Source organism: Podarcis raffonei, chromosome 13 (genome assembly GCF_027172205.1).
Source record: "Podarcis raffonei isolate rPodRaf1 chromosome 13, rPodRaf1.pri, whole genome shotgun sequence".
In the NCBI taxonomy this organism is placed as follows: Eukaryota; Metazoa; Chordata; class Lepidosauria; order Squamata; family Lacertidae; genus Podarcis; species Podarcis raffonei.
Window position 1 is genome coordinate 38949488 of NC_070614.1, and position 259425 is coordinate 39208912.

The 259425-nt window shown below is 47.5% G+C and overlaps 20 protein-coding genes and 1 long non-coding RNA gene across 50 annotated transcripts in view; 9 read left to right on the forward strand and 12 right to left on the reverse strand.

Annotated features, from left to right (window-relative positions):
* Window positions 1–8456: 8456 nt before the first annotated feature.
* On the forward strand, window positions 8457–13013 carry LOC128400501 (mpv17-like protein). The gene is made up of 4 exons (XM_053362715.1): window positions 8457–8883; window positions 9191–9261; window positions 10742–10771; window positions 12209–13013. The coding sequence occupies exons 1-4, from the start codon at window positions 8562–8564 to the stop codon at window positions 12413–12415; spliced, it is 630 nt and encodes a 209-aa protein (XP_053218690.1). The 5' UTR covers window positions 8457–8561; the 3' UTR covers window positions 12416–13013.
* Window positions 13014–13374: 361 nt separating this feature from the next.
* On the forward strand, window positions 13375–20905 carry IZUMO2 (IZUMO family member 2). 3 transcript variants are annotated; one of them, XM_053362430.1, is made up of 7 exons: window positions 13378–13655; window positions 15323–15397; window positions 15559–15645; window positions 16001–16021; window positions 17839–17919; window positions 20372–20495; window positions 20652–20905. In XM_053362430.1, the coding sequence occupies exons 1-7, from the start codon at window positions 13418–13420 to the stop codon at window positions 20692–20694; spliced, it is 669 nt and encodes a 222-aa protein (XP_053218405.1). In that variant the 5' UTR covers window positions 13378–13417; the 3' UTR covers window positions 20695–20905. The 3 variants fall into 3 exon arrangements, with proteins under 3 accessions (XP_053218407.1, XP_053218406.1, XP_053218405.1); XM_053362431.1 differs by lacking the exon at window positions 17839–17919 and having other exon boundaries at window positions 13377–13655; XM_053362432.1 differs by lacking the exons at window positions 20372–20495; window positions 20652–20905 and having other exon boundaries at window positions 13375–13655; window positions 15886–16021; window positions 17839–17917.
* Window positions 20906–22625: 1720 nt separating this feature from the next.
* IZUMO3 (IZUMO family member 3) lies at window positions 22626–27890 on the reverse strand. The gene is made up of 7 exons (XM_053362042.1): window positions 27642–27890; window positions 27470–27547; window positions 25532–25621; window positions 24789–24806; window positions 24577–24657; window positions 24240–24330; window positions 22626–22812 (listed from the first exon to the last, which is right to left on the reverse strand). Exons 1-7 carry the CDS (start codon window positions 27865–27867, stop codon window positions 22755–22757), a joined length of 642 nt encoding a protein of 213 aa, XP_053218017.1. The 5' UTR covers window positions 27868–27890; the 3' UTR covers window positions 22626–22754.
* TEX51 (testis expressed 51) lies at window positions 25418–33647 on the forward strand. 3 transcript variants are annotated; one of them, XM_053362040.1, is made up of 8 exons: window positions 25418–25645; window positions 27280–27363; window positions 30205–30279; window positions 30527–30616; window positions 30811–30828; window positions 31796–31885; window positions 32657–32723; window positions 33385–33647. In XM_053362040.1, exons 3-8 carry the CDS (start codon window positions 30216–30218, stop codon window positions 33623–33625), a joined length of 570 nt encoding a protein of 189 aa, XP_053218015.1. In that variant the 5' UTR covers window positions 25418–25645; window positions 27280–27363; window positions 30205–30215; the 3' UTR covers window positions 33626–33647. The 3 variants fall into 3 exon arrangements, with proteins under 3 accessions (XP_053218015.1, XP_053218016.1, XP_053218013.1); XM_053362041.1 differs by lacking the exons at window positions 25418–25645; window positions 27280–27363 and adding an exon at window positions 27970–28041; XM_053362038.1 differs by lacking the exons at window positions 25418–25645; window positions 27280–27363 and adding an exon at window positions 28052–28317.
* A 3122-nt stretch (window positions 33648–36769) lies between these two features.
* On the reverse strand, window positions 36770–38395 carry LOC128399277 (uncharacterized). The gene is made up of 2 exons (XM_053360561.1): window positions 38310–38395; window positions 36770–38279 (listed from the first exon to the last, which is right to left on the reverse strand). The coding sequence occupies exons 1-2, from the start codon at window positions 38350–38352 to the stop codon at window positions 37354–37356; spliced, it is 969 nt and encodes a 322-aa protein (XP_053216536.1). The 5' UTR covers window positions 38353–38395; the 3' UTR covers window positions 36770–37353.
* On the reverse strand, window positions 36770–69899 carry EPN1 (epsin 1). 18 transcript variants are annotated; one of them, XM_053360544.1, is made up of 13 exons: window positions 69098–69898; window positions 57327–57791; window positions 56197–56446; window positions 49467–49594; window positions 48929–49036; window positions 46167–46268; window positions 45126–45197; window positions 43742–43843; window positions 42842–43100; window positions 41497–41664; window positions 41169–41270; window positions 40440–40682; window positions 36770–39328 (listed from the first exon to the last, which is right to left on the reverse strand). In XM_053360544.1, the coding sequence occupies exons 2-13, from the start codon at window positions 57552–57554 to the stop codon at window positions 38979–38981; spliced, it is 2112 nt and encodes a 703-aa protein (XP_053216519.1). In that variant the 5' UTR covers window positions 57555–57791; window positions 69098–69898; the 3' UTR covers window positions 36770–38978. The 18 variants fall into 18 exon arrangements, with proteins under 18 accessions (XP_053216519.1, XP_053216520.1, XP_053216517.1 ...); XM_053360545.1 differs by having other exon boundaries at window positions 43757–43843; window positions 49455–49594; XM_053360542.1 differs by having other exon boundaries at window positions 49455–49594.
* Window positions 69900–74076: 4177 nt separating this feature from the next.
* Window positions 74077–93389, reverse strand: U2AF2 (U2 small nuclear RNA auxiliary factor 2). Its single transcript, XM_053360947.1, has 12 exons — window positions 93014–93389; window positions 86952–87087; window positions 85241–85270; window positions 84158–84261; window positions 83072–83223; window positions 81593–81709; window positions 80981–81119; window positions 80732–80811; window positions 80410–80532; window positions 76792–76878; window positions 75625–75873; window positions 74077–74622 (listed from the first exon to the last, which is right to left on the reverse strand). The coding sequence occupies exons 1-12, from the start codon at window positions 93060–93062 to the stop codon at window positions 74488–74490; spliced, it is 1401 nt and encodes a 466-aa protein (XP_053216922.1). The 5' UTR covers window positions 93063–93389; the 3' UTR covers window positions 74077–74487.
* A 4321-nt stretch (window positions 93390–97710) lies between these two features.
* CCDC106 (coiled-coil domain containing 106) lies at window positions 97711–106105 on the reverse strand. 2 transcript variants are annotated; one of them, XM_053361590.1, is made up of 7 exons: window positions 105768–106105; window positions 103119–103194; window positions 102262–102364; window positions 101835–101957; window positions 100805–100981; window positions 100035–100235; window positions 97711–98280 (listed from the first exon to the last, which is right to left on the reverse strand). In XM_053361590.1, exons 3-7 carry the CDS (start codon window positions 102326–102328, stop codon window positions 97868–97870), a joined length of 981 nt encoding a protein of 326 aa, XP_053217565.1. In that variant the 5' UTR covers window positions 102329–102364; window positions 103119–103194; window positions 105768–106105; the 3' UTR covers window positions 97711–97867. The 2 variants fall into 2 exon arrangements, with proteins under 2 accessions (XP_053217565.1, XP_053217566.1); XM_053361591.1 differs by lacking the exon at window positions 105768–106105 and adding an exon at window positions 105154–105477.
* Window positions 106106–112378: 6273 nt separating this feature from the next.
* On the forward strand, window positions 112379–118155 carry LOC128400781 (zinc finger protein 581-like). Its single transcript, XM_053363270.1, has 2 exons — window positions 112379–112549; window positions 115255–118155. The coding sequence occupies exon 2, from the start codon at window positions 115298–115300 to the stop codon at window positions 116054–116056; it is 759 nt and encodes a 252-aa protein (XP_053219245.1). The 5' UTR covers window positions 112379–112549; window positions 115255–115297; the 3' UTR covers window positions 116057–118155.
* Window positions 118156–119758: 1603 nt separating this feature from the next.
* On the forward strand, window positions 119759–126059 carry LOC128400780 (zinc finger protein 420-like). 3 transcript variants are annotated; one of them, XM_053363267.1, is made up of 2 exons: window positions 119759–119905; window positions 122441–126059. In XM_053363267.1, exon 2 carries the CDS (start codon window positions 122486–122488, stop codon window positions 124466–124468), a length of 1983 nt encoding a protein of 660 aa, XP_053219242.1. In that variant the 5' UTR covers window positions 119759–119905; window positions 122441–122485; the 3' UTR covers window positions 124469–126059. The 3 variants fall into 3 exon arrangements, with proteins under 3 accessions (XP_053219242.1, XP_053219243.1, XP_053219244.1); XM_053363268.1 differs by having other exon boundaries at window positions 119759–119899; XM_053363269.1 differs by lacking the exon at window positions 119759–119905 and adding an exon at window positions 121144–122332.
* A 1999-nt stretch (window positions 126060–128058) lies between these two features.
* Window positions 128059–153597, reverse strand: ZNF865 (zinc finger protein 865). 2 transcript variants are annotated; one of them, XM_053363272.1, is made up of 2 exons: window positions 153497–153597; window positions 128059–135481 (listed from the first exon to the last, which is right to left on the reverse strand). In XM_053363272.1, exon 2 carries the CDS (start codon window positions 135456–135458, stop codon window positions 132516–132518), a length of 2943 nt encoding a protein of 980 aa, XP_053219247.1. In that variant the 5' UTR covers window positions 135459–135481; window positions 153497–153597; the 3' UTR covers window positions 128059–132515. The 2 variants fall into 2 exon arrangements, with proteins under 2 accessions (XP_053219247.1, XP_053219246.1); XM_053363271.1 differs by lacking the exon at window positions 153497–153597 and adding an exon at window positions 142726–143005.
* On the reverse strand, window positions 149051–153607 carry LOC128400783 (zinc finger protein 524-like). Of its 3 annotated transcripts, XM_053363275.1 has the most exons (3): window positions 153497–153573; window positions 152094–152243; window positions 149051–150777 (listed from the first exon to the last, which is right to left on the reverse strand). In XM_053363275.1, the coding sequence occupies exon 3, from the start codon at window positions 150733–150735 to the stop codon at window positions 149611–149613; it is 1125 nt and encodes a 374-aa protein (XP_053219250.1). In that variant the 5' UTR covers window positions 150736–150777; window positions 152094–152243; window positions 153497–153573; the 3' UTR covers window positions 149051–149610. The 3 variants fall into 3 exon arrangements, with proteins under 3 accessions (XP_053219250.1, XP_053219248.1, XP_053219249.1); XM_053363273.1 differs by lacking the exon at window positions 152094–152243 and having other exon boundaries at window positions 153497–153607; XM_053363274.1 differs by lacking the exons at window positions 152094–152243; window positions 153497–153573 and adding an exon at window positions 153312–153481.
* A 1414-nt stretch (window positions 153608–155021) lies between these two features.
* LOC128398630 (uncharacterized) lies at window positions 155022–177365 on the reverse strand. 2 transcript variants are annotated; one of them, XR_008327181.1, is made up of 4 exons: window positions 176118–177365; window positions 169682–169804; window positions 157332–157401; window positions 155022–155903 (listed from the first exon to the last, which is right to left on the reverse strand). It is a non-coding gene; the product is annotated as an uncharacterized LOC128398630 (long non-coding RNA). The 2 variants fall into 2 exon arrangements; XR_008327180.1 differs by lacking the exon at window positions 176118–177365 and having other exon boundaries at window positions 169682–170442.
* On the forward strand, window positions 162112–188301 carry LOC128398628 (sacsin-like). Of its 2 annotated transcripts, XM_053359863.1 has the most exons (8): window positions 162112–162334; window positions 167397–167427; window positions 171110–171197; window positions 171739–171850; window positions 173656–173802; window positions 174216–175650; window positions 176146–176234; window positions 177243–188301. In XM_053359863.1, exons 2-8 carry the CDS (start codon window positions 167405–167407, stop codon window positions 188033–188035), a joined length of 12687 nt encoding a protein of 4228 aa, XP_053215838.1. In that variant the 5' UTR covers window positions 162112–162334; window positions 167397–167404; the 3' UTR covers window positions 188036–188301. The 2 variants fall into 2 exon arrangements, with proteins under 2 accessions (XP_053215838.1, XP_053215839.1); XM_053359864.1 differs by lacking the exon at window positions 162112–162334 and having other exon boundaries at window positions 167370–167427.
* Window positions 188302–192270: 3969 nt separating this feature from the next.
* FIZ1 (FLT3 interacting zinc finger 1) lies at window positions 192271–198477 on the forward strand. Its single transcript, XM_053359865.1, has 2 exons — window positions 192271–192455; window positions 195742–198477. Exon 2 carries the CDS (start codon window positions 195758–195760, stop codon window positions 197198–197200), a length of 1443 nt encoding a protein of 480 aa, XP_053215840.1. The 5' UTR covers window positions 192271–192455; window positions 195742–195757; the 3' UTR covers window positions 197201–198477.
* A 14706-nt stretch (window positions 198478–213183) lies between these two features.
* Window positions 213184–214072, forward strand: LOC128399536 (histone H1.4-like). Its single transcript, XM_053361096.1, has one exon. It carries the CDS (start codon window positions 213280–213282, stop codon window positions 213958–213960), a length of 681 nt encoding a protein of 226 aa, XP_053217071.1. The 5' UTR covers window positions 213184–213279; the 3' UTR covers window positions 213961–214072.
* An 844-nt stretch (window positions 214073–214916) lies between these two features.
* Window positions 214917–215450, reverse strand: LOC128399537 (histone H3). The gene has a single exon (XM_053361097.1). The coding sequence runs from the start codon at window positions 215410–215412 to the stop codon at window positions 215002–215004; it is 411 nt and encodes a 136-aa protein (XP_053217072.1). The 5' UTR covers window positions 215413–215450; the 3' UTR covers window positions 214917–215001.
* A 13767-nt stretch (window positions 215451–229217) lies between these two features.
* LOC128399538 (histone H4) lies at window positions 229218–229736 on the reverse strand. Its single transcript, XM_053361098.1, has one exon. The coding sequence runs from the start codon at window positions 229628–229630 to the stop codon at window positions 229319–229321; it is 312 nt and encodes a 103-aa protein (XP_053217073.1). The 5' UTR covers window positions 229631–229736; the 3' UTR covers window positions 229218–229318.
* A 2488-nt stretch (window positions 229737–232224) lies between these two features.
* Window positions 232225–233089, reverse strand: LOC128399534 (histone H1.4-like). The gene has a single exon (XM_053361095.1). The coding sequence runs from the start codon at window positions 232991–232993 to the stop codon at window positions 232313–232315; it is 681 nt and encodes a 226-aa protein (XP_053217070.1). The 5' UTR covers window positions 232994–233089; the 3' UTR covers window positions 232225–232312.
* Window positions 233090–236707: 3618 nt separating this feature from the next.
* C13H19orf85 (chromosome 13 C19orf85 homolog) lies at window positions 236708–239401 on the reverse strand. Its single transcript, XM_053362423.1, has 2 exons — window positions 239017–239401; window positions 236708–237221 (listed from the first exon to the last, which is right to left on the reverse strand). The coding sequence occupies exons 1-2, from the start codon at window positions 239214–239216 to the stop codon at window positions 236708–236710; spliced, it is 714 nt and encodes a 237-aa protein (XP_053218398.1). The 5' UTR covers window positions 239217–239401.
* A 16595-nt stretch (window positions 239402–255996) lies between these two features.
* LOC128400222 (urotensin-2 receptor-like) overlaps window positions 255997–259425 on the forward strand; it is a 6469-nt gene continuing 3040 nt past the window's right edge. The window contains exon 1 of the mRNA XM_053362333.1: window positions 255997–257550. Within this exon, the coding sequence (XP_053218308.1) occupies window positions 256485–257540 (1056 nt within the window). The 5' untranslated portion in view covers window positions 255997–256484 and the 3' untranslated portion in view covers window positions 257541–257550. The remainder of the gene's footprint in view (window positions 257551–259425) is intronic.

The following is a 259425-nucleotide window of genomic DNA, read 5'->3' on the forward strand; positions in this document are numbered from 1 at the left end:
AACATATTTATAGCTTTTGCTGCCTCTTAGTTCTGAAAAATGTTCATTAATTGTATTTTATATGAATCCCCCTTTTTTTAAGCTTTTCGTATACTGCCCTGGAATCCACTGGGCGAAGGGCGGTTTGGAAACTTTTTAAAAACCAAATTCCAGTAATAAGTAGAGTTTAAGATGCAAACTTAACACCCTGATCCTTGCTGTTGGGTGGATTTAGGATGTAACAGATACGCCCATGCTCTGGGTTGTATCAGCCTCTGAGCCAGGGTTAGGGACATAGCTGTCAACCTTCCCTTTTTTTGCAGGAAATTCCCTTAATTCCAGCGTCGTTTCCCGCTGCTATCCTGGATTGTTAGATATCCCGTAGACGGTCCCCGGGACAGGTGAGGCTGCTGATCCCTTATTTTTGACGCTGCTGATCCCTTATTTTCAAATCTGAAAGTTGACAGCTAGGGTCAGGGAGCCCCTCCACCGACATTCCCACTGGTGTTGGCTAGTGGAAGGCTGTGAAACTAGATGTTATGTGGTGGAGCATAGCCAGCCATGTATCTGCTGGATCCTAAGGTGCTTCATCCCTGGAGAGGGGTCCATCTCAGACCTCTCAGCTTCTTCTAGCTTGGAGCTGGCATAGCAGAAAATTAGAAAAACACAACACCCTCTTTTTTGTCCTGGTCATCCTGCGCTAGCAAGACTTTTGATGGCAGTGGTTGTTGTGTTTCCGTTCCCAGTCAGGGCTTGGGATTGCTCTGTTCCCCAGCAACAATCCTATACACAGGTTGCTGGGAGTAAGTCCCATTCAAGCCAGTGCACATTACTTCTGGGCACTGGTGCGGTGGTGCATTTTGAAGTATAACGAAGACTGGACAAAGCTGGACCCATTTCAATCCGGCACTGAAATATATCCTCAGCAACTCTGATCCATGACATTTCGCTGCGTTAACCCCTTGCTCAGAGCTTAATTCAAATAACCAGGGGAGCGCATAGCAGCCACATCTGCCAGCACATGTAGGATCCCACTTTCAGCACACTACAGTGCACGTCCGTTTGAGAGAAATTTGCTGAGGACATCATGCACTGCAAAAATGGCAGTGTGAACAGGCCTCCTCACACCTAATCCAGTTTGCAGGGAAAGGCCGTTGTAGCAGACCCTCCAAGGGTCCCTATTTTCCAGTCCTGGATTTACAGAAGCCTTCCCAGTTTCTGATTTGATCCTGGAATGTCGCATTTCTCCTTCGGGTGTTCCTGTTTTCGTCAGAGAAACGTCAGAGGGTGTAGAGTTATGAGCCAAGGAGATAAGTAACTATACAACCTTTAGAAGACATCTGAAGGCAGCCCAGTATAGGGAAGTTCTGAAATGTTTCATTACGTTTTTATATACTGGAAGCCGCTCAGAGTGGCTGGGGCAACCCAGTCAGGTGGGCAGGGTATAAATATAAGAACAACAATTTGTTATGGAATACGTCACAGGAGTCAGCAAACTTTTTCAGCAGGGGGCCAGTCCACTGACCCTCAGACCTTGTGGGGGGCTGGACTATATTTTGGGGAAAAAATAATGAACTAATTCCTATGCCCCACAAATAACCCAGAGATGCACGTTAAATAAAAGGACATATTCTACTCATGTAAAAAACACGCTGATTCCCGGACCGTCCAAGGGCCGGATTTAGAAGGCGATTGGGCCGGATCTAGCCCCCGGGCCTTAGTTTACATACCCATGAAATTGGATGTCCCTTTTTCATTGGGGACGCAGGTGGCGCTGTGGTCTAAACCACAGAGCCTAGGGCTTGCCGATCAGAAGGTTGGCGGTTCAAATCCCCACGACGGGGTGAGCTCCCGTTGCTTGGTCCCAGCTCCTACCAACCTAGCAGTTCGAAAGCACCTCAAAGTGCAAGTAGATAAATAGGTACCACTCCAGTGGGAAGGTAAACGGCGTTTCCGTGCAGTGCTCTGGTTTGCCAGAAGCTGCTTAGTCATGACCCGGAAGCCGTCTACGGACAAAGGCCAGCACCCTCAGCCTATAGAGCAAGATGAGCACGCAACTCCAGAGTCGTCTACAACTGGACCTAATGCTCAGGGGTCCCTTTACCTTTACCTATTTTCATTGGAGAGATGTTAGAGGGTATGTTGTAGCTCTAATCTAATTTGCTTTCAGGAGGTCCCACAATCAATACCAGGCATCTCCATTTAAGGCTGTGATTGTCCCCTCTCTGAAATTTTGGAGAGCTGCTGTCCATCACCGTAGACAATACTGTACTGAGCTAGATGGAGCCAATAAAGGAGTCCAACTTTCAGCTTTCTACACAGCGCTGTGATTATTGAAGCCCACAGCTCTTGCTGTGTCTTGCCAAAGCTACTCTGCCCCCTTGTGGGGTAAAGGTGCATGTCTCCATTTCTGATTTCTAGGCCTGGGTCAGGTTGCCAGTGTGACACAGCAAAAACTCCATGGGAGGCAGCGAAAGGAATCGCAGTTAATGAGGTTATCTGGGGCAGGGCCTAAAGGAAAGGTTCCCCGGACTACTTTTAGAGGTAGAAGTGACTCAACAAAGTCCTCCATCCACAGCGATGATGCACTTAAATGTGTGAGACGCTATATTTATCTGTGTGACGCTCAAGGCAGATTCTTGCCACCTGCAAAACTCATGAGCAAAAAATGGAAAGCGGAAACTTCATCGGAACCCAAATAGGTGCATGTGCTCAGCATGGCTTAAGAAAGATGGTGAGACACAGCTTTAAAAAATGCCCAAGACCTGCTACTCTAGATAGAAGGATGCCACTTTTTTTATGTCACACAGAATTATTGGTGGAGCTGGTGGAGTCTGGCTTTCTGTGTGTGGATAAATGATACGTTATGCACGATATAAATGTGATAAAGGATCTTCTTAGTTATCCTTTCGCTATTATTTCTTTCTCTTTTTCTTTTCTGTGCAGTTGTGGTTTGTCTTTTCTTATAAATGAGTTTGAATTTTACTGGTTAATGTAGTTTTAAAACTTACAATAAAATTGTTCTTAAAAAGAATAATTGTTTGTGGAGCAGTTCGCTGTCAGCTGGAAGTTACAAAGAATTCTTCATCCAGAATGTGGCAGCTAGACTGGTGACTGGCAGTGGCCGCCAAGACCACGTAACACCGATCTTCAAAGACCTACATTGGCTCCCAGTACGTTTCCGAGCACAATTCAAAGACTTGGTGCTGACCTTTAAAGCCCTAAACGGCCTCAGCCCAGTATACCTGAAGGAGAGTCTCCACCCCCATCGTTCAGCCCGGACACTGAAGTCTAGCTCTGAGGGCCTTCTGGCGGTTCCCTCCCTGTGAGAAGTGAGGTTACAGGGAACCAGACAGAGGGCCTTCTTGGTAGTGGCGCCCACCCTGTGGAACGCCCTCCCATCAGATGCCAAAGAAATAAACAACTATCTGACGTTTAGAAGACATCTGTTTAGGGAATTTTTTAATGACTGATGTTTTAATGTATTTTTAATCTTTTGTTGGAAGGTGCCCAGAGTGGCTGGGGAAACCCAGCCAGATGGGGGGGGGGTATAAATATTATCATCATCATCATCATCATCTAGCAGTTAAATCAGGTGGACAAACTGCAAAGGGCCTTTGGATTTGACCACATAGTGTAGTCACAGCCACCTGGGACTTGCAGTTCAATTACAAAGTGAAATACGGCATGTGCACATATGAACCATTGTCCCAAACGTCATGAGGATTGACTATGTATCAGCATACAGTGGTACCTCAGGTTAAGTACTTAATTTGTTCCGGAGGTCCGTTCTTAACCTGAAACTGTTCTTAACCTGAAGCACCACTTTAGCTAATGGGGCCTCCTGCTGCTGCTGCGCCGCTGGAGCATGATTTCTGTTCTCATCCTGAAGCAAAGTTCTTAACCTGAAGCACTATTTCTGGGTTAGCGGAGTCTGTAACCTGAAGCGTATGTAACCCAAGGTACCACTGTACAGTCAAACCGGCTAAAATCTCTTCTTCAGCGCTGATAACACATGGGAAGCTAGCACAGCAGCTTTGAATGCGTCTCTTTGAATCGCCTCTGGTTTTGGAAAGATTGCCAGCTAGATAAGAACCATTGTGTCTGTTGTGTGTGCTTGTTTTAGAAAGGCAGGATATAAATGTTTAAATAAAGAAATATATAAATAGCTATAAAAGTAGAAGACCCCACCCTCCCACCCAAACCATTCAAGAGAGTCAGTCCCTCCTACCAAGTACCCAAGAGGTGCCCAGCAGCAGAGATGAGGCTAACAGATAGGAACGAGAAAGAATTAGCACAATCTACCACTGGGCCTATTTTTGCGCAAGCCCTTCAGAAAGGAACAGGAGATTGCATCGGCTCTGCATTCTGGAGCACCGGCTCATTCATTTCTATGGGGATTGCGCAAGAGAAAACCTGTTCCCTGCACATGTGATAAAACAGCGCCCCCTGGTGCCGGAACAAAGAGGCTCATGGTTTTCTTTTCCCAGTACAGTACGTACACAGCGCAGTACTAGTTACAGAAAGGTAGCCGTGTTGGTCTGCCATAGCCAAAACAAAAAAAAATTTCCCTTCCAGTAGCACCTTAAAGACCAACTAAGTTAGTTCTTGGTATGAGCTTTCGTGTATCTGAAGAAGTGTGCATGCACACGAAAGCTCATACCAAGAACTAACTTAGTTGGTCTTTAAGGTGCTACTGGAAGGGAAAAATTTTTTTGTTACAGCACAGTACTGTAACTCCCAGAGGCTGAGATCGTAGCAAATAGCACTCAGGAGGAAAGAAAGGCACCAAAGACAGGTTGTGAGAGGTTAAGATATGTCGAACCTGTTTCAGACCGAGCCCCAGGACATGGGTACCTTAAAATAACAACCACCAGTGCTTTTTTTCTTCAAAAATTGTTTAGGGGTACTCTCATTTTCCTACTCATATTGAAATACTGCCCCTCAATCAGGCCAAACTTAGATTCACAAAATGTTTAGGGGTATGCACACCCCTGCGTGCCCCCAGAAAAAAGCAGTGACAACAACAAATATAATAATAAATGTTAACAACAACACCCCATTCAGATGGGCAGATAATCTGCCCATCTGACTCCAGTGTTTTTATTGAAATTACTGGTGTGGTTTTAATAATATATATATATAATTCTATCAGTGTTTAATTGTTTTTAAATGATCGTTTCTTCTATATTTTTAGCAGTTCCTATTTTTAGCTGTAAACTACATTGATTCCCGTGAGGGGGAAAAAGTGGTGTATAACTAACTAACTTTAACTAACTATAATCCTTTAAAAAATATAATAATGCAGTTGTTCACTACAAAGAATTAGGGGTGATATTCAATCTTAGTCTTGTTCAGAGAGTAGAGTCCATTGATTTCAGTCCGCTGATTTCTGAGATGACTATAATTGAATATCACCCATAACTCCTTGTGGTGAACAACTACACTTTTATCTGATTTGTCTATTGGTTTCAGTGGGTGTACTATTCTGAGTAGGACTTAGGCTGCATATACAGCCCATTCTTTCCCTCAAAGAATTCTGGGCTCCGTAGTTTGTTGAGGGCTGCTGGGAATTGTAACTCTGTGAGGGGTAAACTACAAAGCCCATAATTCTTTGAGGGAAAGAAAGTGATTTGAATACACTTTTACAGGTATTTTTTACAGAGCTGAGATACCACCCTACGTAAGCAATTAGGAAATGGTATGACACAGAAACATACAAATAAATAAATCCCATGCATCTCAGAAAATTGTAAGTATTAAGATTAAAAAGGAAAGGGGGAGAGTTTAGGTAAATAAGGTTTGTGTTTTTGTGTGATTTATTGATTCAGCCAGCCCTTTCCCAGGTCTTTCTCCCAATTAACTGTCTTCCCCAGACATGTCTGCTTGCAATTTGGGACTGGGTCTGGTATTCTATTTGGTTCTCAAATGGGCTGCCAATTTCCTCCCTCCACAGCTGCTTTGCTTTCTCCCCACAACTATACTTTCTTAGTATGCAGCAAGGATTGGCTATTCAGTGGGTCTCTCCCACCCCCCCTTCCCTGCTGTCCTCCCTGTCTGCACCCTTACCATGTGTCCAGATATTTATAGTTCTGTGGAGCAGACAAGCGTGGCTGACCCGTCCCTTACTGCTTCTTCTAGCCCTAGAAGAAAAGAAGACAGAGCATTCGGGGTAATAATGGCTGCAACGCAATGGGGGAGGAAAGCGGGTGGGCTTGAGAGAGACAAAGAGAAGGGGTATGTGTGTGAGAGAGAGACAGAATATTGACTGAGATGAATTTCTTTACCCACCTGTGCTGTGGTTTGTGGCCCTGCACTGCTGTGCGAGAAATGCACTTTGTACATGCTCCAAGGCACACTTTGCTTTCTGATTACAGTGGTATCTCGGTTTAAGAACAGTCCGGTTTAAGAACGATTTGGTTTACAAACTCCGCAAAACTGGAAATAGTGTCCCGGTTTGAGAACTTTACCTCGGTCTAAGAACGGAATCCAAATGGTGGAAGGGCACCGGCGGTAGGAGGCCTCATTAGGAAAAGTGCACCTCAGTTTAAGAACAGTTTCGGTTTAAGAACAGACTTCTGGAACAGATTAAGTTCGTAAACTGAGGTACCACTGTATTTGATATGTCCCAGCATTGGGTGTCTCTGCTAAAAACAAGTGCAGGCTGTGTCTTGATCGATATGTTATATATGTCAGATTTTCTGCAAGAGGACAGAACTTTGGTTAAAACTGAGTAATGGTTAGAGTGACCGATGAGGACAGTTTCAAATCTTCAGTCTGCCACCACAAAGCTCACAGTCTGGCCTTGGGCCCATCACCTTCTCTCAGCCTAAGCTACCTCACGGGATTGTTGTGAAGAGAAAAGAGCGGGAGAAGAGAAGACAGAATAGAAATGTAATAATTAAACAAATGCTCTAACATATGGCGCCGACAAACAAGCTCCTAAATTCCTATTTGATCCTGCTCACAGATGTCTCTCCCTAACCTTTCAACTAAAATGATGTGGATTCCTGTTTCATTCAGATCCAATCTTTCCCACCTGTATTTATGATGGCAGGGGGGATTTTTAACATTATCCTTTTGTCCTGCATTAAAGGCTGTGGCAGAAGAGGCTCTGTGGGAGGTGTGCGCACACATCATGCCCATAAAGGATAGCGCTGCTTCGTCACAGGGGCCCAGAGAGAGCAGAGGCGGCTGCAGTCTGCAGAACTGTGCATTGCCGTGCATGTGGAATATAGAAGATTGTCTTACCATAGGAGAAGTGTGTTATTAGAGAGAGGTCTGAAGAGGATGTTGGCATATTGTGGTTGGGCAGCACATAGAATTGGGGGCTGCAGTGCGTACAGAGCACATACCCCAAAAAAGAATCCTGGGAACTGTAGTTTATTAAGGAGGCTGGGGATTGTAGCTCTGTGAGGGGGCAAACTACAGTTCCCATGTGCTTTAAATGTGGTGTGTGCGCCTGCTGCCTGTGTTTGAGGTGCGTGGTGAGTGTCGAGGTCTTCTCACTGTATGTGGGTGAAAGTGCATAATCCAGTGGTGCAGAGATGGTGCACACAAGTGACACAGGTGTGTGAACAGCCGGGTATTAAAATGTGGAGATGACATGATCCTGTTTGTGTAAAGGGCGGGCAGCATTAAGCAGGTGCAGAAATACCCCTGTGTAGGTAAGTATTTATACTGTGGTCCAACAGGTATCTGGACAAGGATGTTGCATACACAGATTTGTGTTTATATAAACAGCTTTACGACAGAGTTTATTCCTGTTTCTTTTGTAAACCTAAACTAGTTTCAAACCGATTTAACTAGAAAGATCAGTTATTTGGTGAGGGCACTGGTCATTTCCTCCCCTCTCATCCTTATAGATTTATAACTACCAGGGTTATTATTTAAAGGGGAAATTCAGGCCACTTTAGAGCATCTCGTCTAGGCATGTCTTCAGAAAACACTTGTCACTTGCCACAGACTTTATGGGAGGGGATGTTGTCTGTGAGAGAAGTTGTTAGTTGCCTTTCGAATGCACCCATCTCAAGGCAACGTACAGGAGACAACTGAAACAGCTAAAAACACTTAAAAACAACACAGAAAATGGTAGATGTGTTTTTAAAAACAATACAAAATAAACACCAGCGGCAGAGATCTTTTCATCCAGCTGGAAAAGCCTGTTGGAGCAAGAATGTCTTCAATTGTTTCCAGAAAGTTCAGAGAGTGGGCGCTTGTCGTATCTTGACAGGAATGCTATTCCACAGAACAGGGGCAGCCCCACTGGAAGCCCTGCTCTGAGTAACTGTGGAGTAATAAATAAATGCAATTTTTAAAAAAGCATATGGAAGAAAGTGATCCTTAAGATCCCCAGAACCTAAGCTCTTTAAGGATTAAGCCGCATCCCAAGTTTTTCACACAATTGACCAACACAACTGCAGCCTTCTGGCCTTGGAAGATAATAGCCACATGCCTTTCTGTGTGCATTTGCAGATATATACCAGCAGGAGGCGACATTGCAACCCACCTGAACAGAGGACGCCGCCAATTAGTGGCCATCTTGGGGAACTGCACTTCCGCCACACCAGCTCTGTATTCAAATGCACCCCTTGCTTGGTCTGGTGCATCGCCATCCTTGGTTGGCGAATGTTGTTGCCTACGGCACACTGTTTTCAGCCGCAGATGCAGCCCAGCAGAGGTTGGCTAAGCCGAGCCAGGATCCCTGCAGACACGACGCGTTGGATCTGAAGCAGACGGCAAAAGTGGCGCTGGTCGGGTTCACATTCCACGCCAACTTCAATTACGTCTGGTTCCGGAGCCTGGAGCGCCTTCTTCCAGGAGTGAAGGTGACCACGGTGATAGCAAAGGTCGCTTGCGACCAGGTCATCGCTGCGCCAATCACCATTGGGGCTTTTTACACTGGTGAGAGACAACAGGGGGCTGGAGGGGGCTGGAGAGCTCTTTGGAGAGCTCCCTTTCTCTTTATTTTTTATATTCAAAATTAAAACAAGACATATTATCCAAAAACATATCATCCTTGTTTCCCCCCCATTTTTCCTCCCTCCCCCCCCAAACCCACCCGCCCCCCAACTTCCCTCAGTTCCAGTCTTTGGTTTCTCTGAGACTGCTGTTTTCTGCATGTTACAAAGTTGTATAGATCCTCAAACTATTTAGCTGATTATTATCAATAAAAAGTTTGTGAATGTTTATGCTTCCCTCCCTTTCTCAGGTCTCTCTCTCCTGGATGGTGAAAGCAACATATTTGGGAAGCTGCAGGAGAAGTTTTGGCCAACGTACAAGGTAATAATAACAGCTCTGTAGATTCTGTGCTAGGCTGTTACAGCAAAGAAACACGCAAACAGAAAAAAGAGGGCATTGTGGCACCATAAAGACTAGTTTTTCAGAATCCCAGGCCGGGCTGGGACCTGGAGGGTGGGTCACTGATTTCTACTCCAGTGGGGAGTTTCCGTTCGACAAAGTGTAGGATCATGGCAATGAAAATAATAAATAGAGTTGGGGAAACCCTGTTTAACACCTGATCCCACTGAGAATGGTTCACTTTGAGAGCCATTGTTATCTGAAATTGTTGCTGTCATATTATCATGGAGGAACCGAATGATGTTTAAAAATTTATCTGGGCAGCCAATTTTCAGAATGACAGTCCACAGGGCATTACGATTTACAGTGTCAAAAGCCTTAAAAGGTAAAGGGTAAAGGGACCCCTGACCATTAGGTCCAGTCACAGACGACTCTGGGGTTGCGGCACTCATCTCGCTTTATTGGCCCAGGGAGCCGGCGTACAGCTGGTCATGTGGCCAGCATGACTAAGCCGCTTCTGGCGAACCAGAGCAGCACACAGAAACGCCGTTTACCTTCCTGCCTGAGCGGTACCTATTTATCTACTTGCACTTTGAGGTGCTTTCGAACTGCTAGGTTGGCAGGAGCACGGACTGAACAACGGGAGGTCACCCCATCGCGGGGATTCGAACCGCCAACCTTCTGCTCAGCAAGTCCTAGGCTCTGTGGTTTAACCCACAGCGCCACCTGTGTCCCTGTCGAAAGCCTTATTCAGGTCAATAAACGCCATATACAGGGGTTGGTTTTGCTCTCTGCATTTTTCTTGAAGATGTCAAGCGGTGAAAATCATGTCCACTGTCCCCCTAGAAGGCCGGAAACCATTTTGGGATTCAGGAAGGGTCACCTCGGATATTGTTAAGGACAGTTTACTAAGATCCTTGCAAGAATTTTGCCGGCCGCAGCTAATACAGAGATGCCTCGATAGTTTCCACAATCAGTTCTGTCACCTTTTTTAAACAGATTGATAATTTTGGCATCCCTAAAGTCTGCTGGGATCTCTTCTCTTTCCCAGATTTTTCGATAGTAGCAGGGGCCCATTATCTGAATTTCCCAGAAACAACTGAAGATATTTTTTTTCCTCCTGTCAAGATTTCTCAGCTGGTTAGACAGGTCTCTGTTGAGGTGTGTGTGTCCATTTTGTATCATTCTTAAACTAATCTTCAGTTATTTTTGTGACTTTTCCGTTATATTTTATGCCTCACCTTGGGACAGATGTGGAAGCCGATTAATAAATAACTTTGGTGCACAGTCTGTCAGCCATTTTGTTACGGTAGCTTCTGATCCTTGGTGCCTCAGGAGTAGCTGCTGTGGACTCCGCAGCAAAGTCCTGCAACTCCTTAGTGTGAAATCCAAGAACTATTGAGGAACTTCAACTTTAACCCTTATGTTAAATTTGTTATTTATTTATTTTCCCCCAATTTAGGCTGGTGTGCTGTGTTGGACCTTGTTCCAGGTATGTATTGTGGTCCGTGCTTTCCTTCTCTGAATGAGCTGGAAGCCTTGCCAGCTTCCCCACCCCCACCCCCAAACAAAGCTCCTGTGCCAATAGACAACTGTAAGAGAGACAAGCAGGTTTTTCCTGCCATAAAGGGATAAAGCATTCGGAAAAACATTCCCCTGCTTCATTTCTGCTAGTCAGGGAGCTGCTGAAAAGCAAACCTCAAATATTTGAAATGCATCACTTCCTTCCCAGTTGCCCTAGGAATACACTGGACTTTTGAAAGCCTGCTGGGAATGAAATTGTTTATTTGTTCCAACAATCTGTACACCGCTTAATCATAGCTGTCTCTCAGGAGACCCAAAACAATAAGATTACATACGAATTAAAACTATAAAAACAGAATTCAGTTAGAAAGCCTGCTGGAGGGTGGTTTGGGTTTGGGGTTGTTTTATTTTGTTTTGGGCTTCAGAAAGTGCCAGAAGTTTAACAGAGTGGTTGTATTTTGGGGCCTGCCATCAAGAAAGCAGCCTTGTACCCAGTCATACCATTGGTCCCCCTAGCTCAGTATAGTCTATGCTGATTGGCAGGAGCTGTCCAGGGTTTCAGACAAGGATCTCTCCCAGGCCAGGGACCTTCTGAACGCAAAGCAGATGCTCTACCACTGAGCCCATGGACTTTGAGAAGGATTGCCCTAAAAGAGACTGACTGGAGATCCAGGTGATCTCAAGGATGGCCTTCACCCTATAACCTTCATATATGCTAATATATGCTTTGGAGGTCCTGCTCACATGCCCGTTAGTAAGGCCAGTTAGGCTAGCAGGGACTTTCCCGTGGTGGCCCCACAGTTATGAAACTTGTGATTGGCTTATGCTTGGCCGCTTCAGCACAGACTTTTAAGAGGGCCTTGAACATCTCTCTCTCCCTTCACTACTGCCTTTTCTTTAGACTGGTAATGACTCAGAGCAGTTTCCCCGAAATAATCATACGCCTACTTTGTGTGCCTAGCGCATACAGGAGCACTCTTTTTATGTACTTCTTTTTGTGAGGGTTTGGCCACAAAGAGCAGTTTATAAGATATTTGAAAGAACAACAAACAAGTATGCGATAAGCACAAGAGGTATCACCGCTAGTCTAAGAGGCACACACAGAGCTACCTTCCCCAAGACCAGGCACAGGCAAACTCTGGCCCTCCAGATATTTGAGACTACAATTCCCATCATCCCTAGCTAACAGGACCAGTGGTCAGGGATGATGGGAACAACCACCGCCTTGTACAGCACCCTGAGCTCCTTGGGAATTGTATACTCAATCAGTCAATAAAATAATACCAGGAACAATCAGAGCATGTGCTTCTGTCCAAGAACCATTGGCGGTTTATGTTCCTCCCTCCTCATCTCTCTCTCTCTCTCTCTCTCTCTCTCTCTCTCTCTCTCTCTCTCCCTCCACCAGGCAGTGAATTTTGCTCTTGTGCCACCCCTGTTGCGCACAGCCTACGTGGGGGCCTGCTCCTTCCTTTGGACGGCATTTCTCTGCTACCTGCGCCAAACTGATGCCCACGACACCACCTCCCAGCTCTTCCAGGCGGTGCCAGGCTTGGCCGGGCTGTTTCCACCCAGGGCAGGAGAGAATCAAGTAAAGCTGCCGTCTGAGAAGTGACCAAAGGGCCGTGCTGTGGTTTTCTCGGCACCCCATCTCCATTTCTAGTTCTTGGTCTCTGCAAACTTTGCCCAGGGAATGGAGGGAGATTTGTCTCCTTATATTAACCCCCTCACGCCCACCTGCTTCAAAACACAGCCTGCTCCTCATGCTGCACCAGTATAGGAACATACAACTGCAAATGTGAGAAGCAGGGCCTTTACAACAATGGCCCCAAGGCTAAGGGAATGCTTTTCCCCTTGAGGCCTTCATGCCTTCTGAAAGACATACCATGAGCCATCTTTTAGGGATGCTGTAAAGATTGCAGCAAGATTAAGAGGAAGAGGAATGCTTTGAACACTCTAAAACGCTTTATAAATTCTGGCTGCACCCTGGACAAACACTGGGCAGTTGAACAAAAGATCATTATTCCCCTATCTCTTTCCCCTCTCTTTCCCCCCAACCACATAATGTCTACAACGTCAACAGTGTCTCGTACCAAATGTAAACAAACTGCAAAAAAGAATATATGAACTGAAAGTAGAGACGCTGTATGTATTTTCTTCCTTGTTTTGTTACGCAAGAAAATCTTCAGTAAGAACAAACTTAAAACAACTGAATAAATGAATGCTGGCTGCATGCACACCACATATTTAAAGAACATTTTTCCCTCCGAAAAATCCCGGGAACTGTAGTTTGTCAAGGGTGCTGGGAAATGTAGCTCTGTGAGGGTAAACTACAGCAGCCAGGATTCTAGATGTGGGGTTTGTGCTTTAAATATATGATGGCCTCCACGGTTGGAGTCAGTAGGCTTCTGAATATTATTTGATGGAAAGCACAGGATGTGAGAGGGCTCTAACCTTGGGGAGGAAAAACCGCCCCCCACCCCGGACTGAGGTGTCCCCATCTGTCCTCTCCCTATGCAAACCTAACCCTTGTCAGATGCCCCTTCCATAACTCGCCCCCACTGTGATGTCACTTCCTGCGGAACCCTGAGGCGATCTCATTCCGCTTGGCTCCAGCATGCCTCCCCTAGGACCGCTTTTGTGGCTTCTGCTTCTGGCCTGGTTTCCCATAAGCCTCCGGGGCTGCCTGCAGTGCGACCAAAAGTTCAAGGAGAATGTGGCCAAGCTCCGGACAGAGATTGTCCCGAGCAAGATCCAGGACAGCCGCCTCAAGGAGCGGGCCGAAGTGCTCCTCAGCGGTCTAGAGGGGAATTTCTTCCTGCACTATGCCACCAGCCAGTTTTCTGGCTTGGCAGGTATACAAGTTCCAGCTCTGCTTAGCTCAGGGTCCACACTAGACAATCAGGGGGCCTGAATTTCATGCTGATCATCTGACTGGGTGGTGACTGCATGGTTCTTACCCGGGCAGCATGAGTCATCCAAGGCTATTTCTTTATCTAGTAGGGATGGAGGAGAGAGCAGCTTCCATTTGAATTTAATGCCAGATGACCCTATTTCCACTTCCTGAAACAATGCGTGAACCAAAGTGCAGCTTTCCATCAAAATTCACACTTCTCCAAATGTTGTGATACAGTTAAAAAAAACAACAACTGCACAAATGTGGGCAAACAGCATAAAAGTGCATATAATCCTAAAAGTAACTTTTTAAAAAATGCATTATGTTAGCAAGAATAATCTTAACGGGGACTTAAATAAAAATTACAAACTGACACAGAAACATTGCAAAAATAAGAATCCAAAATGGTCGCAGCCGTGCATCCCTACCAGCTATAGCCGTTGGTGGATTGCAGTGTGAAATGTAGCTGTCCAAGGATGACAGACTGGCTACCGCCCATCACATTTCTGATAACGAGCAACGTCTTTCTTCCCTCACTGTGTCCACACCATTTAATGAACTTTTCAAAAAAGACTTTCTTTGTGCATTTTTGTTCACCTGCATCACCTGAGAACTCTCCCTCTTCTTGGTGCACAAGGAATGTGGAGCAATAGTGGGGTTCTCATGCTGGCATTCACCAGGAAAAGATGGGTAAGGAGGTGGCAAGCTTTTTTGGGGGGAGAAGAGTTTGGGATTGGCAGCTGTTCCCCCAGGTCTGCTGGGTTGGTGGCAAGGTCAAAGGAGCTCCTGCAGGTCTGGCGCCAACCAAGAGTTCCCCCAGTGCCCTGACTCCCAGCACCAATCTTTGCTGCCCCTTTGCTTCACCACATTCCCTTGGGCAGCAAAGACACAGAAATTAGAGGGAGCTGGAGACCTGAGAGTGGCAGAGCTGGGTTCTGTGCTTGAGAACAGGACCTGCTTCTTCAACCTGCCGTGTAACACTGGCTGTGCACACACTCCTGTTTCCCTCCACCCAAAGTGCTCCCAGCGCTGGTTTGGGAAGCGGTGTACGCATAGCCACAATCCATATCTATCCTGTTGTTCAAAGTGTTTTTCCACCAGCCAGCTTTAATCCGAATTGGAGAAAAAGAATGACTTGGCTGCGTCTTAATCCGGTAATGTGTACACAGCCTGTATGGGTGTTTAAACCCAAGTTTTTATCTGGAAAGATGCACAATGCAGCTCTGCCTGGCCTCCCAGACTCTTTACAGCTGCCTGGTATTCTTGAAATCCCTCTGCCCTTTTCCCCTCCCAATTGTTGCTCTCTGCATATTCAGGCTCCAACAGTCTACACAGCATGGGTAGACAAACTAAGGCCCGGGGGCCGGATCCGGCCCAATCGCCTTCTCAATCCGGCCCTCAGGCAGTCCGGGAATCAGCGTGTTTTTACATGAGTAGAATGTGTGCTTCTGTTTAAAATGCATCTCTGGGTTATTTGTGGGGCATAGGAATTTGTTCATTTTCTTTTTTCCTGCAAAATATAGTCCGGCCCCCCACAAGGTCTGAGGGACAGTGGACCGCCCCCCTGCTGAAAAAGTTTGCTGACCCCTGGTCTACAGCCACCCTTTTACTCCCCTTTCCCCCCAGTTAAGAGCAAAGTTGACGCCCTGATCCACGAGGCGAGGTTCAGCACGGAAAGTCTGCTTCAAACCCACCTGACAGGTGAGAATCCCGACTCCTCTCTCCCTCAGGTGCCCTTTTGCTGGGATTGAAGGTCCCGGGGCCTCATTTGCCAGAAAAAGGCCTCTTGGTCATTTACAGAATGAATTTGTAGGGGGCTCCCAATGTTACACACATCCCATGTATCTCGATCTACCCCCAAGACCAGGCTCTGTTGGATGAATTGGTTGAATTCCGGAGGAAAATGACTATGAAGCTCAAGGAAGCTTTAAAGGAACACCAAATGAAAGGTATCAAGTCTCCCCCAATTCTATGTATTATTTTATGTATTTTGTGTTTTTATGTTGCGATGTTATCCTGTGAGATGCCCTGAGACCTGTGGGTATATGGCGGTATGCAAATAATAATAATAATAATAATAATAATAATAATAATAATAATAATAATAATAATAATGTATTATAGATTTGAATGCTGTGCCAGGAAAAACTCCCTGCTTTATTGCAGGGTTCTGTTGATTGTATCGACAGGAATATTTCTGCCCTGCGGTAACGCTTTGGATGTGGAAAGAAATAAATCTGGGGATAATAGAATATTTGGGGCATGTACACTCATTCTCGGACTCTGCTTTTCTTCCCCTCACAGCTTGCGACAAATCTGCCTGCGGTGAGTTCATCTTGTTGCCTAGCTGGGTATTAAGAGGAGGGGAACCCGGCAATTGAAAGCAAATGAGAACTGTTGTGGTTATGTGGCGGGGACACATAGCATGCGGCGTGGGAGCAGCTCAAGGAAGCCAGAGTCTCTCGCACGCACATGGGCCAGGGACGCTGAGGAGGATTTCTCCAGTTCTGCTGTTAGCCGTGTTTGGGCCTCAGGAGAAGAGGAAAGGATGGAGAAAATAGAGGGAGGGTTGCTAGGAGGCCATCTGTACAGCAGGAGTAGGGAAACTTTGTGATTCCAGGGGCCGCATTCCAAAGTGGACGACCTTCCGTGGGCCACACACAATGTGATTCTCAACTTTGCTCAGCCGCACACAAACCAGAGGTCTCCACATGTACCTCTCCACATCCAGGGAAGCAAGAGGCGTTACTGCAGTTTAAGGACACATTCGAGCAAAGTAAACAAAAAAGAATCCCTGGAAATGTTAGAGGAGGTGTGGAGCAGTCCAGTGATGGGTTTGGCCTTGGGAGATTTCTAAGGGTTAGACAGAGGCGTGGATAGAGGGCTGCATTTGCCCCCTGGCACCCCGCGGCGGGATGCGCTCCCATTGCTTGGTCCCAGCGCCTGCCAACCTAGCAGTTCGAAAGCACCCCCAGGTGCAAGTAGATAAATAGGGACCGCTTACTGGCGGGAAGGTAAACGGCGTTTCCGTGTGCTGCGCTGGCTCGCCAGATGCAGCTTTGTCACGCTGGCCACATGACCCGGAAGTGTCTCCAGACAGCGCTGGCCCCTGGCCTCTTAAGTGAGATGAGCGCACAACCCCAGAGTCTGTCAAGACTGGCCCGTACGGGCAGAGGTACCTTTACCTTTACCTTACTGACGTTGCCAACCCCTGCTGTAAAGACATTTATGAAAGCAATGGATATATTGTCAGGGCTGGATTTAGGAGAAAGACAACCAAAAGGACCGGCTTACAGGGAAGGATTAGGGGGCATTTGACTCAGGGGGTGGGGGGCATCTATCAGAGGCAATTGATTCAACTACCCACCCAGCAACTAAAAAAAATTAGTGCCAGCAGTTCATCTTCATCTGTAAAACAGACCCAAGTTTTGCGTTAATTTTTGTGGGTGTTTTTAATTTGACGGAATAGTAACCTAATCAGTGCCATGACTGAACAAAGAGATGCCCAAGATTCTCTTCACATTCACACCCTACGTGGCTTCCCTCAAACAATTATGGGAGCTGCAGTTTGTTAAGAGCCTCCTTACAGAGCTTCAGTTCTCAAAGTGGTTTTCAAAAAACCCAGTCTCTCTTCCTAAGGCGCTCTAGGAACTGTGGCTCTGTGAGGGGAATAGGGGAACAAATTGCCGCTCCCAGAATTCCTTGGGGAGGGAGGTCATGACTGTTATCCTTGTGCTTTAAACGTATGGTTTCAAAGCGGCCGGGCCTAGACTGGCTTGGCTCCATATGTAGGGTTGCCATAAAAGAGAGGACAATATGACGACCATTCAAAGCAAAGAAAGGCCATATGTCTCAATTTTTACCCCTGAAAAAGAGGAAGTGTCCTGGAAAATGAGGACACATGGCAACCCTATGCAGCCACGCACTGCCCAAGACACATAGGAAGATCCTGCCCCCATCTTGGGAATTTTGCAAATTCCTGGACTGCAGAGTGTTGGGATTGGATGTAGTGGGCCTTGCTAGAAGATTAACATCCTGGGTTCTGTAGGCGTACGTTGATACCATCCATATTACTCTCTGGCTGGTGTTTCTTCACACTTTCTCTTTCTCTTCCTCCGTTTCCCGGACTCCTGATACCTCAGGCTGGCTGAGCTATAAAGTGCTCAATTGCAAAGGATGCCAAGAGACCAGCGCCGTTTGCTTGTCGCTAAGCCAGTGCTTTGGTAGGTAGAAAGAGGAACGATTCGTTGGCCTGGGCAGTGTGTCCACGCAGGAGTTTCCGTGATATGTGGCAGAGAAAGTGGGGTCTGGGTTTGCGTGTGAGTCAGACCCACTGATGTGTTTTGGGCGGGGCCAGGATTAGGTCCCACCGACAGCAGGGTCCCAAGGCAGTCTGCACAAGCAGATCGCGACAGCCCAAGCAAAAGCAAGAACCCAAAGGTTACTCACCAGGATCCAGCAGAGGAAATCCAAAGATAAGGTAGACACGGCCCAGCACTAATATGAAGACATCATTCCAGCAGATTTCTCAGCTTGGATTTAAGCAGGAGGGGCCAGAATCCCACCCACAACGTAGCTGTAGATTCGTAGAACCAGGCAGAGGGTCTTCTTGGTAGTGGCGCCCGCCCTGTGGAACGCCTTCCCATCAGATGTCAAGGAAATAAACAACTATCTGACTTTTAGAAGACATCTGAAGGCAGTCCTGTTTAGGGAAGTTTTTAATGTTTGATGTTTTATTGTGCTTTTAATTCTGCCCAGAGTGACGGGGGAAACCCAGCCAAATGAGCGAGGTATAAATGACAAATTGTTGTTGTTGTTAAATTTCTGGAAGAAGTCCTCCTTGGGAGGAGAGTCTTGCTCACAAGGAGTCCATTTTTGAAGGTGAAGATGCTGACCTGCCTCTTCAGGTGGCCAGCGGTCCTGAGGGCTGGGGAGGCATTCTGCCTCTGAAGCAGAGCTCCCCTCCTGTGGGGTGGGACCCCTTACAGGCTTCCCTAAGAGGTCCAGGCTTCTAGATGGCACTGGGTGGGGGGCTCCAGATCCTGACCTGAGGAGGAATCCTCTAGCAAGGCATGACACCCGCTTCTGGCCATTATCTCCATCCTGCAAGGAGGAGAAGGTGAGACATAAGATGAATTTGCCCCGTCATGTAGGAACAGCAGCAACGAACTCTTCCTGTTCAGCCCAATTCGCTTCAGATGGCCTGACACGGAAGTTGTAAGAAGCTGCCTTGATGGTCCAGTTTGTTTTGCTCTGCTTCCCTTCCTTGGCCAAAGTGAAGTGGTGGAAACACAAATCCCGACTCTAGGCCCAAATGCTGGCAGGAGCCCAGATTAGGATACAGGTTTCGCTTCTGGGAGAATTCATCGGAAAGGTGTTACTCTGGGTGGTGCCATGTGATACCATCTCCAGAAAAGGGCAGCACTTACTGGGTGGCCCATGGGCATTCCTACACAAATATGAAGCAGGGAGTTTTTGCAGGCCTGACTGAAGAAAAGTCAGAACTGAAGGACAAAGGGCCTAATCTGAATTTGACATGGAAGGATGATGAAATCAGTATTTAAATGGGACACCTGTGGCCTTCTGGATGCTCCCCCCATAACTGCTGACCAGGGCTGATGGGAGTTGGAGTCCTGACTTATAAGCGCTCCACAATATATTGTCTCAGAAAGCTTTACCACAGTCTTATAAGGTAGGCCGCTGTTCTTAGCCCATGTTGCAAGCGGTGGCCTGAGAGGCCTATAAACAATGAATTACGAATTCCCAGGTATCAAAAAAGGTTATTTATGTATCCCACTACTGCAGCTCGTGTTTTCTTAGCCCCCAAAGTGAAAAACAAGCGAAGTCCCAGCTAAAGAAGATTGGCAACTTAAACTGATGGAATATGCACAGCTTGTGGACCTAACATATAGACTAGGAGAACAAGAAGAACATACGTTTAAAGAAGACTGGAAAATGTTTATCAAATACATGGAGGAAAATTGTGTCCACTTGAAAATGTTGGCAGCACTGTTGATAAATTCAACAGTGTAAATCAGTTTTGATGGATGTAATAGTGGAATACTGAATAGTTTAGTTTATATATAACATGCAGGTATTTATGTTGTGCAAAATGAACCATGGAAAGAGGGGAAGGGAAGTCATTGATATTTTAAGGCTGTCTAAGTGAATATTCTAAAATGTAAAACAGAAATTAAATAAAAATTATTTAAACACCCCCCAAACCCCACAATGGATTACATTAAGGCTGCCTAACAAATTCATGGCAGATTATATATATATATATATATATATATATATATATATATATATAAAAGCCTCCTAATCTACAACCCAGTCTCTTATGCAGTATATCATGATATATATTTTTCTGTGTGGGACTAAACACGAACTGCATTCTTTTATGGAGGTCTCCTGTTTCAAGACTCATGACTGTGTATGGGAAGAAAGAGATACCTTTAAAGCATATCAAAAACACACAGAGACCCCAATTCCTGGGAACTGCAGTTTACCACACACACCCCACAAAAAAACCCCTACCATTCCTGCCTCCTAAACCATCTACAGTTCCCAGGTTTCTTGGTGTATGTGTGTGTGATGTACTTTTTTCAGTGTGCTTTGAATGTATGACGTGTGCTCAGCCTAAAACACTGAATCTGGGGTCTCTGCATGCAGTGGATGCCCAGGAACGCCTCTCCCTTCGCTTTGGAAAGCCCATAAAGGACCCCGATATCGCCAAAAATGGAGTCGCCGTTGTCCTGTGTATGGGTGGACTGTTCTTCGTGGTGATGATAGGCGTGTGAGTATAAGCAATAGACCTTCGTGTAGCTCAGAGTCAGCTGCACTGCTCTCCCTCTCCCAGAAAGGGACCTTGAGGCGGGTTGGGGGAGCCCCAGAGGCTCCTCAAAGGGTTAGGGAGGGTTTTGGGGGGGCTCTAACTCTCTCTTTTCCCCAGGATTATCAGGTACTGGAAAAACCGGCTCTTCTTGTACATTTAGCAGAGATCTGCCCCTTTTCTCACCCGTAAGGAAAAGGTCCTATCGAGCTTCCCAGTTGTGAAGTCTGAAATGTGGTCTGCATATCTTCATTGTAACAACCTCCAGAAATCCTTTTTTTGCCTGCAAAATTAGTGTTTTTTCTGGTTTACACCTCTTGCCCTCCAATCCTCTTCTTATCCCTCATATTCACAAAATAAATACACACAGACACACCCTGATAGTTGTCTGTTTCTGTCCTCTCTTTTTGGACTGCAAATATCTGGCTTTAATAAAGTCTTCCTCATTCCCTCCAGCCCACAGACCAAGGTGTTTAGTGGGCATGAAGGTGGAATTCAATTTTTTTTCATTTTAATGAGAAGCTACCCAGTTAATACTTCCTGAACCAATACGTGAACTGGAACAGACACCTGCCCTTTGAAATTTGAACTTCACCAAATTTGCAGCCAAACGATATGTAAAAAAAATACATTATATTAAGGGGAAATGTTAGTGGAAACAAACAAACACAAATGCATCATATGCTTTTGATGCTTACAAAAATATGTGCATTAGTCAAAACTGCATACAAGAAAGTTTTTACCAGGGGAAATTTAAACTAAGACACTGATGAATTTTCAAGAGTTTTGGGGTTTTTTTTGTTAAGTTGCAAATTGCCGTGGAAATATGGAGAACTGAATTTAAGACTGGAGAAGTGAGAAGCTTGATTGATCCATCCTTACTGTCTAGACCAGAGCTTTCCAAACTGTATTATGATGCGTTAATGTGTCGACTGCAGTGCGTAAGTGTGTCGTGCAAATGCTACCCGTGCTCTTCATGGGGCTGGAAGGGGGTTAGTTTAACCTCCACTTTCCTAGTAAAACTGAATTACCATATTTTGTTCATGTATAAGACGGTGCTTTTTGCTAAAAAAAAAAGGCAAACATTGGGTGTTGTCTTATACATGGATAGTGAATGTAGAGGGGGGGATGTGTGATTAATGGCAGCGGCAAGCAGCAGATTGGCAGCGGCGATTGGGCAGGTGATTGGTGGCTGCTGCAAGGCCTGCTAGTGATTGGCTGTGGGTGTGGCAATTGGACAGGCAATTGGCAGTTGTGGCGAGGTGGGCAGGTGATTGGTGGCTGTGGCAAGTGGGCGGGTGGGTTGGTGGTGGCATCGAGCGGGCAGACAACTGACGGCTGCCGCGAGGTGTGCGATCGGCAGTGGCTGTGGCAAGTGATTGGCAGTGGCAGGCAGGCAGGTGAGTGACTGGTGGAAGTGACCTTTCCCACCCCCAAAAAGCTAAACAACATTTCTTAAATTTGGGTTAAAAAAAAAATAGGGGTCGTCTTATACATGGGGACTGTACATCTTTTACAGTCTTATACACTGAAAAATACGGTATTGTGTTGCAAAATGATGCATGTCTAAAAAGTGTGTCACAGCAACATGAAAAGTTTGGAAAGCTCTGGTCTAGACAGTCTGCCTGCCCTCCCAGATCTTCCTAAAATCCACCACAGGGCTCCCAACTCTCTATTCTCTGTCCCCTGTGCAGAGGAAGGTGACTGAGATGATCAAGGGCCTGGAAACCAAGCCTTATGAGAAACAGTTGAGGGAGCTGGGTATGTTTAACCTGAAAAAGAGGAGACTGAGAGGAGATATTGTAGCCATCTTCAAATATCTAAAGAGCCGTCACTCACATGGAAGATGGAGCAAACTTGTTTCTTCCTGCTCTGGAGGCTAGGGCCCAAACCAGTGGATTAAAGTTACAAGAAAGGAAATTTCGACTAAACATCAGGAAGAACTTTCTGACAGTAAGAGGTGGAACAGACTCCCACAAGAGATGGTGGACTCTCCTTCCTTGGAGGTTTTTAAGCAGAGGGACGGCCATCTGTCATAGATGCTTTAGCTGAGATCACAGCATTGCAGGGGGTTTGACTAGATGACCCTCGGGGTCCCTTCCAACTCTATGAAATAAGAAGCAAAGATGTTCTTTTATTCCAAGTGTAAAATTTGTATTTGTTCTAACCAGCAGAAGCTCACAGATGAGGGGGTCCTGGAAGGGTCCAGCAGCCTCTAGCACCCTAAAGGCGCAGTGCTTTTCGCAGCATCTGTTTCTTGTGCTTGATGCACACCCAGTACCTGGAAGTGTGGGAAGTGTGGTTAGTGGAGGCGAAGAAACTCCTGGGTCTTCTGGGTCCGGAATGGGGCCTGGTCTACACTTGGAGGCAGAATGAGGTGGCAGAATGCTGAGATGGTGGAGCAAACTATATCACTTCAGACTGCAGGTGGGAGATGCCATTTCTCTTTTTGAGGGTGTGCACATTTAAATCTCATGACTTCTTCCCCCACCCAAAAAAATCCAACAAAATGTAGGTTAAGGATGCTGGGAATTGTAGTTCTGTGAAGGGTAAACTACACTTCTCAATATATTGGGGGGGGGGGAGTCAAGTGCTTTAAATGCATGGTCTGTTCACAGCCTTAAACGCTCCTCTGCATTTGAACTCCCTGCAACACAAATCACACATCAGAGAGAAAGGCTAAAGACTTGCCCCCCCTTTTGCTGCTTCTTGCTACAATTTCAACATTCTCCAATCTCACATGGCTGCATATTTTATTTTGAGAACTGCCCCCTCCTCCATCTCTGGACATGAATTTAAACTCAGGTCTACTTTCTGGAATCCTCTATATATGCAAATACCTGCACACACGGGGGGGGGGGGGGACGGACAACCCCAGTCAACTAACTTTCCTAGATAAACAGAAAGCAGAAATTAAGCATGTATTAACTCTGCTTGGATTTGAATGTCATCCTGTGTTCTTCAATCAAGTTTTCAAAATCTTTTGGAAATCTGGTGGCAAGAAAGGAGGGGTAATAGAAATGGGTAGGAGATTTACTCTGGAACCTTGAGGTCCAGAAACTACCGTATTTTTTGCTCTATAAGACACACTTTTCCCCTCGTAAAAAGTAAGGGGAAATGTGTGTGCGTCTTATGGAGCGAATGCAGGCTGCACAGCTATCGCTGAAGCCAGAACAGCAAGAGGGAGAGCTGTGCAGCAATCCCTCTTGCTGTTCTGGCTTCAGGAATAGCCGTGCAAAGCCTCTTCAACAACATTTGATTCAGCATATTTTTTTCCTTGTTTTCCTCCTCTAAAAACTATGTGCGTCTTATGGTCAGGTGCGTCTTATAGAGCGAAAAATACGGTAGATTTATGGGAAAAAAAGGCAGCCAATGTTCTCAGAAATCTAAATTCCACACCACATTCTATGCTTGCACTCCTTTGAAGGGCCACAGTTCAGTAGTAGCTTCAGTAAGCTCTATGGGTTGCAGGCAGTCCCAGGTTCAATCGACAGAGTCGACAGAGGTGGGTCAAGTGAATGGGAGCAGCTGGCAGCAAGAACTCCTGGGTTCCTTAGGATGCGAGAATGATGGTCCTGTGTACCACAATAGGGTTGGTGCCCAGTGGCTTCTTTGCGAAGGAAGGCGAATGCCGGTCAGGAAACCTGAAAGTTTGGACTCTCGGATTCTACGGGAAAGGGAGGGAACTCTGCAGAGCCATTTACTCACACAAGAACAACTGAGGTCACCAACACAGACTCGCAAACAAAGAAGAGGTAAAGAACAACTTCATTATATTCTGCAAGGCGTCTGTCTTCCACTAGGGGGCAACAGAAACATCCTTTTAGCCTCTTGCGTTGGCTGGGATGAGCAACCCTCTCTTATCTTGCTCCCTGGTCCAGCCACCCAAATGGTGGCTTTCAAATGGGAGCAGGAAACGAGAGTTACAACACGTGTTGGGAACCAATTCGTAACAGCCAAGAGTGGAGGTAGCAATGGCCACTTTGTGCACAAGTTTGGGAACAGAAGGCAGAAGCTGGAAGCCCCCCACCCGCCTCGGTCTTACCTCCACAGAGCTCTCCATCAAAACATTGGGTGGCGATACGTAAGCAGGTCCAGCAGTCCAGGACAGGGCCCTCAGTCACCGCTGCAGAGGGAGGAACAAGGCAGGGATCTGGGGGGCCTCGCTGGTGCATCCGGTTCCAGTCCAGGAGGCTGTGTGGGCAACTTGGGGGGGCGGAGGAAGGGCTCTGATGGGGGAGGGAGTCTGATACTTACTGCAATCCTCAGAACAAGCTGAAGGGTGAGGGTGGAAGAAAAGAGAGAGGCCTGGTTTAGAGACCTAAAACCCAGGCAGAGGGAGTCTCACTTAGCTGGCATGCAATTAACAATTACGTGCAAGCAATCAACTCGAAGTTTGGCACGTCATAACCCACCTCTGCCTACCAGTGCCACAGCAATTCAGTTCCCCCTTTTATAACGAAGTTCTTCCTCCAAGTGAGCACGTTCTGCCCAAAATACAAATATGTATATTTTAAATCTACGTCTGGCGCAGCAAGTCACCTGCTCTTTTCTTGCTCCCCCATCTGCAGACCTCACTGAACTGATGATGTTTAATGCAGGAATTTGTTACACAGTAATTATTCTTGCGTTTGTTATCGCTCTGTATTTAGCCGTTTACAGTGGTACCTCAGGTTACATACCCTTCAGGTTACATACTCCGCTAACCCAGAAATAGTGCTTCAGGTTAAGAACTTTGCTTCAGATTGAGAACAGAAATCGTGCTCTGGCGGCGCAGCAGCAGCAGGAGGCCCCATTAGCTAAAGTGGTGCTTCAGGTTAAGAACAAGACTGCCAGTAGCGGTATTTTATACATAGGGAGAGGGCACCCCTGGCCCACCCTGAGCCCCAACCCTGACCCCAGGATTCCCGGATAAAGGGGGAAGTGAAGGTCAGGGCAGTGGGTTAGAATAAGAGGTGCTGGTGCCTTTAACTGCCCTGGTTTCCCTTCCCGACTGGTACCGAGGTCGGCAAATTTCTCCAGCGACTGCTGCAGGCGCCTTCGCAGAGATACCCGGAGCTGATACAGGGAGAGTTGCCACAGGAAGACGCCTGAGGAAGGAAACCGAGCTTAAGGTTTGTTAGAGGGAGATAATTCCTAAGATGCTGGGTTAGAATTTTAGCCTGGCAAAGCTGCACAGCACATAAAAACCTGACCTCTCACATGTTATATTTGGGATTAGGGTTAGGAATATACTTGGAATTAATTCTGCCACTAAAATATCAATCCTGGCTTTGTGGACTTCCATCAGTGGCTTATCTGGGTTTCAGGCAAGAGTCTCTCCCCCCCAAGCCCTTCCTGGAGAAGCGGGGGACTGAGCCCGGGATCTTTCACCTGCAAAAATGGATCTCTGCCATTGAGCTGCAGACCTGCTTTAGGTCTGGGATCAAATCAGGGGTCCCCAACCTTTTTGGACCCATTTCCTTTGGAAATGGAAGGAGCAGTTGGGGCACCAAAAATAACCATTTCACACACAAAAACTGGCAATGTTCAGAATCCCTCCCCCACAAAGTAAAACACGTACACCCTAAACAGCAATAAATAGATAAAATTAGGGGGCAGGGGCCTTAGCAAACACAAAGAGGAGTTACCGTATTGTTGCAAAATTAGTGAGTGTTAAAATGTCATGGGTAAAGCATAGCAGATTTGCAGCGATAAATGATTGGACAAGAGGAAAGAAAAGGGTTAAAGAAAGGAATTTATAAGTAATTTAGATCAGGGGTTGCTGAAAAAGTTTAAAACTGGGATGCAGAAAAGGGAGGCATGGGGAAGTCGTTGAAATTGGGTATAAGAAAAAAAGACTATGAAATTATACATGTTTATATGTTTGTTTGTTTGTGTATTGTTGTTTGTAATGTCTTATATTATATGTTGAAAAACCAATAAAAATTTTATATATATAAAAAAGAGGAGTTACCATATTTTTCGCTCTATAACACGCACCCGACCATAACATGCACGTAGTTTTTAGAGGAGGAAAATCCGTAGGCATGCCACCCGTAGGCATTCCCTCCATAACACGCACAGACATTTCCCCTTACTTTTTAGGAGGAAAAAAATGAGTGTTATGGTGCAAAAAATACGGTATATGAGGACCCATAGTGCCAGGCTTGGGACTTGAGTTAGACCGTGAGCTTAGGAGAACCACCTAAATATTTGGGTGGTCTCCCCACCCCACTCCCTATGGTGATGGAATAGCTTTATGAGATTCAGCGTTTACCGTAAGTAGGACTGGGGAAATTTGTCCATTTTAGTTTCTCTCAGTTTCTCATTTTTCCACATTTCCATATCAGTTTGCTTTTTTTTTTTAAAGTCCTCCAGAAAATTTCTCAGCATTTTAGTGTGATTCCCACCTCCTCAGCATACACCCATTTTTGTGTGCTGTTTTGCCTCACATAAACATTTTGGCAAAGCAATTTCCCCATATAGAATGCATTTCGGTATGCTATTTTCACTAATATATGCATTCACGAGGAACACCCTCCCATCAGATGTCAAGGAAATAAACAACTATCTGACTTTTAGAAGACATCTGAAGGCAGCTCTGTTTAGGAAAGTTTTTAATGTTTGATGTTTTATTGTGCTTTTAATTTTCTGTTGGGAGCCACCCAGAGTGGCTGGGGAAACCCAGCCAGATGGGTGGGGTATAAATTTATTATTATTATTATTAACAGGCAAAATTAACCCTAGCCTATGTGTCTTCCCACAGATTATTTGGCTGGCGAGCTGCTTTTCAAGATTTGGAGAAGTGCGAATTTGGGGGGACAGCTGTGTTTTCGTAGGCGTAAAATAGGTTAAGTACACATTTCGGCAGAAACTGCACCAAATTTCTAACCTACAACCCAATCCCAAATGCAATCCCATCCCCACAGCTCCTTCTCTCCTTTCCCCCAGCTCACCTTTCCAGGTTTTGCTGCTCTTGATGTCCCTCAACTGACTAATAACATCTGATTTGATAGACATCACTCCTCGGACATCTGCAAGAGAGACATTTGTGGCTGTAACCTCAACCCTTTTCCACCCCGCCCCAGATGTTACAGCCCTGCCGACACTTCTCTGCTCAGTTCGCACCCAGCACTCGCTCGTGCATCTTTCGGAGGAAGGTGCCGTGCAGGTCAGCAAAGGCCTGGATGTGCCGTTGTATGAGGGCGTCTCGGTCAGGAAGGTCTGCTGGGAGCATTTCCAGCAGCAAGGTTGCCACAGAATCCAAGAAGCGGCGGTCACACTGAAGGCAACCAGCCACCGCTTGGAGAGAGAAGAGCAAAAGGGGGAACACCAGCAGGAACTGGGGTGCCATTGCCTCTTCCCCTACACTGCAGCTGGTGAAAACTCTTCCGTGAAGTCAGGAACCACTGGAAAGGCAACCATCTCCATGACACACGGAAACGTTGCCAAGGAGAGAGAGAGTAAATAGACGGTGCTTTGGCGCTAGTCTCTGTGATGCTACAACAGGAAGTGATGTAAGAAGCAGGTGAGGATCTTGGCTCGGAACAAGCACTACCCTAAGCAGGAAGGGGCTCCTTTGTCCTGGTTCCTATGGCCAGGATATCGCTGCTCGGCTGGCTGGCCTGGTCCCTGCCTGTGCAGCTGGCAGGCACATGCCTCCGTTGCTGGCCAGATGCCATTGTCTACTTTGGCTACGACTCCTATTTGCTGCTTGGGCAGGACTCAGAGGCCACCAAAAACTTGGGGAAGCTTTTCATAGGCAGCGCTGAAGACCTCGCCGCCTATGGCAGACACTATTTGGGTACAGAATTAAGAGAAGGCGCAAGCAATGTCCATGAGATACTAGGGAGGAGCTTCTCCATGGAGATGCAAAAGGTCCCCGTTTCTGAACCTCCAAATGGCACATTATCCAGCTCCCCATTTTATTTTATTTTACAATCTTGAGTGGGTGGAAAGCCTTTAATTACAGTACAGTGGTACCTCGGGTTACATACGCTTCAGGTTACATACGCTTCAGGTTACAGACTCCGCTAACCCAGAAATAGTACCTCAGGTTAAGAACTTTGCTTCAGGATGAGAACAGAAATCGCGCAGTGGCGGCGTGGCAGGAGCGGGAGACCCCATTAGCTAAAGTGGTGCTTCAGGTTAAGAACAGTTTCAGGTTAAGAACGGACCTCCGGAACGAATTAAGTACGTAACCAGAGGTACCACTGTATTGCATTTATTTTCTCCAAGGAGCTCAAGGTGGAGTACATGGTTCTCTCGCTCCGTGTTTAACCCCCTACAACTCCCCCGGCGAAGTAGGCTAGGCTTCTGACCAGTCAGAAATCCAAGACAGAGGCCATTCTGGGTCTGAAGAAGCACAGCTGCAGTGTAATAATACCCTGAAAAGTACAAAGTTTTGCTGATTTTGCTAATGACTCAAATGGCTGAAGAGAACAGGTGTCACCTCTGCTTGCCATAGGGAATCTGTGGCCCTCTAGATGTTATTGGGCTCCAACCAACTCGCATCATCATCCCCAGCCTGTGTTGCCAATGGTTATGATCGCTGGGAGTTGTAGCCCATCAGTGTTGTGGGGGAGGGGTTACAGGTTTCCCCATCCCTGGTCCAAGGAACCAAAGAGCCCATGGTCTTGTTGAGCATAATTATATGCAACTCTGCTCCGATTAAATTCACCCACATAGATTTCTTGGTTGTCACTGGCTGCAGTGAGCAGGAAGAGTTGGGCAGCAGAATATCATCTGGCGAGGGGAGAGGAGGCTGAAGTTATAGCAGTGGGTGGAATGGATTATGAAGACAAGTTGAAGCCATCTGCTCCATTTTGTAAAGCGCCCCTATACAACACCCTGTGTGCAGCAATCTATTTCATTATTTTCATTTGGGTAATTCATACACGGCTTAACATTTTTTACAACACCTAGAAGTGGCTTACGAAATGCCATCAGATGCTACAAATATACAGTAAGAGCCATTATTAAAGCCCATCCTTTAAAACAGCACAGTCCGACAGGATTTTCTTATTGGAAGCATGTTTGTGGTTGGAGTTTTGGGGGTGCAAACTTCCATATGGAACCCATACACCATTGCAGACTTGGCACCCACTTTCCCTCCCACAAGCTGTAAGAATGCGCATGGGCCTCCTGCGTGCAGCAACTCCATGTGGTGTCATTTACAGCACATGAAAACAGTGTCCTTAAGAACTGTCGGGGTTGCTCAGGGGCCTCCCCGGGGCTCCTCAACAAGATTGGGAATGGCAGATGAGCTACCATTGCCGCTTTCCCATTGGAACCTGCACCCTTGGGGAAATATTTTAACATATTCCAGGGTGCCGTCTCAGCAGGAGGCAAAGCCAACACCTACCTGGCCTGGTGGCTTCCCTGATTAAACTGGGAGTGTCACAGAAGCAGCCCCAAAATATTCAGGGATGCTCAGGGATCCCAGGCACACACACAGGTCCTTAGCAGACAGCATGCATGTAGAAAGGGTTCCTGCAGTTAGGGGTATGTTTCTTCCTCAACTGCCTCACCTGCACGCCCGGTTGCCCTCACCCTTTCTCAGTCCTAAAGGCCAGGATGGCTGAAGCATTCAAAGAACACCAACTTAGGTTCCACCGTGTGGGACGGTGTGTTCAAAATGGAGAATTAGGAAAGATTCAGGCATCATTGTTTTGGTTTGTTTCCTCTGCAGAACGGGAACATATGGAGCGTGAGGCTGGAACTCTCTTTCTCCACCTTGAACAGATTATCAAGAGGAGTGGGAAAGGTAGTTGTTGTTAGCTTGTCGTCCTCTTCCTTCCAGACTTGCCTGCAGCACAACTATGTCAGGGAGCCATTGATTGCCATTGCAGTAGCTCCTAACCCACACACGCAAACACAAAATACCCCCAAACCCTCCTTCTCTCATTCCACCCCTTGGTGGCCCCAATTAACCAGGCAATTGATCAGGCACTATCCCTTCTGCTGCACTCAAAAGCCTTGGCTTCGATCGACCCATTTCTCTTTCCCTACAGATCATGGCAGCCTTATGAGGGAGGCAGAGGAGGAAAAGAAGAATTTTGTCAAGCGATTGGAAGAGGCATCTAAGGCCTTTGTGAAGGAAGGTAAGTACTTGAGGGCAGAACCTCTGGTCGGAGGCAGACAGCTGAGGAGAACGTGGCCCACACATCATGGAGGTGACAGGGTTTTGGAGGTGACCTGTTGGGTAGGGCAAGATAGGGCCATGGAGTCCTGTGAGTGGGGAGGGATCACCTTTCTCTAGTGCTCATGCCTTTGTTTTTCTCTTTTATATCCACAGTCTGCAGCCTTTCCTGTGGTGAGTCCGTCTGTCCAAACTAGAGGGGCATCTGTCTGGCCATATGGTGTCTGCTGCTTTTTTTTAAAAGTGTCCATTATATCTGTGTGTGTGTGTTTGTGTGTGATGCCAGTTATAAATGGTGGATATCCATTCCTCACAGCCCCAGGAAAAAGAAGGCAGTAACCAGATCAGGAATAAATGAAAATCTCACCCAAGGATTGTGTGTGTAAATGCAGGTTGGCACTCTTACCTGTGTTAGTGCTTGTGAAGTCAAAGAGGAGACTTTACTGGTATTTAAATTCATTGCCAGTTTTGTGCCCTTGAGTTGGTTCAGGCATATCACCAAACCATGATTTTCACTAACCACACACTTAGATTTGAAACCACCATGTCCACACGTGCAGGGAAAGAAAGAAAGAAAGAAAGAAAATAATTATTTTATACCTCACCCATCTGGTTGGGTTTCCCCAGCCACTTTGGGCGGCTTCCAACACAATATTAAAATACAGTAATGCCTCAAACATGAAAAGCTTCCCTAAACAGGGCTGCCTTCAGATGTCGTCTAAAAGTCTGGTAGTAGTTGTTCTCTTTGACCTCCTTTGGGAGGGTGTTCCACAGGGTGGGTGCCACTACCGAGAAGGCCCTCTGCCTGGAATAATTCCAAATAATGGAAACCATTATTTGGGTAGTTTCTTGCTGTCCCCTGAAGAACACCTAGGCGCTATCTGAAGTAGCAGCTTCCAGGACTGGATCAACATTCCAAACCATGGTTTGTTGGTTCATATGTGACACCAAACCTTAGGTTTCATACGTTTCAGCTCCTGGTTTGATGGTCATTCTCAAATCATAATCTGCTGACTTGATTTGGTCCAGACATCACAACAAACCATAGCTTGGCATGACATCTGAATCAACAAGAGATTGGCACAATGTTCAGAAGATGTTATTGTCTAATGGAATCCCCTTTTCCCTGATATTTCCACAGCTAAGTCCCGGTTCCGACCCTACGAAGTGGCACAGTGTTCAAACTGCCAGCTTATCAAAGTTTCCTGCCTTGACCCCTTTGTATGTGCAGGTAACTTGTCTTTCTATACCTCTCTCCCTTAACGTCTCCCTCCAGTCACACTACTCTCTGTACATGTCAGTACAAAAGGAGAGCCAAGGTGGCCTGGGGCGCTTCAGCTGGAGCCTTGAACACCCCAATTGGGGCCCATCTCCTTTACTCTTTTGTCTAATTTGCTCTGTAGCTATCATGTAGACATCGGGGTATGTATCAATATTAATAATCCTTAAAGGGTAAAGGGACCCCTGACCATTAGGTCCAGTCGTGGCCGACTCTGGGGTTGCGGCGCTCATCTTGCTTTATTGGCTGAGGGAGCCGGCGTACAGCTTCCGGGTCATGTGGCCAGCATGACTAAGCCGCTTCTGGTGAACCAGAGCAGCGCACAGAAACGCCGTTTACCTTCTTGCCGGAGCAGTACCTATTTATCTACTTGCACTTTGACATGCTTTTGAACTGCTAGGTTGGCAGGAGCAGGGACCGAGCAACGGGAGCTCACCCCATCGCGGGGATTCAAACCGCCAACCTTCTGATCGGCAAGTCCTAGGCTCTGTGGTTTAACCCACAGTGCCACCCGCATCTCTTCATGCAATAATCCTTACCTTCATGCAAAAACGGTACTTGCCGGTTTTCTGGTGGTTTTCTTTGTCCAAGCGCAGTCAGTGAACCTGTTTTTGGCTACAAACGCCCTTAGGATGCTGTTGATGCAGAGCTTCACCATGGTCCCACCTTGGTCTCTCAAGACTTCTGCCTTCTCAAAAATGTTATCCTGTTCCTTTTGTACAGGGCCCAATGTTATTGCAGCAGTGCTGGTGCCACTTCTGCTCTTGCTTGGTATAGGAGCAGCATGGTGGTAAGTCCATGAATATTTAGTCTTTGTGGATACGTATAATTTATTTATTTTTATTTTTGCAAAACCGTAGCTCAACTCCAGGGCAGGGAGAACTGGGCTACACTGCAGAGTCTTAGCATAGCATCAAAAGTATGGATGGGTAAATGTGGCCCTCCAAATATTTTGGATCTTGGTTACTCCCATCAGCTGCATCCAGCATCACTGAGAGCCCAGAGGAATGTTGGGAATTGTTGTCCACAGGTTCTCCACCCCTGGCTTAGGGGAATGAGCCAAGGACTCAAAAAAGCCCTTGTTCAAACCTATTCCATACCATGAAGGTCACATCCATGCCGTTCCTTTCAAGCACATGCCTTCCCCCAAAGGGTTCTGGGAACTTTGGTTTACCCCTCACACAGCTTGTTGCCAGGATTCTCTGGGGGAAGCCATGTGCTTGAAATGTGTGGGATGGATCAAGCTGAAGTCACCTGGCAAGACAGCTTGAGCCTCTTTCCTCAGGAGATAATGTATGCAAAACCCTTTGAACGTTGGAAGCACTTATTAATTAATTAAAATTAATATTATTATTATTCCATCAGCTTTTGCTGGCTGCCTGGGAACGAGCAGCAAAGCTAAAACAGATGTCTTGCCATGCTCTTAAGGGAGTTCCTCTCTTTAACCACAGGTATCGCCGTCGCAAACAGAAGGAGCAAGGAAAAGACAAGTCTTCAGGAGATGAGGACAGCTCAGAGAGTTCTGAGTGGAGCTCTGATAGTTCAGAGAAGGCGGATGCCAATCCAATATATGCAGAAGTTCCAAGCACCCCCATATATGCTAATGTCCCAGCACATGCTGATGTCCCAGCATATGCTAATGTTCCAAACCCTCCAGAATTCACCATCCCAAGCCCTCCACCCTTTGATTAAATAGTTTCTGATGGTGATTTTCCATCAGGTCTGTGCTTGCAACATCACTTCCTCTTAGGGCATGAAGCGATGACCACAGCACCAAAGACAGCCATGCATGTGCAAATGAGGGATTAAACAGAACCACCAGTCAAAACAGATCTTCCAATGTCCACCCCAGATTTCAATGGGGACAGCTCACACATCCAGCTACCGAGGAGAAGTCCAGCAAGGAACATGTACATGTGAACCAAACCTTAAATCGCATGTGTACACTTGGCCCAAAGCAAACCCCACGTATCCTGTCTAGTCTTGAGGCCCCACCTCCAAGGTCTTTCCATCAAGAAGTGGGGGCTGGTTGGATACCTAAGGTTGATTATTCAAGGCTATCAACCATCTTTGGGGCAGTACTGATATAGCCCATTTTTTCCTAAACCAACCCAACCCAAAACTGATTACAAACTCAGCTTGCTTATACATTCACTGGGTTAAGTCAAAAGGCAGGAGCGGAAACAAGCAAGTTATGGCACAGAGTGGATGGAGGGGTGTGCAGAGTTAACGGCAGACTTGCTCTCTGGTGAGTGGAAGCCATGGTTATAGATACAAGATACACAATGACTTGTGAATGATTCAACGTTCCAAGCATTGGGTGTAGCTTGAGTGATGCGGACTTCCTCTTCCTGCAGCCAGCAAGTTTATATCCGAGAACTGCTGTAAAGTAGCTGTTAAGGATTTGTGAGCCATAAGGTTGCAAGTTCATACCTCAAAATCCACCAGCCCCTCTGTGACTCAGATAGGCTAATAATATGTGGTCTGACCTTATTAAAGGTAAAGGGACTCCTGACCGTTCGGTCCAGTCACAGACTCATCTGGGGTTGTGGCGCTCATCTCGCTTTACTGGCCAAGGGAACTAGAGTACAACCTCCGGGTCATGTGGCCAGCATGACTAAGCTGATTCTGGTGAACCAGAGCAGCACACAGAAACACCATTTACCTTCCCACCAGAGTGGTACCTCTTTATCTATTTGCACTTCGTGCCTTTGAACTGCTAGGTTGGCAGGAGTAGGGACCGAGCAATGGGAGCTCACCCCGTCACGGGGATTCGAACTGCTGACCTTCTGATCGGCAAACCCTGGGCTCTGTGGTTTAACCCACAGCGCCACCTGCATCCCTTGTAACCTGACCTTATTAGGTTGCTGCAAATACTTAGGGTAGGAGTGGGTAACCTGGGGCCCTTCAAGGTGTTCCCAGACTCCAGTTCCCATGAGCCCCAACTAGCAAGGCCACGTTTCAGGGATGATGGGAGTGTTGTCCAACAATATCTGGATGGCATGAGTTTGGGGCAAGTGTCACTGTATTGTATCCTCTTTGTATTGCAAAGGAGTGGCTAAGGGGCAAATCCAGGATATGAGAAAGAACAAACTTGAGAGAGGGACCAGCAGCTTGGTGCCCTTGATCTTGAGGCCTTATTTACATAGGTGACAGAATGAGGTAGCAGAATGGGATGTACCACTTTGAATTACAGGTATGCGGGATGGAGGTTGCTAGGGGGGAAAAATATTCCCACATGTAAACAGAATACAGTACTAGCAAGTAGGAATGGCTAGATGCTCTCCAGCTAGCTTGATTTGCAGGGACCTTTATGGATTTTAAAGGGGGGAAGATATAAAAATATCACCCACCTGACGTAGAGTATGAGTTGGTTAAGCCCAGGCTAGCACTTCAGTTTGGTTTCATAGGTAGGCCAAGGCCCTTCTAACAGATGGCAAATGAGCATGGCTGAAGCATCTATATGGAAGCTGAGGAAGGCATCCTGCATCACTCCCAGGTTGAGAATGCTAGCCAGGCTGCCAATTGTGGTGAGGGGAAAAGGTGTGGAAAGGGAATAGCCTTTCCTCTAGCTGGGTCCAAAGGGACTTGCTGCCCACACATGAGGCATCATCCCTTCCCTGGTTACATAAGACATGCTCGCACGTTATTTCAAGCCACTGCCCCTTTAAGGTGCCAGTATGAATTGCTCCCACATCACAGACTGCATAATCATTCAGCCCCCAAGCCCACCTTGCGCCTTAGCGTATGCAGAGGAACCTGATCTGCTAACAGAACCAGCCTGCAGCACAGACAGGGCCATAAACCACTCACGGAGCAATCCAATGGCCCATTTTGCCTACAACAACCAGTGCTATTTGAACCCAAAGCACCCTCTCAAGGTCCCAAGTAATACTGGGAGGAAATAGCAAACCCTTGTAAGACTGTGAGCAAGCACATCCAATCTCAAGTCTTTTGTCTGTATACACTTCCAATGCACACTGGACAAAATTAAATCAGCATTTTCCTGGGGGTGGGTGGGTAGAGTGGGGTTGAAGTCTGGAAGGAGCTTGCCCACTCAGATCTCCGACACCTGGAGGGCCCACATTTGTTACCCCCATCTTAGCCAGTCCTAAGAGTTATTATTGGAAGTCATTGTTCTGCTGCCTAGGTATGACTTACTGCTGTGGGTGGAGGAGGAGGGCGACTTCATGTTCTCATATTCCTGTGGTTCTAATCCTAACTTACCTCGACATTTCCACCTTCAAAGCCCTCTGGCCTCTGATTTTGTACAAGGGGAGCTCAAAACAAAGGGGTTTGTCATCTCAGGAGAGGCTCAGTCTCGTAGGAATTCACTGCATAGGGAATTGATGGCCTAAGTCAGGGATGGAGACCCTGCCACCCTCCAGATTTTCTAAGGTGCCATTTCCAGTCGCTCTGAGCCAGCACGGCCAGTAGTGAGAGATGTCTAGAGTTGTAGCCCAGCAACAATCACGGGGAAGGGCAGCACACAGGCTCCACATTCAAGGTTGAAATGATGCACATCGCCCTCATCTTCCTCCCACCCGAGCCCAGCTCTGCCCTTCTCCCTCAAAAGCAAACCCAGGGGCCAAAGCCTTTGGGTGCCATAGAAGAATTTCCATTTATTTCATTTCATTAATAGCATTTTTCTGATGCATACCAGGGTAGGCTTGGGGGTCGGGGTGGGGAAGATAACGGAAGGGATGGGGTAGAGCCAAGAGGGGGAGGGTCACATACAGCCACTCTTCCCCACCCCAACCCCTTGACCAATGACACAATGATTCTGCAAATATACTGACTGGTGTCGGGAGAAAATTATCCCCTGGCATGATTGGGGGGGGGGGTTGGGGGGGTGGCGGCAGCAGCAGCAGGGAGATGTAGGATGTCCCACCCACTTTAGAAACACAATTGCAAGAGATTTGGGGTGGCAGAGGGTGGGGGAAGAATGAGGGATTTAGCAGATTGTCCTGGGTGCTAATGAGTAAGCGCCCCACCCCCCGTAGCATAAAATAAGAATCGACAATCACTTACAGCAGCAACACATATACACATACACGCACGCACGCACACAAACACGCACACGCAGCCTCGGACCCTCCCTTTCCCCACAAGCTGTTGGCTCCCAAAGGGCCAGAATCAGGCCACCTACCCATCTCCCCCCTCCCTCCCTCCCTCCCTCCCTCAACGAGTCTTGAAGAACGGTGGGGGCTTCTTTGCTATGCTGTCGGAACGGACGGAGGACTCCGCTGTTTTACAAGTCAAAGATGGCACGTCCTCTCTGGGGTCTTGAGTGGGTCAGCAGTGGGAGCAACACCCCCACCCCCAAAAACCCCCCACATGCACACAAAGGAGGAGGTTGCAGCAGGAGAGGGAGAAAAGTAGGTCACGTGTGGAGAGTGGACGGCTCAGACTGCATTTGATCACCCCCTGTGCGAAGAGTGCTGCAAAGTGGGGTCCCTGGGTTGTGGGTGTGGCTGCGTGTCCTCTCCTCTCCTCTCCCCCCCCCCCGGCTCCCTTTTCAAGCAATGCGCACTTTTGGCATAAGAGAAAGAGAGGGAGAGGGAGAATTTCCTCCTCCGCAGGGACGTTGTTGCTTTGTCCACACTCATCATCCGAGTCCTCACCCTGGCCTGCTGCAGTCCAGAAACGGAGAAGGGCGGCTGGGCTTTACAGATCCCCTGCCGTTCCACATCTGGCAGGGGGCCTTTGGCTGTTTCTGGGCTTCCACAAAGCAGGCCAAGAGAGAGAGAGAGAGACTCAACTTCTGCAATAGTCCCCCCCTCCCTCCCCGGACACGTTGCTGTTGGAAAACTTTTTCTTTTTTTAAGATTCTCAAGAGTATCGATCCTCCGATGGCTTCCAGGTTCCTTCTTCACAGCAGGCTGTGTTGGCTGCTTCAAGTCCCCGCCCCCCGAGGTGTGATGCGCCAATAGGGCTCCACGATCCTTGCAAAACGAAACAAAAATGGTGGCTCCCTTCGGCCCGGGAGTCTGCAGAGGGCAGGCGGCAAAGTGTAGCGGTGGCCTCGTCGCCCTGTGAGGAATGATGGTCCAGCCCCCCTTTCCAGATCCATCTTTTGGTCTCTGACCGCAGATTAGTGGTATCCCGCCTGGCCCCGGAGACGGAAGAGACAAGTATTCCCAGGGTCTCAACCGTTCCCAGGTGTAGTGAAGGGGATTCACTGACGTCACCCCCTTAGTGGAAAAAAAAAAGAAGAGGCAGAGAAGGGCTGGTCCCAGCAGAGGGGTGGGGCAGGAGGGGATGGAGATGTAACCAAACATCTGGAAGGGAAGTGGGGGAGTGCCTACCAAAATAAAATCATAATTTAAAAGGACAGTGTCCATCTGTCTCTCCCCACCCCCCCACTACCCACAAGGAAACTTTGTTTGGAAGGGCCTGGGAGGGAGGTAGAGGCACATGGCCAATTCTCTTCCTCCATCCCTTCTGCAAAAGGGAAGAGAGAGAGAAAGAGACACATGAAGGAAGGTGTGGGAGGGGTTGACCAAAATATGATAATCCCCCCTCGCCTTTCAACATGGGAAGGGTTTCTGTGGCCAATACAGGAGAGGGCACAAAGAACAGCAACAACAACCACCTGCCTTTGGAGAAGACCAACACACACACCCCTCAACACCCCCCACAACTCTAGATCTGTTGTTGGTTCATAGTTCCCTCCCCTCAAATGTGACGCTGAAACCTCAACTTGAGTTAGAGAAGGGAGCTGCCCCTGACGCCGACAGAGGACAGCAGAAATGGGGTCTCCCAGCTGCCCCGAAGAGCAGCGGGGGAGGGGGGAAGGAGGAGCTCTTCAATTAAGCCCCCAAACCAAAACCAAAAAGAGAAAAAATTAAGTCCCCCCTACCCCCAACATGGGGGTGGAGGAGCTCGCAATAAGGACTTAAGTCTCTTCCCTTCCTTCTCTCTCCCCCCGCCTTCCCGGCTGCCCCGTTTTGTGGGTGGAAACTAAGGGCCCCCCCTTGCAAACTGGGAATGTGGGGGGGTGACAAGGGGGTGTCATCCCCACAGGGCTAAAAGATCCCCCTGATTATAGCAAGAAGGGGTTGGTGCTGCCCATGGAGGCGGCTGAGGTGCTGCTGGGGACGACGCCAGTGGGCGGCAGGCTCTGAGGGGGCAGGCCCATGGCAGGGAGCCCCATAGTCGGGACAGCGCCCAAAGGCTGCACCCCCACCATGGGGGAAACGGAGGCCAGGGGCATCCCGGGGGCCATGGGGGAGACAGAGACCATAGGAGCTGCGGCAGGGAAGGCAGGGGGCGCCGGCTGAGACAAAGGGAGGACCGGACTGACGCGGAGCTGGTTGAGTGAAAGCGGGGCAGCGGCCGTCGCCTGGAAGGGGTTTGTAGTTGAGGCAGACGCGGCTGGGGCTGGGGCTGAACCTGCAGCGGATGACAGAGGAGAGAGAGAGGAGGAGGAAGAAAAACAAGTTAAAAGGAACCCAGAAGTCCTGGGTCGATGCCTCCCACCCTCAACTCTCAGGAGCCTTGGTTTCCTCTGCAGCCCCATAAAACATCATCAAGCTCTGCAGGATCAGGCCAGTAGCCCATCTAGTCCAGCATCCTGTTCTCACAGTGGCTTGAGATTCCCAGAAGCCATTGTGGCTAGCAGCCATTGATAGCCTTGTCTTCCATGAATATCTCTAATCCTCTTTTAAAACCATCCCAGTTGGCGGCCATCACTGCCTTCTGTGGGAGCAGTGTTTAACTACGCGCTGAAGCACGGAGAAGTATGTCCTTTTATCTGTCCTGAATCTTCCTGCTCAAGCCCATCCTGGAAGTTACTGTGTATCAACCCTGCTCTGCTTTCACCCACCAGACTCAAGCTCAAGGAAGGCCTGGCTTAAAGCAAAGAGGACTTGTCTCATTTGCACCTTATAAACAAGGCCGGCAATACTGAACTGACCTGTGGCTCCTACATCCAAATCTACTGCATGAGCCTCCAAGGAGCCAGAAGTTGTGTTTCCCAACCTCCCCGCTCCAAGCTCAAACCTCAGGCTGGGAGCAGGACAGGGTGGTATGGAGTAGTAGAGGAGGTTTGCACATGCTTGTGAAGCAAGTTTCTAGGCCTCATGGCTGTGATGTTATGCATGAAGGTGCTGAGCAGAAGATTTCTGGTGGGTAAGGTGGGGTCTCTGCCTTGCATAACCCCTCATTGCAACAATGAGACTCAATGTGGCGACATTACACAAAATAAGCCGCACAAACCAACTTCATCTGCGTATTTCTCCCTGGTTTACCCTGAAAGAGATTTTTAAGCCCGTCAAGAGGTCTGCTTTTAATCCTGCTTTAACAGGAAGCCCCATAAATAGGGGGCCAGACAAGAGAGTCCTGGCAAGAGTTTCCTGCCCAACGAGAGTCATGCAGATATAAGAAGACGTGGTTCTTTCCCTCCCCGTTCTGACTTGTATGACTCAACTAAACAGAACTAAGGAGATATCCTTCTCTCTGCCCTGCTTGAACCCCCAGAGTGCCCTGGCCCCAGAGCACTTACCAGGGGCTAAGAAGGGGTTGGAGGCCTTTGCAATGCTAGAGGCAGTAGAAGGCTTGCTGACCAGGGAGTCCAGGTCGACGAGGGCAGCGTTGGGGCCCAGAAATGACTCTGGGGTCTTCCGCGTTGGCTTGGAGATCTCGGGCAGCGACCCGCCCATGGAGGCCATGTCAAAAGTGTTGGGGCTGTCAGTGCCACTGCCAGGTCGGCAAATGGGCACCTCCCCGGCTAAGAGGGACAGCTCACCTAAAGAAAGAGGGAGAGAGAGAGATTGGTGGGGCCAGACAGGAAAGAGTGGCGAGAGAAGGGAATGGAAGATGCAGAAGAGCACAGATCAAACATGGAGGGAAAAGACAAAGGCCAGCGGAGATACACCCTTCGGGTTTTGCAACAGTCATAGGCACACGCTCCCAATGCGAATCATGCAAGGGTCAGACAAGCCCTGGGTTAAAGAAGCCGGAAAGAGGGTGGGTGGGGGGTGAGAAGGGGAGAAAGAATGAAAGAAAAAGACCCCTCTTCAAAGTACATGCAGGAACAAAACTGGTCCGTGGGGTGTCACTTCTGAGCTGAGTTTAGCTGACCCAAGAGAAGGCAGAGGGCAATGCCAGGAAACGCTGCCACCCAGTCCCGGGGGTCGAGAGTAAGCAAGTGGCAGGCAAGAGACAGGGACATGCAGGGCAAAGTGGAGGTGCAGAGGTGAGAAGGCGGAGCCATGCAGGGAGCAGGGCTCACCTGTGCTGCTCCCAGATTTGGGCAGTGCCGGGCGCAGGCTGTCGAAATCAGAGAACTCGTCCCCATCCCCGGGGCTGCCAAACTGCTCAAAGCCTCCGCCAGCTGGAGGGGAGGGACAAGGCAGAAGGGGGTGGGCCAGCAGGGTTAACAGGAGAGCAAGGGCGGAAGGGACCCATTCCCCACAGACTCACACAATCCTGCGCTGGGGGTCCGTTCCCTGCATCTCGTTCGTGGGGATAAGGCGCCCAGGAGCCCCAGTTCCCAGCCGGCCTGACCCAAGCCTCCCTCCGCCAGGCCGAGGGGCTCAGGAGCCCTCGCTGTCCCTCACCTGCTGTGCCATTCGTGCTGGGCTTGGAAGGGGAGCCGCCCCAGGGATCAGAAAACGTGGATGCCGGGGCCCAAGGATCGGGCGCTGGTTTCCCTTGGGACGTGGGAGCTGGTCCAGATGACCATGGATCTGTGGGTGGCGCTGCCGTGGTCCCAGAGGAACCTCCGCCTGGGGAAACATCAAGCGGGTCAGACTATCAACGTCTGGGGAAACAGCCTGTCCGTTGTGCATCAGGACGGACGTGTATGCATTTGTGTTACACCTAGGAGTCCCAGGTTGACACAGACAGAACGGTAATTTACCGTATTTTTCGCCCTATAGGACGCACTTTCCCCCTCCAAAATGAAGGGGAAATGTGTGTGCGTCCTATGGGGCGAACGCAGGCTTTCGCTGAAGCCTGGAGAGCGAGAGGGGTCAGTGCTCACCGACCCCTCTCGCTCTCCAGGCTTCAGGAAGATATCCGCATGCCTTGGGAGCCCGGTGGGAGTTCCCGCCGGGCTCCCAAGGCTTGCGGATAGCAGTCTGTTCTGGGGGCTGGGGTCGGGGGAAGCTCAGGCTTCCCCCGCCCCAGCCCCGCGCCTGGGGGGGAAATAATTTTTTCCCCTTTATTTCCCCCCAAAAAACTAGCTGCACCCTATAGGGCGAAAAATATGGTAGTTCTCTGTGGCCAGTGGGCAGCCTGCCTGAGATAGTGAGAAAGCTCTGCGACAAGAGATCGCTGCATCTTTGCGAGGTTTGAACACACATAGGGAGCTGCTGCCTTATACCGAATCGGACTGCTAGTCTTTCTAGGCCAATGATGCCTGCTCTGGTTGGCAGCAGGACTCAGGCGGGAGTTGTGTTCCCATCATCTGATAGTTTTAGCTGGGGTGGTGGGGGGTCGGCCCAAGGAAGGAACCCGGGACCTTCTAAGCGCAAAGCAAATGTTCTTACCATGGAGCCACAGCTCCTCTCTGGCAAATAAAATAACACCACCCATCAAACAGGGTCAAATGATGAATTGCCTACTAGTAAAAAAAAGGAAGGGAAGGGAGAGTCTTGAAAGGAAAATTGCTGCAGAGCTGAAGCACCAGAGCTACTATTTAAATGTATATCCTGCCTGTCTTCCACCACACAGCAGAAGGGGGTAGACAGAGAGCTAGTTGAAGTGGTGTCTCCCACCTTGGAAGGCAGAGGAACCCATAAATGCCCCCAAAGTATCTTTTTTCCTGCTGGGGGCAGGAGAGAAATGAGCAAGTGAGGAAGGTCGCCTAAGCCCTTTCAGTTAACCTGATTTTAAACAAAAGGCCAAATGCTGAATCATGTTTATCGTATCCTGATCTGTTCCGTCACTTCTCGCTCTTACCTTCAGGTTTCCACGGGTCGCTGCTTGCAGCCGGGGCCCCTCCCCACGGGTCTGGGGGGGCTGCAGGAGGCGCCGCAGAGGCCCCCCATGGGTCTCCTGTAGGGGCTGCTCTGGCAGCAGATGGTCCCCATGGGTCAGTGGGAGCTGCGGATACAACTGGGGCAGAGCCACCCCAGGGGTCAGCGGGAGCAGGAGGGCCGCCCCAGGGGTCCGCAGTGGGAGGGGCGGTGAAGACCTCCGCAAGATCCATGAGGGATGACTGCATGTGGGGCAGGTGGGGAAGGAATGTGGGAGACAGGCAGAGAAACGGGTCAGGGAATTAATCACGTCTCTATTGTCCCATTTGGAAAACAGTGACAACCCCCCCAATACCGCCACACCCTCCGCTTTATAATACCCCAAGAGCAAGAATGGCATCGTGGTTAGAGTATCAGCCTTGTCTACCTCATAGATTACTATGGATGAGTAAACACTGTACCCCCATTTTGAGCTCATTGAAAGGAAAGTTGGGGTATCTCTCTATCTCAAAGGAATAAATAGTGCAGGTCAGTGGTTAGAGTGCCAGATTAGGCCTGGGGAGGTCAAGGTTCAAATCTCCACTCAGTCCCTGGGTGGTCCTGGACTAGTCTCTCTCTCTCTCAGCCTAGCAAAAAGGGGTAGGGAAATCTACGTACATGGGAGGAGAAAATAGACAACTGTCACATGGTTACTACCCAGAGCACCTCCTTGGCAGGAAAAATAAAAATAAAAGTTTCAGATGGACATTAAAGTGCTGCCTTGCAGGATCGAACCAAGGCCTGTGTACCTGGCAATTCTGCCTCCAACAATGGCCCCCCTTACTATTCTCCTCTCCCCTCCCTGCCCCAGGTACCCATCCAGAACCACCTGCCCGGACCCTGCCTGCTCCACCCTCACCTCCTCCTTGGCAGGCACCGTCTCCTTTTTGCTCTCCTCAATGGCCATCTGGAGTCGTAGGTCATCCCCACGCCGGATCCGCTCTTCCTGCAAGGGGATTGTGGGAGGGACAAGAGGGCATCAACAGCGATCGCAGGCCAGGGGCAAAGCAGTTCACTCACCTTCAGGAGAGGCAGGCAGCGCGGAGGTTTCATGGCCCAGCCTTCGCCCAGCCTGGCGCCCGCCTGGCACTTAGGGCCAAAGCCACCCTCCCTAGCTAGGAAGGGTTGTGCTGGCTGGGGCTGGTGGTTTTGGTGCAGGGCAACTGGCTGGGCGAGGGCCTGCTGCAGGCCGTGTGCCAGATGATGCTTCAAGCAGCCGCCACTATGATTCTGTCCGACTCAGGTGGGCAATCCGGAGAGCCGAGGAAGGAGCCAAGGGCTGCCCAGCTCCTCCCACCCCCACCCCTTCATGGGAGCCCTGATTCGTTCCCCCCTGCAACCCCCCTTGAAAATGCAGGTGCCCAAGCGAACAGCACCTCATCTACATTTGCCTCCCTTCTTGGCATTCTGGCTCCAAGACCACCCGCCCCCCCCCCCCCCAATGCTGAAGTGGCTTGGCCAGCCTTGGCCTTTCTGTTCTGGTGTTTCCCCTTAACTTCTCCCTTCCTCCACGCTGCTGGTTGAAGCTAGTAAGCTCCACTCGCAAAGGGAGAAAGCGGAAGTCTTCCTCTCTCCTTACCCTCAAGCTCTAACCAGGCCTTTGCCAACCTGGTGTTTTGGACTACAACTCCCATCTGCCCGGTTGGGGCTGATGGGAGTTGTAGTCTGAAACATCTCAGGGCTCCAGCTTGGCAAAGCTGCTCCAATCTGTTAACTACCACCTTCCTCATCCTCCGCTAAATATCCACCCACCCCAAAAATCCCTTACTCCAAGGGATGGCCTCCCCTTTCCAGCCAGCACTCCTGGCCCCCATTTCCTCATGGCTCAGGAAGCTCCTCCTCCTCCTGTCCATTGCCTCCGTTCTGCAGAAGACGCACGCAAGACCCGCCTCAGCAGGCACCAGCGACCCATCGCCTCTCGAAGCAGCAGGACACGCGGACTGACCTGTCCTACCTTCCGGGCCTCCCTCGGAAGGGGAAAGGCACCTCGGGAAATCTTGACTCTACACAGCGGGACAATTAAAGAGGTCTAAAAGTGAAAAATGGAGACACGGCACCCCTGTTGCCATCGCTCTGCTTCGGGACGTGGAGAGAGAGAGAGAACGCTGAGTTAGTGGGGAAAGTGTGAGGCTGGGGCCTGCTCTGGGGCCGGGGGTGGAAAGTGGTTTAGTTGATTATTTCGAGAGGAGGAGCTGCTGCGGGTGGGGGGCAGAAGGTGTGCGTCTAACCTTGTCGTGTTCCTCTTTGCTCAAGCTAAGGGCTAGCTGGAGCTGTAGGTCCTCGTCGGCCACTGCAGGGGGCTGGGGGGGAAGAAACACAACGTAAGAGGCATGGAATGGAGCTCGACACAGCGGAGGGAGGGAGGGAGTGGCGGAAGGAAGGAAGGAGAAGTTGGGCGGACTGCAGGCACCTCCATTTCACACAACCCAATATCGCCAGGTTCTGCGGCAAATGCCCATTCGATTAGCGGTCCCCTTACCACCCGGATTCTCAGCTTTCTCCATCCATTGTGCTTCCCCTCTGCTCAGCTAAAGTATTCTTCAGTGTGGATGGGGGAACTACCTTCCCTCCCAGGGACACTTGTGCTATTCGGGGAAGCCCTTGAACCACAGCCCCTTATGCACTCCAATTCCCCCGAGTTGTCTATGCAAGCTGCTTGAGGGGTGTGATCTAGGAGCGATTCAAGGAGGAGCAAGCTTCACAAGTTTGTAGAGGCCAATCCCAGAATCTTTCTCTCCTGATCGCACTTTAATAAATCCCCGGCAAGACATAGAGATCACAGAGAGCTAATACGGTTTAGCAGCTACAGGACGAAGCTTCAAGGTGAGAATCTGGGTTCAAATCCCACAGAAGCCAGTCAGGGGTGCTGTCAGGGTAAAGGTGGCACGGGGGATCCCTGGAAGAGCAGGATACAGAGGTAACAATGAGCCCCGCTCTTCCCGCGCGCTAGGAGAGACTGCCTTCTAGAGAAGCAGACATCCTCTATGGCAGGAAGAAAGGCACTTCCTTCTCGATTTACAAGTGGATAACCTGTGACTCCAGATGTTGGACTACAACTCCCATCAGCCCTGACCAGCAGCCATGCTGCCTGGGGGCTGACGGGAACTGGAGTCCAGCAACACATATAGAGGGTCGCAGGTTCAGTGCCCCTGTCACATAGGAAGCTGCCTCCTACAGAGTCAGACCACTGGTCTACCTAGCTGTGTATTTTCTACACTGACTGGCAGCATCTCTCCGGGGCTTCAGGCAGGAGTTTTGCCTCATCCTACCTGGAGATGCCAGGGATTGAACCTGGAACCTTCTGCATGCAAAGCAGGTGCTCTGCCACTGAGCTTCAGCCCTTCATGCTGAAGGACATGCGACTCCCCAAACTATTTCAGACAGAAAGGGGGGGGGAGGAAAGGAAGAATCGTTTGTGCCAAGGCTGGACATCTCTGGTGTAGAAACAGGCACCTCCCCCAACCCTCAAAATAAATATTTCTAGCTCAATTCCCTGGATAGTAAAGTTAAATTGTTGTGGGTCTTTCTGTCTCTCCCCCCTGCCTTTTCGGCCTTCTGTTTTGCAAACAACAAGGGTAAAGTGGAAGGAAATGCGGCATGAAGGAGGAGGAGGAGGAGGAGGGAAGTGGAAATAAGGTGGCAAAAATAAGGAGCCAAAATTAAACGGACAAGGGTTGGGATGGGGGAAGCAAACACAATCACCCCACTTGGGAGGAGCCACAGAAAAGGAAAGGAGGCGACAAAAAAAAGCAGGACTTAGGGTCTGATTGGGCGTGGCGTGTGTTGAGTGGCAGGTCTGGGCACAGCCAATGGGAGCTGCACAGCTTATGTCCAACCTGGTGGCCCCCCTCCAGAGGCTCTGGACTACAGTTCCCATCAGCCCCTGGAGGGCGACAGGTTGGGACAAAGGGCTGCCAGAATCACAGAAGTTCTGTGGGCAGGGAACTGGTGGGTGTCTGGATGGGAGACAGCTTCCTCCTCCATCCTCTCACTCAAAGGAAGAGCAGGCCCAAGTAGCATTAACAATAATAATTATAATGGATAGAGTGTGTGGCTAAAGAAAGAACCTCAAGCGCCAAGACTGACGGGTCAAGAGCTATTTGTGTTGTTCCGCTGAGAAAGACCGGCAGGCAAACCTGAACAAGGCGGCAGCCCACGTGATCCTGGGTGGAGGTGGGGGGGCAGCGCTGCTAAGGAGACTGGTGCTGCGGGAGAGGTTAACATACAACAGAAAAAAGGTAGGCAAAACCTGGTGTCTTTGAGGGGGCAGGATCAATTCGTGTGCACCCTGTGCGACAGAGAACGGAAGCATTCCCGATCTCCCCCAGCCAGGAGGGAGAGCTCGTCACCGCAGGGGGGGCTCTGTGCGAAAATCTGGATGAAAAATCTCAATCAAAAAGCCATTTCCTGTCAGGGAACGTCGGTTCAAACACATCTGTGCCTTGCTTTTGTCTCTTCCCCCCATTCCTCTCAAACCACAAGTAGTACTGAGGAAAACAAACAAATGAATAAACAGACCCACAGCTACCCTGAAACCTTTTAACATTTCTACCCAGGATGCACTGCGGCGCAAGATGGCAGCTAGCAGACCGGCCCGCTACCCATCAGCCTCTGCTCCCAACGTGGGCCAGTGGAGCGTGTGGCCAGCAACTCTAGGGTTCCGTTCCCCCAACGGGGACTGACTTCATTACCAAAATGCTTACGGAAAAGCTCAGCCGCCCACAAGGCTCTGCTAGCAGCGTCTGCCCAGAGGGGGTCACACACTAGAAACAAAGCTGGACAAGTCAATCTGTTCATTGAGTCAGCATAAATCTCATGTCCTCCCTTCCCCCACCTTCCTGGTCAGCAGTTGTTGTTTTTTTAAAAAAACCAAACGAACAGGGGGCATATTTTATAAATTGAGCAAGAGCTGGAAGGTCCAGAAGGGCTGACATTGGCCAATAGCTGAATCAGCTCTGCCCACCAATTTACAACTCCACCAAAAAAAGATTCATTTACAGAGGAGGCATGAACTTCATGCCCTTCTGGGCCGAAATTTTAAGTATTTGATTGGGGGGCGGTAATTGTACAGTTTCAGCAGTCTTATTTGGTAAAACCAATTTATGCAACTACTACAAAAGTAACCATCTTTTAACTATTGGGGTGGCTGGTCAGGAGGGTCTGGGCCTGCTGGGCTGAAACGGATCTTTGCCCCAGCACTAATGGGATGTACTTTTATGAATTCTATACATTTTACATGGTGCTCCAAATCTCCCCGCCGCTTTCTAATTAGTGAACCTTTTTTGGTGCAGGGTGGTAAGCCATGGTGAAACTTGCAACGTGCGTGTTTTAAGTTACCAGGATCCTCCTTTTGGACTTTGTTCACTCTCTCATAAGCCAAGGCACAGGCAAAAGCTTCTTTAGCCCTCTCACTGAGTGCATCATTTTATCTGAATTTTTTTTTTTTAAGGCTGCTGCTCAATAAAATATTTTCAGGCCAGTATACATAGAAAAGACGAACATTAATACCAAGCAGAATAGATAACAAAACAATGAGGCTTCCTTTTTAATGGCCAATAAAAGCACTACTATGAGGCACTTGGTAGGTAAGCACCCCTGGGGACAACACGGTCTATAAATGAGGCCACCCCTGAAAAGGCCCCGTCTCACTTTAAATCATGGCAGACCCCAGGGGAGGATCTCCAAAGGTGATCTTGGCAGATGAACTGGGGAACATCCAGGCTCCTAGGCCTCTGGCTTTCTGGACTGTCTTACAAGCTCCTCCCAGTAAGGTCAGTAGTCAGGAACGATGGGAATATCTGAAGGGCCTCCAGTTGCCACTGAGGCTAAGAAAGAGGCGGCGAAAGAATCCTTTGCTTCTGTCTCAGCTTGGGAGAAAGCATACAAGGTGCAGAATAGTGTGGAGGGGAGCCTTTGGGATCATGCTATCTGGGGTGGAGGTCAAATCCACCTCCCACCTCCTTATCATTATCCTGTGCAAATATAGCTGGTATCACCACTAAGTGTGTCAAGGGGGGGGGGGAATAAAAACCTGAGATGATCCACTTCCTTTCCTCTCACGAGCACCACAGATTGGCTCTTCCCTCCCTTCAACATGATTACCATGTTTGTTCCCCAAATTGCAGGGCGGTGAGGGGGGCTGCAGAAATATCAATGGGTAAGTGTGAGAGAGGTCAACAGGCTTGCCCCCGTTATCTCCATTGGTAATCATGGTGGGAGGGGGGAGCTGAATAAGGCTCAATTTCTGAATACAAGGGACATGCTCAGGAAGCAGATTAGCAGGCCAGCACCTCCATGGACTGCCCGCTTCTGAGCCAGAACCAGCTGGATCTGAGGGAAAGGCTTTTCCTCCAGGAAAGTGCCAAATTAAAAGAGCTTGTAGCTCTGCTTTCCTAGTCAGCTTTTATTATTTGCCTGCAGGAGAAGCCTTGAGAACACAACAGTAGATCCCCTCATCCGGGGGAGCAGGGCGTACCCACATCTCTCTCCAAATGTCCACAACCCCCACCATCCCTTCCCTCCCCGCCCATCCAAAGAGTCGCCAGTGACAGATTTACCTTGGCGCTTACCTGCTCCGCTTCCTCTTTGCTCATGGCCAGCGCCAGCTGTAACTGCAGCTCCTCTTCCCCGCTGCTCTGGGGCCAAGCCTGCTCCGCTTCCACTGGGGCATTTGCCAAAGATGAGGAAGCTGAAGAAGCTGAGAAACAAGAAAGCGGGTGGGAAAGGAAAGGGTTAATACCACCAAGGTGGACACAGCAGGCAGGAGAGTGCTATGGGGAGGTAGCATCACTGGAGAGAGCAAAAAGCAAACCATGGTGTAGTGGTTTTCAGAGGTTTTATTTACAATAAAGCAGTATATAATTTTTGTTAATACCTGTAAAAAAGTAAAAACAGCAGAAGGGCAGGCAAACTGGAATCTACCTTATAGATCTCTGGGTTATTTGCAGTAGATCAGCATGGGTTCAGACTTTCAAGAGTTAAACAATAGCAATGTTAAAAACACACACAACTGAATACCTTTTCCCATGGCTGCCCTTGTGCTAAATGCTTCTCTTTCAGCCTCAGTGTAAAACAGGACTATCAAGACTATGCTTTTCTGCAAATCAGTGTTAAACTTTTGTGTTCCTGCTCTATGGTAACTCAGGTGTAGATCTGTATTTGTAACACACACAGGTTACCCCAGTATGGGGTTTAGTGGGTAACTGACTCCATCCCCTCCCAACCCACCACTCTGAATTTGGCTCCAGCTGCAAAGCACACAATGAATCCCACAAGTTTGCCCTCCCCTACACAGCACTGGACTAGGACTTGACTAGACCCAGCTGCCAATCTCTGCTCAGCCAGAGAATGTACAAATGGACAAGCCATAGCTTGGGCACCCAATTAAAACAGCGAGAAGGGTTTCCACACTGTTCAGCTCTAACACCAGGGAAGCCTTGGAGTCACAGCTGAAGCATTTCCAAATCCCAGGAAGCTGCCACATCATAGGACGGACTGAAATCCTATACGAAATCCTTAGCTGCCCAGGGGCCTGAAATTTTATTAATTCTCCACGGCAAAAAGTGACCCACTACAGAAAAAGTGGGTGTGCAGTTAACTGGCGGCAGGTTATGTTTCTCTGCCCCACAATCTCTCCAGGCCCCTTGTATTCTGGGCTCTGATGGTTCTGTGAGCTCAGTGGATTCCTGAGCAGCTAGCACTAACTTTGGCCTACTTAGAGTATGAACATATTTTATTTTTCCAGTTTTTCCAGGCTGGGAAGCTGTCCCTTGCAACTTTGTCAAACACCATGCAGAGTGTAATAATAAAAAAGCCATCCTTTTTAACTTTATCATCTGCTCTGAGCCAACGGGATAAACCGCGATCAGTTTTAGAAATTTGCAGAAATTGTGGGGAAGCAGGTGGACATTTCCCCTAACCACTAGTAGGAGGCACACCTGACTGCAGCATGAGGTTCACATTTGATACATGTCAGCAATTAGCATGCGCAGGAGAGGGGTGGGGAAATAAGGACCCTGGTTCAGCTAATAGCACATGGATGGAACAGCCGTCACACCGTGGAAGATCCAGCCCCAGTCTCTGGCCGAACCTTGGCAGAGATGGCTGGGGGTGGTGACGGAGCAGAGAGAGGAGAATGGCCCAGCCGCTGTGCCATGACCTGAATAGAAGTCTTCCCCACCCCCTAGACAGCCTGGCACCAACTGCCATCCCTCATTAGCGCAGGGATGCAGGCGACCGCACAAAGCAGTGTCATGGAGGTGGGATTCCGGCCATGGCTGAGACGGAGGTGGCCGAGGGAGGAAAGGGAGAGCAGTGGCTTTCCCTGCTATAGTCAAGGTCATTACAGTTTTCCTCCATTATCACCACCGCCGCCACCACTTTCTCCTCAAGGGAACAAGTTCTGCCAGCCTGGTACATGGATCTACCCTCAAAAGAGGAACTTGCCTGCCAGATGATTCACTAATCTTTCTCTGTGGGTATGTTTTCCCTGTCAGAGGGAAACCCGGCAGGGAACTGTTGAGTCTCTCTCTCTCTCTCTCTCTCACAAGCCCGGCCGAAATACATACGACAGCACTAGACCAAATTCCTCTCGCAAACGGGAGGCTGCAAGCTTTTGAGCTCTGTGTCAGCTAATGGGAAAGTTATTTTGGCCACCGGGAAAAGGTTTTGTGTAACCGACGCTTGCGTGCTCTTCAGATAACGCAAATCTGTCAAAATGTACAGGGCACATTTGGAGAGCTTGGTCTCTCCCAAATCTCATCCTTGACAAGAAAGAAAGAAAGAAAGAAAGAAAGAAAGAAAGAAAGAAAGAAAGAAAGAAAGAAAGAGGTGGATTGGAATGGAAAGGAGCAAAAATGTAATTATCTCCGATGAACTAAGGGGAGTCACTGGCATATTTTAGCCTTGCTCGGGAACAAGTCCCGTCTGTTCAGTGGAGAAATGAGATACTTATTCCCAAACTTGACTGAGCTGCCACTTACTGGCTTTCTGGAGCCACACTGAGGAGTTTTGTGGGCCTGGGGAAGGGCTTAGTAAACACCAAATATGTGGCTTCCTAGGCGTCTAAGCAGACGCATACAGGCCCTGCAGTTGCCTGGCAACCACAGAATGTTCATCATCTATGTTGGGCCCATCAAAATGGCAGACTGTGGATGAGGGTGCAATTGAGGGGGGAAGAATAGTATATAAAGAGATGGGAAACAATGTGTTAATTTGGGAAACGGTAAAGGGTGATAAAAGAGCAGAAGCTGGGCTGTCGAGGTGTGGACTTTTAGGGATTCCCTCAACCTGGAACTATCCAGAGTGCTTATGTGCCCTTTTGGAACCTGTCTGGCTATTCCAATTAACAACTTAAGGGGAGCGGATCACTGTGGCTTTATTATATGAGCCCAAAGAAAGAGATGGTAGGCTAAAGAGTCAGTTCTCCGCAAGACCAAAGGAGAACACTTCTTGTAGGGCTGGGCTTAAAGCTCAACTGATATGACACACCCAGCATGAAAGCAGGTTCTGAATCAAGAGTTAGGATAACTAAAAGGCAAAGAGCTCAATTAATTTGCAGTTGTTTCTTAATGTCTTCCAAGCCACGTGGAAGGCTCCAGCAACTACCCTTTTGAGAAACAGTTTTTGGCTCCATCCAAGCTTCAGTCCACACACTTTGTCCTCCGAAGAGAGGCCAGCTAATGTGAAGCCTCAGGCCTAAACCGCCAATGCTGCCAGTACTAGGGGCAGGCTGGGGTGGGAAGAAGAGGAAGAGAAAAATGGAACTTCTAATCTGCAACAGCAGCAGAATTCAGAACAAGCCAGATCAAGGAATCAAGAAGCCGCCTTAGAACAGATCAGGCCCACAGTATTGTCTACTTCAGGTGTTGGGAACCCATGGCCTTCCAGCTGTGGCTGAACGCTGACTCCCATCAGGCTTGGCCATTGGCCAGGCTTGCTGGGGCTGATGGGATTTATCATTTAGCCACAACTGGAGGGCCAAAAGTTCCCCCATACCTATTATACTCTGACTGGCAGTAGCTCCCGAGCATCTCAGGCAGAACGAGGTCCCTCTCAGCACCTGATATACAACTCGTTTAAGTAAGATATGCCAGGAGTTGAATCCAAGACTTTCTGTATACAAAGCACACGCTTGACCACTGAGATATGGCCTCTTCTCTTTCTCCAAAATCAGAACTTGGGGTCACCCAATATACCTGACTGAAGTGGTGGTGGGAGCTATTTTTAAATAAAAAGTGCTCTCTACTATCTCTTCTACTTAGGCTCTGCCCACTCTCTGCTTTTCTCATCAGGATAACCTGCCTTGTTCCAGGTCCTCCTGTCCTATCCCAGCCCAAAATCACCCCAGGAATCCTGATACATCCAAGAGTGAGAGGCCAATGCTCAGGACTGCCGTAGGCTGAGTGGAACTGCTGCTGCTGCTTTTTATTTATCTGTGGTTGTGATTTTATAGTTTTAAAGTCTGTAGTCCACTTTAGAAGCGACTGTATTCAGGAATTTATTGTATTGTATTTCAATCAATGGGCTTAGGAATGAGATCAAGTGGTCTGTGTGATTGAAGCATTGGACTTTGGGTGTTCACCAGAAGAATAAATAGCAGCAGACTGGCTCTCTGCACGTCGAGCGTGGGGGTGTTTTTAAGTGGGAATATGGATAAGGGGTAAATGATAAGCTCATTCAGTATGGGCTGTAGCCCTTTTAGCAGACTGGAAGACAGAAAGTCCCCCTGCCTCTTGCTTATTACATGCCTCTAATGTTTAACCAATTCCTCATAATTCTGCTGAGCAGTTTAGAATAGGAAGCAAAAGCTACTCCCATTTCCTTATCTCATTCTGCCCCGCCAGGCACTTTGCAAACAACAGAGTTGGAATTTGATCTGGGGGTTATCAAAATGGAAAGGGGGCACTGACAGATCACAGAGGCCTGTAACTTAGCCTCTGAGCCTGGCGACCCGCCAAGTTCAAGAGGGAGGGGAACGTGGTTCTGCAGAGCCAGAACTACATTTTATCAGGGATGAGCGGCTGTCTCTGACATTTCAGCAGGTAACATTTCAGGAGAACCAACAGGGAACAACATAGGGATGGGCCCCAAAGACCTTCCCAGGACAACTTCAAGGACCAACCCAAGAGAGGAACATGTGGTTTTTCTTCTATCCAGTATCCTCACAGAAGGGTCTTTTGTACATCATCTTCTAATCTCTCCAGCCTCCTTCCCCAACCTGCTGCCCTCCAGACGGTTTTGGACTGTGGCTGCTGTAAGTCCTAGCCAGCAAACCTGTGAGCACAAGGTTGGGGAAGGCTACTCCATGGGAACAACCCACTATTTTACTAAGGGAGGCTATATTTTCCACCATAAGTGGTCTGGTGGCCAGAAGAATCCAGCTTCCTGTTCCTGTCCAGACTGTCGAGCTCTGCAATAAAAATATTATATCCACATCACACTTTCCTCCCATGAGGAAAGTCCAGTGGCATGCCTAAAACTCCCAGACAATTACTGACCAGGCCTGAACCTGCTTAGCTTTACAGCTGTGTCATATGGCTCAGATGATGTCCTGGTCTGGTATGACCTAGCACTAAAGAGTTTTCCAGCTACAGAAAGCACCAACACCAGACATCCCCAAACTCGGCCCTCCAGATGTTTGGGGACTACAGTTCCCATCATCCCTGACCACTGGTCCTTTTAGCTAGGGATGATGGGAGTTGTAGTCCCAAAATATCTGGAGGGCCGAGTTTGGGGGTGCCTGACCTACACAGAAGGTGAGAAGTTATTTCAGTACAGAGGAAGAAGGCCTGGAGAACTATCATTCTTCATTAGAACATAAGAAATGCTCTGCTGGATCAGACCAATGGCCCATCTAGTCCAGCATCCTGTTCTCACAGTGGCCAATTCAGATGCCTGTGGGAAGCATGCAAGCAGGACCTGAGCATAACGGCAACTCTCCCTGCCTGCAGTTTCCTGCAACTGGTATTCAGAGGCATATCAGTACCTTCCTCAAGGACTCACCTCAAGGTGCTAACTAGCAGTGGACCTTTGGTCTTCCCAGCTGAGCAGGTGGTAGCAAGAGAACAGCGCAAGCACAAACCCACACATTCCGTTGCTGCTTTTCCTTACAAACAGCATGATGCACACTTTTGCCTAACTGCACCTTGTTTAACACTCCTCACCTCAGTTTGTTTTGCAGGTGGATCTGGCCCATGGGCTGCCTATAGCCATTCCTGCTATAGGAGACCAGGATAGGAGACCACCTTGGAACAGGCCTTTCAAGCCTGAAGAATCTACTCTGAGTGCTTGGGGTTGTTTTTTACTAGAACCCCCAAGATCCACTAACTGGAGCCTAGTGCAAAAGGTGGACATTGGGCATTAAACCCATGCTGAACACTGGGATTAGTTCTGAAAAGCAGAAGAAAAGTGAGCTCCTTCTCCTTCCTAACAAACATTCACTCCTGGTTATAGCCACTGCCCCCAAGCATTCTTCATGCCAGTGGTATAATTTGGAAGGGGATCGTTTTATGGTTGCCACTGTTAAAAACGATTGGGAATCAGAAATCTTTATCTACCTCAATTCAGTGATGATGTATCAACAGGTTCCAATTCACCTTCTGCCTACCCCTGCCTTAGAACCCAAACAATCCACTCTTGACTCAATTGGGAGGGGGTCAAGGGAGAGCTCACACCTCCCCTTCTAACTGCTTGTGCTCGCTACAAACGACATTTGAAAAATTATTTCTATATAAAAATGTTTATCCCATCCCCCTTGAGTTGGGTTTTATGTAGTGTGCCTTGCAGTTTGGTTGTGCACGGGGGAGTTGAGCATATCCTAACTGTATTATTCACACAGCAACCCTGCACAATAACTTAGGCTGTGGTAGCAGATGTGTTGCCCTCCAGGTGTTGTCTAACTCCAACTCCCATCAGCCCCAGCCAGCATGGCTAAGGGTTAGGAATGATGGGAGCTGTCGTCCATCAGCGTCTGGAGGGCACCACACTGGCGATTCCTGAGCTCAGAGAAACAGCAACTGTCCTGAAGTTGCACAGTTAATTTCACAGCTATGTAGTGATCTGAACCTGCTTATACTCCATCCCAGCCAACGTGGTGCCCTCCAGATGTTTTGGGCTACAACTCCCATCAGCCACCTGGGCAAGCTGGCTGGGGTCTGAAGTCTCAAACATCTGGAGGGCAGCAGGTTGGCAATGGCTGCTCTTAACAGCCACACCATACAGGCTCCACAACCCATCTAAACAGTTTCGGCAACGCTTGCCAGCCTGACTGAGGCCACCCGGCTGGGAATGAGCACTCACCGGTCGCAGTCTGGGCCAGCTTCTCCTTGGTTTTGAGGGCATGGGCCCGCTCCTCCTTGAGACGCTCGTCGTCTTTGAGGAGGGCCACTAGCTGCTTGGCCTTCTCCCGCACGTTGACTCCCTGGTCCTTGCCATCGCGGTCAACGTACTGGAAGTCTTTTAGCGTCTGGATGGCGTAGATGTTCTCCTTGCATTGCTGCGCCACCCGCTCCGAGCCCGTCTTGATCAGGTATTCCATCAGCGTCATGGCCTGGAAGAAGAGGAAGAAAAAGCTTCCAGCTTCCAGCACACCTGATCCCTGGCATTGCTGGCTAGGGATTGAAGGGCACTGGAATGCCAACAAACACACAGAAGGTGCCAGGATGAGGAAGGTTATTCAAGTATTACGAGAGAGGGAGAAAAGATTGTGCGTAATTCTTCACAGAAGTAGCGTGGTGGAAGAGGCCCAAAGCACTAGCCAGAGGGGCTTCTAAAAACGAGATCTAACATTTGTCCGATACCAAATCAGAACAAATGTTCCAATAAGGCCAGAACAGTTAACTCCCCAAATGGCAGAGACTCTAGTCCAAGGTCTCTGGGAGGGACTGTCTTCTCAGCCTTGTGCCAGCCAAGATCCTTCAGCACCTCTCTTCAAAACTTTCACTTGTCACTCTGCAACCATGAGGCTTCAATTTGGAGAACCACTGGAAAGTAGCAACGTCATCAGTTTCACCAGATATAGGAAAGCTCACACCAAGGAGAAGCAAGCACAGGCAAGGCGCTGGGGGAGCTCAAGGTTTTATATTTCCTTATGCAATGGAAAAGCAATTGCAAAGTGGTACTCATGACTGTTTCCCTGCAGCTGGGAAAACATCTCTGTGCCTTTCTCATCGGGCCTTGCTGCCCCATCTGGCAGTAAACCGCCCCCCCCAAATCATGTGGTACCCTACGGGTCACCAAAACCCAAACCCCACCCTTGTCTGGGAAAAGGCTGCCTATCGCTGCTTCACCCCAAGTTACCTGGGCCTGAAATTGAGGCCTTAAACAGGCAAAGGGCATGTGCTACAACTGAGCTATGGCGCCTCCCTCGATTTGGCAGCCACCTTTCACAACCAAGGGAAACCGAATTTACCACCGGCCGAGCTCATTACCTTATAGACATGACGCCAGTTTTTGCCGTGGTCATTGAGACGCTTCCAGATCATGCTCATGATTTCGGAGAAGGCCACCACGTTGTAAGTGAGGTCTGCAATTTCAGACATGAGGGAGCTGGACGGGCCCCAAGGGTCGTTGGACGTGGCCTCCCGCACCTTGATCTCCGCCTCAGAGTAGTTGTGCACGATGTTCTTCATCTGGCGGCGCAGCGAGGAGGTCGACATGGCGGCGGCTGTCAGAGTGGGCGGTGGGGAGGGCGGCCTCCCCTTTCCCCAAGCTTCCCGTTGATGGCTTTGAGACGGGCCCGGCTCACGCCAGGAGAGGTGGCCTCCCGGGTCCCGGCTGGCTTCCTGAGGGGCGAGGCCACCGCAGCCGCCCTGGTGCTGCTTGGCTGAGGGTCCCTAGTGTGCCGCGGGCACCCTCCGAAGCCATCCAGGCATGGCAGCCATTCCAAGACGCGCCTGGCAAGAGAAGGAGAGCAACTTTTTAGTCTGTGGTAAGAGAAACGGTCCCCTTCTCCAAGGCTTTGCTGCTTCAATCTGTATCTCTCATTCTGATAACTCGTAAAGGATTCAGAAGGAGCCACCCTCTCCCTCAGACCAAAGGAAGTCCTCTTCCGCCCCTTCCTCTTTTCTAAGAACTCTCCCTGTCTTCCCACATGCTATCAAGCTTCTCTGTCTTGAGGGCTAGACACTTTAGAAGCAAACAAAACCAGGAGAGGGAGATTCAGAACTTCTGCTGTTCAATAGCCGGGTAAGAATTTCCTGTTCTGGATTGGAAGCAAAAAGTCTCCAGTCCAGCACTTCAAACAGAGGCAAACAACGCCCGCCTCCCCAGGCAGCCTTCCCCAGTCTTGGCTCTCCAGAGTTTGGTGGACTACAACCCCCATCGTTCCCAAGCAGCAATGTCAGGGATGATGGGAGTTGCAGTCTAACAATTTTTGGAGATCCAACCTGTTGGGGTGTGGGAGGCAGCTCAGAGTGTGTCACACCCAACCCTGTTTAGGGACGGGGTGAGGAGAAGATGGGGAAAGAAGAATGATGCATGCCATAGCCTCCCTCTGATCAAAGGAGCATCAGGCTCCAGGATCAAGATCCACTATTCAGAACATTTATTCCACATTTTTATTCCATGCTTCCTCCAAAAAGCTGAGGGTGACTTAAATAGTTCCCTCCTTTTATCCTCACCACTGCCTTGTAGAATAGGTCAGGCCAACATACAGCAACCAGCCCTAGGCCACTCCGGAAAGCTATATAATCCAGCAAGGAGTTGAACCTGTCTTCCTCCCCTCCCCAATTATTTCATAACGTAACAGGAAAAAACACCCAAATAACTAATAAATCACAACACGCATTGCCAGATGACGTTAGCAATAAGAATATTCCACCAGTCCCGATTTAAACATATAAAGTAACACAGGCAGGCCAAATAAAATTGGTGATTATAAGCCATGCTTTCAAACATAGAAAGGGCAGTGTGTGGTATTCAATCCACTGGGTGATAGATGGTAGATGTTTGTGTGATCGCCCTAGTCTTAAGTCTAGCACTCCAGCAACTACACATACATGCACACATACACAATATACACTTTCCTCAAGCTTCCTATCATCACGTACGGGATTCAACAATCTCTCTCCGCACCTGTGGACTAGGCAAAGCTCTCGGGGTCTCTAGGAAGGGACAAGCTGCTGGGAGCCAAGAGGAGCAAAGGCTGGAAGATGTGCAACTCGCTGCATTTGTCCCAAACCCATCCGCTGCTTCCTGGAGCCCCTGGCCCTGCCTGACCCCCAAACATTCTTAAACGTCAAAAGGAAGGAAGTCCACATTGCTGAGGAATGAGTCACTGTGGCCAGATTCTGGAAACTTCCACCTTCCACCCCTTTCCGGTTTTTCTCTACGCTGCCTCCAAGCCATAGAATTCCGAAACAGGCACACTGGAGGCGGCTGAAGAAGATCCAGTGGGAGAGGGAGGAGGCACACAGGAATCAACTGAGACCACCACATCATGGCATGCATGCAACACTCAGCTGAATGGAGCTTAGCTTAGTGGTGCTCCTGGCTTAGGAACCAGCGGTTATAAATCATTGCGCCAATGTGGCTCCCCATCCACCACCTACTCGTGCTAGTTGGATCAGACTATATTCTCCAAGATCTCAGTAAAAGGGGACTTTTTCAAGGATTCCAAGGGGGGCTTTGTTAAAGATAGCTTACAATTTTGTAAAGAAAAGTTTTTACAGTTGGAAAGAAAGGCCATCACAACTATTTTATTCTTCAACCTATACGGGGAGATGGAATAACCCCTGTTATATAATAAGCCACCAAAACGACAACATCCAGAGAGCCACATATTCTACATCCCCGATGTAGAAAGATTTATTCAACATCAACTTTAGCCAAGCGCTGATTTCTTAAAAGGAAAGCCACTGAGAAAGTACAGTGCAATGGTTCAGACATTTATTAAGCTTATCCTTTGCCCTTTTCTCCAAGGAGCTCAGGGCAGTGGGCTCTCTGCCCTCTCACAACAGCCCTGTGAGGTAGGTCAGGCTGACACGTAGTGACTGGTCCCAGCTCACCTACTGAAGTCCACGGAGGAGTGAGGACTCCCTCAACTCAAGACTCCCTCAACTCAAGGGTTGAACCCAGGCACAGCCTACATGATGGCCTCCAGATGTTTCTGGACTAGAATTTCCATTATCCTTGAAGCTGGGAGCCCAACAATGTCTGGTGGGTGCCCTGTTGGCAACCCCTGCTCTAACCACTACCCCACATTGTCTCCTCTTTTATTCAAGACTGAGTTGTCGCTTCAACTGTGTGGAAAGGTGGATTAAAGCCTCCCTGAACAAACCCGATCCAGTGCCCCCCCACCTGCATTCGTCCCAATGACTCTGAACTTGGCCAGAACCCCAACTCCAAAAACCCTCTCAAAGAACACATCTGTGGCAAAGGCCCTCCCTCCTTCACAGTTTCCAAGGACAGCTACTTTTGCTAAGAGAAATGGGCCGAAAGCCTCTGCTTACGGGCACTTGTTTCCCCGCCATCATTTTTTTAAATCTCCCTTCTGCCCTCCCTTCCTTCTCCTGCATCCCACAGTCTGGCAAGAGGACAGAATGATTACTTGGACTACTAAACAAAGCCTCTGGGATAAGAGATTCCACCCCTGCCAGTGTCTTGCATTTGATGAAAACTCTTAAACAATGAAAAACATGGTATTGCAAATCCAAGTGATGTTTGCAGATAACTGGAGAGAGATAAAATAGTTGACGAAACGAGGAAAATAACTGGTTGGATGTGGGGGTGGGGGGTGGGGGTACTCATGAATTCATTGTGGGAGTTTAGATGAAACAGTGCCACTAAATCACTGTATCCTTACTGTAGACAGCAAGGATTACAATCCAATTAGACTCCAGATTTTTCAAGTTAACCAGCAAACTGACTGCAACGATGCTTCCCTCTCTGACAAAGGCATCTGTCTGAGCCCTGCCTCCTGTCTGTTTTCACTCCAGCCTGACACCATGGAAAACTGCTGCTGCCATCTGCGTTAGACAGACCAGCGGTCTAACTTCATAGGAAAGCATGTGTAGAATCTTGCATCCAACACAGAATTCGGTGATCCACGGAGGTCCTAGAAAGAATGTCAGGGTTTTTTTATTAGCAAGTTGCTAGACCTCATGAATTAAGAGAAAGGCTGCTTCTACGAGTTTATTATCAGTCAGCTTCTTAGTCCACCTGAAATTCTTTTTGCCTTCTTTCTCTCTGGAGGCGAACCCTGACAGTATGACCGACTGCCTCTGCCACACCTCAACATAACCCTTTTAATTGTGATCTGCCTTGCAAGCCAATCTAGACTTGAAATTTACAGCATGGGCAAGAATATTACTGGCCCAGAACTGGAAACAAGAACAAATACCAACGTTGGAGGAATGGAGAACAAAGCTGATGGACTATGCAGAACTTGATAAACTGACAGGGAAGATCAGATATCAGCGAGATCAAAGTTTCATCGAGGACTGGAAAAAATTAGCAGATTATTGGGAATGCATAAGTGATAATGAAATAACGTTAGTGGCACTTAAAGAAGCTCTGTAATAGATTAAGAAATATTGCAAAAAAGCAGAATATAAGATGGGGGTAGGTATAAAGGTAATATAGAAATTGGGAAATGTGTATCAAAAATAAGAATTCGAATGATTCTCAGAGAAGCTGAAGGAAGTCAAAAAGTTGGAAATGTATTGTAATTTGTTAATGTGTGAGGATTGTATGGAAAAACTAATAAAATATATTTAAAAAAAAAGAAATTTACAGCATGTACCACCTTAAGAGAGAATATAATGAAAATGATGTATCCTTGGTATTTGACACCTGTTAAATTGGCGAGAATGTATAGGATGAGTAGTAAGACATGTTGGAAATGTAAAGATAAAGATGGAGATTTTTACCACATGTGGTGGACATGTGAGAAAACGAAACAGTTTTGGGAACTGATTTATAACGAATTGAAAAAGATATTCAAATACACTTTCCCAAAAAAGCCAGAAGCTTTTTTGCTAGGCTTGATGGGAGAGGAAATAGAAAAAGCAGATCAAAGGTTATTTATGCATGCTACGACTGCTGCCAGAACTTTGTTAGCCCAAAAATGGAAAGTACCAGATTTACCAACAATAGAGGAGTGGCAGACGAAGATGGTGGATTATGCGGAACTAGCAAAACTGACCTGCAAGATCCGAAATCAGGAGGAAACAAAATTCCAAAGAGATTGGAGTAAATTTATGGACTATATAAATAATAACTGCAGAAATTTGAAGACTCTGGCAGGACTGAAATAAATCTTATGACGTAGACTGACTGGATATAAGAAGAAACTGGGGTAAGGTGACTGAAGCAAGAAAACCTGTTGAAGGGAGGGAGGGAAGTCAATGCTCGGCAGACTGTTGGGGAAGAATGTGGGTAAATGGCTGTTGAATATTATTGCAATTGGTTTGTTGGTATTAAATGAAAAACCAATAAAAAGCATTTTTTTTAAAAAAGAGAAGTTTCTGCGCTTTGTACTGCTTTAGTCTCTGCTATTATTTGTCTCTCCAGGCTCTTCAGTTGCACATCACTGACCCACATAATTGCTCTTCCCCTAGTGCCATGCCACCTCATTCCAACAGCAAGAAGATAAAAGTCCACCAAGTTTTGTGAGAGCTGCGCTGTGAATGAACTGCCTTCTGAACAGCTTTACACAGAGCAAGGACTTTTCCACATGGAAGCTGGGGTAGTTTGTTCTACACACAGAATTTGATTTTCTTTCTGGCAGAACTTATTTCCCTTGTGCTTTGAAGTGCACTAACCAGGCACAGATGTGCCAGTGTGGTGTAGTGGTTAAGAGCGGTAGTCTCGTAATCTGGGGAACCGGGTTCGTGTCTCCGCTCCTCCACATGCAGCTGCTGGGTGACCTTGGGCCAGTCACACTTCTCTGAAGTCTCTCAGCCCCACTCACCTCACAGAGTGTTTGTTGTGGGGGAGGAAGGGAAAGGAGAATGTTAGCCGCTTTGAGACTCCTTCGGGTAGTGATAAAGCGGGATATCAAATCCAAACTCTTCTTCTTCTTCTTCTTCTGTAACTGCGAGGGGAGAAATTTGTACTGGATGTAGAACCCCATGTCCTCATAATTTTCTTTAAAGTTTCTAGTCCCTAAGGGAGAGACGAAAATATGTGGACAGTGCCTAATAAAAGAAGACCAGTGCACGTGGATGGATTTCCTGCCTTGTTCTCAATCTGGCCATTTTCAGAAACAGAATGATACAAAACCAGCACAATCACTAAACTGTTGGGTCTGTATGTGAGAAATGCAAGTTATGCCCTAGTTTGGCCATGAAGAAGCTTCAACCCTACCCCACCTCTCTGTGCATCTCAAAGGAAGGGCAGGATACAAATAATGTCACAGAGAAGCATACGCAAGCAAAAAACCCACAATAATTCTCTTGAGACCTACCAAAATTTGCTCCTTAGTGAAGCTTACATCCTCTCTCTAGTTCTGGTGACTGATATACCTGTGTTCTTCAGTAAGAAAGGAGGAGACAGATCGGAACAGGTCGAGGGGAGGGGAAGGAAGATGGGAATGGGATGGTAAACAAACCCTGTGAGGAAAGGTGAAAGGAAGTGGGCATATTTCGTCTTGATATCACTCTTCGAGTATGGACGGAGGCAAAGACTTGTTTCTCTGCTGCTTTAGAGGTCCAGACTAGATCTGGTGGGTTTGAGTTACAGGAGGGCAATTTCACTCAAGCTTTAGCCGAAATGGTAAGAGCCACTTGACTAATAATAATAATAATAATAATAATAATAATACCTTTTACATACCGCTCAAAATATAAAAATATCTCTAAGTGGTGTACAGTGGAACCTCGGTTTACGTACCATTCTCCTTACGAATGCTTCGGGTAACAAGCTCCGCTAACCCGGAAGTAGATGATCCTGGTTGCGAACTTTGCCCCAGGATGCGAGCGGAAGTCACACGCCGGCGGCAGCGGGAGGCCCCATTAGCGAAAGTGCGCCTCATGTTAAGAACAGTTTCGGGTTAAGAACGGACCTCTGGAACGAATTAAGTTCATAACCGGAGGTACCACTGTACAAGAATCAGTAATCAAACTCTTGGATTATCCAGGGCAGACAAAGGAAATACCTCTCTCTGCATACAATGCACAGCTAAGTCACAGAGTTCAGTGCCACAACTTGCCTTTAAAAGGGTGTGAGGACAGGCAGAAGGAGGAGAGCTTCATCTAACTGAGCCGTCATTGGCATGACATGTGGGCAAACGCTATTGCCTCCATGACCTGCCTGTGGGTTTCTTGGAAGCATCTTAGTCACTTGGGCCTGATCCCACAGGGCTCTTCTTAGGTTACAATAACCTAACCAGTAAAGCAACTAATTTACAACTAAAGAGTGCATTTACACTGTCTGGCAGGGTAGAATTCTTTCGGGAGTTGCTTTTTTCTGTTTCACTTCTCCTTTGCCTACATTGCTCAACTCGCCTGCCTGACCACACTGCTACCCCTGCCCTAGAAATGTAAATGTAGTTAACAATCCAGAAGTGGTCTGCAAGCTGCTTGCAGGCCATGCACCTCTCTGCCTGTTTAGAGATAACAAGGTGCCCAGAACCAAGTGCTGGTACCAAATTACTAGGCAGAGCAGTTTGTATTTGCTTCTTATTTGTTTAGAGTAAATATTCATAAAGTGAGTAAACTGCAGGTTTAAAAAGTGTGAAAACAGTACACACAATCAACCAGGTGGGCACAAGTGGGTGGTCTCTCAGCAAAACCCACGATGGCGTTCCTGGAGCCATCTCAGAGCCAGCAATAACTTACTGGCCTCTGGCATCCAGTCATAGCAACATCATAATATATTGTTACTGGTCACTCCAATCTCTGCCGAGTGATCCATGAGATGCCAGAGGTCTTGGTTTCAACCAGAGGTTTTGTTCCTTTTGAGAGAGACACAGCAGAGACTGTAGTGTCTTTCAGAAATATGGTTTATTTACACATATTTACACTTGGGTTTTGATGGAGGAAGTGCAGAACATTACAAGAGTGTCTCTCGTTTATTGGGAACCAGGCAGAGGGCCTTCTCGGTAGTGGCGCCCGCCCTGTGGAATGCCCTCCTGTCAGATGTCAAAGAAATAATTATACAACCTTCCATAGACATCTGAAGGCAGCTCTGTTTTGGGAAGCTTTCAATGTCTGATGCGTCGCGTGTTCTTTTATATTCTGTTGGAAGTCACCCACAGTGGCTGGGGCAACCCAGTCAGGTGGGCAGGGTACAAGTAATAAATTGTTGTTGTAGATGCTCCCCTCATAACTTCAGCAAGCTTGGGTCAAAATCAGACAGCCTCTCCCGGCCAGCCTCACATGGAGTTCTCCTCCTGCCCTCTCGCCTTTTCAAACCTTGTTTTTAAAATGCCACATTTTCCCCCTCCAGCCTATGACACCACCCACTGCCCACTTGGCACTCCCCCTTCCCAGCTTACATCATCAAATACCGAAATTCTGAACCTGGCGTTTGTTTCTGCTCACCACCCCCTCATGGGAGGAGGAGCTCACACTCCTCTGCTGCCTGGCACAGGGTAACTGTGCCAATTGCCCATTACCTTCCTTTGTACTACATGATGGTTCTTCTCCCAGGTGGTTCCTGGCCAGGAAACTGAGTCAGCCTGCAGTATTACACTGATAAGCTGTCTCGCACCCAGGTGAAGGCTTCAAGCATTTAGTGATCTACATTTACTAGCTGCAGAAATTATTGGGGGGTAGGGGAGGAATCTGGTATCCAAGTCTTTTAGGGGAATCTGTCCCCTCACTCACAACCATATGACCCATGATGTCACAATTTATCATGCTGGAACCCAGAAAATTATTTGTTCGTGGCTCCTTATTTACACAGAAAAACGGTCCTCGGACTCAATAGCTGCATTCAGACAATCCTCCAAACTATTCTCCTGTCTGAAACCCTAGAAAGCTGCTGTCACTCTGCCAACAATGCTGAGCTAAATGAACCGATAGTCTGACTCAGTACCAGGCAACTTCCTCTGTTCCTATCCTGAATCTAGCCACTATCTGACAGTGGGTCACACTGATTTAGTTTCAAAAGATTATATATGTTGGCTTAACATGCCAAATTTAACCTCTGTGTGTGTTTGTTTGTTTCCTCCTTTTCTCTTTGACAAGACTCAAGGCAGCTTACAAGATAAAAATAAGAACCACTAAAAACATAGAAAAGACAACAATTTAAAAACCAGTAAATTTTTTTAAAAAAATTAACAAGACAGTGGTACCTCGGGTTAACTACTTACCGTATTTTTTGCACCATAACACTCACTTTTTTCCTCCTAGAAAGTAAGGGGAAATGTCTGTGCGTGTTATGGAGGGAATGCCTATGGGTGGCATGCCTACGGATTTTCCTCCTCTAAAAACTAAGTGCGTGTTATGGTCGGGTGCATGTTATAGAGCGAAAAATACGGTAATTCGTTCCGGAGGTCCGTACTTAACTTGAAACTGTTCTTAACCTGAAGCACCACTTTAGCTAATAGGGTCTCCTGCTGCCGCCGCGCCGCCAGAGCACAATTTCTGTTCTCATCCTGAAGCAAAGTTCTTAACCTGAAGCACTATTTCTGGGTTAGCGGAGTCTGTAACCTGAAGCGTATGTAACCTGAAGCATATGTAACCTGAGGTACCACTGTAATGTTATTTTAAAAATGTTAGTTTTATTTTTTTTTAAATTGTGGGTTGTTAATTCACCTTGTAAGATCACCTTCCCACTTTGTGTCTATCAGCTAGTAAGCATACATAGCCAAAATCTCACAGGCCCCAATAAAACCTGGCAAAAGAAGAACCAAAGCAGAATTGTGGGTCTACAAAAGCAAACAGGAGCAGCCAGATGGTGGAATGCACTCCCAAGAATTTACCTTGAGAAAGCAACACAAATTTCTAGTGCTCACAGCAGGAGCGAAACCACCATCATCATCATTATTTATTAAATTTGTACACTGCCCTTCATCCAAAGATCACAGGGTGGTTCACAACATAAAAAAACAGAAAGAGAACACAAAATACATAAAAACAAACCAGTTAGGAGTGACCCTAAAATAGTTCAAAGTCAGACAGCTGGAAGATCAATTCTGGTCCTACAGTTCTGTACCTTTGCCTGCCCCAAGACATGCATCTTTCCCAATGACCATTAAATCTCTTCTGTCTCACCTGCCCAGTCCCAAGGTGCCTGCCCTACTTTCATGTCTCCTCTAATTTTAAACAAGGCCTTACCACTGCAAGATAGGACATAATAATAAAAAGAGGAACTTGGCATATGCACAGAGCACCTTTGCTTTGCTACAAGTACCCACAACAAAACCGCAGGGGTGGCTTCTAGGCACTAGGCCTGGAGGAGTGAGGCAGAAAGCAGGAACAGGCCACGCTCCAATTTCTCTTCCTCCTACTCCTCACCTTGAAAACTCAAGCACCAGAACAAGCTCCGTGGCAAAGCCAGCACTGATAGGCAAAGGGTCCCACTCCTGCATCCAGGATGAGAACCAAGCTAGAAAGTAAATAAGTAAAAGAAAGAAAGAAAGTCCATGTGTTTATACAGGCAGAGGAGCTTGCTAGAATGGAAGAGCAAGTGGCCAAAGTATAGCCTCCCCCGCCCCACCCAAAATTGCTTCAGAAGCAAAGATTTCACAAGGAACAAGCTTAAGCTTCCTGTAGCTCTGACAAGCTGAAATATCACACCATATTCCCTTTGCTGGGTCAAAGGACCACTGAGCCTACCAGTCCATCTCCAACAATAGCCAGCCATGTGTCCCAGGACAAGTGTCCCCTGTTGCTCATCCACAGCATCTAGTTAACAAAAGGTATGTTATCTCTGCCAAGGGAGGTTCCATCATCATTATTGGCTAGCAATCGCTGACAGGTTTTTCCGTGAATGTAGGAAGAACTCTAAAGGATCAAACCACAGGCCTACCTAGCTCAGCCATCCTCTCTCTCTCTCTCTCTCTCTCTCTCTCTCTCTCTCTCTCCATGGCCACTCGCAGGCTTATGGGAAGCCCAAAGCAGGACACAGGTATCTTTTCACTCTCCTGCTTGCAATCCCCAGCACCTGGCATTCAGAGGCATACAAATTCTGATCCTGAAGCCAGTACAGCCACCCTTTGACAGCTTTATCCTTTCTTCAAGCTGCCTGGCTCATTGGCCACATCTTCTGGAAACAAATTCTGTAGTTTGCATTGTGCAAAAGCAGCGTTGGAAACTCAAATATATAAGTTAGGTACCAAATGGCACCTTAAACCTCGCATACTCGGACTGTCTATTTGCCGGGGGTTGGACTAGATGACCCTCAGGCTCCCTTCCAATGCTACACTTCTATGACCTCAACTACATTGCTTGACTGTAGCTTGCTCTTACAACAATTCACTTGCCCCAGTATGCAAGAAAGAGAAACACACAAAGTGGAAATGGAAATGGTATTAACTATAGACCAATGCAGAGGTTTTAAACTGTGATCGCCAACCTGGCCCCCAGAAATCTCCACGTAGTCGCAATTGGATCCGTCCCAGTAGCAAAACGTGCCTGGGAAATTTTGAACACTGTGCTAAAGCCACCAAAAAGCAGACCGCCAGCACATTTTGTAATGAACATATAGCAGAAAACAGTATTTCTTTGCTGCTCTCAACCAACTCCCAATCAATTTCTGTCAATTACTTTTCTAGTATTTCAGAGAAAAGAGTATAATATTTTGTATTCTTTTTAAAATGTGCTGGGGGGGGTGTCATTGGGTTGTTGTTTTTAATTTTGACTATATATTTTGTGGTTTTATATTTTGATTTTGTTCTGTGAACCGCCCTGAGACCTCCAGGTATCGGGCAACATATAAATTCAATTAACAAAGATAAAAATAATAAAGCCCCACTATCAATTTGCTGGAAGTCGGCAGGTGCAAATCCTTCTATTTTAACCAAGAACCACTGAATCAATTCCTTCCCAACTACTTGGCAGTGACATAACTCATCTTGCATTCACGGGGCCGGCCTCACTCCAGAGATGCCAGAGAGCACTCCCTCTCCCACTCACTCTTGCAGGACACGCCTGTCCCGTGAGGTGATCTTGGGTGGTTTGAAATGAAAGGGCAGAAATGAAATCTAACAGCCCGGAAAGAGGAAAGGGCATATGGGTTGCTGCCACACAGCCTCCTGGCTGGCCTCCACCACCTCCCAGCCATGTTCGCTTACAGACAAGCAGCCACTCACCTGGGCACAACGATATCTCGGTGTCCCTTCTTCCGCAGATCTTCTGGGCAACTTTCTCTTGGTCACACTTTTATGAGCCCCAGGTGAGTGGAGGCTGTAGGCGGGCGAAGGAGTCAGCAGCAATATCACCCCCAAGAGCCTCAGGGTCCAGAGAAGGTGCTTCCGCCTCCCCACTTCCCCCAGCCAGGGGGCATCGCCAGGGGCCTCTTTTGGAAAACGGGGGGATCTTGACAAGTTGGGGGGTTGCAAGGGCCGCCGGTGGAGGGAGCTTGCCAGACCACCGAGGGAGGGAGGATTCAGGAGTGGGGCTTTCCCGGGGAACGAGGCCAAGAGGGGTTTCCAACAGCGATCGTGAGGCGGGGGGCACTTGGATCGGGTAGGGGCCTGGGTTCAAAGGTCACGCAGGCAGGAAGGTCAGAGATCACTCCGGGGCCGGCGGGTCAGAGTTCAGAGCAGCTTCCTTGGGCAAAGGCTACCTGGGGTGAGGCGTCACGCTGGATTCCGGGTCAGGCGGGCAGCGGGGACGGAGGGAGCGGGGAGAGGCGACGGCTCCGTCCCTTTGGAGAAACCTCGGCCTGGCCCAGCCTGAGGGAGGACTCCGCCCCGGACAACCTCGTCTCCCTGGCAATGCCCAGAGATCAAGGGGGAGGGGGACCGCTCTACCCCAGCCCCTCTCTATGGCCCTCGCGGGGGCTCCGGGCCTCTCCCGGCGGACAGGGTAGAAGCGGCAGCAGTGGCAGTGGCGGCGGCGGCGCCGGGAGGACTCTCCGCAAAACGGAAGCGGAAGCTCACCTCCCGCAACTTCCGCCTCCAGCGCTCGCCCACTTCCGCCCGCACCCTTCTTCTGCTACCGCTTCTATGACCGCTACTTCCGGCATCATAGAGATAATCGAGATGGAACTGATGGGAGACCAAGGGTAGTATATGGGAGGGGTGTCGAGACGCACGGAGGCCACCGAGATAGGGAAAGTGGGCGTTTCACGCAGCCTTGACTTCCGGTTTTTTTCGCTGGCGGCTTGGCGGGGTGTATTATAGGAAAGTACGCGGGTCTCTCCGGCGCGCCTTCACGCTGTCGTTGCTTTTCGTCTCGCACGTTCACTCGCTCCCCTGAAGTGATTTTTAAAATGTGAGAGAGCTTGTGCTGCCTATGCAGAACCAACACACAAGACCAGCCCAAAAGTTTAGACGTAACACCCTATTCCTCACTTCTGCCCAGTATGAACTCTTCTAAAATCTAGAATATCTTCATTACTTTGTACGGGCAGCTCTCAGTTTCGTCCCAGGAGTGAAAAACAGAAATTAAATCAATGAGCTGATGGCAGGGCACCAGGTTGGCGAAGGGGCGCCTCCCCCGAAGCAAGACTTGCTGAATTCGACGGACTTAACTCCCAGGTGTGTATAGGATCGGCCCCTATGCTGTGCATTGGAAAGCAAAAGGTATTGTATTAGGCTGCAGTCCTCTACACACTGACCTGAAAGCAAGCTCCGTTGGACTCAATAACATTGATTGCGCTGTTAGGGAATGCCACGAACAGCGGCGGCGTTGGTGGCTCTTCACTTTATCTAACGCCGACATCCCTTTGCGGGCGCACCCTCGGGATTCGACCACTCGGAGCTGGCATAGATGTGCAGAGAAAGAACGGTGCTAACTGGGAGCGCAGTCCCGTTTCTTTTGCAGAGGTTTACGCGGACACAGAGGCTGAGCAGGGGACCCCCTTAGAGTTACACCCGTCGCTTGCATACTTTACACTGAAATAATTGGCGCTTAAAAGTTCTAGATGCTACCTTTAGCAGCGTGTAAAAGAATACAATGAAATCAGAATGCTTCCTCTGTTCTGCAGATGCTTTTTGGGAGTATAGGCAGTCTTTACGGTTTGCTTTCTGAATAGGAGGCCGCCACCCCACCGCTCCAAACATGTCATAGAATCTTAAGAGCTGGAAAGGACCGCGAGAGTCATCTAGTCCAACTCCCTGCGATGCAGGAAACCTGCCCACGGCCATCCCTGGGTGGTCTTGAACCACCAACCTTCTGGTTAACAGCCAGACACACTTTCTTTTATTTAATAGCCCTCTCCTCCCAGAATTGTGGGAACTGGAGTTCAATCAGGTGCTGTTAGCTAGAGAAAGCAGGGACAATGGTCCTTGTTCTGTCTGAAATTCTCAACAGAAGTTCAGTTTCTGTGTTTCTCTAGAGAAACAGAATGAAGGCTACAGCATCTGCACAGCAATTGTCGTTGTCCCCCCCCCCCAACAAATCAACACAACAACATCCTCCATAGCAATAGGGCCAACCAAAATGTCACAAAAGTGAGAAGTGGATCGTTGCAATTGGTTTGGTTTGGAAACGGCCACAAAGCTGTTAAAGAGGTGTCCTGCCAATGGCAAATAACACCTGTATTGAAAAAGCTGCACTGGGTGCCAATAAGCTGCCAGCCAAATTTAAGGTCTTGCTGTTGACATACAAAGCTTATAGCCAAGTTATACAAGCTACGAGCACCTTACCTTGTATACTCCCACCTGGTGACTTTGATTGCTAGAAGAAACAGTGCTGGATGCTCCTGAGATTGGTCTTATGTCTACCAAGACCAGAGGCTTTAGCACGGCAGCACCTGTCCTTTAGAATGTGCTTCCAATTAACATCAGGCAGGCACAGATAATACTGGCATTTAGGAACCTGCCACTCACCTGTTTGCACAGGCCCTGCCTAAAGGTAGATTCAGCTGTGCTGATGCATCAGATCTACTGATTTGTGATAAATTTTACATCTGTTTATTGTTGATTTTGTGTTTTTAAACATTACTTTTTCTCTTGATGTTGGTGTTGTAATTTGTCTTGCAAACAAATAAGAACCTGTCATTAATAACAAGTCTTTGAAATGCAGGAGTTATGTAGAAACAATGACATTAGCCTCACTACAGGCAAAACAGATTGCTTTTTTGACATATAAAGCATGTGTGAATCCTGCAATCACCAGTTTATAGAATGAATAAATAATTGAAAATGTAAACTCCAGTACAAGTAGTTACTGCTCCCTAACCAGGACACCCAGGTCCTTGCAACAGAAGGGAAACATACAAAGAAATAATGTTAGGTGGCGCACTAGACAAGGCCCCACCTTCAAATGGCAGGCTCACAGCCCCTCATGCTTTTGCACAGAGAAGACCACAAACCATCCTGCCCATGCTTGGTTACCAATGAGATGAGTTGCCTCAGTTTCATCCCAAAAGTTGCACACGTTCTTCAACACTCTCAGAGCACTCTGAAACAAGAATCAGAGCAGCCCTGAAACACCTGAACTTAAAGCTTGCTTTTATTGGTACTAATATATACAGGCATCCTCCCACTAACATGGCATCTGACTTGCGTGCAACTGCATATACGCTAGGTGCCAGGCAATAAACCGATTCAAACCTAGAAATGAGAGAGATTCAAACCTAGAACTGGAGAGTACTTGTGACTCACAAGGAGCCTGAAAAGGACATCAGTGAGGATGGAGGAAGCCCCAGGGAAACTGGAGGTGCAGCGGAGCTGTTAATGCTGCTCAACCTTCCCACCTAACAACTGATGTGCAGGGTAACACTTCAGCCTCCTGCTGGCTTTAGTTCTAGCTGTGGGTATTTTTGGATACAGCAATTTTTGTATGGATTGAAGAGAGTGTAGCAGAGGGTGCTTAAAGCATTTTCCTCACTTTATAGGATTTCAGAAATGTGTGTGGGAGCCCAGAATATAACTCTTGCCTAAGGGGGGGGGGAGACACACACACACACACACCTGTATTTCTTCAGACTGCTAATGTTGAATTTTTTGGTTTTGGTTTTTTTAAAAAATCTGTAAATGTTGAGAAAGTATCCAACATCTCAGCATCTCTCTAAAGCAATTTTTTAAATCAACAGGTTGCTAATATATTTTCCATTAACCACTTTCCCTTTGGATTTTCTTGTGACAGGATAGATAACAGCTACCAGGCTACTTCCTATTTGACTAACTTTCAAGACTTTAGCTGCAGTTCTGCACCCACCTGACACCAAGCTCCATTGATCAAAATACAATTTAATTCCAAGTGAGCATGTGCAGGATTGGGCTAGAAGTGAAATCCCTCTAAGCTCATTAACTTTATTTTTATTTATATAAAGCTGCATATCCCACCTCTATAATACAATGTTTTATCAAGGTGCCTTAATCACTTAAACTAGATGTTCTTTTAACCAAGGTGGTTTTGTAATCATAGCCTTCTCGATAATATATATGGGCAGGACTGCAGGCGCTTTGCTAAAGGAATCAAAATTCAGCAGTGATGGAACCCCAAATTCTGCAGCAAGAGAAGCTGTGCTCTGTAACCAGTATAAATTATGTGTGATGAGAGATCATTGCATTTCTAGCAAGAGGAAGCGGTGATCATAAGGACTAGGAAAAATGTGTGTGTGTACACGAGAGACAGAGAGAAGTTGAGTTTTGGGGGAATTATGTACTTCTGTGAAATTGAGTACATACACAGCCCTGTATACTGGTATTCCAGCCAGTCAAGGACCACAAATGACTGACCACTTTAAGCAGCACTTTAAGCAGCAGAGCAGTGAAACAGTTAACATATGCTACTTCTTCCATTAGACAAAGGTGAGAATGTATAGGTTATTCATCAGTAGGTAGGCCTAAAGACAAAGATGCCATCTGAGACAGTCAATATTTTACTTTTAAGTAGATTAAGTAGATTAAGCCAGTTTCTTAATTACAAAATGCTGCCTTAATTTTTCATGTAGACACAGATACTAATCTACAATACAGTTGGCTTCCTTAGAAGGAATTATCTAAAGTTTAGATTTATCATTTTGCTCTGTCTTTTGTTCCTGGGACCACCCAGCATTAAATCTATACAGAAACCAGGCAATTTCCTATGGCCAAGGGCTAGGTATTCTCATACCCTTGTTAACTTGCAACTGTGGATTAGAAACATAAAGAACAGATGTCCAAATGACACCAGGGAATTGGAAAAAATGTTTACTTATGAGAGACAATGCTAGAGAAATAGTCGTCCATACACACAGCGCAGAGGAAAGGAAAATACAACAAAACGGGCCCATCTTGTTTAGAGCAAAACTCCTCTTGGGAAAAAATCAGAAACATCACAGTGGGATGGGGATATGGGGGAAAATAGTCAACGTTTCTACTACAGAGTAACCATCACTGGGAAACCGAGGGGGGTGGGGTGGGCCGAGGGAGCTGGTGGCAGGGATAGAAAAGGAAGGGATTGGGACAATTGGAAGAAAAAAAATACAGGAGATTTTGGCCATAAAATATAAACAGGCTATGTTGCTAAAGGAGCCTCTCCGGCCAGCGAGCTGCCCCTGCCTCCTTAAAACACCCCACACCCCCATGCCTGGCTCAGGGTTGGGCTACCAGAAGTCTCGGCGATGATAGGAGTCGGGGTCGCAATACTTGGTCACCACGACCCGATTCGCAAACTTGCGCCCAGTCAGGCCTTGCATGGCCTTCTGACAGTCGAAGACAGATGTGAACTCCACGAAGATCTACAAGAAGGATTGAGGGGGAAGGGAGAAGAATTAATAGTATACCTACCCCATTTAAAACTGCATCCATAGGCAGCTGTGGGGATGGGCAACTGGAGGAGTAAGATCTGGATCCAGAGCCCTGCTGCAAATCCAGCCAGATGGGCGGGGTATAAATAAATTTAATTAATTAATTAATTAATATAATAAATAATAATAATAATAATAATAATAATAATAATAATAATAATAATAATATACAAGAGTGGGCATGCATGAAGGTGGTGTCTGAGCCACCAGCTCTGCTGTCACAACACACCTAACCTTCAAGGAGTGCTTGTCTGTGACTAGCCTATTTTCTTGACTAATTATGCTGAAACAACTCAACCCATTCTCTGACAAACTGACCATAGCTTTATAGTTCTCAACGTAATAAGATATTTGCACTGATTGGTTTTAAATCAGTCTAGTACCATAGAACTCTGATGTGGCAATAAGATTTTAACAGGGACTTAAGGCATCAAACTAGATTTCAAGCTTTTCTACCTCTCCAAGAGCTCCTAAGTCCAACAGAAGTACTACGCAACCCACTGCCTCTTAAATCCTGCTTTGGAGAGGGAATACCAAAAGGATCAGCAGTGGCAGGAGGCAGGGTTGCAGTACTTGGTACCCACAACCCCTTTTCTGGATCACCAAAGCCTAACTTTTTTGTTAACTGCCAAGTTGCATTGCTGTGATCCAATCTTGACATGCCTTTGTGAAAGTATGTCTTTCTGCTAGAGTTGGAGCTTTCTAGCGGCAAATCATGTTACTTCAGCAATCCATCCAGTACTTTGCCCTCCCCTTTCTAACTAAGTCAATGTTTAGCAACAGCAGCATTTTATCTGACATGACTGCTGCTTCCTTTGTTCCTATCCACTTCGCTGTTCTAAACCCATCACACCCACCTACCCACCCACAGAGAGAGAGAGAGAGAGAGAGAGAGAGAGAGAGAGAGAATGAATATGAGCAACTGCCAAGTACCTTGCCACAGCCAGGCACCTCAACGCCATCAACAGGCCGGGGAATCTCAATGGACTTGACAACACCATACTTGCTACACTCATCGCGCACATCCTCGACGATCTCCTCATACTCCTCGTCATCCAGCAGTTCCTCGGGCAGCACCATATTCATGAGGCACAGCACCTCCGTGGGGTGACCTCCCATCTGCACCTGCGAGCTCATCAGGCCCGGTACCTGCAGGGTCACTGGGGTCTGGTTTATTGTGCTCTGTGAGGAAGAGGAAAGAAACAGACATGAGTACCATGCCACTGCTGCCAAAACCCCACCCTCCCATGATTCTACACAAAGAGCCCTGGCACTGTTTCCCTTCCACTAAACCCAGAAATTCTGCCTCTTAGAGCACAGGGGACAGCTCAGTTTCTAAGGATTGGCATAAAAGGAAGGGGTGGCAGCTGAAGTCATCCTTTGTATTATCAGCTATATGAAGATTTTGGCATGTGGTTCTTGGGAACTTTCTCTCTGGTTCTAAAGCCCTGCCTCTCAGGGCAAACGAACTCTTCCTCCGATATATAACTCAAGTACATCAGTTGACAAGAGTGCCATCCCACATTCTCTTAAACTAATGCAGGTGGTTGTGTGTCATTATCAATGCAGAAAGTCACCAACCCTCTTTTTTTAATGACATTTTTCCAGGGGTCCTTCACATGTACTGCGGCCACACACCACAGAGCCAGATCTGTTGGATACCACAGTGAGGACAGAACTGGGCCCTGACAGATTAAAAGAGTATTTTGCCCTGGTTACATACACAGAGGGAGATCTGAACATACGTTTTAGTGACATAGGGAAGCTCCCTGAATTCCAAATTGAGAAATCATGTCTCTGCTCTAGAGAGACTGGCCCTTACAAAAAAGACAGTGAAAGAAAGAGCCTTGATCATCTGACCAAAGGAGCATCCTGCTTCTCAGTGGCCAATCAGATGCTTCTGGGAAGTTCACAAGCAGAACAAAAAGGCAACAGTCTTCTCATACTCTAGCCACTGATAAAACCTACTCTTTTTGAACCACTTGGCACCTTCCTGAACCCCCTCCCCCCACAAATATATGCAAGAAACCTTACTCTTTCACAGCACCAGTCCTATCCTCCCCTTCTTCCCACCACCCAGCAGTTCCGTTCCTTCCTCACCAGAGTAGCATTCTTGGCTCCGACACTGGCTCTCTGCACCAACAGTTTCTTGTCGCCCAGCTGCATGCCATTCAAGCCCGCGATGGCCTGTGAGGGCAGAAAAAAGTGAATCCAGACACTTCAAATCTTGTGCCTCCAAGGCCACCAGCCACATACCCATCCACCCTCTGGCCCCACCTCTAAAACATCAACACAGTCACGCACACAAAGGTGGCTTCTTCCTTGCCCCCCAACCAGACTCCTACCTGAACTGCACTGCCATGGCATTAATACCGTATTTAGCTCAGTTACCTGCCGGGACCCAAAATGGGCATAGAACCAAGGTTAAAAAAAAAAGACCGTAAAGTTGGAAGGGGTTAAAGGACTGTCTGCATGAAGGAGAAAGTGCAGAGGTGAGGTTTCAGCTTCAGCTAAATGTCATTAGCATAGACAGACTGTTCTTTTTCCAGAATGTGAATTCCATTGCTCTGTAGTTGCTGAAATACTTCTAAATTGCACATCCCCTCACTAAGCCAGCTCCAACAGGGGCCTAACTACCAGGGTTCACACCAAGGAAATGTTTACTTTCCAGTCTAGTCTCATATGCGAATGTACAAGTTTGAGCAACCCCTTTTCCATTCATGGGGGCCACAGAGAGCCATCTGCCTCAGACATACAGCAAAACATGGCAAGCTAACAGAGGAGTCCAGGCTTTAAGGCACACTCCTACCCGCTTCCGCTTGGTACAATCCAGTGGATGAAGCAGTGGTCTTGTCTTTGTAAATAGGATTCAAATCGAGTCCCACCTTGGTTGTGACTCATGAGTTTGCCTGGCAAGTCATGATCAGAGACTTATTACTAAGCATTGTGCAACTTTCAAACATACGTAAGGGTCAAACATCTGCAGAATCTCACAATTAACTCTCTCTTTCTCTTCTAGAGTGTGTGGGAAGTTATCAGCAGCCAGAGCAGCAACTAGACAGTATCCAGTACCAAAAATAGCAGGACACCAGTGTCCTGCAAAGTAACTTACTGGCATCCACCCACCCCTGTTCTTCAACTTCCTTACTCAGATGGCCTAAACCTACATTGCCCTCCCCGACAATGCAGTATGCCACCTAAGACCTTGACTTTCACAGCTCTCAACAGATACATTAAATTTCTGTGAAGTTGGAAACTCTGGACCTGCTGGGGCTCAGAACATCCAGTTTTGTCAGCATCCCATCTGTAAAACGGGTCTAAATTACAAGCCTGAGCAAATGGCACCAGGAGACAAACTGACACAGCTGACATTCTTAGTTTGGATGCAGAACAGCAGAGTTCAAGCCCTATCCCAGGGGAGTGAGTGTAGGCCGCCACCTCTCAGAATAGTTGTGCAACTAAAGCAAGGTCATATTGAGTGCACTGTGAACTGAATCATTAAGCACTTTAAGAGAGCTGAGATCTTTTTGAATTCCGGAGATACTTAAGCGTAGCACTGGATTTGTGGGTTCTCTATCACACTCCAGATCCTGTTACTCTAAATATTTTGTTTGCCAGATTCTATGTAATGTTTCTTCTTGCACCCCAAAACACTGATTTTTAATAAATGAGGGGAGGGAACCTTTATGTGAACCAATTAAAAGTTAACTTCAGGATAGTCTTCAGTAATGCTATTTCTTGCCAAACCCTCACTTTTGTATACAACGTTATGGACTGATAACATGTCACCTTGCTGCAGACTGCCATTCATCATGAATAACTTCTTCTTGCCAGGGAATGGGTGTACTTTTAACTCCCAAGAGCATTGGGTATATTAACTTTCCCTTGCCTCAGAGAACCGTATGGTAGCAGTTACTCCTAGATCAGCACTTTCGGGATGCAATCTTCAAGCACGATTGGGGAGTAAGAAATCCCACTCTCTTCAACAGAGTTACGTTAACAATCACTGGACTGTGCTGTCAGCATCACTTAAAGCTAATTCATACATCTCCTAGATACCTTAGCAAAGTACAGAAACTTAGAAGTGTTTTCTAAGTCACCTTGAAATCTCCATTCTTGACCACAGCAGGCTGTACTCAGCTACTCTCTCTCCTGCTAGCCATTTCAAGCTTCTCTTCATAACTGCAAGAGAACTTGGCTTTTTTTTAAAGCCAAGCTTATTTAGGATGCTTTGTTCTAGGCTAAAAACTGAATTTGGTAGTTGAGAGTCCAAGTACACAGAACACTGAAAACAGAATTGTACTTTGAGGAAGCCATTTAATCAAACACATTGTCCTGAGGCCAGGCTCTATAAACTGCCTGTAATCCTCAGATATAGGGCAGTATAGAAATTTAATTAATTAATTGATGAGGCAATTGCCCTGGGCCTCACACATGGAGACCACACTCACAGACAGTACACAATGGGGAAGGGATAACACCGAGAGTACAGTAAGAGGAAAGGGGGATTAAATTAGTGTACCCAGACCCCAGACAACATCCCAAAGTCATAAAAAGGGCCTGAAAGCAATCACCCCAGATTCCTTGTTGAGTCTCATTCACAAGACATTTATCCCAATAGCATCTAACCAAGATCTACCTTCCTACAGTTTAAATAAGCTGCTAGTCACCCTACTCTCAGCGAACACTGCAAACTCTCCTCTGCTTCTGATGCCTTTCTAAGTATCTGAGAATTCTTTTTTTCAAAGGAGCACCATCTAATTCTGAATGTCTGAACCAAGATTTTAGCTCTTGCTAAAAACTCACAGCTTTCTCCTGAATGCAGAGAGACCAGAAGAGCATGGGGAAAACACACATTTCCCAAGTAACATATGGGAAGAAAGAATGCACGGGACGGGAAGCAGGCGTGGGAAGTATATATAGACACACATATCCATACACACTAACAGAGGCACTCAATTATGAAAGAAAACCACATGCATAACCCTTATGAGATCAACCCAGAAATGAGAGCTTACGCTCAGCATGCAAAGTTACCACCGACACTCTCCGAACCCTATAGGGATTTGTGGGGTGTTTCCTCTCCACCACAGGTCCCCCCCTCTCCAACAGGGGCAAGGGGAAAACCGGGGTGCTTTTCCTTTGGTTTATAATTACACATGCCAAAACTTGCATTTAACAACTCCTGCTGGAGTTAGCAAGCAGAGCATGTCTGCAGGTTAAGGGCCTGTTCCACCCCCTCCCGCTGTAACACTAAGCACAGCGAGAGAAAGGAAACTCAAGTTATTCTTAAGAGTGCAGGATGGAGAATTCACTTGGGGTTGGGGTTGGGGGGTGGGACAGGTGAAATGTGCTACGGACCCGGCTCTTCCCTGGCTGGTGAGGGGAGGGCTTCTTACCGGCTCTCGGTCGGGCACGGCGGCCGGGGTCTTCGCAAAAAGGCCGAAGCCTTCTCCGACTAACATTCGGGGAGAGTTGTTGTTTTTTTGGGGGGAACAAAAAGCAGAAGTGATCAGAACACTAACTCGATGGTGTCTGCCGCTAAGTCAGCAGCTGTGCTGTAAGGAGAGAAAAGCTGGCACCCCCTAGAGGGGAGGAGAGAAAAAAACACCCCACCTGCTCAAAGGATAAAGAACCCCCCTTATCCCACGGGCAGGTCGGCGAGCTGCTGCGGAACAAAAATAAAAAGAGAGTACCACGAAGAGAGGCTGGCCCTACCTGGTCTGTGACGTTGATGTCCACATATTCACAGAAGGCATAACCTTTCGACAGGCCAGTGGCACTGTCCTTCACCAAATTGAAAGCCTTCAGGGGTCCAAAAGAAGTGAGCAACTCCTTGACCTGAGAGGCAGGGGACAAGGGAAAAACAAAGGTGAGCTACGAGGGCTTCATTTGGGTGCGTGCATACAATCATGCTTGCATGCCACCCACACAGGTGTTTTAAGCACTGTGCTGAGCTAAGGAGAGTGGCTCTCCATAAAATGAAGACACTTAAATGGAAAGGAGGAAGGGGGCAAGAAGGAAAGAAACCGCTACTCACCTGATCATCGTTAAGATAGTTTGGCAGACCCCCAATGAACAGCTTATGAGCAGAGTCTGGAACCACTGTGGACACCACTCCTGTGGGGAAAGGGTTAACATGGTCTGTTGAAAGGCTTTTGTGTCAGTCACATTTTCAGATCAAATGCATATGGGAAGACTATGTGGGGTCTCATCCAGTAAATCACACAAAACTGTGCCTATCCCCTTTGGTCTTCCTTTGTTAACAGGGTGCATCTAGTATACTCACCTGGCACATAGACTGAAGGGTTTTCAGACATGCCAGGGAGCGGTTGGTAATCATGTGGGCGCCTGATCTTCAGCGACTGTCCCTGGAAAATGATCCCATCAAAAGCCATAGCTTGGGTAGTTTCATCCACAGAGCGAAACTGCAGCAGCAAAAACAAACAAACAGAAACTGAGAAGGTGAAAGGTTAAGGATGTGTGGTATGGCCTATTGGGGGGTGTGATTAGATGCCTGCACTCAAGGGCCAGATAATGAAAAATGCTGGCTCGGGGGTTCTTAAGGGAAGAATTCCACCCTTGCGATGAAAGGGGTTAAACAGTCAGTACACAAACTGTGGAAGTGATAGAATCAAGTTGTTATCTAAGTCGTATATACTCTGCATGTATACAATGAATGGAATTTCCACCAAGTGTGTCCCACATTCTAGAGCAAATTCCACAACAAAAATCATGTTATCTATATAAATAAGCAAGGCATTGCTCAGAATCTCCTGCATCCAGAAAAGCCTAGCCAAACTCTCTCCTGACCTCTCCCACCAACAGATTATGTTGGAATCACACCCATCTGAAGTGCCCTCTTACACTTGCCTCAATGCATGTGCATGCCTCAACTCACCTCCAAAAATGCAAAGTTCTTGTCCTGGTTTATCTGCACTGCCAAGACAGGGTTCCCAGGAGCCTGGGTAAGGCCACCAAGGCGCATCTGAGCATTGAAGAAATCCATCATAGCCTCCTGTTGAGGGTCACGGAGAGAATGGAAAAGGGGAGGTTTTATGTCACACACTAGAAAGGCCTTCAGGATCACAAATGGATTACAAAGCAAAACTGCCTACTTGCCTGCTGCGATGGTAGCAAACTTTGGGGCTACGGGGGGATTGCAGTCCCACACATTATCCACTTTAAAAAGAAATGGAAACAACTCTTTGGTCTTTTTTTTTTTTTTTGGGGGTAGAGATATTCAAATAATGACCACCCATATTTAATTCCCTGGTCATTTAGGCACTAATAGTGCACTTCTATACCAGTCTACCCAGACAGAGGCACCACTAAATTCAGTGGGACTTATCCCAAGTATGTATAGGATTACAGCCCAAATATTATTATTTCCCATTTCCACCCAAATAGCTGTTTTTCTTTACTCTGAATCCACCTCTGTTCCAGATATTTGGTCTTCTCTGCCAGAGGCATACCATGTATGCAGAAGGAGGATATGAATTAAGAGCTCTGGAAAGGGATTACAGTTGGTTCAGCTCAAAAGTTATGGCAGATTATGTATAGCCCTTTTGGAAATAAAACCCCTTCATCTGTGTCACACAGTAATGTCCCTTGACAGATTTGGACAGTGAAAAAGGAGGACTGGAAGCAATGCTGGAATTCTGCATAGTTCTAACTCTTAAGTTCCAGCTTAGTAAAAACACTGCAAAGGCTCAAGCAAGTCACCTTGCTTGGTACTACAGAAAGCAAATATCCCAATCCACTGTAATTTGCCATTGGAATTTGCCACCTGAACACTTGGTAAACCCTGAAAGAAATGTGAAAGAAGGAACTAATGTACTTGGGGGAAGAGAATGTGGCCATCAAAAATAGAACAGCAATTATAAGCCTCTGCAGCCAGATTACCAACCTCAACTCCCTACCATTTTGAACGTGAGAGAAAACATGAAACTTCTTTCCTACAGCACCTTCCCCACCCCCCATTGTTAAGGACTGAAGAATTTGTAATTTACTCTATTTCCAAAAGAGAAGAGCATTGCAGTTAACTCTTGTATTTCAAAAGACCTGGTCTAAAACATGATCTCTCAGAAAGGAATATTTAAGAACTAGGTGATTAAAGAAAGATGAAGCCAGGAGCACAGGGCTGTCACAATCCAACATAATTCTGGCACCTGCTGCATTGTCCTGACACCATTTTGGAGTCCTGTTAGCAGGACAAAGAGATCTGAATGCTGAATTCAGCCTCACCTGGCTCGTGTTTTCACTATGAACTTATTCCCCAAAATTTCTCAGCGAAGCATCTTCCTTTCAACACCCCTAACCCAAGAGAGAAAATACACCAATGGGTTCAGAGAGCACATCTGAGGGATCAAGCAAGTACCTCAGTGATTCCAAAAGGGATATTTCCCACATAGAGACGCCGGGCTTGCCGTGTCATCTGGCTGCCTACTACTGGCACAGGAGTGGGGGTCACCGCCAGTCCATCAGGGGTCATTGTTGGCAGGAGGGCTGTAGCTGGAATTTGCCCAGCAGCTAGGTAAGGGGGAAAACAAGACTAGCTGTTACAAATTGAAGATTCTCATCTGGAAATATCACAAGGCATATCACTCCTCATTTGGAGAGACTGATAACAAAACTACACAGCATTCACCTTTTAAAGGAACTGGCACAAGTAAATTATGATTATTGCTTATATATCACATTTTATCCCAAGTGACTTCTAAGTGGTTTATATGATAATAAACAAATGACATGCCATTAAGTGGGGTGGGGAGAGGTGAGGGTGGAGATGAGACCTAGCAAGTAAACAATTTTCTGAAATCACAAAAAGTCTAACAAGTTACTTCTCTATTTCTGGAAGGACAAAATATCATTTTCAAAAAACAGGTAAGACAATATGCAATCTTTAAGCAACTTCCAAGCACAAAGGAACTTTTTACTATTATTGGCCGATAATCCCAATTTAAGGTTTTTAGCACTCACAGTTGTAGGAATATGTCTGTTTAAGTGTACTAGCAAAACACCAACCTCAAGTACCAGAATCAAGGAGAGAAAAAGAGATCCAGATTCAGATAGTAGATAAATGAGTTGGCAGTTTTTAACATTCATATGGCAACATTAAGAGACTTGTTCCCAGTTAAAGCAGACATATATTTTAAATGTAAAATCAAAAAGAGAACCAAGTGAAGCCCACTTATTTGCCTAGCTGTGCAGTGAGAAAAATTGATCCAGAGTTCTTCATCCACCAAGGGAAAATATCTGACTTAAATTTGATTTCTTCAGGAATGGAGATGCATGCTTGAAATTGGGAGAACATTTCAGAAGGAAAATAAGAACCTCCAAAGGTCAACACAAGTTTGTATTTCCATTAATTTGCGTGGTAGAGGAACATGCTCAAGTAGCTGCAACATATAACACTATTTTACAATACATTAAGGCAAGGTGACTGAAGCGGAAGCAGCCCCACCTTGCATGGCTTTATACTGCATGGGAGTGATGTGTTCAAAGCCTGGGGGCGGGACATCCCAGTACTTGCGAACCTTCTTCTTCTTCTCATGCCTGGGAGAACGGCTGTGGAAGGAAGACCGGGAGGAAAAGGTCAGCTGGAAATGGAAAGAGCACTTGGGCTTCTATTGAATGTAATATGAAGATTAATGTACCAGTCATGTCAACTCTACACTTGTTTCAGTTTGGGACACCATCTATATCAGGCTTCCTCAACCTCAGCCCTCCAGATGTTTTTGGCCTACAACTCCCATAATCCCTAGCTAGCAGGACCAGTGGTCAGGGATGATGGGAATTGTAGTCTCAAAACATCTGGAGGGCCAAGGTTGAGGAAGCCTGATCTACATAGACCAGGGTGGATAAAAATCAATGATTTAAAATAATTAAGAAATGGATTTCTTTGAGGCTACTTAGCAGGAAATAAGGATTTGTTTTAAGTTTGTCATGTGTGCTAAAAATCAGTCTAAGGTTTTTTTTATTTAAAGTTTAACCACATCAGTTAACAAACATAGATACATATGCTATAATGTTATTGCTTTAGTTAAATAAATTGTTTAAATTGTTATTAAGGAAATGATAATTTTTCTCCTTCCAATAAAGTACAGCAGAAAAGTTGTCGAAATGTAAACAGTTAATTTATTAAACCTCACAATAATTTCATAATTATCTGCCTATGTATTTCTAATAGTATAACCAAATCAGGAATTTTTGATTTAACTGTAAAAGCTACTCTGATAATTTATTATTCCAAAAATGAAACCTTGATCTGGTTGTAAATATTAAGATTATGCCAGCAAGAATAAGTCTTAAAAAAAAAATTTAAATCAAGTCTTACTGACTAGTGATTTAAATCGATCTGATTTAAATCAAATCCACCCTGACATAAAGACTCCAGGGCAGATCCCTTTTAATAGTAACCCCCAGGATGAATCCCAGCACTAAATGTGATAATTGTATCTGCACCCAAGATCTGATTGCATGGCTGCCTTTGTTAACTGTGAAAGTGACAACCCTGTCAGCACAAGGAAGAAGTAGCAATACTCACCTCAGGGGACCCGCTAGGCTTAGGGGTGATCTGAAATTGAGAAACAAAATGGGTTTGTAACCATTCCTGGTGGATACAACAGGCACAGGCAGCCAACTCAGTAACAGCAGCAGGGCCCCATGTGCCCTGACAGAGACTGCGGACCAAGAAACAACAGCGTATGGCAATGGGGGTGGGTGGATCAGAGGGATCTGCAGAGACCACCACTGATCTATTAATGCAGCCATAGATAATTTTGTAACTTCATTAAGAAAAAGGGAGAGAGAGAATAGTCAAACTTATACTAGACAGTGCATCTGTCTAGAGAGGATGTTAGACAGCAGAAATAAACCAGTGCTTTATTAGCATCTGTGAACAAGATGCTGAGCTCTTCAAAGACGTTAATCAAGCAGTTCTCTGACTTTCATAGTTGCATTACATGCACATAGAGCAAAGGCAGACAGTGGTGATAGGGCTGCAACACTCATCTGAGCCAAGAAAATGGAAGTGTGCTGACTAGCAGGAGATGAGAATATTATTTAATTTCTGTCCTGTCCATTGCTCCAAGGAGAATCAAAGCTACTGGCAAGCAATAACAAAAAACCTAAAACAGATACAACCCCCTTTTTAAAAAATCAGAGTATATGTATTTAAATTGTATTCAACCTGATTAACAAATTTCAGCATCAAATAAGCAACAGAACCAAGACATTAATTTTATCTGTAGAGCAGTTATGGTGCTTTCCAATCTCAGTCACTAAGAACTGTGTGTGCATACGCATGCACACACAGAGACTGTTTCAGAAGCTGAAACCGTATGAATCTGCTTTTCTGCCCAGAAGTGCTTCACTACCACTCTCATATGCAGTCAAGAGTGCAACCTTCTCTTCTTTCTTGCTCCCCAACAGTTTGCCAAATTCTGTAATCCTGCCCCAACCACCAAAGCAGAACAGATGTGAAAACTACAATGCACACTAAGAATGATTAATTGGGTACATCGCCTCTACTAGTCTTGTGTGCTCCTATGTAGCTATAGCACAGCTTCTTTTCATTTCAGTGGCACTTAAGCATAAGGCTTTCCTAGGAAATGGTACATACAATTAAACCAATTTGAGAAGAATTGCCATTTCCCTTGAACTGAATTTCAATTTCACCCTTGCTGGCCATACATTATAATCATCTAAGTTTCTGCCATTTGCTAATTCACACTGCCTTTCTTTCTAAAAATCAATCAATCCCAAGTGCTTCTATACCAGAAAGAGCCCTTAAGCTTTCTTTCCCATATGAATTCCCACCATCTTGTTCTTCTACTAACATGCTTCAAATCATGATTTTGAGGTACATACAACTGAAATTAAATCGTAGGTCTCCATGCAGAAGCAGTTTATTTTTATGTACAGATCCTAATCAGGCACTTTATAAATAATGAGCATCTCAAAAAAACAGAGATGGTACTTGGAAGCTTTGAATACAAGGGTTAAAAAGCTCCTTGATGTTTGCAAAGAGCTTCTTTCTGCAAAAAGTCAGCATAAGGATGAGAGAGCCTCTTAAGACAGGTCTGCTCAGTTAAGAACAACTTCTTCATGGATAACAGAAAATGAATGAGGCAAGACTAAGTTTGTCCCAATGAATCTTATGCATCTGAGGTTTTGTCCAGCGCTTGAGCATATTGCTGGACCCAAAAAAGTGGAAACCCAAGGAAAACCCAAGCTCTTCATTCTGCAACCCATACCTGCGTCTCCTGCGATCCCTTGAAACACTGCGCTGATCCCTGTTGCGCCTGTCACGGCTGCGACTGCGGCGTTTCCTGTCACGACTCCGTGAGCGACTGTGGCTGCGTTTCCGGTGACGGTTCTCTTTGTCGCGTTCTAAAGACGAGAGAAGAGCTTGATATGCCAATGGTTGCAACATAGGAATGGAGGTCACACTTCTGGTTATCACAAACTCTTACCACTCCCCCTAGGAAAATTAACTCAAATATACTCATAAAATTGGAAAGGTGTGGTATGTAGAAACCAAGGCTACATTTCCCCAGGTTACTCTCAACAGCCACTGCTTCAAGAGTGATGTAACTTGATAGACCCATTTCTTAGCCCGAGTCTTGTCTGGTTGCAAATTACCAAACTCACAAATGCTGTATGGCAATGGCTCATCTCATGAACAGGTATTTATCCAATACAACAGTGGCGGCTGCTAATGAGAAGGGTCAGAAAGCCCTCATGTGCCAAGAATAAACTTGACAGGCTGGTTAGGCTGTGTGTTTTTGTAGATAGGTTGTGCCTATGCTTAACAAGGATTTGGGATATGATATTTTGTGCTTGTACATCTCCTCAACCAGGAGTTGATAAGTTGTGGTCCTTCAGATGCTGCCAGACTACAAGTCCATCATCTCTGGCCATTGCTCATGATGATTAGGGCAGATGTGAGTTGGAATTTAACATCTAGAGGGTCATGTCTGCCCCAAATCAAGTTCAGCACCTACCATACTCTATAAAAGGCCAAAATTAAATTGCCCACACTTGTAGATGACAATGGGCAATAATCTAACTGCCCTTGGGAAAAAGGGGTCAGCGAGAAGCTATAAAGAGGCAGGATAGGCAGTTCTTTCTAGTTTCTCATTGCTAACATTCATGACAAGATTTTTAGCAAGGTGTGGTTATCTCAAGTTCAGCTTTTACCAAATCTAGCAAGCTGGGGCTCTTTTTGAGGAAAGAAAAATCCTGATGCTCAAGGAATTAACACGGCTCAATCTTTGGGAAGTTAAAACTGTTATTGATGGGTCTCTTAAAGGAAATGCATGAAATCAGAGGCTGCAAACTCTTCTAAGGAAGAACTGGATGATTGAAAAGGATACACTAGGAAGAAAATGCTGTAAGGTGCTGTTTTTGCTGTTTATATTCCAAGTATCTCTGCTTTCCATTTTTTAAAAACAGCAGCTAAAGAAGCTGCAGCCATCATCTATCATTTAGCTAAAAACTGAAAAACAAAAGTTTTGAGCCAGATGCCTGTCTTGATTACTGCTCTCCATAGCACCCCCTCCTCTAGAATGCCTTCTGAATGTTCTAGTCATCGCCTTCAGTACTTGAAGCAGCTCATAATTTTACGTATTTTATTACAACTGAAATAAATCATGCCAACTACATTATCTGGGTTTCTTCTTATGCCCCATAAATTTATACCCCTGCCCTCTTTTAATGCTGCACAACAGGGAAAGGTGAGCAGCATTATGGAGTGCCACAAATAAAATGCCTGGCTACCTCAGCTTCTATTGTCTCCTAGAAATAAAAACATTTTCTTGGTTCTGCACAAGACTGACTCCTACAAATAGGATGCTTCTTTTCAGGAACCACTGCTGCTTTTTATTTGGAGTAAAGCAAGTCAGAATTAACACACCAACATCAAGCAGCAGAATTCAAATTGTGACATAAAGAAGAACTGTTTTGGACACTAGAGACAACTCATGCAGCTGTGCTGGAAAGGAACAATACAGAGCAATGTTGTACAATGACCAGCACAAAGCAGTATTTGTAATGGCACATCTGTTGCTGTATCATGCAAGGCTTGGGGGTGTTAAGGCTCTCTGGTAACAGGAATGTTTGGGTTTCTGGCTTGGGAGAACCAATGGAAAGCAGAGGTCCATATAGGTGAAATCTGCAGTGCTTCTGGTTTATTTTCTGTGCAAGGAAGCAAAACAAACAAAACAGTGATGTGGTACCAACACTTATTTTTGAAGTTCCAAGGAGAAGACCCTGTTTTCTCCTATTACCACAGGCTATCAATCCAAATCACTCATCTTTGTTTTACACAGGAATCCATTCCTGCCTTGGGCAGTTTTAGTGCAAAATGTAGCGCTAAATGGCTTTCTTCAAAAGGCGTTTATGAGCCAAAAACATTCCTTTGAGGCCCTGTCACTCCTACATTCTGCCCCACAGTCTTTGCTAGGGATTCTAGATCCAAGGCAAAATACAAGTAAGACCATTTCATACTTTTTTTTAACTTTTTGAATGCTTCCCCTCATGCCTGCTAAATGAATGGAATCTTCTGGGGTCCAAGTTCAGCATCAAAAATATATAGTTAGATGAAACTGTGAAGATCCTTTCACATTGTCAAAGGCAAATAGCCTAATATTGTGTGTGTCTGCAGATTTGAATAGTAACCCTGCACTAGCCTTGGAAAGGAATAGAACAGGATCTCTGATCACTTCCTGGAGTCGCACACAAGCAGCAATTTTGAATTCCTACTTCACAAATCCAACTGAGATAATTGAATAGTAAGGACGCTGTCAGATGGCATTCAACCTACCCAGGTCTTGCCAGCTGGTGTAGACACTACCTACCTCAGGGGCAATTCCCTTGATGGAAATTTATGCACCCAAGGGAGGTCCATCTCACCACTGGGAACCACTACCAGAGGCCCATATTGACTGACATTGATAGCCAACTAAAGTTTGTGGTTACTAGGAGCCTGTCCCTCCCTCAAGGGTCAAGATCTTGGTCTTTGACCTTGTGAAGTCAATGACAACTGTCTGTTCCAAGGCTGAAGTTGGAAAAGATGACTGGGGCTTGTTATTTTGAAGTAGTAAAGAAGTGCAGCCCCACCTTGGGGCTGAGCAGGGATTGCCCCAGCAGAACAACTGTCAGGAAAATCCCCACCCCCACTGCAGCTGCTTGGGGTATGTCAGAGGGCAGGCGGAACACTTGCCACTACAAGGGAATTTGTGGACATAACTGGTATGCATAACTGGTATTTGTACATACAACAGCTGCTTATACAGTTTGCCACAGATAGCAGTGATCAGCTACTGCTTACATCCAAATGCCTATTATACTAGGCAGGGTGAGTTGGCGCTTGCATGCCCTTTTTCAGAATCAGAATGACATTATCACATACAGCCCATTAGAAGAGTCTGGACAAATCAGATCCTAGGAAATTTCCAGAGTGCACACGTCTCTACTAAAGATTCCGTGATTAGTATGATAGTAAGGCATGCCCTATTAAAAAGGTCCACCTTATGCCACGCCTGCAAATAGCAACTAGTCTGATCACCTGGGGCAAACAAAACAGCCCTCAATTAATTAGGCAGAGATGCCTTATAAATGTTGGTAGCTTGCATTTTCTTTTTCCATGCAGACAGGCAATTTTTGCAGTTGCATTTCAAGGTTGCAGTCTGTTTGTATTCATGTGAACACTTGGCTATGAAATAAATACTGTGGGATTGCTGCGTAAAGCAAGGACCAGCCTGTGGTCCTTCAGATGTTGCTGGACTGCTACTCCCATCTTTCCTGACCCCTGGGCTAAGCAGTCTGGGACCACTGGGAGTGGCTTGCCCTATGGCAGGCATGGCTAAACTTGGCCCTCCAGATGTTTTGGGACTACAATTCCCATCATCCCCGACCAGGGATGTTGTAGTTGACCAGGGAGGAGGGAGTTGACCAGGGACAAGGGAGTTGTAGTCCCAAAGCTTCTGGAGGGCCAAGTTTGGCCATGCCTGCCCTAAGGGAATCATTTTGTGTTGTATTTGTCCTAGTGCATCACAGGAAGCACCACCAAAAATATGCAAGAGTAAAGTAATGTTACCGAGAAAGGAGCCAACATGTATTTCTATTGGGGATCCAATATGGAGTACAGTCATACCTTGGATTGAAGTCGCTTCAGGTTGAGCCTTTTTGGGTTGTGCTCTGCGGCAACCCGGAAGTAACAGAGCACGTTACTTCTGGGTTTCGCCGCTCGCGCATGCACAGACGCTCAAAATGACGTCACGTGCATGTATGGAAGCAGCGAATCGCAACCCACACCCACACGGGTTGCGTTCGCTTCAGAGGTACCACTGTAGTGGACTTGTGCCTAAGATACTGATTCATAGCTGCTCATAACCTCAGGTAAGTGAGAGTGATGTGGCCTTTCTAATTAGCTAAGATTTGTAAAAAGGTGGAGAAAACAGCCGAATGAAGAGAAATGGGGTAATGTATTTTGCAGGTGGTTGAAAAATTAGCCCAAGAAGGAGAGACAATACTTTACTCAGTGTCCATCCTAAGCAGCTTGTTTGAAAAGAGATCCACTCCAAGGAGAATACCAGCAAGCTCCTCTGACACAGTAGTTTTCCATTATGCTGGCAACCAGTTGAAAGTGTGTGTATGTGTGTGTGCACGCAAAGTAGTGCCTCAGGCCAAGTGAATTTAGTATAAGTACTGATGGGAAAAAATCTAATTAATATGTGTTGGTTGAGTTGTATGTAAATCTGGACTTTCCCCCCAAAACTTAGTGGACTGAGGAAAGGCTGGATAGCCCAGCTGGCTTAGAGTGTGGTGCTGATAACATCATGGTTGCAGGTTTAATCCCAGTAAGGGACAGCTGCATATTCCCCGTAAGGGACAGCTTCATATCCAGGCGGTTGGACTAGATGATCCTCAGGGTCCCTTCCAACTATGATTCTATGATGTAGGGAAAAGAAGAAATGTGGTTCAGCCACTGTGGTGTAGTGGGCAGCTCTGGATGAGGACTACTGGAGATTGGATCCTTGGGCAAGTCATTCACTCTAAGCACAGACTACCTCATGGTTGTGAGGAAAGTTCATGAGATTTATGGAAGGCCAGGATAAATAAGTGAGAAGAGGTGGGAAGAGAGACAAGAGATGTGAGAGCCAAAGTTGCATAGTTGCTAACATCAGAATGGTGAGATCCGGCTTCAAATCCCCACTCAGTGAAGAAGCTCACAGCATAATCTTGGGCCAGTCACCATCTCAGCCTCATCTACCCATCCCTGGATTGTTGTGAGGGCAAAAGGGGTGTGTGGGTATCGCCATATGTTACTTTCATCTCCCTAAAGGATGAGATAAAAATAGTAAGAAAACCCACAAACGTGAGAGTTTTGAGAGGAAGGGAAGAAGGGTGTTGCTCAGTGGTACACAGCACGCTATACATGCAAATGGGTCCCAAGTAGGGTTGGGAAAGCCTCCTTTCCGAAATCCTGCGCAACCTCTGCCTCTCAGCACGGAGGAATACTAACCGAGATGAACAAACATTCCCCTCCCATTTCTCAAGTTTACAACCCACCTTCCCTAAGGCAAATCCTGCACTGGGAGTGGGCGGGAGAACCAGTTACTTATTTACTTGGCCCTCCTTTCTTCCATCATGCTGCATCCTTTCTTCCATCATCCTTTGCTCCCCGCGGCGTAAAGGCTGCATCGTGTGCTTTCTTTGCAGGAGGCAACTAAGCGAGGAAAGTTGTTGTTTGGGGGGGGGGCGGTGTAATAACAACTAGGCAGCCTCCCTCTTTCCCCAAGAGAGTGAACAAAACGGACTCCAGGTCCCTTCCCTCTCAGAGTCCGCCTCATGGGGCAGAAAGTGGCCCGAGAGGGAAAGAGCCCTCCCCGCATTCCATAGCCCCGCCACGCGCCACTCCGTTAAGGGCCCGCGCGCAGGGCCACCAACGGTTCTCCTCGCCTCTCTTCCCTCCCCCGCTTCCCCAGCGGCCGTTACCCCCGCGATCAAACTCCCGCCAAATAAAGCGAGAGGGAAAAGGAAGTGGCCGGACACGCGAGAGCCGGCCGGCCGCCCCTCCCCCCGTCGCCGCGCACAAACACACGCGGTCTTCGGCCTAACTCGGGTCTCCGCCGTTGATGGGAGGACCATTTAGCCGCCCCCCACCCCACCCGCTCCAGGGCAGCTCAGGGCCCGTCGTGAAGAGCGTGTGGCGGGCGCAAGAGAGCCATCAATGTCGAAGAGGGCCGCCTCCCTCGCTCGCTTTCTCTCTCCCCCACCCCCTCTCGGCCCACCCGCCCCTTTGTCCGCTCACCTTGTTTGTTTTCGTTGAGCTGCCGCTCGAACTCGTCGAAGTCGGACATGGTTAACGGAGACGGGACGGAGGAGGGCGGCCTGAACGCGGCCTCGCAGCTGCTCTAGTAGCTCTCGCTCTCCAGCTCCTCCTCACGCACTAGGCCGCAGGAGCGCCTTCCCTTGAGTTCGGCAACTTCCGGCGGCAGCTTCGGGTGTTAACGGAAACGCTCGGCTATCTCCGGAAGACGCTTTCGAAATACGCTCGGCGGCCTCCTTAACCTCTCTAGGACAAAGCCTCGCTCGCTTTTCTTTTATTCGGAGAGCCTTCCTAGGAACGCTCGGGAGAGGCCACCCCCCCTCCCGTGCCTTCGGGTTTTTCCGGAAAGCCTCGGGGAAGGCCGAACCCTGCGCCTTCGGAATTTTCCGGAGAGCCTCGGGTACTTCCGCTAGCGTCTGTTTCTCAGCGCCGCATGAGTTTTGCTCTTCCGTTCGTGCTCCCGCTTAAAAAGGAGGGAGGGGAGAATAAAAGCGCGGCTTCTCCCGAGTCTTCCACAACTGTTTCCGGGGCTGGCAAGTATTACCGTTGGACGTTAGGCAGTCGCTTCCGGCACAGCTCTTGCACTTTGACCACGCGGTGACCACTTTTTATAAGAAATAAAATCTTTGATGAGGGTCAGCTTTAGAAGGGTCCTGCTGGGATCGGAACAAAAGCCCAACTATAGATCAGCATCCTCTCCAATCAGGGGCCAACAAAATGCTGTTATAAGAAAAAACGGCTCCCTTTCCCTTATGGGGTATTTCGGAGCCCGTATAGAGTCCTTAAGTGGGTTCCCTATCGGTAGGAGAAAATAACAGAGGCCAACGAGAGTATATTGAGAAGCAAAGAGGCTAGTAAGCCTGATCTCTATTAAACTGTTGCAACAGGGTCTCCCACTTACCACATGCAGGTGGGAGAACCCTGAACAATGGTGTGCAAGCCTTTATATAGACTTTTGAAATTGCCCACCCTGTAGCCCAAGACCACCCCCCAAAAAACATCATACATACATTACAGGAGGCGGCGGTCTGCAGCAGAAATCCTATCCGCCAGGATACCTAATACAGTAATGGTCACTGATTGCATTACCTGGGCAGTCTGGCCATTCTTTTGTGATGGTTAATACTTTAGTTCTTGAATCCATCTCACAGATTCGCCCTATTCATACACAAATATGACCTTAAGACAGGATTTGCAAGCAAAAAGACAATGGGAAGTCTTTTCCCATTTGCCTCCCTTCCTGCAGAGGAATATTTGAGGTCACTGGGAGAGTCAAAATGGCTTCAGGATTGCTTTCCCATACTATTTCCGACACATGGTTCATATATTTAGATATGTGTGCATTTATGAATATTTATTCTATATATGAGACCTTAAAATTCTTCTAATAATGCCTACGGGGAACTCTTAAAAACAGGACACGAGCACAGCAACAGCAGCAACATTCTCCCACCTAAATGAGGACTCCCAAAGGGAGTAGCCATCAGCTGCATAGTGGATGCACTGTAAAAGGGGGCGGGAAATTGCTTTCAAATTCTATGCCATGAGTCATAATTCACCCACAAGGCAGAGGTTAATATTCACTTCCATTCGTACTGCTTTCCTATTCCTGTAGGAGAGACGGGCTCTCAGGTTTTTTTGTTTTACTTTATGCGTTTCACAGTTTCAATGACTGCAACACTCATGGCTTGAGATATGACTGGCTTCCCCCTACAATGGCTGGAATACAACCACTTTTATTTTATTTTTTTAAGTCAGCTGCAACATTTGCCAAAGTATAGGTACACCCATGCCTTTCACTGGGCATGATCTAGATCAGTGGTTCCCAGAACCAGGATGTGCATATTCTGGGCTGCGCTCCTCTGAGAGTCAAAGCACCCAAAAACTTGTGGCTTTGGGTGCTGCATACTGTGATAGGAATTTTATGGTCTTAGATATATGGCAATGTTCATAACCGCACATACATAGATCAACACAGGAAGGCCAACCTGGAACCATTTTGATTCCTAAACTGACCAAATGTTTTCTCTGCAAGGTCAAACTGGAAAAGTCTCTCCATTGTCTCTTTCCTCACAAATCCTGTCTTAAGGACACATTTAAGATATGAATAAGGTGTGAGCCTGTGACCTGGCCCAGGAAATAAGTATTTTACCACTACAAAAGAATGGCCAGGCTCCCCAGGAAATCCAATCAAGTAACCTGCCAGACAGGAGATAAACAAGGACAAGAAAAAAACAACATTTAAATTTCTGTGATGTAGGTGGGATGTATCTGGGGTGGTGGTCTTAGGTTACACCCCTTCTGTGATGTATGTGTAATGTTTCTGGGGGTGGTCTTGATCTAGAGGATGGGAATTTCAAAACTCTTTATAAGCCCTTGCACAGCATTTTTGTGGGTCCTCTTCCTCTCCTGCGTGTGAGGGGAGTACCCTGTTGCAACAGATCAATAAAGATCAAGCTTACTAGCTGCTTTGCTTCTCAATATTCTCTGGTTGGCCTCTGTTATTTTCTCCTACCAATAGGGAACCTATGTAAGGACTCTATATGGGCTCTTGGATACCCCATAAGGGAAAAGGGCATATTTTTATTTACAACAATACTCATGCATTTTCGGACAGTTGATGGGTATATGCCATGGAACCCAGAGTGGGTTAGATGGACCCCCTGAGGGGTCTGCGTACCACCATTTGGGAACCGCTGTGAAGCTCTCCACACACCCCACTGAGGTTCTTTAACAGCACATTTTCCCTCCTGTTCCTCCAGTGGGGCTTTCATAGGAGAACTCCACACTAACAAAATGCTAAGTTCACCAAAAATGAAGGAAATCCCTTTTCTGAATCAGGCACCTGTGTTTCTCTCCCACTTCCTTTGCTTTCTATTGCACATTTTCCCCCACTTTCCAGAGAGTAGCACCACAGCTTCAAGATAACCTTATCCAATGCTGTAGCAAGGGTATTTCATCGGACAACTTCTCCACATCACTGACATACATTTATTCCATCATGGAGCCCAAGGCAAAGTACATGTGGTTCTCAGGCAGTCAGCCATCAAGGCACAGCCCAGACCCAGACCCAGACCTGCTTAGCTTCAGTAAAGTAGTGCCTTCCTGCATATTTTAGGCCACACCCTGGGACTATACCAAATTCTATACCAAATTCTACTGTGCCATTTAGTGTACATTTCACAATAATTCTCTCATCCTCACACCAAAACTGAGGGCATGCCATTAATTTTACAAACTGGTAACAAACTGAGTAACACCCAACTTAATTCTGACTCCCAGATAATATACAGCTGAGGATTTGAATCGGTTGCCAACATCCAACTCTTCATCCCCTTGTTCCAAACCAGGAATATCCTAACTAGCCACAAATTCACACATTTTTGCAGCAATTATACAAACATGAAAAATTAAAACCACACATTGCTGAGTTTTATTCAAAATGCTTTAATTTAAATCCTCTTAGTAAATTGTTGTCTTTTTACATTTTCCTTTTAAATTATTATTTTTTTAACACAGAGGAAAAAACTGGGTGATAAATTACAGGCACAGTGGAAACAGTCCATTCATTACACTGAATAAAGGGGAGACATCCCAAAGCAGCAGAGAACAAGCAAAACCCTTGCTCACACATAAGGTGGCAGCTTGAAGCCACAGAGGTGTTGGAGTGTACACACAGTCTCTGTCTCAGGAAGCAAAAAGGAAGTGCAAATGGCTTGCCACCAAACACAGCCCAGCTTCAGAACCTGGAACAGGAAAACATGAAAGAGGGCAGGTGGTATCCATGGCGGTAAAGAGATGCAAGAAAGCCTTGGGATGTGGGAATTTCTTTGGGAGACTATAGGAAATTATTTAGAGGCAGCCAAAGGCTGCAGTTCATTCCTCCAGGCTAAGGACTGTTACAGCAAAAAGGCAACAGGAAGAGAAAAGCTTAAGAAGGTGCCAGTAGCATTGGATGTAAAAGAAAGGAGAAAGGAAGTGGCCAAAAGGCAAGACCACTGCAGCCTGTTCAGCAATCGCCCTCCAGTTCTAGTCTTGCTTCACAGCAGGCTGGAAAGGGGAGGGGAGCAGTGAGATGGCACGTGAGGCGGGTAAATCCATTGTCTATGCTAACTTCTTAAGGAGACAGGCATTGTCTTCAGGGGAAGGCCGAGCCATCTTGAGCATCCCTGCCCCAAGTTCTGGAGCTGTTAAAACAAGCTCGCAAACACACACACTTACCTACGGCAAACACAACTGGCCTCCGAGCAACAAGGCAGGGAAATTTCTGCCAATGTTTATTCAGCCCTTTGGGGCTGCTGACGTGCCACAAATAAGGGGAGTGTTGTGTAAGAAAAATGTGTCACCTCATAGCTTATTTGCAAGGCAGCAGACACCGTCTCTGATGAATGCCTTGGCGGTCCTATTGGTGTTACTGTACCTGCACAGCCAGTCTGAAGCAACCTCTCCACCACAGCACCTTACCTACGCATGGGATGTACTCTGTCCCACTAACCTGCTCCCCTGCTACTCCCACTGGGCAGTCATTTTGCCAGTTCTTAAGATGGAAGCAAATGGAGTGAATTTAATCCAGTTCATCTCTCAGTAGGCTTTAACCAGCTGACATATAAACGGGAGCGCCTGGTCAGATGATGCTTCCCAAAGAGATGATTGTGCCAGGATAAAAGCCTTACAAAGGCAGAACTTGACTTTAGCACTAGAAACTGCGGGAAAGGGTGAAGGGGGCTGACAAGGAAGAGCCCCAGGGGAGCACAGTGGGAGCTTCCTCAATAACTAGACGGAAATAAGAGACTGGAGGGCTGTCAAAGTGGGTTCAGGCAAAGCCAGGAGGGGGAATCATCGCTTAAAGCAGTCAGCAAGGGGCGGAGGGGGTTTGGGTGGGGTAGTGGGTGAGGGTAAGGAATTGCTGGCCGCCGGACCGGGGGTGTCCGTTTTCCGCTTGAAGCGGTAGGTGATGGGCAGGAGGAGTTTGCTTTTCTTGAGCGCCTGGACCTTCTTGAGAGTCTCATCGTCCAGAGCCATGAAGCACCGGCGGGAATACTCCAGCAGGCGCTCCTTGGACGAGTCAAATTCCCCCACCTCTGCCACCTTTTCAGGGGCCACGATGAGGAGCTCAGCAATGGGCGTGGTCAAGGCCACAGTGTTACGGTCCACACGGTGGTGCTCAAAGGCCCGGCTCATGCTTTGCAGCTTCTGGAAAGTGTACAGGATCTTCTTGTAGCGGCACAGCACCCCATCCACATCTTTGACTGCACCGGGGGCGGGGGGTTGGGTTCAGAGGAGAGGGCCCCAGCAGCGACCCATAGACAGGAGCGTGGGGGGAAAGAACACGAGAAAGGGTTGAGGAGGAGAAATGGGGAATCATGGCCACTCGTGAAAACACCCGAGAGTGGCGAGAGGCAGAAATCGCAGGAAATGGGAAGGACAGACAGAAGGAGGCAGTGACCCGATGGAAGCAGAAATTGAAGGCGGGATAAATTAAGAGTCAAATATACCAGAATCAGGGAAGGGGGAAGGAAAGGGAACAGCCCAGGGACCAAGCAAAAAAACAGTAAGTAAAACAAGCAGGTAATGCAGGCGTTGAACATTGAGGAGCAGCATCCATAGATAAGAAAAGGAGGATATGCAGAGATAAAGGATGGAAGGTGAGAGAAAGAAGAGGTGGAGGAGAAAAATGGAAGCAAGCGATCGTGCGTGGCAGGCCAGCCAGTTGGTTTGCAACAGCAAGGGGGGGAAAGAGTGGTGGAGGATTAGGACAACGGGAGAGGAGGGTGGAGAAATGTGATAAATGAACAAGAAATGAAGAAAAAGAAAGAGAGAACATATTATCGCAGCAATTTATCAAGACTTGATGCTTTTGTGAGGGAAAACCTAGAGGGGTGGGTGAGTCACAGGCCAGCGTTTCAAGAGGCATTCCTGTTTCTCCAAAGGTCAGGATTCCTCTCCTCACCTCCCTTGGGTTGCCAGGGGGAAAGGCTGGGTCAGAAGGCATGGCAGGGCCAGCCAGGCGACTAGTCCATGCAGAACTGCTCCCAGGAGGATCAGCAGGGCCTGGGAGTGGGGACCTAACGCACACTGCCGTTTCCTCAATTTGAAACACAGAACCCCCATCTCAAGGGATGCTGCCTGATACCTGGCCAGGGCTCCTCCTGCAGCCCTGGTGTCTATGACAAGTTTTGTGAGCTGAGGAAACAAAATTCCCCATAACTTGTCTTGCTGCTATGACTCAGTGGGCTGGAGTCCCAGAAGCTCCCTTTCTCTTGTTCCTAATATAATTCCTTTGCAGGGAGGGGAGGTATTCCAGGGGCACTTCCCTCCCCTATTTCCCTCTGGTGATGCTTCCACCTCCATCATCTTCTTCCCAATCCTGTCACTATGGAGTGAACCACTGGAGGTTATGGCCGCCGCCAATATATGGCTATGGCTACCACCGTTTCTGTCCTGGCCCCTTTCCTCAGCAAAAGTCTCTTCCACTCCTCAGGTGGGTCTCGAACCTTCGTCCTAGATGGGCTGTGAACTTTGTGAGCTTTCCTTCCTCCCCTTTTGAGCACCGCATTCTGAGTTGGTTGGTGAGCGTGGGGGCGGGGCTGAATCCATGCCTACAGGGGATGCCTAGGTCCAGCAATAGCCTGGTCATCGCTGTCCCTGAGCCAGTGGGACTGCTAAATGGGGGCACAGAAGTGGGATAATTTTGTCTGTTGGTGGAGGAAATTGTAATGAATTCTTATACAGAAGGGCAATGATGATTTTATGCTGGAATAAGCTCTGTTCATACCTGTCACCTGGAAGAACATCTCTTTTCTGTATGGTGATCTATTATTTTAATGTGTAATAGGTTGGTTTTTTTAAAGACATTCAAGTCTTAAGACCGCCAGTCTCTGCTCACAGAAGCGAGTAAGAGCTTTCCCATTTCTGCCATGGAAGTGGGCGGGGACCCTCTGCCTTCAGCTCTGTAGGCTGAAACGGTGGTCCCTTACTTTGACACCCCCCCATTGCCACTCACCTCTCTGCCTCTCGCGGACTTTGGGCTTCGCAAAGCGCCGCCTGTTGACCCCTCCTTTTTGCTTCTTGTGCTCTGCGGAGCCTCCTTCCTCGGGGCCGGCACTCATCCAGGAGCCCATACTGTCATCGTCTGTCATATCCCCGTTCCGGCTGTCAGACACCTCGGACCGCCGTGGGAGCTGCTTGCTGCGGCAGTGCTCATCTAGGGCGGAGGGGAAAGGGCAGGAAGCATCAGACCAGGGCCTTGCAGAGCCAGGCAGAGGCCCAGACCAGGTAGATAATGCGGGGCCCCCTCTGTCTGGGCCTAGACGCCTTTGCGCCTCCACGTTCGCCCCAGTGCATCCCCTGCGATTGTGAATATGCTGACCGAGGGGGCCAAGTGGCCCATATGCCCCCCCCCCACTCTGTCTGGACCTGCATCAGACAGAGAGGGAGGGAGACAGAAGCGCGCCATAGCACAGCTAGATTCAAGCTCCTCAAATCAGAGAACCCTCAAAAAAACACAGCCCTTGACTCTCTAACACAGGGACCTCCAACTGGAACTCAGTTCAGGCGTCTCTCAGGTGGATGCCATTGCCATTCTAAGAGAACCAGGGAGGGGTTTGTGGTGAGTTCTTTTTCTAGAAAAATAGCACTGCGTCCTACCAAGGTGCCTTGGCTGACATTCCCCTGGCCCTTCCTCCCAAGAGAATCCGAAAGGCGCCCCCTCCCAGCAAAGCACCATCCACCCACCCACTCAGCCTCCGGAGAACTCGAGAGTTCTCAAGTTACCAGTATCCAGACGGGCGCAGGAGATGAACTTGTCTAGCTGGCAGCGCAGGAAGTCCCGTTCTTCCTCCAGGTCCTCGATTCGCTTCTGCAGCCAGGAGTTCCTCTCCAGGGCCATGTGCAGCTGAGTCCTCATGCTGGTCACCAGGGTCAATGAGGGAGCTGGCATCTCCGGTGCCTCTGAGGGCAGCACAGTCACGTCACGGCGGAAGTTCGACTTGCTCACAATTACTTGCTTCCCCACTTCTCTTCAAACACCCAAAGGTCCTGCACCCAACTCTGCCCAAAAACCTTTCCTAACCCTTCTCGCCCTTCCTGTGAGAAGCAAACGAGGCAAGGGAGGTTTGCACCTGCCTTATTGAAGCCATAGCCTTCTTTGCATCTAATACAGTGGTACCTCGGGTTACAGACGCCTCAGGTTACAGACTCCACTAACCCAGAAATAGTACCTTGGGTTAAGAACTTTGCTTCAGGATGAGAACAGAAATCACGCGGCGGTGGCATGGCAGCAGCAGGAAGCCCCATTAGCTAAAGTGGTACCTCAGGTTAAGAACAGTTTCAGGCTAAGAATGGATCTCCAGAACGAATTAAGTACTGTACTTTGATTTTCAGCAGGAGCAAATTAACACATACACTAATTGATTTCTCTCCCCACTCCCAATCATTCTCTAGTCCCATTTAAGTTTCACCTTCTTAAAAAAATTCAAAATGTTTGGTTGTAGACGACAACAGCTGCTGAGCTCTGCAATAGGAACTGGAAAGCAAGTGGTGTCTACAACAAAATGTTGCAGTGAAGAACCTGCACACACCTACACTCCACAAACACCACTTTTTCTGCTGTGATTTCTGAAATGGCGGCATCACTTTCTAGAAGTGTCATGATTGTGGAAGCGACAGCAGGTGCATATTTACTTGAGGAATGGCAAAAAAACCAGGGTTCTTTGGGTTCCGAGTCACCCAACGAGATCCAGCACATAGTTAAAGGGTATTCATTCATATATTACTGTCAGGAAGTGGGGGTATTGTTTCTCACCATCAAAATTCTGAGGAGGGCTCAGACCATAATACAACTGTTGCTGAGTCTGAGTCTGCGATTCCATTTGGTGCGGCTCGTCCAAAGGTACGGCTATTTTATAAGCTTCATTGTCTTCCTTCACTGTAAATATCAACAGTAGGGGAATTGCGGGGGGAGGCAGGGAAACAAATGTAAGAGCCTAAGAATACTCATCCCCCCTTTTGTAAGATCAACAGTTTCAAGGCAGACAAAAATATTACCAGACGTGACTTTGAGCTAAGTTCCCACTGAAATCAATGGCACACATTTTCCCATCAACTGAGCTATCCAGGATGGAACCTAAATCCAATCAATTTGGCCCACTACTAGGAGGGGAGCAGTTTCACCCGTCTCCCACCCTCAGGGCCTTTGAAACCCACCCCTCTCCCATCAGACATACACTGACCTGGCTTTGCTCCCGATCCACGACGTCCCCTAGTTGCCCGTTGGTGATGGTGGTTACTTTCAGTCATTGTCCTCCCTCCCCAGGTGGGACGGATGCTGCTAACCTAGAGAGCAGGAGAGGTGATCTAACTGGGCAGATCTGCCTGATATTCTGTCTCCCCTAGATTTTCCTAATGAGTGAACTCCAAAGCAGCCTCCCCTTGTACCCTGACAAGAATCCCCAGCCAAGGAGCCCCCTTTTTTGAAAATTTTTGCTCTTTTCAGAGAACACTGAATTACAGTCTTTCAGGTATGTCCTCCCATTCTATAAATGTATAATTCCAATAATGCACATTAACAGCAGGATGGGGGGGCGGGGATAAGGTGTAGCTCTTCCTAAAACATATTTGAATACCCAGTGCTTTTTTTCTAAAAAAATGTTTAGGGGTACTCTCATTTTGACTTAAGAAAATCACCATTTTATAGTTCAAATTGGGGGAAATAAATACAGTGAATGGACAAAAGTACAAAGATTCACAAAATGTTTAGGGGTATGTGTACCCCTGCATTCCCCCAGAAAAAAACACTGAGAATACCTGACAACAAACTAGGGTCTACATCATGATGGGGAGGAAGAGGTTCCCATCCTGCTGGGTGCTGCCTTACCAAATCCCCCCAGAAGCCGTCCCACCCCACCCCAACGATCCATTTTGATAGGTTACTTGGCACTGTAATGACATCAGTTGACTGACAGATGGGTGGCCCTGCCCACTTGTCAAAGTTGACCTATAGGCTGCAGGGATATGAAGATCTGACTCACCAGGTCAAAAAAGTTCCCAGGTACCCCCTATCTTGCACTGTTTCCAAGAGGATATCTACCTGAGCCAGGGTGACACTTGGGGATCCAAGATCTTCCACACAGCTACCTGCCCACTTAGGAAATAGCTCCAAACACCTGGACAGAGGCAAGACAGGGAAATTAATAGGTTAGGCCAGGAGATCCCACAGCAACAAAGGAAGGCAGGGGCACTGCAGTGGAGCGATGCCCACTATGAAATAGGAGGTGATCCCCAAAGCAGTTGCTTCCAGCAGTCCTGTAAAGGCACAGGGGTTGTAAGGCCAGCTCTCTTGCTCAGATAAACTTTTTTTCTCTCTCAACCCAGGTGAAACTCATGGATTCCGCTTTCACATGCGTGTACATCACATCCCTTGATTACTCAAGCATCCGTCACCCAGAGTTGCAGTGAAAATTCAGTCTCTGATGGTGCTATATCTGTGGTGGCTCCATTCATTTATGCAAGTTACTCCTTGATGTTTCAATCGAGTCATGAGTGCACATGCTCACACTCATTCTCTGGTTCTCTAGAATTGGAACAGAGCAAACCATTGGAGGTCATTGCCTCCTCCCCGCCCCCCCCCCCCGACTCCCTTTGAAGTATCTAAAAGTGTCAGAGGAGACCCTGCTCAAGCTCCCTGAAGTGTTATGTGCAACAATCCTTAAGGGGTGGTGGGGATGTGTCTAAGAGGGACCCACACACAAACTAGACTTGGACACAAGTACAAAAATTGTTTAGGGCTGGAAACCACATTTTCTTGTAGCTTAGCTATGCCTGCAAAGTTAATGGATTGTATGTGGGTGGAAGTTGGGGGATGGGGGAGAGATAGAACCCCACTTCCATCCAGTTCAGTTCCCATGCTGCCACTAACTTGCACAAATGCACATACACACCTCTCTTGTCCAACCTCAGTCAATAATACAATGCACATCTGTTAATAACAGACCATTATATAGGGATGGGATCCAATCTCTTATCAGATCCAGCCCCCAATATTTCAGGAGCTAGACTCTTAACCGGCTCCCAACACTGCAGAGTGCATTCTCTATGTATTGCACTGATGCAGCTTACTTTTTTTTTAATGCAGTTGAATAACCAATTACTAATAAAAAAAAACACTGGATGTTGCAATCCTTTCTGTATGTTGATATATTATTGCATTTGCTACAGCATTTTCCCAAATGGATTAAAATGTGCAACTGGCAATACACCCAGTTATCGATAGATAGAAAGATGAATCCGTTGCAAGCTGCCTTGAGTTTCATATTTCCATGGAAAGAAGTGGCATAAATATAGAATAGAATCATAGAACTGTAGAGTTGGCAGGGACAGCAAGAGTCATCTGGTCCAACCCACTGCAAGGCAGGGATCTTTTTGCCCAAAGTGGGGCTCAAACCCACGACCCTGAGATTTAAAGTCTCATGTTCTACCAACTGAGCTATATGTTTTAATAAATGCATTGCTCAGATCCATAGCTACGGGGGCGGTGGGGGGCAGGGAGGTGGCTAACTGTTGTTTTTTTTGTTGTTGTTTTTTGGACCAGGTGAAGCCTCCAGAGGAGCTCCATTGAGGCTCCCAGCCTGTGTGTGTGTGTGTGTGTGTGTGTGTGTGTGTGTACACATGCACATGGGGGTTTGCCAAAGTAGGTCATCAATACAGGTGAATAAAGCCTAGTTGCTACTTGCAGGCTCCAGTTCTCTATTCCTTGGCTTGGCCCCTCCCCCTCCTTGTCACTAAAACCCAAAAAGTTCAGCTTCTGGAAACCAAAATATGAAGCAAAAGCCAACGGACAAGTAACTCAACCAGTGGAGAGAAGGGAAGTCACAATATTCTTAGGGGTGCCAGGGAAGCAACCAGGGTGTTGTGTCCCTCCTTGCACCCTCTGGGACATTGCAATGCATTTGGGGGCACACCTCTTGAGATCCTGAGGTGCAGCTGTCTCAGCCTCAAAAGATCTTGGTCTGAGCCACCTCTTGGAGTCCTACAGGTGACTATCACCGCCTATCCAGGCCCCACAGTTAACACCTGCATGGCATTTGCCTTCCTTCCCCGCCAGTCATTGACCTTTGCCCACCTACCCGTTTCCTCATTGCCATTACTTGGTCCTTCAATGATGCCCAGACTTGCTCGCCTTCTCTCCGACTCCAAACCAACTGGCCACAGCAAGGCCTCTCTCTCCTCCTCCTCCTCCTCCTCCCGTTTCCCTGCATCCTACTAGAATCTCGCTAGTAACCAGATACAAGCTTCTCCCACGCAAACTCCCTACAGCAGGCCGGCTCGAGACGACGTCAAGGAATTGCCTAGAATGGAGCGGGGTCTGTAACCCTCCCTCTCCGCCCCACCCGCTACCCCCATCAAATCGGGCCTTTGGCAAAGAAAATCAGAGCCCACCACCACCACTCCAAAATGGCCCCGGCTGCTGCCCTGTGATGAAGGATTCCTCCCTCCCCGTCCCCAAATGTCGGTGGTGGCGACGCCCGCGCCAAGACTTTGGAGACTCCAAAGGACCCCCGTGCGCCCTCGGCGCTGCGCCCCGAGACTTGGAGAGCATTACGCACGGGATGCTTGGGGGGTCAGATCTCCAGAGAACCAGCAGCGGGGCTAGCGATGGGCAAGGATCAAGTCAAGGTGTGTGAGGGACCGAGACTATCTCTCACAACCCCCCGCTTCTGCCAGGACACGCAGTTCTTACCTTACTCTTGCAACCGCATCCACGCCGGAGCGTCCCAAACAACAGCTCCGGGCTGCAGCTGAGCAGGGGAGCGTCTGTAAAGTGCAGCTAGAGGAGGTGGCGAGGAAAAGGGAGTAGGAGGAGCGAGACAGCTTTGAAGTGGGGGGGGGCACGTCGCCAGCTGGAGGCAAAAAAATAATCTAATAATTCACAGCAATCCCTTCGTTCCTGGAAGGCAGGCTTGAACGTCTAAATGAGCCATCACGGATCTAGCAGCACAGATGCACGCCGCGGATGTCTCCTAACAAGCGCAATACTTTGCACAGGAATCTGTTCGAGCTGCCCAGCTTGCCAGAAATCAAGTGAAGCACGTGCACCTGTGAAACAGCCTCCGGGAGAAAATGTTGAGGCTAAGTAGAGGGAATTGCCTCCACAAGGCCCTCCCAACTCTTCTGGCCCTCTAACCAGCAATCAAACACGCAAATCACAATTGGCCTTGCTTACAAATCCAGTATTTTTTTCTACCACGTGTAGTACTTTCTGTAAGCCTCAGAGGTTGCTCAGTCTACCATGCTGCCATGGTCCAGCCTTGGAAAACGTTAAGTACCAAGGATGACAGGACCTCTAAGTATGTGCCAAGAGCCTTCCCCACACCACAGTTGCTGTTACACATGGGTGTAGCCAGGATTTATGTTAGCGGGGACAGGTTTTATGGGGGGGGGAACCTCAGTTACTTAAGGATTTTTATTTTTTTACTTGATTTAGGGGGGCAATTGCCCCCCCAGCTGTGCCCTTGCTGTTACCCTGTTTTATCTCACATTAATAACCAAACATTTTGAGCCAGTTTTCAGGAAAGTCACATCTTTGACTTGCAGGTAGTGCAGCTTGGCCTAAAATTCAAGTCCTGTGACAGCAAGAGGAGCCTGGGAACTAAGGAGTGATGCCTGGCAAATCAGGGGGCTGGTGGGAAAGTACCTAATGGTACTTGGGAGGGCCATAAGGTGGCATCTAAGGCAGCCAGGGCAGAGCCAGCTGATGGACATGGTGAGGCATGAAATTGCTAGAGAGATGTAACATCAAAGTGTGTGGACTACATTTTTACAACTAGAAATATCCCCTCTTTTTATGAGTGGAATTATGGGCCCATGTTTTACTATACACTCAATTAAAAGTTTTTTGGTGAGTTCTGGGTCATGAGATCACCATCTCTGCTGCTGCTGTTGTTGTTGTTTAGTCGTTTAGTCGTGTCTGACTCTTCGTGACCCCATGGACCAGAGCACGCCAGGCACTCCTGTCTTCCATTGCCTCCCGCAGTTTGGTCAAACTCATGCTGGTAGCTTCGAGAACACTGTCCAACCATCTCATCCTCTGTCATCCCCTTCTCCTTGTGCCCTCCATCTTTCCCAACATCAGGGTCTTTTCCAGGGAGTCTTCTCTTCTCATGAGGTGGCCAAAGTATTGGAGCCTCAGCTTCAGGATCTATCCTTCCAGTGAGCACTCAGGGCTGATTTCCTTAAGAATGGATACGTTTGATCTTCTTGCAGTCCATGGGACTCTCAAGAGTCTCTTCCAGCACCATAATTTAAAAGCATCGATTCTTTGGCGATCAGCCTTCTTTATGGTCCAGCTCTCACTTCCATACATCACTACTGGGAAAATCTCTGCTGTAGCTGATACCCATTCAAATTTCCTGGAGCATTCCCTCCTTCCCTGTCCTTCTATAGTGACCTGTTTGCCACCTGTCTCTTCCTGAATTGAAGCAGGTCTGAGGCCACCTTGAGGTCCACTATAGAAGAAACGTCTGCTGTCAGGGGCACTAATGCCTCTGAATAGCAGCTGCTGGAGGAAAGAAACCACAGGTGGAAAGAGTTGCTCTTGTGCTCAGGTCCTGCTTGTGAGCTTCCTCTAGTCATCTGGTTCTCCACTGTGAGAATAGGATGCTAGACTAGATGGGCCATTGGCATGATCCATCAGTGCCCTTCTTATGTTCTTTCAAGATATAAAAGGACTAAATAATATCCATAACCTGTGTCTAGCACCTCCTTCCCTCTGATCCATTGATAAAATACAGATACAGTGCTTGCTAGTACCACAAAAACATTCAGTCAAGGCACAATTCATGATTTTTCCACGTGACTATAAATAACAGAACACATATGTGGATACAGAGGTGACCTGTGATTTGATTGTGCTTTTGAGGGGGGTCCCTTGTAAAAAAATATAAAGATGAAGGTCCGTAGCAGTCCTGGAAGGCAGTGAATCTATAGTGGTTATGGTTCAGTCAACGAGGAGAGATATGGACTTTGATTTGATGGTGAGTTATGGGAGGGTGGCAGGGATCTGTGAGGGAAGAAATGCAATTTCAGTAGGAATTGTTTTGCTGGATCCATCTCTCTCTCTCTCTCTCTCTCTCTCTCTCTCTCTCTCTCTCTCTCTCCCCAGGAAAATGAAGTGACTAAGTTTCCATTCACATTTTCTATCCTTCCGCTGTCACCCCCTCTCTTCTCCCACCTTCTGTGATGCTCCATTTTTCAGCTCAGCTGCCAATATGAGTCCTTGAAAAACACATGGAGGTGGAACAAGGAAACAGCATTCCTCTTCCAATTTAGGGGCCGGTGAGAAGGAGACACAAAGGCTTTGTGGGCTTCATGTTGCCAACCCCAGATGGAACTATCACTTATTTATTATTTATTAAATTTGTATACCGCCCTTCATCTGAAGGTCTTGGGGTGGTTCACAGCATAAAAATATAGAATACGCAATAAAAACAAGAACAAAAAAAATTTTTTTTTTAAATGACACCCCTCCCACACAAACACAGTTAAAAGGATTTGGATATAAGAACATATTTCTTAACTGACCATGAAATGTGGGCCAATGTCTCCACTGTCACAAGCTAATTGTCACCAAAATCAAGACCAGCAGTTAGACTTTGAGCATAACTATAATTCATCCACTCTCCCCCAGAAAAGAAACCATTCAAGCCACAATTGTACCTCTCAACTTCTAGGTAGTTGGGTGGGCTGAGTACTTTACCCCATAAAAGGGGGCTTCTAAGCTGGCCCAGCCCAATAAAGATAAATTTCTGAGAGGGAGGATGAAGAGGTTGGATGGTTGGCTCAAGAGACAATGGAGTGCACATCAAGGGGCGAAGTCAAAAGTGACCTCCCTGGGGAACAAGCTGGGCAGCATGTATGGAGGTCCTGGGCTGCCCAGATGACAAGATCATCTCAGCCTCACTGATGTGGTCCAAAGGAAAGCGGGGCAAGTCATTTGGCATCAGCTTGGCTGCAGGAGTTGCTGGAAGGAGCTATACAAGGTGCCATCTAATTGTCTTAGGGGCTCCACACTAGATTTGTGTAGGGTTTATTCCTTCGGCTTTTCTTCTCCCAAAGATATCCCGCAAGGCAACGGGGGAAGAGGAGACATGTCATAAAGATGGCTGTGGAAGGATGTTGGGTAGTCTGGAGTGGGGGAGAATGCCGCAACATGCCAGAACAGAGCCTAGAATGTGCAGGAACAGGCATGATTTTAACACCAAAACCCATAATTAAGATTAAAAATAGGATCCCAATGCCTGGTCATTATCTTAGTGGGTGGGAGAAGTCATGTGGCAGAGAAAAGCCTCACCCTAAACATACCACTTTATCATCCACCTACTGTCTTGTCTTTGTGTGGAAGTGTGTTGGGGGAGAGTAAATGTGTATTTGTTTTACACCATTGTGTTTCCCTCTGCATCTGTGCATTTTTGTCAGGGTGATCAGAATAGATGTTTGTGTGTAGAATTCACATGAAATTTCTGCAGTGGAACTGTTAGTACAAGCCAACTTTCCCCTGAGTGGTGATCCAGATCTGTTGATGTCCTAACCTGATCTACCAATTTGTGATGCACTTATTTTATGAATATAATTTTATTGTTGATTCTATGCTGTTTGCTGCCATATTTTTTTCTTAATGTTGGTCATCTATAAGAAGGATGGAATCAGCCAACATGTCACAAAGTGTGGCAAGATTTTGAGTTCTCCAGAACTCTTCAACAGGGAAGATGTTGTACAAAGCAGGGGGTGAGTAAGATGAGGGAAAAAATACAAAAATTAAGCTGATGATGTAGCCATGAGGTCAGCAGAAAATTTTTGTACTTTGGGTTGTTGTTTTACTTATTGCATCTATATCCCACTTTTATTTGCTCAAGAAGCTCCGGGGGGCATATATGATACTCCCCCCCCCCAGTTAATTCCTACAACAGCCCTGTGAGGTAGGCTAGGTTGAGAGGTAGTGATTGGCCTAAAGTCACCCAGTGAGCTTCATGGCAGAATGGGAATTTGAACTGTGACCTCCTAGTCCGACACTCTACGTAGCTGATGAAGAGTTCTGGAGAACTTTGTGACAAGTTGGTTAGTCTCAATCTTTATTGACCAAAATATCACAACATGCAGCAAGCTTTCAAGTATCGCTAAATGTGGATTTTGGAGTTTAGTGTGCAGTCTCCACCTTGGAATTTAGTCTACAAACTAATCTGATTTCTACAACATCCAACTTAATTTTTGTACTTTTACTTTTCCTAGACCACCCCAATCTCACCTCTGCTTTATGAAATAGTTTGCCTAGTGAAGAACTCAAGAACAGTGCTTGCTAGTATTTCATGATATTTTGGTCAGCTTTAATAAACTTACTGCCCAGCTGTGGATCTCGCAGTTTCGTCACAATTGTGATCTGCTCCTTCTCGTCCCTGAAGGGGATGAGATTGGCAGTCACCTTCCTTTCTCAGTTGCCGCTCCAAAACTGTGGAATGATCTACCGGCTGAGCTACGTCTTGCCTGAATGTTATACTCTTTTAGGAGGACAGTGAAGATGTACCTCTTAAGAACACATGAAGAGGCCTTCTTCATGTACACCATGAATAAAGAGGCAGTGATGGGAACGGCTTTCCTTGAGGAATTTCATCATTCCCCATCACACCTTCTCCATTTTGGGAGAAGCTTCACCTGTTGCATCTATGTAAAATCACTATTCCTCAGCCGCTGGGCTTGACATTTCACCAGGGCAGAAAACACCAAAGGAAAAAGTGGAGTGTGTGTGTGTGTGTGTGTGTGTGTGTGTGTGTGTGGAGAGGACCTAGATAACACTAAGCAAGTGTACAGGTAGCAGAGGCTTGGGGGATCGAGTGGGCAGAAGCTGAACCCATCACTCCTGGGTTCACTGTGTGGTGGGAGAAGGCAGAGCTGGGGCTAAGCCCGGGTGGTGAAGGACCTGGAGGAGAGCAGAAAAAAAACAGGGTTCCTGGTCCTGGGTTCGCTGGAAAGGACTGGCTTAACTTCTTGCAGCTCGTTACTCGAGTCTGTTTTCATGGAAGCTGAGCCCCGCTGAAGTCCGTGGACTTAACTTCGTCCAGCAAAAGCACGCGAAGGGTTTCAGTCTAAGCAGGGCGTCCTCGGGGATGAGAGAGGGGCCACAATCTTCTCCCTTCGCGCCCTGCAGAGCTCAGGGATGATGGGAGTTGTAGTCCAACAACATCTGGGGATCCACAGGTTGAGAAAGGCTGCTCTAAAGGCTCGTGTGCAGTCGGGGGGTCCTGCATACAAGATACATAAATCATATGTATGCATGCATTAATTGCATCGCTTCCTGCAATGCTTCCCAAATGCTGAGCGCAGATTCAGGGGCTGCGCCAAGTTCTGGAGAGGAGGCGGTGGAGGGAAGGGAGACGAGGCAGGGTCTCCGTGGGTCGCGGAGGCGAGCGCCCTCGCCTGGGGTGGGGTGGGGGCTAGGACCCCCCTTGGCTCTCCAGAAGGTGCGCGAGAAGCCACCTCCGCGACCCGCTCCCCCTGTGCGCGAGAGGACGAACGTTGATCTGGGAACCTCTTCGGCGTGAGCCGGTGGGAGAAGCCGCCGCGTTTCCGTCAGGACACTTTTCGCTGCGACACCCACCTCCTCCTCCTCCTCCTCCTCCTCCTCCTCCCCCACCACCTCCAACCTCCCCCCAGGAAGAGCGAGGTAGAAGCCCCCCTCGTTCAGCCCCACCCTGACAGAGACCCTCCCCCCCTCCTCAGGGCACCTCCGGGGTCTCCCCCCCGTCCTCAGTTTCCCCTTCTCTCCCCTGAGGAGCCTGGGCTGCTGGTGGGCAGCTGCAGGGGGAGGCAGCGGGGCAAGAGGGCACCTGGCTCTGGATGCCCACGGCTTTGCTTTCTGGGGGGAGCGGAGGGCACCTGGGGAGGCTTACCTCCCTCTTAGCCTAATATCCCTCTCTGCTATCAAGCGGGGCGGCGGGTTGGTGGGTGGAGGCTGCTGTTGCTGCTAAACTGACGTTTGGAGCCGGATGCCAACTCCCCGAAACCTGAAGGCTTGGATCCGTTTACCTTTGCCAGAACGTGCGTGCCTGCTGGATAGGTGCCACCGATCCCATATATCGCTTCCTCTGGATCATTGCTGCCGGGCAACTTTGCTGCTTCTTGGGTTGCTACTTCTAGATCCGCCTGCCGTGCCTCAGGTGCCAAGGTGGCATTGCTCAATCCCTCCCTCTTTCTTCATGGTAACTTTGGACCTGGGCCGTGTTCTGTTGCCGGCTGCGATCCAACATGCGCCCCGGATTGGTGCCGCTAACTGTTTCGCTCGGATCCGTGCCATCCACTGCCAGCTTGGATCGTAGACTGGAAGACCCCTCTGTTCTCCACTTGGACATTACAGCTTTCTTCACTCCAGGATGGAAGCAAAGGGCATATTCTGGTGCCTGCCTCACCTTGGCATGAGGTTTTGGTGCAGAAATGAGAGTTGAGATTGAGACTTTGGAACGCCACCCAAGCAGGGTAAGTTTGGATCCAGTTCTGCATATGGAGGAAGGGGGCTAACAGAGAGAGAAAGTAACCTGGGTGTCTACCAAGAAAGATCTTTTGGGATTTTGATGCCAGTCCTTAGGCTGGGTGTAAGTCTGCAAGACTAGGAGTTTGGGAAAGCTGTTGCATAACCTAATGACAGGTGGCCTATATTAGCATGTTGATGGAAGAGCCCCAGAGCTGGGGATGGAGGCAGCTGATGCCTACAGAAAGTGGAAGTGCTCCAAGTCCCACCCACCCCACCAAAGCTCCCCCACCATACCTTCCCTCAGCTCCACCCACCAGAGCCATTCCCATTTATTCCACCCCAGCTTTGACCATATGAATGACCATGATAGTTAATTTGATCTTCGGTATCAGTATGCCTCTAAACACCCTGCTTTGTAAGCTTCCCAGAGGCATTTGGCAGAATGTTGGACAAAACCAGAAACGGAGGACAGGCAGAGGAGACGTGTGAATCCCAACCCCACCTTTGACCACACATTCCCACTGCAACAAAAATTGCTTGCAATACTTTGGTATAGCTGAGGTGTAATAATATCAGGACTTTCCCCTCAACAGCCTCAGGTCAGGGATTCTTACAAATTTCTAGGTGTTAGTGAAGAGGTGTATAGATACCATAGACCTAGATTCTGGCACCACATTTCCACGTTTTCTAAGTTCTTTCTATTTTTAGTGGTTCCTTCTCCATGTTGTAACCTCTCCTCCCTCCTTGCCTGAGTAGAGGATGAAATCTTATCACATCTTCCTACTGTGGCCTTTTAGACAGCATTTATTTAGATAGATCCCCTGCCATCTAACTCTGCTGTAATGGTTGATGGTATTATATATACCTGCTATAGATGGGGTAGGCAGGGGTTGTTGCTTTTTCTGTTGAGGGCCACATTCCTTCAGGGGTCATCTTTCAGGGTGGCCAAATGCTAGCAGTAGATGGAGCCAGAATTGATGGGAAGAGCCACAGACATATTTGTTCTGGCTTAACTAATCTGGAATAAACATCACGCTGCTTCTATTTTCACCACTTTTACTTCAAATTAAACTACCACCTCTATACAGGTCTACTCAGAAATAAGCATCACTGGGTTTGATAGGGTTATCCTCAAATAAGTATACAAATACTTTTTTTAAAGTACTGTACAATACAACAAACCAATACAGTTAATGTTCTGGAATGCATTTTCTCAAACTGTACACTGAATACTGGCATACTAGAACATTGGATAGAAGTATGCTTTTAATTGCAATTATTTTTAAAATGTTTTAATCTGTTTCTACTTCGTTTTTATTTTTGATTTGTATATCTGTTTGCCGTCCTGGGCTCATTCGGGAGGAAGGGTGGGATATAAATTCAGGAAGTGATGATGATGATGATGATGATGATGATACAGCGAGAAAAAAATTAAAACTAGTTTATATGTATCATTCAAAATCTTTCCCCTTCTGTTGTTGTTGTTTAGTCGTTTAGTTGTGTCTGACTCTACATGACCCCATGGACCAGAGCACGCCAGGCACTCCTGTAAGGGGAGGAGGAAGAGAGAGAGGGAGAGACAAAAGATGGAAAAAATAAGGAAGAAGCCAACAGGAAGGAGGAACTCGGGGGGGGGGGTGGAAGTATGAGAGTTCAGAGGAAGCTGGAAGCCCCATAAAACAATGTTGGGGGCTTTAGATCACCCACCTGTAGCCTACAGCTCAATAAGATCTGGTTCTTTCCACAAATTGTAAAAAACAAAGGTTGCGTTCACATGCTGCTTTGTACAGTATGTGTCTTTAGGGGTTTTGCTAGGAAGCTTCCTTGGAACTCAACATGTGTGAAATCTCCAAATCTAGGGAAGGAGCAGCCCAGGCAAGTGTGAAGTCAGTCCCTCAATGTCCAATAGGAACAATACTTAATTAAATGTGTATAGGATTGCAGGGTTAGTAGCTTTATTTGCTGGGGCTGTAAGCTTCATAAACGAACCAGCTAAAATTTTGCAGTCCAGTCTTGTTTCCATGTAAGCATGTGTGGCATTGGGCTGTCGACTGAGTAATCAGTAGACACCAAAGTTGTTGGGTAGTGTTGTACAGTAAGGATGCAGTGTAGGTATTGTGGTTCTGATATTGGTGTACCAAGCGTGAATAAGAAAACATTCAAAATGCCTCTTATTCTAAACAATGAGTGGTAGCTGTTCTTTATTACACTGCTAGCTATATTTGGCTTCTCTAAAGGGCTATATTAGTCTCTCTAAAAAGCATCTATATTGAGGGTTGGTTATATGCTATTTATCAATGGAATTGTTTCTTTTAAAAAAAGACAAGTGGGTGACAAAACAATTGCAGTACAGCTCTTTTAATTGGCTGGCAGCTAGGGCTGGGTGATACATCGATGTATCATCCAAAACCTGTTGAAGTCCATATCATGATAACCGTTTCATAATTTTTGATCTGGCAGTATATCACAAATCCTGTGTGTGCGCGTGCGCGTTATGCAAAAATTATGATGTGGGAAAAACTTATTTCAGACATTGTGATACATCAGTATGTTTTGCAATGTTTAGCTGGTGATATATCACAGTGTTGAAAACCAGATATCACCCAGCCCTACTGGCAGCCCTACATAATTGCAGCTCTAAAAGTTGTGTGACCCATATGATTCCCCCCTCACACTTTTCCCAATTAATGTGCTTTCTTTCTTATTGCAGACTTGGCATTCCAACCCAAGGGAATACACATAAGGAGATACTTATGGAGCTGCAGAGACATTCCAAGTCTATAGGAGACCCTCAAAGACCACCAGAAACCTTGGAACCCCTCAATCCACAAGAGCCTGCAAGCCATGTGGGACAACCCATCAAGCTGGAGCTGGGGGGTGAGGGAGGGGGTGTCCAAACATCGCCTCCTAAACTCTCTCGCCCGCCATTGCCTTCTCCTGGTAGCGCCCTCCTTCAGGGTTTGAATGGGCTGCCAGGAGCAGGGAGGCGGGCACTTGTTCCCGGAGGGACAGGAGGCACAGAACAAGGGGAACCCTCTCGATTGGGGCGCTACTTGCTGATTGACAGCCAGGGGCTGCCATACACAGTGCTGGTGGAAGAGGGGGTGGGAGCGGCAGGGGACCCGGAAGGGGGCGGGAGCGGAGGGTCCTTGCGCAAGGTGTACAGCTGCCCCGTGTGCTCACGGACATTTGAGTACCTGTCTTACCTGCAGCGCCACAGCATCACCCACTCGGAGAGCAAGCCCCACGTCTGCCGGGCATGCGGCAAGGCCTTCAAGCGCACGTCCCACTTGGAGCGCCACAAGTACACCCACTCGGGCCGGAAGCCCCACCAGTGCCCCATCTGCCAGCGCAGCTTCCGTGACTCGGGGGAGCTCTCGCACCACCAGCGGGTGCACACGGGGGAGCGGCCCTACCAGTGCGAGGCCTGCCACATGCGCTTTGGGGAGCGCAACACCCTTCAGAGGCACATCCGCCGGAAGCACCGCCTGCAGCTCCTCCCAACGCCATAAAGGCTGGCCTTTTCGAGACTGACGTTGTGCCACGAGAGCATTCGCATGAGAACCTCGCTGCCCACCCAGGCCTTAGACATCTACCACCTGGGTGCAGCTAGCACCCACCCATGCTACGGCAACCCTGGCCTGCAAATGCCTCCCCGTGTCTTTACGGACCTGATACTTCTCCATTTGCTGGCCCAATGACTAGCTGTTCCGTGGGGAAAATGGGAATGGAGAACCACACCCACCTATGCCACAAACTATCCGGCATGCGATAGCCAGCTTGCAAAATCCCAGCTTAGGTCCCTTCTGCCTTCTCAGGCCGCAAGGACTTGGTATGGACACACTGGCCTACCTAACGCCTTTTGTAGAACCTTGTCTATCCCATCTGTCTGTGCTCCTCGCAACCTGGCAGGGGGATTCTTTGCCTCCTGCTTTGTCCCCACCCGAGTTTCCACTACCCCCGTAGGTCACTCACATCCAGCATGGATTCACGGGCCGAGCTCTGCAACACAGAGCATTGCCTGCTAGCATCTGTTTCTGCCACAGTGTCGTAGGGAGAAGTTCTTGTGGCATATTGGGGATATGTGGAGGGAGGAATCCAGCAGACCCTGCCTAGAACCTGGCGAAGACACTGTCCCCTCTGCGTATGCCTGGAGGGTATGCTATCATGCAGAATGGCAATGCATGCCTGTTAAAAACCTCCTCATCTGCAGACTTGGCCTTCAAATCTACTAGGGGCTAGCCCTCTCATGTATGCATTGCGTCCCACAGACACAGTACGGAGACCTCAGCCTGTCAGGAAAACTAGCGCATGCCTATTTTGGGAAGATCTGCTTTGCTTTCATGCAGAATTTGGTTCCAGATTAAGAGCAGGTGGTGGGCAGCCATGAAGAGAACTCTCCTTATTCTACAATAGCCATGCAGGGCTTCCAGTTGAATTTAGCGAGAGGTTCAAATCAAATCTGGCTCTTTATTCTTTATTTTGAGTCCCCTGCAAGCGTCTCATACAGCTGCATGTCTACTTGGTGTACGATGGAGGCTGTGGCCTTGAATCCTGACATTCCACCTCAAGAACGCCTGGGCCCAAATTTCTCCCCCTCCTTCCCTTACAATAAAGAGCCTATTGAAGGAGCATAAGCAAGAGGCTAGAGAAGGCTGGGTGGGACATCAGATGAATTCCATGTGCAGGAAGAAAGTCACTTTTCTTTAAGGCAGTGCCCAAATTACAGGGGAGCCAGAGAGGGCCTGGCACCCTTTACCTGTTGCAGCAGCCCCCTTGGCTACTGCTTTTTGAAGGCTACGGGGGACCACAATTTGGCTAAAATTAGAAGGATTGGGGGGGTTGCATTTCCTTAAGGCTCCTCCTAACCTGCTCTTCCATCTATAAAGCACTGCTTTAATGAATTCTGGCTCTGCATTATTATTATTATTTAAAAAATCTAGATGGGGAGTATGGGCATTGAAGGATGGAATATGGGATATTCCCCAACTTACCAGCCTTAACAGTCTCTTATTTCCAAACCCTCCAGATTTTTCCAGGGAAACAGAGTTGGTGATTCTACATTCCTTCCAGCGGCTGCTGCTGCTGCTGCTACTGGTAGTCCAGCCTCCAGATCAGAGCCATGTGTGGACCCATCAACTCTGGTCAGGCCTTGTTTTCTTCTGCCCCCTAATTAGAACCATTTCAACCAGCTTCCCAAAGAGTTGCAGGCCACGGTCTATATACTTACGGGGTGGGTGGGTTTCAACCCCAGATATGCAGCAACAGAACATGTTGGTCTTCATCCCAGGCTTACTGCCTGTGGGATGTATGTGATAAGACTGCTGTGGTTTCCTACAATAATTAACAAACATAGAATCTCTGTTTCCTCGACAGGGAGAAACAATCAGGAGACATCGATATACAGGCATGTGTTCCAAGGTATCGGCTAGCCTGGTACCTCCAAAGCTTGCCAGGGAGATTCCTGGATCATGTTTCCTCTGCTTCATATTTAGTGTGGAATTTTTAAACTGTGTGTGTCTTCCTTTTTTTTTTTAATTAAAAACAATCCTCTGGGGTTTTGGTTCATCTTTGTGTGCTAAACGAATAAAGTTCTGCTGTGTTACTTCCATTTCGTTGAGAGGATGTAGATCCGTTGGCAAGAATTTGGCCCTTTGCTGGGTTTGAGAAGAGTGCCTTTCAGCTGTGTAACTTCTAGACATTTGCAAAAGGTCTCTTCTCAAGATGTGGAGAATCAGTTGATTTTCTTGAACATAGAAAGGGGGGTGGGTGCTATAAGCTCAGGGGTAGAGCAGCTGCTCTCCATTGCAGATGGTCCTTGGTTCAATCCCTGACATCTCCAGGTAGGGCTTAGGGAAACTCCGCTCTGAAACCATGGATTGCTGCTGCCTGGCATTGTGGAGTGGACAAAACAGATGGCTCAATGGTCTGTCTCGGCTTTCTCTAAAGAGGTTTTGTTGAAGGAGGAAGTGTGGGATGCGCACTGAACGTAGCATCCTTTTATGAACTCTTTTGTTTTTACAAAAACCAAATATGCGTCAAGAATCTGCCAGCTGAGTACTCAAAATATGTAAATGTAAGTATATCACTTGTTCTGCATAAGCTTTCTCAGCTACATGTTTTATTATGAACCCAACGTTTGCATTTCCAGAGAATTTGGAATGCTTATTATTTTAGTTTTAAAAGCTGGGTATGTTAGCCTACCAGGATAAAGTGGTACAGGAACATGAGCACAGAGGTCATAGAGTAAATGCTCGTTTTCCCAGTTTGACCCATACATTGGCCAAGCAGTCCAGAACCTTGCTTTGGGGGAGGGGAGGTGGAACGAAAGCAGGCGTGCTTGGAAATGCAAATTCTCCTTTGAAAAACTGCATACAGAATTGTTCAAAGCAAACTGACATCAGTGCAGAATATGTTTTAGGGTGTACATACTGGTTCGATGACACCCTGCTCCCCAGTCTAGAGAGAAAAGATAAAAGTTGTTACAGCTGAGAGGCTGGTATGGCAGTATATGTTATAAATAGATTTTTAAACCTGCTTTTTCATGAGGAAGTTGTATGGAATTGTGTGTGATGTGGGGGAAGTGGACAGGGAGGAAAAAACCCTCTCTCTCAGGGCCATCCTGAGAACGTTAGAAGATTCCATTTGCTCCCACAGTATGAAGTGCTAGCCACCAACCCAGACAGACAAATTCATGGAGGATGAAACTACAGATAGCTACTAATCACAATGGCTGTGTTCTACCACCCAGTGTTGGAGGCAGTGTGTCTCTGAAGACCAGTCACAAAAGGGGAGAGGGCTGTTTCAATCATGCCTTGCTTGTGGTCTTCCCATCGGCATCTGGTTCACCACTGAAAGAACAGGATGGGGGGGTGTTCTTATGCTCTCGTGAGAATAAAGATGCAAACGCGATTTTAAACTGCAACACGAGCATTTGGAATCGCAGAAAGTGCTTTGCAGCACAGACCCTTTTCTAATTCATCCTGGTTTATTACACCGCGGATAAAGCGTATTTGAACATAGCTAAATCACAGAACCAGCCTCTGATTCTCCCTACTTTGCAAGCGGGGCGCCTGTGTCTTTAAACGAGGGGAAGGAGGTGGGGCGGGGGGGAAAGAGTGGTCATGTATTGCTTGTATTTCTGACTGCAGACAAAAAGCCAGGGCCATCTCCCAGTTCCCTTTAATTTCCCTTTTGGTTGCGCTTAAAGGGGAGGTGCGCATTCGGGATGGGGAGGAGGGAAAAGGGGGAGGGGAGTTTTCCCAACTGTTTCTTCCCCCTGAAGGAGACGGAAAGTTGCACAGGGACGGCGGCGGCGCTGCAGAATCTCCCCGGTACCAGCCTGGATGGAGCAAGTACAGGTGAGGGATTCCTTTGTGGAGCAGGAGGAGGGGATGCCAGCGGCCAGGAGTGGCTGCCGGGTACAGTGCCCGAGGATGAGTAGGGGACTCGCGTGCCAATGGGGGGGGCAGGCGGGGGGGGGGGAGAGGGAGGGACAAAGGGACCCCGAAGTCAACCCAGAGGCGCGGGGCGGTGGGCTTGCAGCACGAGCACCGTCGATGGCGCTCCCCTCGCCAGCGGCGGGTCCCCTGCCCTCCACCTTTGGCCATGCTCGCCCAGCTCCGGGCCATTGTTCTCTCCGCCAAGAAGCCGGACTCGTTCAGGGAGGAGGACGAGCGGGATCTGTTTGGAGATCGCAACTGGGGGCGGGGGGGGGGGGGGAGAGAGAGATCTAGACAGGGTTGGGACGCTTTTGGCTGGCAGCCAGGATGCCCGGGAGGGAGGGAGGGGGCCGGTGAAATTTGGAGGGCAGGCGGCTTGGCTGCCAGGCTTGGAGGGTGTGGGGCGGGTTAAGAGCCCCGGAGGGGAACTCGGGAGCCGGGACGCTGGGCTGGGCTCTTTGATTGGTTCAGAGGCTCCAGCGAAAGGGGCCTAGGAGGTAAGAAAGCAAGATTTGGGGCAGGTGGGGCTGCTAGGGTCAAGGATGGCATTTTCTGGGCCAGGCCGAAAGCTCATCCAGCCGGAGGCGCTCACAAGCAGGGCTGGGTAAAGATGATGGTGGCCCTTCTTGTTTACCTCCCACCCCCACCCGCACCTCTGATTTAGAGGTAAACAGCCTTTTCACATGGAGTTTCCCTGCAGTGATCCTGGGTTGTCTGGGAAGGGAGCAGCAGACTTGGAGTTGGGATGCTTCGGATGAGCATTGAAAACAGTGAAGTCCAGCCAGTCAGCTTGGTGGTCAGGATGCCTGGGTTCCTTGGGCGAGGATTTAAACCAGGGAAAGATTTGGGTTAGAACTAAGAGATGAACAAGTTATCTGGGAAGTTCAGGACACACTGGCTGTGCGGGAGACTCCTGCATCCTTGGGTGTAGAGCAGGGGAAGGCAACCTAAGGCCCATGGGCTGGATGCGGCCCAATCGCTTTCTCTATCCGGCCCACGGACGGTCCGAGAATCAGCGTGTTTTTGCATGGGTAGAATGTGCCCTTTTATTAAAAATGCATCTCTGGGTTATTTGTGGGGCATAGGAATTCTTTCGGTCCCCCCCCCCAAACTATAGTCCGGCCCACCACATGGTCTGAGGGACCCTGACAGCTGAAAAAGGTTGCTGACCCCCGGTGTAGAGTGAGGTCTGATTTAAGCTTGGGATACCAGACATGCTTGTTTATTCATTTAAAGTATTTGTACCCAACTCAAGCACATTAAAACACATTGTAAAGGCTTTGTAGTAAGTTCTGCTTCTAGCTGAAATTCAACGAGAACTATGCTAGAGAATTCTGGAAGATGATTAATACAGAATTAAAAGAGATCCTTAAGATCACATTTTCCAAAAGACCTGAGGCCTTTCTATTAGGATATCCTGAAAAAGGCACTCAATCTCTTTTTAAATGCAACCAGCACAGCTAAAGTGGTATATGCGAAGAAATGGAAAGAAAAAAAGATTCCCACGAAAGAAATATGGCAGAATAAATTGATGGAATACACAGAATTAGTAACTATGAACACAAAACTAAGAAATAAGGATGAGTCACGGATAAGAGATGAGTGGAAGTGTTTTGAAAAGTATCTCAGAGGGTATAATAGTCAGTTTAACCTACAAGTAGGAATGAACATAAGAGCAGCAGATAACATTAAATAAAGGAAGATTTGTGACAAAAATGGGTGGAATAATAGATTATGCAGGTGACAAAAGACTACCTAGATCGCCATGGAGAGTTAGACTGGGAAGTCCAAGGATAAAAAATGATGATGATTATTTTATGGTCTATATATAAGTTGTAAAAATGCATAAACAAAGAGAAAGAAAGAAAGAGAGAGAGAGAGAGAGAGAGAGAGAGAGAGAGAGAGAAAGATTCAATGGGCTCACACAAGAGTGAACCTTTCTGTGGCCACATGGAGTCTGGGGAATTGTCTGCCCAAGGAGACCCTTCTGGTGTTTCCTCTGATAATTTTTTGCCATTGCTTTAAGACAGATCAATTCCAGCTGACATTTGTTTAATTGGAGGATTTTTATTTCCTTAAATATTTTAACTGCTGCTGTCTTGTTTTCATATTGTTCTCAACTGACCAGCTTAACTTGGTTACATTGATGTTGCTTTTATATTTTGCTTTTAGCCTCATTGGGCATTCTTAGATAGAAAGTCTGAGTAGAAATTTACTTAAATGAAAGTGGCATGTGGGCTTGGGTTAGGGAAGGGAGGTGAATTACATTCGCAGCCCCCTATTCCCTGATTCCTTCAGGATTTAGCCGAATCATCTCCTTCCTCTTCAGCCTTCTAAAAGCAATAGGTAAGGAAACCAGGCCTCTACTGCTCCCTGTGTAATTCAAGCTCTGGCTATTTGATCTGCCCACCCTACCCGCTCTGTTTACATCTCTGTCTTTCCTGCTATTTCCAGGGGAAGATGCTGTGAAGCAGGCATTCTGCTGGTGTGGACTCGCCGATGGAAATCCAGCTGGTTAGAGTGAAAGAAGAGGCAACTCCAGGATTGCCCCCCGTCTGCCCGCTGTGCCAGGAGGAGCTGCCGAGTCTTGCTGGGCCCAAAGGGCAGGCTCCACAATGCCAGGGCTGCAAAAGCCTCTTGGTCGAGCCCCGGGGATGGTTGCCTGGCAACCAAGAGGCCCTGTCCTTCCTTGCCGAGAGGCCTTACAGCTGCTCCTTCTGCCCCAAGCGCTTCAAGAGGGCCTCAGACCGACGCGACCATGAGCGGGTGCATACAGGCGAAAGGCCGTATGGCTGTGGCATCTGTGGCAAGCGTTTTACTCAGAGCTCAGTGCTCTCTGGCCACATGCGCATTCATACTGGTGAGCGGCCCTTCCGCTGCGGCGTCTGCTTTAAGTCGTTCAACAACGGCTCCAACTTCCGCAAGCACCAGCGCATCCACGGGCAACCGTTTGGCTACGGCGACAAGGCAGGCGACGGGAAGGACTGTGCCTTCCTACCTGAGAATAAGTTGAGCCAGCTGGTGGAAAGACAAGGTGGCTACAGTATAAGCCCCGGTCTGCTGCCCAGACAAAATGGCTGCCAGGTCGTCAAAGAACTGAGGGAAGGCGAGAACAAGAGAGGCCATGACCCAAACAGCCCTTATGTGAACGGCTTTTGCCAGGATAGTGGCCTGAGGCAACCTGGTGATGATGTGGACCATTTCAAGCAAAGTAGACTAAGGGGAGATAATGCTAGTTGTGGCCCTAACCGTGAACTGAGGCAAAGTAGCCATTCTAAGGGTCTACGGCAGGCAAGTGATAGCAAAGGTGGACTGGGGGGAAATGGTGGCACTGGCCAGGGACCGATGCAAAATGGCCACAGTTTCAGACGCCAAAAGTATGTTGGTGGTGAAAATCCCACTATAGGCCTGAGGCAAAATAGAGCAGAGGGAAGTCACACTCAGGGAGAACAGAAGCATCATGTCAGCAGCCACAATGGCAAGCTACAGTTAGACGACGGCATTTGTGGGAAAGGCCTTTTGGAAGCTGGTAGCCACAAGCTGAGTCAAGAGAGTGGAGTTGTGGGCTGTTTAGTAAGGAGAACAAACGACGACTACCTCAAGGGCCCAAAGCATAGTAGTGGGGAGAGCATTGGTGCCCACGTAAAGCAGAATGGCAGAGGGGAATGCCCTGTCAGTGCACTGAATCCAAGCAGGCGCCTCAGCACCTCAGTGTCAAGACAAAATGGCCACCATGGAATCGCTGCCCATGACCTCAGACAAAATGGTGCTGGCCACTTCAGATTGCTGAGGCAAGATGGCAGCAGCAACAAGCAGAAAGAGGTGGCATTTCAAGCGTGTGCCCCGGGGAAGATTAATGCTCTCACAGCAAAAGTGTCTGTCTGGTCCTGTCCTGATTGGGAAGAGACCGATTTGGAGACAAGAAGCGAAAGGGGGGAATTTGAAGGATGCTCTCCCTTGGACATGCCTGCTGGTGTATCTCCCTGGGAACTGGAGAGCCCTGAGCCATGTTCTCTGCCTTACGATATTTCCACATCTCCTGGTCATGGCTCCTTACAAGAGGAGTTTAGAAGCACCGCTCAGCACTGGGAAGAGGGGGGCTCTGCACCTTGCTTTCCTTTCCAAGATCCCGAGCCTTATGATCAGCCCTCTCAGTCAGCATTCGATTCCAAGCCTTTCCTCTGCTTTGCATGCCCCAAGCAGTTCCGTCGTGCCACAGATCTGAAGGAGCACCTGCGGGTGCACACGGGTGAACGGCCCTTTGGGTGTGCTGTCTGTGGCAAGAGGTTCACGCAGAGCTCAGCCCTGGCCACTCACCGGAGACTGCACACTGGGGAGAAGCCCTTTGAATGTGCCGTGTGCTGCCGGCGCTTCAATAACTCTTCCAATTTTGCCAAGCATCGCCGGCTTCATGGGCAGGAGGGTGCTGGGCCTGGTGGTAAAGTGGTGGCGAAAGACCAATGGAGTGCCAAGTCACAGTGACTCTTGAGGAGGAAGTTCTCCATGGGGAGATGGCACACTGTAGCTGTTGGCAGAGCTGCGTGTACTTCTGCACCGTTGCAACAGTAGATGCTGATTTCAGTGTCTTTGAGAATCTCATTTTTAACTTTGTAGAAAACAGCAAGCTTCTAGCCGAGGCTTCCTCAGCCTCAGCCCTTCAGATGTTTTTGGCTTACAACTCCCATGATCCTTAGCTAGCAGGCCCAGTGGTCAGGGATGATGGGAACTGTAGTCTCAAAACATCTGGAGGGCTGAGGTTGAGGAAGCCTGTTCTAGACCCACAGGTGTGTTTTGGATAGAATGCCAAACGATGGTTCTATGTTTCATGAGCAAGCCTTGGGTGTGGGCTACTTACCCCCTCTTATTGTTCTTTCTGGTTCTTTGCAAATAAGAGATTTTCTGCAAACTAGACCTAGAGATTAGAATCAAACCATGGTTTCTAATTCTGGCTTGCAAGTAAAATATGGGTGATTTAATCAAAGTTAACAAAGTACAGGAGGAAATTGGAGCAAGGGGGCGGGGAGGGAGCAGTCGGTAGTGCAGTTACTCAAGAAAGGGTATTTTATGCAGCAACACTATGTGGAACTCTCCCCCATGGGATATTTGTTTGGTCCCTACAGGAGAAATCTTTTAACATAAATTGAAAACACTTTTATTTACCCAGGCTTTGGGGTCAAACTTGAGTTTTGCAATTCTCAAGGTAGTATGCTGCTGCCGCTGCCAACAATATTTGTTTTATTTGTAGCTTTAGGCCACCCTGTGCTCCTATTGGGTGAGGTACAACAATGATGTATTAATAAGTCTAAAGGCTCGATTATGTAACGTGTGGTTTGGCATTCCATCTAAATGTAGTCATAGGCTTGAGGGCTAGGATCTTGCAGCTCTTTTTGTTTGTTTGTTTGCAATTACCTGTGAACCAAATCTTACTACTTTTCTTGGTTTGGGCATTACATCTGAACCAAACTAATGAAGAGAGAGGCCTAAAGTGCATTGCTAATGGTCGGTAACATTTCTGAAATTGGGGCAAGGAGTTGCTGAGCACTTCTAGAAACCAGCGCCTTCTACAGGTGTCTGCCCCTTCCCACTGCTAGCAGAAGAAAAATGGTGTTAAGCAAGTTATCGTTTACTTAATTTGTGTAACTGTACACAATTGCTAGAGTGCAGATGGTTTGGGCTGCAATCCTATATCAGTTTTCTTGGAAGAAAGCCCAATGAACTCATTAGACTTACTTCTGAGTAGACATAGGATTGTACTAATAGATACCAACACTAGGTATACTGATGCAGTATTGAGTTGTTGTTGCTTTTTTAAAAAAGCAGATGCATGGTCCTGCTCATAGCGATCATAACCCACAATTTCTAATGTGTGTTTTTACCCTCAGGAGGGCAAATCTGAAATGATTTTTTAAAATGCATTTGAAAAGAGCTATAAGTAAATAAAGAGGATGAAAATCAAGATTTGTTCATGTTACAACAAGTTGGGGAAAAGGTCTTTAGAAGAAAGGTCCCCCAGTCTTGTAAAAGTTGTAAGCAGAAATCCAAAGGTAGAAATAAAATATTCTGAAAAGTTGTAGCCACGTTTACAACCAAATTATTCTTGACATTTTGCTTTGCAAGCACTAGCCAGTTAAAAAATAATTTGTTATAACATAGTTGAATTTGCATATAACCCCAATGGAAAAATTTAGGTAGAAAAATTTGTTGAACCAACCTCTCAGGCTACTTGCTGTTACCAAAGATAGTTCCATTCCAAATATTATCAGTTTAGACCCCTCAGTCACACATCAAACACTTTATGAAAACTCTTTTGTTTTTTAGCTTTCCCCCAAGACTAGGCATTCTCAGTTCTGCATTTCTCATTGCAGATCTTGCAGTGTAAACATTTGAAGTTTACGTGGTCTCCTCCCAGGGGTGGGTTTTGACAGCCATTTCCTATATGCAGCACTTTTGCTTCATTGTCTGAGCTGGGTGCATTGTACCAATCTCGCAAGAGAGAAAAAATCCATGTTGAAAGTATTACTTGCCTCCAGTTTAAATTGTCAATGTTCTTCATAGTGCTTAGGCTCCATTTGTGATAGCAGATATATTTTAAGTATCTCCTTCAAAATGGAGCATCACAGAAATGTCTGTCACACAAGATCATGTAGATTTACCTGGTGTTAATCCAGGCCCCTCCCATATACATAATAGGAGAAGAAAAAAAGGAAGCAAGAGCCAAACACGGTCTTCTGGGCCAGATGCTCTCCAGCTTCTCCAACTTGCCCATCCTCTTAGGGATGAGCCAAAATTGAACCTAGGTCAAGTGGTAGAGCAGAGACTTTGCACAGAGGTCCCAGGTTCAGTTACTGACATCTTAATGTGAAAGGATTGGTTAGCAAGTGAGGAAAGTCTTTTCGCCTGAGGGTTCTGGAAAACCCAGGAGACAACACAGGCTACATCAGGGTGGTCCAATGCTCAACCCTCAATACCGTTTTTGGTGGCCCTCAGCAACATATGATGCCCCTCCCCACCAGGTCTTGCGCTGCCTTCTCAAAGTTTGTGGCCCATGGGTTCCCTGTCCAAGTACGTTTGCGGCCTACTTGGTTTGTAAAGTTGGGCCGCCCTGAGCTACATGAACAAACACCTTGATCTGGCATTAAGCCTGTAAAGTTAAGGAGGAAAGGTTTCTCAAAAACAATTCTCCCTCGCTTTATTTGCTTGCAAAGTTTAACATTCTGATTTAAATTCAGCCAGCTTCTAGATACCATTGGAACGCTCTGTTCCTGAAGTGCAAAAAGAGAAAGAAAAGCATCCTACTTGCTATGCCGATACTTGTCTTGTTAATGCTTTGGACTTAACAAAAATTTCAATTTCAACAGCAACATTTAAAAGTGTGTAAAACTGCAATGTTGAAATTTTCCTGCATTTTTTGAATGCCAGCAAGTTTGCTTCCAAGGATCATCCGAGCCTTCTCCATCTCCAGTAGCCTATATGAAACTGGCAGAGAAGAGAGTTGGAAGTACGGGCACTCAACTGTTTGCTTCCGAATGTTCAATTTCTAGGGATGACCTCAACATTTTTAAATGTCAGTGAGATTCCACCAAACCTCCTCTACCTTGCCCACTTCTTCATATCAACTTGTTGGAGAGCTGTGGCTCATGTAGCAGAGGCACCTCACTTAGAATAAGAAAGCCCTAGCCACTGCCCTGATTGGCTAAAGGAGGAAGGTGGGACCCCAGGACGGCAGAAAACCCCTTCTAGTAGAAGACAGTGCAAGATTTCTGGCAAACCCACCTTGATCTTTCTCCTGTGGCTGGGTATAGGATTCTGCTCTTCACACAGCCCAGCTCGTATTAAAGTTTCAAGCTCTGATAACCTGATTCTAGCCACTGTGGGTATCCATCTCCTTTTTTGCTGCAGTTCTTGGGGATCTACAAGGCCTCATGTTCTTGTGCCCTTCACATGGTCCCAACACTTCAGGAAGCCCTGTCCAGTGGTCTAGCTACTTGGGATTTTTAAAGTGAAGCTCCCTCCACACCCACAGTTAGCAAAACCAGCAAATCTGGAGCCCTCTCAATGCATGGGACATACGCTTTCCAATTCTTATTTTTTTTAATGTTTGTTTAGTCTGTACATCGTAAATCAGACACTTTTAAAACAATAGCTTGGTTTAAAACACAAACACACGCTCCCATTCCCCTAACCCCGACTGAGAAAAACACACGCTGTACAGTTCCCAAAGGGGCACCACCAAGGAGGACGGGACAGGTTATATCGGTCCAGGCCCATCAGCTGCATGGACAATGAGGGGGTCCTATACATATTATATTTTAGTACACGTTATCATAAGGGACTTGAATCTTGGCACCAAAAGTACTGCACTTCCTATGGCCAATGGGAGAAAGGGGTAGTTAGAAAAAGAAGTATTTATATATAAATGTATGTATTTATAGATCTGTATTAATATAAAAAGTCATCTTGCTAACATGATTGCAATGGGTTGGATCCTATCTGCGGCAGGACTCTTTTCAGAGATCGCAACAGTCACTGGTCTGGGAATGTTCGAGTCCTGTCTCAAAAATGTCCATCTCCCAGTTTGGGATGAGTGGGGAGCGTGGGAAAACATCGCCCGCTGTCAGAACCAGAGAATCCATGTTCCCCAATGAACTGGAGGGCTGATGGAAGTTCAGATGATTGTGTGTCTTGCGGCATCTTAAAACGTCAGGTCTGATGCTAGGAAAAGACAGGAGGATCTTCACAATTCCCGTTCACAGCAGGCAAGGCATCAGGGGTGATGAGAATCTGTAGGACAGCCAGCATCCTAGTGATGCACACACTTCAGAGCTAAGACTCCATCCAGGTGTATTTATATAAAAGGCAGAGCAGTGAAGCAGGAAGGTTAGTTGGCAAGTCTTGATCGCACACTCCAACTGGGTCTTCAAAAGGATCCCATTGCCCAACCAGAATTAAAACCTGGAACACCTGTCTTTGACCTTAGTCCCTACAGAACTTTCCCACAGAATTAAGCCAAAGAATTCCACCTCCCGGGCCTCTTACTCTCTAATCCCATGACCCTCTACTTCTCTTATAGAGGAAAATTAGAAGTGCTGTTCAGCTCTTTTTTAAATAGCATCTTTCACATGAGAGTGAGGCATGGCAATTTCACATTGCACCAACTATCCAAACCAAACTACAACGGAGAACAGGGAAACATACTTGGAAAAATCAAACCACTCCTACAATGAAGAATGGGCACAAGTTTCATTTCTTAAGCAAACCTGATCTTACAAGTGACAGCAGGCAGATGAGCAGAGTGCCTGCTCTCTGGCATTAGAATTTTGGCTGGAAACAAAGATAGCCATTTTGCCCTCAGCTCCCTCTTTTCACCTGTAAATAAAAAAATTAAATGGGTGAGTGGGGAGGCAACTCTCTCTTGCTACTTTCTAACCATTGTGAATACAGGAGGTGATTAAGGGGTGTTAAGATGGAGTAATTGCTCTTCTAAGGTCAGAAAACGTTAAAACCTTTTTTCTTTTTTTTAAAAGAAAACTTTTAAAAACTTAGGATGAAAGTCAAGACTACATTTTGTCAACTGTAGGAAACAGAACACCATTCTCATAGGCAAGGCCTGGCTGAATATATTAGCATAAATTTTGTGACTGAAACAGGAATTCCATAGTTGTATGGAAATTTGTCTTCTATATTTTAGGCCTGTAAATTATTCTGAAGGGGAAAAAGTCCATTGGAAATCCTGTTATGTGTGAGACAATGTTATGTTGTGGTTTCGAAACATAGTATTTTTGTCTTAGGTCACCCGGGAATGCATAAGACTTGTTTCTCCCTGTCATGTTCCATCGTCCATTTGGGAACCTACACTTAAAACAATTTGACAGACAAATCATCTGCTAGATTAGTTGTTGTGAACTCGCTTGTTATTCCTGGGTAATAAAGTGGATGGTATAAACAACAGCCTTTAGGTGTGAGAACAGGTCATCAGTTTTGGGGTTACCACGTCTTTCCGTGGGGTTTCCGTGGTAACCATGCTCAACTCAACGCAGAAGCAGCTCTTCCTACGAAGCAGGTATGGTATAAACAAGATACACTTGTATTCATAAGGAGGGAGGAGAATCTAATATTAAACTCAGCTCTATTGGCAAATTACAAAGTCAGGGAGGGAAAATTCTATATGGAAAGTTTCCATGTAAGGCAGGGAGAGTTATATCCACCACCATAGGGAGAATCCACTGAATTTCAGCTACAAGTTCAGGCCTTAAAACTTTAGTATAAAGATAAAACAAGAAAGAGAACATCCAGTATCAGCCACTTTTGGAGGCAGGACATTAGTCAGTAGTATTTCAGTCTGTCAGAGACATTAAGATAACTGGGCCTGACTCAACATGGACAAAGAGTTTCCCCCTGGAGTTGACCCAACATAGGAAATGTGGAACCGAGGCTGGAAGATAACAGGCTGAACCCTCCTTTCTGTTCTTCACACTCTTCGTCAAATAGGACACTGGGTCACCAAATGCTGCAAGGTTTCCTTTAAGGAACGCCTGAACCCCCCAGCCGAGTCCATTTCTATCACAATTCTCTATCCCCAGGCAACTCTGCAACTTTGGCAACATCCCCCTTTCCCTCTTCTTCCAGGCACTGGGCAACCACACTGGAATAATAAAAGCATCTTTGGGTCCTCCTATCCTTGGACTGTCCATCTCACCAAAGTAGGAACTATGGATGCAGATGCAGGGACGTAGACCAGAAATGGCAAGGAGGCACCTTTGGTATTGCCACCTGAAAGAAAGTCTTCATGCTCTGAACGCTCCAGAATGGAAAAGCAACGTTTCCCCATCGCAACTGTCTTATTAGATGCGGAAGGTCAACTTGGATCACGAGGGAGAGGGAGAGGCGAACCACCTGGTGTCCACCGTCCACAAGGGGGCGTGCTCTTAGAACTCTTTGGTTGCATGTAGTAAGTCAGCTTCCTCTTCTGCCTGTTCAGAACCAGAGGGTGATGAGCGCGCCCAGAGAGGGAGCTGGGGAGCCACGCCAGGGAGCTAGAGAGTCTGGAAGAATCTTTTTGACCATAGCTGACCAATATTCCTGTTTGGGTGGGAGGAAAGAAGGTCCATGATTTAAGACTGAGGATGAAAAAGTCCCCGTGGGGTACTCCAGCCACAAACTAGTTAAGCCTGCCATTTATCTGATGTGAGGGCGCCAAAAGTGTTGCCAAGAACAGGGTGGGCTTGTGGGAGTGGAAGAACTGGGGGTGAAGCACTGGATGTGCTGTGCAAACCAAAGCAACATATCTCGCTGTGGGATGCAGAGCCACCAGGTACGTTTGCTTTCCTCTCTCTCAGCTTCATACGCAACCACAACCATATGAGGTTCTGGCAGGAGGAAGAAGGCAACACACACTAGCTAACTGGTGTGTCAATTTGAAAATTAGGAAAAAGACCACATGGTATAGTCTTTCTGGGCCTACACCACTTCAAGATACATAGCGGGGAAATGACCTATCTGAATGCTCTTTCATATTCAATACTGTATTCCCTGCATGTGGAAGGTATCAGGGAGAAGGCTAGGCTAGAACCCTTCCTCCAGACTCGCTTGTTTCCTATGAGTGTTTTGTTTTTAAAGTGAGGGAGCATTCAGGTTTATGGTCCTCCAGCTGCATCATGAAGTGGTAACTGTCCTGGAGGTGGGAAGACAGGTAGATATTTTATGGTCTGGCAGCATCTAGATCATATTGTACGATATGCGAAGTTCAAGCAAGCTCCTCTAATTTCCTACACAGATAAAATAGAAGGGGGGGGGGGAGACTATCTTCTGTCAGCAACCAGGTCCCATGGGCAACTAAGGTATTTGAAAGAGGAAAATCAGCCCACTGTCAGAGGTAAAGGAAGCACCCAAATCAATGTCTTTCCTCCAGAAAGGAAGCAAGACCTACATGGCATAGATCAGGTGGCTGGGTTCACAGTAAAATTTGGCAAGCGCTCCTGAAGGACTGTACCATGTCCTGCCCTCTACTGAAATTTATGAAATGGCTCTAACACTTAAATGGAGGAAAGGAAGAGCCATCTCTTCCTGCAAATGGGAACCTAGATGGCTTCTTCTCTCTTTCAGTATCTAGGCTTATTATTCCACAAGAACATCATTCCTCTGCTCCCACTTCCTGGAAAAGGTAATAAATGTCCATCCGTTCTTGGTAAGAAAGGTAATTTCTATGACAGCCATCCTCTCCTATCAGTTTAGACTAGGGAATCCAGGATGGACAGGGCAACAGCTATTTGTTTGGGGAAAACCAAGGTCCAGGGAGGATACCTACGTAAACCAATCCTGTGTTGCACCCCTGGTTCTCCGTGGATTGCCCCATGCAATTGTGACTTGAGGACTCTCCCATATCCTTCCCCAAACATAGCATCTTACTGCCATTTTACTACAGGGAAACGCCTGCCCTTGTGGCTTGCAACAGACAGGACCTAGCCTCCTCTTCCCACCCTCAAGTACCAGGATAAAGGACCGCCCAGATTTTCTTCCCCTGCCCCCAGCGCTAGGCTTGCTCCTTGTGGCCTCCCATGGCGGCAAAGCGCTCCATCTTGTGGATGTGGCGGTGTTTCTTGAGGCCATATGTGTTGGAGAAGGCTTCTCCACAGGTGCTGCACTTGAACGGCCGCCCTCCCTGGTGGGCCTGGACGTGTTTGCTGAAGTACTTGGGGTCTTTGAAGAGCTTGAGGCAGGCCCCACATCGCAGCTCGCGCTTGGCATCGTGGGAGCGCTGGTGGCGCAGGATGGAGGACAGGTAGAAGAAGCTCTTGGAGCAGCGGTCGCAGCGGTAGACTTTCTCGCCCAGGTGCACCCGCTGGTGCTCCAGAAGGTTGCTGCGGTAGCGGAAGGTCTTGCCGCAGGTGGGGCAGCGCTGGGGCCGAGCCACCACGTGGAGGCGCTGGTGCTCGGCCAGACTGGACGACTGGGCAAAGCGTTTGTTGCAGAGGGCGCACTTGTAGGCCCGCTCGCCGGTGTGCACCACTTTGTGCTGGCGCAGGTACCACGAGCGCAGGAAGCCGCGCCCGCAGACCGCGCAGCGGTAAGGGCGCTCCTCGGTGTGGCAGCGCTGGTGGCGCATCAGGAGGGCGGCCTCCCAGAACCGCTTGCCGCACACCGGGCAGGAGAAGTGCCTCTTCTGCAGGTGGGTGCGGCGGTGCAGCAGCAGGTCATAGGCCCCCGCGAAGCTCTGCCCGCAGACTGAACAGGCCAGCGTGCGCCGCACCAGGTGAACGTACTTGTGGGTCACAAGGCCCAGGAAATGCTTGAAGGTCTGGCCGCAGATGGAGCAGGAGAAGCGCTCCCCGCTGGGCAAGGTGGGGTGGTGGTCTTCGAAAGACGTCATGTTGTCGCCACTGGCCAGCCCGTTCTCCAGAGGCGCCACCGCCGCGGCCGTCTCGTCCGGTGGCAGGAGCCGCTCGGGGGCAGCCTGGTGGACCAACTTGTGCCACATGAGATTCTCAATGAAGCCAAAGCACTTGCCGCAGACGTCGCACGGGTACGGCTTCTCGGCCACATGAACTTCCTTGTGGCTCATGACGTGGAAGAGATCGGGGAAGCGCTCTCCACAGTCGGAGCAGCCGTAGGTCAGCCCTTCGGGAGGCGGCGGCAGCGAAGGGCCCATGGGTGCCAGTGAGGGCCCCATGGGTGGCAAAGAGCAAGGCAGCTGCAGCCGGTGGATCTGCTTGTGGCGGGTCAAGCTCTGCGGGTAGCCAAACACCTTTCCGCAGATCTCGCACTTGTAGGGCCTCTCCCGCGTGTGCACCACGTGGTGTTTGCTGAGGTGGAATGACTCGCGGAAGCGCTTCCCGCACACGGCACACTGGTGAGGCTTCTCCCCGGTGTGGATCCTCTCGTGGCGCTTCAGCGTCTCCCGGCGCCCAAAGCCACGGCCGCAGATCCCGCAGCAGAAGTTCTTGCCCGCTGCCGTCCCCACCAGCAGCGGGTGACCCAACAGCCCGTAGGACGTGGGCTTGGTGTCGCCATCAGAACCGGTAGCCTGTGGGTCTTGTGGGAGGAGATAAGCTCCCGGCGGCAGGTAGGACAGGGCATTGGTGCCGTCCTTGGGCAGCTGGGCTCCCTCGTGCTGCAGCTGCCGATGGCGCAGGAGGTTCTGGGGAGCCACGTAGCCTTTGCCACAGATGTCGCACTTGTACTCGGGGCGTGGCGGCAAGGTTCCGGGTGGCGCGTGGGTAGCCTGGTGCTTCAGAAGGTAGGAAGCGTCCCGGAACTCCTTGCCGCAAACCCCGCACTGCACTCGCAGGAGATCTGAGTGGGTCCGCACGTGCCGCTTCAGGCTCTCGCGTCGGTTGAAGCTCTTCTGGCAGACGGAGCATGAGAACGGCTTCTCGCCCGTGTGGATGATCTGGTGCTGGTGCAGGTGGCTTGGCTTCTTGAAGACCTTCCAGCAGAGAGAGCAGGTGAACGGGCCTTCTGCCTGAGCTATGGCAGCACTGAGGGCGGACGCGGCTGCCGTCCCAGCGGATGCGGGAACCACCTGAGGGTTGCCGCTCTGAGTAGGAGGCTGAGCTGCTCCCTCGGCACCAGAAGCAGCAGTTGCGTTGGTGGCAACAGCTGCGGCGGCTGCCGCAGCAGCAGCTGCTGCCGCGGCTGCATTAGCAGCAGCCGCATTGGCAGCCGCCGTGGCATCCTCGGTGTCCTTGTGGCAGCGGCGGTGCCGGATGAGGCTGGAAATGTGGTTGTAGGTGCGGCCGCAGGTGGTGCACTCGTAGGGCCGCTCGCCTGTATGTACCAACATGTGTTGCACAAGGTGGGACGACTGCTTGAAGGATTTCTGGCACACGCCGCACGGGAAACGGCGGTCGATGAAATATTTCAAGCGCCGGAAGTAGTTCTTGTCGTCTTTGCCCACCTGGCTGTCAGTGGCAACAGTGGCTGTAGCTGGGGGCGGGGCCTGCCCACGTTTCAGGCTGCTGAAGAGGTGCTGGTGGCCAGAAAGGTCCACAATGCCCCACTGAGGAGTGTTGTAGGCAGCGGCCGCGGCAGCGGCTGCAGCTGTACTATCAAAGAGAGGCTGGCCTGTCGCTGGCACCACTGCTGGACCAGTATAGGGTGGTTGCTGTTGTTGTTGCTGCTGCTGCTGCTGCTGTTGTTGCTGCTGTGATGGTGCAGGAGCCCCCGGTTCGGCTTTCTTGACTTGAACGTTGGCAGAAGAAACAGCTGAGGAAGAGGAGGAAGATGGGCCTTCAGCTTTGGGCTTGGAGGTGCCAACGGCGGTGGGGACACGGTCAAAGTGGGCAGGTGGGGCGGCAGCGGGTGGCTGGGTGTAGTCGTACTGTGGCTGTGGGCAGGGGAGGGCGGCGACTGCTTTGGCGTGCTCGTGGTTGTAGGCCTCCATAGGTTCAAAGCGTTGGTGGTTCAGGAACTCCAAGAAGTCGAAGGGGTAGCTCTGGAAATGCACACCCTCGTCGCTTGCTGCATTGGCTTCCATCTCCGCCCGGGAGGGGGCACTGCCTAGACAAAGGAGAGAAACGGATACCAATGTAGACACACGCCAGACATATGCAGGCCACCAGCACTCTCTGCTGTGGTGGCCCCATTTAAAAAAAATAAAAATCTGATATGTTCCATTTACATAATGGGATGGGTCAATAATTTTCCAATTTTAAAAAAGAAAAAGTTGCCAGTTGTTAAAATTAACTGCAAAGAACCATGGTGCTGCCTTATACCCAGTCAGACTTGTCCACCAGACCCAATATTGTCTACTTCTGACTGGCTGTGTCTCTCCAGGGTCTCAGGTATAAGAACAAGAACCTCGCTGCATCAGATTAAAGGCCAAATAGTCCAGCATATAGTCTCTGTAGTGGCTGTTCAGAAACATCTGCGGAGCTCATAAGCAGAACCTGAAGGCAATACAGTGGTACCTTGGGTTACATATGCTTCAGGTTACAGACTCCGCTAACCCAGAAATAGTGCTTCAGGTTAAGAACTTTGCTTCAGGATGAGAACAGAAATCGTGCTCTGGTGGCGCAGCAGCAGCAGGAGGCCCCATTAGCTAAAGTGGTGCATCAGGTTAAGAACAGTTTCAGGTTAAGAACGGACCTCCAGAACGAATTACTGTATTTTTTGCTCTATAAGACTCACTTTTTCCCTCCTAAAAAGTAAGGGGAAATGTTTGTGCGTCATGGAGTGAATGCAGGCTGCGCAGCTATCCCAGAAGCCAGAGGGGTTGCTGCTTTGACTGCGCAGCAATCCCTCTTGCTGTTCTGGCTTCTGAGATTCAGAATATTTTTTTTCTTGTTTTCCTCCTCCAAAAACTAGGTGCGTCTTGTGGTCTGGTGTGTCTTATAGAGCGAAAAATACAGTAAGTACTTAACCCGAGGTACCACTGTACCTGTCTCCTCTGCTGTTGTCCATCAGAGACTGGCATACAGAGGCATGATGTCTCTGCTCCCAGAAGTGGTGTAATAATATATAGCCATCATGACAGCTACCCATGGAGCTTTATTCTCTGTGAATTTGTCTAATTTTAAAGTCACCTAAATCGGTGGTCATCACCAAGGAAATCCCAAGAGAACACGTGGGGTAAAGGAGAACTTCCTTTTGTCTGTCCTAAATCTCCTGCCCTTCTGTTTCATTGGGTTTCATTGTTTCAAGACCCTGGGTTATAGTATTATGCTGGCATCATTTTACACACCTCAATTGTGTCCTTAATTGCTTTTAAAAAGGCCCAAATATTGTAACTTCTCTTCATGGGGTGTTTCTCTAGCCCCACAAACCTTTTATGGATGGCATTTACCTGTTCTAACATTCTTAAAATAAACCAGGATATGTCTCAAACCACCTGTGCTGCCTCTAAGCTTTAGTTCCTCCTCTCAATGAGAGCACAGGTGACTCACTCTCCTAAGCTTGACAATCCTCCAGTTTTTGAATGGCAAACAGGGTTTATATCCATTCAGTACTAGTTGGCTCCAATGCAGCTAAAGCATTATTTCTTTGAATATTTATGGAGTCCTGGTATTAAGCAGAGGTTAAAAAACAGGACTCTCAGAGGTCACAGGTACAAATCATTCCAAGGCGAGGCTCGCTTTGGGGAGTTCAGAAGCCCATGCTTGTCCCTGTAGTTTGGGATTTGCGTATTTAAAACAAACTCCTCTGCAAAGTGGGATTCCTTGCTCAAACATGCTGGGCTCTGCCAATGTAGGTTACCAGGGCTGAAAGCCAGTGTGGCACATGGAAAACGCCATCTTCCCACTCAGCTAAAAGGTTTCTCATGCCGCCTGAAACCAGCCACTCTTATTCTGCCTAACCTACCTCACAGGATTCTTATAGAATGGCATAGTCCCATACATGCCCCTCTAGGTATGCATACATACATGGGGCTGCCACATTTTATAACAGGCATGGGGGGAACTCAGGCTCAGAGGCCAAGCACTGCCCTCTCCAGCCAGCCCTTGGAATTCTACCCAAGCCACACCCCTTTCCCTGGGGCCACGCCCCTTTCCCCAGCCTTTATTTGCAGGTTGTGCTGTGGGTTAAACCACAGAGCCTAGGACTTGCTGATCATAAGGTCGGCGGTTTGATCCCCTGCGACGGGATGAGCTCCTGTTGCTCGGTCCCTGCTCCTGCCAACGTAGCAGTTTGAAAGCACGTCAAAGTGCAAGTAGATAAATAGGTACCGCTCCGGCGGCAAGGTAAACGGCATTTCTGTGCGCTGCTCTGGTTCGCCAGAAGCGGCTTAGTCATGCTGGCCATATGACCCGGAAGCTGTACGCCGGCTCCCTCGGCCAATAAAGCGAGATGAGCGCCGCAACGCCAGAGTCGGTCACGACTGGACCTAATAGTCAGGGGTCCTTTACAAGGGCTTTTGCTTGGCTGAAAGGTGTTCTGCAACGGTGGTAATGTCTCAATTGCCTAGATGCAGAGATGGGTGGATGTGCTTTTGCATGGCTGGTTTATAGCCAACTGTTTGAAGATGAGGTACACCTATGGCACTTTTACCTGCCCCACCCCTTGAGGGAGCATGACTCTTGAGCTGAAGAGGGTTCCCTCACCTGTTTTATGGCAACCCAGTAAGATAAGGTAGGCTGAGGGGTCATGACGGTATACAAGCTAAAATGTGTATAGGGTCGACGCGTCAAAGATTCTACCTCAAGGAAGTGGGCTTCTCATCCCTTCTGGCTGAATGCTTTTTCCTACTTGCCCATCTTATCTAGAACAGTGTGTGCCTTAATAATAAAATATAAACTATTCTGCATTCAAGATCCTCCCGTATTCTGCACCCATAAATGCAGAATTCTGCAACCTGTATGACTTATGGGAATTCATCCAGTTGTGAATATTTTATAATTCATAATGGCAACCTGTTTCTGATAAGACAAGGGAAAGGTAAGTAAATTTAAGTACAGTTGTACCTCAGTTTTCACAGCTTCCGTATTGAGTTTTCCGTATAGGGTTTTCAGTTTTGGAACGTTTTGGAATTCGAACGGTCATCCAGAATGGATTACGTTCGAAAACCGAGGTACTACTGTAAAAGGTCCATTTGAATATCCATATGTAACATCTTATTTGTCTATCTCTGGCTATCACGTGTCTCTCCAAACAGAAAAGCCTTGCACTGTTGTCAATATTTGCTCTGGTTAGGTCTCTGGTGACTTTACAAAGGGAGGGAGTTCCATAAAGGTGCAGTTTGATGACCATCAATAGAGGGCACTGATGGGGAGCAGGGGCCACCATTTTACCCAGCAGAAACTTACCACAGTTCAGGGGAACACATGGTCTTCTGCAGCATCTAGCCATGAACAGAAGAGCTTTTCACCACTTCCCTTCAATTTCAAAGGTGTCCTAAGAGTCTCACCACCATGTAGGTGGACACTACAGATGTACCCAGGCCCACTGCAGTAAGTTACCATTTGGTAAATCATTGTCATCATCGGTCACATCCACACCATACATTGAAAGCACATAGCTTCCTCCAAAGAATCCTGGTAACTGTAGTTCAAGACCATAGAGCTACAATTACCAAACTACAGTTCCCAGGACTCTTTGGGGGAAGCCATATGCTTCAAATGTCTGGCATGGATGTTACCATCCTCTTCCAAGGTTGGGGAGCACAATGGGATACAGAAACGCAGGTAGCCTCTGGAGGATGTAGGGGCCAAGCCACGTAGGGCTTTAGAGAGGTCTCACTGCACTGGCTGACTTACTCTTGGGGGGAGGGTGTCTCAAGGACTGCCTTGCACATTAGGCTGGAAGGCACTTCTGTTTAGGAAGCAGGAAACCCGATGTAAATCATCACATATGATGATCACATACGCATGTGTTTTGTTTTGTACAGACACAGCAGGAAACCATAGCCTCCAGTATAATGATCACACATATATCCATCTCCATGTGCACACCCTGGAATGCTACCAGGGTACAACCAACAATTAATGTGATATGCAAGATCACCACATCTGATTATATGCACACAGGCTTCACACTTTCTCTTCCAAATATGCACTTTCCACAAAGGAATAGTCAAATGTGAGACCCCTGCAAGAAAAAGGGGGAGGGGTGGGGAGTCAGCCACTTCAGAAAGTAAAAAAATAAAAAACTTATTGTGGGTTCTTCAATTTGCCTCATTTTTGTTGTTACTTACAATGCCTTTTGCATTTACCAACTTTCTGCATATATACTTACACACAGAGAGAAAACTTTCAGAGTTTTAAAGTATCAGGAAATACTTAGATAAGAATCCCAAATACCCACCCTTTCTCCACCTCCCTTCTTTCCATGCAAGACAAAGATAAGAAGTTGTGTAGGACACAGCACTGCTATCACCACCCATTTCCAGCCCAACCCCCTCCATTAACAAACTGCCCTAGATTTAAAAGAAAACTGGTCTAATTCAGCAAATGGCAATGTGGTGGGTTATAATGCAGCAGATGTAAGATTTAGAAGCCAGGGGTTGAAGGCAGGCTATGTTAGCTGAACCTACTTAGGTCTCACTGAAATCAATGGGAGAAGATAGTCAGACATGCTTAATTCCCTCTGAAAACAATGGAACTTAAGTTCAGCTAACTTTGTCTGGATCCAACCTCAGGTCTCCACGTTTCTCATACATGAGGAGTGGAATGCACTGCAACAGGAAACGATGGAAGCCAAGTTCTCTGAAAGGAGGCAGAGTATTCTACTACAGCCACTTTTATTTAATGCCAACCATGTGCCAGGAGCTGGACTGAATAAAGACATATCCCAATGCCTATCGCTGGAGTTATATTAAAAAATACAGATTTTAGTAACAGTGCAGTGTCTGCCTTATTTGCATCTACCTTAAATGGGGCAATGAAGCAGAGGTCTGGGAACAATGGAATACAGTGGTTATGTACTTAATTTGTTCCGGAGGTCTGTTCTTAACCTGAAACTGTTCTTAACCTGAAGCACCATTTTAGCTAATGGGGTCTCCTGCTGCTGCCGCGCCGGCAGAGCACGATTTCTGAAGCAAAGTTCTTAACCTGAGGTACTATTTCTGGGCTAGTGGAGTCTGTAACCTGAAGCGTATTTCACCCGAGGTACCACTGTACCAAGGATGAGGTAAAGAAAAGGAGGTAGCAATGGAGGCATGGATAAAGTGAGGCCAGGATCATCTAGGAGAGGGCTGCGAGGGCCTTAGTGGATTTCAGGGGTGTGGACTGGGCTGAAAGAATGACAGCAATGGAGGAATATAGCAGCAGGACAAGAAACCAAGGAGACTGAGGGTGGAGGGCTGTGAACTAGGGTTCCTCTGCCCTTGAGAGAGGAAATGGGAGTCTTGTGCATCAATTTAAACCCATAGCACTAGGAGGCAGAACTCCTGGGTTATGTAACTAAGCTTGCTAAGATACTTGGCAGCCAAGTTCCATTATTGGTTTAACCCTATACATCTGGAAATGTCATGGATCTACCTCTCTCTTTTGAGGGGGGGATTCCCATTAAACCCCACATGTAGAAGGCATTTTTAAGAAACACCATAACTCCAAGAAAGCCCCCCCCCATTTTTATCCCTCCCCTGAACACTTTCCAAGTCAGGAATTGCCTGTTAATTCTCCACAAAGGGTCAATTCAAACACACAATAACTGAGGCAAAGCAGTTGTGCTGCAGGGACAGAAACACCTGAAAGTTTTTCAAGTGGTGGCACAGGGAAAAGAATGAATGAAGAATATTTCAATTGGCTACATTCCCAGATGATAATTGCATCCTGTATGAAAAACATACAAATCAGGGAGGAGGCAGGTGTAGTTAAGATGTTTGGGCTACACCCAGTGACATAGCCAGAGAGAGAGAAATAGAGGACCAAGCAAAAATTTCAATATCAAGCCTGCAATGTTTTGTATAGATCCTTATCCCTCCTCATCACTAGCAGAACAGAGTTAGTCATAAAAAGATGCACAGATAAGGAATTTTGCTTAATCCCTATGGGGCACAAGATAAAACTCTTTGTGCAGCAATTTGGGGTGTGTGTGTGCAAAATTACGTCATCTCCCATTACAGAAGGATCTGGTTAAGTAGACCTGAGAATGACCTTTTCTTCATAACCTGAAGAGCTTCTGCCAGTTTACAATTTAGGGCAGCAAAGTACTGCATAACCCTGGGCATGAAATGGGTGGGAGGCAGCAGAAAGGGCTCTAACTGAAACTGTGGAAGTCCAGACATTCCTCACACTGATGAAGAAGGGTACAAGATGCACCTGGGGCCTGCAGTGGGGCGGGAGAATTACATAACACATTTACCAGTCAGTGGTGGGTAAGAATAGTGTGTTGAGGTTCAAGAGTAGCGCTGTGAGGGTTATACCTCTGCAATCTGTGGGTGGAGCCAGAAATAAATCTGTTTGGGAAGGTGGTTATCACTCAGGTTTGAGTAACACTTTCTTCGTCCATTTTTTTTATGCATACTTTGCATCGCAAGAGTTGGACAAGATGATCCTTGAGGTCCCTTCCAACTCTACAATTCTATGAAAAAGTCCCAGGATCAACCTATTCCATATTCGGGGAGGTCTGGGAAAGACCCATCTGAATCCCTGGGCAGCTGCTGCAAACCACTACTGTGACCTAAGTGGACTAATAGTCTGAAATGGTGTCAGGCAGTTTCCTAGACATTAATAAAATAGCATAGGGAGAGAACCAGGACGAGAACACAGTGTGAGGGAAGGTGCTTGCAAGAGGCAGCAGGGTTGCAAGCCTGCAGTAAGTAGAAGAGCCCCCATCTATATTGGGGTCGATCTAGAATTAGTAATGTGGTGTTGACCACCAAGGTAAAATGCAGGATGGGGTGGGAATCTGACTGCATCTACGGGGAAAGCAGCGGATACACGAGAGGCTTGAAGGAAACAGTCATCCGTGCTAAGTTATAAGGTTAAAGATAAAAGTCAATAGATGGGATGAGAATTCCAGCTTGAGGTTGGATGTGCATATGAGTTGGCGGGGAGGGGAGCGAAGGGAGAAGTGACATAACGCAGGTTTCTGGTTGGGGGCCAGCTGTGAGGCTACTGGATGCAGGAGGAGAAGAGGGAAGGGGCGGAGGGAGCGGGTCGCGCAGGCGAACCGGGCGGGCGGGCGGGGGGCGAACCGAGTTCGCAGTGGCCGGCCGGGCGGGCGGAGCGGGGGGCGACGAATCATGGGACGGGACGGAAGTTAACCCAAGCGAGGGAGCGGGCTGGCGGGGAGGCCCTGGGGCCCAACCTATGCGGCCGAGCGGGGGGGGGCGAGCAGGTCTGGCTCCAGGACGGCGCACTCACCGGTGTGTGGCGCTGCCCCAGCCTCCTCCGCGCCCCCGGCAGGGGCTGCTCCTTGTGCGGCAGGATTGGTGCTGGGGGGAAGCCCCCTGGCCCTCGCCTTGCCCCCAGCGAACGCGGGGGGCGTTTCTGGTCCCACTGGGGTGGGGGGTGGAGGGGGCACTGCCAGGCTGCAACTCACACAGGCCCGGCCGGAACCGGAAACCTCCCTCCCCAAGGAAGAAGGCCGTTTCCTGCCCTCCCCTCGTACCCACAATCCTCTCCGCATTCTGACCTCCCCTCCCTCCGTTCCGTGGCCCAGAGGCCCTTGCGCGCGAGTGCGCGAGAGCGCGTGCTGGCTTCGGCTCCCTCCTCCGCTGCTGCTGGGGTAGCGTCGTATCCTGCCGCCTCCCCGCTCCCCGTGTCCCTTTGCTGCTGCAATTCAATGCCATGCAGAAATAGTGCCTCGTCAGGCGCTCCTCAGCCTGTTTGCAGCCCGGTTGGGGTTACCAACTTGCCCCGTGTTGGTGTGCGTGTTTTCTGGCATAGCCTCGCCGCCTTTAGCAGGTTGCTTGACAGGCAGAAAACTTCAGCAGGAAAAAGCTTTTCCTGACATGGAGGCGAAGCGCTGAGAAGCCGCGTATTTGCCATATATCTGCCTGCCAGGCAACCGGCAAACGGCACAGGAATTGGGGTGAGCGATAGGAAGGATGGGGTTGCAGTTTTAATTTGTTGTTGTCTTGCTGAGTTATATTATTATGTTTATTTCTTGGAGTTTTTTAATTGTATGTTGCCTGTGAATTGGTTTTATTCACACTGCTGGACACCATCCTGGAATTTTTTGATTTAGCTACAAATATTTTAAGTAAACGAATATTGTGGGGCATGACTGGCTCTAAAGTAAATGTCTGCGTACTTTCTAAATTGAAACTTGTCAGGCGGTAAGCCCCATTGGATTCAATATGACCGACTTCTGAGAACATGTGGTTAAGATGGTGTTGCAAATTTCCAAGAGCACTTCATGGAAAACAACAGCAAAAGGACCTGTGGCACCTTAAGAGCTTTTGCCACAACAGTTGATGCAAAATAACAGGCACACAATGAACCAGTGTGATACATCCTGCCTGCTTAATACAGGTATATCAAGAATGTAATCTTCAGTTACTTCTTAAAAAAAAAAAAATCTAATGTCCTCAATGACCAATCAGCATTCAAGCAAGTGAATTGGAGAGTCAAATTCTTCACCCAACAGATTTTTCATTCTGCAACATCAACTCCACTTCAGTTTGATGAGTACTGCCAAGTGTGGGCTGCAAATGTGCACAGAGCAGGACCAAGGAGGAGAAGACTATTTCCCCATCCTCAGAAAAGCAGACTTAATCACACAGAACAGCAAATTTCAGTCTACTTTACTCTCCTCACCTTAAGAGGTGCCACTGTGTGCTAGAATGGAAGAAGGGCTCACAATGCTAAACATTTTGAAGTTTTGGCCCATAAAGTTGCTAAATAGATTTCCATTGGAGACTCCACAAAGGTTTGGTAAATTCCAGAAACTTACAATTCACATTTATGTATGATACAGATATAGCCCACTTTATCAGTTAGCCTCAACCTCGGTAATTGTATCCTCAGAACTGGTCCCTGAATTGTGACCATTATCTCAGGTTAGGAGAGATGCCCAATTTTCTGCTCAAAAATACTGGCACTACTGATAGCACTTGGAGCATGTGGAAATTGTAAGGAGGTACTTTTTAAAAAATGCACTGATGCTTGTGAGGGGAAGCGTGCCTTCTCTGAAAGATAACTATCTAAAAAGTAGCAGGGAGATAAAACACGGAAGAAAAATTCTAGTTATATAGCCTACTCTTATATAATTTTGGCCCAGTGAAATTCCAACTGCTTGTAAACCATCTGCAGGCATGGCATCTAGCAAGGAGCCCTGACCCCGCTATTTTTAGATTAAATATGTGTATTACCAACACTCAGTCTTCCATATCCAGAAACACAGGAAACTTGAGGGGAATTTTATTTAGTCTGTTTATTTAAGGGTTTGGTGTTTTTTTTATCCCACCGTTCAGTCCCCAAGCTGGGCCCTCAAGGCAGATTACATAATTTCTTAAATAAAAATACAGTTATAAATACAATAAATGTATAATAAAGGGACAGACCAGAACCTTTAGGTTTTAAATAGCTCTAATTTGAATGGTTCTCTTTGGATTTTGTTGTGTGTGTGGTTGGAGGAGGCGGGGGGGGGGGAAGAGAGTACTAAAGGTACAGATAACCTCGCCTCCAGCTCTTAAGACTCTTGTCTCTCTCTTTAAGGCGTGGTTGACACATGCCTATTTATCATCTCAGGACTGGAGCATCAACTCTGCATGTGTGAATTAGTGAGCCAAACAACCACAGGCAGAACTTCCATATCACTTCACCTCAAACACAGTGCCATTAAATTACAGATAGTAGGCCACGGTGTTTGTGAGCACATCTCCTCCCAAGCAGCCCCGCCAGCCTGCCATTTTGAGCGACAATATTGTGTGGATAAAGGTCCTCGTGGTGTCAGTTCCATCCTCACAGGGAATACCACAGGGTTGTCTATCTTTAAAGGTGGCATTAGCTTCCCAAAACAAAACCTCCCAAATCATCCAAACCAGCAGCCACCATGTGGCGTGGACTGGACCAGTGGTTTAACAGATGTCTCAAGCTATCTCCCATAGGGGAGGAAAAACCCAGCTGGCATAAACAATACTGGCATGGCGTATTACACTGAGAGAATCCCAAATCCCAGCTTCCATAATTTTGTTTCTCTTTTTTAAGAGCTTCATATCCCCGTGGCTAAAAAGGAAAACAGTGATGCGATAGTGTGTTTCCATTTAATCCTTCTGCAGCCTTCACGACAGCCAAGGCCTTGAGGCCCTTCTTAACAAAGATTCTGCTTGTAACAACCCAACTGTGCGCTCAAGGTGGTCTCCATGGCAACAAAGATAACTTGGAGGCCTGGGCATACAAGACAGCCCTGGAGGTAGTTCAAGGCAAAAGCTTGGCTCCAGTCCTCCAGCTCACATGCAGTATGCGGAGGGAGGGAGAGAGAGGGAGAGCCTTTGATGGGAAGAGAGGCAATCTTGTTGGATGGGCAGCAAGGCCTCCACGAAACAGGGCGCCATATTTTACAATGCTAGTCAGGTTTCAGACCTGGAACACACTGTCTTCATCTCTGGTGGCGCTAGAGGGAGGAAATTAGCTGGGGGAAGGGGCTTTAAGTGGGTAGGCTCTCTCATATGTTTCAGAGGGCAAAATGGAAAACAAAGTTTGCTTGCTTATCCACCAGCTGCAATTTTGAGTGGCCTGCCAGTGCCAGCTACATCAGTGGAAGGGAGGATGAGATGATTATTATTTTCAGAGCTGGTGTTTACACATTCTTCCCCTGCCTCTTGTAGTGATGTCTATGGAGAATAGAAATGACCTTGATAACAGCACAGCTAGCATGAGCAAGATTTTAGATATTGGCTCCCCTTTTTAAAGCTTAAAAAGGCGTGACTAATAGAGTAGGGATGGGAGACTGTGTGTGTGTGTGCCACATTGCTAGTTTTAATTTGCCATTCTGCTGAAAACAGGCACTCTCACACATACATGCATCCTCTTGTCCACTCATTTCATAGAATTATAGAATTGTAAAGTTGGAAGGGACCACAAGGACCATCTAGTCCAACCCCCTGCAATGCAAGAATCTTTTGCCCAACACGGAGCTCAAGCCCATGACCCTGAGATTATCTACTGACTGAGTTATCCCAGCTTCTGTCCTCCCTCTCTCTGACACACACACACACACACACACACACACACACACACACACACTTGTAATGAAGCCTTCTCTGCTCCCTGTTAGGCTTTTGATAAAGGAAATTAGGCTTCAAGAGAAATTCTGGAGGTGCTAGCAGTGAATTTTTGAGTGCTCTCATATCTCCTTATCTCATGCAGACTGTTCAACCCATGTCACCTCTTATCATCTGCAATTTAGAAAGTTGGGGGTCCACATCATTTTCAGTAGCATGGAGTGACTACAACCAACCCTGCTTTCTCCAACTGCCACGAGGATGTTCATAAAGTTTTCATTTAGCATCAAATTGGACAGACACCCTGTTAGACACACCACTTGAAACTGAATCAGTAAGGGAATTGGTCTATGTCATTAACAGTGAGCAGTGGCTCACCTTGCAGACTGGACCTCCACTCTTGTTTTCTCTCTGAGCTGCTGTAAATCACTGGTAGGAGTGTTTTGCAGTGCCATGAAGAAAACCACTTGATAGTGGCAGATCCATATGGGGAACCACTGTGCATTCGTAAGTTGTGACTGAGCAGCCAACAATTTCTCAAGCTGCTTCTACACTGCTTCTTACTTGTGTAATAAGAACTTTGTTTAGGAAAGGAATTGCAAGGAAGCAGCCATAAATGAAATGGGAGACTCAACCCACAGTTATGATTGTGAGGAAGGAAGAAAGGGAATGTTAGCTATTTTCATATTGATGTAACACAGAGTACAAGGATGTGACCTTGTAAGCAGGTCATTGAATGCTTGTGCAATCACGCACCTGGGCAAATCTCAGTTCAGATCAAGTGCAACAGCATAAAGACAGGAGAAAACATCCAACCCTCATGTACATCACATGCCAAATATATGTAAAATAATTATAAAACTCCGGGTTACGGTAATATGACAGTGTGGTCTCACTTCTGCAGACATTGCCCCTTTTTGGATTCTAACCATTTCTTGTATCAAAAGCCTACACTTTTTAAACAGAAATAATGGAGAATCACCATGCTGATTTCTCTCCATCTGCAGCATGCTCTCTCATACTCTTCCTCCCATGTGTTCTGCCCTGTAAGGGATGCCTTGTGTTTGATTAGGGAAGTCGCCTTCAAAATGTAAGACAGACATTGCCAAAGCTCAAATTCCCCTTTTGCTTCCCTCCAAATATATCCTGATTGAGACACTGTCCAACCCAAGGCAATTTGCTACCAGAGGTGAAGGACAAGATGGCGCCTCCTCTCATTCCATGCGCAGAAACTAAGAGGACTGGCAACTAACGGGACATCAGCCTCTACCACGCAGACTAGTTTAGAAGGTGCAGAGCAGGTTGTATGCCACACACAGATGTGACCTCCAACACTTCGATGCCACTCCATCTCCCCATAATCTGCTGCTCCACTCTGCCTAATGGTAGGGCTAGCTCTGTTTGGGACCATTTAAAACAGCCAGTGGTGACTGTCACACACTGGAACTGGTACAGCAGAAAGCAGAGAGCCCAAAAGTAGATGGAGCCAGAGCCAACGAGATACAGAGCCAAATAATTCTAGTTTAGTCCCTATTCCTTTCCCCTGGTGAGTTCTACAAGGGGCAACACAGAGACTAATGAGGAGGAAGCTGCTACAGGCACAGCCACCCCAGGCTGCTTGTATGCAAGAAGGCAGGCGGCTGGCAGCTGGTTGGAAGCAGGCTAAGGTTGGTGGGGCATTGCCCTATTTGCCCTAATGGGGGCCTCCACTGAAAGCAGCCATGTTCTTTCCCAAAGAGAACACTGTGAGTTTATGTAAACTTGCTGCCTCCCACTTCTTTTAATTTGCTAGGGGGGGTGGAATTGTAGATGAGAAGCCCAAAAGTATATGGGTTGAACAGTCTACAAGTACAGTAGTGGGAAATGTAAGTTCTGTGAAGGGGCTTGAGATTCCTCACAGAATTTTCAGCACTTTTCACAAAACATTGATGTTTCAAGACTTTATCCAGAGAAAGCACGAGTTAACATTTGTGGTGCAGTGGTAGCACCGGCACATCTGCCCTGCTCATTCTTTGTCAAGATCTTGCTTCATGCGGCACTCTGGACCAGATGATGGCCTAACACCTCAGCCCTAAACACATTTATTTAAAAGTAATTCTGGCTGATTTGAATGCAATTTACTTGTAAGTGTATGTGCTTAGGACTGAGGTATTAAGCGCACATCATCTCTGGATGTTGAGAGGGAAACAGGGAAGAAAGCTGCAGTGTGTAGAAGGGAGGGATTGGGGCCTGTTGTCCTTCCCTTTGTCCTTCCTTTCAGTCCTTCACTTCCAGACATGTATTCAAATTGGATCTCTGCCTACACATTAGGATTTTGCCTCACACCTATCGAGAAGTGCACACACATATACACAAAGACATAGAACTCCACATGTACCCAGATTTTTCAATTCCCTCAAACTCTAGACTCAAGCACGCACATTATGGGCTGAGGGAGAGATCTCCAAACCTTAGATCACACTTTTTGGAAAGATGGGGGCAGGGGAAGAACGGGGAAGGAGGAAAAAGGAGACAACTGCTCTTTTGCATATGTTAATTCATTGAAAAGTTTGCAAACTTGAAAATGCCCCACTGCATGGAGGAGCCAAGAAAGCAACTCAGAATGGGGCAAATAATCTTACAGAGGACCAACGTGTATCGGCATTTTGTTTGGTACAAACCGGGAGAGGAGCACACATCACCCAGTGCCCATTCCTCTGGGAAACCACAAGAAACAGCAAATTCCCCAGTTTCTTTTGCTATACTCTGCTACAGAGTTTAACACATAACACTGTTTCTCCAATCTCTCAACAGCTCCGGATGTCATGATATAATTGTTGGAAGGAGGGGACAGTCATGTTTCCCTGTCCACCAGTAGCATTCTCCAGTCTTTGGTGATGCCCACCCATTGATACTTCAAAGGCCATAATATTCTAGAGCAGCTCTAGGAAACGGTCCTATCCTCAGTCTCATGCCCTCGCTTGAGGGGGCGGGAAAAGTCTCAATGCAGTTACAGAGGTTTAAGTCCTTTTAGACAGTTGCAGGGCAGAGTACATGTCCCAGTCCCTGGTGCCCCCCGCCCCCCCTAGTTTTTGCATATTTATGAGGGCTGGATCCCAGGCTTGTCTTTGTCCTTGCTGTGTTCTGTCTCTGGTATCTGTGACATAGCTACTGGAGTGCTTCCTGCCCCGCCTTCTGCAGCTTCTCCCCAGTGGCTCCCATCCCCGACCCAGTCCTCCACCGATTCATTGGTCCAGCCACTCCCAAGTTCCTCCGGCCCCCAGTCACCGCTTCCCGCCACCACTTCCGATTCCCAGTCTCCTGTCGTCGTCCAGCTGCCACCTCCCTCCTCGACGGAGCGCTGGTAGTAGGTCTCACGGGCGTGCTTGCGCTTGGCGTGTCGGCGGAGGGTGTTGCGCTCCGTGAAGCGCAACCGGCAGATCTGGCACTGGTACGGCTTCTCCCCGGTGTGGACTCGCTGGTGGCGCAGGAGCTCCCCGGATTCCCGGAAGCCCTTGCAGCAGACCGGGCAACTGAAGGGCCGTTCGCCGGTGTGGATGTGCTTGTGCCTCTGAAGGTGCGAGGAGCGCTTGAAAGCCTTGCCGCACTCGCGGCACACGTACGGCTTGCTCTCCGAATGGGTGATGCTGTGGCGCTCCAGGTCCGACTGGTACAGGAACGTCCGTAGGCAAATGGGGCAGAAGTACAGCTGCCGGGGCGGCGGGGCTGATGCCAATAGCTCGGGCTCAGAGGATTGCATCTGCCCAGCCTGCTCGACCTCTTGGCGGGACACAGTGTGGGGCACCCCTTCAGCATCAATCAACACCATGGACCCTTCGTCTGCGGCGTCTCCCTCTCCTGGCGGATCAAGATGCTTGGAGGCCGGAGGGGAGGCCTGTGCATTGGACCGCCCCCCTCTGTGCCTGGTCAGCGCCGAATGCAGTTTGGGCCCCCACAGGGCAATGCTGTAGATCTCGGGATGAGAAGGCCTGTCCTCTAAGGCCGTGTGGTTCTGGGGGCTGTCATTGCTGAGTGGGGTCTGCATATAGTGAGCCCAAGGAACTGGGGGGCAGGTTTCTATCACCTGGTTTTCAAGCCCGACGCTGCCATGGTTTTCCGCTCGTGGCCAACTACTCCCGCCTGGCACCAGCACCCGAGCCTTTGCCTGCAGCTCCGCTGGATGCCCATCACCCCTGTCGACATGCCACCTGTGAGATGGCTCCATTGGGCACCAGGAACAAGAGCGCGTTCAGCTACAGGGACATCGCTGCGGAGACGGGAGAACAGTGAGAACCACAGAGAAGCCCACCAGGAAGACCCCGCCACCCCAGCAATGCATTTGGTCTTCTGCAAAAGTATAAGCGCCACTACCATCTTTGCATTTCAGACCCCGAGAAGACATCCAAGTATTCATTCCAAAAGACATGGGGTGATAGCCAACTGAGCCACACTCAGCGTAGGCCCACTGATTTCTGTGGGTCTACTCGGAGTATGACTTCGTTGGCTAGTACCCTAGGCGCCTTAAATTACAGTGGCAAAAAGCACTGGGGCACCTTAGAGATCAAGAGTGCAACATTTACGGAAGTGATTCCTTTTGAACTCAGCAGGGTTAACCCTCAAGCTACATGAACTATGAATGAGATTCCAATTCCCCAGCCTCCTCACCAGTTAATGCCTCCTCCAAAGTGGGCTGAAATCTAAAACATTTAAAAGAAACCCTAAGTGTATATGTGCACTCTGTGCACACTTACCTGAATCTCTAACCGTATGTGAAGTTCTTTTAAAATATACACTGAATTGTGGGTGTGACTACGCACTAAAGCATGGATATAATGGTGCACAGTGTCTGCACATGTGCACAGTCTAAATTGGTCTTAAGAGAGTCTTGCAGATAATATCTTCCCTTGTGGATGGGAATGCAAACGTGCATATGTCTACAAGGTATCTGTGAGCAAAAACATATACACAAAGACATGCATTTTACGTCTGTGAATAACTGTGTGTACAGTTATTCACTGTACATTCATGACATTTGCATGCGAGTGCACCCTAACTTCATATATGAACATGCACTGCATCAGCAAGAGGGTCTGTGCTACTCATACTTAAGATCTGTTAACACCAATAATCTAATTTTAACCATCCTGCCATACCCAGAACCCAGGACAGATCAAGCGTGCAGTTTTCCTCCAGCTTTCAATATGCACTCATGAGTGAAGTGGGAATTCTAAACTGAATTAGCCATTCCAAGGATGCAGATTGGGTAGCTATTCCAGATAACTGAGAAGAAACCAAGTTTGATCATGCATAGGAGGTGGGGGCTTTGACTCTGAGGCAAGGATAGAAAGAAGGAGATTGCAATTCTATGCGTGACCCTTGCCTTATATCCCTTATTGCAATTCTGCAATGTGCATCACGCTTTTGCAAGTAGAGCAGACTTGTTTACAGACATTCAGGAGGAACGCTTAGGACATTTGAATATGTACCCTAAACATAGTTCACACAAACTATGTAATTCCCAGGGCTCCTTGGAGGTTGCCATCTATCCCCAAGATACAGCAGATGTCAGCTGCAGAAACTCACTTGCTTATCTGCTGGGAATTACCTCTTGCCATTACTTAGATGTAGATCTGTATTACCAGGAGACAAACCTAGCAGGTATCTCTTGGCACAGCTATAATGCAGGACTCAGAGTTGAGTCTGTTCTGCTCTGGAACCCATTTCCAAACAGCCCTAGAAAACAGTCTAAGCAGAATATTAATACATTTTTAACTGGTATCTGCTGATAAAGAGCAGTCTCCCAGCCTCTCTGCAAATACTTTCTCCAGATGCTGCTCGTCCAGTTCTACAGAAATATGTTGAAATACAAAATAGAACCGACTAGAACGGCAATTACATTTTGCACAGATCTGAAGCTTGGCAATGTTTCAGTGGATTGCGTTTGAATTCTGACCATTTTCTAACCCTACTTTCAAAATTTAACTTTGAGAAATACTTTTTAAAAACAACCCTGGTTGATTCATTTTAAAGCTATCATGCTATGCATCAGGTTGCCAAATCCAGCTCTTTTGCACTTTTCTAAACAAACAAACAAATGCTAAAGTCCAACAGCATCCACTACTGGAAATGTTAAGGGGGAAAAGAAAAGATGAATAGGGAGAGTATAAATTCACCATGTTGCTGTCAATTTGAATTAGGAAAAGAGATTCCCCCATCAGCAACATCCAATTCATTTCATTTCCACAATCCACCAATCCTACAGATTGTTAACACTGGAGAAAAGGGAGTCATGCACAGTCTTTCAGCTAAATTCCTGTGACCAAGTCCCTGTCACAGCCATAACATAAGAACCAGCTTCGTTGCTTAATCTGAACTGAGACTTTGGCAGCCTTGGGCCAATGAATCTTCCAGAATCTAGCGACAGATTCTAGAACGATCCTGAGCGCCCCCCTCTTTTGTGTTTTGTTTTTGGGCTGATTTTGCTCGACTATAGGGAAGAGGGCACCTCTGGGCATGTGCTGAGTGCCCTTCCCTCACTCCCATCACGAGCCAGCCCAGAGGCATTTGGGATTATTTAAATAATAATAATAATAATAATAAATAAACAGAAGGGGCTTCTAGGGGAGCTGGATTCCCCTTGGATAGGGAACGGTAAGAGGGGGAGGAATGCATTAGAAGAACCATTTGCGTTAAAATCATCTTCATCACAATAATCCCCGGCTCGACCCCGATCCTTTAAACGCAAACAAGTCTCGCTTAAAGGGAGCAGACCCGTTGCAATGCAAACCATCTCTCGTCCACCTCGCAGATCGAGGGTCCTGCTCCCTCCCTTCCTCCTTGCGCCCCCAGCCTTCAGAGAAGCGCCCGGAGCTGCAAAGCTTTCCCCGCCCGCCCCATTTCTGATCTAGGCTGGGCAGGAAGGGGGAGCGGGGGGCGAGAGAGAGAGCTACCCACCCAAACCGGGAGGCATAGGCAGCGGCTATTACCTGTTTTGCATTGTGATCTGCGGCAACTGAAGGTTTCAATGGGCCGGCGGTGGGTGGGGAGATGAGCGTCCGGTGGGAAACCTCTCGCCGCCCGGCCGCTGCAGAACAAAAGAGCCGGGCTGGTCGGAGCCGGGCATCCGGGAGGCACACGGACCCAGCAGATGGACCCGGCGGAGAAGGCGAGCGCGCCAGTCGGAAGCGCCTCCTGGGTCCCAGCGCCGACTGGGTCCCAGCGCCGACCCGCCAGTGCCTAGAACCCCCCGGGGAAGGTTGGAAAGACTCGGGAGAGCCCAAACCAGGGTTGCCTGCTCAGTGCAGGGGGGGTGTTGAGTCGTCGTCGTCATCCTGTTCCTTTAAGAGTTGCAGAGAACGGAGATTCCCCCCCCTCGACGTGGCTTTTCCCACCACAGCGCTGCAGTGCTGGGAGAAACAGCGTCTGACAGAATGCTCCCTTCTATGCAACTCTTTTAAAGGGACAGGGGTTGCGTGTGTGCCAATTCCAGTTCGACGCCTCTTTGGGAGGAGGATTCACGCATCGGAGGATCTGTGGTCTTCTTCCATGACAGATAGCGCCACACTAAATCAGCCGGTCTTTCTGGTGCCAAAGATCTCTTTGTCGTGGAAATCCAAGACTTTCTGTTTCTCCTCGTCGCTTGGCCGCCTGCGCTGATGATGTTAAGGGCAGAAGGGGGGGGCGCTTTCCATGCTGGGAAAAGCTTCGCTTGGAACAACGTGTAGAGTTCTGGTCTCCACAACTCAGACAAGATGTTGTAGAGCTTGAAAAGTCCCCGCCGACACACACACACACACACAAAATGGAGTGCTTTGAGCTTCTTAGTTTAGGAGGAAAGGGCATTTGGTGCGGGGAGCATGGTAGAAATATATAAATATATGCATCTTGCGAACCTGGACAGCGATAAGTTTATCTCCCGATCTCATAACAGTAGGTCCATGTGAAGCTGGATGTTGGAAGATTGGGGGCAAACAAAAGGCTAGCTCAGTCAGCAGAGCCTGAGGCTCTTAATCTCAAGGTTGTGGGTTCCAGCCCCCATTGAGGAAAAGACTCATGCATCACAGGGGGTTACACAAGATGACCCTCGCGGTCCCTTGCAACTCTAGGATTCTATTATACTTCTTGAACAAAGCATACCATAGTTAAACTTTGGCATTCACTCCCACAGGAGAACACCAAACTGGATGGCTTTAATGTTGAATGGTCACTTTAAAATGTGAAGGTTCATTACTGTTTCACAAGTTGTGTATGTCTTTAAGGGCCAGGGCAAATAACGAGACCCAGTCTTACAGCTGTGAAACATAGCAGGTGGTGCTGAGTTGTGTTAATCAAGCTGTGTGTGAGCAATTGGGTGTAATATATAAGGAGCAGCACCTAGCTCTCCCATTACCCTGGGGGATGGGTTGATGGTTGGGTCTGGTTTGTTGTTGATGTATTTAGTGTATAAGGAGTTTTTGTTTTTGTTATTAAAACCTTGTTTAAGTTATTTTTGAGTCCCTTTTTAATGCATGGTCTCCCCAGCGCTACTAAACTGCAAAAAGCCAACATTTAAAAGTGAGTCGGACAAATCCATGGAGGAGCATGCTATTCGTGGCTAATATTCTACAATCAGGCTCTGCTTCCCTGCTTCCCACAGGCATCTGGTTGGCCACTGTGATTACAGGATGCTGGGTTGCCATATACTCTCTTTTTCCAGGACAGGTCCTCTTTTTCATTATGAGAGTCGCCATAGAGATCCATAGTTAAAAGTAAAGGTAAAGGGTAAAGGGACCCCTGACCATTAGGTCCAGTCGTGACTGAGGGTTCCGGCGCTCATCTCGCTTTATTGGCAGAGGGAGCCGGCATACAGCTTCCAGGTCATGTGGCCAGCATGACTAAGTCGCTTCTGTTGAACCAGAGCAGTGCATGGAAACGCTGTTTACCTTCCCGCCAGAGCGGTACCTATTTATCTACTTGTACTTTGACGTGCTTTTGAACTGCTAGGTGGGCAGGAGCAGGGACCAAGCAATGGGAGCTCACCCCTTCACGGGGATTCGAACCGCTGACCTTCTGATTGGCAACTCCTAGGCTCTGTGGTTTAACCCACAGCGCCACCCGCGTCCCTCAAATAGTTAAAAGTAGATGTCGGCAAATATGTCCTCTTTTTTTCTCTTCAAAGTGTGGCAACCCAAAGACCCTTTGGCTCAATCCGTAAGCAGGGCTCTTCTTTATGGTCTCTCGAAATATCAGTTGCCAGGGAGCAGAAATGGGGAGAGGGCTTTTGTGCTTATGTTCTACAGGCATCTGGTTGGCCGCTGTGAGAAGGCTGTATTAAATGGCCATTTGGTCTGATCCAGCAGGGCTTCTTCTTCATTCTGTCTGTTGGGCAGTTGTTACAGGAACAAAAACATGCTTCTGTTAAAAAAGAAAGAAAAAAGTGGCACCTTAGCCTGCTGTTTGCTACAGAAAACATTTGGTGGGAGGAATTAAAATAGCTATTCAAATTATTCAATACTGAAATATCAACACTTCCCAGTGGGGCAGCATAATACGTTGTTGCAAAACAGCAATGAGTCTTGCGATACCTGGAAGACCAACACATTTATTTTGGCATAAGCTTTCATGGACTAGGACCTACTTCACCAGATCTATGACATGTAAGCCTCACTTAAACTTCACACACAACACACACACACACACACACACACACACGTAAGTGGGGGTGGGGAGAGAAAGGGATTAAAGGGAAATCTACAATTCTACAATTCTATGACTTCACTCAGTGGACTCATGCAATGCTGAAACAAAGTGAGGAAGAAGACACAGCCTTACAGAACCTCACAAAACATGCATTGTGGGCCTCAGCAGAAAGTTCCTCCAGCACCAGCTTCTGGGAAACAGTCTTTCAGCAGGTAGGATGAGAACGGCTGTAGCAAAGTTGCTTCAGCTCCCATCCTGAACAGCCAGGCTAGAGAAAGCTACTTGTGGTTGTGATTCTGAAATCTGCAGAGAGGCCTAAGAAAACTGACTGGATCACAGTTGTCTGCATGTCTTCTCCCAGTGCTGGTCATTCAGCAGGGTGATGAAGGTGTTTTTTAGCATGGAACCTAGTCTCAAACCCAGATTAAAATGGATCTAGATCAGGGCAGCAAACCCACAACCTGCCTAAATATTTTATTTTAGTTCCCTCCCCACATTTTCAAAAATATATATTGCTGTCTGCTTCCTTGCTTTGATACTGTGACACCAAACATTTTTTCTGGCGCTCCAAGAACCCCCATTTGTCTATTAATATAAAAAACTTAATAATGTTTCTTCCACCTTACTGCTTCACTGAGATGCCAAACATTTTCTGAAACCCCCTAATTTGTCCATTTTACGATACGATATCTTTATTGTCATTGTCCCTTGCGGAACAATGAAATTGAAAAACTACATAAAACTACCACGAAACTACATAAAACTACATAAAACTACATAAAACTACATAAAACTACATAAAAACTACACAAAACATAAAACCCCCTAAAAACTCTAAAACCCCATTTTAAAATACACTATACTACAGAGACCCCTTATGCTGCGTTTAGAACCAGAATTGCATTAGCGTAGAAACTGTTTTTCAAGTGGCTAGTCCTGAAAAACATTTTTAAAATGTTTTTAATTTATTTTTAGATGTCTATTTTAAAACTGACTACTCCTGCATTCCCCTTGATACAATTGTTATGTGAAAATGCTTTTGTGGTCCCCAAGTCCCCCTATGTGCCCTCTTAAAAAAAGAAAATATTATGATCTAGATAATCAGCCCAATCAAAAAATGTCTGGAGTAGTACAGCTGCTTACACCTTCAGCACTTTCTCTCCCCCTGAGGCTTGTGCTGTGATCCTCACCACTCTGTTGCCCTTTTTGCTGCCTGTTACAAAAGGGAAAGAGGAAAAATAGGGATGGGAATGTTAAGTCACCTGCAAACACCTGCCACTTGCCGCCTCCTCCTCCTCCTCCTCCTCTCTCTTTCTTGTGGTAGCAGTACAGCAGAGTCATGGACTCATGCTGTGGGTGGGTGTTGTGCGCGCACACACACACACACACACACACCCCATTCCAGACATTTTCTTCCAATAAAAATACCATATTGGACAAGCAGTGTCTCCATCCCTTTTTCCCAAGATGCCTAGTGCAACATAGCTCATTAGTGCAAATGGGGCACAGCTCCACCAACCTGATTCTGTCCTCAAGCAGCGCCCACTTGCCTGCCTACCTGCAGACGCTCCAAGTGTCCCTATTTTCCAGGGGCATCCCTAATTTTGAGAAGCCGTCCCAGTTCCTGATTTGAGAGCCAGTGTGGTGTAGTGGTTAAGAGCGGTAGTCTCGTAATCTGGGGAACCGGGTTTGCGTCTCCGCTCCCCCACATGCAACTGCTAGGTGACCTTGGGCTAGTCATACTTCAGCCCCACTCACCTCACAGAGTGTTTGTTGTGGGGGAGGAAGGGAAAGGAGAATGTTAGCCGCTTTGAGACTCCTTAAGGGGAGTGAAAGGCGGGATATCAAATCCAAACTCTTCTTCTTGATTCTGGAATGTCTTGCTTTTCTTCAGGCTGTCCCTATTTTTATTGGAGAAATGTTGGAGGGTATGGTAGGATGTCCCTATTTTCACTGGAGAAATGTTGGATGATATGGAGTTATCCGACTCCCAAGCCATCTGAAGGCAATCCAGTATAGGGAAGTTTTGTAGTGTTTAATGTTTTCTTATGTTTTTATACAGTATATATTGGAAGCTGCCCAGAGTGCTGGGGCAACCCATTAAGATGTGTGGTGTATAAATAGTCAAATTATCATGGTGGAATGGGACGTCCCTATTTTCATCAGAGAAATGTTGGAGGGTATGTATTTGCTTAAAATCCAGGCCAGGTTGCAGCAACTTCCCGATAGCTTCCTCCACATCCTTAGTCTCAGTGTCCTTCCCTTCTTTCCCCCCATGTTGCTTCATAGGCTGCAAACCTCTTGGGGTCAGGGACAGGTCATTTTCTTCTCTATTATGTGTCGGCACACAGATAATAAAATTGGAAAGGGCCTCAAAGGTCTCTAGTCAACCCCCCTGCCAATGCAGGAAACCCAGCACTTCAGTACTGCTAACACCGCAGATTGACTTCACCCTCGGAGGCACACTCCATTGTCCGTTGAGACAGACAGATGCCAACCAGTATTACAATGCCTGCGCCAGAGTCAACCCATTATTTACAACACTCAGGTGGGAACATAAAGACATAGCTCAGTGGTAAGGCAACTGCTTTACAAGTACTTGTAGAAGGTCCCAAGATCAATCCCTGGCTTCTCCAGCTAGAAAGAAAGACCCTCTGTTTAAGAAGGAGGGCAAAGGGCCCTATCTTACACATCCTGGCTGGGGCCAGTAGCCCAGCTGGTTCGCCTCCCGTCTCATGTCTAGCCTATTTCCACCGATGAAGCAAGACTGCAGCACTATTGGTTTCTGTTCTTCGACTTGCAAGCTGAGAAATGAAACTTTCACTTCTGCAGAAAAAAATGCATGTGGACTTAACCTTTGCAGCAGTTTCCTTTAACACTAGAAAGATGAGAAACTAAGTTCTGTGAGGGTCTTGGGCTTGTCCCATTTAATTTGCATAGCACACATCCATAGTCCTCAAAAAACACCAATCCTGATGCTCCCCCCCAGTGGCGTAGCGTGGGGGGTGCAGGGGGGGCCGGCCGCACTGGGCGCAACATCTGGGGGTTAGGGCAAATCCACGGGTTAGGGGGCGCAAATTACTTGCCTTGCCCCGGGTGCTGACAACCCACGCTACGCCACTGCTTCCCCCTATAAATTTGGGATTACCTGATTTCATGGGTGCAGCCAGGCCTTTTGTTGGGGGGGGCAGGTCTCTTGTTGTGGGGACAGAATCTCAGTCACCTATTTATTTTTATTTATTGGGGGGGCAGCTGCCCCCCCGCCTATGCCCATGCCTGATATGATGATAATCTGATATTTTGGGGGAACATCAGGCTCCTAAACACTCCACTCGGGGTATGTGAACCAATTGTCATTTTCTGCTTTTCTTTTTCCATGCCTGCACACTCCTCAAAGCTCCTCAAAGCTTTCATTTCTGTTTTGGCTGTGCTTCTAAATATTTCTGATGTGCTCGGGAAGGGAGGAATATCCCCCACTTTTTATCTCTCCTGATTTGCTCAAAACCATGGAACTGCGAATTCACAATTGCCAAACTGTGGCCTTTGCACACTTCTTGGTGGGGAGGCGTCGTTAAAAACAAAACACCAAGTTGCAGGCCCAGCAATCTGCACCTGTCCGTACTTAATAGCCATAACAGAACCAACAGATTAGAAGGCAGAGACTAAAGGAAAGATCAGAGTTGCTTCTCATATGATAGCCATCTTGAACTACCTTAAGGGCTGTCACGTGGAGCAAGCTTGTTTTCTCCTGCTCTGGAGGGTAGAACTCGAACCAATGGCTTCAAGTTACAAGAAAGGAGATTCTAACTAAACACCAGGAAGAACCTTCTGATAGTAAGAGCTGTTCAACAGTGGAACAGTCTCCCTCAAGAGGTTGTGGACTCTCCTTACTTGGAGATTTTTAAGCAGAAGTTGGGTGGCCCTCTGTCATGGATGCTTTAGCTGAGCTTCCTGCATTGCCAGGGGTTGGACTCATTGACCCTTGGGGTTTGTTAAGAGTGCTGGGAATTGTAGTTCGTAAGGGGTAACTGGATATGGAATAACTGATTGGTTCAAAATTGGGAAAGGAGTACAACAAGGCTGTATATTGTCTCCCTGCTTATTTAAATTATATGCAGAATTCATCATGCAAAAGGCTGGGCTGGATGAACCCCAAGCCAGAATTAAGATCGCCGGAAGAAATACCAACAATCTCAGATATGCAGATGATACAACCTTGATGGCAGAAAGTGAGGAGGAATTAAAGAACCTTTTAATGAGGGTGAAAGAGGAGAGCACAAAATATGGTCTGAAGCTCAACATCAAAAAAATGAAGATCATGGCCACTGGGCCCATCACCTCCTGGCAAATAGAAGGGGAAGAAATGGAGGCAGTGAGAGATTTTACTTTCTTGGGCTCCATTATCACTGCAGATGGTGACAGCTGTCACGAAATTAAAAGATGCCTGCTTATTGGGAGAAAAGCAATGACAAACCTAGACAGCATCTTAAAAAGCAGAGACATCACCTTGCCGACAAAGGTCCATATAGTTAAAGCTATGGTTTTCCCAGTAGTGATGTATGGAAGTGAGAGCTGGACCATAAAGAAGGCTGATCGCTGAAGAATTGACGCTTTTGAATTCTGGTGCTGGAGGAGACTTGAGAGTCCCATGGACTGCAAGAAGATCAAACCTATCCATTCTGAAGGAAATCAGCCCTGAGTGCTCACTGGAAGGACAGATCCTGAAGCTGAGGCTCCAATACTTTGGCCACCTCATGAGATGAGAAGACTCCCTGGAAAAGACCCTGATGTTGGGAAAGATGGAGGGCACAAGGAGAAGGCGACGGCAGAGGATGAGATGGTTGGACAGTGTTCTTGAAGCTACCAGCATGACTTTGACCAAACTGCGGGAGGCAGTGGAAGACAGGAGTGCCTGGCGTGCTCTGGCCCATGCAGTCACGAAGAGTCGGACACGACTAAATGACTAAACAACAACAAAAGGGGTAAGCAACAATTCCCAGGATTCTTGGAGAGGGAATGTGCTTTAAATGAATGGTTCCATACCAAAGTTTAAGGACTGCTTGCTTGTACTACTTTCAAATCATCTTTATTGATTTTCAGATGTACGCCCAATCATCTCCATTGATTTTCAGACATGCATCCAAACATCTATCGACCAACTCAAATGGCACAACACAAATAAACAAGTGAAATACAGATCCAAACAGAAAAGGCATCAGTACGCCTCATATTATCTGCTATGATAGCAAGTATCAGACCCAGTGGGTTGGTTGTGCTTCTTTGGAAGAGAACAGGGGTTCATGAGAATCAGTATTAAGAGTTGGTAGGGACCTCAAAGTCCACCCTACTGCAGACAGCTTTAGACCACTTTTAATAGTTATTGCGTCCCCTAATCCTGGGAACTATATTTTTCCTCTTCCAGAGCTACAATTTCCAGCACCTCTTACAAACTATAGTTCCCAGGATTCTTTGTGGGGGAAGGCGTATGATTTCAGTGCACCGTATGTGCCAAAGTAACCCAAAGACTTGGGCTACAATCCTAACACCACCTTGTCTGGCAGTAAGCTCTGTTGAATTCAGTGGGACTTCCTTGTGAGAGCTCCCGCTATAGTTACTACGCACTTTCGCTGAGGCAGCAGGGGAGGCATTGCCATATCTGTCTCTCTGGAGCCAGCCGTAACTGAGGGATCGTAGATCACAAGGATCCTGGAATCGAAGAGTCGGAAGGGACCCCAAAGGGTCATCTAGCCCAACCCCCTTGCAAGACAGGAATCTTGCCAACTACAGCTGTCTCTGGATGGGCTCGATCTTGGCCGTCTGTAGTGTATCAGATACCGACTCTTCCACCTCTCCGCCTTTGGGACTGAATGCCCACCGTCTTTGCCCCACATCCCCCTCTAAAAGTGCCCGCCCCACTCCTCAGCTCCGAGACATTCCCCGCCTCTTTCCCAAACGGAGCGAAATCGCTTTCGGTTTCCATTTCGCCGGAATCGAAAGCGACTGGCATCTTTAAAGCGCAGCAGCCGCTGCTTCCCCCACCCTCCGCCTTGAGGCGAGGTAGGGCGGCGGACCTCTTTTGCTCTTTAGTCATCGTCGGCCGGGAAGCTGCGCGGGGATCTTCGCACCTGCATCTTCCAAGAGACGCGGTGAGTAATAACAGACAGCAGGTGATGGGGACCGATTCAACAGGACTCCTGGGCTCCTTGGGAGGAGTAACGGGGTTTAAACAGGCTTAGAAGAAGTACGAGCGTCTCTGGAAACACAGCGAAATGCTCTGATCCTAAACACATTTGCTTAGTTAATACAGACACTTCTAGCCCACCTTTCCTTCAAAGAGCGCAAGGTGCCTCGTTCGCATTTTATCCTCCCAACAGCCGTGGGAAGTTGGCTAGGCTGAGAGATTGGCGTCTGTGAGCCATCGCTTTTGAGGTTTTCCTCACCTAGCAAATTCCCCGCAGAAGCAAAAAGCTAATACTTCAGGCGGGGAGAAAAATATATAGCTCGGCCTTGTTCCTGTCGCTCTAATTTCTACTTGCAGGGAACTTGCCTTTTCTTTTTGTAAAACTTGGGAGGGAAAGTTAAAACGTCGACTTTCCTTGACGTTTAGCCTTGTCGACTAAAATGGTGCAGTGCTGGGCTCTTAGACCTCATTCTCCTAGTGTAGACTTGGCTTATAGTGTGACTATGCAGTAGAAATACAAATATGGCTGTATTCTAAATGGTACTGCGTGAAATTACCACCGTTTTGCATTCTGGGGAACCTCCTGCGTCTAGTTGGCCTGGCTGGCAGGCATTCAAAAGGCGAGACTTACCCTACTGTCTGGATGCAGTGATAATCAGGGAAGACCTTGTCACTTGAATGAATTTTGTTTCCCTGCATATAGCAATTAAAAGAAAGGCTGAAGAATGTGAGGTGGCAAGTGAGCAGCCCCACTGCTCTGGTACCCAAGCAATTCCTATAAAACTGCAGTTGGGAATCTACAAATGTAAACCCATCCCCTTTGCTTTCTTGACACTCACCCCAGACACCATCTGGGCTCTGCACCCTCCTCCCTTGTTTTTGGCTGGCTCGGAACCTGTCCTTGAACATTTTTGATCATGCCTTTTGTTTGCATAGATAAATAAGTTTGTGTCCATCTAGAAACCTCTAGCGTTGAGTTTGCTGGGATGTTTCCTTCTTGATGAGGGTAAGAGGCACACCCATTTCTTTGTCCACTTTTTGCTTCTTGCCATGCCCACCACAGGCATGTGATGCCCAGAATGTGGTCTTTGGGCTGGAAAAAAGGTTTCAATCGGAGCACATCCTCTCTTATCAACCCTTGGCAGGAAACAAAAAAAATTTCTCCGGAAATAATGATTCTGCAATAGTTGTAACGGATCATGTGCTTCCATTGTGTTCTGGCTCTGCAAATGTCTTGTTTGTTGTGTGTTCGGCTGTCTTGATGGCTGAAAAGGAGTGAACCAAATAACCTCAGTGGCCTGTGATGACCAGGGGATGTGTGTCTTCCCCTTACGTGTTTGTGATCCATTCTTCCAAAGTGCTCCCCTTAAAATTAGGGGAGCTGAACAAGTTTGTAGTTGGGTCTGTAGTTTGAAATGATGCAGGGATATTTGATAAATTATTAGTAGGGTCCACTCTGCTAGGTTATGCAAAATGCAGCTGGACTGAGAAACACGAGAAAAGACAGGAATATTAGGAGGTGAACAGTGGAAAGTCTTGGGAGGAAAGTTCCCATACAATAATACTTCAGTATAATTTAGGGAAACATCACTTTAAAATATGAAGAAGTGATTTTTAACACCTTTTAGGTTGTAACAATTAAAAAAAATGTTAAAAGTTTTGTTTGAGGGGCTGTTGGGGAGTTGGATCTTATATGTGGTGGGATTGTATGTTGCCAAATTTTGGAAAAAGATTTTTAATGAAACCTCAGCAGTAATTGTCGGGGGGGGCAGGGAAAGGATCCCCAAAGCACCTGAACTGGATCTGTTATTACAGGGGGAAATCAGAAAAGCTTACATACCGTAAACAAGTTCTTGGTGGAGCTCCAAGAATCTCAGTGGCGAGATTTGGAGGGGGAGGGACTTACAAGAGTTAAACACAGCAAAATAATACAACACAGCATGGGAAATCATGTTAATTGACGTATTGCTAAGGGTACGTTTGGCCGAGGTAAAAAGAAAGAGAAATTTTTGGTGGCCTTTTATTACGTACACAAGAAAGGTGGTGTGAAACCTATGCCATTGGTCTTTAGAAATATCTGGATTATGTAACTTTTATTTGTTCAAAGGCAACATACTCTCAGGAAAAGAACAGTGCAGGCTTGATTCTTTGTATACACTGTCTAGTTTATTTTTTGTAAGTTTATTTTATTTTGGAGTTACAGATAGGTAGCCGTGTTGGTCTGCCATAGTCTTTAAGGTGCTACTGGAAGGAAATATTTTTTTGTTTTATTTTGTAATCTTTGGAACATGTTTGGTGTCAAAGGTTTTAATTTAATAAACAGTAACTATAATAAATAGTAAAAAGGTTGTATGCCTGCATAAGAAAATGAATAGAAGATGAACTGTCACAGGACAAGAACTGGGAGTTGGCAAGAGTTTAAGGAACTTGATAAGGGTGCTGAGAGATGTTAGGAGACCCCTGTTCCCTTCACAGAGCTACAGATCTCAAGAGTGATTTAACAATAAATCCCTCTTCCCAGAGAACTCTGGCAATTGTCTTCCCGTGAGGGGAATTAGAGGTTGCTAACAACCCTCAGCACCCTTAACCAGCTACAGTTTCCAGGAATCTTTGGGGGAAGCTATGACTGTTAAAATGGTATAATAGTGGTTTAAATGTATATCTGGCAAAATAGTGGTTTAAATAAATATTGGCCACCTTTCCTGTCCACCTCATAGAATTGTTGCACAGTCTGTTGGCTACAAAAGCACATTCCAGATCACAGTCAATCTTAAGTAAGCTTACGTAAGCTCACTTAAGTAAGTGAGTTGGCCTCAATGGCTTAAAAGGACTTACGTGATTTTAAAATGTGTTGTGGGGGGTTATTGGGTTTTGTTTTGATTTTGATTATGTACTTTGTTTGTTTTTTTAAAGATATTTATTAAAATTTCCAATTTTTATACAAACAAAAAGCAAAAAAGTTTAAAAAACACATATAGTTCACAATACTTAGTTTTCAACGACATATTTCCCTGACCTCCTCATACCTCCCCTTCTTGTAGTCCAATTCAAATTATTTATTCAGCAAATCCTTATCTCAAAGCATTACAGCTAAAAAACCCCTTAATTTCTATCCGACATCATTCAACATTCATTAATTTTACAATATTTCTGTAAATAGTCCTTGAATTTCTTCCAATCTTCCGCCGACTCTTCTCCCTGGTCACGGATTAATTTTCTCTCCAGTTCTCCCTGGTCACGCATTAATTTTGCCGAGTGCCTGAGCCAATAAATCTTCAGATGACATAGCTTTTGGTTTTGCTTGCGAAGCAGCAGTTCCTACTGTGCCTGCTGCTCCGGATGTTGAAGCCCTTCTCTGATGTGTAATATCAATCTTGTATTGTCTACCGGACCTGGTAGTTTTTTCCTGTGCCAGCTCTATCTTCCCTTTCTCATTTGCCATAACACTCTCATGCAAAACCCAAGGTCAGTCTCACGCCTGGTAGATTTGTTTTGAAGAGGAATTTTCCAAGCTTGGTTACTTAGTGGCTTAGTTGTTGTTGCAACATAGTCTCCTCTAGGGGGACACACTTCCAACTTCACTTTGTAACTTTTAAAACAAATATGGTCCTTATAGGTCCCCAGTACCCTTAAAAGCCACAAATTCAGTGTCCTTAAAAGTTACTTTTTAGTCAAAAGCAGTTCCAGAAACACTGTATCTTTCACAGAGTTGTATCAAAAATCTTTACCTTTAACGTGCTGGCAATTCTTCCCAATTAGGCTTTCCCTATCATAGGCAGTCCGTTCCCAGATTTCAGAGCAGCAGATGTAACTTTACTTCCCTCCTTCCTTGCAGGTAAATACCTCTCAAATTTCTCCCCTCTGCTCCTGCAGGCAGGGGGGGATCGCTTTTTTGGTGCTGGATTTTAGACCTTTAAAAAGACGTCTTTCAGAGTTACAGCTTTAGAGTCTCTTTGCTTTGATCTGCTTACAAGCCGGAAAGGTAGACTTCCTGTTTTTACCTTTCCCGTTTCGGTGCCGAATTTTTTTAAAAAAGTTTTTCCTCGAATTAATTGACTTAATCCTACTCACGAGTAGTTGCTTTAGAGTCCAATTGCCAGGAAGAAATCAGCGCTCTCCGACGATGGCCATGCGGCTTCACTCCATGGAAGCGGTAGACGGCTCTCAGCTCCGCGCCGCTCACCCCCGTTTTGTCCAAATTGTATGCCTCCATTATTTGGTAATAATGGAGCCAAGCTCGCACTTTATTTTTCAATTTTTAAAGCTCTGCACTTTAAAAAGGCTCCTTCGCAGTGGGGGGGGGCGCAAATGGAGCCCGCCGAGCCTCCAAGTTCCCAGGCTTCACTGCCTGCGATTTCTTCGGGTCCCCGCTTCGCCGGAGCGGCAAGACCCTGTCCCGTGGAGCCTATTCCCTCCGGAGCTCAGAGGGAATCCGCCATTCGTCGCTGGCGCTGACCGGAAGTCAGTCCAGGGAGCCCTGAGTTTTTATATTGTGATTTTATCCTGTGAACTGCCCTGAGACCTGCAGGTACAGAGCGGCATACAAATTTTATAAGTTACAGTAATAATAAATTAGTAAACGTGTTTTAGATCAGAAGCAGAGGACAGAGAAAGATGCCACACTGCTTGTGGCAGGCTTGGACTGTTTGCTTTTGCCTTTGGTAACTGAAATCACATCCTTACCATACATTTAAAGCACCTGTTTTTCCCCAAAGAATCATGGGAACTGTAGTTTCTTCCTCACATAAGCTACAGTTTCCAGCACACATAACAAACTGCAGCCTGGCAGGGTTTTCTATTGTTCCAAAATCCCTTTGATGAGAGATGACTGGTGGGGGGGGGAGTGTTTGTAACATCATGGTAAGAGATACCTCTTGTCTGTTTTGTTAAAAAATGTCCATTTACAGAAGGAACAATAGTTTATGAGCTCTTTTTTTGTTCAGTGGGGACCAATGTGCAAATCGTATTGTTGAGATTATACACTCCATTTTTCCCCCCATTCTGCATTTTTCTTCTCACTTTTGCAGGTATCAACATGTCTCAGGGGCAGAAGAAGAGGTAAGAAATGGTGTGTGTGTGTATCCATGGGATTTCTCATGGACAAAAAAATGCCAGTAAGACTGTGCTGGATGTGCTGATCATAGAACTGTAGAGTTGAAAGGGACCTAAAGGGTCATCTAGTCCAACCCCCTGCCATGCAGGGATCTCAGCTAAGGCATCCATGACAGGTGGCCGTCCAACCTCTGATTAAAAACCTCCAAGGAAGGAGAGTCCACAATCTCCCGAGGGAGACTGTTCCAATGTCAAACAGCTCTTACCACCAGAGAGTTCTTTCTGATGTTTAGTCAGAACCAAATCTATCTGGGATCTGATAACACCTTGCTTAAAACATTGCTGACTCTTCCTCCAAGGAGCTCAGAGTTAGACCGAGTGTGTGAAGAACTGGCCCAAGGTCACCCAGTGAGCTCTGTGGCTCTGAGGGTTAGGCTGTGGGCAGCAGACTGGGGTGAGAGCTTGTAGTGAGAACCAAAAGTTAAATGAGGATGCAGGATGAAGAAGCAAGTTAGGAGCAAAAGGCTACAGACCTCTGGGTATAGGGCAGTACAGTGGTATCTCGGGTTACATACGTTTCAGGTTACAGACTCTGCTAACTGAGAAATAGTACCTCGGGTTAAGAACTTTGCTTCAGATAAGATATAAGGATTTGTTAGAAAAGAAAACCCAAGATGGTTGTCACCAATGGAAGCGAAGGTACAGAAAAAACTCAATACGGAGGCCAAATGGAAGAAATATTGGGAAATTTTGGAACAAGACGGTGACAGAATAAAACTGCAGAGCTTTGAAAAATAAAGTGCGAGATTGGCTCCATTATTACCAAATAATGGAGGCATACAATTTGGACAAAAAAGTTGGTTTCCAGGTGGAGAAATCAAAATTGGAAACAGAATTGTTAGATTCAAAAATTAAGAATTTGTCAAGAATGTATAACTTGCTGTTGAAATGGAACATTCAGGATGAAACGGTAAAATCAGCTATGATTAAATGGGCACAAGATGTTGGACATAACATAATGATGGCTGACTGGGAACAGTTATGGACCACAGGTATGAAATTTACGGCATGTAATGCCTTAAGAGAAAATTTAATGAAAATGATTTATAGATGGTACATGACACCAGTCAAGTTTGCAATAATTTACCATCTGCCCGATAATAAATGTTGGAAATGTAATGAGACTGAAGGTACATTCTTTCACCTTTGGTGGACATGCCCAAGGATTAAGACATTCTGGGAGATGATTTATAATGAAAAGAAAAAGGTATTTAAATATACCTTCCTGAAGAAACCAGAGGCCTTTCTCCTGGGCATGGTCGGCCAATTGGTGCCAAAGAAGGATAGAACTTTCTTTATGTATGCGACAGCAGCAGCAAGAATACTCATCGCGAAGTATTGGAAGACACAAGATTTACCCACCCGGGAAGAATGGCAGATGAAGTTGATGGACTATATGGAACTGGCGGAAATGACTGGCAGAATCCGAGACCAGGGAGAAGAGTCGGTGGAAGAAGACTGGAAAAAGTTTAAAGACTATTTACAGAAATACTGTAAAATTAATGAATGTTAGAAAAAGGTGGAAATGAAGTTATATGGCTTTAGTAGAAATGTGGTAAGGAACTAAGTATAATTAGATTATTAGAGTATTAAAGGAAAAAATAAGGTTAGAAATGTTAAGATAATTATAGGATAGAAAACAGAGGAAGATGGAAAGGAATTGCTGAAATAATTAATAGAAGTGGAATACAAAAAGGGAGGTGTGAGGAGGTCGCTGAAATAAGTGAATGAAAGATAAGATATTGAAATTGTTTGGTGTGTTTTAAATGGTTTTTATTTTGTTCTGTTAGTTTAATGTGTTAGTGTTATGTAGTGTTTTTATGTTATATTATGTAGTGTTTTTGTATTGTACTGTATTGTTTATTTTGTTAAGGATAATTATAATTATTTTGTTTTGTTTAAATTGTTGGAAAAGTAATAAATATTATTTTTTTATAAAAAGAACTTTGCTTCAGGATGAGAACAGAAATTGTGCTCTGGTGGTGCGGTGGCAGCGGGAGGCCCCATTAGCTAAAGTGGTGCTTCAGGTTAAGAACAGTTTCAGGTTAAGAATGGACCTCCGGAACAAATTAAGTACTTAACCCGAGGTACCACTGAATAATAATAATAATAATAATAATAATAATAATAATAATAATACTCAAGATGGCAGGGAGACAAGCCTTGAACAAGGCTTACCTGGAACAAGAAGTTCACTTACAGTTTTTGCTGGCCAGTAGGATCCAATAGCCAAGCTGGGTCAGTAGTGGCAGCCCAGGGTCCTTTGAATACTAAATTGTCCAGGCAGATGCCACAACAATGCAGTGTCACTCAGGAGGGAAACCTGCACACAGACCCAACAGCAGAGGGAGGATTTAAACTAGGAGTTAGGAACCTTTGGACCATGGGCCAGTTGCCTCCTTATTCTGTGTATAGTGTTTCTCATCCCTGCTAAACTTAGGGTTGCAAAGGCCTTCTATTGTAGCCAACAGTAAGCTTTTCCCCAAGCTCAATTGGGCGGTGTTGTTTTTAGGGTGGCGGGTTTGCAGCTGGGTCCAGAAGCGTGATTAATCCTTTTCTCTCCCCACTTGTAAACCCTCCACAATCTCTTTTCAAAGAAGTCTTCTTTTGCCATAATGTTTGTATGAGAAGGATGATCTTCGGGAAGAGTGCTGTTGGAGAGGGAAGGGTTAACCCATCTCTTCTCAGCTGAGATTTCCAGGAATCTCTCTCTTTCTCTCTCCTGGCAATTAGGCTTGCTAAAAGTTAGAAGGCTTTTTTCAACCCCAGTTGCTGTGCATGTTAATACATCTCTCTGTCTCTCTCTGTATATGCATGTGCACCTGTGTATGCTTGTATTATTGTGCATTTGGTGGCTACACACACGACTGGGAATGTGGCTCTCACAGAGGTGGAGCTAGCTGCTGCGGCACCAGGAGCTGCGCACATGTTGTGCACCCAGGGGGCAGGGCGAGTGTCCCAGGGGGGCGCCGCCTGCGCCAAGCGTCCCAGGGGGCGAGACACCTAGGGGGGCGAAGCAAGCCACCCATGGCAGGTTGCTTCCTGGGCAGGGTGGGGGCAGGGAGGGAGCCACGCCGCTTTGCCAGCAGCCTTCCTCCCTTCCCTCTTCCTTTTGACAGCTCAGGAGAGGCTCCCCCCCAAAGGAAGCGGGGGGGGGCAATGGCGAGCTGCTCATCCGCAACTCCCAAGCCTCCTTCGAGCTGTCAAAACGAAGGGGGAAGGGGGGAAGGCCGCTGGCAAGGCGGCACAGCTCTGCCCCTTCCCCTGAGGACTTGGGATATGCTTGGGAGTCGTGGGTGGGCAGTGTGCCGAACATCAACCCCCTCAGTGATGACACCCGGGGTGAACCGCCCCCACCGGCCCCCCTTCCTCCACCCCTGGACTCTCAGGCCAAAAAAAATTCCCTACTCCAGACTGAAATCTAGGAGTGGCTGGTGTGGACAACCCCTCTTGACACACCATTGCTACAGTTTACTTGGGCAGTGCCAGGGTTGGGCAGGTCAGCAGTGAGGTCAAGGTTGCCCAGGTGCACCACCCCACCCCCCCACAGCCTGGTCCTGTTTAGATTGAAGTCTCTCTGTTTCTATTCATAGACTCTAACTACTGTAACCGTCTGCCTTTCTTTCAGAAAGGGCTTTCGACAAAAATCACCTCCGGTCCTCAAATACTTGCAGGGTATCCTCCGCAAGTACCCAGATGGGGGTCAGATCTTAAAAGTAAGTTTTTTAAGCATTGGGCCTGGGCTTTTTGCATTTGCCGTTTTTGAGAGCGAAGCCATTCCACATGGATTGCATTTTAAGTAGGGCTTGACCAACTTGCATGTTCACAGAGAGGAGGCAGTCAAACACCCGGATTTGGGGGGAAGAGAAGTAAGACTGCAAGTTTAGAGCAAGAAGCTGTTCTGGAGCGCAGGCCCAAAGGACGGCTTGTGGGAGTGGCTGGGTGCAGGGGTACCAAAGAAGGATGTCAAAAACATCAGAATGGCCAGTTCTAGTGCAATATTAAAGAAGGTGCAGATTTGCAGCAAAGAAGCCTGCCAAGTCTCCCAGCCTTTACAGATGCGGGACAGCAGCAAGGAGATGGCTTGCCCTCCCTTTTCTAAACAGGTAAAGTTTGAACGGGGTGATATTGACGACCCCTGTAAATGTCTAGCAGTTTATGGAATGTGGGACTGGCATCCATGTAGCAATTTCCAGAGTCTGTCTGTGTTGACCCCTGGCATTTATTCCTACTCTCATTCTCTTCTTCTTCCTGAAGGAGCTGATCCAAAATGCAGATGATGCGGGGGCTGAAGAGGTGATCTTGCTCTACGATGCACGGAGCTTTGGAACACAGAGCCTTTTCTCAGAGGGGCTGGCAAGCACCCAAGGTATGGATTAGACAGCTCCCAATGGTGGGTGCTCTGGGGGCCCCAGCAAAGAAATCACAATGTATCCTATAGGGAGGAGGTTGGCTGGATGAAATTCATAATAATTTTTCAGGGATGCTTTTGAGGGCCAAAGGCTTCCTTTTTAGCAGTCAGTAACCAAGGCTCCTCTAAGTTCTTCTTATACAGGTGAAACTCGAAAAATTAGAATATTGTGGAAAAGTTCATTTATTTCAGTAATGCAACTTAAAAGGTGAAACTAATATATGAGATAGACTCATGACATGCAAAGCGAGATATGTCAAGCCTTTATTTGTTACAATTGTGATGTTTATGGTGTACAGCTGATGAAAACCCCAAATTAACAATCTCAGAAAATTAGAATATTAAATGAAATCAGCAAAACAAGGACTGCAAATAGAGCAATATTGGACCTCTGAGAGGTAGAAGCATGCACATGTACTCAGTACTTGGTTTGGGCCCCTTTTGCATCAATTACTGCCTCAATGCGGCGTGGCATGGATGCTATCAGCCTGTGGCACTGCTGAGGTGTTATGGAAGACCAGGAAGCTTCAATAGCAGCCTTCAGCTCTTCTACATTGCTCGGTCATGTCTCTCATCTTTCTCTTGGCAATGCCCCATAGATTCTCTATGGGGTTCAGGTCAGGCAAGTTTGCTGGCCAATCAAGCACAGTAATCCCATGAGCATTGAACCAGGTTTTGGTACTTTTGGCACTGTGGGCAGGTGACAAAGTCCTGCTGGAAAATGAAATCAGCATCCCCATAAAGCTTGTCTGCGGAAGGAAGCATGAAGTGCTCCAAAATCTCTCGGTAGATGGCTGCGTTGACCCTGGACTTAATGAAGCACAGTGGACCAACACCAGCTGATGACATGGCTCCTCAAATAAAGGCTTGACATATCTCGCTTTGCATGTCATGAGTCTATCTCATATATTAGTTTCACCTTTTAAGTTGCATTACTGAAATAAATGAACTTTTCCACAATATTCTAATTTTCTGAGTTTCACCTGTATTGACACCAGAATGATTATTTGTGCCTGGGAAACCAGCAGTGAACTTCCTCTACTTTGGGGCCATTTCGTCCCACAGTGCATCCAAGGAAAGTTGCCATGATGTAGTGTCCTTCCAGGTGCCTTGTGGGAGGGAAATACGGCTGGCCACTGTACAGTAGTTTCCCACATTCTCATTTCTGTGCTACAATATCCATTTTGGGATAGATGGAAAACACTGGCCATATATGCTCTCACAGTGACTGTTAAAGTCGTATAAATGTGCTTTAAACAAATGATGTGGGTACCTGAGAGTGCACCTCCAGTATGTTCAATATATTGGTTCTATTCCAGTATCACATCATGGTTAGCAGAAATCTTAATCTAGAAAAGAGATGGGGGGTGGCGGCTGTGGCTCTCCAGATATAGTTGATCTCCAGCTCCCATCAGTCCCAGTGATTATAGCCAATGGTCAGGGATGGTGGCAGGGCTCTCCAGCCCTTGTTTATAGGACCTGGTCTGCTTCTGATAGCAATCAGGTTTATTAGCCTGCTCCCATCTCTCTGGTGCTACAGCCCTCTGGAGGTGGCTGTTACCACGGTTTGCTAAATTAGACAGGATCTCGTGCCACAAAACGTTCAATCATGATTTCTGTTTTGGTTTGCTGGCCGATCACAAACCCTAGTTTGCAATTCAGACATTGTGCCATGTCAAATTTGGCTTGGGAGTGACACTGTGAATCAAACCATCATCAAGGCACTTGAGTAAAAATTGCATGACCACACTTCTCTTTTTCAGGCCCTGCACTTCTTGCCTATAACAACGGTCTATTCTCTGAGGCTGACTGGGAAGGGATCCAGAGTCCAGGCATCAGTCACAAGGAGGATGACCCTTCTACAGTTGGACGCTTTGGCTTGGGCTTCAATTCAGTTTACCATATCACAGGTGAGAAGTTCTGCCTAGCTCAATTTGGGAGATAGTCTTCAAAACCAGATGTCTTTGGGAGGAAGGCATAAGAATTATAGGGAAAAGGCCTAGAAGACAGCTCAGGACCCCAAGACCTCAGGGACCACCTCTCTCTCCTCACATCGGCATACCTGGACCCTGCAATCATCCTCAGAGACCTTTGTCTGTGTACTTCTTCTGAGGGGGAGGGAATGGGAGAATGGGCTTTCTCAACAGTGGTTCCCCATTTGTAGAATGCTCTCCCCAGTAAAATATGCCTAATGCCATCATTGAGATGGGGGAAATTGAGAGAGATAAGGATGAATTGAAATAGGAGCATGAAGGGGGGAAAGGAACCAAGATTGGGGCACCCACATTTTAATGGCTGAATTCCTTCCCTTCGCTCTGTTTAGATTTCCCATCTATACTTTCTGGTGAATGTTTGGGGGTGCTGGACCCACAGCAGATGGCATTACATGACGGGGGTCAGCTCTGGGAGGTGAGTGAATGGGAAGAGGCATCTGACCAGTTCCAACCATTCTGGGCAGCACTGAAGTCTCTGGGCCAGCCTTGCCCAACTGCGGAGGGCCGCTTTCCAGGCACCCTGTTTCGCTTCCCGCTACGACAGAGTCCATCGAAGATCTCAGAAAATCTCTACAGTCCAGAACGGGTGCAGAAACTGCTGCTCTCGTTCGTGAATGATGCCCCCATTAGTTTGCTGTTCCTCAGGAACATCAAGAAACTGACGTTGGGTCTCATTGGGTCCGATGGTGCCATCCATGAGCTGCTGAAGGCTGAGGCCACCACTCGCCCATTTAATGGGTTGGGCATGAGCAAAGGTGTGCTGGAAGTTGCAGAATGCAGTAGTGGAAAGGGAAACCTTGTTGATGGTGCTATGGGCACTAAACTGGACATGGGTGTCCACATCAAAACACTTGCCCTATGTGGCACTGGGACTGGACAGGCCAGCAAGTGCAACTGGCTTGTGTTGTCTGCTGAAGCAAAGAAGGATGCCTTCCCAGAACTGTGGGAGCTCGCAGTGAAGGTCAGCTCTAAGCCCGTGTTGTCTTTGGCTTACTGTTTGCAAGACAAGTGCATGGGACGCCTCAGCTGCGTCTTGCCGCTCCCGGCCACAGAGGAAAACACCACTGGATTGCCACTGCACATCAGTGCCCCTTTCCAGCTGACAGATGACCGAAGACACGTGCAGTGGTCTGAAGAGGGGTCCCAGGCGAGGGGAGCCGATGGTCGTTGGAACCACTTGCTTATGGAGGAGATGTTGCCTGTTGCTTATTGCCAAATGGTACTGCTGGCATCTACCTGTCCGGACAACCCATATGGGGCATGGCCAGACCCAGACCAAAGCCAACAACTCCGATACAAGCCTTTAGTGGTTCAGATATGCCAGACACTGATGGACATGAAACTCTTGGTACGAGTCGGGGATGGGGAACCTCGTTTGCTCCACCCCTGCAAAGCCGTGATCTTGCCAGAGGTAGTGAGTGGTAAACCAGTAGAGAAGGCCCTGGAGAAGGCCCTCATTTTGGCAGGATCACCACTTGCTGCTGCTCCGCTCCATGTGCGCCGAGCTTTGGTGTGGGGTGCCAAAGGCAGGGCAGCGGTGCAAGAGGCCACACCGAAGTTTGTCAGGGAGACCCTGCGACGGACTACCAGTGTGTGGCATGGGATATCCTTGACAGAGAAACAGTTGCTGTTGGAGTACTTGGTTGGAGATGGGTGTTACCAGGAGCTGAAGAATCTGCCACTGCTGCCGACAGCCAATGGAAACTTTACCTGCTTTGGAGATTCTGGAGAGATGGTCTTCCTCGATAACCACAACTTCCCCAGGTGAGCAGTCTTACCACATATGATCCCCAGGGTAAACCGGCATTGTCCTTTTCGCCCTACCACAGTTAAATGTCCTCTCCCTATTAGATGTTCCAATTAATGGACTTGCATAATGGTTAATGCACGCATGTGCACACGCACACATACACACCTTGCAAGGCAGTTCACAAATGTCTTCACTATGGCTCATTTCAGACATTGCACCAAACCAAGAGACAGAGGCCCTTATGCACTTTTTTCATATGCATAGTTCAGCTCAGTGTCTCCCCTAGCGCCAGCCTGCACTTCTTTGAGACCCAGTTTTCACTCTGAGAAATACTGCCCTACAGGATAAAGAGGCCCATGCTGCATTTCTTTGATTCCCTAAAATGGTTAGCCCCATAAATAAACCAGTGGTATTAACTGGGTGCTTGTTCCATAGTACATCCCTTTTCTTTGTCACCCTGCCTTTGTCCTTCCTAACTGACCTGTGGTTTCTTTCTGCCGATTTTGCAGGATCCTGTTGCCTGGCCTGGCTCACCGGTTCTTGCCCAAGGATCTAAACCCTGAGCTGCTGAAGCATCTGCAAACAATTGCAGAAAAGGGTGAGACTTTCAGTTTCCTGGGTGCACCATGATCAGCTTCTGGTGTTTTATGGGTTCCCCACCCTGGTGTCCTTCAGATGCTGTTAGACTACAACTCCTATTTTCACTGGCCATGCTAGACTTCAACTTCCTTCAGCCTCAGCCAGTATGGCCAATGGTCAGAGATTATGGGGATGGTAATCCACAGCATCCACAGGGCACCAGGCTGGCTGCCACCAGTGTAAATGTTCTGCCATGTACAAACACATGCTTTTTACACACAGGCACCATTTTGTCCTCCCAGCAACACTGTAAAATAGATTAGGTGGAAAGATAGTGAGTGTGACACCAAATAGCAGTAGAGTGGCTGTCTCCCAAGTAAATAAATTAACTTCACAGCTAGTTTGGGCATTTGAACCCTTAAGCACAGGGTTGGGGAACATTTCCCCCCAGCCACCAGTAGAGATGGATCACTCTTGTCAAAGGTCTGATCTGATTGCTTGCAGTGGATTCCGCCACCCTTCCATCATTCTCTGTTGGGTCGTCCTCCACCACCTGCATGAAATTAGAGCAAGGGCTGAAGGTTGTCCCCCTTTGCCTTAGTCTTATTTTCTAATCCAGGGGCAGGCAACATTTGGCCCTCTCAATGTTGACGAACTACAACTTTCACCAGCTCCCTTAATCATGGCCAATGGCCTGGGATGATGGGAGTTGTAGTTCAGCAATATCTGATGGGCCACAGTTTGCATCTGCCTGCTGTAATCACTACACCACGCTGGTTTTTGGTACGCTGATCAGTTTCAGGCTCACTTTGCTTCAGCAGTGCTCTAGCATCATTGTGATACCAAATCATTCACAGACCTATACATATTGGAGTTCAGTTGCATCCAAAGTACTTTTCAGTGCTGGGCATAGAAGTAGTGTATACATTGCCACTTTGCTCCCAACAGGAAATGCAAGTTCACACAAATGGTGGTTGCTGATTTCTCTCTCTCTCTCTCTTTCTCTCTCTCTCTCTCTCATCTTCAGGGTTATTCAGGAACTTTGTCTCCATGGATCAAAATGTCATTGAGCAGAACCTTCGTGAATCTCTCCCTAAGGACTGGGTCAGCAGCAACCCTGCTCCTGTATCTTGGTGCCCAAAGGAGTACCCAAAACAGCCCCCGCTTGAGTGGCTTTCTGCTTTCTGGAGTTTCCTGAGTCGCCATGCTCCCTCCCTGGCACCCTTCAAGGGATGCCCCCTGATACCGCTGACTCCTCTACAGAACTCCCACAGTGGAATCCAATTGGCACGGCTGCTGCCTCAGCCTACTCTGCTGTTCCAGAGCCACGAGGGGCGTTGTCTGCCGGATGAAGTGGCTGGCATTCTGGAGAGACTGGGATGCACTGTGGTCCGGAGCTGGCAGCCAGAATGGTGCCACCGCCAGCTGAGAGAGTACGTCCTAGAACCCACGCCTGGGAGTGTCTTGCAGGTCTTTGCCCATTTAGGGGTGGCATCCGTGGCTGGTCGCGTTGCATCTCTGCCCACCTGCCAGATCAAGAGCCTGAGTGCTTTTTTCTCCACGGCTGCATCGCTTTCCCCCAAAGAAGCCGAAGTCCTAACTGAGTTGCCGCTCTTCTTCAAGATGCCCTCCCTCCTTCCACCCACCAGGTCTGGCTTGGTGCCAGCCCAGCACCACCTGGCATTAGAGAAGAACCTGGTTCCACCAGTGCCCTCGGATCTGCTAACTCCAGAGCCTGTGCTGTTGTGTCATAATGAAGCTGAACGCCACCTGCTCTTGCTAATCGGGCAGAAGCTCCTGGGGACGCCTGATCTGTGCCTGCTGTGCATCAAGGCGATGAAGAAGGGGGCATATGCCAGTTGGGCACAGGAAGCCAAGCGGCTCATGCTGTGGGTGCTGCACAACGGGGACTCCCTCTTCAGCCAGAGCCAAGAGCTGCAAACTTTGTGTCGTGAGCTGCCATTCTTGGATTGCGGATCAGGAAGGTTGGGCAGGCCCAGTGATCTCTATGATCCAGAGAATCGCACCTTGCAGGACTTATTGGGACCTTGCCGCTTCCCCACAGGGCCCTTCCGGGAGCCAGCAGCACTGCGAACCCTTCGTGTTCTGGGCCTGAAATCTGATCTCAGTGCTGTCTGTCCAGCAGATGCATTGATGGCTGCGGATGAAGTTGGTCAGCTGCAAGAGGCTGCAGATGCCAGTGCCAAATCACGGGCACTCATCCGGGTCTGCAATGAGACTCCTCTACTCTCACGCTTCTCCTCACAGGAGCTGAAGCTGCTGCGGTCCCTGCCTTGGGTGCCTGCCACCAACGCTTCCACATTGGCGGCAGCTGGAGATTTCTTGGCACCTGAACTGCTTCGCTCAGAGAGGTATGCTGCTCTTGTCGGGCTGGTCATGGGACTGACTAATGCTTTTCGGCCAGAAGCTGCAAGAGAACTGGGTCTGGAGAGCTCTCCTCCACCAGAGAAAGTGATGGAGAATCTAGCTGCCTTGGCACAGGGATGTCACCCTGAGGAGGCCTTTGTGTTAACTACAAAGCTGCACAGCATCTATCGGCACATGCAACAGCACCTGAGGGACTTCCAGAAGCCACCTGTGGGACCTGTGGTGTGGAATGGGACTGGCTTCTCATTGGCTGCAGAGGTGGTGCTGGCCTACCCTGATGGCTTAGACCTTACAGCCTTGATGTCACGAGTGCCTCTGGACTTCCAAGGTTACAGCCAGCTGTTTGCAGCATGGGGGGTCCATAAGTTACCAAAAGAGGAGGAAGTGTGCCAAGCAATGCAGAAGTTGGCAGATCAAATCAATGCCCGACCACAAGGCGGCATGCATGCTGAACTGCTCCTCGTGATAGCTGTCCTGGACTGGCTGTGCGCTCGTGGCTACCATGGAGAAAGGGAAATGCCAGTGCCTGTGCAGATTCAAGGACTGTCCGGTTTTGTTCTACGCCCGGCCAGTTCTGTGCTGTACTGTGACATGGATCGGGCACACCTTGCTGAGCTGGATGGCGACCCACCTACTTTGGTGCATGAATCTGTTTCCTCTGCCACTGCTACCTTCCATGGTGTGGAAATGCTAAGCACACGGTTTTCAGGCTTGGAAGTGTTGGAGGCTCAGGCGTGGGGTCCTTCGGAGCCAATCACCCTCCGGATCCGTAACATCCTTCGTGAATACAGCCAGGATGCAGATGTGTTCCTGGAACTGCTGCAAAATGCTGAGGATGCTGGCGCCCAAACTTGCCGCTTCCTAGTCGATCTCCGTGAGCATAACGGTACCACTGAAGGACTCCTGGACCCTGGCATGGCTGCCTGCCAGGGCCCCGCACTTTGGGCCCACAATGATGCGTTCTTCACCGAGACAGATTTCTCCAACATCATCCGTCTAGGTGCAGCTACCAAGGAACGGCAGGATGACAAGATTGGTCGCTTTGGGCTGGGCTTCTGCACTGTCTACCACATCACTGATGTGCCCTCTCTTCTCAGTGGCCACACCATGCTCATCTTTGACCCAAACATCACTCACCTTCGGAAGCATATCCGTAATTCAGGCCAACCAGGCATGCGTCTCACATTGAACCGGAAAGTCGCCGCTGGATTTCCTGAACAATTTCGACCGTTCAGAGGAATCTTTGGCTGTCAACCTGGAGATGATTACCAAGGCACGCTCCTCCGCCTGCCCTTCCGCACTGAGGAGGAGGCAGAGAACTCTCAGATCTGCTGTGATCCGTTTGGACCCAGTCGAATCAAATCCTTGCAAATTGGTTTCCGGGAGATGTACAAGTACCTGCTGATCTTCCTGAGAAAAGTGCAGGAGGTGTCACTGACCCACCTTCCTCATGGTTCCAGTTCCCCAGAAACCACCCAGCCATTAGCCACAGTGAGCAGGAAAGCACTTGTCAGGATGGGTACGTCCACTATTGTGCAGTTGACAGCAACATGGAAGTCGAGTGTGGTCACCAGCCATTACCTGCTGCACTCCTGCTCCGCTCAAGGAGAAGCCCTTCAGGTCTTCAAACAGGGAAAAGAAAAGGATGTCCATTTCTCGCCTCCTGTTGCTAGCGTTGCTTTGCCCCTCTGCCCCGCCACTGCTGCTGGAAAATGGGTTCCAGATGTAGATGGTTTTAAGGGCCGTGCCTTCTGCTTTCTACCTCTTCCTATTGAAACTGGACTCCCGTTGCATCTCACGGCAGTCTTTGCTGTGCAGAGTAATCGCAAAGGACTCTGGGAAGCTACTGAGAAGGGGAAATGGAACAAGGCGCTCTTACGGGATTCCGTGCTGGGTGCCTGGCTTGGAGCACTGTCCCTGCTCCGGGACATGTACGAGGAAGGATTGCTGGAGGACTATGAGTACCATGCTTTCTGGCCTGACGTGCGCAGTGCCAAGCACCCATTCAGTGAAACAGTCAAGGCCTTCTACCAAGCCTTAGTCAATGGTGTTGATGGGGAACAGCCAGTTCTCTTTTCTGATGGACAGCGATGGTGCCCAGCCCAGGATGCCTGTATCCTCAATTCTGACATTACCTGTCAGGAGCATCTGGAACCTATAGCTTTCAGGGTCTTCTCTTTACTTTTGCCAGAGCCAAAGATGGCGGTGTCAGTTCCAGATTGGGTGAAGATGAACTTCAGAGATTGCATCCAGGGAGATGTCCTGTTGCCAAACACCTACAATTGGGCACGATTCCTCTGTGAGCTTGTTTTGCCCAATCTTGCTCAGCTGGCAGTGCCTGATCGCGATGTCCTCATTCTTCGTGCTCTGGATATGAATGATGCTGGCGTGAATAAGGTCCTGACATCCTGGCCTTGCATTCCAACTGTCCCCAATAGTTTGCTGAGAAACATTAAAGAACTTGTACACCCAAGGGGCTGCGCTGCACCTCTCTACGCTCCTGAAGATGGCCGTTTCCCCACGGGCACAGGGTTTCTGGAACCAGAGAGGCTGTTGCGCTTGGAGCATCTTGGCATGGCCAAAGATTGTGTAGAAATGGAGGAACTGATAGCCCGAGCCAGAACTGTGGCAGCCTTGTGGAGTCATGACCCAGTCAAGGCCTGCCAGCGTGCTCGCTGCATCCTAGAGCTCCTTGAGGACCACCTGCAGGAAAGCTACAGCAACACTACCCAGGTTACTTTCAGAGACATTCCCTTCTTGCCAGCAGTACTACCTGCTAACCAACGCAAACTCTGCTGCCCCAAAGAGGTTTACTACCATAAGCTGCACCCCCTGGTAGGCTTGACTGAGCCTGTCCTGGACAAGACAGCCCTTGGTAAAGGCTTGAAGCTCTCCATGGAGCTAAAGGAATTCCTAGGACTGAATCGTCAGCCACCAATATCTACAGTGCTGACGCAACTGGAGGAAGCATCACGTAGTTCCAATGCCCTGTCCAGAACGGAGCTGGGAAACATAGCACAAATCTGCTATGCGTTCCTGAATAAAATAGTGCAGATGAACCCTCTGTCCAAGGTGGAGGTGTCCCAAAGGGCAAGGACATTCCCCTTTGTTTTCATGGACACTGGCTTTGTGTCAGTGTGCAGTGTGGCCCATTGCCTGTTCTTTGATGCTGCTCCATACCTCTTCCAGCTGCCTCAGGAGTACCAGAAGCAAAAGATGCTGTGGGAGTGTGTTGGGTTGCCTGCGACTTTCAAAGTGAAGGACTATGCCACTGTGTTGCAGACTTTGGCCAAGGAGGGAGCTGGACAGTCTCTTTCCAACGGGCACCTGGACCTAGTTGTCAGGTTGATCACTGTAGGGCTGGCCGAGGCCCTGCCAGAGGGTCAACAGTTGAGTCCTTATGAAGCCCAGAGTGTATTTTTCCCAGACAAACACAAAGTCCTTCGTCCATTGCCCAAACTCCTCTTTGATGACACACCATGGCTTCCACATGAGAAAGGGACCCTGCTCTGTCATGCCATGATCCCGCGGGAAATTGCTATGCGCTGTGGCATTCAGACCACAAAAGGTCGTGTCTTGTCACGCCAGCGGATTCAGGGTCTCTCTTCCTGGGCCACAGATTTTGGAGCCAAGGAAGAAATCTGTACCCGGCTGGCCAACATCCTCCGTGAGTACTCCTCTTCACAGGATGTGCTAAAGGAGCTGCTGCAGAATGCAGACGATGCTGGTGCAAATCTTGTCCACTTTGTCTGGGATCGGCGACAGCACCCGACTGGTCGCGTCTTCAGCAAGGAGTGGAATGAACTTCAAGGCCCGGCACTTTGCATCTACAATGACCGCACCTTCCAGAGGTGTGACATAGAAGGGATCCAGCGCTTGGGCTCTGGTGGCAAAGGTGGGAGGAGAGATGCTACCGGCAAATATGGACTAGGTTTCAATACAGTTTATCACTTGACTGACTGCCCTGCCTTTGTGACAGGGGACAGTGTTCTGTGCGTCTTTGACCCCATGTTGCACTACCTCCCTGATTCTGATGAGATCTCACCTGGTGGAAAGTACAACCTTGCTAAAGAAGTCAAAGACACCATCCGTGATGTTTATAATACCTTTTTACCTGATGTGTTTAACTTGGAACAAGGCACAGTTTTCCGGTTACCCTTACGTACTCCTGATGGTGCAGCCTCATCCCGTATCTGCCAGAGCTCTGTGTCAGAGCAAGACATGAAGAAAATTATGGTGGCTCTCATTGAAGAAGCCGACAGCCTTGTGATGTTCCTCAACCACGTTCGCTGCGTGGTCTTCTCTATAATAAGTGAGAGGGGAGGGACACCGAAGGAGGTGCTGCGGGTAGAGGCTGAAGGTGGTGAGCCTGAAAGACTGGAATACCAGAAGCGTCTCCAACAGGCTGCTGCAGCAGGTGGAATGGATGATGGCGAGCCAATGAGAGTCTTCTACAGAATGAAGGTGAAGAGTAGTATCTCCAATGTTTCCAGCAACTGGCTGGTAGGTAGGCAGATTGGGCTTGAGAGTGACAATACCGTGCAAAACATGGACTTGGCGTGTGGGGGTGTGGCAGCTTGTTTTGACGGACGGCCACCTGGTAGGGCCTTCTGCACACTGCCGCTTCTGGAAGAAACAGGCCTTCCCATCCACATCAATGGGAACTTTGCTGTGGACTCTGCTCGCCGTGGCTTGCGGAAGGATGATGGTGAAGGTGGTGCCAATACGTCCTGGAATAACTTGCTGCTGCATTGTCTCATTGCCCCATTGTACTGCCACTTGCTTTATGAGCTGCGCCGGGCGCTGAATGATACAACACTGCAGTTCCACTCCCTGACTGCATGTGAGAAGTGGCTGGAATCAAACTATTTGCAGTATTTCCCATTTGTGACAAGGGGTGTCCCCCCAGCATGGCAACAGCTAGTGACCCGTGTGTATGAACTGGCATACATAGAGCAGCTTCCCTTGGTCCCTGTGTACCAGAAGGAGATTAATTTCAAGTATGGATTTAAGATGGAAGAAGTGAGTGTGCACTGGAGTGCACCCAGACTGGGCCACCCAACCAGTGATCCCTATTTCCTGCAGTCTGAGATAAGTGAGGTTCTTGAGCTTACTCTTCAGAGTCTGGGCATGAATTTTGTCCCTGCCTTCCAACATTTGCAATTGGTACGCGACCATTTTGTCAAGGCAGGAGTTGATATCCTAACCCTCGATTCTCCTTCCCTCTGCTGCTTCCTCAAGAACCTGCCCAACTTTCTCCTGCCCTGCCCACTTCATCTGACACCTGTGAAGAATAGCTGTTACTGTTCTGCTCTCCTCGAGTTCTGCCTCAGTGAGCTTCTTCCTGATGACAAAAGCTGCCTGGAAGGTCTCCCTTTGCTGGTGACCCAAGATAACATGCTGAGGTGCTTCACTCAGCAGTGTCCTCCATACCATAGCAGTGTGCACAATCTTTTCCCACACCATAAGGACTGTTTCTTTGCCTGCCAAATTGATAGAAAGGCCAGGCAGCTGTTAGTACAGATGGGGTTTCTAAAGGATTTTACACTCTCTGATTCTGTGGCCTTCGTTAAGGAGATGCTGTCTTTGGACAACAGGGTCAGTACTGATAAAGGCCGGGAATGGCTCCGTGAATTGTGGGCTTTCTTTGAGAGACAGATCTGCATGACTGCAAATTCAGACACGATGAAAAATATGTTTGCAGAGCTAGTTTCCCTCTTCAAAGGTTGTGCCATGCTCCCTGTGTGTTGTGGCTGCACTAAGTTCTTGGTTCCCCTTGAGTCCCTCAACACGATAATGCCTGGTCAAGCAGGCACTGTTACTGAAATTCTCCACAAATTGGGGTTTTCCAAGTTGGACTCCTCTCTTTTGCCTCCAAAGCTCGCTGCACATTGCATTCTGCCATGTGTGTTGCAGATCGAGAATCCTACAGTAGTGCTCGAACAACTGGCAGCTCATCATGACCTGTGTTGGGATGCACTTGAAGGGTGGGAGTTCGAAGCGCTGTTGCGGTTCCTAAGCAGCCAACTGGAGACGCTGAAGAATGACCATGGATTGGTAAGCAAGTTGAAATCCTTGCCTGTGTTTAAAACACACCAAGGGAAGCACGTTTCGTTGGCTTCATACAGGAATATCTACATCTTGGAGTCCAAGATTCCAATGGAAACCAAGAACTTCCAGGAGCTTTATGAGGTAGATGAGAAGACTGTCCTGCTGAGCGATAGCTTGCTGAACCGACATCTCAGTAAGAGCTTGAGCATTGGTGTAATGAACGATTTGCAGCAGTTTGTACAGCAGCTTTTGCCTCGGCTGTCCCATCTTCCCGAAGCTCGTGTACTGGAGGCTGTGAGATTACTCCTCCTTATCAAGAGGCATTATCCTAAGGGATATCAGGACGAGAAAAAGACAGTGGTGACAACATTCCAGTCTTTCGCCTTCATCCGGGACAAGCAAGGTGTGATGCGTCCTGTGTCCTATTTTTATGAGGAGAAAATGTGTTTCAAGGAGTTGAGAATGGATTCTCTGTTCGTGCCACGCAAATTCTATGTCTCAGTGTGGCCAGAGGATATAAGGGAGTTGAAAGAGTTCTTACTTGATGTGGGCTTGCGGCAAGAGATCTCTGAGGAATACTTTCTAGTGTTGGCTACCCAAATTGCAAAAGAAGCATTGAGGGCTGGAAAACTGAAGGATGGTGCCCATGATCTTGATAAAAGGAGGAGAACACTCTGGAGCTACTTGCTTTCCAGTGAAACCTTCTCAGAGGCCTTCCTGGAAACAGTGTCCAAGATCCGTTTCCTATTGCCAAAGAAGATCTCTGAAGATCTGTGTTGCCTTCACTCGCCATACGTGCCGTGTAATACTCCTGTGGCACCCCAAGGTTCCTTGTTAACTGTGAAAGCAGACCTGGTGTGGACTTCAGCGGTCATTCTGCCTTCTGTTGAATATGTTGGGGGAAATGAAGAAACCATCCTAAAGCAACTGGGAGTGCTGCGCACCTTGCCAGCCCATTTAGTCTTGGAGAATCTAAGAAACGTATGCCAAGCACCATGTGACACTCCGAAAGCTAGGAAAACTCGAGAGGATGTCCTAAAGTCAGCTTATAGCTATTTGTCGCAACAGCAAACGTTAGAGACTGGCTGCTTAAAGGGATTCCCTGTGGTACTAGTGGATGGCGGTGAGGTAGCAGAGGCCCAAAATGTGGTGGTCTCATTAAAATACCCACAGGACTTCCGGCCGTATCTTTACAAGCTACCACCAAAGCTAGCTGCCTATATGGATGTCCTGGAGAAATTGGGAGTGGAAGATGAAGCAAGCATCCATCACTATGCCAGTGTTCTGGCCAGAATTCATGCAGAGACTGTAAGGCAGGCTAAACTGCACGCCAACCTCACCAAAACAGTGCTCAGGGCCACTCAGTTCCTCTTCCAGCTCTTAGATGAAGCAAAGGATCAAATGGATTTCTCAGAGCTGAAAGAACTGCATCTGCCTTGTGCTGATGGGAAGCTATATCCATCAAACAGCCTCACCTTTAGTTTTTACAAGTCTGGCCAGGAACCCCAGGGCTTGCAGGGCAAATTTCACTTTCTGATAGATCTCTCAATATGTGAGCTACCTTACGACAAGTATAAGCAGCAGAGGCTTCTGCATCGGCTGCCTGAAGCCTTGCGCCCCAAGAACTTGTCAGATATCACTGAAGAGCAGCTAGAAGAGTCCTCTCTGAAACTCTGTACCTATGGGGAACACTGTGAGTTCCAAAACTGGCTACAAGAACTACTCATGTCTTGCGAGTTCCAGCATGCTCTGGTTGCACTGCTTAAATGGCAGGGTGGGACAAAAGTAGAGGAAGTGGAATGCATGTTTGAAGGACACTTCTCACCGGAGCGGCTAGAAGTGGTTTGTTGTGAAAAAGTGTGCACAACCATGGTGTACAATTCGCAGAGTGTGGAAGGAACCCAGTGTGCCAGGACAGTGTATGTTGCAACAATGCCAGATGGCAAACTGCAGATTTACCTTGCACACCAGGAGAGCAAAGATGCACATTGGGGTGTGGAGTTCTCTGGCAATTTAGCCACAGAACTGAATAGGCTTTTAGGACAAAGATTTAGCCCGAGGGCCCTGATGGTCCTTCGGCGGATTTTGGTTTGCCAAAGGCCTAAGGAAATTGCTGAGGTGCTAGAGAAAAACAAAGTGCCCTTGCAGCTGCCAGCAAACCTAAATGCCTATATCCTGCCTCCTCCTGGAGAGGACATCCCTGAGGAATGGTATGACAGCCTGGACATGAGCATCCTCTACACCTTTCTGCCAGAAGATTATGTGGGTTACCTGGATTCTTCCAAGCCCAGAGAGCATTACCTCTACGCTGTGGTCCTTGAAGCCCTTGGGCCACGGCAGAGCGGTACTGGCCAAGTACACACATACCTTGTTGACTTGGGAGGAGGGCGGCATGCAGAAGTCAGTGCCTATGACCTTTACCATTTCCGGAGGAATAACTCTGTATCTGATCTGAGTAAAGCTGTGGTCTTGGCAGAAGGCTCCCCTGGTGCTAGCAGTACTGCAAGACCACTTACAAGTGGCAATTGGTACGAGAGGCCACTGAGTGAGATAAAGAAAGAAGTGGATGCCTGCTTGGCTGAAATTTGGAGCTTGTCAGAGGATGAGAGGAGGAAGGCTTTAAGAAGACTCTATCTGTGCTACCACCCAGATAAAAACATAGGTCAAGAGGATTCTGCCAATGAAATTTTCAAATACCTTAAAGACAAGATCAGGGAGATGGAGAACAATAGAACACCCAGTGGCTCCAGAGGGGGACCCAAAAGTAGAGGTTCCAACAAGAGGAGCTCTGAATTTTGGGGTGAATGGGACCAGCAAGCTCATCAGCATCAAGAGAGGCGTACAGAATTCACCAGGCAAAGATGGGGTGGGGGTGGAGGAGGAGGAGGAGGAGGAGGCCACTGCAACTACAACTTCTGGTCCTTTCATCAGAGAGGCCCAAAGTATTCAAAGGATCAATCAAAACTTCACTGCTTGGAGGAGGCCAGGCGCTGGCTAAGGCAAGCCAAGTGTGATCTGAAGGCGGCAGCCAGTAATGTTGGTCAGGGTAGCACTGAATGGCTGCTTTACAAGACTTACCGGGCAGTGGAGAAAGCCCTGACAGCAGTTGAATACTACCAGGGAGGTCGCTTTGACAGGAATCTGACTCTTCCAATGCTGGCTAGTAAGGTAGCTTCTTATGGACAGGAGTTGGAAAAGCTGCCTGATCAGATTGAGGAACTCCGGCAGCATGGCGTGGATGACAAGAGAACGCAGTATCCCAGCTACCACAATTCACCCACCATTCCCAATGAAGCTTTCCTTAGATGCAAGGAGAAGGAGGTGCTGCTTTTAGCTGGAGATATCCTAAGCGTGGTGAAGAAGTGGATTGGCCTAGAATGAGAGTTGTGAGGATTTTTTGGTTTAAAGTCTTGACTGACAATATATAAACATGGGCATTCTTGTAGCTGAAATATTTGGGATCAAATATTATAAAATGGGAGCGGGGCCTGTTTAGAAAATTGATGTCTCTTCAAATAATTCCTAACTCACTAACACTGTATCATGTGAGAAAACAGGACTAGATAACCATTCTTGAACAGTGACACTTTGTTACCTGTCTTCTGATATACAGAAAAAATAAAGTTGCTTTGTTGAGAAATAAAGAAGCTAAGTTATATGCTTACGTTGTACAAGCTGTGGCAGAGATGGGGAACCAATGACACCCCCCCCCCAGTAGGAAGCTGCTGTATACAGAGTCAGACCGTTGGTCAGTGCAGCTCAGTACAGTCATACCTTGGATCCCAAACACCTTGCAAGTCTAACGTTTCAGCTCCTGAACGCCACAAACCCGGTAGTGAGTGTTCTGGTTTGCAAACATTATTTGGAACCCTAACGTCTGATGCGACTTCCGTGGCTTCCAATTAGCTGCAGGAGCCAAGGTTCTGCAGGGGTCAGAAACCCTTTCAGGGCTCAATTTAAATATCAATATGGAATCATCACTTAACACAACCACTATTTACTTTTACTAATGAATTCCTACCCCACTTTTTAAAAACAAAACCCTAAGTACACAAGGCTACACTACTCAAAACCAACATAGTACAAAATACAATGAAAATTCAACCTTAAAAAGTAAAAATAACAATACAGTCAAACCTTGTTCTGCGTCCGCCTCCGTCCACTTTGGCGAATGTCCGCGGCAAGCCTGGAAGTACCAGAACAGGTTACTTCCGGGTTTGCGGCTTGCACAGAAGCTCTAAATCGCACCGTACATATGCAGATGTGGCGCTTCAATGTGCGTCATTTTCAGGTTGCAGCAAGGCCTCCGGAACAGATCCCTGCCATAACCCAAGGTTCCACTGTAAAACCAACAGCAGTTAAAAAATATAAAAGTTTTCAGGCAGATCACACAATAAAATGCTGAGTAGGAGTACATTAAGGAATGCTTAAAGGGGAGGATGTCACCTGGGAGAAACAGGTTATTTTAATGCTACTGAGCAGCAGTATAGAATCAAAGGGTATTAGCTATCCTTGCTCAATTAACCTGGAGTAAATACATGTTGTTTTGTGCAGCAAAAGTGCCAATTGCCTCTGGTTTTGAGAATGTAGTTAGAGAACAAAATGATGAGAGTTCAGCTTCAAAGGACATTCAGTCTCTGATTACTCCTGGATTCAGTCACAAAACTCTTCGTTTCTCCTGATGAAATGATTGTTGGTGGTAAGGAAATATAGGTATATAAAAAGGAGAATTCCTGGATGCCATGATCAAGAGGTTTGAAATCACAAAACATGCAGCAAAGTAAAATGTGGAAATAGAGGTTGTTAAACCTTTAAAATATGCCCTTAATTTAAAGTGAGTTCCAAAATGTCTCCTCAAGATGTTTTTTCCCCAAAGTTGCACTCTTTTCCTAGTGTAGAAAAAGACCATATGTTTGATAAGTTTAAAAAAATGGTTTACTTACAAACTCTCCAAAGGTCAGATTAATGTACTTTTCCATACAGCATTCAGAAAAAGTTGCACAGTCAGTAAAACCTGACTTACTTACAATGGTGAAAATCCTAAATTATTGGTATAGGAACTCGAGTAGCTTGTAAGAGCCATAGAGTCTGAGCTGCAGCAACCAACTCAGACCTCACATGCTGAGTTCATCAGGTAGACTGGAGGTTGAACCATATGATTGATCACCCAGTCCCTCCCAAGGTTAAGGACAGCTTGCTTTATGATCTCAATCCTTTTGTGTATTAATTAGACTTGGTTGTATGAGGCTGGTTATCTCACAAAGATCATGTACAGATCTATCAGCCATCATTCATTTTTTTGTGGTGTGGCTACAAATGACATGTTGGCTTGACCTTGAAGACTATTGAACTAACAGGAGGAAGTTACCAGAAAAAAATGCACCAATTTCCAAATTCTGCAAAAGGCCTCCAGCCACAATTCAAGATGCTAAATAGCTTAGGTCCAATAGAGTTTAGAGAACACCTAAGGATTTAGGAAACTGTTTTATGCTGAGTCAGACTACCATGCATTGTCCACACTGATTAACAGCAGCTATGCAAGGTTTCACATGGGACATTTTCATCCTTGCATGAGGACTGAAATGGGACCTTCTGCATGCAAATTACCACTGAGCTACTATAGCCCTTCCCTTCTTGCACCCTGTCCCACCAAGATACCTTAAGATCAACTGAGAGTGCACTCATCCATGGAATCCATGGAACTGCACTGCCTTCGAGACTCCCCTGACAAAGCATGTTTGTGTGTTTTAAAAAGCAACATAAATAGAAGCTGTGAGGGGGTTGGAGTGGAGACACAATAAAGCAAGCAAGGGAGTACAGTGGTACCTTGGTTCCCAAACGGCTTAATTGCCAAACAAATTGGCTCCAGAACGCCGCAAACCCGGAAGTGTTCCGGTTTGCAAACGTTTTTCAGAAGCTGAACGTCCAACTCAGCTTCCTCTTGAGTGCAGGAAGCTCCTGCAGCCAATCAGAAGCTGCACCTTAGTTTTTGAATGGTTTCGGGAGTCAAAACAGACTCCCAGAATGGATTAAGTTTGAGAACCAAGGTACCACTGTCTAAATTTTACTTAACAGTGTTTAGAAATTTTCTTAATTGCTTTATATGCAAAAGAAACACAAAGTGATATACAAAACAGATCAATACAAAAGTATATATTAATAACAAAATGAAAACGTGAAAATTACATTATACGATTTAAAAATCAACACTGACTGGGCAGTGATTGATTTTTTTTTTAATGAGGCTTTTTCACTGTCAGCCATTCTAAGTTGTCAGGATAAATTGTGCTGTAAATTTAATTTAATTAAAATATGAATAGATTAGAACAGAACTTTCCCCCTGTTTTAAACATATTTGCTTTGTTCTGGCATACAAGCTGCTTCAGGAGATTATTGATTGATTGATTGATTGTATTTATATTCCACCTTTTTCTCCAAGGAGCTCAAGGTGGAGACCCAGGATTGATGTTTCTGGCAGTAGCCATGCAATCTGTTCTCCCTTCCACCTTAATCAATCCCCACAACAACCTTGCTAGGTAGACTGGGCTGAGAGGCAGTGACTGGCCTAAGGGCAGCTTCATGGCTGAATGAGGATTTGAACCCTGGTCTCCCAGGTCCTAGTTGCTGACACTAACCACACTGGCTCTCCATTTGAGAACCTTATTAGTAAAGTGAAAATTATGTATAAATGGATGCTGACTGGGAAAGCCTGACCCTTATTGCAATAATTTCCTTCTCCCATATTCGCCTAGCTAAGGTGAATTAACTTAATTTCCCTGCCCCACTATGACAGGCAGAAATTGCCTCACAGAATTATAATGGCATAAGGAGCCTCACCTGTGGAGTTTCTGTCAGCGTAGGGGGTGACAAATTACGGCTCTTTCCGCTGTTGAAGCCTCATAAATCTGTGAGTGATGCAGAAACACTGCAATTACTTACCATTTGAGTTTTTCAAGAAGAGACTAAAATATGGGATCCCCTCAGCCCCCCTCCTTCCTTCCCTCATCACTGATGGATTCCTGTTCTTACTTTTCCCCTCACAATAAATAATGGTGCTTCTCTGACCACGCGAACGATAAACCTGTTTTGGTTTTGTTTTAGTTTATGCATTTCAAAACGAAAATTTGGCGCCTCCCTGAGTGTCAAAAATGACCTTTAATCTTCTTTGCCCACATCAAATATGGCGGCTCCATTGGATGGTGCGGGGAAGTTGCCGTAGTAACAACAAAAGACATGTCCCTTCGTTCAGCTCTTCGCTTACTGCCCGGCGCAAACATGGCGGCCTCACTGCACTTCCCTTTGCCAGTAAGAAAGATGGGTGCTTTCCATCGTTTTCGCGCTCCCCCTCTCTTCTAACCAAGAATAATAAACCTGTTTCCTACACTAAAAATACCAAGACTCTTGTTAGTATGGCCCTGAGATTTTGCAGAACGGTGCTGTGAATATCAGAAAATATCACACCTTTGAGCCGGCTGCCCACACAAAAAATGTCGCTTCACCGAGCCTCCAGTCCCTCATTGCGTGCCCACAGTAAAGATGGCGAAGATGCGACCGTTGTTACTCCTCCCTCCTTGCCCACAGAAAAGATGGGGGCGGAGTGGGGGGTGGCGTGTCCTGTGAACTTCCATAGGGGTTGGATTTGAGGGTGGAGAGGACAGGCTATCGCAAGAGGTCAACACCCCACCACCAACCTAGCTGCTTGCTGCTATGGGAGGTTGGGGGCGGGGGAGAGACTCTGTCCCTTTCCTCCGAAGAAGTGGCCCCCCACCCCCCCGTAAAATATCGGCACCTATAAGAAGTTGTGAGTACCGGGGAGGTGGGTGGGGAGCAGAAGGGGAGGGGGGAGGGATTCCCCTTAGACTTTGAGGTGGGGGGGAACACAGGGGAGAAACAGACCCACCCTTCACCCACCCCGTGATTGACACCTTGGCACTGGCCGCCTCTGTGCCTGAGCCAAGTGGGTCATGCAGGTGGGATAAAGAGGCCAAGAAGGAGAGACGGGGCGGGGGGCGCCTGGGTTCTTTAGGGAGGGGGCAGACCGAGTTAGGGTGGGGGGTCATTGCTGGGAAATGCTGGGAGCCAGAACTCATGGGTTCTGTACGGGTGCCTATTCAAGATCACTTAAGGCAGGTTAGTTCTCCGTAACACCTTATTTCAAGTACAAATCCCCAGGGATCAGCTTTTTTATTGTTAATTAAACTATGTAAAGGAGAGCATTGTAACATCATATCCGGACCCAAATTCTTTACATTTCTGTCAGCTACTGGAATGTTATGTGCCTGAGCTGGGGAGGGAGGGGGGATGATTAAACCTCATAAACTGAACCCAATTAGAGAACAAGTCAATAATATAAAATTGCCAGTGATTTTAAATTAAAAGGAAGGATTTAATTAAATTATAATTAAGTAGGATTCAGTAACCTGATACACCAGTAGGAAGTTATGAACATTAGGAAGCAGGATGAGCTATATAGAACGTTGCGATAAAGTAATAGTATAAATAGTATGGGGGCTTGTTTTAAGATATGAACGAGCATTAGTGTTGATTGCAGTACATATTTAAAAGATAAAGCTGTATGTTTAGGTATAGACTTTTTCATGTACAACTGTGTATTATTAGTGTGATACATGGCTGGGTGGGCAGGGACGCGGGTGGCACTGTGGGTAAAACCTCAGTGCCTAGGACTTGCCGATCGCATGGTTGGCGGTTCGAATCCCCGCGGCGGGGTGAGCTCCCGTCTTTCGGTCCCAGCTCCTGCCCACCTAGCAGTTCGAAAGCACCCCTAAGTGCAAGTAGATAAATAGGTACCGCTTTATAGCGGGAAGGTAAACGGCGTTTCCGTGTGCTGCGCTGGTGCAGGCTCGCAGAGCGGCTTCGTCACGCTGGCCACATGACCCGGAAGTGTCTCCGGACAGCACTGGCCCCTGGCCTCTTAAGTGAGATGGGCGCACAACCCTAGAGTCGGACACGACTGGCCCGTGCGGGCAGGGGTACCTTTACCCTTACCTTTTTATGGCTGTCATGGTTGATGTTCTTCTACCTATCAAGTGTCTTTTATATGGATTCTGTCTTTATAGAAATAATTATAAGAAGGAAATAAAACAAGTTACCGTATTTTTCGCTCTATAGGACGCACTTTTCCCCCTTCAAAAATGAAGGGGAAATGTGTGTGCGTCCTATGGAGCGAAGACGCCATAGCCCCGCGACCCTCTCCCGGCTGGAGAGGTGACGCACGGCTATGGAAGGAGCCTCTCCACTGCGCCTTTCCGCTGCTCCCTGACTTGCTCTTTGGGGCTGGTGGTGGGCTTCCAGCATCACAGTAGCAATTAAGCTTTCACCTAAATATTACTTTAAGTGCAAATTTAAATCCACCTACAATTTTGGGAGAAATTTCTGTGTTACATGTTTATAGAATCATAGAACTGTAGTGTGGAAGAGACGCCGAGTTGGCTGTTGGGTTGCTGGCCATGCATATCAACACCTTTTGTGTCAAGTGTGGCTGAAAGTCAGGTCTTTGGGGTCGGGGTCGGGGGGGGCGGGGAAGCTAGGAGTTTAGGACAGAATGGCTTCACACAGATTTGGGGGACTTCCGGGTACTTTGGAAAGGGATGGCTTCACTTGAGCCAGTGTGGTGTAGTGGTTAAGAGCGGTAGTCTTGTAATCTGGTGAACCGGGTTCACGTCTCTGCTCCTCCACATGCAGCTGCTGGGTGACCTTGGGCCAGTCACACTTCTTTGAAGTCTCTCAGCCCCACTCACCTCACAGAGTGTTTGTCGTGGGGCAGGAAGGGAAAGGAAAATGTTAGCCGCTTTGAGACTCCTGAAGGGGAGTGAAGGGCGGGATATCAAATCCAAACTCTTCTTCTTCTTCTACTTCTAGTCTCTAACCTTTTAAACACAATCCTAGGTCTCACTGACTACCCCCAAAAACTAGGACCCCCCCTCATTTCATTCAAAAAATTCAAGGGGTGCATGTTTCTGAGTGTGCTACATTTCTCTGCTGCAGAAAATAGTGAGTGGGCTTTTTATTATCCCTGTCCAGTATCTTTAGCTGCAATCCTATACATGTTTTCCTGGGAGTAAGATTTATTGGACTTAATGGGACTTCCATCTGCAGAGTGATCTTTACAGTTGTGCCCTTTATCCTCATCTTATTTATACGCATATCAGCTTGGTGAGACCAATTAGGTTGAGAGTCCAGACCGTGATTCCCCCCCCCCCCCAAGGTCAGCCTAGCCATTGTCGCCACTAGCTGGGCACAGATCCAGATCTGGAAGATTTCCCACATCCAAACCTAGTACAGTGGGACCTCTGTTTTTGAACGTAATCCATTCTGGAAGTCCATTTGACTTCCAAAACCGAGGATCAAAGCAAGTTCAATGGGGGAAATTGACAAACACGCCTCGGAAGCTGTTTGACTTCGGAGACATGCTCAAAAACGGAAGCAGTTACTTCCGGGTTGTCGGTGTTTGGCTTCCGAAACATTTGGCAGCCGAAACGTTCGACAACCAAGGTTGACTGTACTGTCTGCCACCCTCTGTCATCTTGTGCAATTGAAAAGTTTTGAGAATTCCCCAAATCCTTTGACTCACTTCCTGTTTCTGGAAGCAAAAGCTATAAACTGAACCTTATTTGAACCAAGCCCACTGACTACATGAAGAGCCATTTTCACATACATGCAGATTCCTAAGATTCCTGCCTTGGCATCTTGGAGAGGTGTGTGCTCTGCAGGCACCTTCTGTGCTAGGCTTGATTGATTGATTGATTGATTGATTGATTGCGGGTATATGCCACCTCTCCTCCAAAGAACAAGGCGGCATGCATGGTTCACTTCCTCCTCATTTTATCTAGGTTCAGCTGAGAAGCAGCAACTGGCCCAAGGTAACCTAGTGAGTTTCATAGCTGAGTGGGGATTTGAACCCTGGCCTCTCACAGTTCCTGGTCCAACACTCTAACCACTACTCCACACTGGCTCCCTGTTCTGGATAGCATGGTTCAATCAAGGGGAGGGAATGTTTTATACTGGGAGGGCTCGGTGTCCATGGGGTCCCACTCTGATTCTTTCGCTGTCCTTTCTCTGTCCCGTAGAAGCGCTGTTGGTTAGATGGAGAACTGCGATGAAGAGTGGCCAGAGGGCCAGCACTCCCTTCAGGCCCCAGGTGGGGTCCGGGCTGCCACTGGAACCGTGGAAGAGTGTGCCGTTCTCTACTCGGACGCGGAGGACGACCCGTCGCTCCTAACAGACCATGGGCCGGGTGCCCGGGCCCCTTTCCACTGCTCCGAGTGCGACAAGAGCTTCCGTTACCGCTCGGACCTGCGCCGCCATTTTGCCCGGCACACCGAGCTCAAGCCTTTCCAGTGCCCTCACTGCGTCAAGAGCTTCAAGCATTCCTTCAACCTGGTGAACCACATCCGGAGCCACACCGGGGAGCGCCCCTACCGCTGCACCATGTGCCCCAAAGGCTTCCGAGACTCCACGGGGCTCCTCCACCACCAGGTGGTGCACACGGGGGAGAAGCCCTACTGCTGCCACGTCTGCGAGCTCCGCTTCTCCTCCCGCAGCAGCTTGGGGCGCCACCTCAAGCGGCAGCACCGCGCTTCCCCCGCTGCCGCAGCCCCTCAGACGCCCGCCCCCCGCTGCCTGGCCTGTGGGAAAGAGCAAAGTCCCCTGGGGCACCTCTGCAGCGCCGGGCGAGGCCGGGCCGCGCCCTTTGGCTGCGGGGCCTGCGGGCGCCATTTCCAGTTGGCATCTGAACTGCGGCGCCATTGGCTCGCCCACACTGACATCAAGCCCTTCAAGTGCCCCGACTGTGAGCGGGACTTCAACGCTGCGGCGCTTTTGGAGCGCCACAAGCTCACGCATGCCAAGGACAGGCCCCCGCCCTGCCCAGTGTGCTCTGGGAAGGTTCCACCAAGCGATGGGATGCTGGAATTGCGGGGCCTGGAAGAAGAGCCGCGAGATGGGGGGACAGAGGCCCAGCAGCACAGCAGGGGCTGCCCCACGTGCCACCCTCCAGACATGCGGCCCCCCGAAACGCTGTACCAGTGTGAATGCGGGACCTTTTTCGCCAACGGCAACACCCTGGCGGCTCACTTGACTGCTCACGGCGGCGAGCCCTCCTTCAGCTGCGGGATATGCGGCCAGCCCTTTGTGAACTTGCAGACACTGGAGGAGCACCAGTTGAGCCATGCTGTGGCTGCTTCCCCGATGTCAGGCCCCGGCAGTGAGCTGGAACGCCACCTGTTGCCGCAGCTGGACCTCCGTGCGTTCCCCGCCCGGCCCAGCAAGAAACTCTACAAATGCAGCGAGTGCGAAAAGTACTTCCGCAGCCCGCGGGACCTGGACCGCCACGTCTTGGTGCACACAGGCGAGAAGCCCTACCAGTGCACAGAGTGCGGCAAGTTCTTCCGGCACGAGTGCTACCTGAAACGGCACCGGCTGCTGCACAGTGGCGAGCGCCCTTTCAAGTGCACCGTCTGCCACAAAGGGTTCATCACCTTGAGCAACCTCTCCCGCCATCTCAAGCTGCACCGCGGAATTGACTAGGCGGGGAGCCCCCTTCTCAGAATAAACACCCTCCCCTCCCAACGCTGCTTTCCTCTACCTCCATCCTGCCAGAGGTGATCTGGTTTTGGAGGTGTCACTCTGCCCGATGCGGCTAGAACTTTGATTTCCCTGCCCTCCTTGTAGGGCAGGAATTTACAATTGTGAGCTGATAGAAAAGTATTATTGTTGTTATTATTATTATTTTACTAATGTCCCACTACTGTTGGTAGAGTACATTGCACTTGCTTGACCATTATAACGTCTTCGGTGGGTTGGGGGTAGGGTACCTGGCTGGTTGTGCCTAGACAGGTAACTGAACATTTTGGGATTCAGACCCCTAATATTCCCGGGCATAATGAAGACGTGCCAGGAAATGCAACTCTTTGGCCAAGGCTCCCCCCCCCGTCCCCCGGAGATACTTATGTCCAAGTGAGCTTGACCAAGCTGAGATGATGTTGCCTCAATAGCTGTAGTGCTCTGTGGTTCCCAGGAATGTAAAGGAGGGACTGCCTAGTTGTCATGGGAGAGGTGCGCTCAGACATTCTACCAGGATGCAGATTTATTGACTTGCTGCAATGCAGAACGTCTTACCTTATGGAAAAGCAGACAGCATTGTTGGGCAATAGAAATACTAGTGTGCAGGAACCTTGCATCATCCTGTTGTGTGACTTGGTTGGTTCCCTTTCCCTCTGATCTCTCTGCCCCTGGACAAGAGTGGCCACAGTTAGGGGACGTTTCTGCCTTTCCCTTCCAACTTGAAAGGCATGTTGTCCTTGCCAAAGCCAATGGGCTCGAGTTCCAGAACTGCAGCTCACCAAAGAATTTTAGGCATTGTATTTCTATATGGCCTAGAGATGATGGTGGATTAAGACCAGAGAGTTCTCAGCAACCTCATAAAACTATGGTTTCTAAGTCTTCCTTGGAGGGAAGTGTGGGGAAAGTATAATCAAACCATTAAAAATCAATTTAAGCTTGAAGCAGAACCGCACCTGTTGTATTTTATAGGGATGCCCAGAAAGGTTTTAGTTTATTTAGGAAAGATTATTATTATCATTAGTATCCCTGATATTTCTGTCTGCATTTGCTAAAAACAACCCAACCCAAACAAACAAACAGGAATCATGTCCTTAAATACCCTGCTTAAAAATTGCAAAGATTCACAACAAAACTGAGGTTCTTCTACTTGCCCTTTTGTTTTCTTAGCTTTGGTTCAAAAACTGCTACTTTTATTTCCAGAATTTTTTTTTGCAATCATGAGGACTATAAATTTAATTTTTTTTAAGATGTCCATATTATCATGTTTAGCTCAGCATTGGCTAGAGCAAAATTGCCTTGAAGGCAAGGTTCTGCCTGCAGGCTGTAGAGCAGTAGCCACCTGTGAGATGAACTGAAGGCTTGTGTGCCTGCATGATTTTATCTGTAGGCTTGAAGCACGTGAACGTAAGCAGGTAGTTGCTTGGTGTTAAATAAGGATCAGGCAGACTCAGCAATGGAGAATAAGAAGGTGAAGTTTATTGCCAGGCAATAAGGACCCAGTTTGGAATCTCTTCCAAAAGGAACTGGGACCCCGATTGACAGAAATCCAGAGGTCTTTATACCTGAGCAGATCACAGCAAATCATAGATCATGAGACAACCATGAGGCAGTCATGATATTGTCAGCGAAAATTAGCCAATTAGCAAGCTTCTTGCCATGCTACCAGCTCCTGGTCAAGCACGGAGTTCTAGTTCTGCTTTCCGATGCTTGCAGTGATGCTCTGTCTAACCTCTCCCCTAGTTATGACAGGACAGGGAGTTTGGAGATTTTGTGGTTTTGCTCTTCCTGTTCTGTGGATTAATTTAGCCCGTATCTGAGGGGATTTTGTACCAGAATCTCTGATTCACGTCTTCCCCTTGTCCAGGGTACACGGATATTTGTAGGGGAAAGGTCGGCTCCTAATTTTGCTGTTTCAAGCAGTATGCAGTTAGCTAAGGCACAGTTTCCCTTTGATTCAAAATGGATTATAAAATACTGTAAGCCCTGATCATGTGTGAGCATATATGAATATATTGATTACTGATAACTGATTATATGGATAGCATAGGGGTAGCCCTTCTTCCTTGCCTCATTCCCCCCTTTTCAAGCTCAGAAAGAAGATTCATCTGACTCCTGAGCTTGAACACCACTCTGGACATCAGAATAAACCACTGTTTCCTGCAAGGGGGCCTGTTCCTGCACTGGAACCGGTTCCCTATGCATTCGCTCGTAACCATCGTCTTCCTCTGGCTCCTCTGGCACTGGGGGCATCAAACCAAGCATTCTTTCTTATAGTGAAGCCAGCAGGTTTCTTCTTAGACCTGCTCATTGTTTGACCTCCCCTTTCTTCTGCCCTCATGATGCTATACCATTTCCCCTGGTTTTAATTTGCCAGCTGTTAAGTGTGGTTTATTTCTAGCAAATGTTCTTTTCTGAAGGCTTAAAAGGGATGCATCTGCTTTCATGGAAAGGTTCAGCCCTCAGAAAGAGTTTGATCTTCAGGAGAAGGCAACATTTCACGAAATATTTCAGCAAACATGATTTGGATTTCATAAAAAATATATTGGGGAGCTGGAGAAATGTATCCTTATGTTTGGCTTGTCCGGGGACTGGACGGAGGAGGCTCAGGAGTTGCCTAGGCTTGTGTGTCTTTGTGTTTAAATGTGGTCTCCAAGAATGATGCACTTGATAGTTCCTGGGAGCCCAGAACCTGCATAGACTTTGCCCATAGTCAAATAAGCTACTGGAGAACACACTGGAGAGGAAAAACCCTCTTTCATAAGCCGAAAAAGTATGATGAGAGCTAGGGTTGTCAGTTTTCCGATTTTATTTTTTAAGCCAAAGTCCTGTTGCCCTCGCTCCATTCTTCTAGTGCCCTCCTGGCAGGACAGATTGGTTCCTATGTGCCCCGTTAAGTCAGATTCCAGTACCGAGAGCAGTATCTGCCCTCTCCCCTGTGGAATTATTTACTGGCAAGTAGTTGAGTCTTATTCTCTCTCTCTCTTTAAGCCCTTGGTAGGTCCTTGAAAATAACCTAATAAAAGCCTGCTCCTGACCAAATTCCAGTTCCTTATCTTCTGTGGAATGTAAGCCTTGTAGCTGGGCATTTGTTTGGTGTGCATGTCTGTCTATCTTTCCATGCCTGTGTGTTACGGAGAGCAAGGTTATCCTAAGGTATAAGCTTCATGGGTGTCAGGGGCAGGCAGAGTCAGGCACCTGCCAACGGCCACCTGCCCCAGGGGGCCCAGTGTCACTCTTGTGCCTCCTGGCCCTTTTGCTCTTCCTGCTTGCAATTGCCACCTGACCTGTTCACCTGTCCTCTCCAAGCACACAAGCAGTGACAAGAGCAAGTGGCAAGTCCCCCAGGAACATGACCTTCTCTCCCCATTCCTGCCACCCCCATCAAAGAGTTGGGTGCATTGGGCCCAGAGGCAAGTGAGTGGGCAACAATGCCTTGGAAAGAGGAGGGGACCCCATCAAAGGCACTCTGCCCAAGGGTCTTTCATCTAGATTGAACACCAGGGACAGGTGGCAAGGATCTGGCCGTTTTTAGGCATGTTCAAATTTTTGGATTGAATTTTTAAAGGTAAAGGGACCCCTGACCATTAGGTCCGGTCATGGCCGACTCTGGGGTTGCGGCGCTTATCTCTCTTTATTGGCCGAGGGAGCAGGCGCACAGCTTCCGGGTCATGTGGCCAGCATGACTAAGGCGCTTCTGGCGAACCAGAGCAGCGCACGGAAACGCCGTTTACCTTCCCGCCGGAGCGGTACCTATTTATCTACTTGCACTTTGATGTGCTTTCGAACTGCTAGGTTGGCAGGAGGGATTGAATTTTAGGCATGTTCAAATTTTTGGATTGAATTGGTCTGCAAAGCAGATCTAAAACCTACACCGAGTTGGAGCCAGGAGTTGGACTAGATTCCCCTTGGGATCCCTTCCAGCCTTACAATTCTATGACTTCCCTCAGAGGAAGCCCCCCTTGCTCCAAACCCCTGGCTGAACTGCGCTCTCCTCTTCTGAGCACGTGAAGCTGCCTCGCTACCCCACCGTCCTCCCCTATAGATCTATCCTATAGTTTTATAGTCGGGAAAAACCAAAACTTCGCTTTTGCGTTTGCTTCTGGCCTGCAACTTGATTGCAGCACCGGAGTTGCAGGCAGACACCTGCTGTATGTACAGTGGTACCTCAGGTTACATACGCTTCAGGTTACAGACTCCGCTAACCCAGAAATAGTGCTTCAGGTTAAGAACTTTGCTTCAGGATGAGAACAGAAATCATGCTCCAGCGGTGCAGCAGCAGCAGGAGGCCCCGTTAGCTAAAGTGGTGCTTCAGGTTAAGAACAGTTTCAGGTTAAGAACGGACCTCCGGAACGAATTAAGTACTGGGTACCACTGTATATGTCGGCGTGCGCATTGTTACAAGGGGGAGGAAGCGTGCTCGGTCAGCGACCATCGCGGTTCTGCTCTCCGGTGTGGACGCCAACAAACGCTGAAGGCGCGTGGAGGGCCACGCGGGGGTGGGCATTGTTGATCTTCAAGAGGGGGCGTGGCGGAAGCTTTTGCGCACAAGCGGGGAGTGCAAGTGTATCCGAATTTAATCATTCCTACTATTTGCAGGACCCACCGCCCCCCGGGAAGATGGCAGAGGGAGGGAAGTGGGTGTGTTTCACCGCGAAGGCTACCTGGAGGCGTCAACCCAGCCCACCCCCCGCCGCTCCCGCCTGCAGCCCCGGCGCCTCCCCTCAGGGCAGCTGCGACTGCGGACCCCGGTACAGGCAAGGAAGGGGGATCCTGGCCAGCAAGCGAGATGGGGCAGCGGCTGGAGCTTTTCCATTGCAGGAGACAGATCAGGGGAAAGGGATCTCTCGTGCTCTCCCCAGGAGGAAACGTTCTGGAAACAAAGCATGATGGATAATTGGGGAGGGGCGGAGAGGGGATCGCATGCAGTACTCACCCCGGATGGAGATGCGCCCCAAGCGCTCGTGTCCGGATACACTAGTACAGTAATCACCAGCCGCCTTTCTGATCCGATTGCTCAGCTTTGCAAAACAGGAATTAAACTCTCCTTTCCCTCGCCCTCTCCAGTTTTCCCACGCTTTGGGCGGCGGGAGGAGAGTTAAAAGAAATGGGGGGGGGACAAGGAATCCTGAAGCACCTCTCCAAATCTTCTAGATTCTACTCTTTTATCAGAGCCCCCCCCCCGTGTCGTGCTCTGTCTCACACCTCTTCAGCTTACGATTCCCCGTACTTAACAACGAATCCCTTCGTAGCACCCAAGTCCTTCGCACCCTTTCATTTACTTACATCCGAATACTTCTCACCCTTGCAACAACCCTCTAAGGTAGCAAAAGCAACATAGACTTGTGGCACATTAAAGACGAAGGGAGGGCGCAATAGTCCTGTCCTCTTTGGTTTTTGCTAAACAAACAAACAAACCACCTCCGTAACGGTATGTAGCCATGGGGAGGAGCAACTGGCCCATAGCAAAGGGATCAGTGGTTCAGCACCTGCTTTGCATGCAAAAGGTCCCGGATTCAGTCTCCTACATAGTATGGAAATATATATATATATATCTCCCTCACTTCAGTAAGTCAGATTGTCATGTACACTTCAGTGTACATTCCCAATCTACCCCAATGATGAGATAAACCACATCATCTTTAGACATGGAGCAGAATTAATGGATGTAACTACAAACCATTTTGGGATTTTATATTGTGATATGCTTCAATTTTTTTGGTGGTAATTTTTCATCTGTGTATTATGATTTTGTATGGCTCGGGACATTTTGTCCTGCCTTGTTGTGGGACAATTGTGAAAGCACAGTTGAAAGAGGAATCCTCGCAGAACCAGCCACAACATGCCTTCAGGCATCCAAGAGAGATCCTATCTCTTTGTTAGCAAAGACCGCCCTTCTTTATCACATTGGATTCTGCTTTGAGGAATGCTGCTGAGAAAGGAACCTCATTGCTACCAGGTCAATGGCAAAAGGGCCTCTTTCCCTCTCTTGATTTCTTCCCTTATTGCCAGTTCTACAACAGGACCTACTTTATCTCTGGCAAGCAGCACAGAATGAATTATGAGGCCTGTTGCTACAGCAGAGGTTTTCAGCCTTTTGAGTCCACAGCTCCCTTGACCAACTACAGTCATACCTTGGAAGTTGATAGAATCCGTTCTGGAAGTCCGTTCGACTTCCAAAACATTCGGAAACCAAAGTGCGGCTTCTGAAGCCCCTTGTTCGGGTTCCAAAGAACATTTGCAAAACAGAACACTCACTTCCGGTTTGCGGTGTTTAGGAGCCAAAACGTCCAAGTACCAAGGCGTTCAAGATCCAAGGTACAACTGTACATTGTTTCTGCAGCACCCCAGGAGCCGAGTTATGTCAGCCTTTGCCTGCAGAGCCGGCAGCCCCTCATCCCATTTCAAACATACTCCCTTGTTGTGTGTTCCCTCAGCTTCCTCTCCTCTCCCTCACCTTATGAGTCCTCCAGGCAGCTGCTATTGCCGCCCCTGGTCTCTGAGCTGCCCCCCTGCCCCAAAGGGAGGTGCCTCCTCACACTGCCCCACAAGGGCATAGGATGCACCCCCTGGCCAGCCCCAGAGGCACCATTTGCCTGGGAAGTTTGTAGCCAGGGCTGCTGCAATAGCTGTGCAAGCCTTTGGGAGGCTGAGATGCAAGAGGGCTTCAGAGGAAGGAAGGAAAGAGGGACATAGGCCAGCATTGCCCGCAGCACCCCTGACCATCATTCAAGGCACCCCAGGGTGCCGCGGCACAGTGGTTGAAAACCACTGTACTGCAGATATCAGGAAATAGGAATGTAATACACAATGTTCCTTTTTTAGAGAGTGCTGGCATGAGTTAGCGACTCCGATACAGTATACAGTGGTACCTCGGGTTACATACGCTTCAGGTTACATACGCTTCAGGTTACAGACTCCGCTAACCCAGAAATAGTGCTTCAGGTTAAGAACTTTGCTTCAGGATGAGAACAGAAATCGTGTTCCAGTGGCGTTGCGGCAGCAGGAGGCCCCATTAGCTAAAGTGGTCTTCAGGTTAAGAACAGTTTCAGGTTAAGAACGGACCTCCGGAACGAATTAAGTACTTAACCCGAGGTACCACTGTATTTAGGACCAAGGCTCAGAACTCTCTGGTGGGGAAAAAGAATGCGCCGTTTTGGAAGAGACATCTGAAGCATGCCAGTGTTACGGCTAAAATCTGGGTGCGGGGCTACTCTGCCACCCAGCTCATCGGACTAAGTCCGTGGGTCCCTGCGGAAGAAAATGAGCTCAGCCGGACAGGAGCAAACTGCAGAAGATCCAAGTTTATTGCGCAACAGGTTCAAGGCAAGATTGAACAGCGAGAAAGGGGTGACATGAACTTTTGAAACTCCCCCCATGTCCCAGAATACAGTGCAAAATACATCCCAGTTACATCATGAATACATTAAGGAGAGGTTGGGTTACACCGGATTAACATATGGAGGAGGGAGGGGGGAATATGCAGAGCTGGAGATATGCGCAGATAAGCGCTTCCTGAGTGCCGGTGATGGGAAGACAATGGTCCATGTATGCATTGTCTGCCACCTGGCATTGCCCGGAGGAAAGGCTTGGCAGAGCACCTTACTTGAGGGATTATGGAGGACAGGGGAGGTGTCATAGAGTCCTAGAGAAATTGAGCAAATTGGCACGTTGATTTTCTATGGATTTTATAGATTTTAGTCCCTTTTGACATTGACAATTGGGAATAAATGGATATATTGTAGCGAAGAAGATGGTGAAGAAGACATGCCCCCCCCTTTCCGTAACACCAGGGAGCAGGATGTGAAAGGCTACATTGAAGAAAGGACTGCAAGTGTTTGGGAAGCATGATTATGGGGTACTGGATGTTTCGAAGAAGAGCCTAGGGGACTATGAATTGAAAAGGGAGGTTAGATGTGGGGAACGACGGATCTTCTTTCTGGGCATGACTTGGGCACAGATATAGACATTTGTGTCTGTACAAGTAAAGAAGAAATTCACAGCAATGTAATTAAAAAAGAAAAGAAAGTATCAATGGTAGTGCTTTTTTATTTGTGCAACACACACCCACACGTCTTGTGGCACCTTAAAGACTAACACAACTATTATGGCAATACATTTACTAGTCTTTAAAGTTCCACAAAACTCATTTTGCTGCAGCTGACTAATACAGATACTTTTCTGAAAATTATTACAAACACAAGTTCTTGTACTGAAGCGTCTTAGCCACTACCAGATGGAGGAAGGCTGCTCTAGAATGTTCTGTCCCAAGCAGCCAGCATGGCCAGTGGTAGGGAATGCCAGGAGCTGTGGTCCAAAATATCTGGAATAGCAAACTAGGCGGTGACAGCCCTGCGGGTGGGAAAAATAACTTGCATGTATGTAGAGGGTAACAAATTTGCATCCAATAATATATTAAACCACCATCAGCAATCAGGATTGTGCAACGACACGCCAAACCGAGTAAGGGAGGCTGGTGTGTGCGAATAGGATTGGGAACAGCTGATGAAACGCAGGCTAAAATGGCGACTGGAGAACGGCTCCCCTTTGTTTGAGGGAGGGCGGTTATACTAATCCGCCTGGAAGGAAGGACACAGACAAAATGAATCATGCCAAAGAAACGGGTCCTTAAAAAATAAAATCCCGCGTCATGATGTGATTGGCCATCAGGATCTCTCGGCTTCTCCTCCGAATGATCACAGCGCGGGGAGTTTAATATTCAATTAATCTGCACGTAAAATGGGAGAGCACTGCTGTGAGCCAGCCACCGTCTGCTAACACTCTCCCGTATGTGTTTTCCCCGGTCGCTTCTTTTGTGAGATAAGGTTATTTTCAAAAACCCACTTTAGCCACTCCTCGCCTTAAGCAAAACGAATCGCTAGTTTTAGAAACACACAGAAGATCATAGGTGCCGGCTCCCTGGGGTGTCCAAGCACCCACAAAATTCCCCGTGAAGGGGCCCAGACACAAATTTCAGCGCCGGGGCAATGCACGCTGCATGGCACCCACGGCCCCGGGCAGCCGCAGTCGCGGGGCCAAGCTAGCGCTCCTGCAGGAGACTCATTTCGATTGGAAAGTTTCTGCTTCAAGATCGCTCCCCCGCAAAAACCCCGGCGCCCCCGGAGTGTTCGGGGCTGGAGCTTCCTTGCCGCGTTTGCGGGTATGTATGTATGTCAGACGCATGGAAGAATTAAGCCACGTAGTTTCTTGGAGTTTCCAGGCCGAAGACGATAAGGCTGCAATCCTTGCCTGACTGTAAACCCCACTGAACACATGCCGTGCAACTGAGCTGTTAAGAAGCACACTGGATGCTGCATTCGCCCCATTCATTGAGCTGAGCGACGCTTTTGGAATCTAAGCCCGCAATAACCAAGCACGAATAAGTCTTTCCCCGGGCTCGAGCTCTGATTGGATACTTCTCCACGAGGTCTGATTGGACAGCTTCCATGGTTCTGTTGATTGGTTACTGAGAATTCATGGGCGTTTCCAACATGCTGGGAACAAGTGGTAGGCGGAGCCTATATAATTTTCGTGCAGGTTTCCACTCTGGTCCGATCCCAGACTATAAAAGTTGCAAGCAGCCTCCCTTTCGCGGTACAGTTTGGTTTCTGCTCTGCTGAGAAGATGTCTGGACGTGGAAAGGGAGGAAAAGGTCTTGGAAAGGGTGGCGCCAAGCGGCACCGCAAAGTGCTTCGCGATAACATCCAGGGCATCACCAAGCCTGCTATCCGCCGCTTGGCTCGCCGCGGAGGCGTGAAGCGTATTTCTGGCTTGATCTACGAAGAGACGCGAGGCGTCCTCAAAGTCTTCCTGGAGAACGTGATTCGCGATGCTGTGACCTACACCGAGCACGCCAAGAGGAAGACCGTGACTGCCATGGACGTCGTCTACGCTCTGAAGCGCCAGGGCCGTACTCTGTACGGTTTTGGTGGCTAAAGGGATTTCTTCGTTCTTGAAACAACTTAAAACAAAAAACCCAAAGGCCCTTTTCAGGGCCACCCACTTTTTCTTAAAAAGTGCTGAACCACCTAATCTATGATAATGATATATTGCATGTGGAAATAATTCCGAGTTACTTTGTTACCTTCATTATCGTTTCACAGGTAAATGAAAAGGATTTCTCATAAAAGTGAGTCGAGTGTTGCAGCCGACCTCGGATTGGCTCCCTTTATTAGGAGTAACGTTAAACCGCTTCTATAAAAGTTCCTAGGTTTAACCCTACCGCTTTGTGTGCTAATTGCGAGTGATTTGTGTTATTTTAACTTGCAATTCCACCCTTGAGCGCCTTCTGGGAGAAAGCGGTCGCCATTTTCTTTCAGGAAAATAATTGGTGCTTCTGCGCTTGGGGAATATAGCCTCTCCCTCAAGTGGTTTTTTCTGGTTCTTCCTAAGCACTCTTTTAAATCTTCAGCTGTGCTTAAACCTACTCTTAGATAAAAAACGTGAGATCCTAATGCTGCACTGGCTTCCGCCATGCTGGCCCGAGAACAAAGAGAAGCAGATGGAGGTGGAAGGGCGTGGTTTAATTCCCCGCCACAACGACTCGGCGGCGCGGGAAATTCAAAATCTCGCATGAGTTAAAACAATGGCGTTTCTGCAATGAGTGTAAACTGCCACCTTATGGCAGCAAAAATTGCAAGAAGCTCGTTTGCTTTAAAAAAAAACCCAAAACAAAACCCAGAAAGAACCCAACCACCAAGAAAGAAAAGGGCTAAAAATGATGTTATGTAAGAAAACTACTAGCCCTGATCAGAGGCAGTAATGTCAGTTGTTGGAAATTTAACAATAGAAAAATAGAACAATAAAAACACAGAGAAAATATAAAACACAACAATACAAACTTTCACAATACATAAAATACAAACATTTAACAAGGGGGGGAAAAGAACAATCGACACAAAAAAAATAAAATAAGAAAAACACAGATCACTCTTTTCTAATTATTCATCTTCAATTAACTTATTTTCCTGACTTCCTCACGCCTCCCTTTTTTATATCCCTTTTTAACAATTAGTTCAGCAAATTCGTATCCTACTACTTTGTCTTTATATATTTTACCTCCCAAATTTATAATTTATAATTTTTATCTCCTATTACTAGAACCCCTTCATTTTATTTCAATGCCATCAGCATTCATACATTTTACAATACTTCTGTAAATAAATTTTAAATTTCCTCCAATCTTCTTCCACCAACTCTTCTCCCTGGTCTCGGATTCTGCCAGTCATCTCAGCCATTTCCATATAGTCAATTACTTGCATCTGCCATTCTTCCAAGGTGGGTAATTCTTGTGTCTTCCAATACTTTGCGATGAGTATTCTTGCTGCTGCTGTAGCATACATAAAGAAAGTTCTATCCTTCTTTGGCACCAATTGGCCAACTATGCCCAGGAGAAAGGCCTCTGGTTTCTTCACAAAAGTGTATTTAAGTACCTTTTTTATTTCATTATAGATCATCTCCCAGAAAGCCTTAATCCTCGGGCACATCCACCAAAGGTGAAAGAATGTACCTTCAATTTCTTTACATTTCCAACATTTATTATCGGGCAAATGGTATATTTTTGCAAGCTTGACTGGGGTCATGTACCACCTATACATCATTTTCATAATATTCTCTCTTAGGGCATTGCATGCCGTAAATTTAATCCCAGTGGTCCACAACTGCTCCCAGTCAGCAAACATAATATTATGACCAATATCTTGTGCCCATTTAATCATAGCAGATTTTACCGTTTCTTCCTCAGTACTCCATTTCAACAGCAAATTATACATTCTTGATAATATCTTAGCATTGGGTTCTAACAATTCTGTTTCCAACTTTGATTTTTCCACCTGAAAACCAATTTTTTTATCTTGATGATAAACCTCTCTTATTTGAAAATAATGTAACCAGTCTCGCACCTTCCCTTTGAGCTTCTCATAACTCTGCAATTTCAGCTTGTCACCTTCCTGTTCCAAAATTTCACTAAAAAAGGGAAATGTTCACAGCTATGATCTTATGTTCTTAAAACTGGAACACAGACAGCTTGCTGTGTGTTTTGATTAACTAACTAGCATCAATATATTCTTGCTGGGCTGTGTGTTGGTGATCCCAATTTCATGAAACACCCCTTTTTAAAAAAACAAGCAAACTAGATATTGTGTGTTCTTTTGAAAGTTGTAGTTCGCTGAATGTCTTATGTCATGGCCCCTTTGTTATAAAGGTTCTTAACATTTCAAGTATGTATTTGTGTTGTGTGTGTGGTGTCCACTGTCCCCTGTAAAGCCATGCTGACCCGGAAGAGCTGATCCTGAGAGTTGGAGAATATTCCAGAGTAATTTGGGATGGGATATGGCAAAGAGGGACTGCAGAGGGGTGGAGGGAGTCAGCAAAAATTGGATGCCCTGCCATGCTTGACCAAGAAGTGTTTTCACTTGCCCAGGTGGATATAATTCATCAGCTACATATTAATTTTCCTTGCAAGAGCCTAGTGAGATAAACAAGCTCCAGTGCACAGCTAAGTAAATGGGTTTGTTTGTTTTTTTGGTTTTTAAAGATAGCCTTACATTATCTTAAAGACTTTTCACATGACCTATTGCTCTCCTACCCTCCTATCCCTAGAATGACGTGGTGGGGAAGCCCTGCTATCCCCTCCTTCTGGAGGTATCACTTGCTAGTTGTTTCTATGGCAACATAGCTGTACAGTGGTACATTGGTTCTCAAAGTGAATCCGTTTCGGAAGTCCATTCCAAAACCAAAGCGTTCCAAAACCAAGCCGCACTTTCCCATAGAAAGTAATGCAAAACAGCTCAATCCGTTCCAGACTTTTAAAAACAACCCCTAAAACAGCAATTTTACTATCTAATGAGACCATTGATCCATAAAATGACAGCAATAATCAATGTGCTTTACTATAAAATAAATAAGACAGTATTGTAGATGATTAAAAAAAACAACTTACCTGCACTGATGATAGTCATTGTTTGGATCTTTTATCCAGTCCGTTTGACTTCCAAAATGTTCGAAAACCAAGGTGCAGCTTCTGATTGGTGCAAGCGCCCCGGAAACAATAGCTGACAACTGCATCGGGCGTTCACCTTCTGAAAAACATTCAAAAACTGGAACACTTCTGGGTTTTCAGCATTTGGGAACCAAGGTACCACTGTATTTGACTAAATCTTTCGATATGTAAAAAAGGGGTGCTTAAAAGCACTAGCCTGATTGCCTTCTGCTACAGAATCCCACCCCACAAATACAAAACTGCCTGCTTGGAGGGGATTCAAAGATACCATCCCAAATTGTTATATGGAATATTTAGGTATCTTGACGTAATTATACCAAAGGAAGGTACTCTGTCAAAGAAATTTAGGGAATCTCCATAAAAAGACCACAGCAGAGCTCTGCTCTTGGAAGCATTTAAATTAAACTTAAGTTGGTTAGGCCACATTGCAGCAGTGAAGATGTGAATGTTTCTTAAATTTCTATTTTTCTTTCTGAAACTGCCCATACATATCCCTCATCCTCAACTGGATGGATGGCAACATTTGATTATTAATATTTTTATTTCAGGAGGTAAAAGAAGCAGGATGAACTGACTAACCCTGTATCGACCGAGAACTAAGGGAGCTCTTGGTGCCCCAAATCTTAAGCAGCATTATGAGGTTTTGCAATTAAAATTGTTGACACATGTGATTAATAACTCAGCGTTAAATCTATCAGTCAAAATGGAACTTGGAATCCTCACAACCCTCTTTTAATGCCTTATCTTTCCTGAAAACATCATGGGCAAAATAAGTAATCTGCTTCTACAGCAGAGCTTCTGAATACGGTGTGAATGGCAGTTGCACTTAGCTCATTTGCCATCACCTTTAACTCATATTTTGGATCAACTGGTCTTTGCTTTGATGATAGGTATCACCAGTTCCTATTGTGCAGAAAAAGAGGAATCCATAATGAAAAGAGATTTTGTCCAAAGGTTGACCTATTGCAGAAAATTTGCTTAAGGATAAAATAAAACATGTCTCCCTATAACAAACTCCAACTCAAGTATGTTCATTTGTCCAAGTCCTCCTCCATAAAGGAGAAGGGCTCCGTTCCTCGACTTTTTTAAAAAAACCTTTTGTTCACATGCAATCTCCAGTTGAAGTGGCCAAGCTTCAAATAATACAAATTTCTACTCAATATAGAATGTGGCTCATCCCATGGACTAGTTTGGGAGAGCAACTGAGGTACATGACTGGGAAATGTTGCTGTCCCTATTAAAAAGAAGCCACTCTAAAAAGGCTATTGAGATGGCATTGGACTCCACTGTTTATCTAAAATCAGAAAAGGAGAGGCTGTGGTTCTACTGGAACACTACTTCATATGTGGTGGAATCGCTTCATCTGGCACTCACGGCTTCACCGAAAGAATTGTGGGAACTGTGGTTCACCCTCACAAGGCTACAGCTCCAAACACCCTAAAAAACTACAGTTCCAAGATTCTTTGCAGGGAGCCATGTGCATTAAAAGTTCTGTGTGTGTGCAGCCTAAAAAAACCCAACACAAACTGAGCAGCTCAGGATACTTGTATCTGGCATCAGAATGTGTCATGTCCAGACAGAAAGTGTGACCTAACAGTCTTGAGTCATATCAATGAAAAGTCCCTGGGTTGATTTATATGTGGACACTCCTTGCAAAATCAAGCCCTGGTCCACTCATTGGCAGAAATCACAGCAAACAGCAGCTGATACCTAGTGGCCCACTGAAAACTGACCAGTGTCTGCTGGGGCATCACATCCTTTGCTTGAATTTGAAAGCTGGTGCCACAGAGGAGAACTTTGAGATGGAGAAAATGTAAGAGCACCGAGCACCAGTGCAGTCCTATGTACGTTTATTCAGCATCAAGTCAGGTTGCGCCCAGCGGGCTTCTTAACGCTTTATGAATTTATAAAGTTGCCATCATACTTTAAGGGGAGAACTCAAACTGACTCCTTCCAGCCATTTCAGATTGTTCTGCCATTGTTATACTCTGATTCCAAGAGGATTGTTTGTATTCTAGCAACCGAGTTTTGCGAAATCCACACTCCCTTCCTCCTCCAGTGCCCTTTGATCAAGATATGCTCCATTTGCATTTAATAAATTGCTATTGCAATTTCCCAATTAGGTACCTGGGTCAGAAATCAGGCTGTCTCATTGCACATCATATACAAATGAAACTCTGCAGAATGGAGTGAAAAGAAGGCATAGGATACTTCCCAGACGGTGAGCCAGTCCTTAGACACTTAAAAACCTCCAGCACCCATTAGTGTGGCAGGTAGAATGCTAGCGCCATAAAATGCCACGGGTGGTTTCAGAACTATATGTTAGGATCAATATATATTGTCAGGCCATGAAAAGGAGTGAGATAATTTAAAATAAATAAAGAAATAATTTTTCTACGCCCTACAACTGAGGGCCTTTCTGTGCGAGGCAACTTCTCTCTGGGCCCAAAGTGAATGAATGAATGTGTTACTTGGCCCAACTCGAAGCGCTTTTGCGCAACAACGGCCACTCGGGAGACGCCGGGTCCCCCACCAGCCGGGCGCAGACCCCCCCGAGATTGGCCCGGCGCCTTTCTCGGGCCCCCGATGGCCGCGAGAAGTTTTTAATTTAGCCGAAAAGGGCCCAGATTTCCCGGCGCCAGGCGCGCTGAGCGGGACTCGGCCGCGCTTCTGCCTGGTTTCCCCGGGCGCGCCGCCTCCCCGGCCCGCGAGGCGGCCGGGCTCGGAGAGAGAGGCTCCCGCGGGTCCGTTTCGCCCGGGGCCCGGCGCGCTGCGAGGCGGCGAGGCGGCGATTTGGGCCGTTTTGTGGCACTCAAGAAACACAAAGTTGCAGCGGGGACAGGAGCCATTTCTGGCTGCGGAGGAGAGCGCGGGGTCTGCGAGCGCACCAATCAGCGCGCAGCTCCGCCCCTATAAATAGCAGGCAGCTCCGGGGCCGCACTTCAGACTTTACTTTTCGGTTCCGAGAGGTTCTAGCCCGCAGCCCGCCTCCTCCTCCTCGTTCAGCATCAGCCCCAGCGGAAAGCCGTCGCGAGCCGAGGCGACCATGTCGGAGACTGCTCCCGAAGCGCCCGTGGCCGCGGCGCCGGCCGCCAAGGCGCCGGCCAAGAAAGCCAAGAAGCCGGCGGGAGCCGCCAAGGCGCCGCGCAAGGCGTCGGGCCCCAGCGTGACGGAGCTGCTGACCAAGGCGGTGGCCGCGTCCAAGGAGCGCAACGGGGTGTCCCTGGCGGCGCTCAAGAAGGCGCTGGCGGCCGCCGGCTACGACGTGGACAAGAACAACAGCCGCATCAAGCTGGGCCTCAAGAGCCTCGTCAGCAAAGGCACCTTGGTGCAGACCAAAGGCACGGGCGCCTCGGGCTCCTTCAAGCTCAACAAGAAGCAGCTGCACGACACGGCCAGGGACAAGGCGGCCGGGGCCAAGAAGAAGCCGGCCGCGGCCGCCGGGCGCACCAAGAAGGCGACGCCCAAGAAGCCCGCCTCCGGCTCGGCCAAGAAGCCCAAGAAGCCGGCCGCCAAGAAGAGCCCCAAGAAGGCGGCCGCGGCCAAGAAGCCGGCGGCGAGCGCCAAGAAAGCGGCGGCCAAGAGCCCCAAGAAGGCCAAGCCCAAGAAGGCGGCGCCCAAGAGCCCCGCTAAGGCCAAGGCCGTCAAGGCCAAGGCTAAAGCCAAGCCCAAGACGCCCAAGGCCAGAGTGGCCAAGCCCAAGAAGGCGGCGCCCAAGAAGAAGTGAAGAGGCCGCGCCATGCCCGCCCGCCAGCAGCCCTCGCCATCCCAAAGGCTCTTTTAAGAGCCACCCACTTTCTCACCCGGAAAGAGCTGACTTACGCACCACAGAGGTTCTCCCCGTACTTTGAAACTCACACACCCCTCTCTCGCCCGCTTTTTAATAAATTCCTGTGCGCACTTACACCCTACTCTGCGCTACCACTTCGGTGCAGCTACGCACAGGGTTGAGTGGTTCGCCTCTTTAGCCGTATGGTTTGGGGTACAGGGCAGTAGTGTACTGTAGTTTGCTTGAGCGGAATTACTCTTGTGCCTAACTCCTGTGTTGTCAGCTAAGCGTGAATTGAGGGCATTTTAATAAAAGTCTTCGCTGGTTCAGATAGTGGCCAACAGTTTCGCGAGGGGGACTCGAGTGCAACAAAGTTTGGTGTACGAGTTCCTGGGGTGTAGATACACAATTTCCCGCTAGGTATATTCCTTACTACGCCCACAAGAATGAACGCTGAAATTCCAGTACGCGCTTGCGCCAGTCGTCACTAGTCATCAGTTTTCCAAGATCCTTAAATCCCCCACATCTCCAGCCTGAAGGAGCTGCCGCCACCCTTGTCAATAATTCAGTGCTTGACTCCGGTATAAACTCAAGAGAATAGGGTAGTGAGGTCTCCTTTGCCATATTCTGCTAAACCCTATCCGCCATGTACCCACCAGTGCCCATTCCCCCCCCCCCAAATCTTTTCACTTTTTATCTTTCCTCAAATGTTTACGTGGTTACGCCACACCAAAGCTTGAAATCGTAGCCCATTACTTCAGCTTCTAAAAAAACGGTTTTTTTTAAAGTAAGCCTATTTAAAGATACAAATGCAGTAGAAGCCATACCAGGGATAGCCCGTTATATATTTTGGACAGTATTAATATACAGGTCAGATTCCCCCCCCCCCATAAAATGCTGCAGCAGCGACCAGCTCTTTAAGTGAAGGAGTGGGTGGCTCTTAAAAGAGCCTTTGGGTTGTTACGAGTTTGCCGAAATGAATTGTAATACTGTAGTTTTTTAAGCCCTTTCCCCGCGGATGCGCCTGGCGAGCTGGATGTCTTTGGGCATGATGGTCACCCGCTTGGCGTGGATGGCGCACAGGTTCGTGTCTTCGAACAGACCCACCAGGTAAGCCTCGCTCGCCTCCTGCAGAGCCATCACCGCAGAGCTCTGGAAACGAAGGTCCGTCTTGAAGTCCTGCGCGATCTCGCGCACCAGACGCTGGAAGGGCAGCTTGCGGATCAGAAGCTCCGTAGACTTCTGGTAGCGCCGGATCTCGCGCAGCGCCACTGTGCCCGGCCGGTAGCGGTGAGGCTTCTTCACGCCCCCCGTGGCCGGAGCGCTTTTACGCGCAGCCTTCGTGGCCAGCTGCTTGCGCGGCGCTTTGCCGCCGGTAGATTTGCGGGCGGTCTGCTTGGTCCTGGCCATCTCTCCAAGGAAGTCAGCAACAAAGTTAACCTCTCTGCAGTACTTCGAAACAATGAAGGCAGCGGCTGGGCTGGCGGATATTTATAGCCGAATCCTCGTGGTCCTATTGGCTGAGGTCCGCAACGCAGCCGTTGAAAAAGTTTGAATATCCCGGGCTCTGCCCTGGTTGGACCGGTGATGGCAAAGCTTTCCGATTGGTTGATCCTCCTTCTCGCACGCCCAGTCTTTGTTCTCTGGAGTGAGGACCCTCCGGGCCGCCTCTCGCTTTCTAACAGTAAACATGCCATGCCCAGTCACATCCCGCAACGATTCACAGATTCACACACGGAAAGAACGCGCACGGCTGCTGTGTTGTGCTGAGGAATCATAGCGCAAGGAGGAATTCCCTCCGGTGCGGATTCTCCCTTGTTATTCAACATGAATAACCTTAGCATTCATTTTATTAGAGCTGCAAAACCTAAGCACACTCAGAAGGGGGGGGGCAGAACTAGCTCCGTGGAAATTACTCCCTTGTTAACTGGAGCTAGGATTGCTCCCTAATTATAGGACTTGTCAGTGGCACATTTAATCCCTATTATATCGTCGGGGTAATTCATATCAAACTGACAAGCATATATTTCCCCTTCCCAAAAAAAAAAAATGATTTTTATCTCACCTTTCAGCAGAAAAAAGTGGCCCATGTTTTAAGAGAAGGAACAGCAAAGATGGAGATGGAAGAGGGGAAAACAAGATCATGCACTGTAGTAACAAAATTTTGTAGTAAAGAGGAGAAATTGAAAAATTTGGAGAGGAGTCTAAAGTTCCTAGTATTTCAGCACAGCCAAAAAAGGTGGTGTGTGTGTGTGTGCAGTACCATCTCAATGCTAAGAGTGTGGTGCTGATAATGTCAAGGTTGCAGATTCTATCCCCGTAAGAGACAGCTGCATGTTCCTGCACTGCAGTGGGTTGGACTAAAGCATTCCTTCCAACTCTATGATTCGATAAGGCAATACATACATAATGTATTAAAATCCATGAAATTATTCATTAATATGTGCAGTTAATAATCCCCTACTCTGGCATGGGGTCAAATGCAGGCCTTCAGGTCTCCGACCAACCCTAGGGACTCTCCCCAGGACACATTGGTCACTAGGGCGCCTTTGTGCTTTTGCCTGGTTGGAATGGATACAACTTGCTTGCATGGAGGGAGATGCTTGTGTGTGCGCATGTGTGTAAATGTAGGGATTTCTGACATTTGCATGGCTAGAAGGTAGCCTAGAAGATCAACCACACCTATTGCTCCACCCACTTTTTAATTCTGCCCCGACCCATCCCTTGCATGTGGCCCCCAGTGGGCTGCCCACAAAGGAGTGCGGCCCACTGACAGCAAAATGAGCTGCCCACTGCTTTAGAGGATGAGTAATACATTAAGCAGGGGGATGCGGGTGGCGCTGTGGGTTAAACCACAGAGCCTAGGGCTTGTCAATCAGGTGGTCGGCAGTTTGAATCCCTGCAATGGGGTGAGCTCCTGTTGCTCAGTCCCAGCTCCTGCCAACCTAGCAGTTCGAAAGCACGTCAAAGTGCAAGTAGATAAATAGGTATCGCTCCGGCGGGAAGGTAAACAGCATTTCCGTGCGCTGCTCTGGTTCGCCAGAAGCGGCTTAGTCATGCTGGCCACATGACCCGGAAGCTGTACGCCGGCTCCCTCGGCCAATAAAGCGAGATAAGCGCCACAACCCCAGAGTCGGCCACGACCGGACCTAATGGTGAGGGGTCCCTTTACCTAATACATTAACCAAATGCACACTCCTCCCCCACCTTCTCAGTGGCACAAGTGATTTACAACTCTGCTGTGTGCTCAGCTGTTTATGCCAACATTTTGCCACTGCAGTTGATTCACTTCATCAGCTGGGGCTGATGGGCTAGAAACCACAGCTGGGACATGCTCTCCGCATGAGGGGCAGACTTGCCCTTTTATACTCTGTGAACTGCCCTCCTCATGTATTCAATAAGATTTTCACAGGCATATAAACTGTGTAGGACAGGGATGAGGAACCTGTTCCCTACCCCCAACCACCCCCCCAAATAAATGGTTGTGTTCCATCAGCCCCTGTCACCACTGATTATTATTTTTATCCCCTTGTCTACCCCACCTTTCCTCCCGGGAACTGAAAGTGGCCAGCATGGATTGCTCTCCCATTTTATCCTCAGGAAAGGGGGGGGGGGCTTCCTGGTGGGATTCAGCAGGAGCTTCCTCTACACACTTGATGCTCACTGACATTATTCTGGGTGCCTGAGCAGAGCTTGTTGATGTAATAACAACAAACACATCTAATCAACTTCCATTTGCCCCCACCAACATCCATTAGATGTGAAATTAACTCGGAGTCAAGAGTGGATTTTATGCTCTTTATTCAGCTCATAGAGGTGAGGAGGAATGGAAGTTCCCCCGAAATGTCTGCTTTATATACATTATTTACACAATGGGTCCCATGTGATTGGCTAATTCTGGTGCTCCCCTGTAGGCCAATCAGATTGCGGATTCACTTCCACCTGGAGCTGGATTGGGTGGCTCCTGTGGACCAATCAGACTGCTGCCTTTTGGATCCTATTCAACTCAGTACATAACACCCCTCCCCTCTAAGTTCTGCCTGGGAGGTTGCATTCATAGTCCTCAAGGTACGCCGGCTGCATACATGTGCGTTGCGGCCTGGGGTGTTCCCTGTTCAGGGGTTTGGGTTTTGGCTCGTGTTCCGAGGATGCTGGCTGCAATGGGGCCGTTTGGTCTGGCGCAACTGGCTTGCTCAGTTGTGGCTCTAGTTCCGGTGTCCTTTCGGTCTCGCGGGTCCTCTCTGTATTTACTGATTCTGCCTCCCCTGCTGGCCCCTCCTGCTCTACGGGCCTCACTGGCCCACTGTTCCCTTGGGACTCCTCTAACCTGTCCTCCTGGTTTTCTCCTGGGAATTGTCGCTGTAGCTGGTCGCAGTGGCGGTGCCAGAATTGCCCCCCCCTCCGTTACCACTTCGCACGACAGGGCCAGTGACCCTGGAGACTGTGGCAGGTACCCATGCCGGGCCTGCCCCAAAATTCTTTGCGTACACTGGGTCCTGGGCCACGAAGGTCCGGGGGTTTCTGCCTTCCCCCGCCACTACCTCATCCTGAGCTCTGTCTGGTTGCGAGGCGCCAGCTCATTAGTAGTTCAGCGGGGCTCCGGCCAGTCGTTGAGCTGGGGGTGCTGTGCTAGAAGGAATATGGCAAGGCAGTACTCCCAATCCCCTTGCGTCATGCGGCAGAGGGTGTCCTTCGTGGTCCGCACCATGCACTCTGCTTGGCCATTGGTGGCAGGGTGGAATGGCGCTGAGTGGATGTGGCGGATGGCGTTCAGCGCTGTGAAGGTCTGGAATTCTCCTGACATAAATGCTGTTCCGTTGTCTGAGACGAGAGTGTCAGGGAGCCCGTGGGTTGCAAACAGCCCACGTAGTACCCAGATGGCTGGGTCGAAGTGGACGGTAGCAGTGCGACTTCCAGCCATTTGGTGTAGGAGTCCACCACTATGAAGAATGTTTTCCCCTGAAGGTCCACATGCAGCGAAGTCCACATGCAGGTGTGACCATGGTGCTCGGGCGGACTCCCAGGACTGGATTGGGGCCCTTGGGGGATATGGGCGGGAATCTTGGCAGGCCTGGCAGTGTTTGACCCAGGCCTCTATCACTCTGTCAATCCCTGGCCACCACACATAACTCCTGGAGAAGGCCTTCATTCTCACTACCCCTGGGTGTGTCTCATGTAGGGAGGGATGTGAGGACCCTTTTGTGGAGGGGATGGGGAATAATGACCCTGCTTCCCATAACAGGCACCCCTTGTGGGCTGACAGTTCATGTTTATGGGTTGTGTAGCCTGCAAATTCTGGTCCGGGGCTGCTGCTGGGCCATCCCCTCCACACCCAGTCCAGGACCCAGGAGATGGCCTTATCTTTCTTGGAATGGTGCACAACTTCTTGTGCCTGAATGGGGCGGTTGGGAAGCAACTCCAGGCTCATAACCTCTTGTGCAGGGGCTGGGTCGGGCCCTGTTTTGGGTAGTGGTAGCCTGCTTAGGGCGTCCGCATGGCCCATCCCCTTCCCAGGGTGGTGAATCAGTGTATTCTTGTCAAAGCAGCTGTGGTCTGTGTGCTGCTTGATTGCGCTGCTGTACTCTGTGCACCTCCTCCCTGCTGGATCCTGAGTCGTCGGTGAGGTCTTTGTGGTGGACCCTCGGTTGGGGCGGCAGGCTCAGCCGTGCCTCTTGCATTGACCTCTCTGCAGCTTCAGTTGCCAGGGCCTCCTCCAGAGCGACCTGGAACGTTAGGTCCTTCTTAGCGTATAGGCGTCGTTGCAGCTTCTCATCTTTCAGGCCACCGACGAGGCGGTCACGAAGCATGTTCTCCAACTCTGAGAAGTTGCAGAACCGCACTTCTGGAGGGTGTCCAGAAGGTCCGGTTCCCGGCACGACCAGAAGCGATCAACCCGGCCGTCAGGTAGCTTCAGAAGAAGTGAAGAGAACGGCGGAGCAGATTAGCAGGTCGAGGGAAGCCATTATCCACCTTCAAGTAGCGAAGCCCCGAGCTTGCCGAGAAAGCGCTGCGCTCCCAAATTAAAGGACTCCGACCTCAAAGAATTTGGAATTTTATGGTTATAACAACAAGGAAGTCGTGGAGCAATAAGAGAAGTAACCGGGGTTCAGCCGAATCCGAAATCAACTCTGACGCAGCGAGATTCCAGTGCTGGGGAAAGTGAAAGTGAGTTGCCATAGCGATACTTTGTTTCCCCTTTCTGAACTTCCCTTAAAAGCAACGATTTATGTAGATACTTTATAGCAAGAGGATTGTGGAAGAGAAGGGGGACCAGGGGCGAATGGCTGGAACTGTGAGTCCTTGAGGAAAAGGAGGGTTTGAATGTGAGAAAGGAGTACTTCTCCACCTTGTCTTTAAAGTGTAAAGGACAGTGAAACCGGAAGAGAAGGCTCCGACGCCATTAAGAACTGAGGATAGAGGCGCGTTGAGGAAAGTTTAAAAAAGGTTAACTACATTAATACTGGCTGTGGAAATTAGCTGTACGTTGGATTTCCTGTAGATATTACCTCCTTTCTTCTTCTTTTTGGAATTTTTGATTTGTATGAGAAACTAAGTTGCCAGAGAAATAAGATACGGCTACTTTATTGGAAACAATGCTATATTAAAGGGACTTGGTGACATCTAGTGGTGGGACTGAGATTGCACAACTTGGCTTTTAGCCTTCTTTCCTTCTCATTGCCTTCTTTTTTTTTTTTTTGTTACCTTTTATCTTCGCTATTTTTGTGTCCCCCCCACCCATTTGTGTGGATTAGCCTGAGTGGAGGCAAGAAGAACCCCCTGCAGTGGCGCAATTTGTGTGGAGGCAAGAAGACTTTACAATAAGAACTTTGCATTGACTGTTTGAAATATATATAAGGGGAGAAACATTATTATTGATGATTACATATAGATAAGAAGGGTAATGCAAAAGAACTAGCCTTCTTTCCTTCTCATCGCCTTCTTTTTTTTGTTACCTTTTATCTTCGCTATTTTTGTGTCCCCCCCACCCATTTGTGTGGATTAGCCTGAGTGGAGGCAAGAAGAACCCCCTGCAGTGGCGCAATTTGTGTGGAGGCAAGAAGACACTACAATAAGAACTTTGTATTGACTGTTTGAAATATATATAAGGGGAGAAATATTATTATTGATGATTACATATAGATAAGAAGGGTAATGCAAAAGAACTAGAATTGGAGAATTTGTAAAACGGAAACTGTATAATTTAAGAGGGTTAAAGCGAATAATTCTGGCGGGGGGGAAGAGGAGGAGGGTACTGCACGGGGAAAGGGGAACTATAAGAGTATAAGATGTCTCATACAGTGAAGAAAGGACCAAATGGAGGGACTCCTGGTGAGAGGAAAGGATCTAAACAAGAGACGGATTTTAAGGCAGATATCTTAAGGATGTTTGCGGAAATTAAACAGAGTGAGAAAAACTTAGAGTCCAAACTAGAGCAGGTAGATAATAAAATTGAAAAAATGGATAAAAAAAATGGACGAAACAGTTAGTGAGTTGAAAGGTCAAATAAAAGAAGTATTTAGGAGAACTCAACATGCAGAGGAAGGGTTAAAAAAGACAAGAATGGAATTAAAAGATATTAAACGGGAGGAAGAAAAGATCAAAGCAGAAATGATGGACTTAAATAAAGCACAGGAAGAGATGAAAGATGTTATTGCAATGAATGAACTCCGACAGAGGGAAGTGAACTTGAGGCTCAGAGCTGTGCCAGAGATACAAGGTGAAAACATTAAAGAGAGGCTGATAGCAGAATTGGCGGAATGGATGGATATACCAATAGAAGAAATGGCCAAAAATGTGCAGAATGCATTTAGAATGCGTGTGAATACAACAAAAGCAAAGAAATTTACAGGAGATTGTCTGATTACATTTAAGGATAAAGAAATGAGAAACAGAATATTAGGAAAAAACAGGGAAAAGAGGCTGAACATAGATGGGAACTACATAATTATTTTTAAAGATATCCCAATTAGATTACTTAAACGAAGAGATTCTTATAAATCACTGGTACAGACACTGAAGAAAAACAAAATTGAATTTAGATGGGAGTTCCCGGAAGGAATATCATTTGTGTATAGAAGTAAGAGACACAGGTTGTCAAATTTAGAAGAAACAGGGAAATTTTTGAGGAAATATAAGGAATTAAGATCAGAGGTGAATGGAGCTAAGGGAGCGGAGGGAGGATCACCAGGAGAACCAAAAACGGAGGAAGAAGAAGAAAGGAGTGGAAGACAGACGGAGGAGGAAGAAGAGGAGGAAGAAGGAGACTCGGCGAATTTATAAAGAAAAGGAAACTCACGCAAATGGTGGGCACCATGGGGTTAAAAATTTGGAACTGGAATATTAATGGGATGAACAATAAAAAAAAGAGGAATAAAATTGAACAATTTTTGAAAAAGAAAAATTTGGATATTATTTGTTTGCAAGAAACGCACGTGGCTAGAAGACACAAAAAAATTCTAATTAACAAAAGATTAGGGAATGAATTTGAATCTTCAGATAAAGAAAAGAAAAGAGGGGTGGTATTGTATGTTAAAAATAAGATTGAAGCCAAACAAATCTTTAAGGATGATGAGGGAAGGATGATTGCGATTCGAATCAATTGGCAAGGAGAAAATCTGGTCGTAGTGGGGGTCTATGCACCAAATGGTAACAAAACTGAATTCTTCGAAAACCTAGAAGAGAAATTACTCGAGTACATGGATCAGAAAATTATTTTAATGGGAGATATGAACGGGGTGGCTTCCTTAGAAATGGATAGACGGAGAGAAGGAGCAAGCAAAGAAGGGAAATTACCAAAATCTTTTTTTTCAATGGTAAAAAATTGTAACCTGATAGATATCTGGCGGTTTAGACACCCGTTGGATAAACAATTCACTTTCTATTCGGAACCAAATCAGTCGATGTCACGGTTAGATCAGGTCTGGATTTCAAGTGAATTGACACCAAGAACCAAACAAATAGAAATTAGACCCAAAGTAATTTCAGACCATAATCCGATTGAATTTGAGTTGGAGAGTTTTGAGAAAAGAACTTTTAGATGGAGATTAAATGAATATCTTTTAGACGATCAAAAAATTGTAGAAAATGCACAGAAGAAGCTAACAGATTATTTTGCTGATAATTGTGATAAAGGAACAAAGAGTAAAGTGGTTTGGGACGCGAGCAAGGCTGTAATAAGAGGTTACTTCATCCAGCAGAATGCAATTAAAAACAGGAATAGAGAGAGAGGAAAAGAGGAAATTTTAAAGCAGATAATGGACAATGAACAAAAACTAATTAAGAAACCTAACTGTCGGAAAATAAAAGAAAAGATCAAAATCTTACAAGCCCAGTTTGCCACAATAATAAATAGAGAGGTGGAATGGAATATTAAGAGATTAAGACAAAGGAACTTTGAATTCTCAAATAAACCAGGCAAGTGGCTTGCGTGGCAAATTAAAAAAAGGAAAGAACAGAGCACAATAAATAAAATTACAGTAGAGGGAGAAGAAATAAGCGATCCAAAAGGAATCAGGAAAGAATTCTTGGACTACTATAGAAGCCTTTACAAAAACAAGGAGAGAAACAATTTGAGGAGAATAGAGAGATTTCTGAAGGATAAAAGGGTGCAGAAAATCCCAACAGATAAAAAACAACAATTGAACGCTCCTATTGAAACAGAAGAGATAGTAGAAGTAATCAAAGAATTGAAGAGAGGAAAAGCCCCAGGACCTGATGGATTCACTGCGGGTTATTACAAAGAGATGAAATCCATCTTGGTGAACCCACTGAAGGAGGTTATGAATAACATCCTAAGAGAAGAAGAAATTCCGGAAACATGGAAAGAGGCATATGTTACATTTATTCCAAAACAAGATGCAGATCCAACCCAAGTCAAAAATTATAGACCGATTTCACTGCTGAATATAGATTACAAAATCTTTGCAGGAGTTCTGGCGAGGAGGATGAAGATTTTGTTGTCAGAAACTATCCACAAAGACCAAGCGGGTTTTCTTCCTGGCAGGCAGATGAGAGACAATATAAGGAACATAATTAATATGTTAGAATATCTGTCTGCCAGGTATGACAAACAAGCTATAATGATGTTTGTGGACGCAGAGAAAGCATTCGATAATGTGGCATGGGACTTTATGCTGAAAAATTTGGAATATATGGAAGTGGGCAAAGATTTTTTTAATGGGATAAAAGCAATTTATAGGGAGCAGAAAGCTAAATTGATCATAAATAATGTAGTAACGGAAGAAATAAAGATACAGAAAGGAACGAGACAGGGTTGCCCACTTTCCCCACTTCTATTTATAACGGTGCTAGAAGTCCTTCTGAATTCAATTAGGCAAAACAAAAAAATAAAAGGAGTAACAATCGGTCATAATGAGTACAAAATTAAAGCATTCGCAGACGACTTGGTAATAATGACTGAAGATCCCATAACTACAATTGAAGAAATCTTAAAGGAAATAGATCTGTTCGGAGATGTGGCAGGCTTCAAACTAAATAAGAAGAAAACGAAAATGATAGCCAAAAATATGGATCAGAGGGTAATAGAAACAATTCAACAACAGTCACAGATAGAAGTGGTTAAAAAAGTTAAATATCTTGGAATTTGGGTAACCCCTAAAAATATAGACTTATATAAGAACAATTATGAAACAGTGTGGAAAGAAATCAGAAAGGACCTAGAAGTGTGGGGAAGACTAAAACTGTCATTTTGGGGAAGGATTAACACAATTAAGATGAATGTGCTACCAAGGTTGTTGTTTCTATTCCAGACCATTCCAATAATTAAGGGGAATGGAGTCTTTAAGGAGTGGCAAAGGGTGCTCTCAAGATATATTTGGCAGGGCAAAAAACCGAGAATTCAATTTAAATTGTTAACAGATATAAGAGAAAGAGGAGGTTTTGCTCTGCCAGATTTGAAATTATACTATGAGGCATCATGTCTTTGCTGGCTGAAAGACTGGGTCAAGTTAGTGAACAATGAATTGCTAGATCTGGAGGGTTTCGACAACAGGTTCGGTTGGCACACCTACTTGTGGCACGGAAAAAGGAAAGTACATAAGGGATTCGAAAACCACATCTTTCGAGGCCCACTAATTGAAATATGGGAAAGGTACAAAAACCTGTTGGAGCCTAAAGTTCCACACTGGTTATCACCTCTTGAAGTGTTAAGTGTGAAAAAGATTAATATGAGAAGTAACTGGGTAACATACAGCCAATTATTAATTAAAGAAGGTGGGAAATGGAGATTGAAACCTTATGGGCAGGTTAAAGAACTAGTATTTGATTGGCTACAGTATTTCCAAATAAATGCAATGTTTAAAGAAGACAACAAAGAAAGAGGATATGTGGATAAAGACTCTAAATTTCAGACGGAAATTATAGACAATGATGTGAAAACTTTATCTAAAATGTATAAGATGTTGTTAGATTGGAATTTAGTAGATGAGGAAGTCAAGTCCGTTATGATTCACTGGGCTAGAGATGTGGGCCATAGTATACAATTTGAAGATTGGGAAAAACTGTGGAAAGATGGATTAAACTTTACAGCATGTACGACAATAAAAGAAAATGTCATGAAGATGTTTTATAGGTGGTATATAACACCTATAAAATTATCGAAAATGTACAAGGTTTGTAATAAGTGCTGGAAATGCAAAGACAAGGAAGGCTCCTTCTACCACATGTGGTGGGAGTGTAGAAAAGTGAAAGAATTCTGGGAAAAAATATATATCGAACTCAAGAAGATCCTAAAATATACGTTTTTAAAGAAACCAGAAATCTTCCTATTGGGGATACTAGGGAACGAGATACAAAAGAAGGATTGTAAATTTGTGTACTACGCGGTTACAGCAGCAAGGGTAACGCTAGCCCAGAAGTGGAAACAGCAGGAAATACCAACGGTGGATGAGTGGAGAGCAAAATTATTAGACTACGCGGAGTTGGATAAATTGACAGGAAAGATTAGATATTTAAGAGACCAAAAGTTCATTAAGGATTGGGGAAAATATGTAGATTACCTGGAATATATAAGTGAGGGACAAACAACGTTAAGGGGATTTAAAGAAGCATTGTGAAAGACGAAGAGTTATTGACTAAAGGGAATAGAAGAGAGAGATATATATATTGTCAATATAAGCTAGGAAATGCGTAATCTTAATTATTACCACGAATGATTTACGGACAAGCTGAAGGAAGTCTTATAAGAGATGGAAATGTGAAATATCTGATGTGAAACATGTAACGTGTACTATTTTTTTTTCTCTTCTTTTCTTTTTATTTTCTTCTTATTTTTTGTCTATCTTTTATTTGTAAATCAATAAAAAATTTAAATACGAGAAGTTGCAGAACCGGGCAGCTTGGCGGAGGGAGGTCACAAACCCAGTTATGGTTTCCCCAGGGGCTTGCCGCTTTGCGTAGAAGGCATTTCGATGAGCCACCACAGAGGGCTGCGGTGAGAAGTGCCCCTTCAGCCGTTCCATTATTGTTTTGTAAGGAACAGTAGCAACGTCTTCAGGCGCAAGGAGAGCCCGGGCAATTTTGAACATCTCCTCTCCACAGATGCTGAAGAATATCGCCCTTTTCTTGGCGTCTTCTTCATTGGTGACCCCTTTGGCTTCTAGGAGGAAGGTGAAACGGGAGGCGTACGCTTCCCAGTCTCCGGATGCTGGGTTGAATGGCAAGAAGCTGCTGTCGGTTGCCATTCTGAGTTCCTTGGGGCCTGGAGCTGAAGCCTGGATACATGGTGCAAGGCAATGGTGCGACAGCCTGGATACACAGTGCGAGGCAGTGGTGCAGCAGGTGGTGGTGCTGCAGTGCTGTGTGTGGCAATCAGCTTGGCAGGATCCCATCATTGTTGCCAGTGAAATATACTCAGAATCAAGAGTGGATTTCATGCTCTTTATTCAGCTCAGAGTGGTGAGGAGGAATGGAAGTGCCCCTATAATGTCTGTTTTATATACATTATTTACACAATGGGCCCCACATGATTGGCTAATTCTAGGATTCTCCTGTAGGCCAATCAGGCTGCGGATTCACTTCCTCCTGGAGCTGGATTGGGTGGCTCCTGTGGACCAATCAGACTGCTGCATTCTGAATCCTATTGTACTAGGACCAATCAGACTGCTGCATTTTGGATCCTATTCAACTCTGTACATAACAAGATGTGTTTTGGAATCATGACAATTTTTAGCATCACCAAAAGTGTCCTAATATGTACTTTGTCCATTTTGTTTCTCCTATCTCTAAGAATCTGCAGTGAAAGTAAACAGGCAAGGCTCTGATACTATTTTTATTGCTGCTCAAGCCAAACCACTAATTAGCACTACACAAAATGGAATATATTTATATACCTAGTGTAACCAGCTAAAATCAATATACACTTTACTTGTATTTCTCTTTACTTTTGCTCTCTAACTTTAATAGGTTCTATGTGTGTGCATGACAAAACTGTGTTAACAGCTGGCAGTGGCGTAGCATGGGTTGTCAGCACCCGGGGCAAGGCAAGTAATTTGCGCCCCCTAACCCGTGGATTTTAGCACTCGAGTGCGAGCGTGCCCCCCAGATGTTGTGGCTGGTGCGGCCGGCCCCCCTGCACCCCCCCACACTACGCCACTGGGGCTGGGGGCGAGCGAAGGAGCCAAGGACCCCCCCAAAGGCTCAGCAGGAATTTATTAAATTTATTACTTGCAGAGCCCCCACGGGCCGAGGCAGCCGAAGCCCCCTCCCCTCAGGCGCCTCCCCGCCCCCTCCTCTCCTTGGGCTGTAGGTGGAGCCCGCGCTCCGAGGCGCTCCAGATCCGGGTTTGGCGAGCGCCTCTCCTCCTCCCGGCCGGGTCCGGGGGCTTCCAGCCGCGCTCCGTCCTCGCCCCCTCCCCCCCCCCCGCGGCTGAGACTTGCGCTGAGAGCCGGAGCCAGTGGCGCCCCCTTCCGCTGGGAGACCCTCGCCTGCCCACCGGCTTCCTCTTGGAGGGTTTTGGGGAGGGCAGGGCGCGTTGAGGCCCCTCGGAGCTCTCCTCCCTTCCAGTCAGCAGAAGCAGCTGTGGCTGGGCCGAGGGGATGGCGGCGGCGGCGGCGGGGTGCGGAGGCTGCCCATGCCTGGCCAGGCGTCGGTGGCGGCGTCGGCGCTGCTGCAACGGCTGCTCCTCCTGCGAGCAGTGAGTGGAGCGCAGCTGCAGCGGCGTCGGGGGCGCGCGCGCGCTAGGGTGCAAGGCTGGCGGTGGCGGCGGGGAGCCCGGCGGAGGAAGGAACTTGTCCCTTCCCTCTGGACTCGCGCCCCCCCAGATGTTGCGCCCGGTGCGGCCGGCACCCCTGGCACCCCCCACGCTACGCCACTGACAGCTGGTTCTTGATAGAGTTCTGATGAACTCAACAGCTTTGTCTTTCTGATTTCAATAACTGGTACTCATGAAAAGGTATTGTTAGCAACCGCTCAACTGTCCTAAGGCACCAACAAGCTACCGGTACATCATTTCCTCCCAACATTTTTTTTCAGAGTTAAGGGGCCCGCTCAATTACTTTCTTATATGCTCCGTCCAGCATACAAAGCGACGCTTCGCACCTGCGTAGTCAGCACGGAAGGCGGGGCAAAAGGAGATGAAATCACGTGATTTGTGACGCGTTTGAGTGGAACCAATCTAAAATCCCCGCGTTGCTTTGCAATTGGATAGCTACTAGAAATCCCGCGTTTTTTCTATGCCATTTCTGGTTTCTTTGTTCACGGATAAACGGGCCTCCCACTCCCCAATTTGCAGTATAGCTAAACCGACAATTAAAAGGGGTGTTATGTTAAGAAACACACGAGGCAGCATACAGAACTTCTTTAGATGAAAACGGAAAACCTATTTGCAGACGCGTAGGTCTGGGGGAAAGCAGCTGCGAGATCTGCTACAAAGAAGCCTTGAGAAAGGAAATGGCGACCAGCATTACTCCTTTATTAGCGTTGTACATGGAGCTTAAAATTAAAAGCAAGGCGGGAAACCGGGGGTGGGGATTTTATTTAATTAACCCAGAAAATAGCAAGATCACAAGCTCCCACTACGTATTTAGTTTTAAGAGGGAACCTCAGTCGGTCGTTACAAATGTAGCGCTGTGACAAGAAAATATAAAAAGCTGGAAACCAGCCAAAGTTCCTAAACTGTAATCATGTTTCCTTAGGCAGCCTCAGCGCAAGGCTACATTGCTACCGAAAAATCGCAACAAATACATTTCATCACAACGTTGCTTTTTTAAGATACAAGCGAGCGCGGCTCTTTTTATGAAAGCGTGGGTGGCCCTTATAAGGGCCTTTTGGGTTAAGTATATGAAGGGTTTTGAAAAGTTTAGCCACCAAAACCGTACAGAGTACGACCCTGGCGCTTCAGAGCGTAGACGACGTCCATGGCAGTCACGGTCTTCCTCTTTGCGTGCTCGGTGTAGGTCACAGCATCGCGAATCACGTTCTCCAGGAAGACTTTGAGGACGCCTCGGGTCTCTTCGTAGATCAAGCCAGAAATACGCTTCACGCCTCCGCGGCGAGCCAAGCGGCGGATAGCAGGCTTGGTGATGCCCTGGATGTTATCGCGAAGCACTTTGCGGTGCCGCTTGGCGCCTCCCTTTCCAAGGCCTTTGCCACCCTTTCCGCGACCAGACATCTCTGCTGAGCGAGTCTCTGCCTCTCTGACGAAGAAAAAAGGAATGAAGCTGCGGGAACAACGGCACGGGTATATATAGCACTGAGCCCGACCTGAGTGAAACCCGCACAAAGGGGGCGTGTTCTGATTTCACCACGCCCCTTTTCCGTCAGCGCGTTCGTCATAGTAGCTCGGCTTCTTCACCAATCAAGCCGCGAGGGTTTGAATCTGACCAATCAGATTTTTCTCTTATTTCACGTTATTTGGGTATGCTTGGAGCCTCAGTAAAAGATGGTTAGCAGGCGAAATTATATGCAATTCATACAGGGAAATTGTTCTATTCAGGTTTGTGCATTTTGCTTTTAAGGGGCAATTTTTTACGTACCACCCAGTAAGTGGGTATCAGCCCCAGGAGTAATAGCGAGACTGAAGTGGCGAGGCATGAAATCGGTTGGTGCCACTTTAATCACTTTAAATAATAGCCGAGTCGAGGAAATGATTTATTAAAATGCCGTTCTAGTATTAACTGCTTTCTTTTCCCAGCGCTCACTTCAGTGTAACATCCGACGCCGATCGAGACACACGGATGCCAAAATGCTCGAATGTTCCTTAATCGTTCTTTCCTAACTAGGAGAAGCCACACAGAGCCCCTCTTTAATTAATATTCACCACCACAGCACTCCGAGGAAGCCTCGCTTTAAAAGATACATAATGTGGATCTCACGGCCTGTTCCCTAAGTGTTACAAGTTACAGAAAGCTCAAAGCTCAGCGCCGCTCAATGCTCTGATGCTTTTTCGCTACAGAAATGAGATCATGGAAAGGAAGTATCATTAGCTCCAATGAGAATGAATGACGAAAAAGCTCTGACGAATAGAAGAGGAGCAGCTTTTGTCCAATCATGGTGTAGCCCGGCAACTTAAAAAATATGTATCATGGCTCTTTCAACCAATCAGGTCAAGAGGAGGTTTCTATAAATGTCCGCGATTCTGCTCTGTTTGCTCATTCATTTCAGTCTTAGACCTGTATTGCTTTGTCCCGTCTATTTGCTGCTGGCGAGAGAATGGCTCGGACCAAGCAGACCGCCCGCAAATCTACCGGCGGCAAAGCGCCGCGCAAGCAGCTGGCCACGAAGGCTGCGCGTAAAAGCGCTCCGGCCACGGGGGGCGTGAAGAAGCCTCACCGCTACCGGCCGGGCACAGTGGCGCTGCGCGAGATCCGGCGCTACCAGAAGTCTACGGAGCTTCTGATCCGCAAGCTGCCCTTCCAGCGTCTGGTGCGCGAGATCGCGCAGGACTTCAAGACGGACCTTCGTTTCCAGAGCTCTGCGGTGATGGCTCTGCAGGAGGCGAGCGAGGCTTACCTGGTGGGTCTGTTCGAAGACACGAACCTGTGCGCCATCCACGCCAAGCGGGTGACCATCATGCCCAAAGACATCCAGCTCGCCAGGCGCATCCGCGGGGAAAGAGCATGAGGCAGCACCTGCTACTTCGTAGCCCCCCGCACCCCCTTGCGCCTCGTCATTACCCCAAAGGCTCTTTTGAGAGCCACCACATTCTCCTCCGGAAGAGCTGGGACTCGCTTCTGTTTCTGTGAACTGAACCCAAGTAAAGTTGCTAATGTTTAGCACTACTCCATACGTTGGTCCCAACATCTATCACTTACACTCGCCGCACAGCCCCCCCTTCCTTAATCGCTTTTTTTAAAGGAGTGGGAAACACAGTGAGTGGGAAATTGTGTGTCTACAGCCCTGGAACTCGTACACCAGGGTTTCTTGCACTCGGGACCTGCTCGCAGAACTCTTGGCCACTATTAAAGGAGGATGTTAGCTTAGATGGGCATTTGGTGGGAACAAGACAGGTCCTCCGCGTCTTAAGAATCGATAATTCTAATAGTTTTTTAAAAATGCCTGCTTAGTTGATGGCGCTGCAGTAATCCCGCTCAAACAAGCCACTGCCTTTCACATTCAGGTACCCACAGCCACGAAGCTGTGCATAGTTGTCAGAAGTGCCAGCGCTGTCTATGGTAGTGTCAGTGAGTGCGTTCCTATTAAACAGCGGTTGGGGTGCGGGGAGACTATCCAAACGCCAGTCCCGGAACCCAGGCATAGGTGGCAACTCCCTGGGTTTCCGAGCACCCACACAATTTCCCATGAATGGGCACCCAACAATTTCGGTGCTAGGGCCATGCATGCTGCATGGCATCTACGGCCCCAAGCACCCACGGTCGCGGGGCAAAGCTGGCACTCCTGAAGCCAGATGGGTTGACGTGCGGCGAGCTGCTAGCGCCGACTGTACTGTGTACAGGGATTGCAGCGTCCCTTTATTTTTGATTTTATTAAAAAGGAGGCGTGCGGGAGAGGTGTGACTTTCCAAACACCCAAGTACGGTAAACCTCTCCTGACCCTTATGATGCCTGGTACAGCTCTGTAAAACCAAGTACCCCAAACCATACGGCTAAAGAGGCGAACCACTCAACCCTGTGCGTAGCTGCATCGAAGTGGTAGCGCAGAGTAGGGTGTAAGTGCGCACAGGAATTTATTAAAAAGCGGGCGAGAGAGGGGTGTGTGAGTTTCAAAGTACGGGGAGAACCTCTGTGGTGCGTAAGTCAGCTCTTTCCGGGTGAGAAAGTGGGTGGCTCTTAAAAGAGCCTTTGGGATGGCGAGGGCTGCTGGCGGGCGGGCGGGCGGGCATGGCGCGGCCTCTTCACTTCTTCTTGGGCGCCGCCTTCTTGGGCTTGGCCACTCTGGCCTTGGGCGTCTTGGGCTTGGCTTTAGCCTTGGCCTTGACGGCCTTGGCCTTAGCGGGGCTCTTGGGCGCCGCCTTCTTGGGCTTGGCCTTCTTGGGGCTCTTGGCCGGCGCTTTCTTGGCGCCCGCCGCCGGCTTCTTGGCCGCGGCCGCCTTCTTGGGGCTCTTCTTGGCGGCCGGCTTCTTGGGCTTCTTGGCCGAGCCGGAGGCGGGCTTCTTGGGCGTCGCCTTCTTGGTGCGCCCGGCGGCCGCGGCCGGCTTCTTCTTGGCCCCGGCCGCCTTGTCCCTGGCCGTGTCGTGCAGCTGCTTCTTGTTGAGCTTGAAGGAGCCCGAGGCGCCCGTGCCTTTGGTCTGCACCAAGGTGCCTTTGCTGACGAGGCTCTTGAGGCCCAGCTTGATGCGGCTGTTGTTCTTGTCCACGTCGTAGCCGGCGGCCGCCAGCGCCTTCTTGAGCGCCGCCAGGGACACCCCGTTGCGCTCCTTGGACGCGGCCACCGCCTTGGTCAGCAGCTCCGTCACGCTGGGGCCCGACGCCTTGCGCGGCGCCTTGGCGGCTCCCGCCGGCTTCTTGGCTTTCTTGGCCGGCGCCTTGGCGGCCGGCGCCGCGGCCACGGGCGCTTCGGGAGCAGTCTCCGACATGGTCGCCTCGGCTCGCGACGGCTTTCCGCTGGGGCTGATGCTGAACGAGGAGGAGGAGGCGGGCTGCGGGCTAGAACCTCTCGGAACCGAAAAGTAAAGTCTGAAGTGCGGCCCCGGAGCTGCCTGCTATTTATAGGGGCGGAGCTGCGCGCTGATTGGTGCGCTCGCAGACCCCGCGCTCTCCTCCGCAGCCAGAAATGGCTCCTGTCCCCGCTGCAACTTTGTGTTTCTTGAGTGCCACAAAACGGCCCAAATCGCCGCCTCGCCGCCTCGCAGCGCGCCGGGCCCCGGGCGAAACGGACCCGCGGGAGCCTCTCTCTCCGAGCCCGGCCGCCTCGCGGGCCGGGGAGGCGGCGCGCCCGGGGAAACCAGGCAGAAGCGCGGCCGAGTCCCGCTCAGCGCGCCTGGCGCCGGGAAATCTGGGCCCTTTTCGGCTAAATTAAAAACTTCTCGCGGCGATCGGGGGCCCGAGAAAGGCGCCGGGCCAATCTCGGGGGGGTCTGCGCCCCGCTGGTGGGGGACCCGGCGTCTCCCGAGTGGCCGTTGTTGCGCAAAAGCGCTTCGAGTTGGGCCAAGTAACACATTCATTCATTCACTTTGGGCCCAGAGAGAAGTTGCCTCGCACAGAAAGGCCCTCAGTTGTAGGGCGTAGAAAATTTCTAAAACATAATTGTCCTTTCCCCTTTTCTTTTCTTTATTGTGATGCTTAAGGCCTGGGCCCCTGAGGAACCCAAAACATTTTTAAGGTGACCCATTAGTTCCCCATAAGACACTATGTATTTAGATTGGTTTCTGTTGTCTAGCACTGGAACATGAGAAATGTTTTTATTAAAAGTTGTTTTCTCTTTCAACTTTACATCATCACATTGTTTGCTATTTATTTTATATTTGAAAGGGGATAGCATATATAATATTCTGAAGTATATGGAACATAGAGGACACTAAATGGCTATAAAGAGGCCAGTGCCTCTGCCCATGGATGAATGGTAAATGAACGAAGAGCAGAATATTTATTTAGAACTGCAGGATTATGATGCTGCTTTAAAAAAAATAAAAATTTAAAAAAATCCAGAAATCAGAATACAGATAAGCAATACCTGAAACTTCTGTTATTAAACCAATTTTAAGTTACCCTCTAATATCATTAAATCCTTCTGCAAATTGGCAATTTCGTCATGCTCTATACATCTCTTTGCAATACATCTCTTGCCCTTACAGTTTTATAAAGTACACTTTAGGGCAGAGTTCTCGCCAGATGTTTTTGGGTTCCCGTTCCCATCAGCCACAGCCAGCATGGCCAATGGCCAACCAAGGAAGATGGGAGTTGTAGTCCAGCAGCATATTGGAAGACTCCATGTTGTCTATCCCTGTTTTAGACTGGAGACATAGGATGGATGCAGTGCAGCCTAGTGACATTTCTATGTTTTGTTACTTGTGGTAATGTCTTAATCCCCTTTCATGGTCCTCATATAATTTTCTTACTTGAGTGAAATTAATGCATTTGCATTCCAGTTCAAATAAAATGGTTTTTTAAATTTTTTTTAAAAAGCAGTCCTTTGCCTCCTCTGAAGGAATATATGTTTAAAAAGCCATAGCAAAAATAAAAAACCAAGCAAAAGAAAGCGTTACAAAACTACACAGGATCACATCTTGTTTAACCTGTGCATGCAAGAAATGTACACATCACATCAAGGGATCTTTGTGGAGAGTTACAGCTTAAGTCACAAGAAAATTTATTTATGGGAGAAAACTTGCATGCTTTGGGGAAATGGGAGTTCAGCTTAGTTTTATTTCCATTCTCCCAGATTTTAAAATTGCCCACTTGTATAATAAACATAGGGACGTGGGTGGCGCTGTGGTCTAAACCACAGAGCCTAGGGCTTGCTGATCAGAAGGCTGGCAGTTTGAATCCCCATGAAGGGGTTAGGGTGATCTCCCGTTGCTCGGTCCCTGCTCCTGCCAACCTAGCAGTTCGAAAGCACACCAGTGCAAGTAGATAAATAGGTACCACTCTGGCAGGAAGGTAAACGGCATTTTCGTGCACTGCTCTGGTTCGCCAGAAGCGGCTTAGTCATGCTGGCCACATGACCCGGAAGCTGTACGCCGGCTCCCTTGGCCAGTAAAGCGAGATGAGCACTGCAACCCCAGAGTCATTCGTGACTGGACCTAATGGTCAGGAGTCCCTTTACCTTTTTATAATAAACATAGCAGCAGCTGGTATACTGAAAGCAGGGTGTGACATCACAGCCAGGATGTGAAGAATATTTATGAAATTCCTGGGTTCTACTCTTTTGAAATGGTGGCAGTGAGGGAGTTTCTCCTTCTCAACCTCATGTACCTTTGCAGAGTTGTTGTAGATATACATGAATGCATTGCAACTTTAGCATCTGTGCTATGCAGGCACACAGAAATCTCGCCGAAGCGATCTCTTTTTTAATATCCATCTATCTATCTATCGATCGATCGATCATCTATCGATCATCTATCCATCTCTATCAAAACCACACCACACGCTCTCTCATACAACCTTCCTTGCAAAGCCACTAACTTGCTCTAGAAGCCATGAAAGCCTAGGGCCTGGGGTATCACTTGAAATACAAGAATGGGGAACCAGTGGCTCACCAGATGATGTTGGACTACAATTCCCATTAGCCACAGCCAGCAGTCAACGCTTAGGGATGATGGGAGTTGTAGTCCAACATCATTTGGAGGCCCCAGCAGCAGATGCCATGATGGGGCTGTCTCTCTCGTGGCACAATGACATGCCACATGGCCCTTGTCCTCACTTAAAGGGATTAAATGTGGGGAATACATGATGCGCAAGATATGGATAATAATCGGACAGTCCACTAGGTGGCAGTAAGAAACAAACATTTAATAGTCACATCATTGAATCAGGGGCACAAAATTCAGAGAGGGACATTATTAGCAGTTTTAGGCAGACCAATAATTAACTTTCTGCTCTTCAGTTGAATCAGTTAAACAGCCCAGCATAGTTTACATTTACATACCTTGAGCATAAGAAGAAAATACTTGGTGATGAATGTATAAAGCCAACAAATGATTTAATTAAGTTGTTTTGTTCCTCTTTCAGAACCATTGAGTACAGTAGATTACCTGAGAGGAAGGAAAGGAGAGGGTTCAAATGGGAAAGAAATGGCTGAGAGGAGAGAAAGGAGGAAATGGTTCCTCTAGACTTTTCCAGTTTCCCAACTCACTCTATGAAACATTAAATGGACAGCACAGCACAGAGATGTTGAAGTACTTCTTTGGGAAAGGTGCATACAAAAATGCAAATATTAATGAATATGATGTACAAGGAGGATGCATGGCACTGCGGGAACTGGCTTGCAAACAAGTATCCATTCGGCAAAAAGATGAGGATAAATGAACACAAATGTGTGTATGAACCCTCCACCTTGGACCAAACAGGACATTGAGATGGACGTTAAAACTGGAGGTCTTTGAAAAGATATAAGGATGTTAATGAACTAAGTTAGGTTTATAAGAATTAGGACTTGGAAAGCTGTTAGAAGGATATGCATGGAAATTCAACCAAGGGGAAGCGAGGAAGTCACCTAACAATGTTAATAAGTGTAATTTTAACAAGGTTATGATTTATGTTTGTTTGTTTGTGTGTTTTGTTTGTCTATAATTTTGTGAAAATTAATAATTTTTTTGAAAAACAAGAACAACAAAAAACTGGAGGTCAAGTCACCATGTTTCCAGCTCCCAGAAGGGCATGCAGTTGTCATAGTCAGAAACCACCAGAGCCCCTGGATTGGAGACAGGGATGGGGCATTGAGATGCCCCTGGAAAGCACTGGTCTGAAGCTACTAGGCAAGCTCCACAGGCTGCAGAACCTTCTCCGTTGGACGGCAGGCCGGATGGCGCATTATTACATCCCAGCAGGCACGACTCTAAGGGATCGGGACCACACAGAGACAAGGTGTTGCTTGCCGGTTCCATCTCCTCGGTGATGGGCTCGAAAAGTTCGTCTGGTCCTGACATCAGGGCGTCAAGGGAGAGCGCCCAGCAGGGGCTGGGGTCAGGAGCCACAAACGCCTCTGCTGTGCCCAAAAAGGAGCCCGGAGGAGCCCGGACTGGGGGTGGGTTGTTGGGCTTGCGAGGATTCATTTGCTGAGATGCTGCAGGGGGTGTCTTAGCCTCCTGGGAAAGGATGGAGGAGGCCAAGCGGCGAGTAGCAGCCTCAATGTCTGAGAAACTCCTGGGGGAGAAAATAAAAGGCTGTGAGTTTTCTTGCAGGCTGCCATGGGTTTACCTGAAGCAGGGCACTATGGGATACACCCAGTGCCTTTTTATTATTAAAACAATTTTTTTTAGGGATACTCTCATTTTCCTGCTCATATTGAAATATTCCCCCTCAATGAGGCCAAACTTAAAGGTAAAGGACCCCTGACATTTAAGTCCAGTCGCGAACAACTCTGGGGTTGCGGCACTCCTCTCGCTTTACTGGCCAAGGGAGCCAACATTTGTCTGCAGACAGTTTTTCCAGGTCATATGGCCAGCATGACTAAGCCGCTTCTGGCGAAACCAGAGCAGCGCACAGAAACACCATTCACCTTCCCGCCGGAGCAGTACCTATTTATGTACTTGCACTTTGACGTGCTTTTGAACTGCTAGGTTGGCAGGAGCAGGGACTGAGCAACGGGAGCTCACCCCATTGCGGGGATTCAAACCACTGACCTTCTGATCGGCAAGCCCAAGGCTCAGTGGTTATGTTTAGGGGTATGCATACGCCTGCACGCCCCCAGGAAAAAAGCACTGGGTACATCAGAGTTTCTCACCATACCTTATAGCACAGTTTGTAAGCATGCCTCTATATCAGGGATCCATTATTATTATTATTATTATTATTATTATTATTATTATTACCTATTCCTAGAATCATGGAGTTGAAAGGGGCTTTCCTTCCTAAAAAAAAGCTCAACAACAACTTTGACCTGAACCCCAAAAAATGGGGTAGATCCCTGCCAGTTTTTAACTCTGAGTAGATTGCAGTCTCTTGGGAGTTGGCCACCCCTGATCTAGTCCAACCCTTGGCATTATCAGCTCCATGCTTTAACTAACTGACCAAGCCAGTGCTTATCACCCAAAAGATCTCATATTTTCCCACAACAGTCCTCTGAATCTGCTTATAGGCACCGGTTTGGCATTTTGTGGTGGGAGAACAGAGCCATTGTCAGAGAGAGGTAGGCAACGCCAGGCATTTGCCAGGCATTTGCCAAGGCCCCCATCACTGTTGTCCTCCTTTTCCCCAAGCCTCCAGGCTCTGCTCCTTCCCCCCACCCCCCGTGCTGTGCTAGCACTGCCTGTTCCCCTGCTCTCTGAGCATGCGGGAAGTGACAGAGAAGACAGAGCGGAATCCTTCACTTGCCCTCTGGGTGGTTATATGTATTGAGCCCTGAGGGGGAGGGCAAGTCAACGGGCAGAAGGAACATCAGCAAGGAGGAGATGGACCACTCAGGGCATCTTGCCCAAGACTCCTCTTCCCTTCTCCCAAATAAACTCTAGAGTCAGAAGCATGGGGGTGGGGGTGGGGTGGGGTGGGGAGAACATGGATGGTAGCTGTTGAGTTCAGAAGCAGCAATGCTTCTGAATATCTGTGGCTGGAAACCATGGGAGGGGAGAGTGTTTTTGTGCTCCAGTGCTGCTCACAGGCTTCCCACAGGCCTCTGGTTGGCCACGAATACAGTGGTACCTCGGGTTACCTACGCTTCAGGTTACATACGCTTCAGGTTACAGACTCCGCTAACCCAGAAATAGTGCTTCAGGTTAAGAACTTTGCTTCAGGATGAGAACAGAAATCGGGCTCTGGCGGCACGGCAGCAGCAGGAGGCCCCATTAGCTAAAGTGGTGCTTCAGGTTAAGAACAGTTTCAGGTTAAGTATGGACCTCCGGAACGAATTAAGTACTTAACCTGAGGTACCACTGTAGTGAGAACAGCATGGGCCACTGGCCTGCTCCATCAGGGCTCCTCTTATGTCCTTCGGACCTCCTACCTGCAAATCTGGTTCTGTAGGAACCTCCGGTGGTTCACTTTCCTCTTGCCGGGCCGGCTCCTGCAGGGTCTCTGCAAGGTGCGCATGACGTGGGATGCTGCTGTTGACACAAAGGTGCACAGATCCCTCCCGCGCTCGTATGAAGTCAGGGGCCGTGGAGGCGCCACGGAAGGCTGAGAGAGGGGGCTGCCGTGTGGCATTCTCAGTTTTGTTAGGAGTTGATACGAAGCGCCTCCTGCAAAGTCCCGCTTTTGCTATGGTCGCCTGCACCTGCGAAGGAAGCTTTGATTGGGCCTGGAGAGGTGGGAGAAGAAAGCCCCCATTAGAGGAGCGTAGTCATGGCTTATTCCCCCCCCCCAAGTAAGCTGAGTTGCAACACCCCTTGCTAAACCCATCCATCACTGTCTCCTTCACTGCGAATCTCTGTTGTCCTTCCTTATCCCTAGTGAAATTTGAAATAGAAACGAGAGACCTCTTCCGGAAGCATTAAGTCAAGACAGGATCACCTAAAAAGTCACTCCTTTCTCTCCCCATCTCCTCGCAATCACTAAGCTAGAAGAGCTTCATGAACTATGAACCCCAAAATTTGGGATCCCCTCCAAACCTGTGCCAAAGCTTTGCAAAGCTGTGCCCTGTGTTTTGCAGACCCCCCCAAACAGATACATCAAACTGGGATTCATAGTTAACGCTCAAAAATGCAACATTGCTGGATCCCAAATTTCGGGGTTCAAAGCTATAAGAAAAGCCTTAAAGGTATATTCATCTCTTCCATCTCTCACACGTGAACAGCAAAACAAAGATGCAGCTGAACAGGGTTTGGCTCTACCCTGGCTAAACTGACACTGCCTTGACTTACACCAGCTTCTTGTGCATAGCATTGCTTCCTTACTTGCAATTAGCCAGCAAATGTATCGCTGGACATGTGATTTCAGATGGTACAGAATTTATCCTGGGTTCAGAGCTGTTCAGACCCCAGGTCCTTATTCAGGCTGTATCTGCACCTTAAGGACACAGGAAAGGACTAGGAACCTACTTTGGCTGAGGGTTTAAAAGTGACTGTTAATTTCTAGATTAGCAAAACACAAATGGGACCTACAACAAAAAGTGGCGATGGAGTGCAGCGTTCAGGATGCCAACCGCTTCGTTCAGTTTCCCTCTGACCCTCACCTAACAGCCTGCCAGCATTCCTTGCCTCTGAACACACACAGTCCTCACTGGGCAATTTGGGTGGGTTCACCCCAATAGACCTTTTTCATGAAAAACAATTGCATGTCTTTAAATGTTGGGTCCCCCTAAGCCTGTTGGTAACTCTCTCTTGTGCTATTTGGGCTGCATAAGGATTTGTCCTCACATCCTGAATATTGGAAATAGAAGGAATGATACAAAATAGTCCTCAAGGGGTTTCAGACCTGACTTCAATAAATGGGTAGTGTGTTTTTTTTGGCTTGGGGTAGATTTGGTACCCACTCCCCCCCCCCAATCAAACCCCGCTTCTTGGCAGATCGAGTCTTCACACAGTTTTTGACAACATATGTACACATATGAATGGACTAAGAAGCGGTTGCCCCAATTTAAATGAAGTACCTTTCAGATCTGCTCCTAATTCCACATACCTGTTCTTAGATGAAGAGATCTGAGAAGCAGAGTTCCAAGTAAAGGCATCAGCGGTTGGCAATCTTCTCTCTGACTCCCTGAATGCCTGTCTGTTTATCTGTCCTTCCATCCACCACCCCAAGACAGCTCCCAACAAACTCCTTTTGTTCCCAACTGCATCTATTTCTTCTCCCTCTTGTCCGAGGACTGCCTGCTTTGAGATTGGTACCCAGCACAGAGACTGATAAAGATGCTTAAGAACTCCACCCCTTTCCCTCTCCACCTCCCCCCCACCTTAAGGAAAATCATAGCCACTACCAGGCACCAGGTTGAAATTAATCCCTGTAAGGAATTTATTGGTTGTTAGTAAAGAAAGACATATTGGTTTTTCTTTCTCTAGTTGGGGTGGGGTGGGGGCGCTAGCTCAGGCGAGACTGCAGGGAACAAGGTTTACTCAGATACAGTAGTACCTTGGTTCTCAAACTTAATCCATTCTGGAAGTCTGTTCCAAAACCAAGGCGATCCAAAACCAAGGCGCGCTTTCCCATAGAAAGTAATGCAAAACGGATTCATCCGTTCCAGATTTTTAAAAACTCTTAAAACAGCAATTTAACGTGAATTTTACTATCTAATGAGACCGTTGATCCATAAAATGAAAGCAATAATCAATGTACTGTACTATAAAATAAAAAATAAGTACTGTAGATGATAAAAATAAAAAATATTTTTTCTTACCTGCACTGATGATAGTCACAGAAACAAATTAACTGAAAAAGCCTCAAAAACAAAAATGCAATATAAATAGCAAAAATAAAAGCACCAAACTTAATCTGTTCTGGAAGTCCCTTTGACTTCTGAAAGATCAAAAACCAAGACACAACTTCTGATTGGTGCAGGTGCCCCGGAAACAATAGCCAACAGCCGCATCGGACGCTCGGCTTCCAAAAAACATTCAAAAACTGGAACACTTACTTCCAGGTTTTCAGCGTTTGGGAACCAAGGCGTTTGAGTACCAAGGCATTTGAAAACCAAGGTACCACTGTAACTTGGATTATATTTGCCCATACCTTGAGTTACAATGCCTTTAACATACATTGAAGAATTGTACAGTGAGACTGCAGTCCTATACTGTACACACTTACCTAAGGAGTAATCCCCATCGAAAACAATGGGATTTACCTCTCAACTGACATGCATAGCATTGTGCTGTCAAGGGCATCGCAACTCAAGGTAGATCATGAGTGCTGCTGAAGAACGTAGTTAAGAAATCTGTCAGAGGAAATGGGAAGGTTGGAAACCGTCATCTCAGCATATACACATCCTTCCAGATTCAAGGCTGAGCGATGTCTGCAACCTTGAAGACCCCAAATCACTTCTGAGGCTGCGTACAAATCATATGCGTAAGTGCATTCCTACACCCCCACCCCAAGAATCCTTGGAACTGTAGTTTGTTAAGGGTGCTGGGAGCTGCAGCTCTGTTTGGGATAAGCTACCATTTGTTTGCTAATTAATAATTTAATTCATAAAAATTGTATACTGCTTGATTGTTAAAAAAAAAAAAAAAAGGAATTCAAACTGGTTTACAAGAACAAATAAAAAGGGGGGAAAGGAAAAAAAAAACCCCAACCAAATAAAACAACAATCCAAACATAATTTAAGTTATCACAAAAAAACCAGTTTAATTTACCGGTACATGTCAACAGGTCTGGATAGGCTTGCCTGAACAACAATGCATATAGCAGGCATTGAAAAGAGAGCAGTGAAGGCACCTACCGATACTTGATGTCACTGGGCCATGAGAGCTGACTTAATTAACTCACTACCTGCAGCTTTGCCTCTCCCCTATCCCAGTCTCACGCCTTCTCAATCCCAACAAGCATTTTACCAAAACTTTCCCATGTGTTTATTTGTTAAGTGTGTGTGTTGCTGCTTTTTCTACGATTTCCAAAAGCATGCATTAGGGGTTCACAGCTGGTCAGTTCCCCTGGCACTGACCAGACCCAGACCTGCTTAGCACCAGTAATGTTGCCGCCTCGTGCGCCTCCAGATCATGCCCTGGATACGGCCTGGTAATTTCTTCATGTTGGGCTGCTCTTAAGGACACAGGCCAAAGACTAGGGGGAAATATTGGCAACCCTAATCTGTACAGAGCCAGGTGCGCTACCTTTTAAAGCTTTCAAGTTATGAACAACCTTAAATTACTTCTCCTGTAAACCGACCTGTGAATGTTGGATGAAGGGCAGTATATAAATTTAATAACTCACCATCATCATAAAATTATCTACTCATCTGAACTATCTTTTTGGCTTTCTTCCACGTAAAATCCTCCTTGCACAGCCTCTGTTCTGAGATATATTAAATCTATATCCAATTCTTTTCTGTCACACTCATCACATGATTTTTTGCCTCCCTTTTCTCCTCGTCCTGTTTGTTCTGCCCACTTCCTTTGTAAGATCCAACTCTTGAGTCCATCAGCAGCAGGCTCCCAATTAGCAAATACTTGCTACTGGGATGTGGCTGTTATTGCTGTCTTCACCAATTACAGATGTCACAGGCTTCAATGGTCTCTGGGTACTTGAGGCACCGTGGAGATGCCATCCATGGCGGGGAGTTTTGAGTTTCCGGGCACAAAAGAATGCAAACGCTTTCCCTCCCCTTCATCTTAACCCTCTGAGCTGGAGTTGCCACGATAATACAAGCAATTATAAAGCAATTACTCATAATGATGGCAAAATGCAGGCCTGAGGCTTGCAAAAAATGAAAACGGGAGGATAAGATAGAGGGGGTGTGAGCAAAGGATGCAGTGTTTGGGAGTTTTTCGTTTAGAGAAAAGGTCAGCAAAAAGTGACAAGATAGAAGTTTATAAAATTATGCATGGCATGAAGAAAGTGGGTAGTGTGATGGGAATTTTGAGGTCTTAGATATATGGTAATGTTCATAAGTGTACCAACCAAGCACGTACATAGATCAGCACAGGAAGACCGACCTGGAACCATTTTGATTCCTAAACTGAGCAAATGTTTTCTCTGCAAGGTCAAAGTGGGAGACCTCCCCATTGTCTCTTTCCTCACAAATCCTGTCTTAAGGGCACATTTAAGATATGAATAGGGTGTGAGCCTGTGACTTGGCCCAGGAACTAAGTATTTATCATTACACAAAACTGGCCAGGCTCCCCAGGAAATCCAATCAAGTAACCTGCCAGACAGGAGATAAACAACAGGAGAAAAAACAACATTCAAATTTCTGTTTTAGACTGCCTTTTCTGTGATGTAGGTATGATGTATCTGGGGTGGTGGTCTTAGGTTACACCCCTTCTGTGATGTATATATGATGTTTCTGGGGGTGGTCTTGATCTACAGGGTGGCAATTTCAAAAGTCTTTATAAGGCCTTGCGTGCCATTTTTCTGGGTTCCTCCTCTCTCCTGCAGGTGAGGGGAGCACCCTGTTGCAACAGATCAATAAAGTTCAAGCTTACTAGCTGCTTTGCTTTTCAATATTCTCTGGTTGGCCTTGTTTATTTTCTCCTACCAATAGGGAACCTATGTAAGGACTCTATATGGGCTCTTGGTGGATACCCCATAAGTGAAAAGGGCATCTTTTGTTTACAACAGTAGCGGACATTTCCCCCACTCTCTCATTGTTGGTGCAAGGAGAAAGAAATAGATATCAAGCAGAATTCTTGGATGCCAAGTTTCAAGTTTGGGGCAACTACACTTTGGTGAGAGAACCCTAGCGGATATTTAACATCACAAAACAGGTAGCAAAGCATGGCAATTTAGGCTGTAGAATCTTAAAAAGTGCCCTTTCAAGTGAGTTCCAAAAGGTTGCTTTAAAAGTTTATTTCCAAAGTTTCCTATGTCCCCCAGCAAAGCAAAAGACCACACATTTGCTACGTTAAAAATGATTTACTGACAAACTCTTCAAGGTCAGATGCAGTCATGGTTTCCCCCAAGGAATGCAGGGACCTGTAGTTGAGAATTGTGATCTCCGATCCCTGAGCTGTCTGAAGGAAATCCTGTATAGGGAAGGTTTTTTAATGTTTATTTTTTTATTACGTTTTTATATATGTTGGAAGGCGCCCAGAGTGGCTGGGGCAAACCAGTAAGATCTGTGGGGTGGTATAAAATAGTGAAATTATCATTATGGAATGGGACGTCCCTATTTTCATTGGAGAAATGTTGGAGGGTATGTGCGAATTGTTAGGAAACCCCTCTCCCTTCACAGAGCTACAGTTCCCAGAATTCCCTGGGATGAGGGATCAACTGTTAAACCTCATAGAGCTAAACAGTAGCTCTATGAGGGGAACAGGGCGTCTCTTAACAAATATCAGCACCCTTAACAAACTGATTCTTTGGAGAAAGCCATGACTCTTTAACATGATATAATATTGCTCTGACAAGGAGCTCTCACAGTTTGTCTTGCGAGGAAGTAAATCCCTCCCCACTTGCTTCCACAAGAAGGAGTGCAGCTTCAGCAGTTTGTCTGCCTCCCTCCCCAACCCCTCACAGACACTCACACCATTCCTCTGAATACACATCTGGGTGCCAGCATCTGCCTTCCCCCCCATCCCACCTCGGCCTGTCAGCAAATACTGCTTCCCCTTCTGCCCCCACCAACGTGAAATCAAAGCCACCTTCCAGACTCCTCTTGCCTCACCTCAAAGCGCTTGTCACACACAGGTGGCAAAACAAACTCTGCCCATGAACAAAGGTCCCTCTCATGTTCACAGGCTGGCGAGAGAGGCCAAGGCCTTTTCACAGCGGGTGAGGCCAGCCAGAGCACATTTAATCCCAAACCGGTTCTCTGGCCTGGGTCTGGCCAAGGCGTCTGATTCATGCTGCCATAAAGGGTTCCTCAAGGGCTTGCCTCTTCTGGAGGGACGGGGCTTGCCGTTTAATATTTGTATGTGTTGATGTAAATACCTCATTGGCATATATAAATTTAAATTTGCCCACTGCCAGTCTGAATGCCAAGCTGGTACAGCGTGGACTCTAATCAGCTGTACATTTGAGAGTCCCGAGTTCAAAACCATGCCTATATTTGCAAGACAAGCCTTGGTCAAGTCCTCGCTTTGTCATCCAAATCTGCACAGGGCCAGTGCCGGATTTACGTACGTATAAGCTAAACAAGCTATACAGCTTAGGGCCCCACTGTCCTGCCCCACCCCCAATATACTTCTTCTGAATTGTATTTCACTATTAATATACTTCTTCTTAATTGTATTTCAGTTCAAAAGTTACTTTGATAATGTGTAAATGGCTTTAGATACCTATTAGGCCCACAAATTACCATATAGCTTATATTCAACACACAAAAACAGTGACAATTTGTTGTTGACAAAGGACAGCTGGACATACAAAGGGCCCCATTACCTTCAGTAGCTTAAGGCCTCATCATACCTAAATCCGTCCCTGCACAGGGCTGTTGTGTAACACCTTGCATATTAAATATCCTGTAAAGGTGAGAGTGAGAGGGCCACAAATCCAGGAACATGCTCAGTGGCTGCATGAAAAAGGTCTTAGGATCAATCACTGGGGTGGAATTAGTCACCAAATTCCATGCTAGACCTACTCAGAGCAGACCTGCTGAAGTTAATACACATGGCTAACTTAGCTTCAGCAAGTCTCCTCTGCGTAGGCGTGGTGTAGCAATTAGAGTGTTTTGGATTAGAATCTGAGAGACCCGGGTTCAAATCCCCACACATCCCCATGAAGCTCACCAGGTGACCTTGGGCCGGTCGACATCCCTTGGCTTAACCCACCTGACAGGGTTGTTGTGAGCAGAGGCGTAGCAAGCCCAGGTGGTACCTGTGTAGCAGGAAACGCCCCCCCCCAATCCAGTAACACCTGATGCGAAATATTTTTTTTGTCACTCCCCCCACCAACAGCTCAGGGTAGGCTTGGGAGTCGCAGGTGGGCGTCGAATGTCCACCCCCCTTCCTACGCCCCCACCCCCATGACTCCCAAGTACCCTGAGCTGTTGGGCCAAGGTGGGGAGCTATGCCACTTTGCTGGGGCACTGGCAAGGCTGAGTCCTCTCAGGAGCCACGGCTCCCATCCGTCCCCCTCCCTCCCTCCCTTCCCAGCTTGCTGTAAAGCAACAAAGCGGGAGCCGCTTATGGCGAGCCGGGGAAAGAGGGAGGCTGGGAGGGGGCCCCCCAGCTCGCCATAAGCGGTTCCTGCTGGCGACGGAGGCATCCCACCATCATCCGTACGGCGCTCGTGTGGCATCGGCAGCAAACCGCTATGTACAGCACATGTGCGGCGTCGCTATGTACAGCGCATGCGTGCGACACCGCACTTGTGTTGCAAGTAGCGGTTTGCCACCGGTGCCGCTCGAACGCCGTACGGACGGTGGTGGGATCCTCTGCTCGCGGCTGCAGCCACGAACGGAGGATCCTCCACATGTGGCTACAGCGGCACGATGACTGCTCCTGCCGCCTTGCCCTGGCCAGGGCGGCAGTGAAAGCACCCCGTGGGGTGCCTTCTTGTCACCCTCCCAAACATGGAACCCGGGGCGGACCGCCCCCCCTGCCCCCCTTGCGACGCCACTGGTTGTGAGGATAAAAGGGGGAGTGGAGAACCTTGTACCACTACCCTTGGAAGAAGATGGGGCATACTTGTACTACATGACCACATACATGCAACCTCTAGCCCAGGCGTCAGCAACATTTTTCAGCCATGGGGAAGTCCACCGTCCCTCAGGCCTTGTGGGGGGCTGGACTATATTTTGGGGTGGGGGAAAATGAATGAATTCCCTTGCCCCACAAATAACCCAGAGATGCATTTTAAATAAAAGCACACAGTCTGCTCATGTAAAAACACCAGGCAGGCCCCACAAATAACCCAGAGATGCATTTTAAATAAAAGCACACATTCTACTCATCCAGCCCCCGGGCCTTAGTTTGCCTGCTCTAGCATTTTCATGGAGGGCTGGGAGAGAATCCCTGCCTGAAATTCTGTGGAGCAAGCTGCCAGCAATACTTGGCCAGTTGGACCAATGGTCTGAGTTGGTGTTATAAAAAAAATTACAACACGATGATACCAGGCAGGCGGCTTACTACCGTCATCGTCCCGTCCCCCGTCCACCCCCCCTGCTCCTCCCAAGGCTGGACCAGTTTGAAATCCAGAATTCCTGGTCTTTCTAAAGCTGAGTATTTGTTAGCGGAGGTTTGGGGCTTCTTGCCCCACATCTGGTGCCGGTGCTGCTGTTCCTTCTCGGTTTATTTTTCCTGTGAGTTGCTGGCACTGGTGCAGAATTCAGGCATGGTGGCTGGGAGCCCCCCGCTGTCCTCAGGCTCCGGTTTGGGAAATGGCGGCCAAGGGATGACATGAGCTGTTCCCTAGGCATCCCTCTCTCTGCTCCCCACCCCCGTCTGCAACTACCCCTGTCTCCCCTCAAAAAACCCAAAACTGTGTCTGGCTTCCAGGTGGAGAGAGAATGGGCAAGGGAAGAAAGCAGGAAAGTTGTTCATGTCTCCTTCTTTCCTGTAGCTCAAGTACACCTTCTGCGAGGTGCCAGGCACCGCAGGTCTGATATTGGAAAATAACTCACAAGAACAAGAAGGGGATAACTGGGAATCAGGAGGCTGCGTGTCCAGTGTTAGTCACCCCCAGAATAGGCCCACTGCAACTACTGAGCATTACTAATGTGGGTCCATTAATTTCAATGGGTTTACTCTGAATAGAAAGGCTGTGTGCACACTACACCTTTGAAGTGCATCCTTTCCCTCGAAGAATTCTGGGCCCTGTATTTTACCCTCACAGAGTTATACAGTGGTACCTCTGGTTACATATGCTTCAGGTTACATACGCTTCAGGTTACACACTCCGCTAACCCAGAAATGGTACCTCGGGTTAAGAACTTTGCTTCAGGATGAGAACAGAAATCATGCTCCGGCAGCGTGGCAGCAGCAGGAGGCCTCATTAGCTAAAGTGGTGCTTCAGGTTAAGAACAGTTTCAGGTTAAGAACAGACCTCCGGAACAAATTAAGTACTTAACCCAAGGTACCACTGTAATTCCCAGAGGCCTTTACCTAAACTAAAGTTCCCAGAATTCTTTGAGGGGCGTAAACGTGCTTCAAATACGCTTTAAAGGTATAGTGTGTACACAGCCAAAGTTAGGTGCAACCCCAGGATCCTAGGTAGGTAAACTAGGGAGCCACACAGTGATTTCAATTCAAGACCAATTTTTTTATTGTCTGTCTGCACTCTGGACAAGGTTGATGCCCTGACCAGGGGAGCTATGTGATACTCAGATCTCTTGGGGCCAGCCTTACCGTTGGCTAGAGAGAGGCAGATGCAGGACACGGAAAGATTAAAAATACATTAAAACATCAGCCATTAAAAACTTCCCTAAACAGGGCTGCCTTCAGATGTCTTCTAAATGTCAGATAGTTGTTTATTTCCTTGACATCTGAAGGGAGGGCGTTCCACAGGGCGGGTGCCACTACCAAGAAGGCCCTCTGCCTGGTTCCCTGTAACCTCACTTCTCGCAGTGAGGGAACCGCCAGAAGGCCCTCAGAGCTGGACCTCAGTGTCCAGGTTGAACAATGAGGGTGGAGATGCTCCTTCAGGTAACGCCTGAAAGGAGCTAAAATGTTGCATTGCAAATTGCTCAAGCCTTCCTCTCTTCCCATCACTTGTCCAAAGAAGACATTCAATATTCTATGGCCACTGAGCATGCTTGCTCCTTATATGGCTCTTTTGAGTGGCCTCTTGGGGTTTTTTTCCCTCCCAGATTTTTTTGGGTAGTTTTGCAAACTTTGGGTTTTCTCCAAATGTACCCTCTTGTTTCTCAAGGGGTCCACTTTGGCTATAGTCCTGCTGGCACTGGTCAGCTGGGTTCACTGTTAGAGGGGAGGGATTATACAAATTAATGGAGGATAGATCTTTCCATGGCTATTGGAAGCTATGTGGTGCATCCATGTTCAGGTGCAGGGCCACTGAATGCCCATTGCTGAGGAGCAACCAGGGTTTGGAGAGGGCATCCTGAAGGCATTTGGCTGGTCACTGTGGCTTCTGAACAAGAAATACCTTTTGCCTGGCCAAACAGAGCTCTTCTTGTGCTCCAAAGTGTAGCTGACCATGCTTAGGGAGGTGTCTACTTGGCGCTATGAATTGAGCAGCCTTTGATGGTTTCCTCCTAGAAGGGCCAAAAAGAGAGAGCTGTAAGCATGAAAAACAACTGAGGAGGATGAATCATGCAAGCCAGCTGCTTAAACACTCCAAAATGGGGTGTGGGGTTCAAAAAATGAAACCTGAGAGACTTAACATCCATTTTTCTAGCAGGAACCACAAAATAGCAGGTCCCTTAAACTGGCCAACAGGTTTAGCATCGTGCCACGTTTTCATTTTAAGAATATGGATCCCTCAGGGCATGGAGGTGAAGAGCTCGTTTCTGCTTTTGGCCCTCCCATAAAGGGCATCTGATTGGCTACTACAAGAACAAAATTCTGGACTAGATGGGCCTTAGGCCTGATCCAGCTAGACTCTTCTTGTGTTTTTAAAACTCAGTGTCTCAGAGGTGGAGCTAGAATTGGGAGCTGACCAGCAGTAAACCTTGCATATGATAATTTACATGTATGGCTGCAAATTTGAACACAGTGGGACTTACTTCTGTAAAGGCTTGCAGTGTAAGGCTCAGTTTACAATAAAGGAATAAACACTCCACAAGTTTCCTTAAAAATTGCTGGCTGCTGAGGCACTGTAATTAAAGTACTTAAAGTGGAGATTGGTTACATTTTCCTTCAAAATTATAGGAAGGGCTTTGTATGACAGCGTCACAATTTCCTTCATGTGGTGCAGGTATTTTATTTTCAGTATAAACAGGACCCTGTTTTTGCATCTACACACACACACACACAGAGGCTCCTATTCCAAAAAGGACATGAGTGGGGCAGGGACAGCTCTCCCCACCACTTTTAATTGTTCTCTGAGATATGGAGGGGAGGAAAAGGGAAAACCAGGACATCAAACCCCAAACTGGAATGACTTCTGTAATTCTGGGTCTGTCCCTGGGAAATCGGGACACTTGGAGGGTAGGATAGGGCTCCTGTTGTGATCCACCTTTGATGGAGGGCAGGATAGGGCTGAAACACACTGGTCCCGATGCACCACCTGCTAGACCAGACTGATGGTGAATGGGCAAAATGCACTCTGCACAAGCTCAGGCTCTCTATTACGGCTTGATAGGTTTTTGAGCTGTGACTCAGGCCCTGCCCAGGGCCCAAACTACCCTTCTTGATAGGTTCTGCCTGGCTTCTTGCTTGAATCTGTTAGATTCGCCATTTCCCTCCCAGGGAACCTTGCGCGCCGGAGGGTCACAAGGTTAGACAAACCCAGCAGCGCCAACCTAGTTTGCTTTGGCTGAGGCTGAGGCTTGCTGGCGAGGAATCCCCCTCCATATGCTTCCCCCCTCCCTCAGTATAATCCACACAACTCAAGCCAGGAATAACCTCCTTTCAAGCCAAGCTGGTGACCAGCCTAAGACGGGGTTGAGGGTAGGAGAAGGCAGAGACTGACGGCAAGGTGGATGGGGGACATCTGAGGGCAGGGGAAGAAGGGTGGGGCGAGGCTCTGCCATCAGCACGAATGGAGGAGAGGGCACCTCATAAATGGTACAGATATTATATGAAACAGGGGTACACTCAAGAGGGGCACATGACATGATAGCAGTCTATTGAGTCATGTTCGTTCCATAATAATAATAATAATAATAATAATAATAATAGCAACAACAAGACATTTCTGAACAGTAGATTCGGCGGATAAAGAACACACGCATTCAAGCCACACAGCCACAAATGTCTGACAGAATGATGTACAAATACAGCTCAGAAAGGCACCTCGGCAAAGACCGCCTGTGGATTCACTCAGGTTGCACATGCATTTCACATGTGTATAATAGCACGTTCACAAGCAAGAGACATATGCACTGCTCACAGACATTGCCTTGTTAAATATACAGTGTCTTCACAGGAGAAATGAAGTCTTTTGACAGGTCAGACCAGAATGCCATGGCACACCAGTTGTTGTTGTTGTTGTTGTTAAAATTTATATACCTAGAGGTCTCAGGGCGGTTCACAGAACAAAATCAAAATATAAAACCACAGTATATATAATCAAAATAAAAACAACTTAATAACACCCCCCCCAAAGAACCACATTTTAAAAGGGCACCGGATGTCAATCGAATCAATGAAAGTTCTGGTTAAAAAGGAACGTTTTTGCCTGGCACCTAAAAGTGTATAATGAAGGCACCAGGTGAACTTCGCTGGGGAGGGCATTCCATAGAGGGGGAGCCACTGCAGAGAAGGCTCGTTCTCATGTTGCCACCATTTGGACCTCTCAAGGAGGAGGCACACGAGGAAGGACCTCAGAAGATGATCTCAGGGTCCAGATAGGTTTATATGGAAAGAGGCGGTCCTTGAGGTTCTTAGCTCTACACTGAACCAAACTCCCAGAATCCTTTGCTGCTATATTTTATAATTCCCACGATGATGACATGTGAATATATATATGTGTGTGAGTGTGTGTGTGTGTGAGTGATATAACATATATATAGGGTGTAATAACATTGAGGGGCATTACTGTGAGTATGTCCAAAGTGCTTTGTTATTAGAAGCATAACTCCTCCCCTATTATTATTTTCTGCTGGAGACTTCTTGATGTAGCAGGCATAAATTCAACAGGTGAAGCCTTCTGGATGGTGGATGGCAATTGCATGTGGGCAATCTGGATGAGTCAGGAGGTGGGGAGTCAGCAAATGTGCTTGTGCACGGGAGCTGGGACTTTCTTTTGCTGTTGCCTTTCCTTTCATCTCAGTGGGATTTTTCCTGAAAATTGCTCAGAGCGTTCTTCCAGAGCAGAAGTCCTGGAAGACATCCGAGTTCAGCCTCTCTTCTCTCCCCAACACCAGTAAACACAGAAGGCTTGAATACTGACTCTGCCAGTGGGGGTGCCCGAATGCAGAGAAAGGGCAGCAAAACAGACTGAAAATTCCATGGAAAATCTGTTTAGTACTAGGCTGTTAGTCATTGCCTTCCATGGCAAAATTACTATCTGTATTGTCTCTAGTGTAGTAAATCCATACATTAATGCACTGTTTGTACCTGAAGATGAAAACACAGTACAAACTGTGATTTTAACCAAAGTTAAAGACTTTGCGATAGCATTCAATTGAATCTTCTGCTTGCATCCTTGTTTATAAATACTCTGCAGTCCCCATAAATGGATTTTTAATCAGATTGGTTTCCTGCAAAAAAAAGGTCACATGTGGTTGTTAAAAAACAATTATTGTTCACCTTTTGGTTAAGGTAAAACCCTTTAAGATGATTTCCCATAAAATAAAGAAGAATATCAATCAAGAAGGATATCACAGTGTAGGGATTTCGTACACTGGAGACAATACAGATGTCATTCTTCAGGGTTCAGCTGCCTCTGCAGAATCTCTAGAAGTTAAATCTCTGAATCTGTTTGGCGTGTGCTTGTGCGTGTGTCTTGCCTGTCATGCAAAAGCATGTGTATGCCTGCACATGAGCACTAAAGCATCATGCAACATACAGAAAAGCTTTTCACACATTGCAACTGTTGAGGTATTTCTATTATATTAAGGAAATAGCTTTGGGGGGGAATGTGCATATTAGGCAAGATTGAATGCAAAAATGCATATTTGCTTATGAAATTTCATGAGAACTTAAAAAATAAAAATAAAAAATAAACACACCACAAACTGATGTGGAAATGTGGAAAATCAAATTTATGATTGGGAAAATGAGAAATGGAGAGAAACAGAAATTGACATATTAGCTATATTGCAGACCAGTAACATTTCCCCAGTATATCATTAAACAAAAGGAACCCACACCCTTTTAGTTGAGCACAGCTTATTGCAGAGTAAATGGATATAGCATATGTTAGATCAGACCTCCCATCAACCCCAATCAGCCTGGCTGCTTGGGCCAACCCTCAGTGTTGTTGAGTGTTGTAAGTCAACACCATCTATTGGGTCAAAGGTTCCCTATGCCTGAATTAAGCGGTACAGTCTTTAACAATCTGCAACAATGTGAAAGTAAGAGAAGCAGAATCAGGCAGTGATTCTGGGCATAAGAATAGGGCTAATAGACACGTGTCCCTGTTTCAGAGAATAAAGGTCATTCCTGTTTCAGAGAATAAAGCCTGATTAAAGGTCAAATTGCATAAATGTTCAGTGACACACACACACATACACTTATTAAGTATAACTGTTTAATTGTACATTGAAAAGGGAAATAACGCTGTATGTGTATGGCTAAAGGGACCTTAGAAAACTCCACTGAAGCTAAGTGAGACTCTCTGAGTTCCTAATAAAGGGATAATTAACTGAGAATGTATCTCTGCTACTCTCTCATGTGGTGTTTAACTTAAATCACATGAGAGGGGTATTCAGTTGCAAATCACCATTTTGTGTGAGCCAAGTCTTTGTTCTCAAGCCACCAAAGACGAAGGATGTGCTAATGGTGTTTCTTCTGGAGAGAATACAGTCAGGTTGAATGGAGTCTGTGTGGAGAGAAAGAACTTTGCTTTCAGTTCTGTTTGAAGTAATTTTATATTTTTAAGATGTTCTGCCTATGCTTGGACAAGCACATGATTTTAGGCAACTATTTGGATGTATCCTAATTGTTGTAAGTCTGTTTTGGAACAAGTTCTGTTAGTAAAGCTTTGGAACCATATTTTTGGTCTGGACAATTTTTATTCCAAGAAGAATAGGGTTTTAGTCATCCTATTGCTTCCATATGCACAATTTTAATAACTGCAGTACTTACTGCAGCCTTCCTTTTAGGGCATAACACATACCAGGTGATTTACACAATCATAAATCATAAGTTACATTAGCAGCCAGAAAATTCAGACCGTAGGTAACATCCAACAGTGTCTATCCACCGGTGGAACAGGCATCTCATGCAACAGGACTTTTCCTTCCTCTCCTGCAGCCCCATGGGCCCCACTATCTGCTCGTAGGGGTTACATAACCTTCACCAGGTTGGTGAAGGCTTACTTGGTGGATATTCAGGGATCTAAAAACCACAGCTCATCTTCTCACTTTGACAGCCTTTATGCATGGTGAAGAGTGGGGCTCCTGATAAGCTGAAAGAGAAGTCTGAAATATGTTTAAGTAGCAAATCAATAATAAGGCATTCTACTATGTTGAGGACTTGTTGTTGAAGTTCTCCCTATTTCATGATGGTGAACAAAACATCCTTATTCCATAAATCAAAACAAAGCGTTTTGGGGAGGAAAGGACAAGAAAGTATGACATCTATGACAAAGTAGACCCTGGCTGAATTGCTAATCCCTAAGTTCTCTTAAAATAGGCAGGCAAAAGAAGGTCAAAAATATTTATTTTATGGGTGGGACTATGAATTAGAGGTAGAAATGAAAATCCATTGTTAATAATACAGAAAGGCCATCTGTTCCCAGCCACTTACCTTGATGCAGGGAGAGATCCTTTGGGGAGAGTGACCTGCTCCCAACCCTCCATTTTGTATACAGTGATACCTCGGTTTTCGAAAGCCGTAAACCCGGAAGAAAATGCTTTGGTTTTTTAACTCTCCTCGGAAGTTGAACATGCCATGCGGCTTCGGTACTGAGTTTTCAGTTTTTGAACGTTTTGGAACTCGGACAGTCTTCCGGAATGGATTATGTCTGAAAACTGAGGTACCCATTGTGCTATCAAGTTTATTTTTGTGATGGACATTCTTTCTCCTGTTTAGTACTAAGCTGGTAAGTTAGGCTACACCTTTTTATTGTTTTATGTAATGTTTTATATCATGTTGCATGGATTTCTGTATTTATAGTCCTATATATACATATGATTCATATATATTTGTAGATACAAATTAAGTGTATTTATTATTGTTCAGTTGGTATGTTGTGAACACAATTTTTCTGGAAAAGTGGTCTATATAAATAAACTGATGATGAACAAGAGGTGGGTCTGGTTGTCCCTGTCTTGCCTGCTCATTTTCTTCCCATCTCTCTCTCTCTCTCTCTCTCTCTCTCTCTCTCTCTCTCTCTCTCTCTCTCTGCTTTTGCATTTATGAGTTTCTTTTGTCCATTGATCCATACAGTCTCCTTCTGTCTTTCTATCTCTTGGTTATTTTTTTTCGCTCTCTCTCTCCTGGTTGGCATCATTCCATGGTAAGCTGCATGACGATGCCAGCAGGGAGCTGGACCCTGGGTGTCTGCCTGTTTGGTGTGGGGGAGAAAAAGGAGGTGGCGATTCTTACTGTTCCAAACTCCGGACCAATCGGACCCCCGTACGTTGTCCCATCGCCCGCCTCGCAGTCCCTTCTGCTGACACGCTGTCAGAATTCCACCCCAAGGATGAAATAAACAGGTTCTTCAGTTCAGACAGAAGCCGAGAGCTGTGCTCCCCGTGTGGGGCCGGGTCAAGGTTCGACCCCAACATACCAACACTAGCAGGGTGCGAGGAATGCAGGAGAAGAGAATTCTTCGCAGCCCCAGACAGACACTCAGAGATACTCCTCGCACACTCTGGAGACCTTGTGCCACCGCTGAGCTTTGGACACACTGAGCGGAGGAACAAGGCGAGGAACAAAAAGCCCTTCATGTCCGGATGCGGAGCAGAGACCGTGTGCACCGCACAGAAGAGAGGTCTTTGGGGAGCTGAACCCCCACAGAAAAACTTTTGCACACTCAGATCAACTCCTCTCTCTTTCTCGGAGGATCAGAAGTAAGTGGAAGAAAAATAGGTAGACAAATTGGACACAGAGACAGCCTGGAAGACAGACAGATGTGCAGCTAAGACAATAAGTAGGTAGGTCAGAAAAGAGCAAGGTCCTGCTTTCTCGCTTTCTCTGAAGGCCCAGGGGGATGTTAAGAAGTTCTCCTGGACACCCTACGCTTGGTCCTCTCCCCATGGACCCACCAACAACCAATCTTTCATTGTGGGTGCCCTTGGGCAACGGGACTGTGTCGGAGGGAGGTGAGTCAGCCGCAGCCCTGGGAGCTGTGCTGAGCCTCATGTGTGCCACTGGTGTGGCGGGAAACCTCTACGCCTTGGCCGTGGTGCGGGCATCACCCTCAGCTTCCTCGCTCCGTGTCCACTTGGTCAACCTGGCCTTGGCCGACCTGCTGTACCTGTCGACGGCCCCCTTCATTGTCCACAACGGGCTGGTGAAGGACTGGCTTTTCGGCGAGGCCGGCTGCCGGGTCCTCCTCAGCCTGGACCTCCTCACCATGCATGCCAGCATCTTCCTGCTCACCCTGATGAGCTGTGAGCGCTACGCTGCCGTGGCCCACCCCTTCCAGGCCGCAAGGCGTGCGCGACGCTGCCGGCAACCTCTGGCCCTGGCCATCTGGCTCCTGTCCTTTGCCCTGGCCTTGCCCATGATGGTGATGATCCACCAGGAGGAGCGGGCGGTGGGGGACGGCGTGCCCGTCCGGCGTCTCTGCTCCCCAACCTGGAGTGAGGAGCAGTACAGGGTCTACCTGAGCGTCCTGTTCAGCACCAGCATCGTGGCTCCCGGCATCATCATCGGGTCCCTCTACTGGCGCTTGGCCAGGACTTATTGGGTGTCGCAGACGCGCGGCGGGTTGGGCCGCTCTCCAAAGAACCGGGTCTTCCTCCTCATCCTCGTCATTGTCCTGGCCTTTTGGGCTTGCTATTTGCCCTTCTGGGTCTGGCAGCTCCTGCCTCTTTACTGCCAGCAGGCTGCCCGCCTGCCCGTCCACACAGAGATCTCCATCAACCACCTGGTGACTTGCTTGACTTACGGGAACAGCTGCATCAACCCCTTCCTCTACACCTTGCTGACGCGCAACTACCGTGAGTACCTGCGCGCCCGCCAAAGGGGGTCATCGCGCACTTCCCTGCGATGCTTCCAGAACAGAGAGAGGCCGCAAGGAGAAGGCCAGGAGGTCATCTGAGCCGAGGCAGGTAAGGAATGAAAGGCACCTGAAAAACACAGAGAGCTTCCTTATTGCTGAGTCAGAATGTTGGTCCATCAAGCTCAGGGTTGTCTCCTAGGGATGGGAGAGGATTTTTATTCCATTTGCACCAGCGTGGTGCAGTGGTTGGAGTGTAGGACTAGGACCTGGGAAACAGACCAGGGTTCAAATCCCCACTCGGTCAACCTCCCAGGGTTGTTGTGTAGATAAGATTGGGAGGGGTTGAACCTTGGAGGGGAAAAGTGGGATGGAAATGCAATAAAGAAAGAAAAGTAAAAGACATTTAAATATAGTTCAATTAAATTTGCACTCTCCAAAACAATATGAGAACCGAAACTCAGCCATCCTTCAAATGCCACACTTATCTGAATTTTGCAATGGGGTTTCCCAACCAATGGTGGTTTTTTTTTGTTTTTTTAAAGCATATGTTATGGGAAAGTGTGCTTTAGAATTGATATATTAGTGAAAATATATTTAGCAGACAATGTGATACATTAGCACACAATGATTCATTATATTAGGATAAATTCCTAGCAACAACATATCCATTAGTCAAAACAGCATAAAAGTGTGATTATTAGGAGAAATTCACTTTAAAATGCTGAAGAATTTTCATGATTTCTTTTTTTAAATAAAATACACAAATTGCTTAAGAAATGTGGATAACCAAATTTACGATTGGGAAAAATGAAGAACTGACTAGAACTGACATAGACCAATATCTCTTATTGCCTACAATGGCTGGAAGAAGCTCTTTTGGATTTTAGGCAGCAGGAATTCCCAGCCCTACCTGGAGATGCCAGGAATTGAACCAGGGACCTTCTGGCATGCAAAGCAGATGCCCTACCACTCAGCTACAAGGAAGGCCCAGATGAGCATTGAGCATTGCCTTTATGTCTGAAGCCACGCTGCAGGGTGCAAAGCTTTGGAAACTCAGACTGCCGCAGCTTATTGAGAGTCATTATAGGGCCTTGTTTTCTTTTCAACAGAAACTTTGATCCCCAGCATGTGTTAAGAGTTGGGTCATTCACCGAACAACTTCCTTACTAAGTGGATGGAATGGGGGGGGTTTGGTGTTAAGTGCAACGTGGGCAGTTGGGAGGGTGTACCGAATTCTTGCTCTGCCCCTAAATCACCTCCTCAGTCATTTTTCTCCTGGTGGCCATCAGAAGACTCCCCTGCCCCTCTTCCAGAAGCAAAAATGACAGGAGAGAAGGAATTTTGGAGGCATGGAGGGTTCAGCCATACACTTCCCCGAACCTTGGAGCTATTTGTAAAGCTGTTGAGGCTTCTTGCTACTTTCAGAGCATATGAAGTTGAGGGCAAGGGAGACAAAGTGTGATCCATGAGCGGTAGAGGGTTCATTTGTGCTGGGCATGGAGACCAGCGTGATTTCAGAATACCCCGTCAGCATCATCCCTCGCTCTGGAACTTTGTCATCCACAAAGTTCGGCTGGCCATCAAGGTGATGGCTTGGAAGAGGTTGGGTTGCCTTCACATTTAGCTGCACCTTGAGAACTGCAGGTTCTGTTTAAAATGAACCAATCTTCTAGCCCTCATCATTGAGGGTCATTTAGTAATTTGCAGAAATGTGGGATTTGTTTCCGAGAAAATGCAGACAGGACAGTTCTGTACATTACTAACCTTTCTTCAGTAGCAAAATCAAACTGAACTGAGGGAAATGAAAATCTAAATGCATAACGATTAAATGAAGTCCTGAAACTCCTTCTATTACAGTTTTTAAAACGCAGTGTACAGGAATGGGCGAGAGGGTGCTATTTTTTCCACAGAATATGCTTGACTAAGAGCTTAAGGGATAGATCTTCTTTGAAGTTAAAAGTATCATGATATTTAGAATTAGGCA

Coding starts and splice junctions, on each gene's coding strand:
- LOC128400501 (XM_053362715.1), top strand. CDS start 8,562: ATGCACCCCTTGCTTGGTCTGGTGCATCGCCATCCTTGGTTGGCGAAT. Junction 8,884..9,190: donor CATTGGGGCTTTTTACACTG/GTGAGAGACAAC, acceptor TCCCTTTCTCAG/GTCTCTCTCTCCTGGATGGT. Junction 10,772..12,208: donor TGTGTTGGACCTTGTTCCAG/GTATGTATTGTG, acceptor TCCCTCCACCAG/GCAGTGAATTTTGCTCTTGT.
- IZUMO2 (XM_053362430.1), top strand. CDS start 13,418: ATGCCTCCCCTAGGACCGCTTTTGTGGCTTCTGCTTCTGGCCTGGTTT. Junction 13,656..15,322: donor CCAGTTTTCTGGCTTGGCAG/GTATACAAGTTC, acceptor CTTTCCCCCCAG/TTAAGAGCAAAGTTGACGCC. Junction 15,646..16,000: donor AAAGGAACACCAAATGAAAG/GTATCAAGTCTC, acceptor TTCCCCTCACAG/CTTGCGACAAATCTGCCTGC.
- IZUMO3 (XM_053362042.1), bottom strand. CDS start 27,867: ATGGCACCCCAGTTCCTGCTGGTGTTCCCCCTTTTGCTCTTCTCTCTC. Junction 27,548..27,641: donor GATGCACGAGCGAGTGCTGG/GTGCGAACTGAG, acceptor TCTCTCTTGCAG/ATGTCCGAGGAGTGATGTCT. Junction 24,331..24,576: donor TGATGGAGAGCTCTGTGGAG/GTAAGACCGAGG, acceptor GTTGCCCCCTAG/TGGAAGACAGACGCCTTGCA.
- TEX51 (XM_053362038.1), top strand. CDS start 28,107: ATGGCCAGGATATCGCTGCTCGGCTGGCTGGCCTGGTCCCTGCCTGTG. Junction 28,318..30,204: donor CTATGGCAGACACTATTTGG/GTACAGAATTAA, acceptor TTTCCTCTGCAG/AACGGGAACATATGGAGCGT. Junction 32,724..33,384: donor GGTATAGGAGCAGCATGGTG/GTAAGTCCATGA, acceptor CTTTAACCACAG/GTATCGCCGTCGCAAACAGA.
- LOC128399277 (XM_053360561.1), bottom strand. CDS start 38,352: ATGTGCCTCTACCTCCCTCCCAGGCCCTTCCAAACAAAGTTTC. Junction 38,280..38,309: donor GCCCTTCCAAACAAAGTTTC/CTTGTGGGTAGT, acceptor GTGGGGAGAGAC/AGATGGACACTGTCCTTTTA.
- EPN1 (XM_053360542.1), bottom strand. CDS start 57,554: ATGTCGACCTCCTCGCTGCGCCGCCAGATGAAGAACATCGTGCACAAC. Junction 46,269..48,928: donor AAGGAAGTGGATCATCTCAG/GTTTTTATTCCC, acceptor TGTCTGAAATAG/TTTGGGGAGTCGCATGTCCT. Junction 43,844..45,125: donor GCAAAGAGGAACACGACAAG/GTTAGACGCACA, acceptor ATCCCCTTGCAG/GAAGAGCGGATCCGGCGTGG.
- U2AF2 (XM_053360947.1), bottom strand. CDS start 93,062: ATGTCCGACTTCGACGAGTTCGAGCGGCAGCTCAACGAAAACAAACAA. Junction 81,120..81,592: donor AGAACTTTGCATTTTTGGAG/GTGAGTTGAGGC, acceptor TTGCTGCTGCAG/TTTCGCTCTGTGGATGAAAC. Junction 76,879..80,409: donor ACATCAACGTCACAGACCAG/GTAGGGCCAGCC, acceptor CTGCCCTCACAG/GCCATCGCGGGCTTGAATGG.
- CCDC106 (XM_053361590.1), bottom strand. CDS start 102,328: ATGACTGAAAGTAACCACCATCACCAACGGGCAACTAGGGGACGTCGT. Junction 100,982..101,834: donor CCCTCCTCAGAATTTTGATG/GTGAGAAACAAT, acceptor TGCTGCCCTCAG/AGGCACCGGAGATGCCAGCT. Junction 100,236..100,804: donor CTGCGCCCGTCTGGATACTG/GTAACTTGAGAA, acceptor CCTCCGCCCTAG/ATGAGCACTGCCGCAGCAAG.
- LOC128400781 (XM_053363270.1), top strand. CDS start 115,298: ATGGAGCTGCAGAGACATTCCAAGTCTATAGGAGACCCTCAAAGACCA.
- LOC128400780 (XM_053363267.1), top strand. CDS start 122,486: ATGGAAATCCAGCTGGTTAGAGTGAAAGAAGAGGCAACTCCAGGATTG.
- ZNF865 (XM_053363271.1), bottom strand. CDS start 142,990: ATGCGGAGAGGATTGTGGGTACGAGGGGAGGGCAGGAAACGGCCTTCT. Junction 135,482..142,725: donor TGGGGCAGCGCCACACACCG/GTGAGTGCGCCG, acceptor TCCTTTGTCTAG/GCAGTGCCCCCTCCCGGGCG.
- LOC128400783 (XM_053363273.1), bottom strand. CDS start 150,735: ATGGAGCCATCTCACAGGTGGCATGTCGACAGGGGTGATGGGCATCCA.
- LOC128398628 (XM_053359863.1), top strand. CDS start 167,405: ATGTCTCAGGGGCAGAAGAAGAG. Junction 171,851..173,655: donor GGGGCTGGCAAGCACCCAAG/GTATGGATTAGA, acceptor TCTCTTTTTCAG/GCCCTGCACTTCTTGCCTAT. Junction 175,651..176,145: donor GATAACCACAACTTCCCCAG/GTGAGCAGTCTT, acceptor CCGATTTTGCAG/GATCCTGTTGCCTGGCCTGG.
- FIZ1 (XM_053359865.1), top strand. CDS start 195,758: ATGGAGAACTGCGATGAAGAGTGGCCAGAGGGCCAGCACTCCCTTCAG.
- LOC128399536 (XM_053361096.1), top strand. CDS start 213,280: ATGTCGGAGACTGCTCCCGAAGCGCCCGTGGCCGCGGCGCCGGCCGCC.
- LOC128399537 (XM_053361097.1), bottom strand. CDS start 215,412: ATGGCCAGGACCAAGCAGACCGCCCGCAAATCTACCGGCGGCAAAGCG.
- LOC128399538 (XM_053361098.1), bottom strand. CDS start 229,630: ATGTCTGGTCGCGGAAAGGGTGGCAAAGGCCTTGGAAAGGGAGGCGCC.
- LOC128399534 (XM_053361095.1), bottom strand. CDS start 232,993: ATGTCGGAGACTGCTCCCGAAGCGCCCGTGGCCGCGGCGCCGGCCGCC.
- C13H19orf85 (XM_053362423.1), bottom strand. CDS start 239,216: ATGCCACACGGCAGCCCCCTCTCTCAGCCTTCCGTGGCGCCTCCACGG. Junction 237,222..239,016: donor CTACAGAACCAGATTTGCAG/GTAGGAGGTCCG, acceptor TTTCTCCCCCAG/GAGTTTCTCAGACATTGAGG.